Raw genomic sequence first — 286,795 nt, 5'->3', positions numbered from 1 at the left:
GAACTGCTCTCTGGGCTCCTTCACCCCTGCAGGGGTCGTGACGCTCTCTAGGTCTCATGGAGATCGGTCACGTGCAGCTGAGTTGTACTGTCTTGGGGTTTTCTCATATCCTTCGTGGCTGGGAGGGTTCCCTGCCTCTGCCCTGAGCCTGAAGCTGTCACCTTGGTACCTCCTTCTGCCTTTGTGAGTCATTCTCCCCTGCTGCCTAACTGCCCACACCTGGGGGCCCGTGGCCCTACCCCTCCCTCTCAAAAGCTTGACCTGACCAACGTCACATAACTCCCTCCAGAGCCCCGCCCTCCAGGATGGGCCGTATGCCGTGTGGGGGAAGCCCAAAGCCAGGACTGACTCTCCTGGGTGGAATGTGTTCAAAGTGAGGAGATGAGGGAGACTCCGTCGGCAATCCTTGCAACGACCAGCCAGGATGGTGCTTTGGAGATCATTGCCTTGCACGTCCTATTACTTTATTTAATCCTCCCAGTTACCATTCACCGGCTTCTGCTTCCCTTTGTCCATCCTGGAGCCCTCGCTCGTGGGTCTTGAACGTGTATGGCGTGAATCGCGCGGTGCCTGTAGTGGTGCCCCGTGGCGGCGTTAGAGGCGGGGAGGAGGAGTGGCGGTGCTCCGATGTCACGCGAGGCGGATCCATGAGTGCTCAGCACTCCCCGGGGAGACTCCCCCAGCAGAGCCCTCCCTACCACTGACCTTGCAAGGAGCCATGCCCCCTGGGTCTCCCCCAGGTGCTTCTGCCACCAGCCCCAGAAGAGCCTGCCCCCCTGAGGCCCCTCAGCTTTCCCCCCACCTCCCTAGAAGCCTCACACCCAACTCCCCCGCGCCTCCCCACCTACGACCCAGCCACCCAGGCCCTGAGCCACATCCTCCACAGGAAGCCTCTCATAAGCTCATGACATTCGTCAGACCCTTGAGACAGATGGAAACTTTTTTTCACTTCGGAATGTGCTGTACTCGGCTGCTTAGCGAAGCTCTGGCCCATGTCATCTCGTTCTCAAACAGGAATCTGTGTTCGGGAAAAGTGGGGAAGAGGCTGGTGACACGTGCCTTTCCGTATTCCATAACGACCCCCTGCATGTGCATCTGTTGCTTCTCTGGCTTTGTGTGAAAGGAAGGGCTGAGGTCCATGCCAGCCTCACGTGCCCGCTCAGGCTGGCAGGGGTCTCATCTGTTAAAGCTCGGGGGCTGAACTGAATGTTCTCCCGGGCTTCTGTGAGTCCTGAAACATATGCTTTCTACTTAGAGCAAAAAAGGGAAGAGGGACGGTGAAGATCCAGACGGGATGCATTGAGATCTTCCTATAAGCCGGGCACTGTCCTGGGCTTGTGTGCGCAGACAGAAATCTGCACTGCCACGCAGCTTAGAATTTAGTGTCCATGTGTCCACGGCGAGCGGGATGGGGCTGAGGAGGCACGAGGAGAGAGGGGTGGAGCTGCATGCTGTGCCCCCTTCCCCCACCGGATCTCACTATTACTCACCCCTCAGGCGTACCGGGGGGCGGTCCTGGCACCAAGGCAGAAGAGCGTAGTAGCATGTGGACTCTGGAGTCAGCTACATTGGGGTCAAATCTGGGCTACCCTACCTGCTTGCTCTGTGGCATCGGGCAAATGATTAAACCTCTTGGAAACTCAGTTTCATCTGCAAACTGATACCTGCAGGTTGCTGATACCTGCTTCAAGAAACCGCTAGGCTGAATGAGATAATGCCTGTGAAATGCTTAACACAGTGCCTGGCACAGAGTAAGTGCTCGATCATGACAGCTACGATCGTTAATTCACCCTTCCTCCAACCTGACTTTCCTCTTCTCTCAGTCTGGAGCTTTGGAAACAAAAGGAAACCTTAAACGTGCAGGTGGGCTGTGAGCTTGCTGCCTTCATGGTCTGTCCTCTGAGCACATGGCTGGCTTTCCCTTTCTCAGCCGGATTTGACAACCCCCCAGTGCAGCCCCTGCCGTCCCTCACGTACCCCTCTTCCCCTGCAGGAGACGGAGGAGCTGGAGGAGGAGAAGTCGGGCCTGCAGAAGGAGATCGCCGAGCTGCAGAAGGAGAAGGAGAAGCTGGAGTTCATGCTGGTGGCCCACGGGCCCGTGTGCAAGATCAGCCCCGAGGAGCGCCGGTCACCCCCGGCCTCCGGGCTGCAGGCCCTGCGCAGTGGGGGCAGCGGAGGGGTAGGCGCCGTGGTGGTGAAGCAGGAGCCCCTGGAAGAGGACAGCCCCTCGTCCTCATCAGCGGGGCTGGACAAGGCCCAGCGCTCCGTGATCAAGCCCATCAGCATCGCTGGGGGCTTCTATGGGGAGGAGCCCCTGCACACCCCCATAGTGGTGACCTCCACTCCTGCCATCACCCCAGGCACCTCGAACCTCGTCTTCACCTACCCCAGCGTCCTGGAGCAGGAGTCGCCTGCGTCGCCCTCTGAGTCCTGCTCCAAGGCTCACCGCAGAAGCAGTAGCAGTGGGGACCAGTCGTCAGACTCCTTGAACTCCCCGACTCTGCTGGCTCTGTAACCCAGCTCCCAGGGGCGTCCTCGTCACTGCCTCCTTCCCAGGGACCAGCACCTTTCAGCACTCCAGGGCCACGAGGGTAAGAAGGGGACCCTGCCAGAGAGCTCCCTGGTTCTGGGGAGACCCAGGTGGGATTTGGAAGTGAGGCGCTGGAGGACTTGGACAATCTCTTGGAAGTCACGGGACCTCCTCCCTCGTTCATCTTGCAAAGCAAATCCTGTTTCTTGAAAAACGTTGGACAACTTGGTTCGGCGGACCCGGGCATCTCTCTGGCTTCTGAAGAGCCTGAAGCTGGTGTGGACCGTTCCCGTCCCTTTGTCACGACATGTCTCTGGAGTGATGGTGTCTTTCTCTGCCCCACCAAGCATGCTCAGTGCCTTTTGGTTTCACCTTCCCACTATTTGCCCCTTCCTTTCCCCAGTGTCAATTTCACTTCCTCTTGGTTTTTATCAAATTTGCCATGACATTTCATCTGGGTGGTCTGAATATTAAAGCTCTTCATTTCTGGAGATGGGGCAGCAGGTGACTCTTCTGCTGGGGCTGACTTGTCCAGAAGGGGACAGTCAATGTGCAATACAGAACCTTTCCTCCCCTGACACTCCCGGTCCACCACCATCTCCAGAACCACCAGCAGGGCTCCCTGAGCTCTCGAGGAGATGCCGCCATCGCTGGGAGGCTCGGAGGACCCTTCCTCCCCATCCTCGGAGACGGCTTTTGGAGGAGCGGCTTGGCCAAAAGACAGGGTGTGAGTGAGACAGCCGGGGCACAGATTGGGTTTGCCAAATGCCTAATTACCGGGCCAGGAATAGTGCCAACAATCCACATGGGTGTCTTGAGTAGGACGTCTCCTGTAATTACTGCCTCGCCGTTCTGCCCCGGACCCTTCTCTCCGGACCAGGGAGGCATCCCTCCCTAGGAGCCACAAATCACTCCAAGTCCCTGCCGGCTCTGCCCTCCTCCACCCTGCCTCTCAGGGTGATGCCACCCACGGAGGTTTAATGAGCGTGGGCCTGGCCCCTCCCCAAGCCTCAAAAGCGCCTCTGCTGTGGACAGAAATGCAGGGGGAGGAAGGAGGGAGGCAGTCGGAGTGGGGTTCGCCTCGCAGCAGCCCCAGCACCCGCTTCTCACCTCTCACCCAGGTGCCTGTTCAACCCCCTGTGGTCGTCTGCTACCTAATGGAGCTAGTGCTTTTGCTTGTACACTCCCCTGCCCCTCACCCCAGCGTGCTCCTCAGATCCATCAGCCAGTTGTGAGCGGCTGGCCCAGAGCTGTCACTGTGGCTTGCAGCGTACCTGCCATGCTTGGGGGCTGCTGAAATCAGAGATGAGATGTGTTGCTTCCCGCTGCAAGCTAGCTGCTCCCTTCCCATGGGGTGGGGGGCAAGGAAGGGGTCCTCCAGCCTCGCCAAGAGCACAGCTCAGCAGAGCTCAGCGTGGTCCCCACCTCCCACCCCTCAAAGCCTTTTTCTCCCCAGGGTTGATCTTCCAGAATGAGCTTCTGCTGGGCTAGTGCTCTGAGGGAGACCCCGCTATTGTGATTCAGCTCTAGAGATCATTGGATGATAATTTAAAATTATATAGATATTATTTAAATCAACCCAGTGGGGGTTAGAACTCAAAGTTGGACTCCGGGGAGAGAGAGAGAAAGAGAGCAGTGACATGGTTCCCTGTTCCCTATTCCCTTCACGTACCCAGGCCTGGCACGCGGGCTGGCATTTAATGTCCATTATCCACTTGCCATGCACTAGACACACAGAATGGAACAGCCGAATGCCTAAAATACACAGACTGCTGTGACTGGGAGTGACGTGTGGAGAGATAGGGCATGAAGAGAGAGGAGATTAAAAGAAAAAGTATTTTGTCCCCAAATGCTTTAAAAATGTTATTTCCCACATTCCTTGGCTGTGACGCTGCCCTCCCAGTTCCCCAGAGGTTCTGGGCGGGGCGCTCCTAATAAGATTGGGCCACTGGGTTTCTCTGGCTTCAGATTAATCAAGGACGCGGAAGTCAGCAAGGAGTAGCAGGAGACGGGCAAAGAGAGCTGGGGTGTGCTCAGCTCTGAAAGGCTTAATCATCTCAAGTTGTGTTTGTGGCCAATTGGGAGCTATTTGCTTCTTTTTGCATATATATATATATTTCTTAAACGAAGCTGCTTTCTGGTGTTTTATTTCTAAAAGTCCCTTTGTGCCCCACTTTGCACAGCCCTGATCCCAAGGCAGGTCCCGGTATGTGACTTGGGGCCGGGCTGGACATGCCCGAGACAGTGTCTGGCTTTCGTTCCGATTTCAAGCTGCGTTGGCTTTGGGACCAGCAGAAAGCAAAAGCCCAGCCGCCTCTCAGGATCTTGAGGCCTCCGGAGCCGTGTTTCTATTCGGGACCCTCTAGCTTTGTTCTGGGAGGTAGTCTGGCTTCCCCAAAGCCAGAGGTTATTCGGAGAAGGCGGAATGTTCACACCTAACGCACTAGTGTACCCTCAGTCACTTCCTCCTGGCTGTTCTCCAAGTTCACACCAGACCCAGGCCTGCCTCCTCCTCTTCCCCCTCAGGGAGCAGCCGCAGCGGGGAGGCCTTTGTGCTCGGGCAGGGAACCCTGTGCTCCCCCTGTGTCCCCAGCCGTGAGGCAGCTGGTGTGGACTCCAGTTGGGCTGCAGGCAGCTCTGGGATGGCATAGGGCAGGCACCCCTTGACAGGCTGGTGTGAAACACACCGTCCCCTTGGCCACCTGGCTGGCCTCTCTGGGAATAGTCCTCTTCCTGGCTGGGTGGATGGGGACAGCTGCTGACACAGGAAAGAGAGGAGATCCCAGGTGAAGTTCAGGCGATTGCCAGAGCCAACTCAAAGCAGAGAGTTCACTGAGGACGTTTCCAGAAAGAAGTCATTGTTCTGCCTGTGAGACAGGCCAGGTGTCTTCACTGTGCCCAATAACACAAGCATCTCAACGCCAAGAACCATCAGAGGCTACTGGTTCCCTTTCTCAGGTTTTGGGGAAAGGAGTCTCCTCTCTGCTCCCACATGGCTCCATTTTAAGGATGAGCTCAACTTCCAGGCATTGGGACTTTTCTCCCATTTCCCTGATGGACCACCAGTGCTTCTTGCGGTCTCATCTTGTAACTTTCAGGTTGATTTCCTCCTCTGATGAGACATCCACGTGGCCTCTTTGAGAAGGAAAAGAATAACACCTACTATGTGCCAGACGATGTGTTAGGCACTTATATATATATATATATATACCTTCTTTAGGGTGAGACTGAGCCATGAGGACTTCCCTTATTAAAAGCCCACAAGTAATGAATAAACAAAAACACTTGGAGGTGAGAAGGTCTTTCTCCAAAGATCCGAGGCAAGATTGCCTTCAGTCCGAGGTTTGTTCTCAAAGACCCATCCCCTACAATATCCTTCCACCTCTAAACTTGTTTTCCCTGGGATGTGCTCCTTTGCACTCTTCAGATGGTTGACCTGAGTTTTATAGAATTTGTGGACCAATAGGATACGTGGTGTGTGTAACTTTCTTTTAAAAACTTAAGTAAAGGGGTCTTGCTATTTTCTGCTTGTTGAGTCTTCTTGGCATTCATCTTAAAAGCCAGCATCTCACTATTTATTGACAGGTCGTGTGTGTGTGTGTGTGTGTGTGTGTGTGTGTGTGTGTGTTCGTGTGTACATTTCTAAGTGTGCCCATGTCCTCCTGCACCTTTTAAAAAGGAAACCCAGTCACCCCACTACCTATTTGACATCTTTTCATGCTTCTAGTATTTTGGTCATACATCAAAAAGGGTTTTAATTTTCTAACGCTGACATGTTCAGGAGGAGCTGGGTCAAATTTTGAGCGGGGCGTGGGAAGGGGAGGGGGAGAAGAAATTGACATTTATTTTATTATTTATTTTAAATGTTTACATCTTTGTGTTGTACCAAGCCTGAATAGAAACAGATAGCATTAAAATGCTCAGTTCCTCTCTCCCTCTCTTTCTTCTTTATAATTTTTTTAAAAATTTAGGCTAATGATACTTCTTTTGTTTCTAAAATGATTTGTGACTTGTGCTGTATAAACTGTATAAAAAAAGGTCTGTTTTGAAAGATGGACTGTCATTCCTCTAGGGACAGGGGTCACCAAGAAGTCTACATTGTAAGAGAACCTGCCCTGTTCCTCAAAAAATTATTTTCTCTGTATGATTAAAAGTTTATTCCATTTCTTTTAGTTTGTGGTTACTTGATATTGAGGAAGGAAATCTTCACCTTTGTATAAAGAATAGGTATCAGGGTGTCTTTTCTGCAGTGAGAGATGTATATATAGTATTTTGGATATAGTAGACAATCATAAGCTTTGTGCATCTGTATTTGAGGTATGTTGATGATGTGGCGTAAAGACTGCTATAAGATCCTGGAGGCAAAAAAAAGTTGTACAAGATTCCTACAGCTTGATGGGGAATTTATCTTTCTGAACACCTTGTTTTCTTTCTTTTTTTAAGTATTGGTGGAATGGTCCCATTGGAAAGGCTGCTAAATAGGCCTCTCCAGGCAGGACTGTGAGCTCAGAAATCTTTGTATACTTTTGAAAATTGAGGAGTAGCTCTGCTCTAAAGCATCTCTGGTGGTGTTTTGTTGTTGTTGTTCTGTTTTGTTACTTTACTGTAATACAAGCCTACAGTATTTGCACTAAAGAAAGCTTGTTAGAAAAAGCTTGCTGCTATGGAAGAGAGAACATATTACAACTTTTTTTCTTTTTTTTTTTTTTTTTTTTGGTTAGCTTCTCCACTTTCAATTGAGTAGCATTTTGTAGAATAAAATGAATTAAGATTGAAGAGCCTCTGATGGTTGGTTTATTCTGTGTTTTCTTCCCATCTCTCCTGTCACGTCTCCTTTTTTCTTCTAGACTTTTCTACCTTTGGCCCCGTGGGCAGAGTTGGTCTCTCTGGTGGGAGTGGGGAAGCAAGGAATGGCTCCCCGGGAACCTCTTTCTGCAAAACTGGGAGGTGAGCTGCTGGGAGGGGCTTAGACCTTCCCTGCCTCTCTCTCTTGCTTCTTTCTCTTCTTGACCCTCTCCAAACCCTCCCAGTCCTTTTTCCCACTTCTCAGGGCCTGATTCTCAGCTGGCTGCCAAGTGCAAACCACTAATGGTTCACAGTGCTGTCCCTTCCTGGGGGTACTTTGGATTATATTTCAACAAGGTTGCTGGAAACTCAAGAATCTTCAAAAAACCAATTTAAGGTATCGCTCAGATGGTCCAGGTGGTCACGTGAGGTCACGCACAGGAAAGGCCTCTGGAAGCAACCAAGGTGTGCAGATAAGTGGGGTGATCACATCTCTGGACTTCCTTTTTGAATAGAGCCGGTTTGTTGGGTGTGGAACACTGAGAAGTGTCAGCCAGATCCCATTGCCCTGCAGACCAGGAAACCCCGGGGTAAATGGGGGAGCATCTATTCTGGGCGCTCGTTCCCTTTAATATAAACAGTAGGGAGGCACACCTGTCATTAGTTAGCTCTCGCGATGGTTGGCCCCAGCTGAGAGTCAGGCCCTGAGATGACGCCACTTGCTCCTAATCTGCGTAAGATGAGCCCAGGGTGTAGGCCTCGTTTCCTGGAGGACCCAAGAGCACTGGACTGTGAGTCACAGGGGCCCTGAATCCTAGGCCTGCCCCCACTGCTCGTAACCTCTCTGAGCCTTAGTTTCCTCTCTGTAGAGGGGGAGGGTAACAATAATACTGTGAGAGCACCCGCGTGGGAAGGATTCCCCTATCTCCTTTCCCTTTCGAGAGGGCCTGGAATATAAGGGAACGGGGCACTCAGAACTCTCGGCACCGGGCCTCCAAGCCGCCTCTTCTGCCTGAGTAGACAACAAGGAAAGGGTCTGGGGTGTCTCCGTGGTACCTGTAGTTTCCTGAGCAACTGACGTGTCTCTTTGTGAGTGTCGAGGAGGCAGGTGCTGGGAGGGTTCGTGTCGGCTTCCGTCGGCTTTCGGGATTATGCTGTCCTGAGAGAAGCAGGCGTCTCTGCTCGCCTCTCGTGGCTAGGCGCTTCTGTGACATTTTTCATCTTCCAGTAACACTTCGAAATCGACTTTGTTTGTTAAAATTCCCACCTCTTCACTCACATGGCAATTAGAGAGGCTGATGGTTGCCAGGCGCTTATTAGATGGAGTCATAAGCAGTCCTGTTTCTTCGGGTGGCCGTCGATGCCTTCAAAACATGCAGACAGCTTTTTAGTCTTTTATTGAGAAAAACAATAAGGGGCCACCTCCACTGGGCTCTAACAGGGTCTGCTGGGGAATTTGCAATTCCTGCTGAGTCTAGGCTGTCTTGAACTGGTCACTGGTTCAGCGACCTGGGTTGATGGTAAACTCTATTGATTACATATCCAACACAGTTGGAGTTCTAAAGATTAAGCGGGGTTCTCTCCCTCGGGAAAGACGACTTGGTGAGCGACTCCCGGGACTATCCCCTTTTGCTGGACCTAGAGTTTCCCAAGTGAACACAACTTTGTCACTGGGCTTTCTTTGTTTACTGGACTGCCGCTGAATAAGGGAAAAGGAATTTCTCCTGGAGCTGCTATTTTCCAAGGCCGTCAGCAGTGTTTGTCTCTTGGGTTACTGAATGAGACACGTATGTGAAGGCATAGGAGAAGGTATGAAGTGCTGAAAAGAAAAAGGAGACTTGGTTATAAAGTTGACTGATGCAACTTGATTATAGCACAGCCACTGGGCTCTGGGCTCCCAGGCCATGTTTGAAATGAAAGGGTGTGATTTCCCTTTGGGTCCTGCGTCTTTAAAAGATGGACGGGTACTGGTATGTGGTCAGCCCAGCCCCCGCCGCTGGTCCGGGGCCCTGCCAGGCCTGCACACAGCAGGCCCCACTGAGGAGGGCTGACGGCCGCCCCGCCCGTCCCCACCAGCCTGGCACTTGATCCAGGATGCAGCTCTAGCACCTGCCCTTGTTCTCTCTGACGGAGTCTGTTCCCCCCGTGACGCGACAACAAAAGGACGGCTTCCTGAGAAGCTGTGAGCTGTCAGGACAAGTCCACCCGCCATTCGTTGCAACCAGCCTTCACCTTTGCGGGACCTGCCTGGAGTGGAGAGAAACTGTAGCCTGTGACTCTGCTCTTTGGGGCAGGATCGTCCTCCTTCCTCCCCACTGGGCCCTGACGGACAAATGGCCCAGAGAAGCGTCTGGGGTGCCATCCACAGTCTGCGAGTTGTTGTCTCTGGGAGGTTCCCCTGGTTTAAAGGAAAAAATAAAACCTGCTTCAGGCTCCACCTCTGGAACTAGAAAGTCCTTAATCAAACGAAACACCTTAACAAGTCCTTGTTAAGGACTCAGCCAACGGAGTAACAAACCAAAATACACACATTCAACTGGTTTGTCACGGTGCTCAGCTGAATGTCTCTGAGGACCCTTTGGAGGCCTGACCCAAAGGTGAAACTCACATAACATAAAAGTAACCATGTTAAAGTGAACAATTCAGTGGCATTTGGGACCTTTACAATGTTGTGCAACTACCACTTCTATCTAGTTCCAAAACATTTTCATCACTCCTAAAGGAAACCCTGACCCATTACGCAGTCGCTCCCCATCCCCCCTGCCTCCAGTCCCTGGCAACCACCAGTGTGCTTTCTGTCTCTATGGATTTCAATTTAGGTAGTATTTTTGAGAATCCCAATGACTCTATTTTCTGAACTAAAAAACAATCATGAAACATTAGCATGGAAAATAATAGCTATGAATAGTGATGCAGTTTCCTCCTTACTTTAGTGCTTTGTAGATTTCATATCCTTTACACTGGTGGTCTTGTTCAGAAATGTTGCTGAACATGTTGGAAATGATCAGCTCCAGGAGAAATTCCTTTTCCCTTATGCAGTGGTGGATCTGGTACACTGGCAAAGACAGTCACCACCTTGATCTGCTCTATAAGACATGCCTTTGTTTCTCAAGTAAAGACGGAATAAATCTGAAAAGACAGACTTTGTTCCCGGATGAAAACAGGCACCTTTTCTGTGTTGTAAACATAGGAGAACCACATTTAAATTAATTTAAAAAATTAATGTGCAGATGGAGACTGTCACCATCATAGTCTTGCAGGTATGAGGGAGAAAATATTCATTCAAAAATATTTTTGTGTCCCTACTACGTGCATGACACTCTAAAGCCACCACTGGGGACACAGTTGTCTAGGACTCTATTTACCCAAGTGTTATATAAGGTGTCTCTTTGCCTCACAGTCAAATTTTTCATTTGAAATAACAATTAATTATGAACTAGAAGCTTCCCTCAAGGAGGTTACGATCTGATGGGAGTGAAGGGACAGGGAAAACAGACATTCACAGTGGAAGATGTTAAGTGGCTAAGCCTGTGGCAGGTGAGGGTTTCAGAGAAGATTCGCAGCGGAAGAGGCCCTGGGCTGGGAGGAGAAGCGGAGTCTGTACAGGACAGAGTGGAGAGCAGGCATTCCTGGCACAGGGAACAGTCTGAGCAAAGACCCAGTGCGGGAGGAAAGCGTGGGACAGCTTTGGAGACCAGGAAGTAGTCCCCAACATCTGGAGCATAGGCAGGTTTAAGGGATGCTGGAAATTGAACCTGAGATCTCGAGAGCCTCAATGACAGGCTTGAATCTTCTCATCAGTCAGTCATTCAGCCCAATGTAGTGCCTGTGTGTGCCAGGCCCTGTCCTCTGTGCCGGGGAGATAGAGGTGATAAGGAAGCACCCACATGCGTGCGCGCACACACACACACACACATACACGCACACCCCTGCCATCGTCTAATGGGAGTACGATCAAGTAATTACAAGTTCACTGGGCATCTCAAAGAAGACACATAAGCTGTCATGTGTGCAGTTATCACTCGGACTTTCCCTAATCTGTGGGGCTTCCCAGAACTAGTGGCATTTAAGCTGAGACCCCAAATGTAAGCAGAAATGAGAATTTTGTTTTGAGGTATTGGGAGCTGTAGGCAGGGGCCCGGCGGGTATGGACATGGCTTCCGTCACACACTAGGAATATTGAGGCAGCAGATGTGCAAGATGGGGAGATGGGAGCGGGGAGCAGGGAGGCCAGGGGCTCTGCCCACAGCTCGGGAGAGAGACAGCGTGTCTCCTGCCTGCCCTCCTTTGCCTGCTTTAACAGAGAAGGGTCCCTCCTGCTCCCCAAGCCTCATTCCTCCCACCTTCTTCTCAGGGACCTTCCTCAAGCAGCTTATACCTCTTCTTATTATGTCGTTGACCTCTGCCTCTCTAAGGGCTCTTCCCATTAAATGAGGTCCAGTCTTGCCCATCTTAAAAAGGATAAGAGCCCTCCCTTGACTCCATCCCTATTTCAGCCTCGCAGGAGTTATCTTTACTCGCTGGGCCCACTTCTTCACCTCCCACTCTTTCCTCAACCCACTCAAGTCTGCTTCCACCTCCACTGCCCTGAGACTACTTCCTTGTGACCAAATCCTACAGATATATCTCAGCCCGCATCTTCCTTGACCACGGCACGGCAGCTGGCTCTGCTCACCGCTCCTTCCTTGCAATGCCATTTTCTTTGGCTTCCCTCTTCCTGCCCTTGACTCTCATCTCTCCCTCACCACCACCAACTCCTGTCTCACTTCCTAAATATGCTTCAGATCTGAATGTGCTATCCAACCCTACCATCACCATCCTCGTACAAACCCCTGTCATCCTTCACCTGGGATGTCACCTCCAATCCCCATTCTGCAGCCATAGCGCCAACATTTTGTGTGTTCACAGTCTGCAGGTTCTGGGGCCCAACCACTAAATTGATTATGTAAGTCTCCCACTCAAAGCTTGTGGTAGAGATATATCCATTAGTATTACATTCAGCTGCCGGTGACAGAAAACCCAAATAAACAGAACCTTGAACACACAGAGCTTTAGTCTCTCCTATAAAAGTCTGGAGCCAGAGCTTGAGGGCTGGTCTGGTGGTTTCATGAAGTTGTCAGGGGCCAAAATCCTCTAGCTTTTCTTTCCTGTCCATTCCCAAGATATGGCCCTAATTTCCATGATCCGTGTTCTACCAAACTCTAGCCATCATATTTGCTTTCCCAGAAGCAGTATGGTGGAATGGGAGAGAGGCTTCTCCTCCCCCTCTTTTATTTCAACTCCTTCCCTCTTACAGAGAGTTTCCTGAAAAACCTTATGACACTTCTATTTATACGTTATTAGCTAGAAGTTACTCCCACGGTCAGAGCTAGCTGCAAGGGAGTCTGAGAAATGTAATCTTAAATAGAGCCTTAGCGATACACAGCCTTAGTCATAAAACTGGGGGTTGTGTTATTGAGGAAGAAGGGAAGAATGGGTACTGGAGTAACCAACGGGCGGTTTCTGCCATAGTCTGCCCTTTGGCCACCCCAAAATGTATATGCCTCCCTCTTCTCATACACTGAATTATTATTTCCTTTCCTCCCCCGGGGAGACAACTCCAAAGCCTCAGGCAGATCAAGGGCCCAGGATCATCAGGCGATGTGCAGCCCTCTGCATGGGCTTCAGATGAAGCTCTGTATGGTCTGAACACATCTAAGTGAAAACACTCCACCCCATACTTACTTGCCAGGTGGAATAGGAATAGGATAACTGCAGTGAAGACTCCCATTCAGAAAAGGGAATCAAGGGAACACATCCGACACTGGTTCACGGCAACGATCAGATACTGACAGACTGGAGGAGGGAACCCCCCTCCCCGGCAGTGGAGCTTTGTCCACTGTCTCTGTCTCTGGGCTTCTCCTTCTGGGAGGCCCTTCTTTGTGCATTATCCCCCATGGCTACGCCTGAAGCAGGCATTGGTGAGCGGGCCCCCTGGGAGCTTCAGCGTGTTCACCGTCTACTTCCTGCTGCTGCAGGTTCTGGGACCCAGGGATTGGATAAGGAAGCAACTAGTAAATGACAGGCCATAGTCAATACTTTTTGTTGTTGTTTGTTCAATGCATTAAAAAAAAATGCTTAGCAGGATTTCAATCTATCTGCTTCTTGTCTATTTCTTATATAAAACCCACAGCTACAGATCTCATGCAGCCATCATTTTAACACTGCATGGGAACCCAGGGTGGCTTCAGAAGGTTAAATTCAAACCTTCCCTGTGCCTAACCACCCTGCAATTTACTTTGATGTGAAGACCTCTAGAGAGATACTTAAGGAAATCTCCTCCCAGTCTCCCCTCCCTCCCTCATCTAACACACCTTTGCTATCTGGGACATCAACTGGAGGATAGACCACTAGGGTGCACACCTGACTTCCTTCCACACTTGCCTCCTCTCTTACCTCCTCCCCAACATCCTCCAGGCTAGAGATCGAGGCTCTCTCCTCTGATCTCCTCTTCATTTTTTTTCTTTTTGGTAGCTTGCACGCTTATTTATTTATTTGGCCGCACCATGTGGCATGCGGGATCTTAGTTCCCCGACCAGGGATCGAACCTGTGCCCCCTGCAGTGGAAGCGTGGAGTCCTAACCTCTGGGCCGCCAGGGAAGTCCCTGTTCTCTTCTTTAGATAACACCCTAAGATCAATTCTGTCAGGTTAGCTTCTTGAAATCTTAAAGAGAAAGTTAAAGACATCCGGAACATCTTTTTCTTGATAGAGAGTCTTTCAAGACTATCGCCTGGCTGAAAAATCTTATTTTCAACGTCAGAAGCTAAATACTACTTATCTCCTTCTCTGAATTGTTTTTCTTTGATAATTCTGACACCACTTTCAAGGCAAGCAGACGAATGCACTGATCAGGAAGGAGGTCACATGCACAGAAATGCAAAAGAGAAATGCAAGTGATCCTATTTTGAAAACGAGAATCCTGCTTACATCATTAAAAACTTCCTGTTTTGCTGAGGGTGATTTCAAAATGTGTAAGCGGATTCTTTGGGGTTTGATTCCTTCTTCCTCCCCAGCCTCATCTGGTCAAACTCCCAGCCTCACATTTTCTCAACAACCACACTGGACTTTTCTCAGTTCCTTCAACACATTTTGCTCAGGACCTTCATAACAGCTTTAGTGTAGCCTGGAAATCTCTTTGCCTCTCTCTCTGACCATCTCCTGTTCATTTCTCAGGTCTCAATTTAAAGGTCACTCAATTTAAAGGTCACTGAAATTTAAACATTTCCCTGCCATGTCATCCCTCAGATCATCTTGCACCTTTGGGACTACTCAATTATTTTAAACAGCATATTAAGTATCTCTGTTCCCCACTGGAACATCAGCTGCAGGAGGGCAAGAATGATCTCTCTTCTGTCCGCCTGACACATCCTTAGGTCATCATATCTCTAACCTAGATTAGAATGTTGAGTTCCTAAAACGCAAATCTCCTTGAAGTCCTTCCTCTTTTCACTCAGGTTAAAGTCAATCTCCTTTGTGCCGCTTCCAAGGCCTTGTGTGATCTGGCCCCACGTCTTGCCACTTGACTCCCCGTCCCCTTCCATGTTGATCTAGATTGAAATGTCTTTCAGGGTATTATAGGCGCTGAATCTTTGCCTACAATCTTCAGGTAAGTTATGCCCAATTTATGGTATAAACAACTTCATCCTTCAGCTCTTAGCCAAGAGCTGCTTTGATTGATGGATGGACTCGTCATTCATCCTGTTCTAGGTGCCAGGAACTGTACTGAGGAAACAAACGGCATGAACAAGACAGACGGGACCCCCAGTCTCCATGTTATCTTCCCTGACCACCCTCAGCCCGAGGCTCGGTTCCGTGTCTCTCCTCTGGGCTCCCCTGACTCTGAAAACCCCCTAGCAGTGTCTCATCCTACCGCCGCAATGACTGTTTACCTGTGTGTCTCCCCTGCCAGCCCAGAAGCTATTTGTTGACTGAATCTAGGAAGCGTCAAGGTCCTCAGCTGGGGGGTAGTTACAGGAACTAGGAAATGGCATGGAACGGATGAGGTGGGCCACAGACGCTGTGGGCAGGGGGTGCAGGGCAATGTGGACCGGGGGCAGGGACGGAAGCAAAGGAAACAGCAGAAGCCCCTGCTTCTCCTCCTTCCTCAGGGAGTTACAGAGAGTGTGGTCCGAGAAACGTGTTTGGAGCCGGACTCCAAAGGTCTGGCTATATGATTCCGTTTATCCTGTTACAGAATAGGTACACCCAAAGAGGTAGCATGTGAGTTGGTGGTTGCCAGGGGCTGGGGACAGGGAGGATGGGGGGGATAGATCAATGGGCACAGGGTTTTTCTTCTGAGGAGATAAAAATGTTTTAGAAACAGGTAGTGGTGGTTGCACAACATTATGAAATGTTATGAAGGCCGCTGAATTGTACGCTTTAAAAATGGTTAATTTTTTTTTTTTTTTTTTGCGGTATGTGGGCCTCTCACTGTTGTGGCTTCTCCCGTTGTGGAGCACAGGCTCCGGATGCGCAGGCTCAGCGGCCATGGCTCATGGGCCCAGCTGCTCCGCAGCATGTGGGACCCTCCCAGACCGGGGCACGAACCCGTGTCCCCTGCATCGGCAGGCGGACTCTCAACCACTGCGCCACCAGGGAAGCCCCAAAATGGTTAATTTTATTATGTGAATTTCACCTACAGAAGGGAGGAAGGGAGGAAGGACTCAGAGCTGGAGTAAGGGGCGAGTGTAAGGGCCGTTTCTTTCCCTCTGCCAGTCCCTGATGAAGTTACAGTGACTCCTGGGACTGTGGGGCTGGCTGGGTCTGCTTTGACAGGGGAAAGAGCCTTCCAGGACATCTGGTTCTTCTCCAGGTGCAGGTAAGCTTGGAACACCTGGACACTGGCCCCTATGCACCCAGGCATGGGGCAAGAGCATCACAATCTTCTCAGATGCAGGGACTGGATGGCAGGCTTTCCTGGACGGGGCAGAAGAGGACTGCTCCACACACATCTGCACTGAGAATTGGGTCTTGAAAGCCATAGTGAATAAGTGTGAGTGTTTGTCAGGGTGTGAGGTTGGTGTGTCTAGCTGAGGGGCAATGTGGTTAAAGGGAAACCACCCGAAGTGGTACTGTCCTCAGGTCCTTCTTCTGCCAACAAATGGCTGTATAATCTTAAGCTAGTCACTTCTTGTTTCTCAATAAAAATAAAAGCCACAGCCATTGCTGGTGGGAAAGAGGAATGGTACAGCCGCTCTGGAAGACAGTTTAGCAGTTTCTTACAAAACTAAATATACTCTTTTAAAAAAAAAATTTTGTTTTATTGAAGTATAGTTGATTTACAATGTTGTGTTAGTTTCTGGTATACAACAAAGTGACTCAGTTATACATATATATAATAGTTTATGGACTTCCCTGGTGGCACAGAGGTTAAGAATCCGCCTGCCAATGCAGGGGACATGGGTTCGAGTCCTGGTCCGGGAAGATCCCATGTGCCACGGAGCAACTAAGCCTGTGCGCCACAACTACTGAGCCTGTTCTCTAGAGCCCGTGAGCCAAACTACTGAGCCTGTGTGCTGCAACTACTGAAGCCCGTGCACCTAGAGGCCATGCTCCACAACAAGAGAAGCCACTGCAATAAGCCCGCGCACCGCAACGAAGAGCAGCCCCCACTCGCTGCAACTAGAGAAAACCTGTGTGCAGCAATGAAGACCCAATGCGGCCAAAAAAAATTAAAAAAAAAAATAGCTTGCATTTGCTAATACCAAACTCACACTCCTTCCCTCCCCCCTCCCCTTTCCCCCTTGGCAACCACCAGTCTGTTCTCTATGTCTGAGTCTGTTTCTGTTTCGTAGATAAGTTCATTTGTGTCATATTTTAGATTCCACGTGTTAAGTGATATCATATGGTATTTGTCTTTTTCTGACTTAATTTATTTAGTATGATAATCTAGAGGTCCATCCATGTTGCTGCAAATGGCATTACTTCATTCTTTTTATGGCTGAGTAATATATATATACATATATATATATATATATATATATATATACACACACACACACATACCACATCTTCTTTATCCATTCATATGTCAATGGACATTTAGGTTGTTTCCAATACATATGTATCTACCAATAATTACCTTAAATGTTGATGGACTAAATACTCCAATCAAAAGACATAGTGTCGACTGGATAAAAAAACAAGAGCCTACATTAAACATACCCTTTTTGAACCCACAATAGTGCTCCTAGGTATTTATCCAAGCAAGTTGGAAAGTTATGTCCACACAAAACCCTGTACATGGATGTTTACAGCAGCTGTATTTATAATTGCCAAAACTTGGAAGCAACCAAGATGTCCTTCAGTAGGTGGATGAAGAAGGAAACTGTGGCACATCCAGACAATGGAATATTCTTCAGCGATAAAAAGAAATGAGCGATCAAGCCACAAAAAGACATGGAGGAAACTTGAAAGCATACTGCTAAGTGAAGGAAGTCAGTCTAAAAAAGGCTACATACCGTGCGATTCCAACTATATGACATTCTGGAAAAGGCAAAACTATGAAGATAGTAAAAAGATCAGTGGTTGCCGAGCGTTCAGGGGGAGGGAGGGATGAATGGGCAGAGCACGGAGGACTTCTAGGGCAGTGAAAGTATTCTGTATATTATAATGGGGGGTAAACGGCATTATACGTTTGTCCATAGAGCGTACAACACTGAGAAAGAACCCTAATGTAAACTGGGGACTCTGCGTGGTCATGATGTGTCAGTGTGGGTTCAGGGACTGTAACCACGCTGGTGGGGGTGTTGGTGGTGGGAAGGCCATGTGTGTGTGTGTGTTGGTGGGGGCCAGAGGGTGTATGGGAACTCTCTGTACTTTCAGTTTTGCTGTGAACCTAAAACTGCTCTAAAAAATTAAGTCCATTTTAAAAAAGGGACCTAAAAACATACAGGCTATCACTGTTGAGTGCTTACTCTGTACCAGCAGAGTACTGAGCACTGCACACCCACTCTGCCTTTAGTCCTCACAACCATCCCCAGGTTACAGATGAGGACGCTCAGGCTCTGAAGGATAGGTGACTTGTCCAAGGGTGCCCAGCTGGTCATTGAAGAGCCACAAGCGACTGTAGCACCTATCCTTGGCTACCTTTCTGCCTCAGTTGACTGTCCAAATGGTAGTGATGATAACAACATCCCCGCCTGCGAGGTTGCGAGCATTAAATGAGCCCTGGATGAAAAGGTCCTTTGTAGAGTTTGCACAGAAGTTATTATTTGATTAAGTTGCTGTGTAAAGGGTATGTGTAATAAGCTCTTGGAGAGAAGAGTTCAGTTTAAAGCGAGGGCGTGGCCTTTCTCAGACCTGTGGGGACGGGAGGTGTATAGGTTGTGGAGGTGCCAGGGCTCTCACCTCCTCTCCACGTGCTCGGGGGTCCTGGTGGTGGCCGGGGCCATCCCAACCCACTGCCTGCACATCGAGCCCAGGACCCGGCCCTCAAGCAGCAGTGAGGTAGAGCGCAAAGGAACGGGGGTGACCCCTCCCCATTTTTCACGCTCAGGATGGAGCACAGAGCTGACCCCGAGGGATCTAGCATGGCGCTAGCAACCATTTAAAGCCATTCAAGCCTTTAAATCCCTGTTGGGTCACTCATTAGCTGAGTGAACTTGGATGAGTTACTCAACCTCCCTGAACTTCCATTTTCTCATCTGCAAAATGAGGATAACTCCATAGGGTTATTGGAAGGATTATGTGAGATAATGTACTTAAGGTGACTCAAACCTAGTAAGCCCTGCATGATAATTGTGTCATGGTTATGCAGCCATCCTTCCTTATTACGACACGACTGAGGTGGAACCCAGAGAGTGCAAACAGCTCGTCCCAGGCTACACAGCCGGTTTGCGGCAGGCCTGGGCTTCCTCTGCAATCATTTCCACCCCTGCCTTGGTCGGGCCTTTTCTGAGAATCCCTCACAGATCAAACAAATCGATAGCCTGCATTTCACACCCCGGTCAGTAGGCCCCTGCCCCCATTTGGCAATGGAATTAGAAAACCACAGGCTGTTACTTTTTCCCGGCTATGCCACTAGTTTGCAAACTGGGATGATTTCCTTGAGTTCCTCAGTGCTGAGCTCCGCCCCCTTCATCTGAGATGGGCCTCCCTGTGGGCTCCAACAGATCAGCAGATCTCCAAGAACAATATTAGCATTCCAGAGCCCCCGGCCTGCTCATCCTACAGCCACATCAGTATCCAGACACCCACCCCCAACTCTGCTGAGTGGACCCCGATCATCAGCATTTCTCTGACTTGGTGACACCTTATCCCCTTCTCACAAGTGCTGCCTGACATGCAGGTCTTTTATACAATTAAAGTGAATTAAAAGTATGTAATTCTGCTTGGAACATTTCGCAACAGCCCTGCAGATAATGACAGACACCTCGGCATTGGGAAGCAGAGCTGGGAGCTCTGGCTCCCGTCAAAGCTGGCTCTGATACCCCAAAGCCAGGCATTCGGTGACCAGCAGTCTCTGCCCTGGACAGATCTCCCCGAGGGAGTCTCTGCTACTCTGAAACCCCTGCTTCCTCCCGTCCCCACCTCCCACCATTTCAGAGCCCTCGCACCCCGTAACTACTGCCTCATAAGCCATCACTCTTCCCCCTTCCCTGTGCCACAGGTCCCGCTGACGGGGCCACCCCATGGGCCCAAGGAGCAGGTGTGAGTGGGTGACTGGTTGAGGGTGGGATATGGCGCTGTGGAGACCCTGAAGGGGTCCTCGCCTGCCAGGCCGAGCTGGGAGATCCATGGAGGGTCCCCAGGAATGACCACTAGCACTTAAGCTGTTCCAAGCACTTACCAGACAGTAACCTATGAAGCAGATACTATTATTACCCCTACTTTAGAGATGGGTAAATTGAGGCCCAGAGAGGCTAAGTAACTTGTCCAACGCCACACAGCTTGAAACTGGCAGAGCAGAGATGTGGGCCCATCATTTGGGCCAGGGTGCCATTGGAACATGGGAATTGGCTACCCCCTAAACTAATCCCACCCACCCAAACACCTCTCCCCTCTGCCACTGACAGGTGCCTTCTGTGTTATCTGCAGTTACATCTTCGAGACACGGCTGGGTTCTCTCTGCAAGTCAGGACAAGCACACAGGGTGGCTGGCCACAGGTTGAAGACCCTCTGTCTGCTTTCCCCGCCCACAGACCCAGCCTCACCCCAGCTTGGGAACCCTTCGAGGGTGCTATGATCTGAATGTTTGTGTCCCCCCCAAAATTCAAATGTTGAAGCCTAACCCCCAAAGTGATGGTATTAGGAAGTGGGGCCTTTGGGAGGTGATTAGGTCGTGAGTGGAATGAGCACCCTTGTAAAACCAGCCCCAGAGACACCCCTTGCTTCCTTTCCACCAGGTGAAGACACAGCAAGAAGTCAGCTGCCTGAGACCCTGGGAGGGCCCTCACCTGACCATGCTGGTACCCTGATCTTGGACTTCTGACCTGCAGAACTGTGAGAAATAATTCCTGATGTTTATTTATTTATAAATTTGTTTATTTAATTATTTATTTTTTGGCCGCGTTTGATTTTCATTGCTGCAAGCGGGCTTTCTCTACTTTCAGCGAGTGGGGGCTACTCTTCATTGAGGTGCGTGGGCTTCTCATTGCGGTGGCTTCTCTTGTTGCGGAGCACGGGCTCTAGGCGCGCAGGCTTTAGTAGTTGCGGTACGTGGGCTCAGTAGTTGTGGCTCGCGGGTTCTAGAGCGCAGGCTCAGTAGTTGTGGCATACGGGCTTAGTTGCTCTGCGGCATGTGGGATCTTCCGGGACCAGGGCTCGAACCTGTGTCCCCTGCATTGGCAGGCGGCTTCTTAACCACTGCGCCACCAGGGAAGTCCATTCCTGTTGTTTATAAGCCACCCGATCGGTGGTATTTTGTTATAGCAGCCCCAGTGGACTAAGAGAAATGGTGTTGTGCCGTCCCCTCGCTGCCAGGATGACCTGGCCGGGTCTGTGGCCAGCTGCCTTGCACACACCATGCAGACCTGGCAGTCAGCCCCCAGGCAGCAGGTCCCAGGTCAGGCCTAGAAGCTCCCGCAACCCTAGGAGAGGCTGCCGGAGACCTTGTCCTGCGCCTGCTACTTGCCTTGGGGCTAAGCTTGCAGATGGGGCCGTGGGAGGTGGGTGGGGACTGAGGGAAGGCACTGCCTCTGGCTCTGCCCTACCTGCCCCCTTCCCCAGCTCTCCCTGTCTGCACCAGCTGCACCAAGGCCCTGCCACCTGCTTTCATGCCCTTTCTCATCCAGTCAGACCTTCTCTCGTCTCATCAAAACACACAGCCTCAGTTCACTGACATCTAATGATGAAATGCCTACACCACCACTCAGCACAGGGCCTGCCCACAGCCAAGCAGCCCAGTCCTGCCTCTGGCCTCTGCTCCATGGCTCCTACACCGCCCGGTAAAGGGCGGCCCCTTTAGGCCCGCTGCCATTGGCAACACGCATCTGCCTCCTCTCTATCTGGGAAACGTTTTCTCATCCTTCAGAGCCCAGCAGAAGTGTCACCTCAGGTAGTGTCACCCAGGCGGGCGGGAGCCTCCACGCCAGCTGCCACTTCTCAGACCATGAAGCGAGAGGACTTGAGGCTGTTGATTTGTTTGACGTCCCTAGACTGAGCTCCCCAAGGATGGGTACACATCTCTTCTTTCTTCCTTTGGATTATTTAAAAAAAAAAATCAAATTACACAAGTAATCTGTGAATATGTGCATACTGTAAAAGAAAAAGTTAGAACAATACACAAAAAGCCCCGACTCCCTCCCCATGGTTAATAGTTGTGTGAGTTTCTTTCTCTCTATAAATTGATTTAGTATCTTTTTCCATAAATGAGATTAACCTATAGGTGTTGTTCTATGGCTCGCTTTTTTCACTTAATCATAGATGATGTGTGTGGTGGGCAGAAAAATGGCCCTTCTCCCAAAGACGCACATGTCCTAATCCCCCAAATCTGTGAACATGTGACCTTCCATGGCAAAAGGGACTTTGCAGGTGTGATTAAGTTAGGGATCTTGAGATGAGAAGGTGATCCTGAATCATCTGGTGGGCCCCATGTAATCATAGGGTCTTTATAAGAGGGAGGCAGGAGGGTCAGAGGAAGATCGATTGGAACATCTTACCCTGTTGGCTTTAAAGATGAAGGAAGGGGCCCCAGCCAAGAAATGAGGTGGCCTTTAGAAACTGGAAAAGACAAGGAAATGGGTTCTTCCCTAGAGCCTCCAGAAGGAATACAGCCGTGCAGACATCTTGATTTTAGTCCAGTGGGATTTCTGACCTACAGAACTATAAGAAAATAAATATGTGTTATCTTAAGCCAGTTCGTTTGGGGGTAATTTTCTACAGCAGCAGTAGGAAACGAATATGGTGGGTATACAGCTGAGATAAACAATAATATTTATGGCAGTAATTAGTATTTATTGAGTATATACCATATGCCAGATGCTGTTCTAGTGCTTTGGGTGGTATATTAGCATGCCAGGACTGCCATAACAAAATACCACAGACATTTATTTTCCCAGCGTTCTGGAGGCTAGACGGCCAAGATCAGGGTGCCCACAGGGTTCATTTCTCCTTCAGCCTCTTTCCTTGGCCACCCTTTTGCTACCTCTTCACATGGTCTTTTCTCTGTGTGCCCATTTCTTTGTCTTTTCCTCTTCTTACAAGGATACCAGTCATATTGGATTAGGGCCAATGGCCTCATTTTAACGTCATCACCCCTTATAGGCCCTAATGGCCTCATTTTAACGTCATCACCCGTTATAGTCCCTGTCTCCAAATAAATTCTGAGGTACCAGGAGGTTAGGGCTCCAACACGTGAATTTGGTGGGGGACACAATTCTACTCATAACATGTGGATTATCTCATTCAGTTTCCACAGTAACCCAGTGAATTAGAAGCATTATTATCACAATTTTACAGATAAGAAAACAGGCACAGAGTGGTTAAGTTACTTCCCCAAATTTACACAGCAAATAAGTAGCAAGGCCAGGTCTGGGAATCACCTGTTCATATCCTTTGCCCATTTTTCTATGAGGGAGTTATCTGCTGTTTTAGGTTTGCAGGTGCATGGGTGCTCAGGAGCATTGAGTAACGAATGAATGAGTGGGAGTAGCTCCCAGGACTCCTAGAAGAACATGGGCCAGGCTGGGCTGACCCTGAAGGCTGCTTGTACCCACACCTCCCCAGGATGGCAGGGAATGCCTCCAGGGGAAAACCAAGAACCAAGCAGGAGGTGGGTGGCCAGGAGGTGTGGTGGGGGAGGGATGGTGCCACCCTCTGTTCACCAACTGAGCACACTCCTGGGAGGCTTTCTGGACAAGGGGGACGGTCTGGTTTCTCTTAACCCTCAAGGACCTGCGGCAGACAATTTTGTAGCTTGAGGTGTTCCGCAGACAGTGTTGGGATGCTAGAGTCCAATCACTCCACCTGTAGCTCCAGGTTCCAGATTTCAGTTACTCAGATGTCCTAAGAGAGCTCCTCTTCGATATGGACAGTCCAGGCCAGCTGCAGAGGAGGGATGGCCAGTGATTGGCCAGCTGCTGCTTGGACACAGGTGGCTGACCAACACCCATGGCCGAGGCCGGGCTTGCCTTGACCTGGCAACTCATTCTGGTCGCTGTGGCAAAGGAGACAGCTGCCCATGAGGCCCAGGCAGGTCTTTGGCTGGCCGCCCAAATCAATGGGAATGCCCCAGTTACCTCTCGGGGACAGCAGATAAAGATGGCCTCAGGGCACTCGGCCCTCAGAGCATGGAGCTCCAGCAGACCCTTCCCACATCAGACTCTCAGCTGGCTGTGGTCCAGGGGCCACCACACAGCCCACCATCCCTGCTTCTTGACCTCTTCTCTCCACTCCATGCCAGTCTGTAACAGCAGGAGGTAGAGACACTCAGCAACAACTTTATCTTGATCCAGTATGGTACTCATAGAGGGGAATTCAAGGGCCATAGAAGCCAAGAGAGTTCCCATTTCATCATAGGTTCTTGGTGTGAAAAGGTGTAACTATCACGTAGCCCCACTCTTCCCACTCAGCATTACAGGAGTTGAATTTCCTATACAACATTCCCAGGGCAGAACGATTACCCAGCCTGGAGGGTCCTTCCTTCCATTGGTCCCTCCTTGCACTGTAACCCATCTGCTTGCTGCCTCTTCCACCCGTCATCCCCACAGGAGATGGCCATTCCCTGTTCCTCACGGCTCTTCAGAGATTTGAAGGCGGCAAATGGGTCTCTTCCTCTAAGAGAAGAGTTATGGGTTTCAGCAGGAGGAAAGAGATCCAGCCCTGTCAGTCCCCAGGGAAGGTCTACCCTGAGTTTCAGGCCCACTGCAGAATGGCTTTGCTTTACCAACCTTCTCTATGAACCTGCATGTGGGCGCAGAGCAACAGTGTGGGTGGGTCTCTAGGCCCTTTGGACTGCAGACACATAGCCTTGCTGGCTGGGAAGGCCTCAGCCCACTGTCTGAGTCCCGGAGGCATGTTTCTGGGTCCCTAGGGCCTGGAGATAGGGACACAGCGCCCCACAGAGAGCACTGACCTTGGAATTTGACCTCCCGGCTCCCTGTTGTGGTTTCACCACTTCTGAAGCTTGAGTTTCTGAGCTTTAGTTTCCTCCTCTGTAAAATGGGGAAATATCGTGTTGTTGTGAGGATCAAATGACATCACATATGGGAAAAAGCTTTGTCGACCAAAACATGCTCTGCAAATGAGTAACCGGTTCTAGTGATTAGCAAAGGGGGTATGGGGCTTGGAGTTTCTTTGTTCTGGGCCTTCCTAGGGGGTGAGTGTTGAAGCAGAGTTGGTTTAAAGGGGGCTTTGGACTCCTACTCAAGCCCTGTGGCTGGTCCTTGGCACCCTGGGGGGCTCCCCACTGCGGGGCTCACAGCCCCCCATCCTGCATGATACCTGCAGGGCTTCTGTGCCCGTGTCTCCAGGAGTGGGTTCTGGCCCAAGTGCCTCAGCCCCGCTTTGGAGACCTGGAGAGAGCGGGTAAGCCTCACGAGGTCAGGGTTTGGGATGGGGGCCAGGTGGGAGGTACAAGGTAGGGCCCCCTGTCTTTCGGTTGGTTCTCCTCTCTTCTCAGGAGACCCCAGGGCTGCCCGCCCAGAGCTGCACATGCATGGCCTTCAATTTAGACAGAGGCTAATTCTAATTCCCCAGTAGAATGGGTTTATTGAGAGAAGCAATGGAGGATTTGGGAGTTGGGGCCCAGCCTGATGACAGTGGAGGAGTATGGAGTAAGGGGATCTCATCTAATCCAACCCATCATTGGACAGATGGGCCCCTGGAGGGGAGGGCTGTCCCAGCCCACTAGTGGGGGCTAGATTTGCTGTGTTGGGGACTCCTGTGTCCCAAGCCAGGGCTCTTTCCCGGCAGCTTCCTTGGGTGTCTGCAGATTCTGTGCTTCCAGCCTGCGGCCTGTGACTCCGGCCTGTCGTCTGGCAGGCCTGAGCCCCGTGAATGGACAGAGATGGCTGCCACCCTCACCCTCCTGGTGTCACAGGAGCAAGAGGCCAGGAGCCTCCACAAATTGCAGCGTGTTGCCACCTGCCTAACCCCAATCCGGTTTATCCTGAGTTGGCAGATGCACCAGTGGAACGTACTTCCCAGGCGGGGCCAGGCTGGGCAGCCCCATCCTTCCTCATGCCACAGGCCGCAAATGCGGGCGTGGGGGGGGGCGCGGGGGGAAGGGGAGACAGGCCTGGATTATCTGGGTGGGGGGCAGGCAGCTTGTTTCAGTGGAGGCACATCCCCACCCCAAGACGGTAGCATCCATTCCAGGGGGCAGCAGCGCTGCCGGCGTGGGCGTTCGCCCAGCTGGTGCCAGGGACGGGGCAGGTGCCGGGCTTTGACGGTGGCCTCCCCTCTCTGCCTGCCCATCCGCTCTGCTTGGGCTCCCCAGCTGTAATGCAGAAACAAGTCCCATCCCTTACCTGCCTGGGGGTCACTGAGCCGGAGTGAGGTAATGTCGGCATGGCTCAGCCCTCCCCTGAGAGAGGCAGCCTCTAAACACAAGTCCACCTGAACTGCCTAGAGCTCTGCTGGGCTCCCTCTGGGGCCCCTGCTGCTTCCTGGCCACCTGGAGACCCGGGAGCTGGGCCAGTGTGCAGGCTGCCCAGGCCCGTCCTAGGCGTGGGAGAGGGAGCTCCCAGCACCCAGCTTTCTGGGCACCCCGGCCCTTGGTCTGGATTAACTCCTCACAGACGATTGTTCAGGGTTCAAGGAGCCGCCCGCTCCCAGCATTCTGGTTCCACCAAGAGTCTGGGCGGCCAGGCGCGGCCGGGGCCTAATGAGCAGGGTGTGCCCCGAGGAGTTGTTAGGAACAGGGTGACAGCTGTGGGCAGGTCCCCACCCTCGGCCCTCAGGCGGGCCGGCTTGCACAACAGTTACCTGTGCTGCGGACACCACGTGGCATCCTTGCCAAGGGTTTATTTTTAAAAAAACAAATACTCAGCTTTGGTGGTAGGGGTGGAGAAGGTTTCTAAATATTTAAAAGACATCATGCCAGCACTTTTGAACCCCTAAATCTATTGTATTGGGAAAGATGATGCAAGTTTGTAAAATTGCTCCCAATTACAAACAGGGTAGAACGCCAAACACATACCTAGGTTCTTGTCTCCCTCAGCTCGCCCCTTCCCCATGATTTTAAAAGGAAAAGATTTCTGCAATCACTGGGTGATTGTGGGCAGGTGGGCCTCACACCGCGGCCATCCTCCACACCTCGGTCAGGATGGGCTTCCTACTCTCTGCTCTCTGCAGGCAAACGTAACTGCCTGTTATCCCTTCCTGGGTTGAAAAATGCTGGCAGGAGGGTGGATTCCTGGGCCTGGCTGGTTTTCATGATAGGGCTGTCACCTAAGATCTTCAGCAGCTCATGGAGTTCTGGACCAAATCAGTCCTCCAAGTAACGACCAAGTGGACTCAAGATGCCGTGTGTTTCTGTGTGTCTTCTCTGTCTTCCAGAAGCAGGTCTCCTGCCCGGTAGCAGGAGTTAGTCTGATGGACACATGGGGCCTGTCGAGAAGGGTGCTGAAGTACGTGTGAGTGTGTAAGTGTGTGTATGTGTGTGTGTGTGCGCCGGGAGTCTCGCATCCCGGGTCCCGCTGTCAGCTGGGAGGCTTCCAGCTTAGAAATGGGACTGCGGAACCAGAGGGCTCAGTGGGAGAGCTGTGGGGAAGGCAAGGGCAGGTGGGCCTGAGGCGAACACTGCAATGGTAGCAACGTGTTCCGGAAGCTGGGTGGTTGCTGCTGGGTCTAGCAACATAGGGAGAACTTGGGGACACCAGACTTCCAGTGGGGTGGGGCAGGCTGTTCCTCTAGAATCTCTTTCCAGTATCGTAAGCACTGGGGCCACAGCGAGGGCATCTGCTGAAATTCAGCCAGTCGGCCATCTCCATCATCGAGCAGCTTCACCGTGCACCGCGGCAGGCTCTGGGGATACCCAGAGATTAGCCGTCTCTGGTCGGCACAGCTCCAGGTCTCACTCTACCCCGGATCTCTCTGCTGAGCCCCAGACCCTGTCGAGCTGCCCACCTGACACCACTCATCCAGTCTTCACAGGGCTGCAGGGGGAACACCATTGCCTCTGCTAGAAACACCGGGGGGATAAAAGAGAATGCAAACCTCGTCTCTGCCCACCCCCATCCCCCCAGTCCCTGTACTCCAGACACAACAGCTCCTTCAGGCTCTGGGACAAGGCAAGCTCATTCTTCCATCCACCTCTGCAGCACACCATAACTGCTATCCGTCCCTCCATTTTTCCAATTTATTTCAGAAAAATTAAGATCTCACCCCTTCCCTCTTCTGGGGAGCATTCTCAGGCAAGCCCTTAAAATCTGTCTCAGTGGAGGGAGTTTCCATCACCAGCAAGCAAGGGAAGAGGGTCGTTGGAAAGACCTGGAGGTTAATTGTTAGAGCATATGACTGCCATGGGGGGGGGGGTCAGAGTAGAACATCTAGAAGTATCTTCAGTCTTACAAATGAGACAGTTCTACACTGTGATGGAGTGAGGTAAGGGGGCAGGAACTATGTCTAATTTAGCAGGAGATGTTGGGCAAGTCCACTCCTCCTTCTGAGCCTCCATGTTCCCATCGACAAAATGGGAATGATGGGTCCCACCTCTCAGGGTGTCAGGAGGACCAAACGATATATACCCCTTATGAACGTTTTTAACACAGACCTGACCCGTAGGAGGTGCTTAATAAGTGCCTGCCAGCTCTTTTTCCCCTTCTCTCAAGGCAGCAGGTACTGCAAAGGCCAGGAGAGTCTAGAGGTGCCCCCAACGCATTGACATCCCCCAGGGCACTTCTGGGACGATGAGGAGGTAGAGGGGCTAATCCACAGGGACTGTGACAACCGGGCATTAAGAAATTACCAGCACTGTGGCCATGATGCTGGTCTCTTAATTAGCCCGAGTCAATGAACAGCATGCTTCATGATTCGCTGCTTCTCAACGATGCCCTTTCTGCTTGCCTTCCTCCCACTTGGCCCGACTGTCGCCACCCCCATCCCGCCGTCCGCATCACCCGTCAGCCATGCAGCAGGCCTAGATGTCAGCCACATGTGGGAGGAGGGGGTCGACTCTCCTCGGCCCCCTGGGCCCCCAGCCTGCCCCTGTCTGGTTCTGGGACCAGCTGAGCCCAAGGGAAGTCCCAGCGGGTGCTGAGGAGCTCTGTGTAGGAAGCCCTGAGTTAGCCTCCCGACGGGGGTGACAGATGACGGACTTGGCCAGGGCCACATGGTGTGATAGGGGTGGAGCTTAGGCTGGTGCACTGAGGCCTCTTGGTGCAGGGACCCAACACGCTCCCCTCGCCTACCTCCTTCCTTTGGCCCTGCCGCACACAACTGAGGCAGGACCTTGTCCTTCTTGTCCGTACAAACCTCCAGGGGACTGGCTGCACCAAGTTCTCAGAAAATGGGTTCATGGAAGAGGTCTCCTGAATCTTCCAGCTCCATCCCTCTCTGTCCTCTGGGGAGCCGAAGCGGGCAGAGACCTAGGAAGTTTAAAGGGTCCACCGTGTTCCTCATCCCTATGGCGGTGCCCACTTACTTGTCCACGGCCGCCCGTACCACCTTCCATGCCCACCGATTTCCCTTGCTTCTTTGAGTTCAAGGACTACATAAATATTATGAAATTAACTTGTTTGTGTTTGACTCCTCGTGAGTAAGGTTTGTCAGGTTGTACGTGGTAGCATATTTTGTTTGCTTTTTTAAATTGTGGTAAAATACACATTACATAAAATTTACCGTCTTAACCGTTTTAGGTGTACAGTTCAGTAGTGTTAAGTATATTCACATTGTTATGCAACCAATCTCCAGAGTTTTTCATCTTGCAAAACTGAAACTCTAGACCCATTAAACCCAGCTCCGCAGTTCTCCATCTCCCGAGCCTCTGGAAACTGTTTTCTTTGCTTTTTATGGAGGTATATATACTCTGCATATAGTGAGATGCATAGATCTTAAGTGTAAAACCGGATGAGTTTCGACAGATGCCTGTATGTGTAACCACGTCTCCAAACAAGATACAGCATCTTTCCATCACCTCACAAACTGGCCCTATTCTCCTTTCCTTTTTCTTTTTTTTAAAAAAAGTTTTATTAACTATAATCATAATCACCATGTTGTACATTAGATCCCCAGAACTTTTCTGTCAATCCCCACCTCCTTCTCTGAGGCAACCAATGTTCTAATTCCTATCATTATAGATTAGTTTTGCTTGTTGCAGAACTTCATATAAATGTCATCATACTATATGTACTCTCTTGTGCTGGCTAATTTCTTTTAGCATAATATTGTTGAGATTCATCCATATAGCATCTATTGATACAGGCACACCTCAGAGACCTTGCAGTTTCAGTTGCAGACCACTGCAATAAAGCGAATATTGCAATAAAGCGAGTCACATAATTTTTTTGGTTTCTCAGTGCATATAAAAGTTATGTTTATACTATACTGTAGTTTATTAGGTGTGCAATGGCATTATGTCTAAAAAAATGTACATACCTTAATTAAAGAATACTTTATTGCTAAAAAATGCTACCTATCATCTGACAACACAGGGTTGCCATAAACCTTTAATTTGTAAAAAACAAAATATCTTCAAAGCACAATAAAGTGAAGCACGGTAAAACAAGGCATGCCTGTAGCTTGTTCATTTCTATTGCTGAGTAGTATTCCAGTGTACAAAAATACCACAGTTTGTTCATTTATCCACGTATGGATGGATGTTTGCTTGTTTCCAGTTCTTGTTGTTACGAGTAAAACTGCTGTGAACATTTTTTTTTTTTTTTTTTTTTTTTTTTTGGCGGTACGCAGGCCTCTCACTGTCATGGCCTCTCCCGTTGCGGAGCACAGGCTCCGGACGCGCAGGCTCAGCGGCCATGGCTCACGGGCCCAGCCGCTCCGCGGCCTGTGGGATCTTCCCGGACTGGGGCACGAACCCGCGTCCCCTGCATCGGCAGGCGGACTCCCAACCACTGCGCCACCAGGGAAGCCCTGCTGTGAACATTTTTGGACACGTGTTTTGGTGACTATAATGTTTTCATTTCTTTCTGGTAAATGCTTGGGAATGGAACTGGTGAATCATAGGGCAGGTGTATGTTTAAATTTATAAGAAACTGTCAGTTTTCCAAAATGGTCAGACCATTTTACACCCCCGCTAACAATGTCTGAGTCCCAGCTGCTCCCCGTCCTCGCCAGCATTTGGAATGACTGGTCTTTTTCAGTTTAGCTCTTCCAGTAGGTGTAAAATGTGGCCGCACAGAGGTTTTATTTGCGTCTCCTGATTAACTCAATGATGTTGAGCAATCTTTATTTGTTTATTGGCCAATCTTCTTTTGTGACATGTCTGGTCAAGTCTCTTGCTCTCTTTTATTTATTTACCTATTTCTTTATTTGGGAGAGTCCTTTTTATTATTGCTCTGTTGATATTCTCTACATATGCTGGATACCAGAACTTTGTCAGATATATGTTTGGTGGATATTTCGTTGTAGACTGGCTTGCCAATTTTTGTAACAACGTCTCTTGATTTTTAAAACATCTTGATGAGGTCCGATTTATAAATCTTTCTTTCAAACAATGTTTTGTGCTTTTTGTGACCTGTTTAAGAAAACTGCCTTCTGCAAGATCATGAAAATTTTCTCCTCTGTTTTCTTTCAGAAGCTTTATAGTTTTAGCTTATCTGTTTAGGTCTATAATCCATCTCAAAATAATTTTTGAGTATGATGTGAGGTAAGGGTTAATGCTCATTTTTTTAATATATGAATATCCGGTTGTTCTAGCACCGTGTAAAATGAAAGACTTTCCTTCCCCATTGAATTACCTTGGTGTCTTTGCTGATTTGCTAATAATCAGTTGACCACATGTGTGTGGATACATTGGGTTGGCCAAAAGTTCGTTCGGGTTTTTCCATAAGATGTTACAAAAATCCGAATGAGGGCTTCCCTGGTGGCGCAGTGGTTGAGAGTCTACCTGCCGATGCAGGGGATACGGGTTCGTGCCCCGGTCCGGGAGGATCCCGCATGCCGCGGAGCGGCTGGGCCCGTGAGCCGTGGCCGCTGGGCCTGTGCGTCCGGAGCCTGTGCTCCGCGATGGGAGAGGCCGCAGCGCAGCGGTGAGAGGCCTGCGTACCGCAAAAAAAAAAAAAAAAAATCCGAATGAACTTTTTGGCGAACTCAATACTTCTAGACTCTGTTCCCTCGATTCCATTGTCTATTCTTATGTCAATACCCACTGTCCTGATTACTAGAGCTTTATAGCAAGTCCTAAACTAGGTAGTGAGAATCCTCCATGGGGTAGCACAGTTTTGAAATACCAACAATTCCCTCCAGTTTTTATTCTCTGCCCTTTTCACCACTCGGGCAGTTCTGTGCTGATTGCCGAGGGGAAGTAAGCACGAGCTCAAGCGCAAGATGCAGGGCAGACACAAAAGGGAGATTTCCTGCTTTGGTTTTGAAAGCCCAAGTCCTCAGAGGAATAGAGACATAATATTTGGGGAACACAACGTGATAAAGAGTAGCCCGCCCCTCAGCTTCTAGTCAACAACACTTCTAAGACAAGATAACCCACCCTAGGACGGGTGGGAGGAATTAGAGCAACCATGCACCCCTACGTCGGGGTTAGGATCTCAGGGAGGCAGGGGAACCCTTGCAGAACCTCCCCTGTCTCTGATGGTCCAGGGCAGCAGAATGAATCCTGGACCCTCACTGTGGCCCTGGGGAAGAGCTGTGTCCTGAACAGGCTGTGGATCAGCACAGCAGCCATCCCGACAGAGGGATGGACATGTACCCCGGTGCTTGGGTTCCCTGTAAACCTCCCAGAAGATCTGCCCTGACCCTAAGAAAAGGGGGAAAGGATCATGAATTGACTGTGATTAATGTCCTGCTACTCTGGTAGCAAGGGGTTTCAGCTGAGTTATAGGGAAGGAAAGAAAGATCCAAAACACCTGAGTTTATTGCTTACGATTTATTCTGCTTTATATGGAACTTTTAACAAACTACATTTAAATGACTGAGGCTAATGATGGTAAAGATGGGGGAGAGGAGCCCTCCTTTCCGCTGGGAGAAGGGCTGGTGGGGAGGACTCAGGGGGCTCCCCGGCCAGGCCATTTTCCTGCCTCCCTAATGTTTCAGCCCCTGCGTTTTGGATCTCAAAATGCCATCAAATAATTGATCCTCCTAACATGTTCTTCTGCGATCTAGTCCCTCTGTCCCGAAACACCTTAATAAAGTCCTTCCACTTAATGCATCCCTCTTGTCTTTAGCAATTCAAAGGACATCATGCTGGGTCCCAGCTGACACCTCAAGATCCTCACGGAGCGAAGCTTGAAGGTGAGCCCCGTTTCCTACACGGAGGGACTGTCTGGGGAGCTGAGACTCAGAGTGAGGGCACTGTCTTTTCCTGGTTGCAGAGAACGTTGAGGTAGGGCTGCCTCATGCTTCCCAGCCCTGGTGTTATTTTCCATGCCATCTGTGTCCTGACTACACCCATTGTAGGTATGGAGAAACTGATACTTCAGCTCTGTGTATTAAGTGCAGGACAATCTAGTTTGCATGTTGTTTTGCTTATCCAAGCATGTAAAATAAACACTTCAAAACACATTGAATTAATACCTCCCTTTGCTGGGATCTCGTTTCCACCAAATGTTCAGAAATGGGACACGTGGAAAATGGAAAACAGACCAAAACTATTTGCTCAACTGGCACTGTGGATTAGGGTGGACAGGAGCGCAGAGACACACACACCCGCTCCACATACGCACCCTGCAGCTTGAGCCCTGGATTAGGGCCCTTTCAAAGCAACCAAGGCTAGGCTGCCAAGTTCAGGGTTGCCCCGGGCCTGGCTGTGCTGGGGTGAGGCCAGGGGTGCTTGGGTCAGAGAAATGCAGTGTCCTGGAGCTCACTGAGAGGCCCTGCACCCACTGCCCAGAAAGGGGTGTGGGCCGTCACCTCCTGCTGAGAAGGCCATGGGCACCCAGGGCTTGGCAGAAGGGAGAAGGGGTAAAAGGACTTCTAGCTCATTGCTGAGTAAAGGCTAGCTCCTGTCCAGGGTCCTGTGGCCCCTTCCCCCAGCAGGACTCCTGGCACATGTCTAAGTGGCCCTGCTCGAGGGAGTATTGAACTCATTCACCCTCCCAGCAGTTGACGCTCATGGGCCTCTTACTCATCCCGAAGTCATCAGTCATGTTTCCAGGAGTATGAGTAATTCAGGGAGGGAGGGGGAAGGGGAGAGGACTCACACTTGTGCAGGGGTGGGGGTGGGGATGATGTTGAAGAGGCAATGTGGCCCAGAATGAGCCCTCATCTCTCATATTCCAGAGCTGGAAATGCTCCTCTTTTTGAGAAGTAATGCATCCTTAATCTGCTGCAAAGTGGGTTGTGTGTGTGTGTGTGTGTGTGTGTGTGTGTGTGTGTGTGTGTGTGTGTGTGTGTGTGTGTGTGTGTGTGTGTGTGTGTGTGTGTGTGTGTGTGTGTAGAATGCTGGCAGTTTAAGGAAACTGGAAACCAAAGCAACAAGGACTTCTCCCTTCATCCCTAGGCAGCTGGGGAAGTGTGGTAGCCCAGAGATGCCAATAGGGTACCTTTTAGACTTGTTGATAAAATATGAACTCGATTTTTTCTAACACATTATCCCATTTGTCTCTCTGAGGGGAACTGAAGCTCAGAGAGGTCATGTGAATTGCCCACCACTGGGAACTATCAGAGCTGGCATTAGAACCCAGGTCCCTAGACTAGTCCAGGACCTACGTCTCTGGACTGTGAGGTCTGGTCTTTGCCAGCCTCTGGACTTGTTTTCTCTGCCAGACCAGCTCTCCACAGCTGGGCTCAGCCCGGACCCGACAGCCATCCCCACCCTTGCCTACGTCACATTCTCCCAGAGGTCCTGGCAGTGGGTGCTCCCGGTGAAGTTCAAGTTCAGATTCTTTTTGCCTCTTCCTGCTCTGGGGCTTGGCTGCCTTCAGGGTAGAATATTTTCTGAGGTAGTAACAGGTGGAAAAGCCAGGAGACCACATGTAGGATGGAGAGTTGGTGAGCCAATCAGCCCAGACTATAAGAGGTGACCAAGGAAGGGTTCTTCCGGCCCAAACGGTGGTCAGGCATTTGGGCTGTGGATTGGCTGAGGAAGCTGACATCTTAACCCTGTACCCGAGTTTCTTATGTTTCCCGGCACGCTCCTCCCCAGAGAACGGATGGAATACATCCTTAATTCCCTGGAAGCGGAAACCCTGCAGGAAATACACCTGGAAAGGGAACTCCCCCTTGGTGAGCACCTACTATGTTCCCGGACATTGTGCTATGTTTTACACGTATTATCTTTTTGGATCTTCACAAAAACTCCCTGTGAGGCAGGCAGTATGATCCTCATTATACGGGTGAGAAACTGAGGGTTCAGAGCTTATGTAACTTGGGCTACATCACCCAACTAGTAAGCGAAAGAGGCAAAATTTGAATCCGGATCTGACAGCTCAGTGCCTAGTCTATCGAGTCATCCTGCCTTAGAAAGTCTACAACAGCTCAGGAAATATATTCTAAACCACCTCATCTCAGGGCCTAACCTCAGATCGAGATCAAAGAAAAAGCCGTTGTCACAGGATAATGACTTCTTGAGATCAGAGCCTCTTATCAGCGGAATTGTGTCCCCCCAAATTCATATGTTGAATTCCTAACATGATTGAATTTGGAGACAGGGTCTTTAAATAGGTAATTAAGTTAAAATGAGGTCATACGGGTGGGCTCTAATCCAATGTGACCGGTGTCCTTCTAAGAAGAGGAGATCGGGACACAGACACACGCAGAGGGCAGACCACGTGAAGACACAGGGAGAAAGCGGCTGTCTGCAAGCCAAGGCGAGAGGGTTCAGAAGAAACTAGCCTGAAGACCCCTTGATCTTGGACTTCCTGCCTCCAGAATTGTGAGAAAATAAATTTCTGTTTAAGCCACCCCATCTGTAATACTTTGTTACGGCAGCTCTAAGGAATTAATTCAGAGCCCCTTTTAAAGATCATCTCTGCGTTCCGCACACAGTAGGCACAGAATCCACGTCTGTGGATGGGCAGAAAGAAGGGAAATGCCTGTCCAGTAGGCAGAGAGGATTCAAATTTTGACTTTTGCAACCGGCGTCTGTCCTTCTGTTGAAACTTCCTGTTTCTGAGGAACAGAGATTTTTACAGATCCCAGAGGCCATCCAGTAAACCCAGCAGGGATTACCAAATAATTCTGGTTTTGATGAGCTCAGTGAGTATGAATCAGAAGCAGACAGAGTAGCGTTTCCCTTGAAATAGACCCAAGATTACATTTTAGAGGGAAAAGCAAAAACATGTTTGGGAATTTATCGCCAGCCAGGAAAGATGGACAGTGTTGGGACCCTAGGCCAGGTGGAAAAGGTCTTTCCTTCCTTCTGTGCAGAACAGGAACCACCATGGGCTTGGGCGAGGTCTGATGTTGCTATTGGTCACGCCGGGGCCTGTCCTCGTGGTTCTCACCCAAGTCTCCTATTTGAAAAAGGCAATTCTGGGGTGAGGGTCCCTCCTGGGAGCCCTAGTCATCTTGGTGGGCCGTGGCCTACAGGATGACCTGGCTCCAGCTCCCCCAGGAGGGAGTCCTGGTAGCTTCCCCAGAGATGTAGAGGTTTGGGACAGGGAGAGAGTATGGGGTCCACACAGCTAGGACCCCTCAGCCCCTGACTCAGGGAACCAGGGCTCCAGGTCCTATGATGGGACAAGATGGGGCATGGGTGAGAAGGTCGAGCCAGGGTGGGCCACACATCGTGGTAAAGCCCGGCTGTTTTTTCAAGAGAATCCCATGAAACTGGCCGTAGCTGAGGAAGAGCTGTGAAAAATCATGGAAAGTGAGTTCAAGCAGGAGGTCCTAGGGAGGCCTAGGGATGGTAGAGTTTGGAAGCAGTTAAGAGCTTAGACAACCTGGCTTCTGATCTTGGCTCTGCCATTTATTGGCTGTGTGATGTGGGCAAGCTCCAATGCCTACATCACCTCAGCCTTTATATCCGTCCACTGGGGAAATCGATCTACCTCCGAGGATCACTGGACGGTGGCATGGGGCGATGTGTGATGAGACCTCCAGTGCAGGCCAGACTCCCGTAAGAGCTCCATATTGGGGCCAGTCTCTCTCTGAGCGAGCTGGTCACCCAGCTGTCAGAGTCACTTGCCCACATTAGACGAAGGGTCTCCTCTCCCAGGAGGGGATCTGACCATGCTCTCCTGGGTTTATACCTTCGGGGGGCCTCACTGCCTGGAAAGAGCATCTCAGCTCCTTCAGGATCGGCTCTCCTTAGCTCTTCAACCTCATTTCTTGCCACCTTCTCCTGCACCCTCTCAGGATCCTCTTACAGTTCCCCAAATCTCCCTCCACCCTGAAACCTCCGTGCCTTCTAGCATGATGCTCCTTCCTCTGCCTGAAACTCCCCTCCCCCGCCTCCATCGGGCGTCTGCCTACTCCTCCCACAGCACGTATCACAGAGTCCCCTCCCAACCCTCTCCTTCCCTCCTGGGGGGCAGTCTTCCCTGCCACTCCCTCTGAATGGCACCGAGCCCCCTGGCCTCCTGCCCCATCTCCCTCTGCCCCCGGCACACCTACGCTCTGCAGTGGAACTGTCTTTCCCTTCTAGGCCACAAGCTCCCTGTGTCTTGTCAGTTCTCTCTCCCTCCCCTGTGCCTAGTCCAGTGCTTGAAACACGGTAACAGCTCAATAAACATGTGCTGAAAGACTTGATGACTTACTTGCTAAATGAATGGCTTCTCCGGGATATGGGGGCAAGTCTCATAAATGAGTCACCATGCCCTCTCCCACTGACCCAGGTGAAACAGTCCTTGTGATGACATCACTAGTTGCCCTTGATTCTCAGAATCACCCATGCCTTCTTCTTTCTTCTCCTTTTGGTCCTATTTGCTTTTCATCTCCCTCTTCCTCCTTCCTTTCCTTCCTCCCCTGGGGGCAGCACATCTAAATAAGGTGATGCTCCCCCTGCGGCTGGCCGGGTACAGCCATGATTTTCACCCAGTTACACTCTTGGATAATGGTGAGATAGAATCCTGAGATCCATCCCCAGGTGAGAAGGTGGGACAGATATGAGTCCTGTGGTGCACCTAGCGTTGGACACACACAGAGACCCTGCAGCAAATGTGGGACCCTGGTGTTCTTGAGTTAACTGAGTAGGAACCTGAAAGGCGTGGGTGGGGGAAGGAGGAAGGTGTTTGATGAGACCTGGGCCAAGGAGAATGGGCACGGTGTGTGGGAACCTGGCAGGTTTGGGACCCTGAAAGCCTCCACATTCAACACTGATTCTGGTGTGGGTGGCGAGGGGGCACCACCCTCACGCATACACTCATGCCTGGCTGCCTGTGGTCCCTTGGGGAGGGCAGTTGTCCTTCCCCAATCCAACTCAGATGAGTAGGCAGGAGCCCAGAGGTGACCGCTCCAGCCCTGACCCCCAGCCAACCCCAGGGTACACCCCCGCTCCATTTCTCTCATCTTCCCTCCTTTTCCCCAAGACTCCCCTCAACTTCATTAAATGTCATGGAGGTGTTTCTGGCCTAAGTTATGAGGACTAGGCTTTCAGAGTGTGCCTCGAGATCACTGCCATCTTCCAGTTGTATACTTTTCCATGAGAATGAAAAAATAAATTAGTACCTGCTTCTGGAAAACCGATGTTTATGGGATCATGAAGGAGAAGATGGGATATTTGTGACTCTTAAAACAGAAGACCACAAATATCTGAATAGAAGGCAGCTTCTGAGGCTGGAGAAAAATAATATTATAATGAATAAGAGGACCTGCTACTTCATGTATCTGGTGGAAAATGTATGGCATGAACTGACCTCAAAAAGTTGGTTTGTAAATAAGTGAAAGTAAATGAACCCAAGGAGAGATAAATCAAAGGGTACTTCTTGGGAGGGTTTTACGGGGCAGAGGGGCACCAGCTGGCCACACATCTCTAGCCCCACGCTTCTCACACTTCTCCAGTCATCTCCTTGTCTGTCTCCTCACTGGCTGGTGAGCCCTATATAAGGCTTTACAGGCCCAGTGTCTTTATATAGCATCTCTCTCTCAATCCCTAGCGCCAGGCACAGAACCTGGCACGCTAGGTAGGGTGATGCATATCATTGATCATCCAAACCGGGACACTTCAAGAGCGAAAGGAGGCTATTACTCATTACGTCAGGACAACAGTTATAATCTGGGACTCATGCATGAATGAACAAATGAACGAATGAATGAAAGATTCTGTAAGAGGTTGAGGCTGTTGGCACTAAGGCAGCCACGATGTCACTGTCAAATAGGAAATTCCTCTACACGTACTATGTGTCCCATTACACGTTTTATGGTCCATCTTTGTTCTTCTTTTGCAGACGAGGACTCCTGTTGCAGGAGGAAAGCTGGGCTGGGACTGAAAGGCCCTGCTGGCGCTGCTCAGAGACTCCTCCACCGTGGGCACTGCCTGCTTGGGTACCAGGCACTGAGCTAGGCGCTCTGTGTTCTTACTGCGTTTATTCCTCCCACCACCCTTGCAAAATAGATGCTCTTATAAGCTTTTCTAGGTGAGTCAACCGAGGCTTAGTGACGTTAAACAACGTGCCCAACGTCACACAGCTACCGGTATCAGAGCCGCAACCCGGGCCCAAGCCTGCTGGACGCCGGCGCGTGCAGTTCTAACAGGCCTCAGCCCAGCTTCTGTGCGGCCTGCTCTCTCCTGCTTGGCGCCCGGTGATATCAGGTTCACCTGCTGGAGAGGAGTCACGGGGGCTGGGGGCTGGGGAGCAGAACGGGAACAGAGAGTTTGCCTTCCTGGAGGCCAGTCCTGTGTCCAGTTGTGGGTGGACAGGGCAGTGGCCAGGTCAGGACGGCGGGCAGCGGGCTCTTCGTGGGCAGCAAGCCTTTTGGGCTCTCCGCAGGAGAGGATGCCCAGACCCCAGTGTTGCGTCTGAGTCCACATGGCCGGGGAGGGTGGGTTAAGGAAGAGAAAGTGGGTCCCTTCTACATCCTACCTCCTGCCCTCCCCACCCACCTTCACCCCCCCGGGGCTGTGAGGCTTCCTTGGACCCGGCCTGGCTATCATTCCAGAACGGCCATTTGAGGCCCAGCCACAAACCATCGGGAGAGCAGGCCCAGGGGCCTGAGGTCTCCAGCAAGGGTGGGCCATAGGGTGGGCCGTGCCACGCCCAAGAGCCCGGGGATGGGGTGAGAGGCTGGCAGGGGCCTGTCCGGGCTGAAATGGAGGAGGGGAGGTAGTGCCAGGACCCGCCTTCCCTCGTAGGCACTGCTCTGGCTGGATGCGGGGGTGGGGCGGTGGGAGGAGGTGGGCCAGGCTGGGTGCAGGCCAGGAAAGGGCTCAGCTAGGGCTCTGCTGAGCACTGGTCCCCACCTGCCGGCCTCTGCCTGCGACTCTCCTCAGACAGGCCTTGTCCCCTGGCAGCCAATCGGGCCCCAGCCTGGGGACTTTGCCGGCCAAGTACAGCTAACTGGCGCCCTCTAGTGTCTGCCTCTCTCAGTCCAGTTGCCCCTCTTGAGAACAAGGCACATCACACACAACTCCCCTGAGCCAGTCCTCGGGCCAGGCCCCCCACAAACCTATCATGTATCTTCCAAACCAGGACGCCTCTGAGAGTGAGAGGGGGCTCTGCGGACAATGAGGCTAGGACAACAGACATAAAATGGGACTGTCCCAGGCAAGTCGGGGCGTCTGATCACCCCACCCTGGTCAGAAGCACACCCTCCCCGTCGTGGCCGCCAGAACCATCTCTGGGAGGCGTCCCATTAAGGAAATGAGAACCCCGTTAGCACACGGCATGGGAGAGTAAGTGATCAAGAAACGTGCGATCAATAAACAAGTACCAGCTACACGTGGTGGTGGTAATCACCTGTTTGCTCTAGCTCTGGGGGCCCTGTTGCAGCCGGGCGTCGGGGAAGCGGCATCTAAATCTCCCTGTGAAGCAGGAAGGAGGACTCTGGCTCTGGAGCCTGGCACGCAGCAGGAGCGCGGGCCTTGGGGCCGATAGAGCAGACCCACACATCGGCCAGTGATTAACCGAGACGTCCCCCTCCGGCCATTTTGGGTCTTGCTGCGCCGTCTGGAAAGAAAAGCATCCCACCAGCAAGAGGACGACATTTTGACACGGTGCCTCTTCCCGCCGGTTTTCAGGTGGGTCCTCAGTCTCCCCGTCTGTCCCTCCTTGCGCATGCGTTCGCGATGACCTCTACTCTGCTTCTCGCTCCGTGCCCTCCTTGACAACCACAGGCCAGTGGGTGGGCCGCCACCGTCCCCGCCCCACCCGTCCCCCTCCATTTCCTCATCACTGCCTCGTGGTTTCTGGGGAAGGCCTCAGGGACTTGTGATAACTGCTGGCTCCCCGGGGCTCCCTGATGTGGGCTGATGCAACGCGGCCGGCATCTGTGACCCCTGCACCAGGTGGGACCCAGCGCAGGGAAGCAGGATGGGAGCAAAGGATTTCAACAGGTGGGGGTGAGGGGAGGGCCCGAGCGGGCTCAGCTTGGAGAATTCCAGGGCGAGGGCTCTGGGGTGGCTCTGTGTGTGTGTGTATGATTTGAAGAGACATATAAGTGACTTCGGTGAAGTCAGGCGGATTTGGGGGCTGGCCAGACGCCATTCTGGAGAGTTCCTTGGCATAGGGATGATGGGCCAGGTCTGGTGCCTTGTGTGGGAAAGGGAAGAAAGCTTTAAGCTGGTTTTTGTATTCCTCAAACCAGTTTGCCCACATCCTTGCCATCTGTGCCCCATGAAGGACCTGTTTGCAGCTGGGCATGTCTGGACCTGAGGGGCAGAGTGCCTATGTGAGGCCAGTGGTCTCTCCAGCCTCTCACCCAGCGGTCCCAGCCACTGCTGGAGTGGAGGGAGCATCTGGCTCTGCCTGCTGTCCTCCTGCTCCTCACTCATCCTCTCCCCAGTCCTCCCCCGACCCCACCCCATCCCCTCCTCACTCATCCTCCCCCAGTCCTCCCCCTCCCCCACCCCATCCCCTCCTCACTCATCCTCCCCCCAGTCCTTCCCTTCCCCCACCCCATACCCTCCTCACTCATCCTCCCCCCATTCTTCCCCCTCCCCCCACCCCATCCCCTCCTCACTCACTCCTCCCCCGCAGTCCTCCCCCTCCCCGAACCCCTATCCCCCAGCCAGCGGGCCCAGCTGGCAGCAGCGCAGGCTCAGTCGCAGCAGTCTCTGCGCCTTTTCTATCCTCGAGGCCCTGGCTCTAACATAAGGCTTCCTTCTCCAGCCCACCTGCAGGGCTTTGCACGACCAGCAACACACAAGCATTGGGTCTGGAGCAAAAAACCCTGGGTTTTTAGGAGATTGGGATTGACATATATACACTAATATGTATAAAATGGATAACTAATAAGAACCTGCTGTATAAAAAAATAAATAAAATAAAATTCAAAAAAAACGAAAAAACAAAAACCCTGGGTTTGAGATCAGGCCCTGCCATTTACCAGCTGTGTGGCCTCGGGCAAGCTAAACTCTTGAAACCTCAGTTATCTCATCTGTAAACTGGGGATAATAATACTTGATGGTCCTTATCTCATGGGCTGTCATGAGAATCAAAGGCATCGTGCACGTGCAAACGCTTTGCAAAGGGCTCCACCAATGGGAGGGATTATTGTCGCTGTTTTCATACCACACTCAACCCAAACAGAACACTCACCCAAGACTGGAAACGCGTTCTGAGGGCTGCTGCTTTACTCATATGGTCACTGTCTGGTGAGCTCACTGTGTGCCAGGCCCTGTTCTAGGGACATGGGCTACACAAGCAAATATGAACCCCCGCCAACCTAAAGCTTACATTCTAGGCGGGGGGCTCCCCCACACCCCAATCTGCTCAGCTCACACTCTGGCCTTTCTCCTGCATCTGCAGACCTAGCCTGAGAAGTCAGACAGCATCGATCAGGCTGCTAGGGACTCTCTTCCTAAGTACCTTGCAGTCACCTGCTGGCCTGGCAGAAGCCCTTGGGTGGGAAAACAAGGTCATTCTGATACTTGCTGGAACACTCAGAGCATTGTAGCAAGAAGAGAGCACGGTCATTAAGTCTCATCGCCCATTTTACAGATGAGGAAATTGGGGTCCAGAAAGGTTTAACTGCCTCACCCTCGGTTATGTAGCTGGTCACACAGTTATTCATTTGGTCAACAAACATTTACTGAGCTCCTACTCTGTGCCTCCCACTGGACACCAGGGACAAGGCTCTGTCTTAGTTTTGGCATATGAAAGCAAGTAGGTGAATTTCAGGTGGTGAAGAGTGCTGGGCAGAAAACTAGGCCTCCAGAGAGGGAGGGGGAGTGACTAGGGGTTACGGAGGTCAGGGGAGGCCTCGTGAGGTGTCAGATTTGAGCTGAGGAATCAAGCAGAGGCCTTAAAGGACTCCAGAAATCCCCTCCCTACACTTAAAAGGCAAAGGAGTGCCTCTCCATCCCTGCCCCCTGGGAAGAAGAAATGGCATCAGAAGAGAAAAACGGGGCTTGCCCCCTCCTGGGGCAAGCAAGTCTCTCTGAGCCTAACGCTGAGTGACTCCTGGCGTGAAGAGGGAGGTGGCCCTCTCTGTTACCCAGAGCTCAGGGTACCTGGGGTTGCTTTTGTTTTTTTAATAGACTAATTTTTAGAGGAGTTTGAGGTTCACAGCAAAGCTGAGCAGGAAGTACAGAGACTTCCCATTTACCCATGGTCCCCCGTGTACCCCTGCCCTACACATGCACAGCCTCCCCACCATCCACGTTCGCTACCAGCGTGGTCCATCTGTTACAATCCATGAACCTACACTGACATGTTATCACCCAGAGTCCACGGATTACCTTAGGCTTTACTCTCAGTGTTGTACACTCAGTGGGTTTTGACACCTGTATCCATCATAATACTATCACACAGAATAGTTTCACTGCCTTTAAAATGCCCTGTGCTCTACTTATCCACTCCTCCCTCCCTCCAAACCCCTGGCAACCACTGATCTTTTTACTGTCTCCATCGTTTTGCCTTTTCCAGGATGTCATAGGGTTGGAATTGTACGGTAGGGAGCCTTTTGAGATTGGCTTCTTTCCCTTAGTAATTTGCATTGAGATTTCCTCCATGTCTTTTCATGGCTTGATAGCTCATTTCTTCTTTTTTTTTTTAAATTTTATTTATTTATTTTTGGCTGCGTTGGGTCTTCGTTGCTGCACGCGGGCTTTCTCTAGTTGCGGCGAGGAGGGGGCTACACTTCGTTGTGGTGCACGGGGTCCTCATTGCGGTGGCTTCTCTTGTTGCGGAGCACGGGCTCTAGGCGCTGGCTTCAGTAGTTGTGGCACGCGGGCTCTAGAGCACAGGCTCAGTAGTTGTGGCGCACGGGTGTAGTTGCTCTGCGGCATGTGGGATCCTCCCGGACCGGAGCTTGAACCCGTGTCCCCTGCATTGGCAGGCGGATTCTTAACCACTGTGCCACCAGGGAAGCCCCTCATTTCTTCTTAATGCTGAGTAAAGTGCTGTCTGGATATAGGGGCTACTTTTGTTTCAGCTTTTGCTTTTCGGCTGGGCTTCTATCTAGCTTTTCCTGCAGCAGTCTCAGACTGCCAGCCTCTCATTCCCCAGTGGTGGAGGTGGAGCAGGGATGTTGCTGCCTGGTGCTTGCAGCAGGTCCAGCTGGAAAGCATGGGGCCTCTCCGGGCCCCAAGGCTGCACCACCCCCGGTCCCCAACAGGTGGCCACACCACCCAGCTCTGGCCGGCCTCTAGTTGGTAATGACTGAGAGGGACAGGGGCATCTTGGGAGACTGTGTGAGGGAACAAGGTAGAAGTGGTGGCTGTCCCCCACTGGCCACCTCTCTTTCTCTCTCCCTCTTCCCAGGCAACTCAGGCAGCCGAGCTACATTTCTTGGTTTGGGGGAGGGGGAGACCTAGAGCATTTTGCCATTCGTGTTCTTCAGGGAAAGAAGTTCTGGTGCCTTGCCCTCACACGATACTGTCTTCTAGAAGACTAGATCACAATGGGATCTGATCCCCCAAGTAGGAGGTTCTCTGGGCAAATGACCTCATTTGCATGGGGAGAGCCTCCCTGGGGTAAGGAGAAAGGGTGCTGGTATATTCTGCTCTTGGAGCTGGCAGCGTAAAGGGGGAACTATTTCTGGAGAAAGAGGCTGCTCTTTTTGTTAGCAAGATTGAACCACAACACCTGGGAATGGATACAGACAATGTATGTATATACCATACGATGAAATATTATTCAGCCTTCTAAAGGAATGAAATTCTGATAAATGCTACAGTACAAATGAACCTTGAAAACGTTTTGCCAAGTGAAATAAGCCAGACACCAAAGGACAAATATTGTGTCATTTCACTTATATTTTGTATCTGGAAGAGCTAAATTCATAGAGACAGAAAGTAGCATGGTGGTTGCCAGGGGCTGGGTGGAGGGAAGGGGAGTTAGAGTTTAATGGGATCAGAGCTTCAGTTTGGGATGACGAAAAAGTTGCAGAGACGGATGGTGGCGATGGTTGCACAACTTCGTGAATGTACTTAATGCCACGGAACTGTACACTTAAAAATGATTAAAAGGGTAAATTTTATGTTAGATATATTTTACTACCATAAGAAACCTTAAAAAAAAGACTGAACCAGGATCATAAAGTCCACAGAGCCCATCATGTTCTTTCACCATTGTTCACACTACCCCCCACTATGACAATCCAACACGGAACCCTACGGCTCCCACCCATGGAACCCTACGGCTCAAGAACGCAGCTCTCACTACCTCAAACGAGCTTTGAACCTCAAGTGAAAGGACTTGAGTTGAGCCTAATCGCAGAGCCTCATCTTCCTCAGATATAAAACGGGGAAAGAATACTTGCCCTTTCCTATGTCACAGAACTGTCACAGGATCAGTGAGGTTATGGATGTGAAAGTACGTGTAAATTCTGAAGCACTCAGTACAGATAAGGAATCATAAACAATATCATCCTTATTGCTTCCCTAGGTCATTGGCTCCATCTGGGGACAACTCTAATTGCTGGAAAGTTCAGGCAGAATTGTGAAGTAGCAAAGGTTGCCCTTGGTATCACGCCTCCTCTTACATGTGTCTTAGGATGTACCTCTCCATTTAGCAGTTTCATATTCCATCCCAACCCCTTGATATCGTGAGCGATGCTCACCTCCTGCCTATATCTTTTCCCTTGGGAACTGTGTTAGGAAAACCCACTTCTCCTGTGTGTCTCCTTTGCTCTCGCACTTCTATCACACTCACAGCCCTTCTAATGCCAGATGTGTGGGGTTCGTCCCCACCTCCCGACACCAAGCGATTCTGTGACACCAGCTGGGTGTCTTACAATTTAATTTGGAATTTAATCCAATTCTGACACTGTCTACCTGGAGGTAGCGTCCGATGCCACAGGTTAAGGGCTTAGTCCCACAAGAGTGGCCCCTGCACACTTCAGATGCCAGTTGCAAGTCCAGGTTGCCACCTGTGCTGCTGACTGATTGGCTGTAAATCGGAGGTTTGACTAATTTGCTGCAATGGCTCACAGACCTCAGGAACACTTTATTTACTGCTTACCGGTTTATTATAAAAGGATATAATTAGGGACAGCCAGATGGAAGAGATGCATGGGCAGGGTGTGTGGGGTTGGGGGGTGGTGAGGAACTTCCTGCCCTCTCCGTGCGCACTGTTCTCCCCACGTGTCCACCAACCTGGAAGCTCTCTGAGCCCCATACTTTTGGGATTTTTATGGAGGCTTCATCACATAATGATCGATCATTAACTCCATTTTCCCTCTCCTCTCTCTGGAGAATACGAGGTGGGGCTGAAAATTTCCAAGTTTCTAATCGTGGCTTGGTCTTTCCAGTGACCAGCCCCCATCCAGGAACCCACCAAGGGCCACCTCATTACATCAAAAGACACTGCTATCACTCAGGAAATTGCAAAGGATTTAGGAATTCTGTGTCAAAAACTGGGTCAAAGACCAATATGAGAACAAAAGATGCTCCTAGGGCTCTCATCACTTAGGGAATTATAAGGGTTTTAAGACTCTGTGCCAGGAACTGGGAAATAGATATAAATATTTTTTCTCTTATCTCACAGGATTCAGGATGCCACCTCCTCCAGAAAGTCTTTCCAGATGCTTCCTCTCTGTCCCTCATCTGAGCCAGATGGGGTTTTGGGAGCTGTGTGTTGCAATGAATGTATAAATGAAATTATAAAGACCTAGGTTGAATTCTGCTGCCATCACTTACTATGCACGTGACCTTGGCAAACAACCTCTCTGAGCCTCAACATCTCCCTGTAAATTAATGGCAATGAGTTACTTAACAGGACAGTAATGAAGATTAAATGGTATAAACAACAGTGCTAGAATATGAAGGATACTCAAGAAAAAACAGTTTCCTTCCTCTGAACTTTCATAGCCCTTTATCTGAGCTTTCAGCCTTGTGTTATAGGTATTTGTGTCGTTCATTCATTCAACAAACATTTAACTGAATATGAAGGCAAGAAGTGTTATGACTAAAACTAAAGATGAAGGAGGATGGTTAGGAAAGATTTCACTGATAAGGCATTATTTAGGGAGAAAATTGAAGGAGTGAGTCATAAATATCAGAGAAGGATTTTGGGGCAAGAGCAGAGTCCCTGAGGCAGGAACATGCTGGTGGGTTTGAGGAGAAGCAAGGAAGGAACAGCCAACGTGGCCAGATCAGAATGAGTGAGAGAGGGAGGGAGGAAGGACAGAGAAGTAGCAGGGACCACATCACATGGGGCCTTTGTAGACTGTGACAAGGACTCTTTTTGTTCCCTGCTGAGATGGGAAGCCGTTGGAGCCTGTTGAGCAGAAGAGTGGAAGGACTGACATAGGCTTTAAAAGGAACCCTTTGTCTGCTGTGTTCTATGCCATTGACTGCATGGTAGCAAGGGCAGAAATAGGGAGATAGGTTAGCAGGCTATTGCAGTAATCCAAGCAAGAGATACTAGTGGCTTGGACCAGGAAGGCAAATGGACGTAGAGAAAATGGTCAGATTTTGAATATATATTGATTTGAAAGTAGAGCCGAGACTACTTGCTGGACAGTAAGAGAAGGATCTAAGCCAAGGTGTTTGCCTGGGGAAATGTGAAGATGGTGTTTTCCTCACCAAGATAAGGAACCTACAAGGAAAAGCAGGTTTGGGTGGGGCGAAGTGGGAATTACAAATTTGTTTTTGTATTTATCTGGTTATTAGTATTTACCATGGTCTTCATTTGTTTCTAATAATCCAAATTTCCTTCTTCTATTACTTTCCTTCAGCCTGAGAACTTTAGCATTTTCTGTACTGAAGATCTGCTAATGGTGACATTTTTTAGTTTTTCTTTATCTGGAAATATCTTTATTTTACCTTCATTTTTGAAGAATAGTTTTGCCGAGTGCAGAATTCCGGGTCGAAAGTTTTTACTTTCAGTTACTTTAGAGATGTTGGTCCACTGGTTTCTTCGTTGTTCCTTTTCTCCCCGGGCCCCCCACCTTTTTTCAGCTTTATTAAGGTATAACTGATAAAACTGTAAGATATCTAAAGTACACAACATAACGATTTGATGTAGGATCCGTGGTGAAAGGATTGCCCCCATCTAAATTGATTAGTACGTCCATCACCTCCCATATTTACCTTTTTTTGGGGTGGGGTGAGAACATTTAAATTTCCCTCTTAGAAAATTCCAATTATACAATACAGTGTTATCAACTTTAGTCACCATGTTACACATTAGATCCTCAGACTTTATTTATCTTATACTTGAAAGTTTGTACCCTTTTACCAACCTCTGCCTATGTTTCTGACCTATAGCCCGTGGCAACCACTCTTCTGCTCTCTGTTTCTATGATTTTGATTCCCTCCCACCGCCTTTCTTTAAGATTCCACGTATAAGTGATACCATCAAGTATTTGTCATTCCCTGTCTGACTTATTTCACTTAGCACAATGCCCTCCAGGTTCATCCATATTGTTGCAAATGACAGGATTTCCTTCTTTTTTAAGGCTGAGCAATATACTATTGTACACATATACCACGCTTCCTTTATCCATCCATCTTTTGACAGACACTTAGGTTGTTTCTATACCTTGGCTATTGTAAATAATGCTGCAATGAACATGGGGGTACAGATATCTCTTTGAGATAATGGTTTCATTTCCTTTGGATATATATCCAGAAGTGGGATTGCTGGATCATATGGTAGTTCTATTTTTAATTTCTTGAAGAACCTCCATCCTGTAGCGACTGTACCACTTTACATTCCCACTAACAGTGCACAGGGTTCCCTTTTCTCGACATCTTCATCGGCATTTTTTTCTCTCTCTCTTTTTTGATAATTTCCCTGATGATTAGTGGTGTTGAGCGCCTTTTCATGTACCTGTTGACCATCTGTATACCTTCTTTGGAAACATGTCTATTCAGGTCATTTGCTCATTTTTAAGTTGGGTTATATGTTTGTTTGCTATTGAGTTGTATAAAATTTTGTGTATATATATTTTTTATTGGAGTATAGTTGCATTACAATGTTGTGTTAATTTCTGCTGTATAGCAAAGTGAATCAGCTATACATATACATATATCCCCCTTTTTTGGATTTCCTTCCCATTCATGTCACCACAGAGCACTGAGTAGAGTTCCCTGTGCTATACAGTAGGTTCTCATTAGTTATCTGTTTTATACATAGTAATGTATATATGTCAATCCCAAGCACCCAGTTCATCCCATGCCCCCACCCGCCTTGATATCTATACAAATTTTGTGTATATTTTGGATGTTAACCCCTTATTGGATATTGGCCTCCATTATTTCTGGTGAGAAGTCAGGGTCATTTGAGTTGGTTTTTTTCCCCCCTATATGTAATGTATCCTTTTTCTCTGGCTACTTTCAAAATTTTCTCTTCATCTTTGGTTTTTAGCAGTTTAACTACAGCATGCCTTGAGGAAGTTTTCTTTGTATTTATCTTGCTTGGGGTATACTGGGCTTCTTGAATCTGTAAATGTATATTTTTCACCAAATTTGGGGGAGATTTGGGCTATTTCTTATTTTTTTTCTGTCCAGTAGTCTCTCCCCTTTCCTTCTGGGATTCCAGTTACATATGTTAAACATTTCTTTTTTTTTTTTTGGTGGTACGCTGACCTCTCACTGTTGTGGCCTCTCCCGTTGCGGAGCACAGGCTCTGGACGCACAGGCTCAGTGGCCATGGCTCACGGGCCCAGCCGCTCCGCGGCATGTGGGATCCTCCCGGCCCGGGGCACGAACCCGTGTCCCCTGCATCGGCGGGCGGACTCTCAACCACTGCGCCGCCAGGGAAGCTGATGTTAAACATTTTGATAGTGCTTCTTAAGCCTCTGAGGCTCTGTTCATTTTTTTTTTTTCAATCTTTTTTCCTCTTTGTTCTTCAGATTGGATGCTTTCTACTGGTCTAATATCAAGGTCATTGACTCTTTCCTCTGTTATCCCCATTTTGTTGTTAAGCCTAGTCAGTAAATTTTTTATTTCAAATATTATCTTTTTCAGTTCTAGAATTTCCATTTAGTTTTTTAAAAATAGAGTTTATTTCTCTGCTGTTTTCTATCTTTTCATTGTTTACAAACATATGATGGCTTACCTCATGAAGCATAGTTACAACAGCTTACTTTAAAATTATGATCTGCTAATTCTAACATCTGGGTCAGCTCAGTTTCTGTTGACTGTCTTTTGAGTATAGGTCACATTTTCCACTTTTTTCATGTGTTGAGAAATTTGGGGCTATGCTGGGCATTGTGATTAATTTGTGCACACTCTGGATTCTGTTCTGCAGCTCCCCCCAAATGCTGGACTGTTTGCTTTAGCAGGCAGTCAACTTGATTGTATCAAACTATAAACTGTCTCTTGGGCCACAGTTCAAAACTCAGTTCAGTTCTTTTATTCTTATCTGGGCCTCTTAAGCCTGCCTCATGTACTACATTTCAGGAATTGGCCAGAGACCTGGACAGAGTTTATACATAAAATGTGTGGTTCTTCTTCTCTGGGTCTCTCTTTTCTTGGATTCCTCCCCTCACTTTCTAAAGGCTGTGGCTGCCTTAAACGCTCTCCTTTGATTCTTCAGGCCAGAAGGACTGCAGGTTTTCTATCATTTTATCTGCCCGTTGTGACTCTACTGTGGCCTGCTTCAGGCAAAACAAAAACAAAAACGAAACAGGAAACACACCCTGTGCATTTGCTTTTTCCAAGTGTTGATTCCTCTCCAGAAACTGATTGCTTCTGTTCACTCTCCAAGGCCTTCAGGTAACTGGTAGTTTTTAAGAGTTCATAGTTATTATCTACAGGAGTCTGTCTCATAGGAGCTTACTGAGCTAGCCTGGAAACAGAACTGTCAGTAGTTTTGGTTTGGACACGTTAAGTTGCAGATGTCCATTAGATATCCAAGTGGAAATGTTCACTAGCCAGTTAGATATGCACCTAGAGTCCTGGAGAGAAATCGTTCAACATTTGAAAGAATATAGATGGTGTATGAAGTTATGGGTGTGGGTAAAATCAACCAAGATGTGAATATACCTGTAGAAGAGGAACAGGCCCAGAACCAAACCCAGGTGTACTCCAGGGTTTAAAGATCAGCGTGATGAGGAAGAAATTAGCAAAGCAGATCAGGAAAGAGTGGACAACAAAGGAAGAGAAGAACCAAGAAAGAGTTATCCTGAAATCCAAGAAAAGAAAGGATTTCCAAAAAAGGCAGGGTAGTCAACTGTATCAAATGCTGCTGGTAGATCACGATGAAGATGAAAAACCGACTGCTGGATTTAGCGACAAGAAAGTCATTGGTAAACCTAAGAATAACTGTGTGGTTCAACTAGTGGAATCAGAACTCACTGAAAGGAAGTGAGGAATTGATAGTCCAGGAGAATGGAGAAATCCATCAGGGACTTCTACCATCAAAGAAGGAAGAAAGATGTGATTGAAGCTGGAGGGGGTTATGAAGTCAAGAAGTTTTGTTTTGATTTTTGACATCAGGAAAAATTATACCATGTTGGTTTGCTAAAGTAGGAAGTAATTGAGAGGGGATCATTGGTGTGTTGAGAGAGAGGGGACAGGATCCTGTGCACATGTGGAGAGTGGGTCTTAGATAAAGTCATGAGCAGCTCGTTCATAGCAACTGGAGGCAAGAAGAGAAGCTGTTGGGTATTGGATGTGATGGGGGTGGGAAAGACTATTATGAGAGGACCCAGAATAGGGGGAAGTCAAAAGAGGCAGCGGGCCAAAAAGAAATCCCCTTTATTTCTTAAACCAGTTTGTGTTGGATTTTGTGTTGCTTAGGACCAAAATCATCCTAAATGATCGATGTGGTTGTTATGAATCTTTCAAAAATGAATTTTCATAGACCAGAACGTTATTATTTATAAGAAATGACTACAAAGTAATGAACTTTCATATAATAGACAGACCAGAAGTTCTGAGTCCAAATGGGTATTTGCCATTCTTTCACTTACTTCTGGGAGCCACTTCCAAAGAATATTGTCACACCTTAAAATATCTTTTGACTCTGTTCTGTTTTGAATTACTTTAAAAATTTGCTTTACAACAAATGCTAAAGGATCTTCTCTAGGCAAGAAACACAAGAGAAGGAAAAGACCTATAATAACGAACCCAAAACAATTTAGAAAATGGGAATAGGAACATACATATCGATAATTACCTTAAATGTAAATGGACTAAATGCTCCCACCAAAAGACACAGATTAGCTGAATGGATACAAAAACAAGACCCTTATATATGCTGTCTACAAGAGACCCACTTCAGACCTAGAGACACATACAGACTGAAAGTAAGGGGATGGAAAAAGATATTCCATGCAAATGGAAGCCAAAAGAAAGCTGGAGTAGCAATTCTCATATCAGAGAAAATAGACTTTAAAATAAGGACTATTAAAAGAGACAAAGAAGGACACTACATAATGATCAAGGGATCGATCCAAGAAGAAGATATAACAATTGTAAATATTTATGCACCCAACATAGGAGCACCTCAATACATTAGGCAAATACTAACAGCCATAAAAGGGGAAATCGACAGTAACACATTCATAGTAGGGGACTTAAACACCCCACTTTCACCCATGGACAGATCATCCAAAATGAAAATAAATAAGGAAACACAAGCTTTAAATGATACATTAAACAAGATGGACTTAATTGATATTTATAGGACACTCCATCCAAAAACAACAGAATACACATTTTTCTCAAGTGCTCATGGAACATTCTCCAGGATAGATCATATCTTAGGTCACAAATCAAGCCTTGGTAAATTTAAGAAAATTGAAATTGTATCAAGTATCTTTTCTGACCACAACGCCATGAGACTAGATATCAATTACAGGAAAAGATCTGTAAAAAATACAAACACATGGAGGCTAAACAATACATTACTTAATAATTAAGAGATCACTGAAGAAATCAAAGAGGAAATCAAAAAATACCTAGAAACAAATGACAATGGAGATACAACGACCCAAAACCTGTGGGATGCAGCAAAAGCAGTTCTAAGGGGGAAGTTTATAGCAATACAAGCCCACCTTAAGAAGCAGGAAACATCTCGAATAAACAACCTAACCTTGCACCTCAAGCAATTAGAGAAAGAAGAACAAAAAAACCCCAAAGCTAGCAGAAGGAAAGAAATCATAAAAATCAGATCAGAAATAAATGAAAAAGAAATGAAGGAAACAATAGCAAAGATCAATAAAACTAAAAGCTGGTTCTTTGAGAAGATAAACAAAATAGATAAACCACTAGCCAGACTCATCAAGAAAAAAAGGGAGAAGACTCAAATCAATAGAATTAGAAATGAAAAAGGAGAGGTAACAACTGACACTGCAGAGATAAAAGAGATCATGAGAGATTACTACAAGCAACTCTATGCCAATAAAATGGACAATCTGGAAGAAATGGACAAATTCTTAGAAATGCACAACCTGCCAAGACTGAATCAGGAAGAAATAGAAAATATGAACAGACCAATCACAAGCACTGAAATTGAAACTGTGATTAAAAATCTTCCAACAAAGAAAAGCCCAGGACCAGATGGCTTCACAGGCGAATTCTATCAAACATTTAGAGAAGAGCTAACACCTATCCTTCTCAAACTCTTCCAAAATATAGCAGAGGGAGGAACACTCCCAAACTCCTTCTACGAGGCCACCATCACCTTGATACCAAAACCAGACAAGGATGTCACAAAGAAAGAAAACTACAGGCCAATATCACTGATGAACATAGATGCAAAAATCCTCAACAAAATACTAGCAAACAGAATCCAACAGCACATTAAAAGGATCATACACCATGATCAAGTGGGGTTTATTCCAGGAATGCAAGGATTCTTCAATATACGCAAATCTATCAATGTGATAAACCATATTAACAAACTGAAGGAGAAAAACCATATGATCATCTCAATAGATGCAGAGAAAGCTTTTGACAAAATTCAACACCCATTTATGATAAAAACCCTGCAGAAAGTAGGCATAGAGGGAACTTTCCTCAACATAATAAAGGCCATATATGACAAGCCCACAGCAAACATCATCCTCAATGGTGAAAAACTGAAAGCATTTCCACTAAGATCAGGAACAAGACAAGGTTGCCCACTCTCACCGCTATTATTCAACATTGTTTTGGAAGTTTTAGCCACAGCAATCAGAGAAGAAAAAGAAATAAAAGGAATCCAAATCGGAAAAGAAGAAGTAAAGCTGTCACTGTTTGCAGATGACATGATCCTATACATAGAGAACCCTAAAGATGCTACCAGAAAACTACTAGAGCTAATCAATGAATTTGGTAAAGTGGCAGGATACAAAATTAATGCACAGAAATCTCTGGCATTCCTATATACTAATGATGAAAAATCTGAAAGTGAAATCAAGAAAACACTCCCATTTACCATTGCAACAAAAAGAATAAAATATCTAGGAATAAACCTACCTAAGGAGACAAAAGACCTGTATGCAGAAAATTATAAGACACTGATGAAAGAAATTAAAGATGATATAAATAGATGGAGAGATATACCATGTTCTTGGATTGGAAGAATCAACATTGTGAAAATGACTCTACTACCCAAAGCAATCTATAGATTCAATGCATTCCCTATCAAACTACCACTGGCATTTTTCACAGAACTAGAACAAAAAATCTTAAAATTTGTATGGAGACACAAAAGACCCCGAATAGCCAAAGCAATCTTGAGAACGAAAGAAGGAACTGGAGGAATCAGGCTCCCTGACTTCAGACTATACTACAAAGCTACAGTCATCAAGACGGTATGGTACTGGCACAAAAACAGAAAGATAGATCAATGGAACAGGATAGAAAGCCCAGAGATAAACCCATGCACATATGGACACCTTATCTTTGATAAAGGTGGCAGTAATGTACAATGGAGAAAGGACAGCCTCTTCAATAAGTGGTGCTGGGAAAACTGGACAGGTACATGTAAAAGTATGAGATTAGATCACTCCCTAACACCATACACAAAAATAAGCTCAAAATGGATTAAAGACCTAAATGTAAGGCCAGAAACTATCAAACTCTTAGAGGAAAACATAGGCAGAACACTCTATGACATAAATCAAAGCAAGATCCTTTCTGACCCACCTCCTAGAGTAATGGGAATAAAAACAAAAATAAACAAATGGAACCTAATGAAACTTCAAAGCTTTTGCACAGCAAAGGAAACCATAAACAAGACCAAAAGACAACCCTCAGAATGGGAGAAAATATTTGCAAATGAAGCAACCAACAAAGGATTAATCTCCAAAATTTACAAGCAGCTCATGCAGCTCAATAACAAGAAAACAAACAACCCAATCCAAAAATGGGCAGAAGACCTAAATAGACATTTCTCCAAAGAAGATATACAGACTGCCAACAAACACATGAAAGAATGCTCAACATCACTAATCATGAGAGAAATGCAAATCAAAACTACAATGAGATATCATCTCACACCAGTCAGAATGGCCATCATCAAAAAATCTAGAAACAATAAATGCTGGAGAGGGTGTGGAGAAAAGGGAACCCTCTTACACTGTTGGTGGGAATGTAAATTGATACAGCCACTGTGGAGAACAGTATGGAGGTTCCTTAAAAAGCTACAAATAGAACTACCATATGACCCAGCAATCCCACTACTGGGCATATACCCTGAGAAAACCATAATTCAAAAAGAGACATGTACCAAAATGTTCATTGCAGCTCTATTTACAATAGCCCGGAGATGGAAACAACCTAAATGCCCATCATCGGATGAATGGATAAAGAAGATGTGGCACATATATACAATGGAATATTACTCAGCCATAAAAAGAAACAAAATTGAGCTATTTGTAATGAGGTGGATAGACCTAGAGTCTGTCATACAGAGTGAAGTAAGTCAGAAAGAGAGAGACAAATACCGTATGCTAACACATATATATGGAATTTAAGAAAAAAAAATGTCATGAAAAACCTAGGGGTAAAGCAGGAATAAAGACGCAGACCTCTTAGAGAACGGACTTGAGGTTATGGGGAGGGGGAAGGGTGAGCTGTGACAGGGCGAGAGAGAGTCATGGGCATATACACACTAACAAACGCAGTAAGGTAGATAGCTAGTGGGAAGCAGCTGCATGGCACAGGGATATTGGCTCGGTGCTTTGTGACAGCCTGGAGGGGTGGGATGGGGAGCGTGGGAGGGAGGGAGACGCAACAGGGAAGACATATGGGAACATATGTTTATGTATGACTGATTCACTTTGTTATAAAGCAGAAACTAACACACCATTGTAAAGCAATTATACCCCAATAAAGATGTAAAAAAATAAAAAAAAATAAAAAAATAAAATAAAATAAACAACGTGATTAAAAAAAAAAAATCTGTGCTACATGTTTTGAATACCCTCAAAGATGACAAATCATGGTCTTTTGTTGGTGGATTAGGTGTTGGATATATACATAAGCTAGCTGGAGTTGAGTCTGGCAAATATCTTTTATTTTATTTTATTTTATTTTATTTTATTGGCCACACTGCCTGGCATGCAGGATCTTAGTTCCCTGACCGGGGATCGAACCCGCATCCCCTGCATTGGGAGTGCAGAATCTTAAGCACTGGACTGCCAAGGAAATCCCTAGCAAATACCTTTTTAGATCAAAACCTTTTCCACAGAAAGTCCAGTGCAACCTGGAGCCTTAGTATGGGAAAGAAAAGAGTCACTGTCCAGAGTTTGTTCTTTTGGAGTAACAAGTCATCTTTTGGATCCCTCTTGGTTAGCCTGACCATTCAACCTTGTGGAATATTTTCAACAGACACCATACGCTGATGTCAAGGAAAATAGCCAATGTGAACTTCATTTCTGTTGTGCAGGAGGGTAAATTTTCTCCTTTGAGACAGGATAATCCTCAGATGTGTGTGAGGCAAGAGAGCCACAGGAGGGTCTCCTCTTCTCACTTACCTTTCACAGTGAGTCTGTATCTTTTTTTCTTTTTCTCTTTCTCCCTCTCTCCCTCGCCCCCTTTCTCATGCTCACTGCCCCTCCTCCCCTTCTTTATTGAACTCTAATTGACCTACAACACTACGTTAGTTTCAGGTGCACAAAATAGTGATTTGTTATTTCCATACATTACAAAATAATCACCGCAGTAAGTCCAGTTACCACTTGTCAGCATACAAAGATATTACAATATTGATGACTATATTTCCCGAGCTGTTCATTGCATCCACATGACTCATTTATTTTATAACTGGGAGTTTGTACCTTCTAATCACCCTCACCTGTTTCACCTATCCACCCTTTCCCGCCTGCTCTGGCAACCATCTGTTTGTTTTCTGTATCTATGAGTCTGTTTTGTTTATTGATTTGTTTTGGTTATTAGGTTCTACATATAAGTGAACTCATACAGTGTATATCTTTCTGTGTCTGATTTATTTGACTCCAGGTCCATCCATGGTGTCACAAATGGCAAGATTTTATTTTTTATGGCTGAGTAGTATTCCACTGTATATATATACACCACATATATACGTATGTATACATCCATTCATCTATCAGTTGACACTTAGGTTGCTTCCACATCTTGGCTATTGTAAATAATGTTGCTATGAACATTAGGGTGCACATATCTTTTCAAATTAGGGTCTTTGTTTTCTTTGGAAAAATACCCAGAAGTGGAATTGATGGATCCTATGGTAGTTCTATTTTTAATTTTTTGAGGAACCTCCATACAGTTTTCCGTAGTGGCTGTACCAATTTCCATTCCCACCAACAGTGCACAAGTGTTCCTTTCTCTCCACATCTTTGCCAACACTTATTATTTTTGTTTTTGTTTTTTTGGTTTTTTTTTGTTGTTGTTGTTGTTGTTTTGTGGTATGCGGGCTTCTCACTGCCGTGGCCTCCCCTGTCGCGGAGCACAGGCTCCGGATGCGCAGGCCCAGCGGCATGGCCCACGGGCCCAGCTGCTCCGCGGCATGCGGGATCCTCCCGGACCGGGGCACAAACCCGCGTCCCCTGCATTGGCAGGCGGACTCTCAACCACTGCACCACCAGGGAAGCCCTATTTTTGTTTTTGATAATAGCCATTCTGACAGATGTGAGGTGATATCTTATTGTGGTTTTGACTTGCATTTCCCTGGTGATTAGTGATGTTGCACATCTTTTTATGTGTCTGTTGGCCATCTGTATTTCTTTGAAGAAATGTCTAAATATTCAGGTTCTCTGCCCACTTTTTAATCTGTTTGTTTGGTTTTTTTTGAGTTGTATGAGTTCTTTGTATATTTTGGATATTAACCCCTTATCAGATATATCATTTGCAGATATCTTCTCCCACTCAGTAGATTGCCTTTTTGTTTTGTTGATAATTTCCTTTGCTGTACAAAAGCTTTTAGTTTGATGTGGTCCCATTTGTTTATTTTTGCTTTTGTTTGCCTTGCCTGAGGAGACAGGTCCAAAAAAATATTGCTGTGACTGATGTCAAAGAGTGTACTCCCTGTGTTTTCTTCTAGGATTTGTATAGTTTCAGGTCATATATTTAAGTCTTTAATCCATTTTGAATTTATTTTTGTATATGGTGTGAGAAAGTAGTCCAGTATGATTCTTTTGCATGTAGCTGTCCAGTTTTCCCAACATCATTTATTAAGGAGGCTATCTTTTCTCTCTTTTCTAAAAATTTATTTATTTGTTTATTTGGCTGTGTCGGGTCCTAGTTGCGACATGCGGGATCTTCTGTAGTTGTGGCACGTGGGCTTCTCTCTAGTTTTGGCGTGCGGGCTCAGTAGTTGCAGCGCGCAGGCTCTCTAGTTGTGGTGCATGGGCTCCAGAGCACACGGGCTCAGTGGTTGTGGCACATGGGCTTAGTTGCCCCACAGCATGTGGGATCTTAGTTCCCTGGCCAGGGATCAAACACACATCCCCTGCATTGGAAGGTGGATTCTTAACCACTGGACCACGAAGGAAGTCCCTATCTTTTCTCCATTATATACTCTTGTCTCCTCTGTCTTAGATTAATTGGCTATATAAGTGTGGGTTTATTTCTGGGCTCTGTATTCTGTTCCATTGATCTATGTGTCTGTTTTTGTGCCAGTACCATACTGTTTTGATTACTGTAGCTTCATAGTATAGTTTGAAATCAGAGAGCATGATACCTCCAACTTTGTTCTTCTTTCTCAAGACTGTTATGGCTATTTAAGGTCTTTTGTGTTTCCATACAAATTTTAGAATTATTTGTTCTAGTTCTGTGAAAAATGCCATTAGATTTTTGATAGGGATTGCATTGAATGTGTATATTACCTTGGATAGTATGGCCATTTAAACAATATTAATTCTTCCAATCTGTGAACATGGTATATCTTTTCATTTGTTTGCATCATCTTCAATTTCTTTCATCAATGTCTTAGAGCCTTTTTTGAGTACAGGCCTTTTACCTCCTTGGTTAGATTTATTCCTAGGTGTTTTATTCTTTTTGATGGAATTGTAAAATGGAATTGTTTTCTTAATTTCTCTTTTTGATAGTTCATTGTTAGTGTATAGAAACAACAGATTTATGTATATTAATTTTGTATCCTGCAACTTTACTGAATTCATTTATTCTAATAGTTTTTGGTGGTGTCTTTAGGATTTTCTATATATAGTATCACATCATTTGCAAACAGTGACAGTTTTACTTCTTCCTTTCCAATTTTGATTCTTTTTATATCTTTTTCTTGTCTGATGTGGCTGGACTATGACTTGGACTACCAATACTATGCTGAATAAAAGTAGTGAGAGTTGGTATGCTTGTTTTGTTCTTGTTCTTAGAGGAAATTGTTTCAGCTTTTCACCATTGAGTATAATGTTAGCTGTGGGTTTCTCATATATGGCCTTTATTATGTTGAGGTATGTTCCCTTTATGCCCACTTTTGGAGAGTTTTTTTTTTTTAATCATAGATGGATGTTGAATCAAAAGCTTTTTCTGCATCTACTGAGATGATCATATGGTTTTTATTCTTCAATTTGTTAATGTGATGTGTCATGTTGATTGATTTGTGGATATTGAAACATCCTTGCATCCCAGAGATAAATCCCACTTAATCATGGTGTATGAGCCTTTTAGTGTATTGTTGAATCAGTTTGTTATTATTTTATTGAGGATTTTTGCATCTATGTTCATCAGTGATTTGGCCTGTAGTTTTCTCTTTTTTTTTTTTTTGTAGTGTCTTTGTCCAGTTTTGGTGTCAGGGTGATGCTGGCCTAGTGGAATGAGTTTGGAAGCATTCCTTCCTCTGCAATTTTTGGAAAGAATTTCAGAAGGATAGGTGTTAGCTCTTCTTTAAATGTTTGGTAGAATTCACCTGTGAAGCCATCTTGTCCTGGATTTTTGTTTGTTGGGTTTTTAAAAAAATTTTATTACTGATTCAATTTCATTACTGGTAATTGATCTGTTCACAGTTTCTATTTTTTCTATATTCAGTTTTGGGACATTGTACATTTCTAGGAATTTATCCATTTCATCTAGGTTGTCCATTTTACTGGTGTATAATTGTTTGTAGTAATCTCTTATGATCCTTTGTATTTCTGTGATGTCAGTTGTAACTTCTCTTTCATTTCTGATTTTATTTATTTGGGCCCTCTCTCTTTTTCTTGATGAGGCTGGCAAAAGCTTTAGCAATTTTTAGAAATCTTTTCCAAGAACCAGCTCTTAGTTTCATTGATATTTTAAATTGTTTTTTAGTATCTATTTCATTTATTTCTGCTCTAAACTTTCTGCTTTTTTTCCTTCTACTAACTTTTGGTTTGTTCTTCTTTTTCTAGTACCTTTAGGTGTAAGGTGAGATGGTTTATTTGAGATTTCTCTTGTTTCCTGAGGTAGGCCTGTATCACTATAAACTTCTATCTTAGAATTGTTTTTCCTGCTTTCCATAGATTTTGGATCATTGTGCTTCCATTTTCACTTGTCTCCAGGTATTTTTTTTTTAATTTTCTTTTTGATATTTTCAGTGATGCATTGGTTGTTTAGTAGCATGCTGTTTGACCTACACGTGTTTGTGTTTTTTGCAGTTTTATTCTTGTAGTTGATTTCTAGTCTCATATCATTGTGGTCAGTAAAGATGCTTGATACTATTTCAGTCTTCTTAAATTTATTGAGGCTTGTGACTTCTCTGGTGGTGCAGTGGTTAAGAATCATCCTGCCAATGCAGGGGACATGGGTTTGAGCCCTGGTCCGGGAAGATCCCACATACCGCAGAGCAACTAAGCCCATGTGCCACAACTACTGAGCCTGTGCTCTAGAGCCTGTGAGCCACAATGACTGAGCCCGAGTGCCACAACTACTGAGGCCTGTGTGCCTGGAGCCCATGCTCCGCAACAAGAGAAGCCACTGCAAGGAGAAGCCCGTGCACTGCAGCAAAGAGTAGTCCCCCCTCACCACAACTAGAGAAAGCCTGTGTGCAGTAACAAAGACCCAATGCAGCCAAAAATAAATAAATAAATAGATTAATTTTTTCAAAATTTTATTTAATTTATTGAGACGTGTTTTGTGGCCTACCATGTGATCTATCCTGGAGAATATTCAGTGTGCACTTGAAAAGGATACATATTCTGCTGCTTTTGGATGGAATGTTTATATATGTATATGGAGCCCGTCTGATCTGTGTCATTTAAGACCAGTGTTTCCTTACTGACTTTCTGCCTGAATGATTTGTCTATCGATGTCAGTGGGGTGTTAAAGTCCCCTAGTATTATTGTCTTACTGTTAGTTTCTACCTTTATGTTTGTTAATATTTGCTTTATGTATTTAGGTACTCCTATATTCGGTACACATATATTTACAATTGTTATATCTTTTTGTTGGATTGATCACTTGATCCTTATGTAATGTCCTTCTTTGTCTCTTGTTGCAGTCTTTGTTTTAAGTTCCATCTCGTCTGATTGTATTGCTACCCCAGCTTTCTGTTTCCATTTGCATGGAATACCTTTTTCCATACTCTCACTTTCATTCTGTGTGTACCTTTAGATCTGAAGTGAGTCTCTTATAGGCAGCATATATATATGGGTCTTGTGTTTTCTTTTTTTTATCCAATCAGCCACTCTGTGTGTTTTGATTGGAACATTTAGTCCATTTACATTTAAAATAATTATTGATATATACTTATTGCCATTTTGTTAATTGTTTTCTGGTTGTTTTCATAGTTCCTTTTTTTCCTTTCTTGTTTTGCTCTCTTCCCTTGTGATTTGATGACTATCTTTAGTGTTATTTTTTAAATTTCTTTCTCTTTTTTGTGAGTACATCTATTATAGATTTTTGGTTTGTGGTTACCGTGTGGTTTATAATAAGTATAACTATATATACGTATAAAAATATATAACATATATGATTAAGTTGATGATCTCTTAAATTTGTACACATTCTACCAAACCCTGCATTTTTATTCCCCTGCCACATTTAATGTTTCTGACATCATATTTTACATCTTTCTGTTTTGTGTATCCCTTAACTGCTTATTGTGGATACAGATGATTTTACTACTTCTGTCTTTTAACCTTCCTACCAGCTTTATAAGTGGCTGATCTACTATGTTTACTGTATATTTACCTTTACCAGTGATATGTTTTCCTTTCTTTATTTTCAAATTTCTAGTTGTGGTCTTTTCTGCTTAGAGAAGTTCCTTTAACACTTCTTGTAAAGCTGGTTTAGCGGTGCTGAACAATTTTAGCTTTTGCTTGTTTATAAAACTATTTATCTCTCCTTCAAATCTGAATAATAGCCTTGCCTGGTAGAATATTCTTGGTCATAGGATTTTGTTCTTTTCATCACTTTAAATATATCCTGCCACTTCCTTCTAGCCTGCAAAGCTTCTGCTAAAAAGTCAGCTGGTAGTCTTGTGGGAGTTCCCTTGTATGTATGTAACTAGTTGCTTTTCCCTTGCTACTTTTAAGATTCTCTCTTTATCTTTAATTTTTGTCATTTTAATCACAAATGTATCTTGGCTTCAATCTCTTTGGGTTGATCTTGTTTGGGACTCTGTGCTTCCTGGACCTAGATGTCTGTTTCTTTCCCCAGGTTAGGGAAGTTTTCAGCTATTATCTCTTCAAATATAGTCTCTGCCCCTTCTTCTCTCTCTTCTTCTTCTGGGACCCCTACAGTGCAAATGTTAGCATGCTTGATGTTGTCCCAGAAGTCTCTTAAACTACCTTCATTTTTTAAAGTTCTTTTTTTTCCCTGATGAGCTGGGGTGAGTTCCACTACGCTGTCTTCCAGTTTGCTCGTCTGTTCCTGTGTATCATCTAATCTGTTGATTCCTTCTAGTGTATTTTTATTTCAGTTATTGTATTCTTTAGTTCTGTTTGGTTCTTCTTTATATTTTCTAACTCTTTGTTCAACTTCCCACTGTGTTCATCCATTCTTCTCCCAAGTTCATTGAGCGTCTTTATGATACTTACCTTGAATGCTTTATCAGGTAGATTATCTCCACTTAGCTTAGTTCTTCTTCTGGGGTTTTATCTTGTTCCTTCATTTTGCAGATATTCCTCTGTCACCTCATGTTGCCTAATTCTCTGTTTTTATTTCTATGTATTAGGTAGGTTGGTTACATTTCACAATCTTGGAGAAGTGGCCTTATGTAGGAGACATCCTATGGGACACAGCAGCACACTTACTTCCTTTGGTCACCAGAGCTGTATGCTCTAGGGATGCCCCATATATGGGCTGCATGTGTCCTCTTGTTGTGGCAGGTGGACTACCACGGGCACACTGGTAGATGGGGCTCACCACCAGCCCTGTTGGCTGCCAGGCCCTACTTTGTGCAGAGGCTGCCTGCTTGCTGGTGGGTAGGACCGTATCTTGGTACAGCTGGCTACGGGGCCCAGGAGATCCTGGGGCTGGGGCTGGGGCTGGTCCAGGGTGGATGGATCCAGGTCACCACTAACCTGGCTGCTCTGCCTGTGGGGGGGAGAGGGTCTCAGGACTGGTGCTGACTGGCTAGTGGGTGGTGAGCCCCTGGTGCTAATAGGCTAGAGGGAGGACTCCAGCATGACACTTGCCAGCACCGGTGTGTTTGTGGTAGAATGAGTTCCCCAAAATGGCTGCCACCAGCATCTTTGTCTTCGGGGGAGTCCCATTTGCCTCCTGCCTCTCTGGGAGGACCTCTAAGATGAGCAAGTGGGTTTAACCCAGGCTCCTTTCAAATTACTGCCTCTGTGCTGGGTCTCAGAGCAGGTGAGATTTTGTGCACCCTTTAACAGCAGAGTCTCTGTTTCCTACAGCCCTCTGGCTCTCCTGTATGCAAGCCCCCAGCCTTCAAAGCCAGATGTTCTGGGGGTGCATCTTCCCAGTGCAGGACCCCCTAGGGCTGGGGAGCCCAATGTGTGGCTCAGACCCCTCACTCTTTGGGGAGAACCTCTGCAACTGTGATTATCTCTCATTTGTGGGTCACCTACTCAGGAGTATGGGTCTTGACTACACCACATCTCGCCCTTCCTACCTGTCTTGTTGTGGTTCCTTCATTATACCTGTAGTTGTGAAAAATCTCTTCTGCTGGTCTTCAGTTCATTCTCCTCGATTGTTTCTCTGTACGTAGTTGTGACTTTGATGTACCAGTGGGAGGAGGTGAGCTCAGGGTCTTCCTATCCTGCCATCTTGGCCACACCCTCAAGTCTGCATCTTCAGCTAAGATAAAGTCACTGGCAGACATTTGGACTGCCAGTTTTCCTGAAAACTTTGAATTCTCCTGAAGAAACTACTCAGGTGGTATTTGGAAGTGTGGAATAGAACTAGGATAGGGGTCAGAAGCTACTGGCTCATTTTGGCTTTCATTTATTAGCCATGCCACCTTGGATGAGAAACTCACTTGAGCCCCAATTTCTCCATCTGTAAATAGCAGTGATTCATATTTGACCCAACAAGATTAAAAGGGGAAAGGTTTATGAAAGCACCTAGCAATGTGTAATAAAGGAGTCATCTTGCTCAGGTTCAAATCCTGGCTCCAGGCAAGTTACTTAGCTACACTGTGCCTCAATTTCTATGTAAAACAGACATAATTATAGTATCCACCTCGTAGATGTTTATATCAATCAGAGTTTAGTGCAGAAAACAGCAGAGAAACAGTGTCTGCCTTCCTCCCATGTTCCAAAATTGAAGCAAGTCCTTCTAATTGGTGGAACCAGAGCATCAGCTGCAAGCTGCTTTCTAGCTTCTGCAGTAGGAGGGTACACAGGAGGATGCTACGGGAGCTGAGGAAGCCAATCCACACGCACCTCCCAAGTTATCACCAGGATGCAGTGAAATGATGTATGTGAGGTCTTAGTAAGTGCTCAAAAGACATCAGCCATCGTTACTTTCAGCGCATAGCTAATGCTTGAAATATATTTGTTTATTCCTTCATAATGGACCAGAATATAATCTACTCTGTTTATACAAATAGCATGTATTATGGACCCAGGTTTTCCCACAGCAGACTGAAGGTCTGAGTCTCCCTATTTCAATCAATATCATTCAGGCTTTAGACACAGGTGTCTAGTCTACTGTGGGCCATTGCTGCCCTTCTTTGAGAAAACTACTAAGCGATTTGAGATAATATATGTAGAATGTTCTATCTCTGGAGGGATACTTAAGAAACTGATGACAGTGGTTTCAATGGTATGTACAGGGCTGGGGGTAGGGGTGGGAACTGGTTGAGTGGGGAAGAGGAGGGAGGGAGACTTGCATTTCACTTGCAGTGAGAAGGGTCTATATTCTCTCATTCCTTTGAATTTTGTAATATGTCGGTATATTACCTATTCCAAAAATTGTAGAAAATTTAAGTCTTTGAAGCATTCACTGATTTATTATTGGCATTCAACTTCAAAACAAACCCATCCTACGTTCAAGCTACATGAGTCATAGCGTCCTGGCTTTTAATGCCCATTCAGGGCACTCATCATAAATCAGAGTGGGTAGAAATGGATTGTTGACAGAAGTTGTTCCAATGTAAGGCAAAAGGCATTGTATAACTCTGCCCCAGCTCCAGTTCTTGTGAAATGGTGTCTAAACAATCTGCTCCAGGCCTTAGGTGAGCGCCAACAGGGTACTTCTGCTCCACAAATACTGATGGCCAGTTGTCTTCCAGAAGGGTCCTTGAGGAACAGCTGTTCCTGGTAGGCAGCTACTGTGAGGAGAATAGCTCAGCATAGCTTTGCCATAGACCACACCATTGTTCTTTCCCCCCACCCCACCTTTGGTCAGTTCCTTCAGTCTGCAGATAATTGTAAATCAATCTATTCAGCAGGTTAAGTAATTCAGGAGACTGGGAAGGGGGGATACGGATTACGCAGCTAATTCCTTGCCATAGTTCAGGCACTTAGGCAACCTTGGGTGAGAGGCATCAAAGTGCTGAGATGGAAGGGTCAAGGGAACAGACCTGATTATTGGGCGGACTCCAGAGGCTCAGTGGGTGCAGAAGCTCTGGCTTAATCCTGAGGTGTGGTAAGGAGTGTGATCAATGAAGGCACTGAAACGGTGGCTGGTATCATGGAGAGGGATGTCTACAAGTGGCAGGACACTCAGGGGAACAACCTCATCAGAGAAGATTGACAGCATCTTCCTGACGAAAGTCTGGGATCAGCCTGTGCCTTCTGCCACTGGCTCCTTGACCGGTGTATGGCTGTTAGCATAACTGAGGCCATCCTGGGCCTTATACAATTTCTCCTGTCCTTTTGCTGACACTACTCAGGAAAAGTACTGTGCAGTGAATCACTTCTCTGTCATCAAGAGCTTTGTAGTTAATAGATATTGCTTAATAATCATTTGGACCTGGTAACCTCTATGCTCTGTTAGTCCCCAAACAATGATGAAGACCTTTGCTACATATTCCTGGCACCCACGAGACTAGTTACCCATCATAAATCTTAGGAATGTGGGTCCTGTTTCCAAGCACCTATCCCCCTACCCCGGGTTAACTATAAAATTGTCCCAGTGGCCCCTTGGCGGCACAGAGTGTAGCTGCAGATGCAGTTGGATTGTTGTCTGCCTGGTCCAGATGCCCCCTGTGAGTAAGTTACCCTGCAGTAAACTGACCCATGGACTGTACGGAGCTGCCGGCCTCAATTTTCGGTCTCAAGATGCCTTCTCAGTTTTGTGGGCACTTTTGTTCCGTCTGTCCTTGAACAACTGGGAACAGAGTCCATCAGAGGTTGGTCCAGGAGGTTGGCTTTTATTCACCAATTTCACATCATAATTCAGTGCACACATACACTCATGCATTATTGAAACTACACTTTAAAGAAACAGTGTGTAGTAATTAGTTGTGATGCACTCTGATTTTTTCTTTTAATGCTAGTTGCGACCAACCAAATTGATGTCATAACCCACCAATGGGTCCGAACCAGTAGTTTGGAAAACACCACCCTAACCACATAAGCTAATCAGCTCTGGTCTGTCTGATTCTCAGCGGGTGGCGAGCCACACAAAAATTCCCAAGAAGTCTCTTGCACAACTGAGTATCTTGGCATATCTGTCCATTCCCAGAGATTTGCATATATGAACTTCAGAGCGCACTTGTGTGAATGTACACTTCGTCCTCCTTGACCTGACCTCAGACAGACTCACTTTCCTGACATTAGAGCCACAGTGCTGAGTGCACCTCTTCATTCCTTGCTTCTCTGATATTTGAACCTAGCACTGCATCTTTCCCACTCAGTCCCCATGGGAGGTCCCCGAAGTTAAAATATTTGAATTACAGAATGTCGAGGATGAAAGAGACCTTAAGAATCATTTAATACAACCACCCTTTTGATGCACCTCAGTAGTCTCCAGTATCTGCTTGCATTCCTCCAGAGACAGTGAGCTCACTACTGACTGGGGCAGCCCCTTCCATCTTTGGACAATATTGGCTAAACCAAAATCTGTCTTCCTATGCTTCCATTTATTACTTTTTGTGTCAAAATTAGTCAATGTGTCTTCTTGGAACAGTGCCTGGCACATAGTAAGCACTAGATAGAGATTTGTTACTAGTGACTAGCAGTGGTTGTATTAGTGCTATTAACAGTAGTAACTAATCTAACCCTTTTCTCACATGACTGCCCTTCATGTGTTCAAAAGAAGGCATCACATTGCCTGGGTCTTCTCTTTTCTCTGCTAAACACCTGCAGTTCCATCAGTCCTTCTTGCTGTAGTGTGCTTTCCTGCCCCTTCGCATCCAGCTTACTGTTCTCCTGATGCGGGCAGGTCTCTGACATGTTGATACTTCTGTGAAAACACCAGCCTTCAGAATTGGCCACTGGACTCCTCGTGTGGGGTACCAGGGCAGAGGACAGAGACTCTCACCTCCTGTGACCTGAGCACTTGGTGGCTAATAATGCTGCCCAGGATTATTAACAGCCCACGTCAGAGCAGAGGGAGGCCTGCACCCACAAATAATGGCGGAGTGGGAGGGGTGGCGTCCCTCCCTCCAGAGCACGGTCCCTTGGGGGAAATGCACCAGCTGGCGTCCTGGAAAGAATGAGGCCTGCAGGAGTGTGGCGAGCCCACCCAGGAAGAACTAAACATCCTGTGGCTACACCAGGGAGTCTCAGACCCAAATAACTTCAGGGAGGTGAACGAGTGGTGGGACTGTAATGCATTTGGGAGGCGCACACTCCCCCTAAGGGAGGATGCACTTACCCTGCTCCGGCGGTTATTACCACGCAGGAATGTGGGCCCTCATGTTTCAAGGTCATCCACATTTTCCAAAAAGCCAGAAATACGAAGTTTTAAATATAGAATCATCCCACTTTTAAAAAGTCAACTAGTTCAACGTTTTCATTCAAACTATTGTATGAGGCAACAGTGTCCAGGCTAGACCAAAGCCCTGTGACCCTCAGTTCTTCTTTTGGACCTCTGTTGTCTACCTGCAGAGCAGGGGGCCTTGGAGGGGGGTGCTGGGGCTGGGTGGAGCCTGGTGACTTCCTCTTACTTCAGTGTCGCCAGACAGTTCTCAAGTCACACTGCAGCCAGGGCTAAACTTGGAAAAACGGCTATCTGCTATCTGAGCAGCCAGAGGGAGCTTGCTGGAGTCTCACTAGTGTTTTCTGGGCAGGTGGAGAGAGCATTTGAGGCTGCTATGCGGTGGAAGAAGGTTTTGAATGGAATCCAACCCCGTCCCCCTCAAGGGGCGGGAACATTACCACCTGGTCAACATTACCTGCTCTGTGGGGGAGGGAATCAGGCTTTCCTTGGCCTCTGGCTTCCTGAGTGACCTCATCTGTCCTTCCCAATGACTATTTGCTTAACTATTTGCGAAGTAGTGAACATAAAAATGCTTTTGTGTGGTTCAAATGTAAAGCGTGCAAGACAGTGTTAAAACGTAGTTGCTTATCCTAAAATTTTCCACTCATTATGGGATCCACAGAACCATAGATTTTTAGAGCAAAAAGGGGCCTTTCAACCAGCGAGCCAGCCAAATGAGGTAAACTGAGGCAGAGAGTAATTTGCCTAAAGTCTTGCTGCTGGTTCACTAATTCCTTTATTTCACGTCATCCTCCCTGTGCTTTGGAAAAATGAACCCCAGCTGCCCCTCACCCCATCCTACCACTCACACACATCACAGCTGGCCTGATCAACTTACCTTTGCGATAGTATCATATTTTGTGCAAAGTAGAAAATTTGCATAAAATATTAATAAATTTTAAGATACGATTTTATTTTAAAAGATTAATAAAAGTATTAATGAAGCCTTCATTTATATGTAACACATGAAATAATGCAAGTCCCCCAAAGTTTTATAAATTCTTCACAAATTGCATAATTTGAAACCTGGCAGGCCAAGTGAATTATAAACTGTTTATGCTACTACCACATGGTGCTACAAATTTAGCTAGTAAACAGAAACTACTACTAAAACTAGCTAGTAAACAGAAATTTAGCTAGTAAACAGAAACACTGTCAGGATTGGTTTTAATTTGCATGAGCTTTAAAATGTGCAGGTTTTCAAAATGCATTTTTCACATGAAATGAAGTGCCTGGTACTCCACTGAACACATTTTATTGTTTCCCAACTGGATGAAACCTGCTCTGGTCTGAGAGTTCTTGGTGATGTGGGAGACATTGCTGGCTGCCTTCCCAGCAGCCATTCCTACTTTCTACCTTGTGAGTAGAATCCCAATTTTGCTTAGATATTGATCAACAGTATGCTCAAGGAAGGTGGTACCAGCCCTAAGAGATGAGTCATGCTTGCTCTAGTCTAGACATGGTAATTCCATCTCCCTTGCCAGTGATTGACCCAGTTCTGCCCACTGAGACCCAAGGAAGAGTCAGCTAGAGAACTCTGGGAATGATTTCTCTTGACAAAACATAGACATACACCAAAAGAGCCGTGTGTCCTTCCTGCCTTTGGACATTGTTATATAAACATGAGATGCTTGGAGATGTGGCAGCCATTTTGCAACCACGAGGGAAAGCAAAGAGAATCATAGAGAATACCTATATGCTAGGCTGAAACATGTGTTTTATGGTAACAATAAAGGGACAAAGAAGAAAAGGGAATAGATGCAGAAATGTGAGGCATATAGGGCCAAACCTCCCAACAAGACAGGACCAAGTCAGGATTACATTGGGCTGCCTGTCTTAGCCCCTGAGCTATTTCTCCTGCACTAGAGATGTGAAAGAAACATATGTTCTTGGAGTGGGAGCAGAGGGCACTCAAGAAGGTGTGGGGTTGCGGGGGACCCAGAGTGTCCTGTGCACCCTGAGGGGAGTGTGTGGGATACTCCTGCATATGCCGTGTGCATGTGTGCTCTGGAGAGGACACGAGAGGTTCCCTGTGACCCATAGGTATGTATGGAGTTGTGGGATAATGTGGAAACTCTCCTTCCCTTGGAAATTAAGCCATTCATCAATTCACTCAGTCATTTTACTAATTTACAAAATGCTGACTTTGGGCCACACCCTGTGTTGCTTCTTTGGGGGATGCAAAAAAGCAGAACACAGGCTTGCTGCCTTTTTGGAGTTTGCAGTCCTGGATTGGGAGAGAAATCATGCTTGCAAATTATTAAGAACCAAGATAGTACGAATCAAATAGCAGGTGAAGGGCCGAGGCAACCAAGGGAAATGGTCTCTGGGGACTGGGGAGTCAGGAAAGGCTTCATGGTGGTAAGGGCAAGAAGAGGAAGGAGTCTGATACGGAGGTTTGGTAACTGGAAGACAGGGAGAACGGAGATTCTCAGTTTGGGATGTCAGAAGAAGGAGGCTTCATCTTCCTTCTTCCTTGCACCAATGGGAGAAGCTTAAATTCTAGGTCTTAATCTACATTCTAATTCTTTGCTTCATTCGTGTCAATAAATTTTTATTGAGCAGCTACTATGTGCCAGCATGGTTGGCATTGGGGCTATAGAGAGGCAGATCCCTCCAGGAGCTCTGTATCTGTGTTGAGACAGCCAAAGGCAGGGGATAAGTGCTGTTCCAGGGAGAGACGCCAGGTGCCAGCAGGCCTGGCCAGAGGAGGCACACCGAGGAGGGCAGGGGGGATGGCAAGGTAGTTTTCAGGGGCACAGATGGCAATTTATCTTGGGCCTCTAGGGAATCTGCTAGGCCGGGGTGGCTGCTGGCCTTCTGATGAACCTATCCCCCACTCAACTTTTCAGTAGGGTCCAGTCTCTGTGACCAGGAGCTCACCCCGTCTCTTTGTGTGGATGGTACCCGTGGTCCATCTGATCATTTTGGTCTCTCATCCCAGAGGAAGGGGATTGAATAGGGAAAGACTCTGCTTTGCCACCCTGAACAGATTCTCTTTGCCTTGAATTATATGGACAGCTGTAAGTTGACACCTATTTTCCTGGGGTGAGGAAGGGTGTGACAGGACAGTGTGGGCCCTCCTGTGCACATATTCCTCTGTAGGCAGAGCTTGAAGGGTGCTGGGAAGAGGTGGGCAGTTGTGAGCTGCCTCAAGGGCCTGCTCCCTGGGGACCAGCGATGCTAACCTCTCTACTGGATGGAGGTGGCTCTATATGAGGTCGCCTGGTAGGAGAGGACACCAGGGGCCTTGGGAAGGAAACTCCCCGAGTGCGGCATTCCATGTGCACAGTGCAAAGACCTGAGGCCGTGTGGAGCGGCCAAGCTGATAAGGCGGGAACCACTGGGGCACAACTTCTTCTTCGGCCATTGTCAGGGGTCTTCTCTGCTCAGCCAGGCCTGTTCCTGCCCAAGATCACTGTGTTGGAGGGACAGGAGGACCTGGGAGGTGGCAAAGGTAGCCCAGTGCCTGGGGATGAGGTGTGAGACAGGTGGTGAGGTAGTTTTGAGGTGAGAAGGTAGCTACTGGCCTTTGTTGGTTTTGGGGGCATCTCCAGCCACAGGGAAGTGTTTGAGCTTCCCAGGATGGGTCATTACTGGTCCATCCTCATTTCCATTCAACAAATACCTTTTGTGTAGGACCCAAAGGGACACAAAAGCCTTAGGGAAGTTTGCCACCTATAATAGACAGCCGATTTGGATGCTGAAAGGGAGTTGCAAAATATGCTAGAGCTTCAAAGGAGGGTGAGATCACAGCTGGTAGGAGGTGACTGGAAACAAGCTCCAATAGTAAGCATTCCTGCCTCGCTGCCGGGAACCACATGCTGCATTGAGCACCTCATACTCCTGGCTTCGTTTCATCCTTGCTTCGCTGAAGTATGGACCAGCCCTTCCTTTTATAGATTGGGAAACAGGCTCAGAAGACAGGAAGTGACTTGCCCAGGGGCAAACAGCTTCAAAATGGCTAAGCAGAGATTAAGGTCAGAAGTCTCTGGCTCCAAAGCACATAGTCGTATGCATTTTGCCTGGCTGCCAGATGAGACAGATGGGGTTTGAGCTGAATCTGGAGGGTAGGAAGGAACTTGTTAGATGGAAACAGGAGGAAGGTATTTCAGGCTGAAGTTACACCCTGAACAGAGATGTGGGGGTCACTGTGGTGCCAGAAATGTGTCGTTTGCTCAAAGGGAGTCTCTCAGGGGAAGGGGGGAGGGGAGGCTTGGGTTCATCGTGGAAGGCTTGAGGGCCTGGGCCAGGGGCTTGTGTCCCTACCAGAAGGGAATCCCTGATGGAGGCAGGAGGCCCAATGATAAAGAGAAGGGAAGAAGCAAACCAAGACCGAGGAGAAAGGAGGGCAGTGGGACACGTGAGCTGGAGGTGAGGGGAAGTGGGGAGGAGTCGCCTTCCTCGTGTGGGCAGTGGAGTTTCTTGGAGAAGAGCTGCACTGTCTTGGGCTGAAGGTGCCGCAGGCAGCCGTCAGGGAGGAACCCAGCAGTACCCACCACCCTGGGGCAGAGAGCGAGAGGCCGGGTGCAAGGCCGATGAGAAGAGGGAGGAGGGCGCTTGTGAACGATCAGAGTGAGAAAGGACCCTCTGTTGGCTGGGTTGGGGGAATGAGGAAGGGAGAGGGTCTGGTGAGAAGCACAGTCAATTCTCAGATATTCTCCTCAGTCCCAGCCCTGGCTGTGACGTGCTGTGAGTCCGTAAGTCCATGTATCTCGCTCAGGCCTGAAGTCACCCTTGGGGGAGCAGGTCCCCGCGGGATGATATCTGCTTTCACAGGTCCCGTGAGGCATATTGGACCTGTAGTGCTGGCTCTGCCCTGGGCCAGGCTCTGTGCCCTGGACCCGGATGCAAGCAGCCACGCCCATGCCTCCCCATCTCTGGGAATCCCCACCCCATCCCGTCAGACCTGCCAACCCTCTATCAGTCTGCTCATGGCTCTCCTCCATGCCTTTGCCCAAGCTCTTCCGATGAGCGCACATCACTTCTTCCAGACCTGGCTCAAGGTTTGCCTACTCTAGGTAGCTTTCCCGCAGGGTCCCACCCTTCGTCCTCTGCCTGGCGGCTCTGTGTACCCTTACATGCTCTTTCCTTTTACTTATACAGTCTCTAGGCTTCATTTTTTGTGTATGTTCATCTTATCTCCCCAAAGAGATGATGAGATCTTTAAATGTAGGGATTACATCTTACATCTTTTCTGTCTCCCACATAATAGCTAAGATTGGCTCATAGAAGGCCCAGCATTCACAGAACATCAAATGAATGGGAATTCCCTTCCACCCACACATGGGCCCTGTGGCTCTAGGAATGTGACCACAAAACATACCCAGAGGATGTGGTGAGATGCAGGTGGGGAGCAGGGCCAGGCAGGAGCTGAAGCGTGCCTCCACCATGATGTTTCTCTGGAATGATGCTTAGCTGGAAGGGACCTTGGTGATGATCCAAACTTCTTCCTCCATTGACTGGTAAACAAAAGTCTCAGGTGGGGCATAGGTGTCCCCAGGGGCACAGAGCTGAGCCAAGACTCCAAGGTACAGCATGAAGACCAGCAACAGCCCCCTCTGCTAGAACCCAGTTTCCCAGGTCTCAGATCCGTGTCTTCTCAGCAGCATCTCCATGTTAGAAACACTCTTCTCTCCATGACGTAAACCTTCTACTTCTCTGGCTAGTTTTTCTTTGTCTCCTTTGTAGGTTTTTCCATCTCTAGCTGCTCACTAAATACCAGCGTTCCTTAGGATGCAGTCATTAGATGTTTCTCTTCCCCTTCCCCCATCCTCTCTCCCTAGGCAGACTCATCCCACCACACCTGGAATGGCCATCTGACTTCCGCATAACTCTGGCCCAGAATTCTCTTCAGAGTTTTCGATCCCTTTATCTGCTGCCTCTTTGGCATCTCCCGAGTGTCCATACCTGAACATATGACCTCCCTCAGCATTCTCCAAAAACCTCCTCCCTGCCTAGTGGTCCCTACTCAGTGCGTGAACCACTGTCCATGCCAGTGCACAGGGCAGAAATTGAGGCATTGTTTTTTCTCCCCTCTTACGCGTAATCCATTGGCTTTACTTCCTGAACATCTCTCTACCCGCTTCTCTCCATCCCCACCACCATCCGCTGGCTTCAAGCCTCTTCCACCTCCTGCTCAGAGGGTAACAGCCTCCTGTCTGGGCCCCTCCTTGTCTCCCTATGGTCCCTACTCCACACAGCCATCAGTCCCCTTTTTAAAATATCAGGCAGATCCTGTCACTTTCCCATTTGCGACCCTTTATTAGCTCCTTGTTTCTCTTAGGGTAAAGGCCCAGACGTGACCAAGGCCTACGAGGCTTGAATAGCCCCTCCTACCTCCCCTGCCTCAGCCTCCCTTCCCTCTGCATGGTCACCACCCTGGCTCTTCCCAGGATCCCGCTAATCACAGAGCCTTGAAATCAGCCTGGGAGAGGTCCCCTGGCCGCACGTGTTCATATTATCATCTTATGTGCATTTGTAAAACGAATTCACGTTTCCCTCTCTACCTGCCTAGAATATAAGCTCCGTGAGGTCAAGGGCCTCACGGCGCATGTAGAAGTAGCTCACGAAGCACGTGCTGCTCTTAGGCCACCCTCAGGGGTGATGCTCCTGAGTTCTGGTCACCGGGCTGTGGGGCAGATGAAAACCCAGGTGACCTGGTGCTGCACGGGCTGGACGTATGGCACATGAAGAAAGCACCTCTATTCTCTTATCAGCCCCTGCAGATGTTTCTTTGGGTCCATTCTTCCCTGCCGGGAAGCCCCAGGCAGCTCTTACTGATTTTCTGGTCACTCTCATGTAATAAGATATCCAGCCCTGTGGGAGAGCTATCAAAATGCCCAGCTTCCTTCCAGTCAGCCTGGGAAAGTTGTGGGACGGGGGAAGTGGTCCGCTTCTGTCTCCATCTCCTTTCCCCATTCTGGGAGAGCTTGGTGCTCTTGGGTGGAAGGCGGGGGAGGGCAGGGAAGGGCCTGCTGGACTTTTTACAACTGTATCTCCCCGTGGTGCCCTGCCTTCAGGTACCAGATTCTCTGGTGGAGGAGTCTGTGGTCACTTTGGAGCCTCTCCTAGCACTGAGGTTATTTTCCCTGTGGTTTTCTGCCACAGGCCACACCTCCTCAGCCTGGTCACACAGGGTCCCTCTGGCTCCACCAGTCCTATAGGAAAAATATAGTATTTTATTGGTTGTTTGTTTGTTTGTTTTTTCTTATTCTTTTCACAAAAAAGAGCTCTCACAATATATACCTTTATCTTCTTAGTTTCTTTACTCAACATTATACCCTGCAAAGCTTTGTTGGTTGGTGTGGGCCACCCCATTCTTTTTCATTACTGTGTAGTATTCCATAGTGTGGCCATACCACAACTTATTCAACCACTTCCCTAGTGATGGACAGTTACAGACTTTCCTATATTTCAAACAACAGATGCTTTGTTCAGAAGAGCTGGGAAGCTACAGGGGTCAATGCTGGCAAGTCCCAGTACCCAAGAGGGGCTCCGACAAGGCTCACGTGGTAATGAGAAGGCACACAAGTTGGGATGGTAGGGGAGCTCTGCACCAGCAGTCGGGAGCCGGGGCCTTGAGCCCACTCACCTTCTCTGGGCCTCTGTTTTCCCTCCTCTGAAATAAAAGGGTTGGGATGCTCCAGGTTCTCAGTCTGGGGGTTACTCATCTAAACCACCTGGGAAACTCTAAACAACATGACTAACAACAACACAATGCAATAACACCAAAAAGAACAGTGCTTGGGCCGCACTCCTAGAGATTCTGATTCTATTGGCCTAGGACAGGGCTCTTAGTCATTTTTTAAAGTGCCCCAGGCAACTCTAATATGCAGCAAGTTTTGAGAACCACTGTTCTAGACCAGGGCTTCTTAAATCCTACTGTGCACACAAAGTATCTGGGGACCTCCTTAAAATCTGCTTCCTGCTTCAGTGGGTCCTGGGTGAGCCTGAGGGCCCAGATTTCTAACAGGCTCCCAGACGCTGCCAGCGTTGCTGGTCCTGGACTGTATTTTTTTGAGTGGAAAACTAGATCCTCTAAGCCCTCTTTCCATCCTAATGTCCTTTTCGACCATCCTATGTACACACTGACCTTCAGCCAACTATTGCCAGGCTAAGTGAGGCCGGTATGTAGAGCGTGCCTGAAAACTTGGATGCAAAACACAGTGGCTCCCCAGGACCATGCATGGCAGCTGGGGAAGCCCAGGGGCTTGGCTCCAGCCGTGGGTGTATCGAGCCCAGAAGACAGTCGGCAGAGGGTTGGCAGGGCTTGTGAGGTCCAGCTGCAGATCCAGTGCTTCCGTCTCAGCCATAATTTAGGCAACAGTTGGCCTAGGGGCCTCCAAGAGAAGGCAGCTGTTTCCAGTCAGGCCGCCTGAGCCAAGCTGCAAGGGATTCAGAGCAGGCAGTGTCACCTAGAAGGAGGCCTGCCTCTAGGCAACTGCATTAGACACCTGGAAGGGGGTTCCCCTAACAAGACATAAGCTTGGTCTTTTCGTCCCAGTGTCCCTTCTGTTTACAGTATTTCTGGGCATCTTTATCAATCCGAGGCAAATTAGAATTAGACCATCTAATTGTTTCATCTGCAAAGTCATGCATTTATTTTACATTTTATATCGTTTCTGTTTCAAAGTCCCTTCAAAGTATTCCACTAGGTGCTATAGTTTAGACAGTGGGGCTATCTCCCATTCTCCTTTTTGCTTGCAAACTGGGTCTCTGATTTCAGGTTTGAGAGGACTGCTGTTATATCAGCATTGAGACTGACTCCTGAATCTTGTTGGAAAGTAATTTCTAGTCTGTCTCTAAAAATCTCCCTTTTGATTCATCTTTTCTCTGCTTACTACACCGAATCAAGATGTAATCAATTTTTATGTTCTTTAATTTTTTAAATAGACTTTGTTTTTCAGAGCAGTTTGAGATTCACAGCAAAATTGAGAAGAAAGTACAGAGAGTTCCCATCCATCCCCTGGACCCCACACGCACAGCTTCCGCCACCATCAGCATCCCCCCCACCCAGAGTGGTACGTCCAGTACAGTCCACGAACCAACATTGACACAGCGTGATCATCCAGAGTCCACAGTTTACATTAGGATTCATCCTTGGTGTTGTACGATCTGGGGTTTAGACAAATGTGGAATAACATGTATCCACCGTCACGACATCATACAGAATAGTTTCACTGCCCTAGAAATCCTCTGTGCTCTGCCTATTCATCCCTCTCTCCCCCGACACCCCTGGCCACCAGTGATCTTTTCACCGTCTCCGTAGTTTTGCCTTCTCCAGGATGTCGCATTGTTAGAATCACACAGTATGTAGCCTTTTCATATGGGCTTCTTTCACTTAGTGATATGCATTTAAGGTTCCCCCATGTCTTTTTGTGGCTTGATCATTCGGTTCTGTTTAGCACTGAATAATATTCCATGGTATGGATGTACAACAGTTTATTTCTCAGTCCACCCACTGAAGGACATCTTGTTTGCTTCCAAGTTTGGGCAATTGTGAATAAAGCTGCTGTAAACATCCATGTGCTGTTTTTTGTGTAGACATAAATCTTTAATTCTTGTGAGTAAATATCAAGGGCTGTGATTGCTGGATTGTAGGGCAAGAGTATGTTTAGTTTTGTAGGAAGCTGTACCATCTTGAACTCCCACCAGCCATGAATAAGAGTTCCTGTTGCTCCACATTCTCACCAGCTCTTGATGTTGTCAGTGTTTGTATTTTGGCTAGAATAAGTGTGTGGTGGATTTTAGTTTGCATTTCCCTAAAAATAGGATGTGAAGCATCTTTTTATATGCTCATTTTCCATTTGTATGTCTTCTGGTGAGGTATCCATTCAGGTCTTTTGTCCAATTTTTTAATTAGATTGTTCATATTCTTATGGTTGAGTTTTAAGAATTTCTTTCTGTATTTAAGATGACAGTCCTACATCAGATATATCTTTTGCAGATATTTTCTCCTGTCTGTGGCTTGTCTGCTCGTTCTCTTGATGCCAATCGATTTTGACAGGGGCGGTCCCAGAAATCACTTTTAGTAAATTCTGACCTGTTTCCTGGGCTCTCTCGATGCTGCTGGTTTAGCATGCATGCTGGGATTCCTTGAGTCTTACCCTGGAATCGTCTATTTTGCTTTTTTCATTGCTAATTTAGCCTTTAATCTTCATACCAACATGCAAATTTGTTGGTAGAGATCTGGCAAGCCTGGCTTATAGGCTCCTGGGAGATTCCAGATTCTTCAGAAAGGAGGTGTCTGTCTTGTCAAGATTTGGAGAAATCTTGGGCAATAGTTCTTGGGTGTGCTGAGATCAGGGTTTAAACTCTATGGCAGGTGGCATGTATGAGTCTCAAACAGGATGTATTTTTAAAGGAAACTGATGTTTTGGAGTGTCAAGGGGCTTGTTAAGAAAAACGCAAGAAATCCAGACAAGGGGAGGGAAGAGGTAGAGGGGTTGGGGTCAGATCTGTGTGAGTGGTAGAGAGTGTATGATGAAGAGCAGGCGCGTGTTAGAAGTGGGGGGGTTCGTGAGAGAGGCAGTTTTATCCCAGATGGTTTTACATTTTGAGTCATCAAGTTCCTTGTTGACCCTTGACCAAAAAAATTTGAAGAACTGGAATTCTGCTTAGAAGCGTCAGGGTGCCAATCAATAAACACTGCTCATTGGGCCTGAGGAATTATATTCTGGTCTTGTTCTAAGGTACCTCTCAAATGAGCAGTTCTACTTAAATCAAGTGTTTCCCCCTCGTACATTGTTGGTAGAAATGTAAATTGGTGCAGTCACTGTGGAAAACACTATGGAGGTTTCCCAAAAAACTAAAAATAGAATTACCATATGACCCAGCAATTTCACTCCTGGATATATATCTGAAGAAAAAAAAAAAACCCTAATTCAAAAAGATACATGCACTCCAGGGGCTTCCCTGGCGGCGCAGTGGTTAAGAATCTGCCTGCCAATGCAGGGGACACAGGTTCGAGCCTTAGTCCAGGAAGATCCCACATGCCGCAGAGCAACTAAGCCCGTGCGCCACAACTACTGAGCCTGCGCTCTAGAGCCGCGAGCCACAACTGCTGAGCCCACGTGCAACTACTGAAGCCCATGTGCCTAGAGCCCATGGCCCGCAACAAGAGAAGCCACTGCAATGAGAAGCCTGCTCACCACAACAAAGAGTAGCCCCCGCTCGCCACAACCAGAGAAAGCCCATGTGCAGCAATGAAGACCCAACACAGCCAAAAATAAACAAATAAATAAATAAATTTAGTTTTTAAAAAAGATACATGCACTCCAATGTTCATAGCAGCATTATTTACAATTGCCAAGGTATGGAAGTGACTTAAGTGTTCACCAACAGATGAATGAATAAAGATGTGGTATGTACGTAATGGAATACTACTAAACTATTAAAAAGAATGAAATTTTGGGCTTCCCTGGTGGCTCAGTGGTTGAGAGTCCGCCTGCCGATGCAGGGGACACGGGTTCGTCCCCCGGTCCGGGAAGATCCCACAAGCCACGGAGCAGCTGGGCCCGTGAGCCATGGCCGCTGGGCCTGCGTGTCTGGAACCTGTGCTTCGCAATGGAAGAGGCCACAACAGTGAGAGGCCTGCGTACTGCAAAAAAAAAAAAAAAGAATGAAATTTTGCCATTTGTAGCAACATGAATGGACTTGGAGGGCATTATGCTAAATGAAATAAGTCAGACAGAGAAAGACAAGTACTGTATGATGTCACTTATATGTGGAATCTAAAAAATACAATAAACTAGTGAATATAACAAAAAAGAAGCAGACTCACAGATATAGAGAACAAACTAGTGGTTACCAGTGGGGAGAGGGAGGGAGGAGGGTCAATATAGGGGTAGGGGAATAAGAAGTACAAAACTATTAGGTATAAAATAAGCTATAAGGATGAAGTGTACAACATGGGGAAGATAGCCAATATCTTATAATACCTATAAGTGGAATATCATCTTTAAAAACTGTGAATCACTATATTGTATACCTGTAACTTATATAATATTGTGCAGTGACTATACTTCAATTAAAGGAAAAAATTAAGTGTTCCCCAAAGTGTCCATTGAAGACCCAAGTCATCCTTGGTGAAGTTCTGCTTGAGGGGACACAGGTTGGATTGAGAAGACTCCTGGCTGCTGTCAGCTGAAAGTTACAGTCAACTGAAGTTGCTCTTACAATCTTCTGTCTCGGGCCCCTGACCTAATGGTCAGCTGCCTCTGAACACAGACCCAACGACCAGAGTCCCTGGCAGGTAGAATATATCAGAGAGAGAGAATGCTCTCTTCGAATCAAAATCAAGGTCTCAGGACAAACAGCCAGGATGGGAGGACATTTTTTCTGGCTTTATTGGTGACTTACAGCAAAGTTAGCTCTCAGAGGGTACTGATCTGCAGAGAACTGCCACCTCCCTGTTCTGTGAGGCTGGTTCAAACAGCCAGCTTACAGGAATGAGGCCTGTGTTCCACTCTGTGGTCCTCCTCCTCTCGACAAAATAACACTCGAGCACACAGGACAGAGCAAAGGGACGGGTGGAAGCAAATCACTAAGGACGCAGCTCTAAAGGGGAACCCTAGCCAAATATAAACACCCAGTATTCGACAAGTGAGTAAAACGGCCAAGGAACCTAAAGGAGAGCGGAGTTGAGGTCCCGCGTAAATGGACTTGTTGATATGGACGATGGTCCACGGGCAGTGAGGCTCGAGGACACCACACCTGGACAAGAGTCACGGTCCACAGTGACAGGCAGGTCAGGCTGGAGCTGAGTCATGGCACCGAGATTGCAGTCAGAAAAATCAAACAAAACCCAAGAGAAAATCAGTCAAGGCTGTTTCTTTATAAACTTGCAGCCACAGGGAACCGTCTGCAGTCACTTTCGTTTCCACAGGGGTTCAAAGGTGTCTGAAAGGAGAATAAGTTTCATAGGGGAAGAAAGAGGAAATGCTGGCAGTCTCTGATCGGCAAGCATTTTCTTCGGGGGGATCTTGGAAACAGGGGAGACTCTGATAGACCTTCAAATCTATTTGCCAGTCCTTGACTGGTTCACTATCCATCAGTTATAAGACTGGGAAATTTCCAGATTTTCCTGGGGTTTTTTAAGGAGGATTATTTTGAGAGATTTCTCAAGCATAGGAGGACACCTGGGCCAGACAGAGACCAAGCAGGGCTCCCTTCCTTTGTGTGGTGATGTATTGTTCTTGGTCCCAAGAGTGCAATTCTTGGGACACAGTTTCCTCCTGTGTGCAGAGCTGCAATGGGACTTTGCAGAGACTGTGCAGGCGGTTCCAATAGGCCCATGTTTGGATGGCTGACAAAGTTAAGTAAGTGATATAACACAGCTACAGAGAGGGCAGGAGCAGTTAATCTGCCATGAGGTAGCACTGGCTTCTGTTCACCAGGGGCTCCAGGGGAGCCAGGCTGGGTATTTTCATCAATGTAGCAGTTGTTGAGCATCTGCTGACATCAGGCCCTGTGCTAAGTACTAAGGACACAGCAGAGAACCATTTGGCCCTTGCCCTACTGGAGTTTGCAATCAGAAAGACAGCATAGACCTTGAACGAGCAATTCCAAGTGTGTTGAATATTGGAGGAGAAGCAAGGCCAGGGAACCATAAGACAGGGCCTGATACTCGCTGGGCCAGAGAAAGCATTTTAGGAAGAAATATTTATGCTGAGCCTGGAAGGAGAGCTAGTGAGGCCAAGGGGTGGGAAGGGGATTGGTGTGGCCTGAGAGTTCCAGGCAGAGGGAACAGCATGTGTTAAGGCTCTGAGGTGGCAAAAAGGATGACACGTTCAAGGAAGTGAAAGGAGCCCAGCAAGCCTGGGGTCCGAGCAAAAGGGTAGAGGAGGGCTTAAGGCTAGAGGGAGGAGGGGGACATGCAGGGCCTTAGAAAGCACGCCAAGATGGTTAGACTTCGTCCAAAGGGCAGTGGGAAGCTGTCAAAGGCTTTTATACGAGGGTGTGACATCAGATTTGCACTTTGAAAAGATCCTTCAGGCTGTTGTGTGAGAAAAAAAAAAACCAAACAAGATTGGAACAAGCAAGAGGGGACATGGAGCAGATATTACAGCCATTCAGGGGAGCAGAGATGGTGACATGGGCCCGGGGTGGGGCGGTGGAGACAGAGAACGATGAGTGAGCTCACGAGGTGATTGAGGGTCTAGAATTGATGAGACTCAGCAATGAATGATCTGTTGGGGCTGAGGAGATGAAGCTTTCAAGAATCATTCTTGGGTCTGTCTACAACCACTGCTGCCACTTCCTGTAGAGTGCAAATGAGTGCAGGCAGAGCATATGGCCCGTTCTTAACCCCTTGGGTTTGAAGTCCTATGAAGCATCAAAGTAGAGATGCTGAGTCAATGAATCAATAAGTTTATGGGGTTTGAAGGTTGAAAGAGAGGGCTGGCTGGAAATGGAAAGGTAGGAGTCAGTGATGCACAGATTTTGAATGAAGCCATGGGTGTGCGTGTGTGTGGTTGGGGGGTGAGATCACCTTGGGAGACAGAGAGAGAAAGAGGAAGGTCCAGGCCAGAGTGTTGAGGAGCTCCAGAAGCAGAGGGGGAGCTGGCAAAGGAGGCTGAGAAGGAAGAACTGGAGAGAAGAAAGCAGGAAACTATAGACATGCAGGCCCAGGACAGCACTTTCTGAGAAGAAGGGTAGCAGTCAGCCATTAAATGCTGCTGAGATGTCAGGTAGGACGAGGTCTGAGGGCCTCACCGTCCACTGGATTGAACAAATTGTTGATCTTAGAGTACGTCTGCTAGAGTGACAGGAGCAGAAGCCACGGTGGAGGGCAGGGGAGATGAGCGAGGGGAAAGGGTTTTAAAAGGTCACCCCCTCGGGGATGGGCGAGGGGTTGTGGTGGCCAGCCTACAGGGGCTGGTCCAGGAATCCAGGCGAGAGATGCTACAGGTCAAGAGCCTGGCGCCCCGCTCTGCTTAAGAAAACCTGGATCTCAATGTCTGCAGAGAGGAACAATTGGAAACTTGGCTCCAGGTGGCTCCCAGAGCAAAGATGAAAGGGAGTGGGGCGTGGGAGGAGGCATCCGGGGTTTCCATGGAGACCACCCTGCGCTTCCGGCTGCTCTCTGGAGAGCCTGGGATTAAGGCCTACAGCCCTGGGTGTTCCTGGTCACACGTGTTTGGCCCCTAAGAGGCCTACAAGGGTCAATCAAGGAACAAACGGAAATGAACAAAAGTAAGGAAGTATCGTGTCTTGGGCTGAGGACTGGCCTTTGGGGCAGAAAAAACAGTATTAAAAATCTGGTCTCACCACCTGCTCTCCGTGTGATCTTGGGCAAGCTTCTAAACATTTCTGTGGTTTCTTAGAGACTGTCTTCAGAGATGTTACAGTATGAAAATGTACGGGGATTAGAATGGAGAAAATTAGGAATTTGAAAATTCCTTTTCCTCAGGTTTTCTCTTCTGGGTTCTAACAGGTTATAACCCTGCAGTTATAAAGAAGGTCCTTCCAGAATCAGGGAGAGAAGAAAGGAGTACAGGCTGGCCTGCCTCAGCCAGCAGTGCCCCGAAGAGAGGCACACAGGCGCTCCCTGGGACACAGAGCCTGAGGTGACAGAGCTCCGCGGGGCTGTGCCTAATCTAGGCCTGGCTGCGCTGATGACTGGAGCCCAGCGCAGATCTGCCTGCCCAGCCCCGCCTGGCCCAGCAGGCCCATCTGCATCGGCGCCCTGGGACGGAAGGCCGGCCCCCTCCCACTCCCAGCCCCCTTGCACGGCCCTCTCCCCAGGTGATGCCCATCACAGGTAAACAGGGAGCCAGCCAAGCAGGCACGCTTGTGCATCGTCATCATTACTAAGGCAATTAACACCGTGTGCAGCGTGTGTGAGGGTGGCTGACGGCCCAGCTCCGCAGCAAGCTGGTGACGCCAGGCCACAGCCGTCTCCTGCCCCACAGCCCAAGGCCCAGAGGCCCCAGCCTGGATCAGCAGTGCGGATGGAGAGACGTCGACAGCCGGTAAGCTGCCCCGATTTGGTGGTAGAGAGGCGCTCTTCCGTCTCTGGATCCGTGGTCCGGGAGAAGCCCTCCTAGCAGGTGGTCCACTCTGAACACAGGCCAGGAAAGCATGTGGGGTCAGGCCACGAGGGGCTGCAGGAACCAGGATCCTCCCGGCATGGTCCTAAGCACACGAGGTTCCCAGGAAAGGCCAGGAGACTGTGGTTATTCCCTTTGGATTTGAGGAACAGATCATAACTCTCAAAGGATGCGAAAGAAATGGAATAAGGGAAATCTTAGCCACATGGCACAGTTCCCTCAGGAGCACCCCCCTCAGTGGGCAGAGGACTCTCACACCACTTCTCTCCCCAGGGCACTCCCCCGGCCCTGCTCCGGGGATCTCAGCTCTGGAAGATCCAGGGAAGAGCTTCTCCTGTGTTCCAGTGCCTACTGGCCATGCTGGCCGACCTGTCTCCATGGGAACCCTCTTCCCAGAATGGAGGTGCGGGCCCTGGTTTTTATGTTGGTATCTGCTAGTGCAGGGTCTGTGTCGAGTGTCTCTGACTTGAATCTGACCACTCCTGGGCTGTGGTAGAGAGGGCAAGCACTCTGGGTTCTACCCTGAGTAGCTGAGCAATTGGGCAAGTTACTAATCCTCTCTGGGTTTTCATTTCTTATCAGTAAAACTGGCCTAAAAATTCCATTGCTGCAAATGGTCGGGGTGATTCAGCCCTACATGATGAATGGGGAAAGAGCCCTGGACTTGAATCAGGGAATCCAAGACCCTTAGTCACAGACTGGCCCTCTGGCTTTCTCTGCCTCTGTCTCCCCCTCTGTACAATGGGGGTGGAGGGGACTGACTAGATGGCCGCTAAGGTTCAGGTGCTCTCTGACCAGTTATCACCTAATCCCTGCTGCTTTCCTGCCTCTGGGTGGGATCCTCCCGAGGAGGGGAAAGGAGGTCACAGCCGGGCGTCCACCGACTGGGATGGAGCAGAGCATCCCCGTTTGGTTCTCTGGGCCTCCTGAGATGGCCTCCACAGGTTAGTGGGTACCCGGAGCCCAGGCCGTGAGGCGGTCAGGCTGGGTGGCCCGCTCAGACTCAGCGCCCAGGAGGGAGTGGTCGTACTGCCAGACTCTCCTGCCCAGCTGGGTGCATGAGCCAGAGGCTGCCCTCCACCAACGCACAATCAGACTCCTTCCCGGGTTTCCCTCCGGAAGGGTGTTTAAGACCATTTCATCAGGCTCATGTCTCAGTCACGCCTGGGAGAAACTCACAGCTGTGGAGGTAGAAGACGTGGGTCAGAACCTCCTTACAACTTACTGGTTGGGTGACCTTAGTCAAGGCTTTTAAGCCTCATGAATGTAGCTGATATTAAATGAGATAATTCATTTATGAGTTTGATTAGAACATGCCTGGCACCTAGTAGGTGCTCAGCAAATGCTGTTCAAGTCTTCACCTGGGTGTAGGTGCACTAAGGTGTACAGATGGGGAAACGCATTGATGACACCCCCAAGCCCTGCTCGGGGTGGGGGAGGGTGGGAAGGGGCTTGGGGGCTGTCTGGCTGATCACCTCAGGCTGCAGATCACCCCATCTGCTCAGACTCTGTGTTGTGCAAATACCACCATCTTCCGTGTGCTGGGAGGCATAAAGGTTGGGAAGCACTGGGGGGTCTGGGGGGCTCAGAGTCTGGAGATGGTGGATGAGAGAGGGGAGAGAGGGACCAACAAGCAGAACAGCGTGTGATTTGGAGGATGTCAGGGCTCATGCCGTGGGGGCCACATGCTCCCCATCTGTAAATGGTGGCCAGTTGGTGACGGTGCCCTTCTCTGCACAAAGGTTTGTGCGGGAGAGAGGTACCCTATATGCTTGAAGTAGGCAGCTCGTCTCACCCCTTCCCCAACGGCTGTTGTCCAGTTCTTCACACTGCACGTGAGAACATGGAATTCATGCCATCAGTCTCACAGGCCGGGAAACCAAGATGCAAGGAAGAGGAAAAGCCTGCAGGTGGTAACGGGCACCATGGCTGTTCTGGAACTGTAGCCCACACACCCTGGTGCTCAATGACTGGGCCTCTCCAGGCGCCAGGCCCTTTCCCCATCTACTCCCTGACCTCGGAGGGAAGCACCAGCATTTTACCCAGGGTTCCTGTGGGTTTCCTCTCTGGAGAGGCTGCCAGGTCAGTCTGACTTTGTCAGCATCCGTGGCCTGTTCTGGCATCAAGCCACGTCCCAGGGACCTTTGGCTCGTCCAGAACAGCAGAGATGAAGCCCTCTTCATCCCTCAGTACTGGGCAGGCCTGGCTCAACTGGAATCCATCATTAAACTTGATGGCCAACTCCCAGCCTAGGCCAATTAATTCAGAAGGTCCGAGGGTAAAGCCCAGGCACAGGTATTTTTCTTGAAAGCTCTCCAGGTGATTCCAATGTGCAAGCCAGGCTTGAGAACCAAGGAGCTGGGAGAATAATCGTGTGACCTTGGGGAAGACCATGGGCTGTGAGCTTCAATGTTGCTTCTCCCATGATGCTTCCCGTCGTGCTTCATGGTATTAGAGCATTGTGCCTGTCTCTTTCTCCTCAGTGTTCTGTCCTAAAACATGATGTGTATCCCTTTCATCTTTTCTGTTCTGTCCTGTTGAGCTGATCTTTTTATAGTAGGCTTGGGCTCTTTCCTTTTTATTCTGACTCTCATTCATTTATTTATTCATCCAACATTGAATGAATGCCTGCTATGACAGGCAACATGCCAGCCGTGGGGGACATAGCGAAGAACAAGGAGGACAGGCCTCATGGAGTGTATGTTCTACTGGGATTTGCCCTGTCCTTTTTTTTTTTATTACTAATGCTGTGATATTTGAAAATTGTATTTTTTCTCTAGACATGCATTGCTGGTCCCTTCTTCATTTTGTCTCTTACTTGTTCATTCCTTAATTAAACTCTTCTTATCATTAGTATATTGATTATAAGAAAATCCGCTGCCCCAGGGAAGCTAAATCTGCTCAGTTACTTGCACTGGACAGTGTTTTGCCCGTGTGTGTGTGTGTGTGTGTGTGTGTGTGTGTGTGTGTGTACATCCAGGCTTGTGTTTTGTATCCACAGGAACACTGGCATCTAGGTAACATTCAGGTTTGGAGATGCCTAATCCAAGCCTCTTTTCCCTTCTGTGGCTGGGAAGGGCTTGGAGAACACAGGCTTGGTTAAACCAGTTGTCTCTGCCTTTGGAGAAGAGTTAACCAATGAATGAAGATTTGTTGAGGGCCTCGTATGTGCAGGACACCGAGCTAGGTGCTCTGTGGGGAGGGGTGCCAGGGGTGCCAAGACGACAGGAAGAGAAAGGCCCAACTTCTCCCTCAGGAGGCCTACCAGGATCCTGCGACTTAGTTCCATGCAGGAATGAGTGACACGAGGCCGTCATGGTGAGGGCCAGTAGGTGCTTCAGAAAAGCTGAAACTGGGGCAGACAATTCTCAGGGCATGAGTGGCATCCGTGCAGATTATTCTGAAATTGACACCCCTGGTTCCACCCCTGCCACAGTTCTGGTGTGTACCCTTCCTCTTCTAGCCATGGGTCTTTTGTAAGATAGGCACCAGTGGGTACTTGTCCTAAATGACAGGCACACATTCTACCACATTGGCAGAGCTCACCCAGGAGCCAGGGATTAGGTTTTCCTTTGTTGAAAGAAGAGAACAATTTTATTTACTACTGCTCACAGCCATTAAAAAGAATCACAGGCACCTTGTGGTTTCTTGGACAACAGCACACTCTCAGCTTTTTTAGTCACTAAGATGCCTTCTGACCAAGGCATGGACTGCCATCCCTAAAAGATTTGAATTCATGGGCCTGTGCCTTTCGCAAAAGGAACACCTGCTGACTGTTGCTAAAGTCTGAAGTGAAGCATCTTACCTTCTCTAGGACATGTCCTCGTAGGACATTTTAGTGGCAAAAATCAGAGAAGCTTATAAGCTTTTGGAGTTTGCCTCTGGCTTTTGACAAGTCCTTTGTCCATTGTTTTCACAGCTGCTAATAGATCACATAGGTCATCAGTGCTAATTAAGCTAACACCTAACGAGCACACCACAGAGGATGACAAGAATGCCCCAAAAAATGTTATTCCCCCACTGCCTCACAGTTGATGAGAATTCCTTGATGCACTGACAGGACTCAAAGATTTTTTTATCTAAGAGAGAATTCAGTCTGTACTATATAAAAATGCTTCACACAGGTTAAATATGTGTTTAAGTCATTTCTCAATTTTTCTAAATGGAAAAGAGGTGAGAAGTTGGTATGTGTGCCGGTCCAGCTGGGCCATAATGGTCATGGAGAGAAGCAGTAAGAGACGGAAAGGAATACACAGACTGCAGAGCTAGGCTATTTCTGCCCATTTCCCATCACGCTTCCCACCCCACCTCCAACTGGCTTAAGCAGGAGTGGGGACCTATGAACACCCATTCAGTCCAAGTAGGTTCAGGGATGCTCCTCGAAGCTGTTGGTGGCCTGGAGCTGAGTGGACTCCTGACATCCTTGTAGCAGGACAGCAGCTTTGGGTCTCTCATTGAGCTTTGTGGGAAGTTTGGTGAAGATAACAAGTGTCAGATGCTCAGAAGCATCTAGTCCAAATGGCCCCTGCACACACGCCTTGGGTTTACTTCTTCTTCCTCCTCTGCCTTGTGTGCCGCCCTCTGCCAGCCTCCAGGACCAGCCGATGGTCAGCTGGTCAAGTTGTATCAGGGCCTCCACACTCTCGGTGTGACCTGAGACCTCCGTGCAGCCCTGAGGCTGAGCCTTGGGCACAGCTAAACCAGTGGTCACCCACAAGCCACATTTTTCTGAGCAGGTGAAAAAGGAAAACGACATCTTAATATCTGGAAGCCAGAAACAAGGGGCCGCCCACTTAGTCTTCACTTTACACTTAAGAGAACCCAACTGTGATTTTAAACGTTTGAGAAAAGTGTCAGCAGATCAAGACCTGAGGTTGGGTGATAGAAACCGACTCCAGACTCCTAGCTAGATCTCAGAAGTCAGGCTCTCAGCCTTGCTGCCATAAGGGTCACCAAAATGCAAGGATGATTTAAATATATTTGTTCTATTAACTAAAGGCCATTGTTCCTTGATACTTGTGGGAAAAAAATTCAACGTTACCCCCTCCAGGCTTGTCACCCAGGCTTTAAACTCCAGCGCCATCTGCCCAGTTTGGACCCAGCCCAGCATTCTGACTTCGTTTGCCTAAAGGAAACTTCTAGTTCTATCGGATGAGTTCCATGGCTCACCTCTCTGGCTAACATCTGTCAGTTCAACATGCAGACAATAAACGTGCGGCACACACTTCAGCCCAACACTCCCAGCCACCCCGGCTCTAGGCGCAGGGCTCGGAGAAAACCTCTCTGTGCCGTGGAGGCTAGGGAACCCAGAGGCACTCCTGAGACACTGTGGGGACACATTGCCCACTAGAGAGCTCACATTCGGAGGTGGCTGGTTTACAGTTGTTACAGAGTACTTTCACTCCTTTCATGGCTTTTAGTTCCATAGCTTACAGCGGAAAAGCTGGGGCTAACCTAAGGGATGCCCCCCAAGCTCTGACGGCTGTGGCCGACCTGGGATTCCAGCACAGTGCCAGCAATTTCCAGTCCCCCGACGCTAGCAATTTCTGGGCACTCACCATCCTGGGAGGCCAGGCGAAGGGGGCTGTGTGGTCCTGGTCTTCTGGTGCCTTTGTCTAGAACATGCCACCCATCTTTGACCCATCTACCTTGAGAAGTCGTCTACCTAAATGTTAATATTTATCATTTACAGCTGGTCACTGCCCCTTTCAAAGGTGAAGACAGTAAAATTTATGACGGGCGTCCTATCAGACAACAGAGGAGCATAAAAGCAGAAGGAAGAGTGATAGCCCATCGGTCCGCGGACGTCTGGAGGGTTCCAGCATGGGGCTGCGGCCACGCACTTTCCTCCTGGGGCTGCTGCTGCTGCTGCTGGGACGAGGTAAGTCTGCCTTTTGCTCAGAGGGCAACCAATGGGTCAGCCCTGCCGGTGTCCCATGTTGCTTCGGCACAGAGCTTGGGAGAGGAATTTTCAGTGAGCACGAAACGCACAGGTGAGAATAAGCAGGCTGCAGTGCTGAGCTTAAGTGCCCACAGCTGTGGGGGATGGGCAGGTCTTAGGACAGGTGAGAAGCGTGGGCGGGCAACAGCCCCGTGGTGGGGAAGCAAAAAGCCATAGGTGTAGGAGTCGTGAAGACCTGGATTCTAGTGCTCCGTGCTGCGTGGCCTTGGGCAAGTCCTACCTCCCTGGACCTTGCTTCTTAACATGGAAAAGTACCACTATGACCACTAATGGTAAGCACATTTTGATCATTACATGGGCTTTGTTCGTTTTTGCTGAAAGGGCAGAGGAAGGCAGATTTGAGGATGATGAATTCTACAGGATTGCACCGCGTTCTTTAGTACTACTGACTGACTGCAACGAGTGGGCTCAAGCCAGGGCTTTGGATTTCTTCTGAGCTAATGGTTAGAAGACAGTGCCTCTGTCCCTCTTCTCCCAGCCCCTGGCTCGACCTTCCTCCCTTTGTTCAGAAAGGCGGGATCTTTTAAACCAAAGAGGGCCTTAAAGATGTTTTTTTTTTTTTTTTTTTTTTGCGGTACGCGGGCCTCTTACCGTTGCGGCCTCTCCCGTTGCGGAGCACAGGCTCCGGACGCGCAGGCCCAGCGGCCATGGCTCACGGGCCCAGCTGCTCCGCGGCATGTGGGATCCTCCCGGACCGGGGCACGAACCCGCGTCCCCTGCATTGGCAGGCGGACTCCCAACCACTGCGCCACCAGGGAAGTCCCTTAAAGATGGTTTTTTAACTGTCTCCAAATGAGAGGCCTGGGCCCAGAGTCAGAAAGCTCTTGCCCTGGAGCCCGCAGAGGGAGAGGAGGAGGCGGGGACAGAGGCCGGGGCCTGGCTGGGGTCCAAGCGCTGCTTCGGCTACCTGCCTGGGACGTGTCGGTCGCCCTCTCTGAGTCGCTGGGTGGGATGCGAGGCCAGAGAGAATGGTAGTGCCTGCTCTGCTTCCTGCACTGGGTGACTGCATTTTCCTGATGACTCCTGAGGCTTAGGAATCTTTATGTTTATGGACCATTTGAATTCTTTCATGCAGTGACCGGTCTAGTGTGTTTCCCGTTTTTTTCAACAGGTTGTCCTTTTTCCCACTGATTTCTTTTTAGTTGTTCATATGGGCTGAGCACTTGCTGTTTGTTGGTATAACCAACACGTATCTTCTGAAGCTTGTCTTTCATTCTCTTTATGGAGACTTTAAGTGAACAAACTTCCTAATCTGGGGGGGAAGTAAAGGGAGACCAGCCAAATGAGAACAAACGGAGGCATGTATTCCAAGGTTGCTATGGTAAAAGCTGCTATCATTTGCGTTTGGCAGAGACTCCGAGGCAGGCAGGGGAGTGGGAAAGCTTGACGACGGAAAAGGGGAAGGCTTCAGGGCTGCTCTGACTGGCGGCTGTTGCCAGGGGGAAACTAGCTGCAGGTGGCTAACTAGAAACCAGGCATCTTAAATGATTCGTTTGGGAAACATACGTGGCTTTCTCTGGTTGGTCCTGAGTTGGAAGCAGGGACAGAAGTTGGGGAGCTGCAGACATGGGCCAAGTCCTGACTGTTCTAGGCTGATTCCTTGCCCGTCTACTGCAGATGTGTGGGTCACAGGTGTATTGTCATCTATGGTCTGGCCATTGTCTGTCTGTAGACTGTCTGTCCATTTCTAAAGTTTTTTTAATCTTTTCTGGTGTGTGCTCTTTGTGTCTTCTTTAAGAACGTCTCTCTGGCCTCAGGGTCATGAAGATATTATCCTATATTTCCTTCTAAAAACTTTATAAATTGCTTTTCTCACTGGGTCTTTTTAAAGACATCTGGGATTGATTTTGGTGACTACTGTAAGAGGAGAACCTAGTTTTATGTGTTTTTTCATGAAGATACCTGGTTGTCTCAGCACCATTTATTGAAAAGTCAGTTGCTTCCTCACCATTCTGAAGAGCCTCCTCTGTTCATATATAAAGGACTCATACGTGCATGCATCTGTTTTAAAACTCTGTTTTGATTTATTTGTCCCATTGTCTATCCCTGTGCCAGTAGCACATTATCTGAATTCTATAGTTTTGTACTAAGCTTTATTATTTGTGAGAAACAAGTCTTTCTGTTTTTTCTTCTTTTTTTTTGTTTTGTTTTTGTTTTTGCGGTACGCGGGCCTCTCACCGCTGTGGCCTCTCCTGCTGCGGAGCACAGGCTCCGGACGCGCAGGCTCAGCGGCCATGGCTCACGGGCCCAGCCGCTCCGCGGCACGCGGGATCCTCCCAGACCGGGGCACGAACTCGCGTCCCCTGCATCGGCAGGCGGACTCTCAATCACTGCGCCACCAGGGAAGACCTTTTCTTCTTCTTTAGAAGTGACTTGGCTTTGAACTTTCACAATTTTACTATTTGTCAATTTCTACCCCCCTCAAAAAACAAACCTGTTGGGCTTTTGATAGAAATCGCTTTTAATTCTGTGAATCAAGTAGGGGAAAACAGACATCTTTACAATATTGAGTCTTCCAAATCATGAGCTTATAATTAGACTTTTAATGCCTCTCAATGCTTTATAATTTTCTCTGAGGTTTTGCATATGTTTTGTTAAATTTATTCTTAGGTATCTAATACTTTTGGTGTATGATAAATGGAATGTTAAATTGTCATTTTGAAAATGTTATTGGCATATAGAAATAAATTTTTAATTTTGTACCCAATTAAACTCTTATAAATTTTAGTAAGTTATCTGTATATTCTTTTGAATTTTCTGTATACACAATCCTGCCAGTGATGACGGTCTTGTTGCTCTCTTTTCAGCCTGTGTGCCTTTTCTTTCTTTTGCCTTACTGTGCTGGCTGGTGCCTTCACCACAACTGTTCATAGCAGTGACGGTTGGACACACTCTTGTCTTATTCCCAAGTTTAAAAGGAAAGTGTTTAATGTTTCGTCAGTAAGTGTGGTGTTTGCTACAGGCTTTTCTGTAGATGCTCTTTATGAGACTAAGAAAGTTCTATTTTATTCCTAATTTGCTAAGTGGTTTTAAAAAAAAATCATAAGTGGGTGCTGAATAAATTTTTCTGCACTTATTGAGATGATTGTATGATTTACTCTAATCTGCTAATATGGTGAATTAAGTTAATTGACTTTTTATTATTTTGTTCATTTTTTTCAGTCATTGCTTGTTAAATTCACCAAAGACTGCACATTGCATTTACTTGTGCTGCCTCTTTAAACCCTTTTAATCTAGAGTAGTTCTTTAGCCTTTTTTTTCCCTTTCTTTCTTTTGTGTGTGTGTGTGTGTGTGTGTGTGTCCTTGAAAATTTGAGGCTGGCTTTTTTTGTGCCCACTGCAGTTTGGATTGGTCCAAACTGTTTCTTTGTTGCTAGAATCAGATTAAACTCTTCAGGTGGAAATACAATGTAGATCATTGTTGTGTCCTTGGTGTGTAACATTCAGCGATACATGTGACGTTAGCAAATATTTTCATTGGTGATGTTAAATTTGATAATTTGGTTAAGGTGGTGTCTGCCAGCTTTCTCCCTTGTAAAGGTACCTCCCCCCATGTGATTTATAAGTTGTCTGTAGGGAGATACTGTGATACCGAGTGACTGTTCTTATACCCAATGGTTTTTAACATCCATTGATGATTCTTGGCTGAATTATTACCATGGTAAGTGTAAGATGGTGATTTTAAAATGGCTATCATTCCTCCTACTATTGTTAGTTGGCATTCCTCCATAAAATAAAATTCTCTTCTCTGCCCCACTCTTTTAAGGTTTTATCTTTCTCATATAAAATGGACATATGGATTCTTTTATTAATCAGTATATTATAACCCAGTCCTGTCATTACTCATTTTGATGCTCAAGTTATTGGCCAGTGAGAGCCACTTCAAGCTGATTCCTGTTTCCCCATCAATTTTTTAGCACTTTTTAGCTTTATGGAACAAGTTATTCCAGGCTAATCTTCTATTTTCCCTATCTCACCATGCAATTAGCAACGTCTTTAAGGTGCCAATTGATAGGGGATTTTATTTAGAAACCAAGATCGAGATGCCAGGGGTGTTCATTGCTTCTGGAGTGTCATTATGTCTAAGTTCTCTCAGTGGACAGAGCCAAGAAATACTGTTTTCTTTTTAATGAGATGAATTTATACAGATATCTCTTAATTTTAGTTAGAATTAGGCTTTTATCTCCTTCCTCTATTCCTGATTTGTATTGTCCTTATCCCACAGTGTAAGCTGAGGTTACAAAAATATTGATAAATTTATTCATTTGCTGAATCCTACAGTACATCCAACACAATATTGGAATTACTGCAACAATAACACCACCACAAACAAAGTTCGAAATCTCTTTGTGGTTCTTTTGTCCTTAGAATATGTCCCACACAGGGTATATAATCAAAATACTTTGATCAAAATCACTTGTATTAACTCTTTTTCTTTTGTTCTCTCTGTGTGGTTATGTTATGTATTTGACATATAGTTAAATTTGTCTCTGTTTCTATTCACTTATAAAGTTTCTCCCATTCTTGATTTTACTTTAGTTTTTGAATATATAAAGCATTAACATGGTTCAAAATTTCAAAAGTGTGAAAAGATATACCCGGAGAAGTGTCATTCCCATCCCTATCCCATCCATCCCATTTCCACCTATCCCTGTCGGTAACCAATTTCATTATTGTCATATCCTTTCTATGTTGCTTTTTGCAAATATATATTCTTATATTTTCTTCCTTCTTGCACAAAGGTAATCTACTATAAACTTCTTTTTCATCTTGATTTCTTTTCACTTAATAATATATCCTGAAATTACATTATATCTGTTCAGAAATCTTTTTTATTTTTTTCCAGCTGTAGGATATTCCATTGTGTACCATATATATTCAACCAGTCTCCCAATATGCACACTAGATTGTTTCCAATATTTTGCTACTTTAAGTAATGCTGTCATGAACAATTGTGTACATATGTCTTATTCATGTTGTTGGAGGGAGAGCTTAGGGTAAGTTCCTAGAACTGGGATTTCTGGGTCAAAGGATAAAAACACATATAGTTTTGTTAGATATTACCAAATTTTCCCCCAACCATAGGGATTATACCATTTTACATTCCCATTGGCAATATATATGAAAATGCCTACTTCTCCACAGCTTGACAATAGAGTGTATTGTCAGGCCTTAGAATTTTTGCAAATGTCACATATGAGAAGTAGTATTTTAGTTTTAAATTCTCTGCTTGCAAAGGAAGTTGTCTTTTTTTTTTTAAAAGACCATGTGGTCTCAGGTTCCAGAATGCAACGAAAAAGGGTAAGCTCCAAAAGCATCAACACTTTTCAAGTCTCATGCTTGCATCATCTTTGATAATGTCCCATTGACCAAAACAATTCATATGGCCAACTGCAGGTTTAAGGGGTAGAGAAATAGTCTTCTCCTCTTTTGGGGAGGAACAGCAATGTTATACTGCAAAGTGACATACATTCAAGGATAGGAGAGATTTGTGGCCATTTTGCAATGTACTTCACCTACCTTCATTGCACTTGTTTTCCAGGATTTCATAGCTATTTTTGCATGTTTATTTTTCTATATGAATTTTAGAAACAATTCGCCTAGCTTTAGAAAAAAAAAGGTATTGGTATTTTTATTGGAATTGCCGTAAATTTGCAAAATAGAAAGAGGCCACTGTATCTTCTAACCAAGCCAGGCCATACATTGATGTATATGAAGGCTTTTACTTTTTGCTATGTTAATTTTATACTTTCTATCTCGCTAAATTATTTCATTGTTTGAATTAGTTTTATCATTGATTCTCTAGAGTTTTCATGGTTAGTCCCACATTATCAACGAATAGAGATATTTTTCCTTTTTCTGCCTTTACTTCTTTTCTTTCCTGATTGCATTGTCTGATACTCCAATACAATGTTAAATAGCAAGGGTGATAGTGGGGATTCTCACCTTGTTCCTGATCTTAGTAGGAAACACATTTTCCCTGTTCAGTTAGATGATGGATTTTGGGAATCATACATACATACACACACATATATGTGTGTTTTCTGTGTTCACATTAAAGAAGTATCCACAAATTTGTGGTTTCATTTTTATCAGGAATGAACTTTAAAGTTTGTTGAAGGTCTTTTCGGCATCTATGGAAATAAGTGTATTATTTTTTTCCTTTTAGATTTATTATTATGTTGAATGGTTTTCTAATGTTGAATCATCCATACATTCCTGGAATAAAATCAAGTTGGTCACAGTGTATTTTGTTTTTATATACTGCTGGATTTGGTTTGCTAACATTTGCTTAGGATTTTTTTCCCTTATATGTTCATGAATGAGATTGAACTATAACTTTCCTTTCTCTCACTACTGCTGGATTTTGATACCAATGTTATACATTCTCATAAAATAAATTTGGGAGTGTTCCTATTTTTCTCTTTTCTAGAATAGTTTTTAATAATGAAATTTTTTTTCCTTTAATTGGTAGTAGAACTCACCAATAAGACCATTTAGGCCTGAAATATTATTTTTTGGTGGACTTTTGACTACTGACTCAATTTTTTAATGGTTATGGAATTATTCATATTTACTTCTGCTTAAGTAAGTCTTGGAAAGTTTTATGTTTCACATTTACTTACACACAATTCAGTGAGTCTGCAGTTTGGGATGACTTCAGGGATCTTGTCTCTGTTCCACATAGTGTTGTCTGGGATTGACTTGGAGAGTCTAAAATGCCATATCAGGAGACTTGGTACTGGGGTGCCTTGGTGCCCCTCCACACAGCCTTTATCTCTACATGAAAAGCCTGGGATTCCTTACCTTGAGACTCAGGGTCCAAAAAGAGCAAAATTGGAAGCCACAAGGCCTTTTAATGCATAGACTCAAGAATAATTTCTGCTGCTTCTGTTGGTAAATGCAAGTTTCAAGGCCAGCGTAGATTCAAGGGGAAGGAAATAGACTTCACTTCTTAAGGGGGGAAGAGTGGCAAAAGTCATATTGCAAAAGTGCATACAGGATGGAAGGAAATGCCATGGCCATCTTTGGAAAAATATACAGTCTATGTTGTATATGTGTTTCCTAGTTCATTCATTTTTGTGTTAATCTTACTCAACATTTGTAGTGTATCTTGAATCTGTGGCTTAATATCTTTCATCAGTTTTGAAAATTTCCCAGCTAGTATCTCTTGAAATATTGCTTTTACTCCACTATTTCTGTCTTTTCTTTCTGCAGTGCCAATTAAATGTTTGTTTGCTTTTCTCACTTTATGTGCCATGTCTCTTAGCCTGTCTTCCAATTTTACCATCTTGTTGTCTTTCTATACTGCATTCTAAGTAATTTATTATAACACATATCCTAGTTTATTCATTCTTCTTATTGTGTCTGATTTGCTGTTAAACCTGATCATAGATTTGGAAAATTGGTTTTATTTTTCAAATTTAATTTACATTTAGTTCTTTACCAAATTTTCAATGTTACTTTTTAAAATAATTTTGTGTTCCTATAAATATCCTCAAGTTTGTCTTTTATTTATTTATTTTTAAAATTTATTTATTTTTTTGGCTGCATTGGGTCTTTGTTGCTGTGCACAGGCTTTCTCTAGTTGCGGCGAGTGGGGGCTACTCTTTCATTGTGGTGCACAGGCTTCTCATTGCGGTGGCTTCTCTTGTTGCAGAGCATGGGCTCTAGGCGAGCAGGCTTCAGTAGTTGTGGCTCATGGGCTCTAGAGTGCAGGCTCAGTAGTTGTGGTGCACGGACTTAGTTGCTCTGTGGCATGTGGGATCTTCCCAGACCAGGGCTCAAACCCATGTCCCCTACATTGGCAGGCAGATTCTTAACCAGTGTGTCACCAGGGAGGCCCTAGTTTGTCTTTTATTTTTTAAAACATAGTATTTTTATAATTTTTGTCTGATAATTTCAGTCTCCAAAGTTTTTGATCTATTTCTGCTTTGTTTTTTTCTGCTAATACTTGCTCCTGGACACCGTGTTTGTTTATGTGCTTGGTTATTTTTAGTGTGTGGTGCTTTGACTCCTTGAAAAGTTATTTGTGAGATTCTTTGAGGCCTAGGATGAAGGCCTAGGATGAAGATGGCTGTCTTCAGAGACTATATGAACATCATCTTTCAGGCACTTGGGACATTACCATGAAGGATCACTTCAAACTAAATTTGTGGTATGAGGTTGCCTAGAATAGCCAAGCCCCATGCTAAGCACTGTACATATATAACATATTCCCTTTAAGTGGGATGTACTATTCTCCCCATTTTATAGATGAGAAAACTGAGACCCAGAAGTTAAATACTTGCCCAAGTTCATTCAGCTAATAAGCACAGGAGTCTGAATTTAGTCCTGAGACTGAGTCCAGAGCCAGGGCCTTTCACCATCTCCCTGCATTACAATAGAGCCCAAAGGAGGAAAGAACCAAACCAAACCAGTGCTTTTGTTTAAGCTTTAAAATGGGCTCACCAAAACCCATATTAAAACAGATTCCTGCTCTGAAAGTTTTGGTTTAGAAAACTGAAACATCATTATCTCAAAACTACAATTGGTGAAAACAAGTTGGCAAGGAAGTCCCTGTGCCTAGTAAAATACTATTGTCACTAGAATTTCATTTTCCTGGCATGGGTCAGAAGTTCCCCAGGAGACTGTCCTGCTTGTGAATGAAAACTCTTGCCTTGGTAACACACCCATGCCAGGCCTGTCTCTGCGAAGCCAAAGGTGGGAACTGGGTGAACTCATTGTGTAAGGAAAGGAATGCCTCTTTCATTATGAGAACAAGTAAAGTTAGTCAACGTTTGTTTCACAAGGGCCTGGAGTCCTTCCTGGAGGATGCCAGCCCAGCCTTCTAGAAATACTCTTTCCAAATAAGAGTAGAAAGCAATCTTGGAGAACTTCTGGTGGCCCACGTCCTTCCAGTTATTGATGAGGGGTCGGGGGGACTTGTTCAAGTCACCCATCTAGTTGGTGGCAGATGGTGGAACTCTGGTGTCAGACTCTCTCCTCTACATCAGATGCCTGAATCCCCATTCCCAGCCCCCACTTCAGCTCACACACATGCCTCCAAATTCCTGCCCTGAGTAGCGGGCACAGGTATGGGATTTTCTCTGGGGGCTCAGAAGTCCTACTTTCCTGGGATGTCATCTGCACCTTGTAGATTTTCAGGACTTTATTGTCAATCATCATTTTCATCAAGTTGCATTTTTGCTACTGTCAGTTAACTGTCTGAGCACCCTTCTAAGAACCCAAGTAGGGCTGAGCCTGCCAGGGAGATAATAAACCAAATGTACGGAACCCTCTGGGGAGAGAGAACTGATCTGCATAAAAATCACTGGAGAAGAATTAAGTACCAAAATAGGTGTAAGTAGCTGTAATAAAAGCAACAGGATTCAGAGAACTGAGAGATGAATGTGGGCTGGAGAATTTTCACGTGGGAGGTGAAACTCGATTGAGCACGCTGGAGGATGAGTGGGCTTAAGATAAAGGCAGAGGAACAGGGAGGGCATGCAAGTGGGGGAAACAACATACCTAAAGGCAAAGTCAGGGCTCAACGTGATGGATTTGAGGAGCAGGGAGTGGGCCTATTGGGCTGAAGGGCAGGGCTGGTGTTGGGGGAGGTGATGAGTTAGGTAAAGTGAGGTTCTGAGATCCTTAGATAAGAACAGTAGAGATTATTACAGTGTCTTTTTGCTTAAAGAGACTTCTAAAGTGATTTAATCCAAATCTGTTATTTTTACATTTTAAAAAACTAAACCCTATATATAAAATAGATAAACAAGTTCCTACTATATAGCACAGGGAACTATATTCAACATTCTGTAATAAACCATAATGGGAAAGAATATGAAATAGAAAATATATATGTATAACTGAATCATTTTGCTGTACACCAGAAACTAACATAATATTGTAAATCAACTATACTTCAATTAAAAAAAATTTTTTTTAAACCCCAAAAAACTAAGCCTTACAGAGGTTAAGTGACCAGTTCAAGGTCATGCAGCAAGTCTAGAATTTGGATTTGCTGTATTGGGAAGGGGAAACTATTAAAGGTTCTTCAGCAGAGGAGTGGCCTAATGGAAGTGGTATTTTGGGCAGGATGAGTCTGCTGGTCAGACATAAAAGGTCATGCACTGAAAGAGGCAACACACTGGTGAGTCAGAGGCTCACCTGGCTCTTAGAAAGAGGCCCAGCAGGGAGTTTGCTGGGCTCTGGGAAGGCCAAGTGCCTTCCTGAGTCCTGAGTCAGGCAGCCATTTCCTCTTGCACTCTTGCATCTCAGGGAGAAGTAGTGGTCCTCGGGCGATGCTCCCTTCTTCAGACCAGAACCTCCCAGTTGTCTCTGGGAGGAGACCTTCCCGATGGGTTGAGACGTGAGGCCCCCCCACAGTTTCCTGGGATCCCCCTCCTGTTGGAGCTCACTAATCCTTGCTTCTGCCCCCATCTGGCTTTGGGGGTCCCTGGTCCCTTTAAATTCTGGCCCCTTGGGGCTGAGGCAAAGCTGGAGCAGAGTGATGGTGGAGGGATCAGGGCTCTGACCTGCCACTGCCCAGGACCACTTGTTCATCTTTACCATGGGACTCTCTTCTTTGGGTTGTTCCTTCCTGGCTGTGGCCCCGCCTCAAGTGTCCCCATGAGGAGATTAAGGAAAATACAATCTAAAAGGGAAGCAGTCCTTGTCTGAGGTCATATAATGAACCAAGGGCCAAAGGTCAGGTCAGCTTTGAATGTGCTCTCTCCTGTTAGGACTGCTCTTAGAACCATCTTCCCTCTCCTGGGGCACAAGATGTTTGAGGTTGAGTGTTGGGTGGGCATCAGAGATGGAGACGGGAGGGTGCGTTGGTCTCTGTCCAGGATGGAATTTGTAATGGGTGTCTCCTCGGGGTCATCAGCACAGGGCATGGGTATTTAAAGAACGGTGGTTTGGGACTTCCCAAATTATCTCTAATTTTTTAATAATCTCATCAGACTTAAGGTTGTGTCTACCCAAAAATTGTAACAGTGTTAATTCGAAATCATTTTTTGGCATCCTGCTGTTAAATCTATTTCAATTGACTGCTGGGTAAGGTAAGGGCAGCTGAAAATACCTTTCTTGTAGACACAGCAAAGGAACAAATTTCCGTATGTTGGCAACTCAGGCTACAGAGCAACACACACAAAAAACCTTTGTATAATTGCCCTTTAAAACATTTTTATTTTATATTGGACTATAGTCAATTTATGATGTTGTTAGTTTCAGGCGTACAGCAAAGTGATTCAGTTATACATATACATATATTTATTCTTTTTCAGATTCTTTTCCCATTTAGGTTATTACAGAATATTGAGCAGAGTTCCCTGTGCTATATAGTAGGTCCTTGTTGGTTATCTATCTTATATGTAGCCGTGTATATATGTTAATCCCAGCCTCCCCATTCCCCACCTTTCCCCTTTGGTAACCGTAAGTTTAACAGACTTTGGTCCCAAGGAAAGCAGGCCAGACTAGGTTAAGGAAAACTGAGCTCCACACACAGCCTTCAATAACTTGCTGAGTGGTCTTTGGCAAGTTTGATAACCTCTCTGGGTCTCAGTTTGCTGAGGTATTAAACGAGATGATCTCAAAGTTCAGCCCACCACAGACATTCTAGAATTCTAAGACAGAGGTCAGTCTAGCCACCCCAGAAAGGTTCTCTGGCCCTTGGGTCGCCCTCACTGACTGTGGCATGTGACTACCCAAGCACCCTGATAACATCCTGTGCTCCTCAGAGCACTGTTGGTATAGGAGCAGCAGCCGTGCATGACCTGCGCAGTGCCTGCTCGCAGGTCGACAACAGCATCCCACAGGCCCTAAGTGTGAGTGGGGATAAGATGCTGCACAGGATGACCGACAAAGCCCAGAAGACCTGCTTACAGCCCAGGACAGCACAGAAGACAAACCCTGGCTGACTTGGACCCTCCCCTTCCCAGCTTACCCAGATAGCTCACTGGTTAGTGAATGGCAGTGCTGGTGCAAGGCCTGACCCTGCCCTTGCTGGTGTGGTTCGTGTGAGCTGGTGAAAGTTACCTAACCTCTCTAGAGCCTGTCAATCCTGCCTCTACTTACCCTTTAGGGCTGCTGTGAGGACATTATACTTTTTCAAAGAGCCCCCAGATTTAATGTACACTGAGGAGTGGCCCTAATTCCAAATGTGTTGGCCTTGACCGTCCTTCCCACTGCCCAGGGCATGTGCCTCCCATTCATCCAGGGAGACAAGTCCTCCCTTGCAAGTGTGTGGCCTCTCCTATTCACACGGCGCTTTCCTGTTCTCACAAGGAAGCCAGTCTCATCCCCATTTTATAGATGGAGAAGTCAAGGTCCAGAGAGATTGATGCTTGATCAGGGTTACAACATGGCCATCTTTCTTCGAGGCAGGGATGGTGGTGGAAAGTTGTGCTCTAGACACAGTATAAGTAAAAAATAATAAAAAAGTAAAGGAAATCTACTAATTAAGAGCGCATGAGTTGTTTTAGTTTTGCTTTTGAAATCACACTCCCTCCCCCTGGCCAGCTGTTGGGTTGACAAGCTTTGGGTTTCCGTGAAGAGTCAGGGCTGTTAACCTCAGAAGCACACAAACATCACTCAAAGGGCTTTGAAAATCTGCTGGGGTCCAGCACACCAAGGCCCCCCACCCCCAGGCCAATCCAATCTGAATCTCAGTGTTGGGGGCTGGGCAGCAGGCAGTGGGTTGAGAACCACTGTTCAGAGGGGCCTCCCGGAGGAGAACCTTGTGTGACTTTGCCTTGCCAAGGCCTAATACTATGATGGCCCTTTGTTGGCTCCAGGACCCCAGTGGTCACAGCTCTCTCCAGCTTGGATGACTGATCTCAGCCAAACCTGTTCTTAAGAGTGTGCACACACATTCTGTTTCCTGCCTAGCAGGTGGAAAAGTACTTGTCTTTTTCCCTTATTGACCATACTGAGGTGGTAGTTTTTCAGGGAGCTCTACGCCCTTCATAGATCCATGAGCTTGAGGCTAAAACAACCTTCCAAATGGGAAAATTCCCTTGGGATTCCATGATTGGGGTCCAGTCAGGCCACAAGTGCTTTGACAGTTTCTCCCACAATACCTTGGGGTGCTATGGGAAAGGCAAGAATTTTTCTTCCATTTGCTGGTGGGAAGCAGAATGGGAAGCAGAGTGGGAAGCACTGGAGTGAGGGCCCAGGAGTCAGTGGGGATAGGACCCAGGGGTCCTAAGTTTCCATCCGGGTCTTCAGGTCTAGACACTTAGATTCCAGGTACAGCCTCTCTGTGATGCCCCAGGGCAGTTATCAGGGATGATTTAGATCATCAGGATAAACACGAACTCTCTAGTTATATAAGGAAATCCCAGAATATTGAGACTGGAAGTATCTGAAAAATGGTCTGTACTTAATCATCTTTCTTATACTGATTATAATAATCATAACTACCAGTTACTGAACCTTAGCACGTGTCAGATTCCAGGCTTCATGTTTACATGTGAATGACCCTTACAGTAACTCCACGAGGCAGGTGTTATCGACCTCACCTTATAGGTGAGGAAACAGAGGCATGGAGAGATTGACTAGACCAAGGGTGTCCAAGCTCCTAACACCTGCCTGGTGTATGTACCACATGCCCCCCATGGTCCCCAGCCCCTGCCTGGACCAAGTGCCCTGAGCGGCCCCATTCTTTTTTTTTTTTTTTTTTAACATCTTTATTGGAGTATAATTGTTTTACGATGGTGTGTTAGTTTCTGCTTTATAACAAAGTGAATCAGCTATACGTATACATATATCCCCGTATCTCTTCCTTCTTGTATCTCCCTCCCTCCCATCCTCCCTATCCCACCCCTCTAGGTGGTCACAGGGCACCAAGCTGATCTCCCCGTGCTATGAAGCTGCTTCCCACTAGCTCCATTCTTATTCAGGTAGCTCTAGCTGTTCTACCAAGGGACAACCTGTCTCCACTGGTCCAGTCCTGGTTTGGGGGCCACAGGGAACAAGGCCATCCCCCTTGGTATCCAGACCTTTCAGACACTGAAGGAAGTTCTCATGCAGCCCCCTAAGCTTCTCTTTTCCGTTCATCCCAAGTGTGCTTAAAAATGATATCTGACCCCCTGTGCTTCAATGTGTCGTACCTGTTCTATGATCTTTTCTCCTCCTTTCTTGTCTTCTTTGGATTAAGCATTTCTATTGTTTCAGTGTCCCTGCAGTATCCTGCCCAATGTTAGCTTGCTGATTATACATTTTTGTTATTTTGGTATTTGATTACAACATGCATCCTTGTTATATTAAAGTCTAATATAAATGAGGATCAATCACTCCCCAGATAAAGAAAAACCTGACAACAGTGTAACTCCATTTGCTCCATTCACATCTGCCCACAGCAATACATTACATATATTTTAAACTCCACACTATTATTTTTTATTTTTTGTATTGGAGTGGGCAAACATTTTTTCTATAAAGGGCCAAACAGTAAATATTTGGTTTTGTGGATCATGTATGGTCTCTACCACATATTCTTCTTTGTCTTATAACCCTTTAAAAATATAAATATCATTCCTATCTAGTGAGCCGTACAGACATAGGCTGTGGGCAGATTTAACCTATGAGCTATAGCTTGCCGGCTTCTGTTTTATACAGGCAATATTATTTTGGATTTACCTACATGTTTACTTTCTGTACTTCATTTCTTCTTACATTACTATGCTTGCATGTGGGGTCATCTTCCTTGTAGCATTTTGAATATGTCATTCCACTGCCTCTGGCCTCCACCGTTTCCGATAAATTGACTGTTAATCGTAATGTTGGTGTCTTATGCATGAAAAGCTGGTTTTCTTCTGCTGTTTGAGCTTTTTTTTTTTACCTTGGCTTTAAACTACACCTGAACACATCAATTATTACAGTTGATGTGTCTAGGTAAAATTGTGTTTTTCTTACCTGAAGTGGTTGTTTTGTTTGTTTGCTTTTGTTTTTATCCCTGCTTCTTTGATCCGTGACTCAATATTTTTCACCAAATGTGGGAAATTTTCAGTCATTATCTCTTCAAATCTTTTTCTGCCTCTTTCTCTCTCTGCTTCTTCTGGGACTCACTAACTGTACGCTTTCTATGCTTGACGGTATCCACAGACCTCTGAGGCTCTAGTTGTTTTTCTTCAATCTCTTTTCCTCTGTATTTTTCAGAAATGTACTTTCTATTGATCTGTCCTTAAGTTTACAGATTCTTTTTTCTGCCATCTCAAGTCTGTTACTGAGCCCATCTAGTAAATCTTTCAGTTATTTTATTTTTCATCTCTGGAATTTTCTTTTTATAGCTTCTATTTGTTGAGTCTTTCACCTTCACATTTTTCTTTAATTCCTTGAACACAGTTTCATTAATTCTTTGAACATATATGTAATAGCTACTTTGAAGACCTTGCCTGGAAAACCCAACGTTTGGGCCACGTTTTCATTGGCTTCTTTTTTTTCCTGGGTCTCGCTTTTCAATTTCATGGCACATCTAGTAACTTTTCATTGAAAACTGGACATGTCTGATAACATTTAACAGTCTTACATTCCATTTCTGAGGGTTGTTGGTTCATGTTTTAGTAACCTGCCTGGAATTAAACTGTGGAATCTGTTGCCCTGCAGTGGACAGCCACTGATGTCTTTGCTCAGTTTTTTCTTTCTTTTTTTTTTTTAACCTGGCATCCTAGGAGTCACCCCTGAGTCTGCATGGTTTAGTGATCAGTGATTTGGACAGAGGTGGTGTCCGAAGACCTTGAATTTGGAAGGCTCTGTTTATCGGTCTGTGTGTAGGGTGGGGAGTGAACACAAAGTTGCAGACAATTTTCAAGGTTTCCTTCCCTTTAATTTTATGTGGCGCTCTTGCAGGTCTTCCCAGCACGCAGACTCCCAGCCAGCCGGGAATATGTGAGGTGTATCTCTGCCCTTCCCTTTTCCTCCTTCTCATTCCTGGATCGCCCCGTTGAATATCCCATTGGTTTACTCCTCACCCCAACTGGGAACAAAACATCAGGCTAACAAAGCTACAGATATTATCCCTTTATTTCCACATTATTCCACCACTTTTCACTGTCTATTGTCTGTTGGGATTTATCTCTTGGTTCCTGTTTATTTGGTATTATCTCCTGGTAATTTTTTTTCATTTTTATTTTTTTTTTTGGCTGTGTTGGGTCTTCATTGCTTTGTGTGGGCTTTCTCTACTTGCGGCGAGCAGGAGGTACTCTTCGATGCAGTACGCGTGCTTCTCAATCCGGTAGCTTCTCTTGTTGAGGAGCACGGGCTCTAGGCATGCGGGCTTCAGTAGTTGCAGCACGTGGGCTCAGTAGTTGTGGCTCATGGACTCTAGAGCGCAGGCTCAGTAGTTGTGACGCACGGGCTTAGCTGCTCCGTGGCATGTGGGATCTTCCCGGACCAGGGCTCAAACCCGTGTCCCCTGCATTGGCAGGCGGATTCTTAACCACTGCGCCACCAGGGAAGTCCCAATTTTTTTTTTTTTATTGAAAGCCAGGTATTGTGTATGAAAAATTAAATAACTGTATGTTCCAGATGGTGCTGTCTTCTTCCATAAAGGCTTTACTTTGGGCAAGCAGTTAGGTAGGGGCAGATCACTCTAATCTAATACTGGGAATCGGTCTGACTCAAAGCTGGGCTTCAGTCTTTTTGGAGGCTGGTCTATTTCCACTTTATCCATCTTCCAAGGGTCTAGCTCTTTGAAGTCCCAGATAAAAGACTGGGACATTCACCAGGGCACCTCCTCCTTGATGGGCACTGGGCTCCAGTGTTTCCCCCCAGCTCCATGGGCAGTCTGAAGCTCTGCCCAGCATATTAGCCACTTACCTGCTGATTTCTGTTGCCCATGATTTGGCAAGTGTTTCAAGGATAAAAACAGCATCAAATGTTGGACTCGCTCTCTCTGCTGTCCTTTTCTCTGGCTCTTTACTCCTCAAGTTCTTGCTGCCTTTATGACTCTCAACAGATGGGCACACATATACGCACACGCACACACACACACACACACACTCACACACACAAAATGGGGAAATGCATGACTTAATGTCTGCAGAGGAAGAAAATCAGGCCCAGAAGATTCCATGATGTTTTCAGGGAAAGATGTAGGGATCCATCTCTTCGAAAACAAGCTCTTCTGAGCCCCTTTAAAACCTTTTAGATTTAGAGTCAGCAGATAGGGTCTCTCAACCCAGCCCCACCTCTCTAAAGAAAAATTTTAACTTTCATTGTTTTAAAATTATACTAATAATGACATCTGTCTCTCTGGATTCTTTTTTCTTTTTTCTTTTTCTTTTTTAAATGCCCTTGTTGTTTATCCATTCCATATATAATAGCTTACATCTGCTAACCCCAGCCTCCCACTCCATCCCTCCCCAACCCCGCCCCCTTGGCAACCACAAGTCTGTTCTCTAATGTCCATGAGTCTGTTTCTGTTTCGTAGATAGGTTCATTTGTGTCATATTCTAGATTCCACATATAAGTGATATCATATGGTATTTGTCTTTCTCTTTCTGACTTACTTCAGTTAGTATGATAATCTCTAGTTGTATCCATGTTGCTGCAAATGACATTATTTCATTCTTCTTTCTGTAGTTCTTTTAAGTGGTAGTTTAGGTTGTTTATTTGAGATTTTTCTTGTTTTTTGAGGAGGGCCTGTACTGCTATGAACTTCCCTTTAAGAACTGCTTTTGCTGTATCCCATAGATTTTGTAAGATTGTATCTCTGGATTGATAATGAAACAACTTCTTTCATCAAAATTAACAGATTTCAATATACACTTTGTGCAGGCACTGGGCTAGATCTTCTGCTTATATTATTCAATTTTTAAAATTTATAAATTATAGAGTACAAGCATATCCATGATGATAAAAATCTTTTTAAAAAAATTTTTTTTAAGAAAACTGCTATTTTCAACAGAGACCAAAGGCTTTCTTTGAGGAGCAATTTTTTATTTCTCAGGCATGAAGCCTGGAGGACCAGGAGATGTGCTGAGCGGGACATTTCTCAAAGACCAGGGAGAGTCGCTCTAGCCCCTGTGTTCCTCTACTTGTGAAGGTGCTGGCAAAGCCCAATGAGGAGCTGTGGCATCAGCAACCAGCATGGTAATCTAGAGATGGATCCCAGGCTCCCATCGGGGATGCCCAGGGCTAAGGGATATTGCTGATCACCAGAGATGTTATCTTCCCATTTCACCTTGATGACCTCTTTTCAGTAGTGTCTAGATCAACGGGGTGGGATGAATTGGGAGATTGGGAATGACACTATTGTTACTATGTATAAAATAGATAACTAATGAGAACCTACTGTGTAGCTCAGGGAACTCTACTCAGTGCTCTGTGGTGACCTAAATGGGAAGGAAATCCAAAAAAGAGAGGATATATGTATACGTATAGCTGATTCACTTTGCTGTACAGTGGAAACTAACACAAAATTGTAAAGCAACTGTACTCCAATAAAAATTAATTATAAACAAAAATAGTGTCTAGATCAGACATTGGTTAACAAACAACAGCCCATGGGCCAAATCCAGCCTTCTGCCGCTTTCTGTATGACCTGTGAGCTAAGAACGATTTTTACATCGATTTTTTTTTTTTTCACGTGGACATCTAGTTATTACAGCATCATTCGTTGAAAAGACTGTCTTTTCCCCATTGTGCTGCCTTATGCACTCTTGTCAAAGAGAAGTTGACTCTATTTGTGTGGGTCTGTGTCTGGACCCTCGCTTTTGTTCCATGGGTCTGTTTGTCTATTCTGCCAGTATCATCCTGTAGCTTTATAGTAACTTTTGAATTTGGGCAGTGTCAGTCCTCCGACTTTGTTCTTCTCCTTTGATATTCTGTTAGCTCTTCTGGGTCTTTTGCCTCTCCGTATAAACTTTAAAATCAGTTTGTTGATATCCAAAAAGGTTTTTACATTTTTAAATGGTTGAGAAAAATAAAAAGAAAGGTATTTAATGGCACATGAAAATTATATGAAATTCAAATGTCTCTATAATTTGTCCACATGTTATCTATGGTGGCTTTCACAGTACAACAGCAGGGCTGAGTATTTGTGACAGAGACTGTATAGTCTGCAAAATCTAAAATATTGACTATATTGAAGAAGTTTGCTGAGCCCTGGTCCAAATCTTAGGCTGTGACTTACACTTAGTTTGGTTCTGAGCTCGGCCCATGGGGCCGGGCTGCCCATTTTCAAATCCTTCCATCGCCAGGTGTTCACTGTGTCACCTTTAAAATGTCACTTACCCTTTCTGGGCCTGTTTCTTAACTGTAAAGTGGGGATGATAGCATTTATCTCATAGAGTTGTTGTGAGGAATAAATGAATTATTTCACGTAAGTGCTTAGAACAGTGCCTGGCACCCAGAAGCTGCATATGTGTTGAGTCCCATGTACATTTTTATCCCGGCTTAAAAACAGTGTTACCAAAATGGTCTCAGATCTCTGCCCTGCGAATTCACCTACCTCACTGCCCCCAGTGATGATCATCTTAAAACACACCCTGTCATCCCTTCAAAGACTGGTCATGGCTTCCTGTTGCCTGTGGAGCAGCCTGGCATTCACAGCTCCACAGCCCAGCTGCCATCTGTCTGTGCAGACTCATCTGCCCTGCCCTGCACTCCCCTCCAGCTATGAAGCCTTCGCTCCAGCCCTTCCAAGCTCTCCCTGTTTGTCCACACCTCAACACCTTCCCATCATGCAGTTCTTTCTGCACAGAAGCATTTCTTCCGGGCATTTCAAAAGGGTCACTGAGATCTGGGGGCAGGATCCAACCAACATTCCTGTTACGAGCTCCGAAGTGGAAATCAGTGCCTGATCTCACCGTGGGCGTGAAATGGAAATATACTCTTGTTCCTCATGAAACTCCAGATAAATTCTTTTCAGGGTCAGAAAGTAAAGCTGCAAAAGAAGGGTGGGGTAAAGAAATCAAGCGCTTTCCCCCAAGCCAGGCCTCCCTTCAGCCTTGTCTGATGCTGTCTGGGGGTTCTTGCATGATATGCCCTTACAAGGAGTGTGCGCTCTGGGCAGAGAACTGGGTGGGGAGAAGCCAGAGGGAGCAAGGGAGCCAGACCTCTGATTACATATCAGTATCATAAATGTTTCTTGAAGGTGTTGAAGTAAGCATCAAGATGATGTAACAGTGTGAACAAAACGCTCATGATACATTAAAGGGAGCTTGTAGGATACAACGTTGCATCCACATTGATTACAACTGAATACAAAGTGGGACTGATCAGGAGACTGATGGTGGACAGGAGGGTGTGAGCATATGAAACCACTCTTGGGCTAGAGGGGTAGTGGCACCGTGGGTGGTTGTCTTGGTTCCTTTATTGAAAAATGAGTGCTGTTATTGTACACAACACTGTCATTTCCGTAGCTAAAAGTTTGATGGTAGGTTTGATAGGAAAACTCATGAGCTTACAAAATGAGTCTCTCATTGTACATATATTATATTTTTAAAAAGTAAAAAAAAAGTTTTAAAAGACTGGCGCAAAGTAAGCTGGGACAAGGACAGTGTCTTCGCAGCTCTCCACCTGCCTTTTCTTCCTCTTTGCCTCACCGTCAGTAAGCCCACTGGAGACAGCCGCTGTCCAGCTACTGTGTATAGTTATGGCTAAGCTCACATCACCTTCAGACTGTTCCCAGATGTCCTCTGCCTTCCCTCATTTGTCCTGGATCCCCAAACAGCAGCAGCTATTTGTCCAACATTACTCTCCTGGAGAGTTCTGCCCTTCGCTAAGGAACCAATAAAGGCATCTGTGGTAATGTGCCCATGAATGATATAGGGTTATTGCTGACCCCTCCCAGGTAGCACTTTTGCTTTTCATCCTGGGGATTCTGGTTAATAGGCTGCATTAATGGAAGCACAGTGTCCCAAACAATGGAGGTGATAGTGGAGGAATGGAACCTGGACTTTCCTAACACAAGGGACGTGACTGAGCAGGGCACATAGGTTGGGCAGGGAGGAAGGGCACGAAAGCTGCAAATCTGGGCGGGAGTTAATTTCCAGCTAAATAACCTGAACTGTTTTTGCTTTCTTTTAGGAACTACCCAGGCCCGTACCTCCCCTGGAGAGAACACACTGGAAGAGCAGCTATGGCCAGAGGTCAGGGCTTTGTCCTCACGGGAGGGGGAGTGAGTTCCCTTCTAGAGGGTGAATCTAAGTCTTGATGCAAGTTGGCAGGTTCCCTCCCTGAGGCCTTGAGGGAATGGGCTAGATGAGCGGCTTCTCCAGGGACAGCCGGGCTGCCTGGCAGAGCATAACTGTATCCCCTGGAATTTGGGGCTCATCATCCCTGCAGAGTGAGCAGGTGGTTCCCAGAAGTGTCTGGAAAGATTATAGATGGGCTGGTTATCTCTGTGAACCTTGAAGCAGATGCTGTGAGTTATCTGAAGGCATCTGGGTGAGATCTTCCCAGAATATCTACAAGATAAGAGTTGAGAGTAAATGCTTTATCTCTTAACCGAAATTGGTAATTCACGAGAAATTAACTTGTGTCTCCTTGTGACAGAGAGATGTGGTCAAGCAACTCATTTACTGCACATTTTTCCCCCATTGGAGTATTTCCCCTTCCACTCTCAATTCTGGGGAGAAAACACATAATCTCCCTTCCCAAAGCCCTCCATGTGATTCACAGAAGCAGAGGCTGCTCTGAAATTTCACAGGCATCTGAGGAGGCCAAGTGGTCTTGAGGACCCCAGCACTGGTCACCCAGTCCCTCCTGTGCTCTCATCAGCCCCTCTGGGCTTAGGACACATTCCGTTCCAGTGGGAATGTGAGAGTCTCCCAGTTTCCACTTTATCCAGTTACCAGCAGCAAATAGCATAATTCCTCATATACCTACTTTTGTGTAAATAATCAAATTTAAAGAAAGAAACAGATAATAAAAAAACATCATAGGATAGAACAGATTTAAACATTTTTCAGTCTAGATATACTGGGTCTCTTCTTAATGATTTCTTTTTTATTGTAAAATATACATAAAATGTACCATTTTTGAGTATACAGTTCAGTGGCATTAAGTATATTCACACTGTTGGACACCTGTCACCACTATCCATCCCCAGAACTTTCTCGCTATTCCAAGAATTGTTCTTATTCTTATTCTTTATCCTCCCTCCCTCTCCACCCCACTGTTCTGGGGTATCCTTAACTGCCATCTGCTAAAATCACTGTCAATAGGCACGTGTCCCGTTTTACTAGGTGAGCTGGGTAAGGGGTTAGAAGACCATGACTGTGGAAAATTGTTGCTTCTGGATTTTGAGCCTAGTACAACAAGTACCTGGTCATTTCTACACCAAGTTTTCAGGACCTGTAATATTGCCATACAAGGCAGTTGATGTTTCCGATGTTCGGTTTCAGTGGCAGAGCCTGAAGGGTTTTCCATTCTCATGCAACTCAAAGAAGTCAGGATCTGATGCGCCTTCTAACTCAGGTATGTGCCGCTGAGCCAGGAAGGCCAGCGTCTTCTCTCTGGTGTGGCCAGCAGAGGCTCCAGCACTACTCCTCTTGCACTTTTTGGCTGTTCAAGCCCTCTCTCTTTCCCATCCTTAGTCCTTCCTCTTTTGGCCCCCTCAGTCATTCCTGTGGAGGGACACAGCCCAACACACCACGCAGAGATAAAACCGGCATGACCCCACAGTGGTTTGCCTGGGTGAGGGCACCCTCTGGGAGCTCACCTCCAGGTGGGTAGAACCGAGTCACAGGAGCTGTGGCTTGGAGCTTGGTCACTCACGTGCCTTCCCCAATCCTGTAATGTAGCCACAGTGGCAGCTCTAGACATATTAGTCCTGTAATGGGCTACATTTATCTAATACCTGGATGCTCTGAACGTTGCTCTTGAGCTGGTCCTCTTCTCCAGCCTTATCCTATCACGTGGCTGCATTATAAACTGTGTTTAATGGATTTGTTTATGTTTGCATTGTACTGACTTACCAGGGTTTCCAGTTAAGCATGCTATTCTCACTATTCTGTCATGTAAGGAATGTGGGTAGAAAAAGAAATTGATGTACTTCTTAGGAAGTGGCTTCTTTGGGAGGCTTACCTTGAATGCCCCCATAATATGACCGAGGAATATATCAGTGGTTTCTAAAGAAACTTAATTCTAAGGATGCTAGGGGCCCAGGTAGGTCACGGAGGCTTCTTGGTACCATTTGCACACAGCTTGCATCCGATGCAAAGCCTGTGTGTTCACAGGCTTTGCCTCCTTCAAGCTAACATGAACCCTTTTGAACCCAGATGGTTTTCATTTTAATTTGTTGCTCTCTCACTCATTAATGGTAGCCCAGAAGTGCAGAGCCAAGGGATAGAGGGAAGTAAGAGGCAGAAAGAGGGCCAGGTGAGAGGGGAATGAGGGCTGTGAGTGACCTTCCATGGGACACCTATTTGGAGATACTGAGTCCAGTTAGCAGTGTGGCCTCCAGAGAGGAGTGAGCCTCTCTGGAGCAGGTTTCCAGGGCTCCCAGCAACTGCCTGATCTTCAGCTTCCCACTCCCATGGCCAACAGGCGGAGCCTCAGCAGCTGTCCTTGGGGTGGGGGACATGGGTCTGCTTCTCCCATTTGGCGCCCTTGGCCCACATCATGGGGAATATAGATCTGACCTTCTTACATGCGTTCTTGTCTTTGCAGTCCACTCTCTGAGCCCTTCTGATATTAAACTTGTGGCAGCCATTGGCAATGTGGAAACTGTGAGTTTGCCAAGGAGATTGAGGTGGGAGGTATAGGGTTTGGGACTGGTGAACTTCTAAATGAGCTCCTAGTAACCAGGCAGAACGCTTCGTTTGGGGAGAGAAGGGCATTCTCTGAGTTGGAAAACATCCTAAACTCTAGGGTTCTGAGTTGATGTTGTTGTTGTCTTAAATGAAATGAATGCCTCCCTTTACATTAGGATGAAGAAACTTTTGGAGTTTCATTAAAAAATCAAACCTAATGATAAATTAAGTCAAAGGTCACACAGAATTTTAAAAGTAATCTCTTAAACTTTCTCTTTATGAGGTGAAGAACAAAAATGTCCTTACCTGCATGGTAAATGTTTAAAAATACACTCTTCTTTGCTAATAGGTTGTAAGTGGTGGTGTTCTATATGGTCAGGTAGCAGAGAAAGAAAGCAATAAGAAGGGAGGGATGGAAAGAGAGAGGAGAGAGGAGGTGAGCAGAAAGAGAAGAGGGTTGGAGAGCAGAGCGGAATTTCCAGTGTGATTCCCCAGTCAGTCCTGGCTTCCCACAGTCCCACCTGCTCTGGTCTCAGCACTGCTGCCCCCCAAGTCCTAGCAGCTCCCAGCCGAACAGACAACTAATCAGGTGTTCTCAGCTCTGCCCTGGGGCCCAGCTGTACCTCCTGCACCAGAACCAGGATGCCCCTGCCTCTCCCCTCCTGTGCCTTCCTCCTGCCACTACCTACCACATGTCCTTCCCCATGTCCTTCCGTGTCCCTGCTGCACTCTGTACCCCCTGCAGCTTCAGCTCCTGCCCCTGGGCCCAGCCGGCCTCCTCGCTGCAAGCCCCGTCCTGCTACCCCACGCACAGCGCCAGCCGTGTGTAAAGGATGGGACTTCACATTAGAAAACTGACCAGGGCCCAGTGAAATCTGCAGCCAGGGCTCCCGCCCTTGTTCTGTTCTACCTGTGATGGTGGTGTTAAAACTGCACATGTGACTGTGCGTATGCGTGTGTGTGTGTATGAGGGTGAAGGTGGAGGTTTCCCAGTAGGAGGGATGTGAAGGGGGGGATTGGAATAATGAGAAAAGAGGTTGCATGTCACGCAGAGCACACTGACTCCGCCGAGCCTGTGTGTCCCTGCGTGTGTCCCTGCGTGCTGATCGCTACGTCACAGAGCCAGGAATGTGTGACACCAGCTGGAGGACTCAAATTCTCCTTCCTTGGGCAGGAAAATTCACTGCAGGGAAATCTCCACCCCAAGTCAGGTTTCTAAAGTTAAACCAATCAACAGTTTCCACTGTCTGGTCCCAGCTCGGAGAGAGTTCTTTCGCTCATGAATTATTCATCCCCACATCTCCTGCTGTCACTCAGCTCACCCTTTCTCCTCCTGGGAGCCCGAGGCCCAGGGCGCTGGGAGACGGTTTCAGTCCACGACGGTCTCCTGGCCCCAGAATCATTATCATCACGCTGACGGGCACCTCAACCTTCAGGGTGAGCCCTGAATGCACAGTTCTTAGGAGGCTACCTTCCTCTGTCTGCCCTGAGAGTCAGCTGTCATGAGCTTAGCCTGGTTTATAAAAGACATCAGACCAGGCAAAAATAATGGAAGACAGTGAAATGAAAAAGACGGAAGTCTGTAAGGCCCATGCTTTTGCTTCGAGTTCCTGAGGCTTTGTGTCGCCAAGGCCGATCGCTTACTTGTATCCATGACTAGCACTTGTTTGTCTCATTGCTGTGGACTTCCTTTTCCTCACAGAACGTTAAAGATCAGATTCATCAAAATTATTTTCAAACTAACACTTGTGATGCATGTTCAGTATAAGAAGAAAATCAAAGCACATGTAGATAGTATAAAATATGGAAGATCTCATTCACATCTCCTATTCTCTTGCCTCAACACACACACACACATACTCTCCGACATATAGGGTGAGAGAGAGAGAGAGAGAGAGAGTGTGTGTGTGTGTGTGTAACCTAAATAGGGTTATACTGCAATATACTAGCTGTGACTTTTTTTCCCCCTTAACTAAGAGTCACAGACATTTTCCACGTCAGAGAGGTTATAATCCACTCTATCAAATCCCATGAAGCCAGGGCTTGTGTCTCACTTACTTGTGTGTCTCCAGTACAGGCAGCCAATGAAGAGTGTGGGGAGAAAATGGCGGCAGTGGGCAAAATGGTGGCATGGGAGTTTGCGGGGTTTGTCCCAGCCTTCCCTCTGTGACTCCCCCTGAGCTCTCCCCCACTCTCTCCACCTTGTTCCTCCTGTTCTCTCCTTTCCTTCCCCTCACCACCCCCATCCAGCTTTCCTGAGGGAAACCTCTGCTGTCAATCAGGTCCCGTTCAGTTGGGCACAGGCTATCCCCCTTGCCTCGGCCCTGGAGGCTAGCCTCCCTCAGGACTTCTCCTGTCTGGCATCCTTATGCTCCCTGACTTGCATCTGTGTGTGATTTTCTGTTTAATGTGTTACCTTTCCCTGGAAATTTTCCTTTCAAGCTCCCTCTTATTGAGAAGTAGAGAGGACTCCATCCCAGGTAGAGGAAGGTCATGGTCAGCCTGCCCTCCCAAGATGACCCCAGAAGTGTGGCCCAGTTCTACAGACTGAATGGCTGTCGTTGGAGCTGGGTTGTTAAGGACAGGCAGGTCCTTTGAAGGGAAGCAACAGCAGGCTGGGTGTAGGTAGTGTGGGTACAGCATCACCTGTCAGCACCACAGACACTGTCTTCTAGGAGTTCTGAGAGAGAAAATTGGTGTCAGAACCTGTGAAAATAATACTACTGACAACAGCTAATATGTCCTGGGCACTTTCTATGTACTGGGCACAATCCCAAGCATCTAAAATTAGTATCGAGCAAGTATATATTGAGTACTTACGATGTGTCAGGCACTGTTCTAGGTCCAAGGAATATAATCAAGGACAAAACAGACACAAATTCCTGCCCTCATGGCGCTTACGTTCTAGGCAAGGGAGACAAACAATACACAAATACATTTTAGATTGTGGAAGATCACAATAAAACAATCTATTTTGTTTCTATGTGGGATGTTAATATTCTACAGTGATGCATTTAAGTCTAGGCTCTCTCACCCAGTTTTCTATTCTGAAGAAAATGTTTATACCTTTTATTGCTCTGAGTTTGAACCAACAAGCTTTGGAGAAAACCTAACCACCTTTCTTCCCTCCCTGAAAAACGAACATGGGTGGGTTTGGCCTTTTTCTGGATCCACGGGTTCCCTTTTGTTGGTGGGAGGGGGTGTCCTCCCCAGGACAGGATCTGCAGCCATCCCTGGCTGGACTGCTCACACCTTGCATCTTTTCCAGCCTCCAGACTCAGGGACGGATGACCTGGAGAAGCAAGAATGGTAATTGTCCTGGAACCACAGAGCAACAGAGTTGAGAGGAGCCTCAGAGCTGATCCGCTCTCATCTCCCTGCTTCATTGGCAGGGAAACCCGAGGGCCAGGGAGGAGACACCTGCTCCAGTCTCGCTTAGGATCAGGCGGCAGAGTGGGGACCAGATGCAGCCTCCTGCCTCTGTGGCCAACACTCCCCGTGCCCGGGAATCCCCCGAATAAGGGGAATAAGGGAGGAAAAGTGGGAAAGGCCGAATGTGGGATTCTTGCTTCCTTCCTCCAGTCTCCTTGCTCTGCCCTGGAGGAGGCTAGCAGGGTTGGACCAGGGTCAGCCTCGTTCAACACGGGGTCTGCATCCTCTTCCAACTTTGGACCAGACTAACGGGGGTGGGAAGGAGGGTCCAGACCTGCTCACCCCCTTTTGGTGAGTCCATTGCCATCTGAGGTGTGTCTCTGTCTCCAGGAAGGATAAACCAGAACCTGGGCATTGCTAAGCCGCCGCTGGTTATGAAAGAGACCACAGCAGTTGGGGGCAAGGTTGGCAGGCGACAAATGCGGTCTGAGGCTTACGTGCTTGCTTCTGCTTGCAGGACTGAAAGCGAGGGACCGCAGGCGTGCATGGGAGTGGTGACCGGTGAGTTCTGTGTTTTCATGGCCAGAATCCAGATTGTCCCTGTCCCTCCCGACATAGCAGCGTTTCGGTTAGTGAAGAGGATGTACCCTATTGGCCACCTCGGGGCAGAGCCTGAGGAAAGGGGGAGGCAATCTGAGAGGACAGATAGGGAGCTAGGGTATGAAAAGACACATTCCCTGAAAGGAGGGCATGAGAAACGTGTCTGAGAGTCCCTGAGCAAAGAGACTCCGGGAGACATTGGGTTAAGCTTCGGAGACATGGGAAAGGGGTCAGGGGGTGGCTGGACCAGAGTCCTGAGGCTCCTTCTCCCCCGGGACCCCAGGACTGGACTTACAGCACTTCATTTGGGAACCTGTCCACCATTCACTGCCTCCACCCCCTATCCCCCCATCACACCAAGGAGAAGACCCATCTCTAATTTTCAGTTTATTTCATTTTGTAGTAATTCCCTTCCTTACAAAATAAATATCTCAGTTGGATTCAGGGAAATGAAATGAGAAGAATGAAAACCAACTGTAATCCTGCTATCTAGACATAATCATTGTTAACATTTTGACCTTTTTATATATGAATGTGCCTAGGAATATGCTATCTCTAACCTGGTTTTTTTCACTTAACATCAGAGGTCCCTTGCAAGTAGATTAAGTCATCCTGGAACCCCTGAGTCCCTTAACGTCGGCTGAATTAGCCTGGTGGATAGAGTCACCTATGCTTGGTGCTCACAGGTTGAGAGCAGGGACACCACTTTTCACTCCATAATTAGAGTGAGGAGACTCGGGCAGCAATGCAGATGCTCTACTGAGCTGACACCGAGCAGAGCGTGAGGACGCGTGAGGTAGCTGGTATCCTGTCAGTTCAGCCAGTGAATTTCACCAAGGGCCTGGAATGACGAGGCTCCCTGCAAGGCTTGGGATAAATAAGGGACTCGTCCTGCCTTCAGCCCTCACCATCCAGCAGGAGAGGCTGAGGCCTGCTGTGCAGCCCTCCAGGATCTGATTGACAGGTGAGAGGGTACTGATGGCCCAGGTGGTGGGAGGGTCCCCATCTGCTGCCTGCACCGTGTCAGCTCACTTCAAAGGCGGCCCCTCTAAAGCCGCCTCCTGGATTCCCGTCCCACAGAGCCCCAGGCACTCGTGGACGGGGGCAAAAAGCAAGGGGGACTGGGGCGGGGCAGTGCAACCTCCCTGCCGTGACACTCTCCCCACTCTGCCCTCTCCTCTCTGGGGAGCAAGACGCAGCCTAGCTGCTCCTGACAGCACTATTTTTAGCGGTCCTCTGGCTGTCAGCTCTGGGACGAGTTTTCTGCGTGTTCCCCGGAGATCTCCCACCCTGCTGTCGCTCTCAGGAGGAGGGAGGGTGGCGGGAAGGCAGTCTGCCCGGGTTCCTGTCCCAGTACACTTTCCCGAACGCGTCAGTAGCACAGGACAGTGAAGAGCTTTGGTATCCGAGAGCTCAGGCTCAGATCCCAGCCGCCTCAGGCAGCCCTGAGACCTCGGGGAGCTAGCTTGGCTTCCCCCAGCCTCAGGATTCCTTCACACACACCTAAGTGCTTAGCGCTTGGCCTGGCCTAGCACCTGACCAATGCTCTCTTTTTTCAGCTCCCTTTACTTCTAGGGCCCTGCTACGAGGTTGACCTCACAGCCCAAGGCAGGTCATGCTTCGGAACAGGGGCAATGACCCTGGTACCTCACCCCAAAGGGGGTCACTCTTTACAGGTGACCTCCGCATGCCGAGACCACAGCCTCAAACCAGCTCTCTCTTTAGTCCTTTCAGATGTCATCAGACACTTCAATCCATCTGTCCTGAGGCCCATCTGCAGCCCTGGGAAGGGAGTGGTACCCCATAACGGTGCCGAGTAAGCTCTTTTTCTGACACTTTGCAGGGTTGTGCACTCCCGTCAGTCCTGGGTTTCTAGATGGGAGGATTTGGGGTGGCGGGCTGGAAGAGTCAGAGGCTTAAAACTAGAGATCTGTGTTAAAGCCGGAGCTTATCTCCTGCGCTGATTTTAGTCTGTTTGATGGGCCTAACTTAAAAAATCAGGTCAACGTCTGCCCTCCAGAGCCCAGGAGTGGTGTCGTGCAGCCTCCAACTCAGAGACTGGCCTGTGGGCTGAGGCAAGGGGCAAGCTTCCGGCCCTCAACAAAGTGGTATTTAACTGAGTTTTCTCTCTGCTTCCCTCCCTCTGTGCAGAGACTTGTGGATTCAGGCAAAAGAGCTGGTGAGGAACATGAAAGAGAACCAGGTAAGAATCCATCCGGCTCTGCTGGGGGCCATCTGTGTTTGCTGAGAGGCAATCAGGCAGCTGACGCCCCGGGGTCATCATGGCCTGAACTAGGCAACCAGTGTGGCCTGGGCCCTCCAAGACTGCCTTTCCCCTGGTGATTCTCTGGAGGCCAGCAAAATCCAGGGCCACTTCTCATGTTCCCAATGTGGTCCTGCCGAAAGTCAGCAGGTGGGCTAAGTAACTTCCTGGTCAGCAAGATGGTTGACAGCTTGGGTTCCAGAGGGAGACCAGTTTGAGTGGGAATCCTGAATTTCCACCTATTAGCTGTGTGACGTTGGGTAAGGCGCTTAACCTCTCTTAGCCTCAGTTTTCCCACTTAAGAAATGCGAGTAATAAAATGACCTGCAGCACAGGGCTTAGGGTGGATTCAATGAGGTGTTGGATGTGCCTGGCACACACAGAGGCAGTGCTCAGTGCAAGCCTGCAGCTGTCATGGTCACTGAAGTGGCCACTGCTGTCGTTATTAATTACGATACCCATTTTAGTTCCTGGGTGGAGGTTTCTGTAACATACATGCTGGGGCCCTGGTCTCCACTCTTCTAGCAGTTCAGACACTCTTTACTCAGAAACTCACATATGGACTTGTAATTAGCCAGCTCTAATCTTTTGTGCTCTCCTTATGAACAAGTATCAAATCAAGGCAAGCCTTGCTACCAGGCTGGCTCTAACCAGGGTCTCAGCCTGGACCCCTGGAACCAAGGGAAACCACTTTGAAGGCCAGTCACGCATTCATTAAAGAGTTCAGGTGTTCAAGCCAGGTCATTCCAGGTTATACAAGGACAGGGACAATTACAGGAGTGATGCTGTAAAACGTTGGTTTCCTCCTCCCAAGAGACTTCCTGAATTTCTGGAATGGTCGTAACATTCTGGAAAATGGCTAGGAGGTCTTGAATCCAATCCTGTCATTTTACAGATGAGGAAACTGAAGTCCCAAAAAGTCTTGTGACCCGTCCAAGTTCACTCAGCAAGTTAAGAGCTGAAATCTAAAGTGCCTCATTTATATCTAACGCCCCTCAAGTACACCATGCTGCCTCTTAAAAAACAGAAGTTTATTTTTTGTTCCACGTAACCCGTGTTCATTAGAGAAAGATCAGAAAACACAAACAGAAGAACATTAAAATCATCCTTAAACATGATGCCCAGAGGGAATTACTGTTCCCAACTTGGTGTACACTCCCTTCCACATTTTTTCCAAGCACGTTTATCTGTCTATATTTTATAAAATAGGGACGTTACTAGATGTAGAGACTTTTTATAATCTGCTTTTCTCGGTATCCTATTTCCCATGACAATAATTACGTTTTCCAGCATCGTTTTAACAACTGCATGGTGTTTTGTCTTATGAGCATTCCACAACTTACACAGCAGCCCTCTGTTTTAGACATTTATATTGTTTCCAATTTTTGACTCTTATGAACAAGGCTTGGATCGAATGGTAAGCCCTTTAAAAACAAAAAAAAGGTTTTGATAAGTTTTGCCAAACTGCCTCATAGAGCAGTTTATACCACTTTAAATTCCCACCATATACACCTCCTTTTGGGGGGAAAAAATCCATACATATGGTTTTATGGGGGTGGTGTATGAAATGGAAAGACACGCAAAGAAAGCAGTTCTCTTGGCTTCAGGTTTCACCACCGTCTCTTTTTGATGCTATTGTCCTCTCTTCCAGCAACTTGACTTTCAGAATGACTGGAAGCTCATCACCGTGTTCTTCAGTAACACTAGCCAGTGTCACCTGTGTCCCTCCGCCCAACAGGTAAACCACAGGCTGGGAGGCAGAGGGATTGCAGATGCTGGGGTGGGTGCAGAAGGAACTAAACCTGCCTGATCTACCTCTGGAAGGCTGGGCCTGATATCACCTGTTTCAGAGTTAGGGCAGGCAGGCAGGCAGAGAGACAGACAGATATCTAAGGGCTCAAGGAAACATATTGAGGGAGAGGTATTTTTAACTTACCATCCTTACCATTCAGGAAAAGGAAATCTGGTATAGATAAGCTGAGTCAATGGTCATTCGGCACCTGAGGAAAATCCGCTTCCTAGTTCAAAAATCATTTTGCCTCTTTTAACTCTGATTTCATTTGAATGCTGAACTTAGGAAATAAAGCAGTACTTTTGATAACACCTCTTGAACTCTAGCTCACCGTGAACCCTAGTTTTAGTGGGAAGTTGTCTAGTTGTTTATTAGGTAGACTGTATCTTCCAGGCTCTTTGGCGTTGCCAGGAATGAGATATGAAACATGTGACTTTTAAGATATTTAGGTGGGTGACTGACTATGACTTAAGTCTTTATTGACAAGTGTCCAGGTTAGGAGCAACTGAAAGTGAGAGGATGACTTAGAGGCCTAGGCCATGGTGACGTAAATGGCATACAGGTGACCCTTCTGGAGCCTGAAGCCTAATTGACACCCAGCTGGCCCTGCCACTTACGGCAGTTCAAACACCTGCCCACTGTCCTTTCAGCAGCCTTCCAGGGCCTCCACCAGGCCAGGCACAGGCAAGGGTGAAGTTTCTTGAGATGCTGTCCTCTTCTTTTCTGTGCCCCTCTCCCAAATACGTACTCTTGCCTTCCTCCAAATGCCCCATGACCCCTGCTCCACCACCAAAATCCCCTCCCTTTAGTGATGTTAGGCGCTGGGAGAATGCTGACAGAAGCCCACCTTCCCTAATCAGCTCTTGTTAAACAATATTCCTGCAGATCTCCTGGGTTTGTGGCATATAGATCTTGAAGCTTATTCTACTTCACCTCTGTTTTCTCCCATACCAAGGGAAATTTCCATGCCCTGTTTATTCTCTGCACCACCCTCTGCACTTTGGCCATTTTGCACACCAACATTTACTCGTGAATTTACACATTCATGCACTGAAATGCTCAAACAAGCATTTAGGCATTGCTGCATTCCTCTGTATATCCACACAACCATGCATCCATGCATTCATGCATCCATCCGTAAGTTACCTATTCGTGCATCAATTCATTCTCTCTTCTTACATGTAGGCACACATTATTGTACTTATGATGAGTTTGTTCATGCTAGCATTTGTTTGATTTTTTAATATTTGAATGTATTCATTGATACTTACACTCATTCATGATTTCTTCCATGTATTTTATCTTGTGTTCGAGCATTCCTATGTGAATTCTTGCATTCTTTCGTGTATTTATTCCTTCAGTACATTACATGCGTTCTTGAATACATGCATGATGTATTCCTGTGTGCGTGTCCATTTATGCACTATTTATTTTTATTAAATTTTAGTTACACAAGCAATGCACAGATGCTTTCTTCTTTTAAAAAATGAAACATTATAGTTAAAGCTAAAATACCCTTTAGCCACCACCTCCAATCCTCTCTCTTTTTATTTCCAAACTTTTTGCATATTTGTAAATCCTAGTATTCCTTTATGTGTGTGCATATAAGAGAGAGATTTAACATAAATAGTATTATATCGTATGTACCACTGAACAATTTTTTTTCACTAATCGAGTGTTTTTGAGATCCAGTCATGTTGATACATATGGATTGAGTTTATTCCTGTTACTTGCTAAATAGTATCCCACTGTGTACATTTACTACATTTTATTTCACTATTTCTGTATTGATGGCCATTTAGGTGTTTCTAGTTTTCCACTAATATAAGCAGTCTTGTTCATTTACTTGAGCATGGTGGTTTTCTAAATACAGTGATTATATTTCATTGTATTCAATTACAGTGTAATTTATTATATTTCAGATTATAGATTGAAGTACATTAGTGGGTCAAAAATCAGTTTAAAAGATTACAACCAAAAATTATAAAAAAAGAAATAGACTAGGATCAACTATAAAATATTAGAGTTTATTGCATGTAGTGAGGTAAGTGTTGGTTCGTGATTATTTTTGCTTCATTTATATATAGATATGTGTGTACCGGGTTGTGGTGTGAAACATATCTCACACTGTGGGTCATGATCAAAGCAGTTTGAAGAAAGTGCCTTGAGTAGATTCGTAAACATAGAATTGCTGGTCATCAGATACATACACTTTAAGTCTTAAAGGGCTGCCTAATTGCCCTCCAAAGGAGCTAAACACCTTTATATTCTAATATCCTGGGACCAATCCCCACATATAAGGGGCTTTTCCACGCCACCAAGCAATTCTCAGACACCGGCTGGGTGTCCTACAATTCAGCTCAGTTCTGACACGATCTGCCTGGAGACAGTATCAGATCCCACAGGTTAGGAGCTCAGTGCTGCAAGACTGTCCCCAGCCCCCATTTCAGAGGCCAATCCCAAGTCCAGGTGGTCACCTGAGCTTCTGCCCAACTGGCTATAGATTGGAGGTTCCAACAAGCCCCTCCTTGAGTTCAATTAATTTTCTAGAGTGGCTCACAGAACCCAGGGAGACATTTTACTTACTAGGTTCTTGGTTGATTATAAAAGGATATAATTCAGGAACAGCCAGATGGAAGAAATGCATAGTGCAAGGTATGGGGAAAGAGCGAGAAGCTTCCGTGCTCTCTCCAGGTGGGCTACTCTCCCAGCACCTGCAGGTGGTCACCAACAGGGGAGCTCTCTGAACCCACCCTTCTGCGCTTTTATGGAGCTTCGTTACATAGTCAGGATTGACTAAATCATTGGCCAACAGCAACTGATTCAACTTCCAGCCCCAGGTTGGGTGGCGGTCGTGGGCAGGGGGACTGAAAATTCCAACTCTCTGATCCCAGGGTTGGTTCTCCTGGCAACCAGCCCCCATCCTTAGGTGTAGTTCCAAAGTCACCTCATTAACACAGCAAAATACACTTTTATGCTCTCATCACTTAGGAAATTCCAATGGTTTATGAGCTCTGTGCCGCAAAAGGGGACAAAAACCAAATATATACCTCGTATTACAAATGACAATATCACATATTCTCACCAGTGTCTGAGTGCACCCATTACCTACAACCTTTCCAACACTTGTTGTTATCAAAGCCAATGATTTTTTGTCAGCATGTGAAATTCCCTCAGGATCTAGTAATGTTGATACATGTGGATTAAGTTTATTCACACTTAGAACCTCACACTTTTGATTGGTTGTAAACATATGACAAAAGTAGCCATGCTCCACTCCTGATTTCTAAATGGCTACATACCAGTGACTTAATCTCTGTAAACTGAACTCACTGAAGCGATGTTTACTATCATCCACTCGTATTCCCACTGTATTGCGTTTTTCCTTCCGTCTTGATTTTCCTTTTGCCCAAAGACCACCAAGGCTTTGGAGCCTAGAATAAATCCCACCTGCACTTCCATTTCCCCCAAAGGACATTGTGGCTCATGGTTCTGGCTCTCGACCTCCTTGGCCTGGGCTGGCTGGTTCCTCCCTTCACTCTTGCACTCTTGCTTCTGCAGCCCAGACCCAGCCCTCACCTCCTAGTCTCCCTGGTGGCGCTTCTGGCCACAGCTAACCAGGATCCCCCATCTGAGAAGCTCTTACACAGCACTTCTGCATCCCCAAAGCACATCCCAGGCATGGCCTCTCCCTCAGGGGTTGCTCTGCAGAGTCCCAGGGGCTGCAGGAGGTGCTCTGAGACTGTGGGCTCCAGGCTTCCACCCGACCTCACAGAGCAGCTCTGCCTTTAACTGTGGCATACATATGGCAGGTTTCCTGAAATAGTTCATGTGAGAAAAAGGTATTTTATTGTTAAGAAGAAATGTTAAACTCCGGTCCTGCCCTACTTAGGACCTGGAATTTTCCTCCCCTAAGAGACCTTTGGGCTCCTTTCATGGGGAATAGACAAGGGCTTGTGTCCACATGTGTTCTTTAGGGATTTCTTAAGACCAAAGCCATAAGAGACTAAGACCAGGAACCATTCATTAGGCAGTGATGGTGCTTCTTCAGGGCTGCTATGGTGGATGCAGCAATTCAAAGGCAGGTGCTTCAGAGCTAACTAGTAACCTGGCTCATAGCAGTGACACAGGGATGCTTTTAGGGTCTGGACTCTTGCTTACTGCTCTCCAGTTAAAGTCTAGTTATATGGAGTGAGAACAAAATTGCAAGAAGAGAAAAAATAAAGGAAAAGAAAAACAAAAAGCCTAACACTGCAAAAATCTGTTACTGAATCAAGTTTCTCTGCCCCATGCATGACAGGCCAAATGCTGGGACACTGAGGTTTGCAGAAAGAAAGGATTTATTCACCAGGCAGCCAAGTGAGGAGATGCGAGAACAAATCTCAAATCCGCCTCGGGATATTTATGGGATAAAGAAGCAGGGCAGTCCGAGGCATGGGGAATGTGGGGGATAGGTGATTGGAGAGAAGAAAAAGGTGAGGTAATCGTTCTGAGCAGGTGCAGCTAAGCTACATGCTTCTTCAAGGGGACACATGCTTCTTCATGGGATGCATGTTCAGAAAATGGTAGCGTTAGCATGTTCTGAAGGTGGAGTTCTGGGCCCTCTGACATCAGAAGGTCACTGATGGGACACTCAACACATGCCCAGTTGGAGGCCTCAACCAGTCTTGTCCAGTTGGAGCTTGAGCCAGTGAACAGCTGACTCCAAGTTCCTGAAACACAACTAGGGCAAACATCTTATTTAGGCCATGCAATGCTTGGAGAACAGGCAAGTTTTTATAAAAACAATTAAGGGAACTTGATCAGTGAAGGCAGGTTACAGTTCATTATTTATTAAGCAAGTTGTAGTTTAAGGTATCTAATGGATGACACTTGGTTTCAAAAATATACCCATTCATTCCTTGCAGATGCCTTTAGAAACAGGTGTCAACATTTTGGAGGACACGCTGGCAGTATGACTCAAGAAACCTAAAAGTGTTTGTGTCTTTTGACTGAATAATCTTACTTCTTGGAATAAATCCCAGATAAATAACTTGGTAGAAAAAGTTAAGTCTGGTTGCAGGCGCATGTTTGATAACAGAGCATTCTTCTGATTCTGGGGGCAAAATATGGAAATGTGTAAGTTCTTTTGAAGAAATAAGCTTTTTCCTGACTTCGAGTTATGGAGGAGTTTATCACGTGTGACCTTCTAGGCAGGGGACATTTTATAGGAGCATCATGTCTTCCACTAAGGAACAGGGACAGTTGGTGCCCCAAGGACAACCATTCAATACCTGGAAAGCCTAGGTGGGCCCTGATTCACTCTGTAGCAGTGAATCAGCACCTTGACTAAGAGGTTTCTAAACCAGGGTTTGCAGTCTGAGGAGACGCATACAGGGATTCCCCGAGGAAAGAGGGATGCCCTGCATATGATACAGGCAGTGAGGACCTTTCTGGACCGAAGTTCCTATGACTCCTAAGAAGGGAAAGTGTGATGCTTAATGTCTTGCTCAGGGAGAGAAAAAATGAGACAGGAGGATTTGTTGCTGGCTACGGCAGCAGATTGGGCTGGACTGGCTTCCAGAGGACAGCCTGGCACCAAAGTGGGGACACAGGAGCGGGAGGCCGCCCTCCACGCGGTCCCAGCCCGACTGATGGGCAGCTGTCTCCAGAGTCACCACCTGTGTCCCCCCCAGGAAACAGAACGGCTGCTAGGCCTGCTTTGTCTTCCTGTCTGAGCCAAGTCGCCTCAGGGGACAGCAGGTTTGCAAGCAGCTTAGGAATCTGTCTTGTTGCAAAGTTTATTTTTGTTTTGTTTTGTTTTTACACTGAAAAGGTAAACCCGGGTCGTTTTTTGAAGTGCTCTCATTTGTTTATTTTCATTACCTGCAAGGAATTGGGTGGGAAGAAGGTGTCTTTAAATACTCAGTGACAGGAGCCCTTTTCTTAGGGCAGATGTGGCAGGGAAAGGTCTGATAAGAGTGCCATGTGGAAGTTTTGAGGTTCATCTGGGTCCTTAAATCCAAGCGTTCCCCCTTTGGACCTGATTTTCTTCAGGTCAGAGTGATTCCGTCAGTCTTTGGGAATAAATCTGGTCTCATGTCCCTCATGTGAGCTTTAGAATTGCCTTGGCCTTGGGTTTGCCCTTTCCTGACACAGAACTTCTCATTTGGGAGAGTTTACTTTTTTCCTGGTGGGTGATGTGTTGGGGAATGGACAAAGTTCCCAGGAAGCTCTGGGAACTCTACACTTGTGTGTGGGAAACTGGGGTCTAGATGGGGCTTTTGTTACTATCATCTCTGTCGAGGGGGGATGGGGGGTTGGGGAGGGGAAGGGACAGGCCAGCGTGAGCCTGGGCCTCTCTGCCCCGTGTCCCCCGTCCCCACCCACACTCGGAACATTTCTCCTTCCACAGCAAAGACACGTGACGAGCAGCATGGACCAGCTGACGAGAATGCTGGACTGCCTGCATCAGGAGGTGAGGTTGGCAGCTCCCTCAGCTTGGTGGGACCACGCGCCCGGAGCTCCCTCACGGGCACCTGCAGCAGCCAGGAGAAGCTGCCCTTCCGTGGGGTGGGGGGACAGGTTCTGGTTTCTTTCGAATGGCTTCCACCAGGACGGGAAAATGGACTCCCAGGAGGGAGACCAAGACCCCAGGGAAAGGGAAGGCTCTGAGTGCTTTTGATGAAAACACGGGTCACAGATAGACCTCTTCACTCTTGCAAAGCATATTACTAAGAGCGACCCCTGGGGAGGAGGGAGGATACAGCCCTGTTCCCCCCTGGGGGTCTCTGTGACCCGCTCCTTCCTGAGGCCCGTTTCTGACTGTGTCTGGGGCGGTGATGGCCTGGAGCCTGCAGGGACCTTGAGAACTCTCAAGGCTTCCCTAAGTGATTAGTGTGAGCACTGCAGGTCCTGGAAATCCCAGGGGAGCTCTGGGTTCTCACCTTCCCCGCCTTTCCCTAGGGAGGAAGAGGGTCCCCAGTCCCATTACCACTGGGTCCTGCTGCCCTGTGTTGGGGAGGTGCCCTGCCCACCGTGAGGGGGGGTGAATGACCCGTTTCTGGATGGCGCAGCCGACAGAGCTGACAGCTTTGAACTGACCCCAGCCAGCCACGTCCCAGAGGGCCTGCCTGTTGAACCAAGGAGAGTCCCATTGTGCTCAACCAGACCCCAAACTAGGCTCAAACCAGGGGTTCCAGAGAGGCCGTAGGGCAGCGGCAGCGACTTTGCAAATGCTCATCTTGCCCCTCGTATCCCCCTAGGTCCCCAAAGCGTTTGTGAACCTGGTGGATCTCTCCGGGGTTCTGAGGGGCTCGCACTGGCATCAGGGGACTCCGCTCAGGTAAAAAGGGAAGTGAAAAGGGACCAGCATTTGTCGACTGGCGCCACGCGCCAGGCACCGTGTGGGGCACTTCACGTGCATCAGCTGATCCAAGGCGTGGAGTGGGAGAGAGACAAAGCGACGTGTGTGAGATTCCACAGCCAGCGGGGGCAGAGTCAGGTTGCGGAAGGGGCCCTCTGCCGCATTGTTTTGGGGACTGAGTTAAAGGATGAAATATGCAGCCTGGTTGACGTAGTGACAGGTGCCCCAGCCCCACCAGGGTGACTTGAGAGTTTAAAAACCAGCTTGGGCAAAACAGCTATTAGCCAAGAAGTATTATTTCCAGAAATTGGAAAGACAATTTAGTCTAATTGTATTTTATTTTCACACAACTTGATTCCCATGTATTTCTGAGATTTTTCAGATAATTTAAACTTTCTGAGCCCAGATCCTGAGATTTCTGGCTGGATAAAGTCAGATCAGGGGCGTTGTAGGTGGTGGCAACGGAAAGGAGAGGACAGTGCAGAGAGGATGGGGGGTTTGAAGAGGAAGAAAGCTGAAGGAACGGTGGCTCAGAGTAGGGGAGGGGAGAACAGGAGGTGGGTTTCTGGGGGGGAGCAGTGAGGGAAGCGGTGCATCAGGAGATGAAGTGAGAGGCAGCGTCTCCATAACACACCCTTTTTTTTTTTTTTTTTTGCGGTACGCGGGCCTCTCACTGTTGTGGCCTCTGCCGTTGCGGAGCACAGGCTCCCGGACGCGCAGGCTCAGCGGCCATGGCTCACGGGCCCAGCCGCTCCGTGACATGTGGGATCTTCCCGGACCGGGGCACGAACCCGTGTCCCCTGCATCGGCAGGCGGACTCTCAACCACTGCGCCACCAGGGAAGCTCCATAACGTACCCTTTTTTCTCCCCAATGTGTACTTCCTTCCTTCCTTCTCCTGGGCCATCTAAGACTTCCAGCTTCCCCTTCCCCCGGCTCCCAAAGCAACTCCCAGTGCCCCCAGCCCCACCTTCCTCCAAGAGGGAGTCTAAACGGCCCCACACGGCATCCATGCTCACTTCCTGCTTGTTTTAACCTGCAGTCCCACGGCCGAGCCCTGCAGGTGCTCAGGGGAGACCTCGCGGCTGTCCAGGGTTGCGACCCAGTGGGCCTATCAGGTGAGTGCACTCTGGGACACTGCCTGTTGGCTCACAGGGGCAGGTGGTCATGAGAACAGGGATGGTGGGAACAATTAGGGTGCACGTTTGCTGACGTAGGACCCCACCAGCTGAAGTCAGAACTGAGTCAGGAGCGAACGACAGCAGCTACTCTTGCGTCGCTTCCAGGTGCTGACCTGATCTTCCAGCACGTAAAGTGGGAACTGCCGTACTGGTTGCGGGGAGAGTGGATGCAAGTGGAGGGTGGTGGTGGTACCTACGGTAAAAGATGCTGAAGGATTTTGCAGGTCGTTCCGAGATGCTTTTGGTCATCATCCCCCTTCTGCCACTGCATCTGTGGCTGGTGGACGGGTTTGCCTGGACTAGGCTTGCACAGACTGCAGCCTGGACTACGGTCTGGCTCCTGAAGATGTGCATCTAGTTTACAGGAGAGACCCCAAGACAGGGTGCGTGGCTCAGCGGAAGCCTCCATCCCCACCAGCAAACCGTGCAAAGCACGGTTCCCACTGACATGCGTTAACATGATGATTTTTATTTAAGAGGCAGTTTTGTATAAGAAGTTTTCCATATGAAGCTGTATGTCATTTCTCTTGCTTTGGAAATGACATTTTTTGAGTGGTTAATAGCACATCCCTGTACAGAACTCAGCCCTTGAAGAGAGAGTGGGGACCCTAGCTACATACTGGGCTGGTGTATACTTCTCGAGCTCCCAGAGAACAGTTCTCGGGTCTTACCTGATGCTGGACGTCAGAGGAAAATGAAAACCTGGTTTAGTTAATCAAAGGGCCCTGAAGTGTGAGATGAGAGGGAGCTTCCCAATAGCATGTGATTCAGAATAGCATGGGTGGGTGATTCTGACCGGGGGGCTGCTGGGAACTCCCTGGTGTGAGGATGGGGCAGGCTGAGCCTCGCTGGTACTCCTTTCTTCAGGAAACCTGGGAACAGCTCCTGGCCTCCAGCAAGTACAACGAGCAGACGTCCTTCGCAGTGGTTTTCCAGCCTTTCTTCTACGAGGGAACCCTGCCACCACCCTCGGTGAGTGAGGGCCTGGCCCACACCCTCTCCCTCTCCCTCCCCTGCCCTCTCCTCTGCAGATGCCCCAACACAGTTGAGCTTCACCGAGCCCAGGATGTGTAGTCTCAGGGGGAAATGCTGCAGTGTTCTCTTATACTTTTTGGACAACTTCCCCGTGGGGTTGGATAGCCCCGTGAGGAAGGTTCCGAGAGGCAGAGCCGCCCAGAGGTAAAGAGCATGGGCTCCAGCCAGACGGCTTCTGGCTTTGGAATGGGCCGTCTGTGTGACCTTGGGCAAGTTGTTTGAACTCTCTGTGTCTTGTTTCCTCATCTGTGAAATCAGGGCCATTATTAACATTCCGCCTGCTAGAGTGGTTGTCAGGGTGATTAAATACATGTGAGGAACTTAGAGCAGCGCCTGGCTCTTGGAAGCCCGCAGTGTCTCTCAGCTATGGTGACTATTCAGGATGGAATTTCCAGGCCCCACACTGCACTCCTCCCCCTGAAGGCTCCTCCACATCTATCCCTGCAAGGGAGGGCACTTTGAGTTGTTTCCTCACCCAGGTCACTGGGCAAACGCCCCTTCCCCCTGGGGGTCCTGCAGACCACAAGCGCTGTGGTGGGTGCACACGTGCTCAGCTCAGCAAGGTCTCTACACCTGTGGGGCTTCAGCACTGTACATCTGGGACAGCCCCTCCCTCCAGGCTCCTGGCTCCTGCCATTGGAGTCATTGTGTCCCTCCGGGACTTCAGTGATGTTTAAATAGTGGTTTAGTAGGAGGAGGAATATTAGTTCCCGTCCCCCCCTCCTACTCAGACCATACCTGAATCACTTCCCTGTCACCTCCTTCTGCTGTTGAGTTCAGTGTGTACAACCCCACAATGCGGAGGAGCAGCCAGACGTGAGACGCGCCCCTACAGGCCCTCACCTCCTAGCCTGTAAGTCCCTGCCATTATTGATGGGGAGGGACTGAGAGATAGAATCTGAGTGTATCAGGACCCCCATCTCTGCCGGGAGAGCTTCAGAGTGCGCGGCAGGGCTGTCCCAGCCCCGGGGGCACACGGGACCTCTCATTTGGTTCTCTTTCAGGGGGAGCGACCACTCCAGGATCCCACCGTCCTTGCCTTGACTCTCTGGAACAGCATGGTGAGTGGCTGGGGGTCCCGGGGCGCCGCCCTGCCAGCCTGGGGTTTAGTCTGTGGAAGGAGAAGCAGGGCCTCTGCCGTCGTGCCCCGTCTGCTCACTGCTCTGATGGAGGGGTTGAGGGACACCAGCAGGACCCCAAGATGATGATTCTGGGCCATCAGGGGTCCCTCCCACATCCAGTGACAGCCCATCTGGGACCACCTGGGAGTTTCACCTCCTCTTCCTGGAAGCTGGGCTGCAGCCCTGACAGTGAGCACGGCTCCCTGGGCATCCTCAGTCCTGCTCTTTCCGGATGCAGGAACGTTTCCTTGGCATCTGTCTGGGAGACCTCACTTGGAGTGGGGCACTAGGGAGAAGGCTCGCGTAGCAACCTGGTCCAGCTCTCCCTCATTTTACACTTAAGTTTCCAATGCCCAGGGTGGTGCCTGGGGTGAGTGTGGAGTGATGAAGACCTGGGTTCAAAGCTCTCACGAGCTGTGTGAACTTAGGGTCTCAGCTCCCTTTCTGCAAAACCCCTGAGCCAACACGTGGAGAGTGTACAGCTCCCTCCCGGCCCACAGCGAGTATTCACCCTGGGTGGCCCTTCTTACTCTGACTGTGACGGGCTTCCCCCAGACTCTGAAGGTCCCCCGGGGCTGTCTGGGATTAGTCAGTGGATGGAATGTTCCATTAACCTTTGAACCTCTCCAGAGCACCAGACAGAGACCTGATTTTGCCATTTATTTTTTTCCCATCCAAACTGTCCTAGAATTCCAGGGACGGCAACTTGGTTTTCTTCTTCCTTGCATTAGAAAAATTTCTCTCCATCTCCTCAGACTGAGGTGCTGTGCTGAGTCCTGTGAGCAGCTGTAGTTGGGTGCACAGTGGCCAGTGAGACAGCAGGGAGGGCAGGGGCCAGCCCAGGCAGCCCGGACTGACGGAGTCACACTAGCCTTCGGAGAAGCCATTTGATTTCTTTGAACGAGGACCCTTGTTGGTGGGCCTGACCCCTGAGCGGTCAGACCCCAGAAAACCACTTTGCTGTTCATCTCCCTCCACCCTCTCTCTGGGGGAGGAGGGCTGATTCTTCCAGCTCGGCCAAACCTCTTTCCTCCTCTGTTACCTTTCTCCCAAGCAACAAAAGAAAGCCTAGAGGGTGCCTACCCTATGCTGGGTCCAAGGAAGATACGGGAGACACACCAAATGGCCCAGCGAATAGCTGGAAGGGCACAGCAGGAGCAAGGTCATGCCCTGGACAGAGCACCCAAAAGGGATATGGGCAAGAGGCCAGGACAGCCCCACGGGGGTGGGACTGGAATTGGCTTTGTCGGCATGGGTTGGGGGGAAATATGTCAGAGGAGGTGGGGCTGCCATTCCCAGGCGAGAGGAGCTGTGTGAACAGAATAAAATGCACTAGCAAGGGGTGGTGGGAGAGGAACGGGATAAGGAGGCCCCACGAATGAATGAAGTGCCCTGTGCAATCAGACAGGCGCACGGCGCGCACAGCGCCCTGAAACCCGCTCGAGGGCGAGGATGGGCAGGTGCCCAGAGGGGAGCAGAAGGTCTCACGCTCAAGGCCAAAGGTCTGGGACCCAGTAGGTGTCCCAGGGGCTTTGGGGAGGAGGCAGCTTTCCTAGGTGGGCAGTTACCTGCCCAACGAACCAGCAGTCCTTTCCCAGGGAGAGGCCTCGAGGTCCCTGTAGCTGAGCCAACAAGGAGGGAAGCATGTCCCCTGGCTTCCTCTCGGGCAAAATGCCAGACCATACCACGGCTCCCGAGCGCATGGACAGCTCCTGCAGGTTAATTTATGAGAAATTACGAAGGTAACAGGTTAGGGGAAAGGGCACTGGGTGAGGAGCCAGAAAACCTGGGTTCTGAGTCCAGCTGTGCATTTGGTTGTTTCTTGAGGTGAGTCACGTGGTCTTTCTGGGCCCCATTTTCTCTATTTGCCAGCCTCAGAGGACCTTGGGAAATGTAGGAGCAGTTCACCCTTGGGTTCCCTCCTGTGTCCTCCCAGGGACATGGGGAGTCCAGGAGCCTCCCTGCCTCCACCTCTGTGTGCCTCTGTGGTGTTGGGCTTAACTGCGACTACAGAGGTAAAAGACAGCTATGTCCGTCATGCCCACATTTGCAGACACACAAGAGCCCCGCGTGAGGGCCACCCTCTTACATGGGGAGCAGAGAGGGACCAGCAGAATCGCTGTGACCAGAGGGGCCCAGCTTCTACCGCTTCTCTGCTTGGCCTCGACCTAGGACACAGCGATGGTGGCGACTGTGCAGGGCCACACAGTGTCTGCTCCCCGGGCCAAGTCCCGAGGTGCGCGTAAGCTCTGAGGGCCAGTGAAGGAAAACCCCACACACACGCACGCAGTCATCGTGAGCGGCCCTGCTTCGGAAACACGCCTGGCTGCATGAGCCACCCAGACGGAAGCGGAGCTCCTGGCATGGAGCAGAGGAGGGTTTTGTGTTTGGGATGTAATTCATTCCCTGGGCCCGTCCTGCCTCCTCAATAACTTCTGATGATTCTTATGTAACAGTAGTGTTGATGAGACCCACCTGTGGGGACTCAATTGCCAGGTCTAGCAGTCACGGCCCCCCACCTTATTCCCAGCCCTGCGCTAGCGCCAGAGGCACAGGGCAAGGTAAGAAGGGCTCACAGTCAAGCGGGACTCTTGAGAGCACGTCTAAGGTCATCCCGCCACCCCTGCCACGCTCCAGTTCATCTCGGGGGCAGGGAGGCTGTGCAGAAGAGATGCGAGCAATTAAAGGGCTGAAGGGTGGAGTAAGAGAACAGGACCAGCGTCCCCAGGGTGTGTACGGGCACGTGCGGTGCAGGGCGGTGGATGGAGGGACACGCAAAGGGTCATTTGATCTAGCCGAGTCATTTTCCATCCTGAGGATGGAGGGTCAGAGCGTGTGTAAAGGGGATTAATGGCAGCAGGAAGGACGTAGGTGACTGATAAAGAGACATTTAGGGCAAGGTTCTTAGTGCAAATGGATTTATTGGGAAAACCTATGAATTTTCCTTTGGAGTCCTTAAAAAATTAGGTTCTGTTATATCCATTCGACTAAAATTATCACAACGTGGCTTTCTCAACATTTCTTTCCAGATTCTATTATTGATTAAATTCTTGAAAGATTGGAGAAGAGAAGTCAGGCCACTTCGACATTGGGCCACCGACTCAGGCCCACTGAACACTCCCTTTCAGAGCGGCCCTGAAAGTTCTGGGTTGGAATCCCATACTTAGGAGTGTCCACCATCAGAATAAAACTGAAAGGAGATGGGGAGTGCAGTTCCTCCTCCAGCCCCTGAGCAAAAGGCTGCCACTCGTTTTCCAGAAGGTTATTTACACCCTCTTATCTGACCCTGTCCGTTTGGGTGAAGGAAGTTTCCCTGAGAAGATAAAGTTCTTCCCCTGCTTCTTGTTTGCTGGGCACAGATGCCAGGGCAAGATATTGCTGAGGAATCTAAAGGGCTCGTGGAAGATGGCAGAGCCCGTGACTGAGCCAGATAGGGGGGCTCCATCCTGTAGCCTCCTGCACTTTTGTCCCCCATCAAGGTCTGTGGGAGGGGAGCGGAGGGGAGAGGAGGGACCGGGTGACCTAGGAGCCCAGCTCCTCTGGGCAGCAGGGCTGACAGCAAACACGAGGTCCCCAAACAGTAGAAGACGGTGCGTGCAAGAGAAAATCTGTGATCTCTCAAAGCCACTGTATTTTTCTGTTAAGTGTTTACAAATGTATAATGAACATTTAAAAATAACAGAAGGAACTTAAAATCCTGGCTCCGTTGAATTCTCCAACTGCCTTCATTTTTCTGTCTCCCCTCCGATGTCTTTACCTGAGCCGATCCTGTGCTGCTTTCTCTGGCGGGTACACCATACACTTTTCGTCTATGTTGTTAGATAGGCTTCAGTTATCATTTAAGTAGCTGGCTCTATCAGCCATTGGTACCACTATCACTGTTCCTGAATGGCTAGACCTCTAGTTGTTAGCGTGGCGCCGTGCTATGTCCCATGTCACTGTACCTCTGTGTCCCAGGTAAAGACATGGGGCTTGCCAGGTGACAGAGGGTTTCATTCATTCCCTGCTGGTTTACACGAGAGCCATTTATTTGCCCTTCCTTCCCGTTCCTACTCTCCTCCCTGAGGGAAATTTAATCAGGGAGCCGGCCAGCAGCAGGGCAGCAAGGAGGGGGATGCGACATCAAGCTAATAACCGGCTCCTGGTGATCAGGTAGCCGGTGACCCTGTGAGAGCGATTTGGTTGAATCTGGACATCCGTGTCCTTGTGTCAGCTCAGCCTCCCTGGTGTTCACTTTCCCCTGTAACAGGAGGGGTGGGCTGGGAATCAGTGGTTCCTCTCCCGCAATGGGCCCTCACCTTGAGCACGTCAGAATCCCTGGAGGGCTTGATAAAGCACAGGGAGCTGGACCCCACCCCAGAGTTGCGGGCTGGGAATTTGCCATTTCTAACGTGTTCCCAGGTGACGCTGATGCTGCCCACCCAGGGTCACACTCTGAGGAACACTGAGCTAATGAGCCTTTCTCAGTGGTAGTACCCTAGGATGCTGCCACCTGTGTAAGACTTTTCTGTTCTGAACATCACCTTCTTTCCTAGATGGAGCCAGCAGGACAGAAAGATGAGCCATTCAGTGCCAAAGAGAGGCGGCCAGTGAAATGTCCCTCTCAGGTAGGCGAGGACTGGAGGGGGCGGGGGGCCGGGGGGCGGCACCTCTTGCTGAGTTGGGGAGAAAGGCGGGGTCACAAAGCAGGGGACTTTGCTGCGAAGTGGGTCTTACCTGGTTGAGACATTAGCCCGTTAGAGTCTCAGGTCTGTTCTTCTGGGCCTGGGCACACCTAAGGTTTATACCTGTGGGCCAGGAGAGCTGTTTTAACAGAACTGAGGCCCCTTCCGTGCTTGTAGAGGGCATAGGAACAAAGGCACAGCTCACACGGCCCCAAATGCTAAGATGGGTATCTTAAATATGTGCCTAATATATAGTAGGTGTAGAATTAACATTGCTGAATAAATTAATGAAAAAATAGCTGAATGTACATGAACAGAAATCTTTTTTATCACTTAATGCTAGTCAGATTTTTGGCTTTATTGATGAATTGGTAAGTTTTTGTTACCAGGCTGTAAGAACCGTATAATTCATCCTCTTTTCCTCTTTGCCTTGGCTCTCAGGAAACTTAAGATTAGGTTCTCTTTTCATGGAAATATACCTACTTTGCCTGTTGGCATGGACCTCGGGTAGAGAGCAAAAGATGCTGACTGCTGCAAATGGGAAATTTCAAAATGTTAATGAACTCCTTCAGGGAACTAATGAGCAGTCCAGAGAAGAAAAGCCAGAGAATGTTTCTCTCATCCTTTAAAGGATGGTATGAATGTTTCAGATTGGCCAAAGGCATTGCTGGGTGATAAAAGTTGATGATTACAGGATACGGATTTCTGGATCGTGGTTACAACGCATTGCCTTTCTCTGCAGGAGAATCCCTATCTGTTCACCTACAGGAACAGCAACTACCTGCCCAGGTTGCAGAAATCCCAGGCGAAGTTTGAGGTACGGAGAGGTTTTTCTGTGATTGACAAACATGCAAATGAACCAGGGGCCGTACCTTTCTGAGTCTTTTGAAGCTTCCAGGGCAGTTCTTTGTGTCCTGGACCCCATGGGTAGGTTGGAGAAGAGTGAAGGAGCACATGTGTGGCTGTCCCCTTGGTGCTTGAAGCAGGGCTGCCCTCCAGCTCCGTCTTTAAAACGGCCTCAGCAACCAGCATCCCATGGCTTCACGGGGTGTGTTGGGGGGCTCAGCACTACCTGTTCCCCGTCTATTTTGATGCGAGACAAGAATTTCAGGCCCTCCCCAAATCTCTGACACGTCTTTTAAAACTCATCTGAGCCCTTAATCTGAAGAGAAAGTCCAGAAAAGGCAGGGAAATAGGGTGAAGTCTGAAAGCTGTCAGCATGGAGACCAGAAGGCCTCAGCTGTCGGCCACACCTTAGGGGCCCGCCTCACACATGTCTTGCTTATGACTTATCTCATGAGTCTCTTTCTGATACTTCCTGTCAAGATTAGATAGGGCACTCCACACTCCTCTGAGGATGCAAGAAACACTTGAAGGTTGTCTCCTTCTCAGAGGACTGGGGACCAATATGGGTTGAGACAAATTTGGTGGTGGTCCCAGCACCGCCCCTGCCTCCCTATTGGATAAAAGAGGGTGCGGTTTACTCCCAGGGGTGTAGGCAAAGCTGATGGCCTGGGCCTGCACCACAAAGCCCAAGAGATACGGCGTAAAAGACTTGATGTATCAGCTTGTCCCGTGCTTTCTAACTAATATCACAGCAGTAAGGATACATCTGAGAGGCACCGTGGTGCCGCAATTTGAGAGCGCTGGCTCGGGGTTCAAATCCAGACTCTTGCACTTACTGGCTCTGTGTCAGGGGGACTTAACCTCTCTGTGCCTTAGTTTTTCAAATCTGGGAAATGGTGATAGGTCATAGTGCTACCTAATAGAGCTATTAAATTGTAATAAGTTATTAAGTATAAGGCACATATAACAGTATCTGACATGCCATGAGTTTTATAGTAGAGGGAGCAATGCATATCTTCAGGATACGTTTACTGAATACCAGCTGTGTACCATTAGGATGCATGCTCCATGGGGGCAGTGACTCAGAGCAGGTACCTAGTCACTATTAGCCGAATAACCAAATGGGTGGGCGGGTGGGTGGGTGGACGGGGACCAGGCATAGGAGATACAAACACAAATACGTTGCTTGTCCCAAGGAGCTCAGTCTAGTGGAGTCAACCAGCATTGATAGCACAATGTAAAAAGTGCCGTAAGGTTTCCACGGGGTATTCTGGGAACACAGCGGAAGAACAAATGACAGGCAGGAGAGAGTTGAGAAGGCTTCCCCAAGAGTACCCAAGACCTCAGCCTGAGGATGACAAAAGTCAAGCCAGGTGGGTGGGAGTGAGGGAAACAGAGGGAGGGAAAGGGAAAGAAAGAGCAGACGTAGGTGTTCGGACAAAGATGTGGAGGGACAGAGAGTCAGGTGGATGGTGTGGAATGTCGGGGGCTTCCTACCCCGTGCTGAGGAGGGTGGACTTTATGCTGATGTTAGTACAGAGTGGAAATATGCTTATTCAACCAACAAGTGTTTATTGAGCATCTACTGTGCAGCCTTCTAGGCTCTGGACATACAAGAAGCAAAATGGATGAAAATTCCTGCTTTCACTGAGAATTTGGGCAAGGGAGTGATTTTTATATTGAGAGAGAAAGAGTCCTCTGAATGGATTCAGAAGGCTGGGGAGGAAGCCCACAGGCCGGCAGCAGTGATGATGGTGAACAGGGCCATGTTCCAGGAAGAAGGGACAAGGCCTGAACTTAGCCTGAGGCTGAGGGACTAGGGAAGGGGGGCCGGCTTGGGAACATCTGGAAAGGGTGTTGTGGACGCTCAGATGTGAGTGTTGAAGGAGAGGGAGAAATCCTACATGATGCTTAGGTTTCTGTACTAAGTGATATCTTCCAAAATAGAGGCCCACTTCTCACCCAGTTTCTTAGGTTGCAAGATCCATTTCTTCTTATTTCTCCGTGTGTCTCATTTTAGGTGAGAGATGGAACGGAAATCAGGTGTCCTGACAAGGATCCCTCTGACACGATTCCCACATCAGGTACACGGCTTGAGTCAAGTGATTTTTAAAGTCATTTGAGGTCTAAAACCATCAATGTAAGAGCAGCCTTAAGATGACAGGGGCTTTCTACACAATCTGAGATACACCTGAGAAGTTTTCAAGGCCATACAGCTCTGTATGTATACTTGTAAGTTCATGCCTGTGTTTGATTATTCTTTAACTAAAATATGATAACATTATCGAAAGCATTTATTGAGCATTAACTGTGTGCCAGGCCATGCTCTGCAAAGGGCCCAGCGTCAGGTGAGTGAGCTGATGTCATTGTCCCCACTGGGAAGCCTCGATGAGGTGAACTTATTCTCTGAAACATAAAACTACCTTTAAGCAGGAAGCAAAAATAACCAGTCCAAGCTCCTGGTCAGAGCCATATGCAGAGTGCACTCAAACACTGGAAAGCCATCTTACAAACGTGCCATTTTCACTGCTTCTCTGTGTTTCCAAGATGACTGGTGCTGGGCCATGAAAATGAGGCTCATGGAACATTCTAGGCAGAGACCTTCCCAAAGAGGGGCTGCCTAAGGGCTGAAACTTTTCCTCCAGGTGAGCCAACCTCTGAGTGATGGCTCTGTGCCCATGATCATGGGAGGTCACGGGAGAGCCGTGTGGTGGCCCACGTGACTCACAACCTCAGCCCAGGAGCGTTTCTGCAACGATGCGATAGGTTCTCATGCTTGGTCCTGGAGGGTGACTCATTTGTTCATTGATTCGTTCACTTGTTCACTCGTCTATTAGATGATTGTTGAATGCCTCTTATGTGCCTGCCAGGATGGAAAGCGAAGTTTGAAGATGTCGCAGCGTGCAAATCTTTGTAGTCACATTGTCTCCTTTTGCTGAGTATTAGGAGAACACGTTTCAGTGTCAGCCCGCCCTTCATGCCTGTCTTAGCTCTACACGCTCAAATCTAGTCAAATGACGGGCAAGTAAGTTAAAAATCTTCTCACCAAAACTTCGGTGTGTAACTGGTTCTTGACTAAGTTGCAGAATAATGGAATAGGTGATAAAAGTCTTACAGGGCTTCCCTGGTGGCTCAGTGGTTGAGAGTCTGCCTGCCGATGCAGGGGACATGGGTTCGTGCCCCGGTCTGGGAAGATCTCACATGCCGTGGAGCGGCTGGGCCCGTGAGCCATGGCAGCTGGGCCTGTGCGTCCGGAGCCTGTGCTCTGCAACGGGAGAGGCCACAACAATGAGAGGCCCGCGTATTGCAAAAAAAAAAAAAAAGAAAGAAAAAAAAAAGAATCCCCCTGCCAATGCAGGGGACATGGGTTTGAGTCCTGGTCCAGGAAGATCCCACATGCCACAGACCAACTAAGCCCGTGTACCACAACTACTGAGCCTGCGCTCTAGAGCCCGTGAGCCTGTGTGCCACAGCTACTGAAGCCCGCGTGCCTAGAGCCTGTGCTTCAAAACAGGAGAAGGCACCGCAATGAGAAGCCCACACACCTCAACTAGAGAAGGCCCGCACGTAGCAACAAAGACCCAACGCAGCCAAAAAATAAATAAATAAGGTAAAAGTCTTTTAAAAAAAAGTCTTACACACACACAGTCTTTAGACTTTTTCCCCCGTACTTAGTGACAGCCCCTTCGTATTGGTTAGTCTACTAGCAGAACTTCAGTAGCAGAAACAAATTGTTAGCTTCATATGTAGGCCCTCCAACAGCAAAACCTCAAAGATGTATGTATGTATAGAGAGAGGAAGGGGGGAATTTGAATGTTTTAATAACCATACTCTTTACAGTGAAATGATATCCATCCTCTTTTAATCTTATCATTCTGAAAGGATGATGTGTAAAGATTTTGCAATCTGTCTAGATTATGTTCCCATCATGACAGTGATAACCAACCAATCAGAGCATATCTGAACATCTGAAAGCCAAATAAAATGTGAATCTCTTCTTTATTCCTTGACCCTGAAGATTATCTTGTTTATTGGCACTTGAATATGTAAGCACAAGAAATCTCAAGACCTTGAGATCTTAGATACTCTGGTGACAGAAGCTGTTTGGATAAGCAGATGGATAGATTTATGCCTCCTTGATCTAACCAAGCAGGCCTGGGACCAAAACATTAGCATTGGCCAACTGGGTGGCAGCCCTCATGGGCTAACGTTGGGCCTGCGCCTCTGAGTCCCTCTGAAAAGTGTCTTTAGAAAAATGGCAACAACTAACTGGACAAAAACAAAAAACACATTTCATTACTGCGCTTGATCTATGATTGGACATTTTAATCATACTTGTGGCTGTCAGGGTGGGAAAAAGACTTAGCACAGGGTCACGTCATTATTACCCTTGATGATCGTTGTACTGGTGAGGTCATTCAGTCTTCTGGAGATCATGTTGGCAATTTCTAACTGAGATGAAGGCCTCTGATACATACTTGTAAGAGCAGATCATCTTATCTTTACAACCGCAGTGACTCAGCACATGGTAGGGGCCTGATGATGGTTGTTGAACTCATCTTAATTATGGAGTATTCCTACTTCCGCAAATCAGAAATTCCCAGAGTTGAAAACGATCTTAAAAACCAAGTGGACCAAAATGCCTTCCGTTAAGACAACTTTTCACTAAGACTCTCTTATAAAATAACTGTTTTATCTTCAGAGTTGTTTTCAAAAATCTTCTTTGTAGTCCCCTTTTCTAGTGTCTCTCTCAAACCAACCCACAGCTACACCTAAAGTGATAATTTCAAAATAAGATACTGCCGCTGTCAACAGGTCCCAGCCCCTGGCAGCCCGGGTGCCCCACCCTCACCCCATTCAGAGCCCACAGGTGATGAACCTCTTCTACTGATCTATGGGGCTTGGGATGAGATATATAGAGCTGATGTAAGTAATTTTTATTATCAATCGCTATTTGGTAGCATGAATAAATGAATGCACACGTGCGTGCTTCCAATTTTTCCCTTCTGGTCAGTGCATACATGCAATTTACTGCGTGCTACCTCCTGTGAACTTTATAACTTCATAAGTACTTACATCATTTTATATTACTTCATGGCCCTAACATAGTTGGGATAACTAAGAATAATATGCTGGGCCTGGTAGATGACTTAAGGTTTTCCCAGTGAGAAAAGGCGTAGCATTTTGTAAACAGAAGAGTGGCCATAAAGAGCCAGAGGGCACATGGCTCATCGCCTGTCCATTGAAGCTGGCTATCTCGAAGTCAAGCTGCTCCTTCCTTGCAGAGGGGAAAATTCATAGTATTTGAAAATAGGAGTCCACCAAGCTAATTCTATGCCACTGTCACCAGTAGTATCAATTAGAACAGTTCATTTATTTTAAGCTATTGATTCCTTTCTAAGTCCCTGATGTCATTTATTTTACCCATTTGGCTAAAATGAGCTATTCAAGCGCTGATATGAAAAATGCCCAGGTTACAGGCACTGGGTGACCACTAGGAGTTTCACTTCATTGTGAATCAGCTGTGTACTGTCCAGTGTACGTCCTGAAACCGTCTCTATAGTCACCACCTGCTCATGAGTCTTGTGGCCTAACCTAGCCTGTGACTAGGAAGTAGTGACGCGCCACAGGGAATATAACAGCCTGCCTGTCCCCTCGGCGTGACCAGCCTACTGGACAAGTTCAAACTCACCCTCAAGACACTCAGATGAATGTATTTCCCTTCCCTGCAGTTTCCACCATTTAAAGCATTGAGAGCTGTAGTCTCTGACACAGAGCCTCTTCCTTAGCCTTTAATTCAACTGAACACATTTCTTGAGCTCCTACTGTGTGCGAGGCACATATTTCTTCACATAAACTTATGCCAACGCACTTCAAAGAGAGAAACAAGGCCCAACCTGTGTCAGCAGTTTACCACCATTGCAGAAGTCCTTACATAAGTCCCTAAAATCTGAGAGCAAAAGGGTTGGGCAGCCCTAGCTGACAGTCGAGAGAAAGTTGGTTTTTCAGGTTATGGCCCCAGGTTTAAGCTGTTGGGTTACACAAGACAAAACTCCCAAGCGTCAAGTCTTTTTCCTGCTGTTCCTTTTCGTGTCCAACGGGCAGTTTCCCCTTTCTCTACTCTAGTCAAGCATTTTCTGTCTATTCATGATCTTTTATCTTAGTTTGGATGGCCTTCTGATAAGAGGCCCCTTCTGTAAAGATCTTGATGAGTGAATGATGTGTTTATCAACTGCTTTCAAGGTGGTGGACAGTTTGTACCAGAAAATGTTTAGCTAATCAGCCACACAAATGTAATCTTATCTCTAAAGAGTTCTGTCCCCAAGGAGAGCAATTGCTAAAGTGCTTTGCTGTGGTTCCAGGCTGTCTTTATCATATACGATAATATTAACAAAGCTCAAATCAAGGTCTTCAGAATGTCAAACCAATGAAATGTGTGTTGGGTTCTATTTGAATAAGATCCCAGCTGAGTCAAACTCCTCCCATCTAGACTTGGTTCGTTTGGTTTATTATCTCTTACAGGTCGTTCCTTACAGAATGACCAACAGAAAACCACCCCTCCCAACATACCCACCAATCTACACGTATACACACACGCGTAGATGTGGACATACACGAGTGCGCGCATATATGTGTGTTTCCTTTCTGCCTGCTACAAATTTAGGAGACAGGAATGGCCAGTTTCAGCTGCCCCTTTAGCAAACTGCAATGTGCTTTCAAAGCAAATCTATCCATCTCTTCCACATTTTACTAGCCCCAAAGATGTTCCCTAGCCTTGACACACCAGTTAGTGTTCACAGAATTCACTGTATTACACATCATGGCAACAAGAATACGGTGATTGACTGTCGCCATCAGGAGCTAAAATAAACCGTCTAGAGTTGAAGGGAGGAGGTCTTATTTTCCATTTTGTTGCCTTTTTTACCCAGAGCCTCATTTCTTTGAGAAGAGGTCATTTGAAAGTTCTCAGGCTTGGCCCCGTCGATGTGTGCTAATGTGTGCAGCTGGCTTTGTGATTTGATAATGTTCTTCTAACCACATAGGATTGGGCCCACTCCAGACCTACTAAATCAGAAACTCTGAGGGTGGCAACCAACCATCTGTGTTTTAACAAGCTCTCAGATGATTCTGATGCATGCTCGAATTTGAAGACCACTAATCTCTATATTTTGCATACACACATTCACAGCTATGCATGTGTTACTTTGCATGCTGTCATAGGGAAGAGGCAGGGACTTTTCCTTTTCCAATGAGAGGAAATCCTCAGTGGGAGCAGCAGTTCCACATCTGCAGACAGCATGGAAGTCAGGTAGACAAGATGTCTCCATGGAAGGAGGCAAGACCTAGAGATCTCTTTGAACATTGATCCCACTGACTGTTAACACAGCTTCCCATGCAGGTGTGATTATACACCATGATTTGGATGTTGATGAGTGAAGCAGGCTATATGTAGCCTGCTGGTATCGAAAGCATCTTGTTCTCTGTGTTTTACTGCCCTCGTTATAGAGTTACTTGGTAAAGAAGGGCTGTCGAGAGAGCCTCCTGGCAGACAGATTTCAGTTTATCCATCTTAAGCAGTGGTCCACTGAAATAATGGGTTTCTTTCCCCACTGAAGTAGTGGGTCACCCTGTGGTACAAATGCTCTATTAGGCTTCTTCCAAGGCTGAAAGCTAATTGACAAGTTACTGCAACATCGCGCCGCTAGAGACCATGAAAGGCACATTTGAGGAAAGATGGAGCTGTGTCAAAGTTGGAATGACTATGGGAGGAGGTGCCCCGGGGGAGTGGGAGGTGAACTTGTGATTTGAGGGGACAGAGCCACATATGGCAGAAGGAATTTAAGTGTGATTCCCAAAATGCACTTGGGTTCATGTCCATATGTATATAAGGTAAAGGGGTAGATAGATATAGGACAGGCGTATATATGCAAGTAAATATATATATATATGTGTGTATGTGTGTGTATATATGTGTAATATTTCATGTTACGCTCCTAACTTGTTAGCCAGGCGTAAAAGGCCTTTGGCCCTAACATACATTTCCAATGTTATTTTTTTTTAATTGAAGTATAGTTGATTTACAGTGTTGTGTTAATTTCTGCTATACAGCAAAGTGATTCAGTTATACATATATATATATATCGATACATTCTTTTTTTAATATTCTTTTCCATTATGGTTTATCATAAGTTATTGAATGGTCCTCTGTGCTATACAGTAGGACATTTTTGTTTCTCCAGTCCATATATTGTATAATAGCTTACATCTGCTAACCCCCAACTTCCCACTCCATCCCTCCACCAACGCCTGCCCTCTTCGCAACCACAAGTCTGTTCTCTCTGTCCACGAGGCTGTTTCTGTTTCGTAGATAGGTTCATTTGTGTCATATTCTAGATTCCACATATAAGTGATATCATATGGTATTTGTCTTTCTCTTCCTGACTTACTTCACTTGGTATGATAATCTCTGGTTGCATCCATGTTGCTGCAAATGGCATTATTTCATTCTTTTTTATGGCTGAGTAGTATTCCATTGTATATATGTACCACATCTTCTTTATCCATTCATCTATTAAAGGACATTTAGTTTGTTTCCATGTCTTGGCTATTGTGAATAGTGCTGCTATGAACATGGGGGTGCATGTATCTTTTCAAATTAGAGTTTTGTCTGGATATATGCCCAGGAGTGGGATTGCTGGATCATATGGTAATTGTATTTTTTGTTTTCTGAGGAACCTCCATACTGTTTTCCATAGTGGCTGCACCAACTTATATTCCCACCATATGTATAGGAGGGTTCCCTTTTCTCCACATCCTCTCCAGCATTTGTTATTTGTAGACTTTTTAATGGTGGCCGTTCTGACCGGTGTGAGTTTGTACCTCATTGTACCATTTGATTTTGCATTTCTCTAATAATTAGCGATATTGAGCATCTTTTCATGTGCCTATTGGCCATTTGTATTTCTTCTTTGGAGAAATGTCTATTTAGGTCTTATGCCCATTTTTTCGACTGGGTTGTTTGTTTTGTTGTTGTTGAGTTGTATGAACTGTTTGTATATTGTATATTTTGGAAATTAAGTCCTTGTTGGATGCGTCGTTTGCAAATATTTTCTCCCATTCTGTAGGTTGTTTTTTCATTTTGTTTATGGTTCCAGTGTTATTTCTTGATAGTCTCCTTCCCATGCCCTTCACTTAAGTCAAACTGTACAACTATCCGTTCTTTATGGACGTCACACGATTTACCACACCGCATCCTTATCTCATCATATCCTGAGTTCAGACATGACCTTCTCCATGTAGCCTAAACTCCATGTAGCCTAAACTCTCCTCCCCCGCCACACACACACACCTCTGAGGGTAAATCATTCCTCCAGCTCCTGAACCTCTTATCACTTTATTACCTCCCATAGTATTCATCAGCCTATAAGTTATTATAACTATGGATGTTTCTCATTCCCTGCTTATCCTGTGAGCTTCCTGAGCACATTCTCCATTTCTGACCACGGTTTTGTCCCCAGGGTCCCCAGCCACTGCTCGGTGGCCAATAGGTTTGTCATACAAGTAAGTAGCTGCTTAGCCACATCATAGCACATGCCTAAACTCAAGAGATAAAATAGTAGCAGTCTATGGAAAACAGTTTGGGGTTTCCTCAGAAAGCTAAACATAGGATTATCCTATGGCCCACCAAGTTCCACTCCTTGGTATATACCCAAAATAATTCAAAACAGGCATTCAAATAAAGACTTGTATATGAATGTTCATAGCAGCACTATATACAATACCCAAAAGATGGGACCAACCCAAATGTCCATCAACAGATGAAGGAATAGAAAAATGTGGTATATCCACACAGTGGAATATTAGCCATAAGAAAGAATGAAGTACTGGCACCTGCTACAACATGGGTGAACCTTGAAACTATTAGGCAAAGTGGAGGAAGCCAGACACACAGGTCACATTTTATGATTCCATTTACGTGAAATATCCAGTATAGGTAAATCCATAGAGAGGAAGCAGATAGTGGTTGCCATGGGCTGGCGGGAGTGAGGAATGACTGCTTAGTGGGTACAGGTCTCTTCTGGGGGTGATGAAAACGTTTTGGAACTAGATAGAGGTCATGGTTGGACAACACTGAGAATGTACGAAGTGCCACTGAATTGTGGACTTTAAAATGGTTCCTTTTATGTGATGTGAACGTCACCTTGATAGTGGTTGTCATAGTGTTTGTAAAAAACAGTAGTATAAAGGCGTTTCCCTTTTCCCTTCATAAAAACCGAGCTGATTTTTTTCTAATAAGATGGTATAATATTTTATCCCAACTATCAACAGATCCTAGACTGGATGAAGTATGGGTTTCACCTCCACCACAATCCCCTCCTTACTCCCAGATCATGTCGCCAGGGGCTGTTTCACGCCCTGAGAGTAACTGCCCACCTGTGGCATCAGGGTCACCCAACACCAGCAGACACCTCTCTGAAAGTGGGGCCACCTTCCAGCTCCCGAGCCCTGTGTCCAGGCGCCCCACGGAGGAGACTGGCAGTCAGGCTCCACGGCTGCTACTGCTGAGGTTTAGGACAAGGATGGCCTTTTAATATCTTTGTCCAAGCTGAATTGTTCTACTTTGTCTCAGTTTTCCTGTAAGACGCTCCTTTGTTTTCAGAGGAGACAAGAAGCCCACCTTCTGTTCATCTTTGTTTTCAGTTCACAGGCTGAAGCTGGCTGACATCAAGGTCATCGGAGCCCTGGGTGATTCGCTCACGGTGAGTTACTGACGGTGGAAGGAAGGGGCAGGAGAGGAGACGATCTTGGTCAATAGGAGAATCTCACTCCTGGACCTTAAGCGTTGCCGTCTCTGGTCCCAACCTCAGTCCCTCCCCACCTCCATGCCCACCCTGGAATCCGGCATTCCCTGGCCCATCGTGTTTTCCCACCTCCATTCTAACCTCATCCTTCCTCTCCTAACATGGGAATGAAGGAGAGAGCAGGAAGTGGGGGGGCCCCAGAAGGAGCCCCTGAAATGGAAGTAACCTAGCCCAAACCGCACAGCCTGTCGGTGGTGGGGTGTAGGGCCCCTTCAAAGACCCGGTGCTTTGTTTTGTCCATGTAGGAAAGCGAAGGGAAGGTCCCAAGGGCAATGGGATGATGGGACAGGAACGAGTACTAATGGGGGAGGGGTGAGAAAACCGGGGTCCGTGGAAAAGACAGAGGTACTAACGATGACCCAGCCTATGTCTGCAGGTGGCTGTGGTGACCTCCCAGGCCCAGCAAAAAGCTATCCAGAAAAAGCAGAATCAGGTCCTTAGAGAGCCAGGGTAGGGGGGCTCTGAAGCTCTCGAACTTCAGGTCCTCAGTGACTCATTACAGAGGAGTCCAGCTGCTGTTCTCTGGATCAGTAGAATCGAGGGCCTCCAGCTGAATTTTCCCCCAAATACCAGCTGACACCTTTCATGTCTGTGGCCTCTTCACATTGATATGATCTCATTCAATATCCTCAACGAAATCCTGGGCCATATGACTCTCCTCAAACTGAAACCAACAAAGGTGAAGCCGGTTGAAGCGAAGTGAGTGCCGCAGCCAATAGCTTGTAACTGCTGGGTGAGGACAGGACTCCCAGGTCCTGACTCTGAGGCCAGAATTCTTTCCCTGCCCTGTAGCCGTCTCCTCCATGACCCCTCAGGTACTCTTCACCCCGAGGGCCCTATGGCTCCTAACCTTCTGGGAAGGACAGGCAGCACGGCTCATCCCAGCCACTTCCTGCTGGGTGTGGCCTGACGCAGCTGGAAATGCCCTGGCCGTCCAGTGGTTAGGACTCAGCGCTTTCACCACTGTGGCCCAGGTTCTATCCCTGGTCAGGGAACTAATATCCCAGGAGCCGAGGTGTGGCCAAAAAAAAAAAAAAACCAAACAAAAAACAGAATCAGCCCAGCTGTTCAGGACTACCTGGGGAGGCAGCAAGGCTCCTCTCCCGGAGGCCAGCCTTCCCCACAGGCTGCCTGGGAGGCTAGCCCTTGGCATGACCTTTGGAATGGCTCTGCTGGGAAATAACGTGCTTTAAGCAACGGACCGTGCACCTGCAGAGTGTGTCAGGGTGTGGTTTTAAAAGACCCCGCTCTTTCTTTAGCTGAGGAATAGGTACGTGGCGTTTCATTTTAATTTTTCCAGTTGTACATATGTGAGACCTATTCACATCAAAGGATTACAGGATACTTCCCTTTCTGATACAGTTCACGACTTAAAAAATGAGGAAAATGGGGCCCTGAAATGTGTCCTCTGGAAAACTGTACACTGCAGTATAATTTTCAGAGCGCTTCTGCCAACCTAGGGTCCGGGCAGGTTTTCTTAGGGTGAGGCTGCCCTTGGAGGGCCCCAGAATTCCCAGCGGGAAGTAGCACTCGTTTCTGACGAGGCAGGATGCAGGTCAAGACGTGGTGCTCTCAAGACGCTAGATTCTAAAGTGCCGGACATTCCGGCCCGGCCAGGACGAGAACACAGACCCTCTGGTGAGCAGGCGAGGAAATCACCCCCTTGTGGTTCCCTTTCAGGCAGGTAATGGGGCCGGATCCAAGCCTGGGAACGTCCTGGACGTCTTAACTCAGTATCGAGGTCTGTCCTGGAGGTAAGTGCAGGCGTGGCAAGGCCCAGAGACGCCCCGTCGCAGGGCAGGGGAGGACCCCTGAGCATGTAGAAAACAAGTTCTCTAGCAGAAGGATGAGTCAACCTAGTGCTTTTCCATGAGAAATTTCTAGGTTTAATTTAAGGAAGGTATTTATCAGCTTCCCCAAACCAGATATTCCCCCAAAACAAGCCAGGACCTGAGCAGGAGTTTAGGGGAAAAACTACTCAGACGTTTGGGTTGGAAAAGTTTGGGCTTGCCTTTCTCCCTCTGGGCAGTCACCTCAGCAGGAGGCAGCAGCCTTCAGAACCCGGGTTGTGTAGGAGCCCCAGCTGCCCGCTCTGTGTGACCTTGGGTAAGTTATTCAACCTCTCTGAGCTGGTCTCATCTTTGACGCAGAGACAATAATACTGCCTTAGCATTGTCACGAGGCTTACAGAGAATTTAAATGCCCAGCACAGTGCCTGACACAAAGGTAGGTATAAATGGTAGCTGGGATCATTATTAAAGGGCCTTCATTTTACAGATGATGAAGCATGGCTCAGAGAGGGCAAGTAACCTGTCCAAGGTCACACAGTCAGATGGTAAGAGAGCAAAAGGTAGAGTAGATGGCTCCTGACCCCTAATGCAGCACGTCCCCCATCGTGTATGTTTTGTGCAGGCTTGTTCCTGCTCTGCCTGTAGTCAAACCCAGGCGGCCCCAGGCTGCGGTGAGCAGCGCTCCTGCTTCACCTCTGCTATGAAAGCCCAGGTCATGCCAAGCGGGAGAGGGCAGGTTCAGTGTTCCCTCAACCTGGAATCCAGCATCTCTGGCACCAGCTTGAACCTGAGCGTTGAATCCCTGGCATCCTCCCTGGCGATGCTACACAGAGTTAAACCCCAGACGTTTTGAGAACCTTTGAAATGTTCCCAGACATACTTGGCAGAGAATGAGGGGATATGGAAAAGTAGGGAATCCAATCAACTCTGGAATGCTGCTTATTTTCATGCCTAGAAACCCATCCAACTTTGATTTCCTTGGAATTTTAGAAGCGGCTCAGAAGATGGGTTGCTCTCTAGAAGATACCCTTTAAAAACCGGGTTTTCCCCAAGCCAAACAGGACGAGAAACATGAAGGCAAACTTTTTTTTTTTAATAATAATAATAATGCACAGCTGCAGTGGCTAGTCAGCGCTGACCTGGGCTCTGCCTCCAAGGAAGGGCCATTTCCCCTTTGGAAGATGGGGCTGAAGAGGCCCACTTAATTCCCCTGCCTCAAGGTCAAAGCTCAAAGTCAGCCATGACGGTTTAAGCCAGTTTTTTGTTTGGACGTTCTGGTTTGTGGGGCAAAGGAGAGAGAAGTTGCTGTATTCTCGTTTTTCAGTTTTTATACAAAAATAATGAGGAAAGGGCAAGCCCCAAGCCCCCAGGGTGTTTCTCAGAAGGAGCAAGGTCTGTCTTGGTGGTGTCTGAGGTGTTTCAGCGTCGCTGGCCGTTTTAACCTTCATTTTCTTTTTTGTCCCCACGACGACGCAGCGCGGGCGGCGATCAGAACCTCAGCAGCGTCACCACCTTGCCCAGTAAGTACGCGCTCCCGGGGGTCCGGGGCGGGCTCGGCGCCGCCCTGCGCGTTTCTGCAGCTCCTCCTGGCGGCGGCCGCGGGCTTGGCAGGGAAGGGTGGCAGGAGACAGCAGCGTTCGGCAGGGGACGCTGCTTCCCCGAGGCGGTCGCCCTGCTCTGTTGCTTGAGAGCGATTAAAGCCTTTTTTTTTTTTAAGAGAAATTGTATTTGTCCGAGGAAGGAAGAGAGTAAGAGGGAAAGAATGCTCAGGCCAACCCTTAGTGCAAGTTATTATTAAGAAATGATTGAAGAAGGAAATAAAGGAAACCCATGTTTGCTTTGCCTGTCATTCAGAGCAGAACGCCTTTCGGGGAGGCGTTGATCTAGGCTTGGGCTGTATTACGCACCACTGCATACAAAGACGTTGAATTCCTGGTGTTGGTTTAGGAAACGCTGCTATTGCAGCAGTGATGATGAAATTACCTTGTTCAGGCTCTGCAAACACAGCCATATTGGGGGTGCAACCTTTTCTTTAAATTACTTCATCAACAACCTGTTCGGAATGATTTTTTTTAAGCCTGACTACATTCTTTGAATGGTCTTATTCATCTTTTTATTCTCCTTAGTGCATGCACAGTGCTTGTTCTTAAAGTACGCGTACAAAAAAATGTTACAATTGAATTATTTTCCCTTAAAATCTTCTGGCTAACGATTTTGCCTGAGAGGAATTTAATCGGTCCCATTCTCATTTACTTTTCTCGTAATTATCCCTCTGTAATATATCTTTAGCAGCTAAGAAATTATTTGAGCTTTAAGTCACCAAGACTTTGATGATAAAGGTGGTTTGATCACCACATGGGCAGAACTGGTTGGATTTCATGCGTGTTATCTGTTCTTGCTATTTGCAAATCCTGTTGCTTTTAAGTAGGTACAGTTCTGTGGCACGAGTACTTCCCATCTTCCTTATTTCTAGGTCCACACACAAGAGCTATGAATAAGCTCCGCCATCTCTAGGAGATGATTTGGGTTGCTTTTGTGAATGTAATTGGGCTATGAGCTGGGCCAGCATACACAACTTGCTGGGCTCTCTGATTCCCATGCTATTGTGGTTGATAACATGATTGGAAATCATCTGACTCAAGATCTTTCACTAAAATGATTTATAAAATATTAAGACAGCGTCATCTGGGTGGACGCCCTGACACGCTTAGCCCAGCAGTGGAACATTGCCTGTTCAGACTTCCTTACCAGAGTTGTGAAGACAGATTGGCTGTAGGGACTGGATAATCCATGGAGAAATAATCACGTGGCAATGTGTTGGAAAGCTTATGAGAACATAGGGTCAGAACAGAACCTCGGTTCAACTCCCTATTCAATGTAATCCAGCAAATACACCCGTGCTGGGTGCTTGGGAAACAGGAGAATGAGGTGAGGTCCCTGCCCTGATGACATCACTGAAGTCTCTTTAGGGACACGTCTCCCTAAAGACAGACATGTGTACCAATAATTATAGCCATGTACAAAGTTTAGGGGAAAATAAATAAGAAGGCTGTTACCCTGCCTTTTGAAAGAGGGCTTTAAGAACTGGAATTCATCAGATAAGAAAAGGGGATTGAACGTTCCTGGCAGAGGTAACTGTGTGCACCAGCAAGTTCTTGTCCTGTCCAATGAGTAGTGCCTTCTGTGACATTCCTGATAGGTACCTAGCTAGCCAATGCTGGATGCTTCCAGTAATGGGGAGTCTGGGACAATCCCTTCCGTTTTCAGATAGCTCGAGTGATCTCGCAGCTCTTCCTTCTATTGAGTAGATCAGAGTAATTGCCATCCATTGGTACAATGTCCCCAGAGCCACAAGGAATGAGTTCAATCCATCTGTGTTGTGTAGGCCCTGTAGCAGTGCTTGATTGGAGAGAGTGCTCTGCTGGATGGCATGATGCCTGAAAGTCCTGACTGATACCTAGCCGGTTCCTTTCCCACATCCTAGTAGATTGTAGGTCTGGGGAAAGTACCCTCTAACACGAGCTGAGAGATCAGGTTCTAGCCTAGGATTCTATTCTTAATAATGTATGACTTTTAACAGTTCTCCTCACCTTTCTGAACTTTAAGTTCTTCTTAATTCAGCGCATAAACATTTATTGAGCCCATGTGAGGCTCAGGGGTGTATACAGACCCTGCTCTCAGGAGTTTTCAGCCAAGCTGGGGGGGATTGCAGAGTGAGAAGTGTAGCTCCAGCATGGTAAAGGCATTAGAATGTGCGAGATTGAAAAGACGAACCAAATCAGCGAGCAATTAGACTGACCAAGGTGGATGGTGGGAAGAGAGCCTAAAACTCAGAAATGAAAGAGGAGACATAAGTATAGAAATAAAAAGGATTATGAGAGAATACGTTGAACAGTTGTAGCCATACAATGGAATATTATTTGCCAGTAAAAAAGAATGAAGTACTGATACATGCTAAACATGGATGAACATTGATAACTTGCTAAGTGAAGGAAGCCAGTCACAAAGGACGTGTTGTATTGTATGGTTCCATTTATATGAATGTCCAGAATAAGGAAACCCATAGAGATAGAAGGTAGATTAGTGGTTGCCATGGGGCTGGAAGAAATGGGGAGGGACCACTAGTGGCTACGGAGTCTCTTCTGGGGGTGATGAAAATGTTCTAAAGTTTATGGGGTGATGATGGTGGCACAACTGTATGAATGTACTAAAAGCTATTGAATTGTACTTTAAATTGGTGAATTCTATGTTATGTGACTTATATCTCAGTAAAGCGATTACATATTTAGAGAAAAAAGCAAAGCACCCGAGAGCAGCACCTTAACCAGACTGGCATTTATCCAGCACTAATTCATCGAGCGCCCTTGTGTGCCGCACACGTGGTCCGGCATCAGCCTGCTGGACGTTTTGTTTTGGGGGCCAAGCGAACAGTAAGGGTGAGGGCTGTGGGGCGGGCGCTCTGCTTTGTCGCCAGCACCCCCGGCACTTACCAAAGGAATCTGAAGATTGCCTTGGGGCAGTGATGACGAACATCTTTTCCTTATATTTCCAGACATCCTCCGGGAATTCAACCCTTCCCTGAAGGGTTTCTCTGTTGGCACTGGAAGAGAAAACAGTCCTGGGGCCTTCCTAAACCAGGCCGTGGCAGGAGCCCGAGCTGAGTGAGCAGTGGAGCCTTGCGGGTGAACCACACGGGTCCCCGGGAACCTGGTCGGGGGCTTAGCCTAGACCAGGGTGTATGGCTAAAGGCTCCGGATTTGGTCCAGGGGGAGGATCTGAGGGTCAAAGGCTGGACTGGACGGGCTCTCTTGGGGGTGTCCTCTGCCGTGGGACGCGGAAGCCTGCTGGCTCACCCACCAACCGTGCCCCCAGGAGCTAGTCACCGTTGATTCTGATGCCAGGTACATGCTTTGAGCAAATTCCTTTGCCTCATCTGTAAACCTTATGTTCACATAAGACAGCAGCCGTAGGTGGACTCACGGAGCCCCAAGTCTCACCACTCTGTTAATGCTCCGTCTGTCGTGTCACCTTCTCCCTCTTCCTCAGACTTGCTTTTCAGGAGGCTTTTTCAGGCTCCATGCTTTGCATCCTTCCTGGTTCATGGGAAGAGCACCAGTCCTGGGGCCAGCGGGAGTGGGGGAGTGTGTGAGTCTGAGCCCTGGTTTCTCCCCTGGCCTCTCTAAGCCTTAGCCTCTAAGAGATGGGGCTGAACCTCTCCCATGCGCCGGCTGGGGGGCTCAATGCCGTGTTTTTCGGTGTGTTTTTTTAAACATCTTTTATTTCTTTAATGTTGTATCTATCTGTTTATTTATTGGCTGCATTGGGTCTTCGTTGCTGTGCACGGGCTTTCTCTAGTTGCGGCGAGCGGGAGCTACTCTTGGTTGCAGTGTGCGGGTTTCTCATTGCGGTGGCTTCTCTTGTCATGGAGCACGGGCTCTAGGCCCGCAGGCTTCCGTAGTTGTGGCACAAGGGCTCAGTAGTTGTGGCACACGGGCTCTAGAGCGCAGGCTCAGTAGTGGTGGCGCATGGGCTTAGTTGCTCCGCGGCATGTGGGATCCTCCCGGACCAGGGCTCGAACCCGTGTCCCCTGCATTGGCAGGCAGATTCTTAACCACTGCGCCACCAGGGAAGCCCTCAGTGCCATGCTGAAAGTGAAAGTTCTGGTGAGCTGTAAATAGCACAGACAGGGTGGTGGTCCCAGCAACAGTGCAGCAGGGCTGCAGGACCCACCTGGGGTAAACTGTTAGCGAGCAACAGGACCACTGAGTCGTGGGCCAGGGGCACTGGATGGAGGGTTCCAGAGAGCGGGGTCAGCTTTCCTGGGTCCTACAGCTCCATTTCTCCCCACCATCCCAGAACCCTGAGTACTTCTTTGGGTTTGCTGCCAGTCAGAGAACCAGTGAGTGCCACATCCAATGTAGGAAAAATAAATGGAAAGGTCCTTTTTGTTTCTTAGTCCTCTATTTCTTCCAGAACAATCACGAACTTTACTGTGTAGTTCCTAGGGATTCCTATGTTTAGGTTCCTAGATCCCCGACATCATTCTCCCAGCTCTCAACACCATCCTGAATCTACGAGTCCCTGACTAGAGTAAATCTTATTTATTCAGGACAGGAAAGGGGACAGATTATCTGAAGCAGAGATCATACAAAACCTAATAGGTTTTATAATGAATTCGGTGGCTTCATTTTCCTTTTGGTGGGGCGGGGGTGAAAGGCTACAGATTTACTGCTTAAAATTTTAGGCTTACGTTAATATTACCTTAATCTTGCTTTTTTCCAAGCATATTTCAGCTGGTGGTGTAAGAGGAGAGGCAGTTCTAAGCATGATTAGGTCAGGAAGGCATCCAAGAATGAAAGCTTAGCTGAAAGCATAAATGTAATGAAAAATGGAGTGTGATTCACATGGCCCCGGATTTCTTCCCTGATTTCCCCAAGGCCTTGGGGCTCGTTCGTGTGAGTCATTTATTTGTCCAAGCATGTCCTGTGTTGTAGGGAAGAGTTGGGGATTATTATTCCAGATTATTATTACTATTCCCCTTAAAGATGAAGAACCTGTAGCCCAGAGAGATGAAGTGGCCTGAACAAATGCCTTATCTCGACCACGTGGTCTGTCATCTTTGTGCCCCAGGCTTTACCACAGGTCCACTAATGACCCTTCATGTGTATATAGCCGTGTGCAGTTACATAGTACCCTCACGTTTGTTATCTCTTGTGTTCTGAACAGTAACTGTGAGATGGACAGAGCAGAGGCTCAGATGCCCATGTTTTCTGAACGATGATCTTGAGGCTCAGAGCGGCCAAGTAATCATCCAAAACTCTGGTCCGTAGAAAGAACAGCAGCCCTGCTAACTTCAGAGCGATAGATGAGGAAACTGAGGCTCAGAGAGGTGAAGGGGTTTACCCAGAGTCTCCACCCAGGTGATCTGATACCTAGCCTATTATGACTAAGAGCAGGCCAGTTGGGCTAATACTTAAGAGAGGAAGAGGGTGACAACTAATGTTTCCTGCTGAGTCCTGTGCCAGGGACTTTAGTGATGGTGATGGTGGTGATGGTGACGATGGTAGAAATAATTCAATGGGTTGTTTCTAATATGGATGTTTACCGTGTGCTCTTTTAAGTTCTTTCTGGGCACCTTATTTAATTCACCCAACATCTCTGTGAAGAAGGTATGCTTGTCATCCCCATCTTCCAAAGGAAGAAACTGAAGGTTTGCAAGGTTAAGTACTTTGCCGAGGTCTCACAGCTGGTCAGGGGTGGAAGCAGGATTCAAACCCATATGCTGCCTGGCACCAGGAGTGGCTCTTACCCCACGGGGCTGCTTGGCTCGTCTCTACTAAGACCCATTAAGATGGGGGGGGGCGGTTATCTCCTATCTTTTGGATGAGGATTTAAGTCACATTCCCACAGTTAGCAAGAGGCAACTAAATGTCACACCCAGGTGTGTCTGACTCAACCATGTCACGTTGAAAGTGAGGGCACCCTTGCGGCTGAGGTCTTGGCACCTGCAGAGATAGCCATGTGTGGCATGGAACACTCATAGGCAGCCCTCTGTTTGTCTTGAATGAGCCTGGCTTGGAAGAGAAAGAAAACTATGAACTCCAATACGCCAATCAGAAAACAGTCCCGCTAACAGTCACCCCCTCATATGTAGGGTGCTCTGCCCTTCCCAAGGCACACTCACGACTCCCACCCCCAGCAGAGACTGAGTGGGGAAGGAGCTGTGTGACAGGGCATGGTCTTCAGTCCAGTTTTCCTGCTACACAGTCCCGATTTCTCTGCTAAGTCCCCTCGCGACCCCGGCTTCACAGCCCCCGCTGGTCACATGACTTCTCCTGTGTGTGCCTGCAGGGAGTTACCTGCTCAGGCCGGGAGGCTGGTGGGTCTGATGAAGAATTGCGAGGTAAGTCGAGGGGAGGCGGCACCTGAGCCCGCCTGAGGTACGACGCCCAGAGGACGAGTGGGTGGGAGGATCATAGAGACAGAGAGGGTCCGCTCTGGGGTGGGGGTGGCGGGGACAAGGCACATGGGAATCCAGAGAGGCCACCTTTAAAACAACAACAAATGATTTAGCATCTGTGACCTCTGACCTCAGGACCCACAAACCAAAGAGCAGAAATGATTAATGTCCCCACTAAACCCTCCTGTGTGTGAGGACCCATCCCTACAGCATTCAGCTCTTTGTATTTTCCTGGACTTGACTCTGGAGCAAGGCTTTTACTTGTTTGTTTCCTGTTCATTTCAGGATATAAATTTTCAGGAAGATTGGAAGATAATAACCCTGTTTATAGGAGGCAACGACCTCTGTAATGTCTGCAAAGACCCGGTAGGTCTCCAGGCCCTCACTCAGGACTCCTCTGGGAAGGATTTCCGCCCCGGGTCGCTGGAGCAGTGCAGCTGGGTTGGGACTCGGCTGGCAGTCGGGCATGGACCCAGCCTGGGCAGTGTATCCGGGGCCACACAGACACCGAAACACAGGCTCTGTCTGTGATGAACTCACACTGCCAGGGCAGGGAGGTACAGACAACTCACCATCCTGAGGTGTTTCTAGAGCTGGTCTGGGGTCAGAACTGCCGTGGGATTTGGGGGGCTGGGGGAGGGAGGGGCGGCGTCAGAGGTTTACAGAGAGCAGGAGACTTTCCAGCTGGGCCAGACACATGAGAAGCTTTGTCGGTGGTGGGTCGAGCTGTGGCCTGGGAGCACCTGTCCCAAGGGGTGACCCTGCCCGCCAGACCCCTCAAGGCCTGTCTTCCTGGCATCAAAGTCACCAGGGTCTGGGGGTTTCAAGCTACAATGCGAAGGGCCCACAGTGGGGCCTGGAGGCTGCTGGCTGCCAGGGTGGGGCGGGGCGGGAGGTGGGACCATGGGTCCCTCCCCCACTTCCCTTGAGGCTTTGATCCATTTGGTAGAGCAGGCTCTTGGCTAAATTTCATTCAGACACTGGGTTCCACTGCTCTTTTAAAAAGTTTGAAGACCACAAGTATCGAGATCAGGGGAAATCACCATTAAAATGTATTTATGCTTGGTGGGGGGGTTTGCAGGACCCTCTTCCCCTCTCATAATCTCCTTACGTGATTTGATCGAGCTTTCGCTTCCCAGGCACTTGAGGTTCCATCAGAAGTGATCAGCCCCTAGGACCAAACAGTGTTCAAGCTGTAGGAGATCTTAGAGGTCCCCTGCTCCGACACCCCAGTTTAGAGGGGCCCAGAGGTGTGATGTGCTGTGGCGAGGGCCCCACATCTAGTTGACGTGAAGTGGATCCAGAGCTTTCCGTAGCTCCATGCAGAAGAAAGAGTGTTTCCCTGAGGGTCACAGCCTTCACCTCAAGCCTGAGGACCGTGGGGTGAGGGTGGAGGCGAGGGCCCCAAAAGACAGCCTGTGTTTCAGTGTTGCCCATTCTGCCTGAAATACAGGGAGGAGGGGACCCAGGAGAGGAAGTGGTCCTGGTCTACCGAGAGGTGGGGCGATGAATGGGGTTAGAGACATTTCCTCTTCCTGCAGGTCCGCTATTCTCCACAGAAGTTCGTGGACAACATCGGGAAGGCTCTGGATATCCTCCATGCCGAGGTACAGAGGCCAGGCCACACGGCCTCTGGGCAGCTCAGCCGCAGGCTTCCTCCTTGGGCCTCAGTCTTAGCCTGGAGGCAGCTCTGGCTTCCTGCGGAGACCTCCCTGCCAGGTCCGCTTCTCCTGGAGACCAGCGCAGACCGTGCTGTCAGTCCTGGCCCCAGCAGCCTGAACATATGCATCAACAGGGAGCTGGGGGTGGGGGGTGGGGGGGAGAGGGGTGAAGGCTGTGGCTGGGGCCAGATGAAAGGCCACAGACCTGAAACCCAGCAGAAGACACCGGCCCCAGCCCCGGGTGAGAGGCTGGAGCAGCCTGGCCTCGATCCTCTTGGGGACGGACCTTGCCTTTGCTCAGGTGCCTCGGGCGTTTGTGAACCTGGTAAAGATCCTGGAGATCATCAGCCTGAGGGAGCTGTACCAGGAGAAGAATGTCAGCTGCCCGCGGCTGGTCCTCCGGTGAGTTGGAAGTTCCCCACCTATTCCTGAAAAAGCCATGGGACCCTCAGCAGAGAGTGACTCTGGTTAGTTAGAAAAACCAAGGGCAGGAGTGTGAGGAGTGCTAAGACCCCGCGGTCTAGCCTGGAGGAGACACCCCAGGACAGCCTTCCCGTACCCTCGGAGTTCATGCGTTTGCAACCCAACGTGCTGCTATTGCCAGACAGCTCAGGACACCCTTCGGTCCTCCAGGGAGGGAAGAATAAAACATGACGGATGGAACGAGCCTCTGTGGGCCAGTCTCACTGGCCACCGATAGGGCCTCCTTCTAAGTGTGCCCTGCCCCCTCCCAGAGGCCCAGCTCCAGGACAGAAGGGGCCTCTGTTCAGCATGGGTGCTCCAGGCTGGGCATTCAAAAAGATAGGGCTATTGTCACTTTCTAAAAGACAGGGTGGTCAAGTCAGAATCAGCATGGTCTAGAGGACGGTCTTATCCCCCGCCAGCAAGAGCCCGAGCCCTGGCCCCGAGAGGCCGCCTTCATGCCCAGCCTTCAGAGCCAAAGATGGCTCCCCTGCTAATGTTACCCAGGAGCCTCAGGAATAAGACGTCCTTCTACCCCAAGCGTGAACCGTTCCTTCCTGCAAGGTCGCCTCCGGACCATTAGCCCAGATCACAGTGGCTGTGCCCCCCACCCCCTTTCTCCCTTCCCCAGCCCTGTAGAGGCCTCCACCACTGCCCTGAGCGCATCACGGGATAATGGCCCGTGTGCCTCTCCCCCCAAGCCCTGAACTCTGCGTCCGAGTCACTGCCAGCACGGTGTAGGGGCTCTGTGGCTGTTTGCTGAATGACTGAATGAATAATTCACAAGGGCCAGATTTGCTCTGGGAAGTGAAGGGGTATCTGGGCTGTTCCCTGGAGATCCATGCCAAACCAGCCCTGGGGGCCTTGACTGACAGGTCCCCTGCGGAAGGCCTGGGGATGCTGTGGGCAGCGGGAGGATGGCTACAGGGTGACACATGCCTGTTAGCACAGCTGGTGTCAGGCGTGCTATTTTCGGCTGCTGACTCATCCCCTACTCCCACTCTCTCCAGTCACTGGGCCCCACGGGGGGTTCAGCTTGTTCATTCCGTTTCAGAGCAGCTCACCCAAAAGTCTCTGGCTGCCCATCACTGCAAGGTCTTTAGACAATTAAAGCTAAAGGTTCAGAGTCCAACCTGGAATGGCCAAGTCCCTGGCTGTGGGGTTAGGAAGACTCAGGGTCACCTTGTCCTGCCACCTCTCCAGTGCCCCGCACTCCCTGGCTCTCAGCTGTCCTGCCTCAGTGGCTGTGCTTTCCTTGGTGGCCCTGAGTCTACGCTGAGCCATCCTCACTGTTATCACCTCCTCCCCCTGGACCAAAAGCCCAGATCTGCAGGTTGGCTAGTCAGGGCAGAGGTGCGGACTGGACAGAAGCAGCTCAACTAGGGATTAAGAGCTCAGGTTCAGACCAGGCAGACTTGAGTTCAAGTCCTGGCTCCCACACTCAGCATCCGTGTGACCTTGAGAAACTACTTAACCATGCTGAACCTCAGTTTTCTCATCTATAAGATGGGGATGATGAAAATACATCTTCTAGAATTGCTAAGAGGATTAACCAAGTGAATACCCATAAAGCTCTTCGCACAGTAAACATTCAGTGTGTGTTAGCATTGTTATTATTGTTGTCACTGTTATTTAAAGGAGGCATGCCTCATCTGTACCACACTGTTATCGAGCATTCATAAGGTAACGCAGCTCCGTAAAAGTCACTCCTGCAGGTGTCAGACGATGTAACTACTTCATTTTCATGGGCAAATCCAGGTCTGGGAAATTTTCTTCACTTCCATCTGGTACAGTTGACAGGTTAGCCAGCCAGGGCCCTGTTAGCACAGGCTTCTGGTACCTCCGAGTTAAATATATTCTGAATCTCAAGCCAACGCTTCTGCATCGTGCACTCAGCCGGGGGTCCTGGTGGATGGGGCATCTCTTTGGTTTGGCCTGCAGGAAACTGTGTCCCTGTGTCTTGAAGTTTGATGATAACTCAACAGAACTTGCCTCCCTCATCAAAGTGAACAAGAAGTATCAGGTAAGCCGGGAAAGGGTTCCAAGACTGCACAGCAACTGCTGTGTGGTTTCATCCCTCTGCTTAGAAAACCAACAGACACTTAGGTTATGTTGACCCCGACTGTGTGTGATGTTACCACTGACCAGTTTGCAGATTTTAATACTTCCCCCTGCCCCCCGCCGCAAGACAGCAGGTTCAATGTATTTGATTCAAGTTACAGAGCCGAGTCACTGAACACACGTCACCAAATCTCAGTTCCCGGCCTTACACGAAAATGAGTATTTCCAATTGTCCACGGAGAATGAGTATGAGGCTCTGACTCCTGGGGACGGGGTTGGAGGAACTCTGGCCGCCCAAGAGAGTCTGGAGGATTCAGTGAGAGAACATGCATTCCCTCTGCCCTCCCCTTCGGGGGGGAACAGGTGTTATTGGGGTGCACAGGGAGAAAGAAAGTCAGCAGATGCTCTCCCAACATCCTGTGGGGTGTTCCTTTTAGGCCTTCCTCCATCAAATCTTTGACCAGAGCAGCTGACTCCCTTGACTTTCTTGAGTTCTCCCCCAAATAATCATCCAGTCACTCGAGAGAGCAGTGGTAGTCTCCCAGCTCTTCTGAAGGGGGCTGCAGACAGCTTCCAGGGTGCATCCATCCTTCAAGTCCATGGACTCCCTGGAGCAGAACCCTTCCCTGCAGCCTCTTTCAAGGCAGCCGTATCTGCCAGCAGTGTCAGGGCTCAGGGGAATGAACCTCTGTTCATCGTCCTCTGAGGCCATCCCCCAGCCCTGTGGGTGACTCCCCAGCTGCACTTCCTTCTGCCGTGAGCAGGTGCCTCTGTCTCAGGTGAGGAAGCCCATGCCTCACCAGGAGAGGGAAGGCAGCCGAGGTTATGGCCACGAAAGCAGACCTTTTCCAGGTGCGGTTTGGGTGCAAGCAACAAGCGCTTATGCGATTCTGGTTAATTTATTATTTATTATTAATCCAGATGTATTATTTAAGCAGAATGCCTGGAAGAGCTAAGGTCAGAGGCCAAGCCACCAGAAATGGCAAGTCTTGGAATTCTAGGAGCCAAGCCATGAGAATAAAAGTCAGGCCAAGGAACTAGTCCAGTGGAGACACCCTGGGCACCACTGTCACTGCTCTTCTAGGACCTGGATGCAGCCGCCACCCCCAGCAGAATGGATTCTGTGCTGTCCCTCTGCCTGCCTTTCTATCGCTAGCTTCCAAACCAAAGCCTGAAGCGGGAGCATCTACTGGGGGGCACGTGGGCACGTGTGAAGGGCATTGGGAAAGCCAGCATCTGGGTTTCTCACCTTCTGCAGTGCAAGTCAGGCTGGTCTTCACACAGTGGATTTTTTTTTTTTTAATATAGGAAGTGGGTCCAGATGCTGGGCAACTAAAGAGAAGGAGGACTATTCACAAAAATGGCCTTCACTGACCTCTGTAGATTGGCCAGCTGTTGTTCCCAGGTCTGATCTTGGTTACCATGGAGACCCTGATCTAGCATCCTGGACAAGCTCACAGCTCAGCCACATGACGCCGTCATGCCCTCTCTCTGAATCCTCTGACTCTCTACTTCCTGCTGAAGCTATCATTCCATCCTTCTCCTTGGAGGTGCTCATTGCTGTTAATAACCACCGTGTGCTAGGCATTCTCCACACTATTTCCTTTATTTCTCAAGAGGTGCGAGGCTCCACTGTGAGCCATTATGGCTGACCCACGGAGGCACTAGCAGCCCTGAAAGGGACTTAGGGATGGCCCAGGCCCCGGTGAACATCCTCCACTTACAGATGAGGAAATAGAGGTCCAGAGAGGGAAAGCATCTTGCTGAAAGTCACACACCTAGTTAGCGGTATTGCACCTTCTGCCTTCCTCAAGGCTCTGCGTGTAACTGGAAGAGACTCCCCCCAGGAGGTCAGAGGTGAGGTATCCCCAGCATGTGGACTCTTTTTCTGGCTGACCCTGGAAAAAGACGGTGTTCTTGATGTCATGATGTGTTCTGAAGTGACTGCTGTAATGTTCCGGGTGTGGAAGCCTGACTTCCCCCCCCAGCCAAGGTCCTGGTCCAAATGATGGAAACCCGGCAAGCAGTGAAATGGCAGAGTCTGGGAGAAGTGGGAGCCAGAACTGGGGTAACTCGTCCTTCTGGAACTGAGCCCAGGTGGAAGCTATGAAAGTAACAGCTCTGTTACCTCCTAGACGGATCTGAGAATCTCAAGTGTGCACACACAGGAGCACACGTGCTCACACTCACTTCATGCGTGAGTGATATAAATAGGCATTAAACGTCATTGTTGATTCACCTTTGATTTTCTGAACACATGTAGGACAGAAATAAATGTAAGTGTTCTCCAAAAAAGTCATTTAATCAAATTTGTACTCACCCCACTTCCACCCTAGTCTTTAATCAGAAGCTTTAAAAGAGGATCAAACTGATGGACTTGGATTTTTCTTTTTTCCCAGCCTAGGTCAAATAGATGCAAAGGCAGCAGAGGTTAGGGGCAGGGGTTGAGATAAAGCCTGATCTGAAAAGTAGCTGGCTCCTGCCTGATCAGTTGGGATTTTGCTGCAGGTTGATTTCACTCAAAAGTCAGACTGTTTAATTCTGCAGTGGAGAAAGAGTTCCCAAAGACCGGGCAGATGCAGAGAGAGTCTCCTGACCCCTGTCCCCCTTCCTCCTGCAGGAGGGGACTCACCAGCTGGTCGAGAGTGGGCGATATGACACAAGGGAAGATTTTACAGTGGTCGTGCAGCCGTTCTTTGAAAACGTGGCGATGCCAAAGACCCCGGTAGGGCCTCATGTATAAGTGGGAGCCACAGGTGTGCCCAGCTGTCTGAGCACCATTTGTGTTATGCGACGTCCCTATAACACAGCCCCTCTATTCTGTCCTGTGACCAGGAGGGGTTGCCTGACAGCTCTTTCTTCGCTCCTGACTGTTTCCACTTCAGTAGCAAGGCTCATGCCCGCGCAGCCCAGGCCCTGTGGAACAACATGGTAAGAGGACCGAGGTAGGAAAAATTATTCTCCTTCTGATAGGAAAAAGATTCCAGGAAGCTTTCAGAGGCCCATCACTCAGGCTGTGTGATTCCCTGCACAGCGATGACGGTAAAGCCCATGTCCTCCGTCCCGCCCTCCCTTCTCTGGCCCCACCCTGCATCCTGGCTTTTCCATTCTTGCCACCCCTTTCTCACTCTGCGTCCTCCTGCTTCTTGGTTTAGCTGGAACCTGTCGGCCAGAAGACAAGAAGGCATAGGTTTGAAGACAAGATCAATATCACATGTCCCGACCAGGTACAGTGAAGAGCGCAGCCTTGCCAGGGGTCTACCTAAAGCCTCTTTCCCAGCCTTTCGAAGTCTCTCATTAACGTTTCTCAGTTCCTTCCATCCCAGCTTCTCACCCCCACCCCCAGCTCTGTTCACCTACCCACCCATTCCAGACTCCAGTTAGCCATCCACAATGCCCCATCTGATTGGGCCGTGAAGGGTGATAGCCAGTGGCCGGGAGACCCTAGAGCTCGCCTCTGTCTCTCCATGTCCCAGCAAGCCCTGGCATAAGTCTGCACACGGCTGTCTCCAGCTGGGCAGAGGGACATGGCAGGACCAGCCAGATCTCATTTTGAAGGCCAGGGGTGGGGAGGACCTCAAGGGCGGGAAGGGACAGAGGATACCCCATCTCCACAGAGCCACTGTCCCCATGGTAGGATGGAAAGAGTGAGGGGCTGAGACCTAGAAGAATATCTTCTAGGATGGAGGTGGGGTTTGGGGGTGGGAGGTCCATTGGAAGCCGGAGCTAAGAAAGCAGACATTCAGCAGAAAGGCAAAGCAGATCTCCGAGTTCATTCACAAATGATCAGAGAGATTCTTGGACCTTTGCAGCTGCTCCCTCACCTCTGTCAGCTCCCCTAGATTCCCAGAGGGGTCCCAGGCCCGGCACGGGAACCCACTGATCTGGGGCTTGCAGGGGGCAGGACCTCAAAGCGCCTGGCTTTTCTTGTCTGGGCGGGAGGCGCCCAGGCTGCTGCAGGGCGGGAGTGGCATGGGGTGGGAAGGGGTCCTGCGAGTAGGGGACATGCTCTTGTATTAGCAGAAAGGGAGGCTCTGCTGGGAAGGGGCAGCGTGGGGAAAGAGAGGTGACCCAGCCACCTCAGCCAGTTGGGTGGGAGGCAAAGAGCAGAGGTGCTCCTTCCTGGGAGCCGTGCAGGGTTTATTCCGGTTGTTCAAGAGGTTTGCAGAGACGGCCGGGTACGTCCTGGGAGGGAGCCCAGGGGTCAGCCTGGTGGCAGGGGGCTTGGGAACGTGGAAAGTGTTTCTGCGCACCGGAGCAGAGCAAGAGGCAAGTCAGCTTGCTGCGGTGGCTCACCCTCCCGCTTCCCCTCACAGGTTCGGCCATTTCTGAGCACCTACAAGAACGCTGTGCAGGTACCCGCTTGTTGCTTCCTTTCGGCTCAGCCGCCAATGCAGTGGGCGGCCCCCGAGCTGGGACCAGCCCTGCAAGGCAGGGTGGGAATGTGGGCAGGTGCTCCCGATGGGCCGTCGGGGGGATTCACACTCTTCTGTGAAGTCCATCCACCTACACCTTCAGACGGTGGGGAGGGCAGAGGAGGAGCCATTGATAACAGCACAGATAGGGGGCCAGCCGGTCAACTCTCAGCCTCTCCAGACGTAAGTCAAGAGAAGCATCCCTCTCACAAGGCTGCTGCAGAAGCAGGGCTGGCATGTGGTGGGCTGGGTCGTTTCGTTGATGCCCTGATTTTTACACTGGATGGTGGGGGCCGTGTGCGGGGGTCTGAGCTAGGTTAGCAGATGGAGCCCAGCCAGATTCTCAGAATCACCCAGGGAGCCTTTTTCAGATGTCCTGCTAGGCCGTCCCCGGGGTAGGGCCCAGGGATCTGTGTTTGTTAAAGCTCTCTGGTGAGTCTGATGCCAATCCAGCCTCTCTGGCCCCTGGCAACCCTGAGATTCTGGGATTCATTCTACACCCCTAGGGTCACGGGAGCCAGCTGCTGTGCAGTGACAGAGCCCCTTCTGCCTCGCCGCCCACCTCAGGTAGGCCCCCTGTGGCACGGCAGGACCCAGGGCCCCTCCACAAGAGCTCACTTGTGGCCAGGGCTTGCTTCCTGTCTGGCTGGTCGCCTGGGACGAGTCCCTGCTTTGTCCCTGTCTTCTGTAGTGAAGTCTGACCCAGCAGGACCCAAGGCGGCCAGGGTCCTTCCGATTCAGCCCGCCGTTGGGAGCACGTGCGGAGTAGCCACAGGAGCGCCGCCCTCAGTGGCCCGGCCTGGGGTGTGACCTTGCCCGGGCCCGGAGGCGGGGTGTGTGGTGCCCAGGAAGGCCCCAGAGGGAGCCAGCTCTGCGGGTTGCCCTGCGGCCCCAGGCTCTGCAATCACTGCTGCTGCCTGCCATAGGGCTGGAAAGTTCCCTGGAGTCTTTGGAAGAGACTTGGGGGCAGGGAAAGACCCAGCATGACTATTCCTCAGATTCTTGGTGGAAATCCGGAACCCAGCTCTAAATGGGCCGTGCGTCGGGCTCTGCACCGCATCTCGGATGGGCCAGCGGCCATCTGGTCGCGCACTCAGGTCACAGCTGGTGTCCCGCGTGACTGCTGGCACCAAAGTGGCGGGGCCCCACTGTGCCCTAGCATCCCTTCCCTCCTCCCCCTCTCTCTCAGCACCTCTCCCTTCCCATAGGCCCAGGATCGTTTATTGTGCCTCTGATGGGGAAACTGTTTTCATCTAAGCTCTGCCTCTATGGCGCCATGGACGCCCAGTCCTGCACAGCCGAACACACACGCGGGTCATGTTTCTGGTCTTGCTTAAAGCAAGAAGCCCTGGACTCTGACTGCAGCTTCCTTCGCACAGACTCAAGCGTGTCTGTTTGTCTTTCCAGTGCACACCCTGAGACCTGCAGACATCCAAGTTGTGGCCGCTCTGGGGGATTCTCTGACCGTAAGGACGCGTGGGCCCCACGTGGCTGGGGATGGCTGTGTCGGCTCCAGGTCCCCGTCCCCCTGACCCCAGGGCCTGCGCTCCTGGCCTCTGCATTATCCCGCCCCTCCTTCCTGACTCTGTCAGTCTGAGTGCAGGACAGTGGTTTGATCTTGCAGCCACTTTCTCCATCAGGTGTGCGGGGGGGACTCTTTTTCAGGAGCGAACTGAATTGTCTCAGGCAGCAGAGGTTTGGAACACCTAATGTCACCTTTTGAACCGTTGCAAAAATATGTCATTTTGACTCAAAAACTCTCCTAAACCTAATGTGGCTGCTCTTTTCCCTTGGGATTATACTTTACGAGCAGCTCCAACCTTCACGTCCATCTCCTCTTTGCCTCTGCCCCAAAGCAGGAAAGGCTCCACGGCTGTGGCAACAGCTCTGCTCTTAAGTTCCAAGAAATGGGGCCATTGTACCAGCCCCAAACAGCACTTTCTGGCAGCACGGCCAAGGCCGTGAGATTGTCCTACAGGACGTCCCAGAGGGAAAGAGGAGAAATGTGAAGTGTATGAGAAATCTGTCCGCTGGGGCCCACTCAGTCTATGGGCTCTTCCTTCATGCATGTAAAGGACTTAGGAGCAGAATGCCGCTAATAATATTGTAAGTGTCTCACATTTATAAAGCACTTCAGAGGCTTCAAAACTGTTTTTGCAGCTATGATCCAATTTGCTCATCAAAACAATCCTGTGAGATGAGCAGGGCTTGGCCTCAGCTCCGTAAGGAGGCAGCTGAGATTCGAGGAAGCCACGCAGCCGGGGAAGCAGCAAGCCCGGGCGTTCTGGCTCCCAGGGCAGCGTTCTGCTCACGCGACGTTGCGTGCGCGGAGAACACCTTGGGAAGCCCTGCATATACACAGCCTCCCTTTTCTCTTGACTTGCTGATTTTCCTGTGGATTTTGATGTGTTTTCAAAGGCTGGCAATGGGATTGGCTCCAAACCGAATGACCTATCTGACGTCACTACTCAGTACCGGGGGCTGTCATATAGGTAATGTTAACCCATGACCCCCTCCCACCCCATGCTCACCCGCAGAGATGGGCCAGGGGTTTGTCTCCTATAAATGCATAAATACCAAAGAGCAAGGACCAGGTCTGGAGGGGGCTTTCGGAAGGAAAACCTATATATTTCTGCCAAATGTAACAATTTGGTGAGTAGAGAGGGTATCTTACTGCTAATAACCCTTTCCTTTTAATTGTGCAGAAGGAGCACATCAGGGTACTTATCAGGCTTCTGGGTCAAGTGATCCAACATGAAATGCACCAGAAAAGTGCCGAATCTCTGAGTCTCCGCCTGCCCGTTTGCGTGTATAGGCGCACACGCAGATTCTCCCATGTCTCTTGTTTACTGTCTGTATGTATCGATTCATGTTGTTTATTCATGCTCTGTAGCCACACCTCTGCCTTTATGTACGTGCGCACGTCTGTACAGAAAACTCCGAAACGCAGCGCCCGCTTCAGGCGGAAACAACCGAGACAAAAGTCACAACCAATAGGCGTTGCCGAGCCCCTCCCATGTGCCCGTATGATGGAGGCGGGTGGGTGAGAGGAATAGATGGGAAGCACAGGCAGATGCTTATGCCCAGTTGGCAAGTGTTATTTAAAAATAAAAGATGCCTGAGTGCCACAGGACTATAGAAGAGGGAACACCCAGCCCTGCCAGTTGGGATAGGAGGGCTTCCCAGAGAAGGTGGTAGCCAGTTACGCCTTGGGAGATTAGCAATTTGGTAGGCGAGAAAGGGCATTCCAGGCAGGAGGTAAGAAAGCTTAAGACGTGTCAGGAAAGTGGTTGGATGTGGATATTCTAAAGTTTCTTTCTTTCCTGATAAAGTTCTTGTTTACGAACCCTTCACAGTCGTTGGCGATTAGCTCAGGATTCAAAACCACTAGAACACGGCCTACCACAAGAGGGCAGAGCGCTGATGAGAGGCAGGACAGCTCAGGCCGGCCCCCTCCCTTTCCTTCCGAGAGGTTCAAATGAAAGGTTTCTTCTAAGAAAGCGAGAGGGAACGGAGTGGGGACGACGAGGACAGTGCCAGAGAGAAAGTTTTTCCCGGGTGAGGGAAAGGCATCCTCACTCAGCCAGGAGCCACCCACAGAGAGGATCCAGGGCGTGGGTAGCGTGAGGACATCACCCTGCCTAGAGCTGAGCCAAAGGCCTCGCAGCTCCCGAGGTCCCACACACCCTCCGCCAGGTGGGGGGTCTCTGCCGGGCTGCCGAGGGACAGAGTGGAGGTTGCCTCCTGACCACTGGGCCCCAGGCTTTACTGAGGCTGCAGCAGAGAGAAAAGCCAGAGGGAGAGCAGGAAAGCAGAGCTTATTACAGTCGAAAAAGCATGAGGTTGTGGCCGCTTTACTTAGTCTGAGCTAAAGAAGGCCGTGGCCTCACATCCTAGTGTGGGAAAACAGAAAATACAGCAGACAAGCCAGCCAGCGATGACGCTGGTGTAGTCAGGGGAGTGAGGTGATCGGCCCAGCTCCGCAAACAGTTCAACTGCTCGGATTCCTGGGATTCCGATAGAGACAATCTTCTGCTAAAGGTCTCTCTCTGCAGCTGTGGAAAAATTCAGCCATTGCTCTTTGTTTCTTCCTATGAGTGAGGTCCAGTAAGGCCTGATTTTTCAATCTTCTGGTTCCAATTCCGAGGCCTTGTGTGCTCGGTGGCTGCTGTCCCTTTAAAACCTTTATTCTAAATGGTTCAAAGACCTGCCCCAAGACCCATGTGCGTTAAAGATAGGAGCTCTTCTTGGTCAGAGTCTGAGAGACAGTTTGACACTTGATAAAGTGGGTAGACTAGGGTTTCTCAAAGTGTGTTCCATAGAACACTAGCCCCAGTCTTTTATTTTGGGGAAAATATTTCCTACCATATCCTTCCTCGGGGGAATTCACATACATGTTAGCATACTGAAGGCTCTGAGAAGCCGCCCTACGTTGAAGAGATCTGTTTAAATTGTGTCTGTTGAATCCAGTGTTTCCCTTAATCCCAGAACTCTTTCTTTGTTCATAACTCTTTCTCTGTAAATGCCCATTAGCATCCCCTGGGAAATGTCCATGCAGTAGACTGATCTGAGAAAAAGCAATTTTCTGAAGCCGTTAAAACTTCCGGATGGGAAATATGAGGCAATTAATGGATTATAGGTAAATTAAGAATGCAAATCTTAATCTTGGAGCCTCTTCCTCCAAGGAAAGAAAGTGGAGAGAGTGGACCTCACAGAGTCAGACGGGGGAGAAGAATTTTTGATGGGCGGGCGGCTGTGAGCAGGGCCTGCAAGAAGAGGTTTGGCTGTGAATATTTCCAAGGCCCCTTGACCTGTAAGGATCACACAGCAGTGAAAGGCCCCAGCTCTGGGTAGCTTAACAGTGTGGTAGGCCCGGAGGTCTTTAGAGAATTGCCTTTCCAATTGAAATGTTTGCTTGGTTGGACTCATTCAGAGGACAAAAATAATATTTATCAAAAAGTGCATTTCTTTGTCTTATTAATTAGGAGGTCAGTCTCATGTTATTGAAACTCCTCCAATAGATGTTATCAGGCATCTTCTCTGCATCTCTCCGCACACTATGGGTGACTAGGGAACAAAGCCCAGCCTTCGAGCTCATGGTGTCATACAAATTACATTAATCTGAAGGGTCTCGTGTAAACTAGCTGTTTCATATGGGTCTGTTTTCTTTCATGTTTCACACAGTTCCGATCAGAGCGAGGGCTTTCATATTTTTGTTCCTCCGTATTTATTTGTATAATGCTCTCTTTTCTCCTGGAAACGGGCTCAGAGAGATTTCTGTAGCCTGTTGGTCTTGATCAGCTACCTCACTTGTTTTAGAACAAAGATAGTTTTAGACAAGAAATTACAATAGAACGTACTTGATGTGTGTGTGTTTACGTATATCTCTGTGTTTATATGTTGACTGAAGGAGAAAAGGAGGCAGAGTTAGAACACAGCGACTGGAGGAGGTATATGGCTTTGTAATTTCCTGCCAAGTGAAAAGTGTTCTGATTAAGTGCTTTTAGTCCAGAGAAGGAAGGATCAGGAAGCAGCTAAAGTAGTAGCTTTATACAGAGTTGGGAAAGGATCAGAAGCGTAAAAAAAAAATGCCCAACCAAAGGCCAAGTTAAGTTCAGACATTGGATGGAGGTAGGAGAGAGATTCCTGAGTGAGATAGAAAGGTAGGGCTTACCTGGCTTCTTTTTCTCTCCACCACTTGAGGTTCTTGAACCTTTGACTTAAGCCCCTGACCACCATAGTGTGAAATAGTCAACTTCGTTCCAAGCCTTCCCTTGAATGAAGAACGGCCAAGACTTTGATTCGTGGCCTGTCCTTTGGAAGGTTCTACTGGTGGGCTGAAGGCTAACACTGTGTTCTCAAAACCTCTTGGCCTGGGATAATATGCTGGGACTGAGGAGGGAAGAAAGAAGGAGACACAGAAGAAAAATAACAGTAAATACAATACATCTGAACATTGGACTTTTTTCAAATAGAAATACTTTTCTCCTTGCCTCCCCCATGTATTCAATTTAAATGCATGAAAGGCAATGCAACTTTGTGTCTCTTGAAGTTAGATTGAGGGCCATAAAACTAGATGAGATGAGATGAGATGAAATGAGATGGGGCATTGGAAGGCAGTGAGAGGCCATCCCCCGAACCTTCCAGCGGGATTTACCTGACCACTGGGCAAAGAAGAGCTTATCCATTTTCTAAAGGTTTCCAGCTCAAGCTGGTTTTTAGTTACCTTTATGGTTTTTAGTTTCCTTTAGAAAGTTGCTTAACCCCTGTGTGCCTCAGCTTCCTACTCTGTAAACTAGAGGTAGTTCATCCTCATCACAAGCTTGTCTGTGGATTTGAGATAACTGATGTAGAGCATCTGGTTCGCGGCTGAGCTCGTAGTATATACTCAGCTAAGTGCGCTCCCTCCTGATTTGCTGGAGAAAAGAAGCAGCCACCTCTCAGCTTCAAATCCTGAATTTGGGGGAACCAACTCCTCGGGCAATTCAAATATTCTCAGAATCCCTCAAACACAGAGATGTCTCTGGCACGCCTGGCAGGTACTGATGGCATGGGCATTGTGAAAAGCTGGGCGCGCTTTTTTGTAAAGCCTGTGTATTGACTCAGTCTCTCTCATTGGCTTTGTTCACTCTGTACAGTTCAGGAGGGGACGGCTACCTGGAGAATGTGACCACCTTACCGAGTAAGTAACCACCCGTGGCTTGAGGTTGTCCTCTGGGTCCATCTGACCCCCAGGCTTCCTGAAAAGTGCCTCTCAGCTAAGAAAGGAGGGAATAACATCTTCCTTGTGGACTGTCATTGAAATGAGACGAGAGGCCTGTGGACAGGTGGCTGAAGGGGATGGAATAAACTCTGTGTTTGGATTCCGGAGACCTGGGTACGAGCCCTGACCCTTCTGTGTGCTGGCCGGGTGACCTGGGCCAAGTTACTAAACATTCTGAGCCTCAGATCTCCTCAACTGGCCCAGAGAGTGTGGAGATAGTCAAATGGGGCAGTGAGTATTTGCTGCACTGTAAACTATAAAAAAAGAAAGAAAGAGGGCTTCCCTGGTGGCGCAGTGGTTGAGAGTCCGCCTGTCGATGCAGGGGACGCGGGTTCGTGCCCCGGTCCGGGAAGATCCCACATGCCGCGGAGCGGCTGGGCCCGTGAGCCATGGCCGCTGAGCCTGCGCGAACTGAGAGGCTCTTGTTGTCTTGGCCCAGCCTGTCACCAAGTCGTTTGAGGCCCCACCTCCTCTCAGGAGCACACTCTGCCTTCCATCCTAAGCCCTCTGTGTCCTGTGCACCCTTCCCCTTCCAGATATCCTTCGGAAGTTCAACGGAAATCTCACAGGCTATGCGGTGGGCACAGGCAACGCCAGTGACACAAATGCCTTCCTCAATCAGGCTGTTCCTGGAACAAAGGCTAAGTATGGCATCTGGGGAGGGGAGGGGTCCTGTCAGGTAGGGAGTGGGAGGCATGTAGTCCCCTTTAAGGTTGTAATTCTGACCTCTGAGTGCCGAGGGGACATTTATCCATTTGCAGCAATGATTTGAGAAGTTCTTGGCCACCCTCTTCTGTGGCTGCCCCGTGACCAAGGCCGCAGGGAGGCTGGAGGGCTGGATCTTGGACAGAGGCCATGCTCCTAGAGCCTGAACTCCTGGCCTTGCTTTCCTGTGCAGCATGTTCTAATCATTCAACTAACGACCCACCTTAGCCAATTTTTAAAACTTAACCATGGCATAGTGGTACTCTCTACAGCACCTCACAAGTGGCAACGCCCCCAAAAGATCAGGGAGTACCAAGCAAATGGATGGGCAAGCCAGGATCTCCAGCCTCAGAGGCTACTTAGAGGGGCAGTAAGTCTTGTCCTGTCCCCTGCTCCTGCTCTGGAGCTGCAGGAGATGCAGCTGAGAAGCCAGAGGCAGCTGGAGCCAACTGCTCAGCCTCCCGGGCTGCTCGTCCAAGGAGGCCCCTCACCCTGCTCCTAGAAGCCTCAGCCGCCTGGGTCTCCTTGCTCCTGGCCCAGCCTGGGAAGACCCTTCTTAGTAGTGGAAACGGCTGGGGACAGATGGGCCCACCACCAGGCGCCAGGAGATGAACGTTCTGTGGCTCCATCTCACACTATAACAGGGACCTAAACTAGCGAGGAGCTGGGGATGCCTGAGGTCTGGTCTTTCCATGAATTCTAAACCCGAGTGTTTGTACGGTGTATATTTATTCCCCCACCTCTTTCTAAAAGAAACATGTAGCTAAGTTTGCCAAAAATGACACAACATATACATGAGAGAGAAAAATCACAGCCTCTGGTGGGGGGAGGAGGGGAAGAAGCAACTGTGTCAGTATGAGCCTTCTTACGATTGTTGTGTCTAAGCATCAAACACTCAGCTTCCTGGCAGCCAGGGTAAAAAGAGGAAGCATGCCAAAACTTTCCTGGATCTAATTTCAGAATCTACACCAGTCCTTCAAAGGAGATGAATGGTTTCCTAGCATGGAATCCTTAAAGACCCTTTGCATGTGGAGTCCTAGAAAGGAGACCATGCGTAACAAATATAATTGTCAGTACCCTTGACTATTGCTTTAGAACAAACACACGACTGGCTTTGCAAACGGTTATTTGTTGTCAGAACTCTCCAGGAGAGGCAAGTAGCTTCTTGTCCTGAGCCTCAGGGTCTCTGCCAACTCATGGTGGGGGGGAGGGGTTAATGCCGTAGAAACCTCCAGTTCAAGCCCTTTAGGATGAAAGGTCTGGGCGCTGTTCCTCAACGGGACTGATTTCCTCTCCTCCTCAGGGAACTTTCAAGCCAAGTCCAGACTCTGATACAGAAGATGAAAGATGACCATGTGAGTCAGATTTTTGGTTACCTTTACATTGCTTTTTCTTCTTTTTTCTTTTTGGCTGCCTCGGGTCTTCGTTGCTGTGCGCCCGCTCTCTCTAGTTGTGGTGAGCGGCGGGGCCTACTCTTCTCCGCGGTGCGTGGGATTCTCATGGTGGTGGCTTCTCTTGTTGCAGAGCACAGGCTCTAGGCACGTGGGCTTCAGTAGTTGTGGCTCGCGGGCTCTAGAGAGCAGGCTCAGTAGTTGTGGCGTGAGGGCTTCGTTGCTCCGCAGCATGTGGGATCTTCCTGGACCAGGGCTCGAACCCGTGTCCCCTGCACTGTCAGGCGGATTCTTAACCACTGTGTCACCAATGAAGCCCTATGGTTATTTTTAAACACTAACTTTCTGACCCACTAAAGTCCCCAAATGGAATTGTCTGCCATGAAACCAGTGAGCCTCCTGTCACTAGAGGCATTCAAGCAGCAGTAGGGCAGCCCCTGTCAAAGGCCCTCAGGAGATTACGTCAGCTGGGGGGAGGTTTGTTGCTGATCACAATGACCTTGAAAATCCCTCCTGATGCTAAGAATCTGTGGTCTATAAACCTCTGAAGTTCTGTCAGCTCTGAGATTCTGATGCTGTTATTTCAAGAGGGCAAGGAAGTTTTAGAGGGTTGAATGGATTTCCTAGAGCTGTGGTGTTTTTATTTGTTGGAAATCATCAGGCATTTTCCTCCCTCTGTGTAGAGAGTAAATTTCCACGAGGACTGGAAGGTCATCACGGTGTTGATTGGAGGCAGTGACTTATGTGACTACTGCACGGATTCGGTAATGGGGGCGGGCCAGGCCTACTCATCGCCCTTGATTTGACCTGTAAGCCTTGGAGATCCTATCTGAGAACAGTCCCTAGAATCAGCCCTAGGATTGTCCATCTACACCTGTGTGTGTGTGTGCGTGCGTGCACACACGCACATGCACACACAATTCACACACGTGCACGCACACACTTCTTGCCCCCCGAACCCTCGCATTTCTGGCTCCCCCCCATGTCCCAGCTGGCATGAGGCAGCAAGTGACAGATATACAGTGCTCCTATTCCCGTTTCCTACAACTCCTGAGAATTCCGAAAGAGAAGAAGCAGTGAAGCCCAAGCCCGTGAAAGGGGTACTAGACACCTTCTGCTCCTGAGCTACAGCTCTGGCTGAAGGTTCCAGTCTTCGTCTGGCCCATCTTTGGCAACAGCGAGTAGCCAACCGTTCATCTCAGATGCTGACATGACGAGCTGGTCACGGTTGGATGCCGAGGGAGAACGAGGCCTTGGGCTGGAGCCGGGTGGGGAGACTGCCCTCTCCCCCTAACCAGCTCCTCCTCTCCATCCTGTCTCTTCCCAGAATCTGTATTCTGCAGCCAACTTTTTTGACCATCTCCGAAATGCCCTGGACATCCTGCACAGAGAGGTGAGTGGCGGGCTCCCACAAGCTGGACACAGCTCAAGCGTGTTGGGGGCAAGAGGGTGAAATGCCCCCTCCCCTGAAGGAGACAGACAAGGACGTGGGCTCCTGCCCTTTCCAGAGTTTGGGGCTTCCCCCCCAAGGAAGCCTCATTCTATTTGGAATCAGCCCCGAGGGTCTCAGGCTTGAAGAAGGGAAGGCAGTCCCCCCACCTCTACCTGGGACATTCCCTGGTGGAGGCAGCTGGGCGGCTCCCAGGCTGGGCACCGCTCTCTGAGTGGCAGGCAGTGTCTACAGTAGGCCCCTCTCTGGTCTCCCCACCCCCTGGCATGGACAAGCCTTTCCAGATGCCCAGGAGGGGGCGCTCTGACTCCCAGATGCTTCTATGGGTTGCCAAGACTCTGGGCCTGCTCAGCAGAGTTAGCCCAGGTCGGGCTGGAAGGACAGAGTCAAGGGCTAATGTCCTGGCAAACGGGGCACCTACCTCACCAAATTGAAAGCTAACGGATTTGGGGCTTCCCTGGTGGCGCAGTGGTTAAGAATCTACCTGCCAGTGTGGGAAACACAGGTTCAAGCCCTGGTCTGGGAAGATCCCACGTGCCGCGGAGCAGCTAAGCCCATGCGCCACGACTACTGAGCCCACGTGCCGCAGCTACTGAAGCCCGCGCAAGTAGAGCCCATGCTCCGCAACAAGAGAAGCCACCACGATGAGAAGCCTGTGCACTGCAACGAAGAGTAGCCTCCACTCGCCGCAACTAGAGAAAGCCCACACGCAGCAACGAAGACCCAACGCAGCCAAAAATAAATAAATAAATTTTTAAAAAAGATTAAAAAAAATACTCACAAATTTAAAAAAAGAAAGCTAACGGATTTGGGTTCACTGACTGATGGCTGAACGAGCTGAGCCCTCAGCATTTAGACTCGGGTCTGCCATGTTGTCCTGCTCCAGGAGGCCCATTCACGCTGCTGCCAACGTGGGTGGCACAGCCTGCAGGGCCCTAGGTGGTCACCTTGTGTCGACACCTCCCAGAACCCAACTCGGGGACTCCGGAGCCAGATCCCACTTCTTGGGGCCCTAAGGCAGCTTGTGAAAGAAGCCCCTCAGCCCCTCTCTCATCTGAAGCCTCTCCCGTAGGTACCCCGGGCGCTGGTCAACCTCGTGGACTTCATGAGCCCCCGCGTCATGCGGCGCGTGTTCCTGGGGAACCCCGACAAGTGCCCGGTGCAGCAGGCCAGGTAGGCGGGTGCTTGCTGGTCTGGCTCATGCGGTGGGGACTCCTCGGGGTCTCTGTGACTTGGTCCGTCCATGTGTGCAAGTCTGTAACAGGGTCTGTGCCAGGACCACCTCCTTCTGGGAAGTTGGAGCCAGGGCCCCCGCTTACCAGCCTCAGGGTATCAGCGAGAACCTCTGTGATACGGGGAAGCCACGGGGAAGCCACAGGGAAGAGGTTAGGGCTGGGACAAACACTAGTTCTCAGAGACGGTGCAGCCCAGCCTGTGAGAAGGAGAAACATATAGGGACGTGTCCACGGGTGGTGGAAGCGTAATGGAAAGCAAGGGAATGGTCCCCAAGATTCCCTTACCTTTGTGGGGAAGAAGCGAATTGGGGAAGGACACAGGGAGCTTCCAGCTGGGAGTGTTTTGTTTCTTAAGCTGCGTGAGAGGTGCAAGGTGTGTGTTTTATTATTCTTCCTACATTATATATCCATATACTCATTTAACAAATACTTTTTAAAATTTTGCTGTGCACCAGGTACTATTCTGAGTGCTCTAGAGATATCTTTTTTAACATTAAGTGTATTTTATGGATGTGAAATAATCCATAACAAAACAAAAGGGGACACAGTGGGGCACTAGTGTGAACTCAGGAGGTGTCTGAGGCGTGAGCATCAGAGGCCCCGAAATGCCAGCTCCAGCGCCAGAGCAGGCACTTGTACTTTATTTCTAAACACTGAACGTTGGCTTTTCATTGTCCAAATTCACGTGTTCAGCGTAATTTGCTGCAGGCCCAGGGCCTGTGGTCCAACACTTGTACTCTGTTAATGTGAGAGGCTGCCCACCCATACACCCTTGGGGCTTTGTCCATCCCCCTGTCAGGCCTGAAACCTGCCCTGAGCACACGCGGCAGAGCCTCCTAAGCCAGGGCTCCGGTGAGCGCCTCACCCCGCCCCACGCAGCAGAGTCAGTCTCTGACCTAAGCTTCTGCTCTGGGTCCCCCTGCCTCCCCCTCTCTGTGCAGCATTTTGTGTAACTGCGTTCTGACCCCGCGGGAGAGCTCCCAAGAGCTGGCCAGGTTGGAGGCCGTCACCCGAGCCTACCAGGTAAGACCAAGAAAGTCTCTCCTCCCCCTCGATGAACACGCCAGTCCAGAGCCCCCCGGGGGAGGTACACGGGGAAGGGAAGAGCTGTTCAGGCTTTGAGGGGTAACATCGCCCTCCAGGCCACTTCCTGGCTGAGGTGTCTCAGGCAGCCCAGTTGGAGTCATCCCAAAGGAACCCAGGTGGCAGAGTCCTCATGGCTGAGCTGTCGTTGGTGGCTCAGCCCTGACACTTGGCCTGAAGAGGGCGGCAGCCCTAGGTGCCCCATCGGACTACCTTTCCCTCCACTGCACCCTGGAGGCCCAGCTGTCCCCCCAACCTCCCACCTCCCCAACAGGCAGGCCACGCACGAATGGGGAGTTGCAGGTCCCGAGCCTGGGGGCCCCCTGGAGACTCTCCCTAGGTTTTTCCGTTCCTTGTGGGACTTCCTGCCCGGCCCTTCAGAACTTGCGGTCCACTTAAAACCAAAACCAAAAGGTGGCACAACCCGTATCCAATACTCTGGAAAGAGATTTACCATCAGGTGTGTCTGTGTTCTCAAGGGAAGAACTGAGTCAGCCCACCTGTTGAGGGAGACGGGGACAAGGACACTACCCACCCCCCCACCCCTGCCCTAATGGGCACCTGGAGCCCCAGGGCCTGTGCAGAAGGCACCCATGTGTGTGTCCCCAGAGCAGCATGCGTGAGCTGGTGGAGTCAGGTCGCTACGACACGCGGGAGGACTTCTCCGTGGTGCTGCAGCCCTTCTTCTACAACATCCAGCTCCCCATCCTGGCGGTAGGCTCTCTGCCCTCCCTGACAGGGCTGCCAAAGGGGGGAGAAAATTCAAGGCAGAAATGCCAAGTGCTTCCGTGAGAGTGAAAATAAATGGGGCAGACCCGGGCAGCTCTCCAGCTGCTGGTCTGGTGGGTACAGCTTCCCCGAACATCAGAGCTGCATTCCCAGAGGCAGTCCCACGTGAGATGTTCTCATTACTACTCATCACAGCCTCCATTTTATTGAGCACCTACTATGTGCCAGGCACTGTGCGCACCACGCATCAAATCTTCACAACTGCCTTTTGAGGTGAGTTTTATCATCCCCACATAACAGAGGCTCAGAGACTTGAAGTATCTTCCCTAAAATCATACAGGAAATAAGGCACAGAGGTGAGATTTGAACACGTCCAATTCCGGACTATTTACTTTCTGCCCCACAGCCAACACTGCAGTTATAACGGAGGGTACCATTTCCGCCCCTGGCTCTGCTCTCCACTTGACACTTCCACTCTGAGCAGAAGAGCTCTGTGAATGGACCAGGGTGGGGACTCAGTTCTCTCTACCCGGGCCTCCATCCCAAGGGCCTGGCCTACCTGGAGGGAAGCCGGAGGAAGCTTTGAGCACCTAGGCTTTGCCCAGGCCTGCCCCAAGGCTTGGCCTCTTCTCCCCACCAAGGTCACTGGGACCAGCTGGCCAAGGGCTGGGAAGTAGCTTTTCCCAGCTGGCTGACCAAGACTTCCTCAGGGACTAGTATCTCATTCCCTCAGCCATGGCATGGGTTACGTACATGTGCCTAAAAATACATATAGCACTTTTTTAATTAAATAAGGGGAATTGTGGGACCGGAAAGCAGATTAGGAGTTTGGGGTCACTCAAGGCTATTGATCTGTGGGACTGCTCTGATCTCCCTCTCGAGGTGAGCAGGGCCTTAGGAAGCCACAGGCGGGGAGCACCCTCGGGGGAGGAGGGCATTGAGAGGTCAACCCCAGGGGTCAGGCCCACCAGCTGTGGCCCACTATCCACCCTCTGCGCCAACGGGATCTTAAGGACGTCTGTTTCTCTCCTTCAGGATGGGCGCCCGGATGTGTCCTTCTTCGCCCCAGACTGCCTCCATCCAAATCAGAAATTCCACTCCCAGCTCTCCAGAGCCCTTTGGGTCAATATGGTAAAATAAGTGGGATGTCCCTGGTTCTCTGGGGTTCTAGTCTAGAGCAAAGCCCCCTAGAATGGAGCTTGTTCCTGGCCTCCCTTTGCAAGCAAGATACAGAGGAGCAGTGGCCAGCGCATCCGTGGAAGTCTGTATAGAACTGAAAATACGGAGTCCTTATGATTCCGGGGTCAACTGCCTCCCCTCTTCTGGGCTTTGAACTGCGGTGCGGGACTCTTTACACGAATGCAAGGCAGAACCCTCACGTTTATTCAGTATTTTCTATGTGTCAGCAGCTGTTCTAGGCAGTTTAAGCCATGTTATCTCATTTAAGCTTCTCAACAGCCCTGCAAGAAAAGTCTTAGGAGTTTCTGAGGGAGCTGAATCCTACAGAAGCTAAGAAACTGGCCCAGTATCCCACAGCTGGCAAGTGGCAGTGCCAGGAGTAGCAGCCAGGCCCCCTGAAAGCAAATCTGAGCTCTCCCCGCTGCAGGGTACCCTGCCAGGGAGTGTTCACTTCAGTGGGGACAAATTAGTACACGCACGTCTCTCTTTTCTTCCTCAATCAGCTTGAGCCACTAGGAAAGAAAACGGATACCCTGGACCTGACGGCAGCTATACGCCTCCCCTGCCCTGCTCAGGTAATGAGGGAGGGCCTGCTGTGCTGCTCCCCAGAAACCCAGAGCTCAGACCCCACCCATCCCCTTCACCCCGCACCACAGCTTCCCCTTTGCCCATCTTGCCCCCTGACTGGGAGAGGACGGACTTCGGAGGATGGAGGGAAGTGGAGGAGAACAGAGGGGGGTAGAAGAGGGTACAGAAGCACCTGTGTCTTTAGGAGAGGCAGGTGGGAGAGGAGGCCTGGCCCCAGTAGAGGGAGACGAGCAGGGTGACGGATGTGGATTCTTGAGAAGTGGCGTTAATAAGCCAGAAGGTGGCAAGACCGCTCATTTCAGCAGCGGTACGTGGGGCAGTTGGGAAGGTCCGGCTGCAGGTTGGAGGCCTAGCAAGAAGCCAGCTGGGCTCAGAAGCTGTGGTTAGTGGTCGTCGAGCCTGGATCGGGAATGTCCGGCAGGGAGAGGGTCAGAGAGGAGAGCCCTGGAGCTGGGTGGGGGAGGGACAAGCAGGCCCGGCCTTGCCATGACTGGGGTGAGGCTGGCTGGGCTCCTTTTAAGGAGGAAGATCTAAGTGGTTGTTAAACCTGATTTCAGGCCCAGGAGTGGGGCAGGTACATGTGCCCATTGCCTTCAACCCCCTCTTCTAGCCCCTGTCTTATGGCTCTTGAACCAAATAAGGCTGAGGCCAGAGAGCCCTCAGAGGCAGTGAAAGCACGAGAGCGTGACCCGGTCTGGGAGGCTGGGTTTCCCACCTGGGTTGGGCTGCTTCGCCCTCTCCCACCCTCCCAGCTGAGCAGGGAGAGGACCTGCAGCTCCCCCGTGTGTCTGCCGGGGCTCCAGAGACAGTGGGCAGCCCTGCCTGGTCTACCCCTCCCTGTCTGCTGCCTTCCCCACCCCAGTCTCAGGCCCAGGCTCAGCCTTGTGTACCATCAGCTTCATCAGGAGGGTGGGAAGAAGGGATACAGGAGTGGAGGCAGTGGTAGCAGAGGGCTCAGATGCCGGGTCCAGGGCTTGGAGCGAAGGAGATGTTCAAAAGATGTAATAATCAGTGCAATGTGTGCAAGGTCCTAGAGGGCCCTTCTGTGCCAGGTGTAAACCCTTTAATTGCTAGATCCATGTACAGCGGGTTCTAGGGGAGGGACCAGGCAACCTGGGTAGTGGGGGCATTCGGGGACTCAGAGCAGTGGCTGTAAGCCATACGGGGGTAAGTATTTCAATATTTTCAGAACCCATATGGCCATTCTGAACATCAGCCATGGAAAACCCTCTCCAATCTGCCAATTCCCCTTCCATTAAATAGTAAAAGTAATCACAGCCCATTCCAGGGAGCCGTCATTTGCTCTCCTCCTCACAAATATCTGTTAAGTGCCAGGTTGGAGCCTAGGCGCTGGGGCAGGTAGAGCCCTGTCACCATAGGCTTCAAAGTCCCAGATCAGGCACAGAGCCCCAAAAGGCTGCTGCTTCACCCAGAATCTCAAGCCACATTGGGCTCCGCTTCTCCTCCTGGACAGAACCTGAATGAGCCATTGGTGAGCAGAGGAGAGCAAATCCAGCCTCCTGGAACGTAGAAGCCCAGCCTGGGAGAAGCGGTTGCCAGGCAACCCCAGAGCACATTCCAAAAGGATCCATCTGTTGGCCAGCCCAACCTCACCGCACCAGGCAACGTAGAATTCTGCATTCCTCAGGTCCCATCTGCTCCCTCCCATGTGCCTTGGAGCTATATAAAAGTCCACCAGCAACTCAGTGTGAGCTGACAGGGGCCAGGCAGCACATATTTTAATCCTAGCTGAGTCTAAACATAGAGGCCACAGGCAGGACCCAGCAGGGAGGAGGGGGCAGGGACGGATGCAAGCACTGGGGAGCTCTCTCAGCTTCCTGCCTGCTCCTCCCCCAGCCCCAATCAACTGCAAGTGCATTCTGCCCAGCCAGGTCGGGCACTTAACAGTATTCCATGGATTTCTGTTAGACTTTAAGGTTGCACACAGGATTTTATGGCCAACTTTTTTTTTTTTTTTTTTTTCTTGCGGTACGTGGGCCTCTCACTGTCGTGGCCTCTCCCGTTGCGGAGCACAGGCTCAGCGGCCATGACTCACGGGTCCAGCCGCTCCGCGGCATGTGGGATCCTCCCGGACCGGGGCACGAACCCGTGTTCCCTGCATCGGCAGGCGGACTCTCAACCACTGCGCCACCAGGGAAGCCCTGTGGCCAACTTTTGATCAGTTGCTCTGTGGACTGTGACTGTTGTCCCCTTCCTGCCTTCATGGCCTCTGCCCACTCCTTCCCTAACCCAGGGCTGCTGGCTGTGGCTCCTCCTCAAGCTTTGAAGAAATCGGCCGAGGGTGAGCGGAGTCCTTTTTCAGGTCTTTTTCTTGCCCTCTCTAGACGCGTTTGTCAGAGTTAGCCACCTCCTCCGTGAATTTATTCCTCCTTGCATTCGTGGATGTAAAGCCACCTTGATTGTTCTGTTTTTCTAGCGTCTGCCCCTTCTCATCTCTTTTAATAACCCTCCTTCCTTTCTCCCAGCATCGAAAATGTGGACATTCTCCAACTTCCATGTCTCAGCCCTATTCTCTTTTCTCTTTCTTTAGGTCCCCTCACTCTGAGATCTGTCCATTACCAGGGTTTCCCGTTAAATGTCTTTGCCTAGGATCCCCCAGCCTGTGTCATCATTTCTTACTTTTTTTCCCCAAACTTGAGCTCTATTTCTAACCCTTAAGAGATCTTTCCCCCTTGGTTGCCCTCTATGGTGTAAGCTTACCCAGAAGGCAGATTAAATATATGATCAGGGTACCCACAGAATGGGGGAACCAAGGGGAAACACAGAGAGACAAAGTGAAATAATTTCAAGTGCTGTTTCATCCAGTCTTTCATCTTGAGAAAAAGCCGAGGTTTCTTGGATTCCCTTATACTTCCTTTATTGTTTAGCAGTGTTTCTCTTTTGAATTACCTATGGGGTCTATTGTCTTTTGAATGCTTTGGACTTCTAAATCTCCCATTCCTGCCCGGACCTCCTCGTCATCTCAAACTCATATTCATTCAAAAAATGATGTTTGAGTAACAACGTCCATAGGAACGAAATAGCTGTCTTCCCAAACTCTCTGATCCTTAGGACTTCCTATTTCTGTCCACGTTGTTGTGGCTGTCACAGTTCTGCAGGTGTGAAACGTCAGGCACGCTACCTGATAGGATCCTTCCTAGTGCTTTTCCCGCTGGCATCCTTTCCGTTCCCACTGCCACCACCCCAGTTCAGGTCCTCAACACTTTGTGTGTTAAAGGTCACCTGATGCTTCCCATCACAGAGCAACAGAGGATTTTATAACCTTAGGATGTCAGTGCAGAGGGCCTTGGAGTCCTGTTGAGGCAGTCTCTCACATAATAATTGAATTATTCTACCACATCCCTCCCCAGGCAACTAGAGGCTATGGCTTCTACTTAAACTTCCACACTCTCAAGGCAGTGCTTTTCTAACAGCCAAGTGGCTACCTGTTAATATGTTGTAAAATCAGCCTAGTAGGTCGCGTTTGGGATGGGATGATGGGATGGGATAGGATGGGAGGTTGGGATGAGGTGGGACAGAAATGTCAGAGGGTGTTCCGTGCACCGCTGTTATTTCCTCCTCTCTTCTACCACTACCACCCTCCCCTGGGTCTTCTCCTCAGTTTCCTCAACTATTTATCGCAGACAAGTGTCCCAAACCCTGCCTCACGTAGTAGGTATGTCTCCTAGGAACGTGGCCCCCCCCTTAAGTTGGTGCCCGGCCCTGACAGTACACACCTGGTTTGGTCTGAGCAGCACAGAACAGAAGAAAACCAGCTCTCCTTCACGGAGCTTTACACCTAGTAACACTGCCAAGATGAACAAGACCTTTTCCCGAAACCACTGACTCACGTTGCTGACTCACATCAGGTGGCTGTCGGGGCTGTGCCCACCGGCAGGCCACACCATCTTTGCACAGCTCTAACTAGGAGAACATTTCCTTGTGCTGGCCTTCAATGGGCTTAGCTTTCTACTTACTGGTGTTAGCAACCTCGCCTAGGAGAGCCAGCGGACTAAATGGGCTCCCTCTTCCCTCTGCTCGGCGCCAGGCCTTTAACCCAGTCTGACTCATGCAGACACAGTGCGGTCAACGGGCCCAGGGCACCCAGGCCGCCTGTCTGCCACTGTCCTGGACCTGTTCTCATTGTTCCCGTTCTGGCCTCACTCCCCACCGCATTCCAGTGTCTCCCTGACGCCTTAGTTCAGTCTCCCCTCTCTGGCCCCTCCCTCTACCGTTGGATCATGAGATGGAATAGGCTCTCCAGTTTGATTTTAAGCATGTCTGGAAGGGCAGGGAGCGTCTTTGCTCTCCGGTTCTTCCTGTGGTAACCACTCTGAGACTAGCTCCAGCCCCCAGGCCCTGTGCCCCATCGGGGCTCCCGTGAAGTGGGGAGAGAATGATAACGAGTGACCCCCCCTCCCAGTGAGTCTCGTCTTTGAGGACCACACATTCCCAGATCTTGCAACCGTTCCTCAGCAATTACTGCACTTACTGGATGCGCTATCCTCTGATGCTTCGCTACGTGATGCTTCTCATGTTCTCTGCCTGACCGGGTTGTAAGCCTCTGTATCCTCCCCTCATTCTGGCACCTAGAACAGAGCTCTGAACACATGGGGCTCTACAAAGGTGGGTATTTATTTATAGGATGCTCCCAGAGCGCCCTCGTCTGATGGTGAAGCTCAGGGGGCACAATAGCATTGGCCAGAGACAAGCCTCGTTAGCCGGGGCGACGCGCCATTGTAAGCTCTGTCTCCTTGCAGTGTTGCAGATGGTCCAGGGCACACTTCCTGCCCTTGGCCCCGAATGCCCCCTCTGAATCATGTTGCAACTAGGAATGCCGAGACTCGGAGGTTAGGAGAGACGTGCACTGCCCAGGGAGCCAAGGTCTGTGCTGAGGGCTAGGGCTTTCATGTACCTAGATTTCATCCTCCAAGGTGACTGCTGAGACCTTCTCTTCCTCATCCCTCTGTATGACCAGCAGGGTCTTTCTCGGACCTGACTCCCGTGATCAGGAGGAATTCCCCGTGAGGAATGGCAGGAGGCCACTGCTGGTCAGGAGGCTTGGCGGGTGGGGCCTGGCTCTGCACTCACTTCCTGCTCTCCACCTGGAGCAGGTCCCTCCTCCACTCTGCCCCCCAGTTGCTCCTCATCTGTAAAGCGGGGGCATTCAGGGGTTGCAGACTCAGATGCAGTAGGCAGGAACACGACTGTGTGGATGGGATCAGGTCTGGGACAAGAGGAGGTGGTAGGGTCAGAACTGAAGGGCACACGCCTCTTCGGGAAGCATTCAGAGTTGGTCTTCTCTCCTCTCCCTTCCTTTCCTCCTCTTCCTTTTTAAGCACCTTTCAGGCCAAAATAGAGCAGATGGGCAGTCAGCTCTCAACCCCTGGTTCGGATCTCCAATGACCTCTTCTCCAACATTCCGGTTCTTCCTACTTACTCCCATGTTATTCCCAAATTTTCAGACCATGGCCCTTCTACCCCACTCAGCGCGTCTTGTGAAGGTGTTGACAGCCCTGGGCTGTTTGGCCTGATCTCTGGCTTATGAACTTCTTACTGCTTCACTGTCATTTTCACATTTTCTCATTACCTGCTTTCCCCCTTTTCTCCTTTGTCTACTTCCTTCTTCGACCAACTTATCACCCACAACTGAATAGACCTGGATTCTTGACTGGGCGTGTGTGAAACTGATTGTAAAATAAATAGGCGAGCAGGGAAAGAAGAGGCTGTTTCACGAGAAAAAAACACAACCAGAGTATGTGAAGCCAACCCGAAGGGGGTAAGATACATAATTCAAAGGAGGCAAAATCATACTAATAGCAGCAGATATTAAAATACATTGATGATCATAACACTTTTTGGTGAAGAAAAAAGTGCTATAATGTGAATCTCTTGCCAGAGAAATAACAAAGGAAAGAAAAATCATTCTGAGGATTAGGGGGATGTTCAATTGTCAGGGTGAAAACAAAAGCGCAGAACCCTGAATAGAACATGTATGGAACCCTTTTTAGGCCTTTCATTGTGCATCCCTTGTCAAAGCTGTTATGTAAAATCCTCTAGGGAATGAATGAAATTATGTTTGTACGGTTCTTTCTATTTAAATGCAGAAGATCATGTTAAATAAATCTACAGGACAGGATTGTTAGTACTTAATGTTTCCTAAGCAATCTTCCAGGCTGTCAGATAACCTCTCCCTGTGGTTTCTTTTCTCTCCTAGAATGAACCCTTCCTGAGAACCCCCCGGAACAGTAACTACACATACCCCACCAAGCCGTCCATTGAGGTAACCCCCGACGCACGTCTGCCTCTCTCAGGGACAAACCATTTCCACCTCCCGGCGACTCGGGGCATGGTGTGGGTTTCCGAGAGTTAGCTTAATCAGAAACGTACCCCGCTTACATACTGGAAATTGGAATGTGAAGAAAAGGCTCCTGAACCACAAAGTCCCAGGATTGTCCTAACATGTTCTCAAGTGTTTACCTGATGTCAGCAACCAACTAGAGGAAGTGCCTGTGGATCAGTTGTCTTTGACCTTTGCACAAACATCATTTCTGATCAGGCAGCTCAGCCTTTCAAGAAGAGATGAGGGGGAGGCGGTGGGTATGATGCACTGTCAATTTCCTGTCGTTGAGTGGGAAGAACCTCAATTCCGGGGGCTGGGCCCAACAGGAAGCTGACGCATATGCAGGTGGGTCTCCAGGGCTTGCTTGGTTCAAGTCAATCATTCTAGCTCTGAGGATTCAGGGCCCATGACTTTAGGGGCAGCTACTGCAAAGATGGCCTGAAGGATCCTGAACCACACCCGGCCTTGCAGGACCGGCCTGGTCCAGACCACATGTGTCGGCCACCAGATCAAGGGATCAACCACCAGTGTCGGATGAGCACCTATGGTTTGTCCAGTCTTGTGCGAGGGGCTGGAGGGCGTTCAGAGAAGTGTCCGCGTGGTCCTGCCCTCAGGAGTTAGAGGTCGTTCCAGACTGGACACCTACTGTGTGTCAGACACTGATTCAGGAAGATAGAGCAGTGGACCAGACAGATGGGTCCCACCCCTCATGGAGCTTACAATCTACCGGAGGAGGCATCCAGTAGACAGCTAAGCACAATCATTTCGTAGAGTGAAGACAGCTCTGAGGAAGGTGATGCAGGAAAGTGAGATGGGGCAGGGAGGGTGGCATGTTCTGATGAGCCGTGCAGACCACGTCAGGCCTCTCTGAGGAGGAGAGATTTGAGCTGGGATGTGTATGATGAAAAGACGCCAGCTATCTGGAGAGCCAGAGCCAGAGTCCCAGGCAGGACCAGGGAGTGCAAAGGCTCAGAAGTGGGGCTGAGTCGGGTGTATTTGATGAGAGAAAGAAGTCAGTGTGGCTGTGGGCGTGTGAATGAGGTAGAGAGTAGGTCATGAGACCAGAGGGTTTATTGAGGGACCGATCCCACAGAATCTGAATCCCTAAGAAAGAAGGTTGGACTTCAGGTGGAGCACTGTGGGAAACTGTCGGAGGTTCTAGGAGAAGGTGATGTAATCTATTTCACCTTTTTAAAGACCCCCTGACTAGTGTGGAAAATGGATTCGGGAGCAGCAGGAGTGATTGAGGAAAGACGTTTTATAAGCCAGCTGAAGCACTGAGACGAACTCACCTGAAATTATTGAAGAACCGTTAGGTGCTAAGCGCTGGGATGCAAGCCATGTGGTAATGCCACCATCCAGCCTCTCTGAATTCTCTTAGGCTCATGTTAGCCCAACAGAGGCGTGTCCCAGGCCAACCACGAACAAAATCCATTAGAATTGAAATGTCAGCTACATCTTGTCAGTTGGGCATTGATTGATTTATCTAACATGCGTATATTTATTGGATGCCTAAATGGCGCAGGCACTGTGCAAAGTGCTGGGTATACACTGGTGAAAACAGTGGTTCTGGTTCTGTCCTCTTGGATCTTAGTCTCATGTGTCTTCGCTTCTGTTGCCGGAAGAGTTAAAAACCCAGGCCTAGAAAGTGGTGGGATTTGTTTCTTTTTTTAAAATACCTTGCTATTTAAATTAGCCACAGACAGGCAACAGCAACATTACTTGAGAACTTGTTAGAAATGCAGAGTCTTAGGCAGCACACCAGTCCTGCTGTCTCAGGATCTGCATTTAACAAGACCCACAGGGGATCCGGGTGCCCTGGCATAGGGTGCCAAGTACAGTTCTTCCCTTGGGACAGACGAGAGTGCTCCATTTCCAACCTGGGTCTGTTCATCTGCATGGGATGGGCTTGTCTCTGGCTCACCAGTTCTCTGAGATGTTTCTAAAGTGCTCACGGCTATAGAATTTTTTTTAATTGCATCTTCCCCAGATATTTGTCATCTGCGCACAAACGTGTTCTTGATTTCAGTAGAACTCCCACACAGAAGGACTCCATCCGTGTGATGAATTGAGCAGTTCCCTGGAATAAACTAAATTACATCAGATTAAGCAACTAATATTTAAAGGAAGTTTCATTTTTGCTCCCTTGTGAGAGGAGTGTTTTAACAAGGCATGTCTGCCTCATCATCTGACCAAATGAAAGAGACAAGCTTCCAAAGCCTTTGGCAACCACACGCCTAGAGAATCAGTCAACCGGACAACAGCTGTGTGTGGAGCCCTACTGTGCACTCAGCCCTACTGGGCTTGTCCCTCAGGCCCCTCTGGGCATATGCAAGCGTCTGCACTAGGGAAGGAACTCTATCTTTCCCCCAACTTCTGCGCCCTCTGCTTCCCTCCCCATCCCCTCCTCCAGCACCTGGCAAGTGTGCCCTATATTCCAGAGACAAGAGAATTGGACTGAAGGTATCCAGGTTATAGACGTTAATTTATATACATACAAGGAATTGTTTGGCTATTAAGTTAAATACACCAAAAGAAATGATATGCACATATTCAGAAATGATATGCAGAAACCAGAAACTTTGCAGTTGTAAAAATTTCACATTACTGTCCTAAATATATTGTAATTATTGTTTTGGTCCTAGCGTTGTAATTAGTGTACATTAGTTTCATGTTAAACGACACCACCAAAACCCACATGGAACCTCTTGTGAGGCATCCAGGTCTGTGTTCCTTTGGGAGACCACCTGTTGCACACCTTCACTGTTTTCTCCCCTACTTTGGATGACTGTGGGCTCCATTTAAGGGTGTAGATAAGTTGAGGTGGGAAAGACTGTGGGTGTGCATGAGTGTGTCCACACATCATGTGTTCTGTGCATGGCGGGTGGGGAGAGACCTATTTTCTCCTCTCGGATTCCCCTCTCGCTCCATCCACAACTCACAGCTCTAGCCTCACATGATCCCCTACAGTAACATAATTCCAGCCTCCACCAAGAATTCCTTAGCTAGTTCTTCCTGGGCTGAAGCTAACCTTCCTGCACAGTGAGTGTCGGGTGTTGTGTCTTTCCTCCTGTTGATTTAGAACTGGGGCAGTGACTTCCTGTGTGAGGAGTGGAATCCTTCCAACAGTGTCCCCACATCAGGTTAGTATAAACATCATCACCCCCTTCAGTCAAGGGCCCCCTTCAGTCAACCTACACACACACCTTGGAGCCTTGAGCAGGTCTTGCTGATTCCCGTGCAGTGCAGACCTTGATCCCGGGTAGCCCATGACAAGCTAGGCTGCAGCACGGCTGGGCTCCCGGGCTCTCCACAAACCACACTTCTCCCCTCGGCTTAGTCCCCCTGCCCAGTGAGGTAGGTATAGTCAGGGATTGGGGTCCTCTCTACCTGTGCTCATGACCCCCCCGCCCCCCACCCAGCTGGAGCTTTCCTGGACCGCTCCAGTGTGAATTGGGCTCCTCTCAGGATGGATGAGAGCCATCAAGCCCATTACCTTCAGTGCCTTAGTTGCTCTGAATAGATGGAAAATACAAATTTGCTAAAGCCTTAGGCTGGAAATAAGTTTAATGGGAACCTGTGGGTTAAGAACAGAATCTCAGACTCCTAGCCAAGTAAGTAGTTTCAAAGGAAGACCTCCACTGACCATCCATCTTTTTTCCTGTCTCCCTAGTCCATGAGCTCCGGCCAGCGGATATCAAAGTGGTAGCTGCCCTGGGTGACTCGCTGACTGTGAGTACTGAGCTGGGCCAGGCCCTTGCGGAGTCACCTCCTCCTCCGCATCAGCTCTGTGTTCGGCATTTAGCTGAGAACGTACCTGTGTCCGGCAATGAAACATAGCCAGGCAGCCGCAAAACACCAGCAGGCAATCGAGAATGCCCTCCCCTCCTCCCTTCCACAGCCTGGCTCAATACCACCTCTTCCACGGGGCCTCCCCTCCATCCCGATAGAAGCCGTCCATCCCCCCTCCCCACTGTTCCCAAGCATTTCATCTGTGTGTGTTAAGGCAGCGGTCCCCAACCTTTCTGGCACCAGGGACAGGTTTCGTGGAAGACAGTTTTTCCACGGACAGGGGAGGGGGGCAGGGATGGGTTCAGGTGGTAAAGTGAGCGATGAGTAGCGGTGGGGAATCGCAGGTGAAGCTCCGCTCGCTTACCCGCCTCTCACCTCCGGCAGTGCGGCCCAGGTCCTAACAGGCTTCGGACCAGTACTGGTCCGAGGCCCGGGGGTTGGGGACCCCTGTGTTAAGGTACTTATCCAAGTCTGCCTGCCTTTACCAGGGAACTCATCTCCTTCACCCAGACTCCTAGGATGGTGGGTCTTACCCACACACCGCCCAGCACCCGCTCACCCCATTTAAAGATGTGTTTGTGGGGCCAGAGGGGGCCCAATACCTGCACATAGCACAGTTTCACTAAAGGAATTGTATGGGCCAACTATTTAGCTATTGTCTGTGTGTGAGACACTCTGCTAGCAATTCAGAGGGAAAATAAGTATGAGATGTAGTCTTAACCCTCTAGAAACTTGTCCAGCTGGGGAAATAAAAAACACTTACACAGAAGGAGGCACGTAATCATAGAGGGGACAAACCGGACTTGTGAAATCAGGTATTCATTTCAGTAAAGAACAACTTCTCCAGATGGGTTTGAGTGTGTTTTAATTTTGGTATGAACGTGGGGAAAGCTGTGGAAGGAAGGATACACACCAGGCTCTTAACCATTAATTGATCCTGGTAGTGTGTATGTGAGGGTAAGGGGTGAGGAGGGAGGGGGTGTAGACCCTGGAGCAGGGGGCAGGTTATTAAAGTAGGGGTAAATTAGTAGTGAAAACATCTTTGTATCATTTCACTGGTTATAGTGAATGCATACTAATTTTGTAATTTTCAAAGAGGAATACTCTCTTTTTTTAAGATAGGGCCTTTAGAAAGCAACTATACTCCAATAGACATTAATTTAAAAAATAGGGCCTTTAGAAAAAGCGTAATGGAGGAGGCAGAAATTGACAAAGGTGTTAGAGGATGAACTGGAGACATAATGGCTGGAAAGGAGGAGTTTCAGCATTCCCAGAAAGGATGGAGTGGCTGTTAGTAGGCCGGTCCAAGGCCCTCATGCTTCAGATCAACTTGTTTAGACCTGAAGGTTTGTGTGGACAGGAAAGGAGGCGGTGAACAAGGAAAGGAAAGTGGAAACCAGGTCATGGTGAGCTCTGAATGTTGGTGAAGGGGTTTGGCCCTGACCCTGTGAGTAAGAGACACCCACTGGAAGGTCAGAGTCAGAGGCAGGCGTGAAGGAACAGGTGTGCTTGGCAGAGCAGGTGGGCAGCCCCGTGAGATGGGAAGAGACACTGGAGACCGTGGGGTCAGGTGGACGCCAGAGCTGTCCATGGTGAGGAGATGAGAGTCTCACCTGGAAATATGGCAAAGGGAACACGAAGAAAGGGACGGAAGCCAGAGAGGTTGGGGAGGAAGAATCTTGCTTCTTCCACAACTTGGTTACTGGTTGCGTGTGGAAGATTGGGAAGTCAGGACGACTCTGAGATTAAGTGGCCTGGGGAAAAGCTGGTACCATTTTCAGAAAAGGTAAATCCAGGTCCCAGCTGCTACACCAGGGCAAGAGGGCCCCTCCCCAGTGCCCCCAGCCTGCACCCGACCCAGCCCAGCTCTAGAGCCTTCTCTTTGCCTTTCAGACAGCGGTGGGAGCCCGACCCAGCAACTCCAGTGACCTCTCCACAGCCTGGAGGGGACTCTCCTGGAGGTGAGGGTGCTCTCCACTCATCTCTGTTGATGACGCTCCCCACAGAAGCATGGGTGGTGTGTTTCCCTGTCACCCCTCCAGACATGAGGCCGGGTACTCGAGGCCCGGTGCTGGGATGCAAGGCGATGCCCCGAAGCTTCTGTTATTCCTAAGGGAGATGGGAATCCTGCCCCAGGGCAGACTGTCTGGTTCTGACTCAGAAATATGATGACCTGTGATTTTAACAAATGTGCTTTCTCTTCCCCAGCATTGGAGGGGACGGCGACTTGGGGACCCACACCACACTGCCCAGTAAGTAGCAACACGGAGAGGCACCATCACTGTGGCCGTAGCAACCCCTCCCTGAGGCCAGGGCCCTTCCACTGAGCGAGGGAAGAGAAGGTTGTCTGTAAGGAGAGAAGTCAGCCTGCCCTGAAAAGACCCAGAAGCGTCCTGCCCACACCTGTGCCCCAACACTGCACGTCCATCTCCCTCTCACCTGTGCTCTCTGCTCCTTCCCTCTTCAAAGACATTCTGAAGAAGTTCAACCCCAAAATCTTCGGCTTCTCCGCCGGCACCCGGGAGGAGACGGCCGGGCTGAATGCAGCAGTGGGAGGGGCCAGAGCTCGGTGAGTAGACATGGGTACTGGAGGGACAGAGGAGGGCAAGGCCGAGAGATCGGGGACGAGAGAAGGGTGGTGTCTGGGACCCGGGCCCACAGACGGGCATTCAGAGCCGTGGTGCACAGAGCACTTCTGCTGCCCGGCCCTGAGCTGCCCCCTCACGTGGATTATCTCCTGTAATCCTTACACCCTTCAAGACGGGTACTAGCGTGAGGACACAGAGGCTTAGACCGTTTCCTGAATGGCCCAAGCTTATCAGAGCGAGGGACCAGAGGAGCCAGGATCAGACCAGGCTGAATCAGAGCCTTCGCTCTGCCCACTGAGCTGTTAGCACCTCTCAGGGCAGTGGGGAGAAGCCCTTGAGGGTGGCCGGACAGGAAGCATGCGGCCAGGGCGCAGGGTGCCCTCCTGCTGACTCCAGCTGGTCTCCCAGCCCAGAGGAGGCTGGGGTCGAATGTGCAGGTGACAACTCTCAGCACCTTGGGGACACAGAGCAGGACCTCACGGCTGGCCGCCCTTCCCTCCTCCCTTCTCTCGCCTCTGAACCTCCAGCCCTTGACTCTGAAAAAGCCGTATGTTGGCACTCGGGAGTTAGATGGTAGGGCCTCGAAACAACATGGCGGTTGTCTGTTTGCACTTGGATTTCTGTGGTCGACAACAACCCAGATAATTAAAGTTGAAATGCCTGACGGAGTTCATTGATTTTCTGCACAGAGCGTGCTGGGTCTTTGTTTTGTAGAAGGGTTGCTGCACTCAGATCACCAGGGAAACAGAACCCGCTTGACTCACCCTGTTTACAGGGAAAGTTCCTTTCAGACGCGGTAAGGAGGGCCCCACGCTCGCTTTGAGCCTCTGAGCCACAGGAAGCGATGTCAGGTCCTCAACCTCATAAGCAGGAAGAATTATTTTCTGCAAAAAATTGGGCTTCATGGGGCCATCATATCAACCTCTAGTTGCTGGTATTACCATTATTATTTTTTTTAGAGCCCAGGCTTCATTAACCAGGAATTGATTCCTTAGTCTGTTGACATTCAAGCCCCTTTCCCCGTTCCTGCTTCACTTCTCTTAAACTGCTTTTTCTATTTCACTGCTGCTTGGTGTCTCCATCAGGCAGCAAGAGTACCTGGGGAGGAGTGGCAGGGGAAGTAGCCGAGACATGCAGCTTCTTTAAAGCCCGACTTCCCCTAGTGCCCTCGAGGGCTTATCACCCGTGGATTCCCCTGTTCATAGCTTGAACCTATTAAAAGGTTACAGGGATTTCTGTGGTCACCTTTAACCAGGACAGGCTTTCTTTATAGCTTTCTGACACACGCATCAATAGCAGTAGCATGTGAAATATGGTCCTGAATGTATTAATGAGAAACATGGCAGGGATGGTACCACGTATGCTTGGCCACATGCCCAGCTCACTGTGGACATGCAAAGATTTAAAATGCCCATTCTGTACCAGTTACTGCTTTTATGATTTCTTCTGTGGAAGCCTCCATTGGCTGTATCCCTTCTCAAATACATATCTTTTTTTAAATAAGAGTTTATTGAGGTGTAATTGACGAGTACACTGTACATATTAAAAGTGTACAATTTGACCAGTTTGTTATATGCATATACCTGTGAAACCATTACCACAATCAAGATGATAAATATATCCATCACCTCCAAAAGTTTCCCTGTATTTCTTTGTAATCAATCTCTCCCTCCCGCCCCTTCCTGTCTCTACCCCACTCCCTGGGCCCCAGGTAACCACTGACCTGCTTTCTTGTCACTATAGATTAGTTTTAATTTTCTAGAACTTTACAGAAACAGAACCATAGACTATGTACTCTTTTCTTGTCTAACTTCTTCCACCCAGCAAAATTATTTTGAGATACATCCCCATTGTTTTGTGTATCATTAGTTCATTCCCCTTTATTGCTGGGTAAGCTTCCATTGACATACCTGTCTCTTATCCAGAAGCATTCAATTCCTCGTTCATGGCAGGTATCCAGGAGGTGAAGGAAGAACTAGTCCTGTCCGTATTTGTCTCCCCCGTCCTGTTTTGTTGCAAGTGGGAGAAGTGAGGAGATGGGGAATGGTGTGGAAATCCAAAGGAACTACAAGGAGAATAACAAAAGGATTAAAGGAACAGAGAGTGGGACTTAGAGGTAAAGGTTAAAGGAGTCGTGAAGCCTGGAAAGGAAAAAGCTGAGGGATCATTTGGGACGATGAATTTTTTCAAATATACAAAAGGTTATTTTTAAAACAGGCAGCCAAATAAGAACTGAACAGGCTCAGTTCAGTTTCATCCTGCAGCGAAAGAGCTGGATGAAGTATAAGGGAATGTCCCTGATGGGAAGGTCGAGCAAATCCCCCTGAAGTGGCTTCAGAGGACCAGGCCTGCAGAAGGGGGTGGGGAGACGCAGATTAGCCCTTGGCAGGGTCAGGATCAATTATGGCTTCAAGGTCCAGGGCAGATCTTTGATTTTTCTAAACAGGTTGAGATTTCTTGAGAATGGAAAGCCTTGCAATGCATTCTGAAAGAGTGAACTTTATATAACATTTTTCTTCCTGAAACATCTCCTTGCCAGGCCCAAATCCTACAGCTTAAGCCCTCCCTCGTGAGCCAGCCCTTATGTCCCCTTCTCTTCCCCCCTCCAGTGACATGCCGGCCCAGGCCCGGGACCTCATGGAGCGAATGAAGAACAGCCCTGTGAGTACAGGACCCCGGGCCACCCCTGGAAGGCGCTCTGCCCGTAGCTGGGGTGGGTGCAAACCGCCCTAAAAGAGCCCCCTCTGTATCACTGCAGCTCAGGCTCTTGGCTGGTCCTTAAGAGGGGCCAAACGAGCCACAAGGAGTAGGCCTTGCCACCCAGACGCCGCCCGTCTCTGCCGCCCCCTCCCCCCAGGGCCGGCTGCAGGAGGTGAGAGGGGCAGAGGGTGGCCGGAGGTGGCAGGCCTCGGCCTCTGGCGGCTTTCCACTTTACCCAGGAGCTGGCTTCCAGAGCCCTATTATGTAAACTTTGGCTTCTAAAATTAGGCAGCTCATTCCAACCCTTCCTCCTTCCCGCTAACCCGGCCCCTCTAAACCTCCCCACCAGCACTTTTTTAAACACTCTGTGTTTATGCCTTGGAACTCAGCGTCTGGGAGGACTCCTATTATGGCGGCGCTGAGTGGAAAGCAGGCTCCTCCGGGGGCCGCCCCGTCCCCTTCCCAACTCTCCGTCCACGAGGGGCTCCTCCTCCACCCCCCCTCCCTGGACCCAGGCCTGAAGAGAGGCCAGCTCTGGGCTTTTGCTTCTAGATGTGTCTTGTACCCTCGGCTCCTCTGAAGGCCTTTCGATCCCATTTTAGGGGTGGGTTAATACACACCACCTCCTCCTGGACCGCAACTTTCTTAAGAGGATCTCAAAGGGAAAAAGGTCCTCTGTACTGAGGGAGCACACGCGTGCGCGCGTACACACACACACACACACACACACACTCTCTCTCTCTCTCTCTCTCCCCCCCCCCCCCTCTCTCTCTCTCTCTCTTTCTCTCTCTCTCTTTCTCTCTCTCTCTCTCTCTCTCTCTCTCTCTCTCTCTCTCTCTCTCTCTCTCTCTCTCTCTCTCTCCCTCTCCCTCTCCTCTCTCTCTCTCTCTCTCTCTCTCTCTCTCTCTCTCTCTCTGGCGGAGTCCTTGCCCCAACACCAAGGTGAGGGCAGGAGAGCCTGCACTCGGCATCTTCTCTCCACTGTGATACAAAGAGAGGAAAAGGCACTTGGGGGGCCGTCTGGCACATGCACGTGCCCCCCACCAAGGCCTAACTGGGATCTTCTGTCCCCTCAGGAAATCAACCTACAGAAAGACTGGAAGCTCATCACCCTGTTCATTGGGAGCAACGATTTGTGCCATTACTGCGAGAATCCGGTAGGCCCCCGAGCAGCCCCCTGGGGGCCCTGAGAGGGGAGCTGCTGGCCAAGGTCACCATCCAGGCCCAGGGCCGGGATCTCCCTCACGGGAGGCACCTGAGTCTGCCCAGGAAGCCCCAGCTCACACATGCCAGGAGAGGCCTGCCTTTCCCACTGCTGAGTGGCCACTGCATTGGTCCCCTGATTCCAGAAGTGTCTGGATGTCCCCACTCTTCAGGCACTGCCAAGGCGGCCTCTCTTATGCACACAAATACTGTTCTCTGGTATCCAGTGGATAACTAGGGAGCCCCACCCTCACCTGCTTAGAGTCCCTGCCCACTTTTTTGGGCGTCTCTTGGTGGTGGGGAGGTTGCAGGGGGAGGATGAAACAATGCCATAAATAGGGTTGATTCAGTTGAACTGTTCCCGATCGATGGCTTACTGCTCCTTCAAGGACAACACGCGTTAACAAACTCTGCCGGCCCGGGAACCCAACCCACTCCTAATGTCGTTTCTAAGGGGAAATATGTCCAGACTTACAAACTGTGGGAAGTAATAACTTTTGGAATACATCTTGTTCTAAGTTGAGGATGTGCTATATTTTATTTGGCCAGAAGAAGAAAAAAAAAAGCAGCTTCCATAATTCAGAGGTTGTGGTAGAATATTTGACAGTCACAGGCAGCGAGGAGAAGGCATTTATCATTCCTTTGGCTCACAGACGGTGACCAAATTCTGGATGAGAACTGGCTCCCCCCACCCAGGGGCTTTCTCCCTCCCCGCCCAGACTCCAGAGGCAGAAGCGACCTAGTCCCATGGGGTTTTAAATGCTATTGTGTCCTGCACTCGTTGGGGTCCAGGGAGCCAGAAGTGACCCCACAATACCTGTCCTCATGCAAACAGTCAGGTTTACGATCCTGAGAGCAGCTTTCTGTGGAAAGACCTGGGGCCTCCATCAGGATTAACTCCAGCTATGTTTTAGGAAGGGGCTAAATCAGCTTCCAGTTGGGAGATGGGCCAGAGGAGGAGACCCTTGACCTGAGTTACAGGGATGGGAGTGAGGGGGAGGCAGTGCAGAGGGCCCCAGGCAGTGGGGCCAGCACGGACCAAAGCCCAGAGGAAAGAGACAGCATGGCCACCAGGGGCTCTGTCCTGGTTGGAGGAGGAGAGGCGGGGGAACGGATGGGACTGGAGCGGCAGTGGGGTCCAGCACTGACAGGCTCTGGGTTAGAGGAGCCGGGAGCAGGGTGGGGTGGGGATTGTTCATGGTACCTAGTAGGGGTCAAGGGATGACTTCTTACAAGAGACTGTGTCCACCAGCAGTAAGGGCTGGGCTTCCCAGCCCATGCAGTGCCCTCCTGTGCTGGCCTCAGGCCACTCTCCTCCTCCTGCCAGGAGCTGAGGAGAGCCCCTTGCTTCTTCACAGGAGGCCCACGCAGCCAGCGAGTATGTTCGGCACATCCAGCAGGCCCTGGGCATCTTCTATGAGGAGGTAAGACAGCACAGGGGCAGCACAATCCTGGGTCCTATTTCCTGGTGGCAACCAGGCTGCTCCCCAGGGGCTGTGACCCGTGTGCATCTAGATGTGTCCAGTGAGATGCACGCCAAGCAGAGCCCCCCCCACCCCGCTCCTCCGTGAGCAGGTCCCTGGATGGGATGGGCGGGGTGGGGGGGGGGTAGGCAGCTGCGTAGCTCCTCTGCGGGGAAGATTCTAACTGGATCCGACTGCATCTGTTTGGTGGCAAAGAGCGAGCTGGCTTCTGGAGCCAGTCGGCCTGATTTGTAGCCAGGTACTGTGGCTTAGCGATGTGGCTTTGGGCAAGTGCCTTGTGTCTCGGTTTCCCAGTCTATAAAGCGGGGCCAATAAGGGAGATTCCACGGGATAATATAAGGCACGTTCCCTCTCTGGGCCTCAGTTTATTGGTAAAGTTGGGGAGGAGGAAGTAGATTGTAGAGGATCCCCCAAGCTCTTTCCAGCAGTAACCAGTGCCCCCCCCCACAAGTGCCTGGGGACTACTGAAGCCCACCCCTCTGCCCACAGCTTCCAAGGGCTTTCATCAACGTGGTAGAGGTCATGGAGCTGGCTGGCCTGCACCAGGGCCAAGGTGGGAAATGTGTCATGCCACTGGCAGCCCAGTAAGTAGACGTACGTGGGCCCAGGGGGAGGGCACCTGGGGAGAACAGGGCTTAGATGTCAGTGGGTGAGATTGATAAAGGTGGACCCAGACCTTCTTGTCTGGGGAGCAGACATCAGCAATTAGCCAGGGGCTTGGAAAACCATTCAGAAATGCTGCTACCTTATTGAATGCCTACTGTACGCAAGTCACTTTGTTTCCCTGGACCCCAGTTTGCTTTTCTGGAAAGTGAGGCAGACAGATAACCCGTGAGGGCCCCTGACATTGTGATGCCAAACCCCAACTTCAGCAAGTTGTTTGTTCCTGTTTGAGAGGCAACACAAGGCAATGCGCTTTCAGGACAGCTCTGTCAGGCCTCAAATCCTGGCTCTGCCATCTTAGGAGCTGTGGGACCCTGTACAAACCATGCAACCTCTCTGGGCCTCTTACTCCTCACTTGGGAGGTAGAGGTGAGGTCTAGCGGAAGAGCAAATAAAGTACCTGGTCGCTGTGGGGCAGGTGCTCAGGAAATAGTACCTTTTTTAACGTGCTCGATAGGACTGTCCATGAAGGCCAGGCTTGGAGCTAAGGTACAATGTGCAAGAATTTCTGCTGGGGCTGGAATTTATTAAAGCTCAGCTGTGACCCTGCAGGAAGTTGCCATCTTCTGAGGCCAGAGGTTCGCCCAGAGTTCCTGTGACCATTGTTAGGGGGGAGCAGATTCTACAGGGAGCTGAGGAGTCCTGTCCTATCTGGGGTCAAATGGATTCGCTGGGAAGGTGACCAGCTGGTTCCTATTCTCAGAGTGGCCACTGCTGCCCAAGAGACCCCTCACTCCGGAGCCCTGTGCGAGCGTCCCAAGCAGCCAAAGGTAGAGAAGGGAGGCCTCAGGAGCATGAGGAAGAAAGGCTGGGCCACCTTGGCCGCCTTGGGAGGCCTCAGGCGCATGAGGAAGAAAGGCTGGGCCACCTTGGCCGTCTTCCCCCAACCCCAGCCCTCGTGGAGAAAGCCCAGGCAGGAGCTGCACTCTTGGGAAGGAGCAGTCAGGCGGCCAGGGGAACAGGCAGCCCGTCCACAGGAGACCCGGGCATTGGTGCCAGCCCGTCCACCTTCTCTCCCAACAAGCACTATGGTTCTGTGACCCGGGCCCAAGAGGAAGCAAGGCTGTGTTTGGGGACACCTCCGTGGGGCGGGGGCAGCCTCCTGGGGGCACTGAGCCTCAGGACTCCTTGTCTCACAGGAACAACTGCACCTGCCTCCGAGGCTCCCAGGAGAACTCCCTGGAGATGCTGCAAGAACTGAAGACAGTGAACTGGGACTTCCAGGTGACCCTGTCCCCCACCTCTTCTCCCTACCACCCCCCCATCTTTACTCCTGGAGTGAGGGCTCTACTGAGATCACAGCCCCTGAAATACGTGTCCAGGTGAATCAGACACCAAGGCAGGGGCGGGGAGTGAGAAGCTCAGAAGGGAAGCTGGGGAGAACGCCCACGTCTCAGCTCCCAGAGGGGAGAGGGGCTGTGCTCACTACCCTGGGGCTCCTCCCTCCTTTAGCTTCTCACGTCCGTCTGTGCCTTCCCTGGACCTGCCGTGCCCTGGGCCTTTCCGCAGTGTATCCATCTCATGCACAGGGCTTGTCTTCTTACCTCTTCTGAGAAGCTTCCCCCCACGAAGCACCCCCGGCAATTTCAGTGAGCACTTCACTGCCCCTCAAGCCCTACCTGGTTTTGATTTTTCCATCTCCCAGATGAATAAGTTTCTGGAGGATGAGCACAGCTAGTCTATCCCTTTTATAGTCCACCTTTTGGCGCTTAAGAAATGCAAAGACCGTGGATACTCACCCCCAACGTCACAGGCATTTTGAGGAGCTGGTGTTGAAATGCTCCCCGTTTGAACTGAGGCCCCGTGTTCTAATTCACCTCTTCATGAAGTGAGAGCAGAGGCGGCCTTGGGCCCGAGCAGACGTCAGGGCAGAGCCGGGTGGCGCCCCCACCTGGTGCAGACTAAATAGATGCTCAGGCACTAGAGCGGCTCCTTTGAGTCCCTTGCCCCTGCCGTGACCCACCCAAGCCCACAGGAACAGACCGTCTGCCCGTCTTGCGGGCGGTTAAGCAGCCTCTCTCCCCATCCCCAGAGTCGCCTCTCCAGGCTCTCCTACCAGTACCTGCAGCGTGAGGACTTCGCCGTGGTTGTGCAGCCTTTCCTCCAAAACACTCTTGTCCCCCTGAATGACGTAAGTTGCGGGCGTGTCTGGGAGGTGCGTGTGCAGAGGCCGTATCTTAGGCAATGTATTTCCTTTTCTACATGGGCTTTTTTGGACCATCTCTCTCCAAAAGCACTCCCAAAGGGTTGCTGTTTCTGCTTTTCCTCCTTTCCCCTGCACCCACCTTTTCTGAGTATAACTTGAACTTAGATGTACTTGGAAAGAAAAGGTGAAAATTAACAGTGACCAAGCTCCCCAGACATGGCCCTGCTATTTGCTGGGTTGGGATAAAATGGAAAGCTTCCTAAAAATATTATTATTCTTTTTCAACCATTAGAGCAGGGATGCTGAAGGAAAAGGGATGCGGACTGTAGGGGGCTATAATTTTTAAAAAGTAAAAATTCCAAAACCAGGGAATTTCTCCATCAACATCTGAGCCAACTGGCAGCAGAGTTGAAAGGATGAAAGTTGAAATGCCCAGGATGCCGCGGGATGGGGGGGTAGCAGTGCCCTCGTCCAAGGAAGATAATCCCCTTGCCTTTGGTCACAGCGAGGAGGCGCTGACCTCACCTTCTTCTCCGAGGACTGTTTCCACTTCTCAGAACGCGGGCATGCTGAGATGGCCATCGCTCTCTGGAATAACATGGTCAGTGCCTGAGGGTCGAGTGGGTTTGGGTCAAGGGGAAACCCGAGGAAGCTGACTCTTTCCCACAACGAAAAACCTACTGGCTGATGTGGCTCCCTTCTCCCCAGAGCTCCAAATGGCAGCTCACGTATTTGCCCAGACAGATTCTATTCTTTCGGTAATGCCCCAGTGCTGTCGGGGGATAATTTTGTCATCAGATAGACTGGATGAAAATATCAGCATGAACCCCTTACTGTGTGACCTCGGGCCAATGATCTCTCTCTGGCCATTTCTATCAATAGCTACAAAAACAACAAAAATGACACAGGTCTTAGAAGACTGAGATAATGTGTGTACCGCACCCAGTACAATAATCCACTCGGTCCCAACTATTATTTCTTTAAACATCAAAAAGAAAAGAGCCACTCAACCTGTTTTCCCAGGCTGCCACCTATTCTAGCCCTAATGGGGAAAAAGGGGACCTTACGAAATGAACATACAGCCCAGAGGCCACAGGGACAACCCGGCCTTGTGGCTTGCTCTGCCCTTTACAACTGGCCACTCATGACTGGACAGTCAGCTGTGTTTGCACAGAGCTCGACGAGTAACCCTGAGCGCTGTATCCTCTTGCACGGAGCAAGTGAATGCCTTTCCAACCCACTGGCTTCTTTTGATCTAGGCTCTGCGGGTAACCCAATCCCCACGCCAACCTGCCTGCTCCCTCATCTCTCCCATGGTGACTAAACAATCCACACGCCTGCTCCTCTCATTGCAGTTTCAGGCCTGCTGCGGCTCTGCCAGGCACCGCTGTGCAAACATTCCCACACCTGTCAGCTCCGCCAGCGTGGCCGGTATCCTACTCGGCTGACTCACAATATTGTCTTTCTCCTTAGCTACACCACCTCCTCCTCTTCTCAGAACAGCACGTAAGGAGGTTTTCTCCTTGGCCTCCTTAATTGCAGACTCAGCCTTCCTCTGCTTTTGTTTTCCTGGTGTTTTCCTCCTGTTGACACCACATTCTGCCCCCTCCTGATCTCCTGTCAGTCCAGGACTCAGAATTGCAATCAGAATACCTTTGAGTTCCCTCCCAACCCTACCTCCACGGTAGTTTTTTAAATCAAAGTTAAAACAATTCCTGAGAGCAGTTATGTTTCTTTTGAAGACTTTTTTGCTTTGAAGTCCAGGTGTCTTTCAGTGGCTGAGTCACTCAATTTCATTCCTTTTAAAATCCCCTCCCCACACCCCCACAAAGACTGGATCTCTCTGCCTGGTCCATTTCTCCCCCTGTGACCTCGGGGGAATCCACAGACTCCAAGGAGGGGCAGGAATGCTGAGCCCTAGCCTTTCCCTCCCAGCATCCCCTTCAGGGCATGGTCTTCCTACCTCAGGGCAGTTCTGAGCCTGCTCAGTGCCAGGACCCCCCCCAAGTCTCCTGGGGGTCGATGGCCATATTGATGACTTGAACATTACAGGGCCCATTTGTCACATTCTGCATGATTTAATGTGGTTCTGGCCTTTCTCTTCCAAAACAGCTCGGTAGGTCTTCCCATTCACACAGGTGAGAGGCTTCTATTTCATAAAAGCGAGCAGAAGGGATTTAGATCTGAAAACAAAAGATGAACACTGTCATATTATTAATACTACAAGACTGTCCACGGCCCCCCAACCACTCTGTCCCAGCCATAACCCAAATTTAAAAAACAAAGCAACGCAAAGCAAAACAAACCTAAAATCATCTATGAGTATGTTATCCTGTGCTATCCTATGCTATGTGTATGTTATCCTGTGCTATCCTATGCTATGTGATTTGTGGAAATAATTACAGGGTCCAGTGTTTTCCTCCAAAACCATCTCAGATATAAAGCTATAGCATCATGCCAACTTTTCAGGTCGTCTTCTTCCTGGAATCTCACCCCTAAAGTGACATAAAATAAATGACGAACCGATAGACCTTGGCTCTTAGAGGTCATCTAGCCAGAATGCTCTGTAACTAAAATACAGAGACATGGAACAATCTGCCCAAGATCACACAGCCAGCTAGTGGCAGAACAAGGATTAGAACACGGGTCTAACTGCCAAGCGTCCTGGCCACAGCGCCACCCTGCCTCCCTGCTCCCAGCCTGATAAGCACATGCGTAACCAGTGAATTCATGTCTCATAATTAGAGTCCTATGACATAGTGTCTGCAGGCTTTGGCTCACACCCTGAGTACCCCACTGTGGCAACAAACACACTTGAAACTGTTGCATCTCCTGCCCCTCCTCTCTGAACAGTTTATGCATCCTTCTCCAGAGACTTCCGCAAAGCCAGAAATACCAACGGCACTAGGGAATTTTTTCTCTTCCTTTTTTTCTTTTCTTTTCTTCAAATATTTATTTACCTATCTATCCATCTATCTATCTGGCTGTGCCGGGCCTTAGTTGCGGCACGCAGGATCTAGTTCCCTGACCAGGGATTGAACCCGGGCCCCCTGCACTGGGAGCTCAGAGTCTTAGCCACTGGACCACCAGGGAAGTCCACTCTTCCTTTTTCTTTTGTCTTCTTATGAACAGTTTTTTCTCCTCTTTTCTGACGCCTCTACTGCTGCCCGCTCCCTCTTCTGTGGAAATCTTACTCTCAGCTAACATTAGCATTTCCCTGGGCGCTGAGTAACAACGCTAGCCTCCTAACTGGTTTCCCTGTCTCCAGGCTTACAGCCATTAGAATAGCTCTGGCTGTGTATTACAGTTATCTGGGGACTCTTAAAAACAATTAATACCTACAACCACTTTGGGAAACCTTGGTATATCTACTAAAGCTGAACACATGTATTCCCTATGGCCCCAAAATTCTACTCCTACGTATATCTCCCCAACAGAAAGGTATACACAAGGTTCACCAAAAGATGGATACAACAAGAATTTTCATAGCAGCACTATTCATAGCCCCCAAACAGGAAACTCCCCAAATGTCTACCAAAAGCAGAAGGGATAAACAAACAGCACATTCATAAAATAGAATACCTCACAGCAATGAGAATAAAATTTCAACAACATGCAACCATATATATAAATTTCAAAAACAAGCAAATAAATCCATGGTCTTACTGGGGAGTGGATAGAACTGGAAGAGGGTAGGAGGGAGCCTCTGAGTACTGATTATATTCTGTTCCTTACCTGGATGCTATGTGGGTATGCTCATTTTGTCATAATGTATCAGCAGCTCACTTATGATTTGTACTTGTTTCTAGATGTATGTGAGCTTCAATTAAAAAATTATTTAAAAGAAAAACCAGAAAAAATAACCCCAAAACAAAACAAAAACCCAGTGCCTGGGCCTCATCCCCAGAAATTCTGACTTTGTCTGGGGTAGCACCTGGGTTCAGTATGTTTTAGACACTCCCCAGGTGATATTACTGCATAGGGCTTGCAAACCACTGCCTTAGATCTCCTCACCCCAGGGCAACCACGTAGTCTGCAAAAATGAAATCTGACCAAGTCATGCCCCTGCTCTCAAACTTCCAAGGCTGGCCCCTCCCTGAGGAAGAAAGGCCAGGCCCCTTAGCGCAGCACACCAGGCCTTCCGGACTTGGCCCCAATTAACCTCTCGGCAGCCGCTCCCATCTCCCTGATTTGCATTTAGCAATCCAGCAAGGAGTGAAGTTTCCTGCACCACCCATGCTGTCTCCTGCCTCTGTGTGTTTGCCCTCACTCCTCCCCTTATCTCGGGCTGCCCTTTCAGCCTCCTTCCCCGGCTAACTCTGACCCACCTCAACACTCAACTCAGGTGTCCGCTTCTACAAGAAGCCCTCTCCGAGTCCCCAGAGCTGGCCCCATGGCACCCTACCTTGTCTCAGTCCTGTCATTTGCCACATCGTTGGTATCCACAGTGTCTGCCTTAGGAAAGGTAGGTTCTAGGAAAAACAATTGCCTTTCTTGTGGCCAGCCTCAGGCCCTTATGAGTCCAGTTCTTCCATCCATCCCCTCAACCACTATTTCCTGAGCTCCACTATGTGGTGGGGACTGCCTCAGGTGCTGGGGAAAAGAGCATCCCTGCTCTTGGGGAGCTGCCAGTCTAATGGGAAAGAGATAAAAAGTAAATAAATCGGGCTTCCCTGGTGGCGCAGTGGTTGGGAGTCCGCCTGCCGATGCAGGGGACACGGGTTTGTGCCCCGGTCCAGGAAGATCCCACATGCCGCGGAGTGGCTGGGCCCATGAGCCATGGCCGCTGAGCCTGCGCATCCGGAGCCTGTGCTGCGCGACGGGAGAGGCCACAACAGTGAGAGGCCCGCGTACCGCAAAAAAAAAAAAAAAAAAAAAGTGAATAAATCAATGAGGTAATTTCTGACCACATTCATGGCTTAAAAAAAAAAAAGGCAGGGTCATGTGACAGAGAGTAACAGTGGAGAGAGGGAGGGCTCACCGGAGAGTGACGTGTGAACTGAGAACCGAACGTGGAGAGGCTGCCGGGCACGCAGAGGTCTGGGGCCACAGTGTTGCAGGAAGAGGAAACGACCTGTGCGGGCCAGAGTCAGGAAGGAGCTTGAAGCGTGTGAGGAGCGTAAAGGCCAGTGTGCCTGGAGGGAGGGGAGCAAGGTCAGAGGTGGGCGAGAGCAGGGGCCGGGTCCTTGGATGGCTTTCGTCGGGAGAGCCACGTGATCTGGTTTGCCCTCCGGCTGCTGCATAGAGACAGACTAGAAGGAAGCAAGAGAGGAGTTGGAAAGACCATTAGGAAGCTGCTGGAAGTCCAGGTGAGAGGTGAAGGTGGCCGGGACCAGGGGATGGCAGTGGGGGCGGAGGGAAGTGGTCAGATTTGGGATGTGTTTTGGACTGGCTGGTGGATGAGGCAGAAGAGGAACAGGGGTGATTCTTCAGTTTGAGGTCAAGGAAACTGGGTGGACAGCTGAGGTGTGTAGAGAGAAATAGAGTTGGGAGGGGAAAATCAAAAGTTCTTATTTTGGACATGGTCAGTGTGAGCTGCCTTCCAGAAATCCACCCAGAGGTATCAGGTATGGTGTTAAATGTATGATTCTGGAGCTCAGAGAGAGTCAGAAATGGAGATTTAGGGGAAAAAATGTGTGGGTTATTAGCATAGAAGTGGTATTCAAGACCATGGGGTTTTCTGAGATCTCCTAGAGAAAGAATAGGTGGAAGAGAGCAAAGGACCAACCACCAAGCCTGGGGCTTTCTTCCAACTTTTGATCCAACGACCGACCGACCGATGAGAAGGAGAGAAGGGGGAGGTGGGAGGGAAACGAGAAGTGTTGTGAAAGGGAGGCATCAACTTTGACAAATTCTGCTGAAAAGTCAAGCAAGATGAATCCAAAATAAGTGACCACTGAATCTAGCAAGGTCCTTGGTGACCTTGACCAGAGCTGAGTCAAGTGGTGGAGACTGAAGACCTACTGAATGGGTGTTAGAGAGAACGGGAGGTTGGGAAGTGCAACCAGGGGCTACAAACAACTCTTCTAGAGTTATGAGGAGTAATGGTGAAGGCAGCTGGAGGGGAGGGGGGATGGGGATGGGGCTTCAAGGCTGGGAAATAGAGTAGGCTGTGCACCGATGCCGAGGAACCAGTAGAAAGGGAGAAACTGATACAGTCATCAAATCCATATGATCATTACCTTCCTCGACGCCAGTTAGTTCCTGGGTTCCTGGAGTATCACTGGGGCTCAGCCAACTGATCTGTAGCATTTGTTCTGTCACTAGGTGGTTCTGCTACGCAGGAAAAATGCTAGGGGCAGTTCAGGAGCCCACCTAGCACCACACAGCTCATTATCAGCAGAGCCAGGACCCCAGTGGATGTGCCCACCATGCTCTGTCCAGTCACCGTGGTGACTCTCCCAAGACCAGAGCAGCCCTTCCTCCTCTAATTGTTACTAACAGACAGGTGGAAAAGGCTGTAAGACAACAAAAAGCAAGGTCACGGGCCAGGTGTGGTCATTAGCCGGCATAGTGGACTTTCCCCCTTCCCTCCTGGGCAGTACCTGGGGGTCAGGAGCTGATGAGGTCAGGAACAGGCAGGGAAGCAGATCATATGATGGGTGGACGCTAGACATTCAGGACAGAGTCTGGATAAGTGAGTGCCAGGGATCCATTCTCCTTGGTGCTGGCCACGTGCTGCCAGGGGGCAGGCTACTGGCTTAAGATGCTGGGGAGGGAGTCACAGCAGCTTCCAGCTCATTCTCAGAGGGTCCCAGGATCAAAAGCATGAAGCAGAACCTCCCTGAACCACAGCTGCTCCCCAGGAGGTTTCAAGTAAATCTTTTCATCTATGCGGAAAACACATGAAAGCTCAAGTGAGAAAATGCCAATTTCTTAAGGTTGACAAGCCAAGCATAATAATGACGTCATGGTAACCAGTATGTGTTCAAAATTTTCCTGAAATTGACTATCCCCAGACACTTCAAGGAGTCGGTAAATATGATGATCACCATTTTATAAAGTTGAAAGTGCAGAGTGTCTGCAGTCACAACCACCCAGCAGGAAAGCAGGAGGTGGAGGTCCTGGGCTCTGCCCTCCCACTCTCGCTGCAGCCTCTGGACCGGTCAGTCTCTCCTGGGCCTCAGTGTCCTCCGCAGTAAATCCAGGACACAGACTCAGGGTTGCCCCCTCCTCTGATGGACCCTGACCTGTCAGTCTGTGAGTCAGAAGTCAGGTCCAGCTCTGGCCCCAGGGCCACTAGTGTCTGCCCCAGGTCTTGCCCCTTTGGCTGGTTTCAGCCTTGCAAAGGGAGGGAATCTGGTGTGAGATTCTCCTCCCTCGGACAGGGAGGTCTCTCCCAGCTTTGGAGGGAACCAAGGTTTCCTTTTCTCTTTTCAGCTGGAACCCGTGGGTCAAAAGACAACCTCCAACAACTTCACCTATAGCCGAACCAAACTCAAGTGCCCCTCCCCTGTGAGTAAGGTCCTGCCTGTCTAGAGTGGAACAGGTGCCTGGGCTGGGGGAGGGGGGAGGTCCTGGCCATCTGGAGGCACAAAAGTCCCCTGGGAGGCTTCACCATCATGCACATTCGTTCACGACCACCGTTCTCAAATCTCACCTCTCCTGGCTGCCCCGACACTTCTCAGGTCCTCAGGGAGCCGCAGCCAGGAGTGAGGGGAGGGACAAAGGGATGGGTTCACCGAATCAGGAAGAGGCCCGGCAAGGCAGATGAGCGAGCACTGGCCAGAACCTCGTTACCCCCGTGACCCTGGAGGGTCTGTGGCATCCTCTGTCTTAAACACGCGTCGAGGAGCCCTCCCATGCCAGGCATGCTCCTGGGAGCTGGGGGTTGGGAAGAAAAGAGAAATAAGAGGCCGTGTCTGTTCTGGGTGCCCACGTCATCTTCCTGGCCCTCCAGCACCACCAGTGTCCAGGCCCGCACCGCCCTCGCCCGGACCAGGGACGAAGCCCCAACCTTGTCTCCCCAGCTCTCCTTTCTCCCTTCTCTGTCCGTCCTGTAATCGCTGCCAGACCCAGAGTGGCCCACCTGGAAGGAATTCCAGTCTCGTCAAGGCTGTCAAAACCCTTCCCCGGTCCCCGCGCCCACGGAGCAGAGTCCAGACAAGAGGCCCACCTTCCCCTCTCACCTTAGGCACACACTCCGCTCCTGGAAAACGGAGCGGCTTCCCAGAGCAGCCCCACGACAGCCCCCGTCTGTGCATCTGCTTCTGCCAGCTGCTCCTTCTGGAGGCTCAACCCCCATCTCTACCTGTGGGAGATTTTCACATCCTGCAAGGCCCAGATGTTGCCCTCTCTGGGCTACCGTCCACCTTATCTCACCCTACCACTCCCACCCCAGACACGCATCAGCATTGGTCTCTCTCTTCTGTGTGCACCTCTCACAAGCACTGACCCAGGCTCCTCTGTGATGTGATTGTTTCTGAACATGTCTTATCTCCCACTGGACCGCGAGCGAGTGATGTCACACCTGAACCCTCAGGCCCTGTCCCAGTTCCTAGCACAGGGCTCCACACAGCCACCATGCCACCAGCATTCACTGGGGGGAAGGAAAGGATCCAAGGAGGCAGGCCCTTCACATTTGGGTTCTTAACCTACTACAGAACCAGCTGTCCTTCCACACCGACCTTCCCCGCTCGCGGGCACTCCTGGGATGGGAGGATGGGAATAGCTCTCCGGGGCGGCCTAGAGGAAACAGAGGTGGGCACTCTGCAAGCTCCTCAGGACTCTCTTCCACGGGTCACCTATCAGTTCCCGATCTCTCAAAACTGAGTTGACAGGAAAGGAGGTTATAGCTGGGTGTTGATCACTTTGGATACCCCTCCTTGTTCAGGGGGTTGGGGCACAGTGTGGATGAAGGAGCTTTACAAACAGGGATGAGCTGTGGAAACAAGGTTATTGCACCGTCTCTGGGATGGGGACTACACAAGCCTCAGATGGGTGGTTTTCAGGCCCTGAGCCCTGACCCTCTCCTCCTCCACAGGGGCGCCCCTACATCTGCACCCTGAGGAACAGTCGGCTGCTCCAAGGCCGGGCTAAAGCAGACCCCCCAATGCTCTCCTGGGCCGTGCCAGTGGCAGCAGGAGGCGGCCTTGCGGTTGGTGTCGGCACAGTGATGGCCTGGAGAGCCCTAAGGGGTCGCCAGAGGGAAAATCCTCCCATAAGTCTGAACACTGTGAGCTTGTAGGCCCGCCAGCCCTGTGCGGGCTCTCATCCTGAATTCCCCAGCCACGTTCCTCACCAGCCCTCTCCCTTGGCCACCCCTGGCCACTAAGGAGGTCACTCGCTTCAACACCTGGTAATGTAGGAAGCCAAAGGGACAGTCACAACTCCTTGGGGCCTGGGACCTATGATCCTGGAATCGGCACATCTAAATAAAGGCCAAAGCTGTTCTATTCTTGGGTTTGCCTGCTTGAAGCTCTCGCCTTCCAACCTGTCGTGTGGCGCAGAGGTGGGCGCTGGGACCTTGTCTCAGCCAGGGATGGCCAACCTGAGCCCAGACTAGCACCCAACAGGCATATCCTCAGTCACCAAAACCACTATTTCAAATGTGGGAAAAACCTTGGTCACCAGGGTTTGGCTGGAATTTTGGAGCTTGCCTGCCATCACTCAGTACCATCCAACATCTTTTCTGTACCCAGGACAAGGTAGAGCATTGTGGTACCTCCAAGGTTGTGCATGTCACGGCCTGGCCAAGAGACGAACTCTTTCAAAAATACAAGATGCTCTGTGACAGCGTGTGGTTCAGTCCTGGGGCAGTGGCAGGAAAATGCGTCTGCTTTCAAGAACAGGAGTTCCTTGGGAAAGGGTTCCTGGAAGAGAGCAATTTTGAAATGTCATTTTAAAAAAAGGATTGGGACGTGAGTGCTTCACATATCCTCAACCTGATTTTCTCAAGGTGCTAAATTTAGAAAAGAATTCCTCTTTCTACATTACCAGGTTTATGAGAGAGCTAGAGAGAGTCTGATAACACAAGCTCCCTCCATTCAGCCCCTAGCAGGGGCAAGGCCCTGAGCTGGATGTCTTACACAGATAATCTCTTTTATTCAGCACAAAAACCCAGGGCGGGGTTGATGGTCATTTCTGAAGACAGAAATAGTGGTTGCACAACACTGTGAATGGACTAAATGCCATGAATTGTTCGCTTTCAAATGGCTAATTGTATATCATGGGAATTTCACCTCAATAAAAAGCAAACAAAAATCCATTGTCATCAGGATCTAAGTACCTCTCTGACCCCAAAGCCTGAGATGACAAAGAATGTGAGTTAGAATCCCAGATGTACCATTTGAATGTGTGGCTTTCACAGCAAACCCCATCACCAGCCTAGGTCCCAGTTTCTCAGACACCTCATCTATACGATTCGAATGAGAGTACCCATCTTGCCTGTCTCCCAGCACTGCTAAAAAACAAGATGCTGTAGAAAAGCGCTCTGTAACTCTAAAACACTGCACCCACGAAAGTGGGTTGTCTTCTCCTCTATGAAGAGTTGAGCTAGGGTCTAGGCTGCTGGGGATGAGGAGGGGTCCAGACATGGGTTTAGGAACTGGGGGTAATGTACGGGTGAAGACTGCCCACCTTCCTCTCATGAAGGGTCATCATATTGTTTCTCTTTGGCAAACATAGAGTCTGCAGAGGACCTACCCAGTCCCAGGTTTCTGCTGGTTTCAATTTCTGCTTCTGTACAAAGGGAACAGCACACCTGCCCCACTTCTTCCTGTGGACGAAAAACAATATCACATACCCTAAAGGACCAGCAATCCCAGCTCGTGTTCCTGGCTTAACACAGTGTGACAACCAAGATAACTCATTAAGTCGAAGAGTTCGACTTTTTTTTTTTTTTTTTAATAAGTTTCCCTTCCAGTAGCTCCTACTTCAAAGAACCGTGGAATTCATAACCACAAGTCTCCCCTCACTCGGGTTGGGGGTTGCAATTTATACTACCTGAGTACTCCAGGAGCCCCCAGTCTGAAAAGTTAATGAAAGGTGTGGTTCCCAGACTGGTCACCAAGGAACACTTTGCAGAAATAAAGAGAAATCCTCTTTGGAGGGACACAGCCGCAAACCAGGCCCCAAATTCCCACCAAAGACACACTAAAAAGACAAAATTTAAAAATACATGAGAGCACTTACCTGAACCTGGTGGTATTATATATACACGAAAACATGTCCTTTTCCTATAGGAAAATGTTCAATCTAGTTAGGAAGCCAATCACAGCCACACCAGGAACAAAACCACCAAATCCTGAGAAAGCTACACTCTGGGATACTCTCCATAGAGGCTTTCGAGTTCGAGAAAGATTAGTGTGGATTAAACTTGGTCAAAAGGCTTCACAAAGGACATAGAACTTTAATTGAGCTCTGAAGAATGGAGAGGTGATTTGGTTAGAGGCTGAAAAGAATGGGGTCACGGAGACTGGGAGAACTCCATCTAAGTGGAGAGGTGAATGAGCATGGTGTGTATATAGGGACAACAAGAGAGATGTTGTCCAGAAACAATGAGGATGGATGAGCCAGATACAGTCAGATTAGGGGCACACTATGGAAAGGACAAGGAATTAATAGTGATTATATTGTTACAATGGTTGTAATACCAGGCTGCATTTGATTTGGGACTAAAATGCTATTGGGAAAAGATTGGTACAAAGAAAAATAATATCAATAAGAGTTGACTTAGAGTGCTTACACTATGACAGGCAAGCTTCCACATCCCTGTTTATCATCCCCTTTTTACAGAAGAGAAAACCAAGACTCAGAAGAGTTAATTGGCCCAGAGTTATACTTTCATTACATAATGGGACATTCATCAAAATGAATACTGGTTTCCAGGGTACGGGAGTAACCCCAAAATACAAAACAGATGATTCTAGCAGTAAATTGGGCTGAACTGCAAATAAATGGGATATAAAATAAAAACCTAGAAAGGAGGGACACACATTATCCTCACAAGGCTATGACGGCACCACGAGTTCCTGTGCCTCCAATTGGTCTGAAGAACGCAGCCATCTCTCTAGTTAGTAAGCTGTGGTTTTAAAAATTAACTATAGGGGCTAAGATTTATTTTGCTAGAGTATATGTGGAGTTATATAGCAGCTAGCAAATCTTTTAATTAGGAAAAATAATGAAGAAACAATCCCAGTGAGAATTAGTAGACACAACGAATGACAGGATTAGACCCACATTTTACATAATAGTATTGAAGACAGACTATATTTCAGCAGATTTTGAAAGATTAAAGACAAAAGGAACTATTCTGTATGATGCTGTAGTGCTGGATACATGACACTATGCATCCTTCAAAACCAAAAAAACTGTACAACACAAAGAATGAACCCTAAAGGAAACCATGGACTTTACTAGTGCATCAATATTGGTTCATCAATTGTAACAATGTACTCCACTAATGCGAGATGTTGATAATAGAAGAAACTGTACAGGGGTAGATAGCGGGTATTTGGGAACTCTGTATTTTCTGTACAATTTTTCTGTAAACTTAAAACTGCTCTAAAAATAAAGTATATTAGTAAAAACAGGAACTTAAAACATGAGATAAGACTAAGGTAATTTTTTAATGAAGGCAGATTTATATAAGAACCAAACGGAAATTCTAAAAATATATTATTAAAAATAATCTTCAGTAGATTTGTTCAAATAACAGATTTGACACTCAATGAAACATCATGTCTTGTGTATTTACTATGTATCAGGCACTGTTTTTAACAGTAAGTCTATATTACTCATTAATTCTCACAACAGCCCAATGAGATAGGTACTACTATTATCCCAATCTTACAGACAGAAAAACGAAAGCAGATTCGGGGTCTTTTCAGTCTTTTTGTAAGAATTAAATTAGATAAAAACAATAGTTTAAAAAATAGGTATTCAATAATTCCCATATCCCTTCCCATATCCCATATTAAATCCAATAGATTATTTAGGAGGGCTTTGTGAAACAACCATAATAATGAAAATATATTTGGTACCCTACAGTTTACAAAGCACTTTTATATGTTCTCATTTGATCCTCACCACAAACTTGGAAGCAAAGTGCAGTATTATTAAGGAAAAATATCCCAAACTTGGAAAGAAGGCAGGAGAGTGACCACGTGTCCTATTAATGTCACTGTTGAACAAAGCTCATCTAAGAAATATTTAGTTACCTAGAATACACTTGTGTTTGACTTTGCTATTTACTATTTGATTAGAGCTCAGATATTATGAAGTTATGTTGACTAATGGATTTCTGACTGGTAGAAAAGATAAAATCAAGGTTATGATTTTATCACCCTATAGAACATTAATTAGTTTTCCATTAGCAACATCATTTCAGTATTCCTTTGACCAGCTAACAACATAAATCTCCATTCCTCAAATTCTCCTTTGAATCAGACTTGACCATCTTAATAATTCCCTTATTAATCACTGAGTTAAAGTCTTGACATACATTCATCCTATATTTGTATGAGAATCATATTTTAAACTTTTTAGAAAGAAATGACTTTTTAAAAATACCTAAGGGGGGACTTCCCTGGTGGTCCAGTGGTTAAGAATCTACCTTCCAATGCAGGGGACGTGGGTTCGATCCCTGGTCGGGGAACTAAGATCCCACATGCTGTGGGGCAACTGAGCCCGTGAGCCACAACTAAGACCCAACGCAGTCAAATAATAAAATTAAAAATACCTAAGGGGAAAACTAATTTTAAAAAATTATACGAAAGTATATAAAACCACAGGATATATTATAAAAACCTAGTAAATCTGAACAAGTGGAAACCGACAACCCAGTAATTCCATCCCTAGGTGATGGCTCTCAAAGAAACATTTGCAAATGTGTCTCTCTTGGGAGATGTGTAAGAGAATATTCATGGCAGTGTTGTTCATAAAAACAATAAAGCCAGAAACAATGAGGTCAATGTCCATCAATAATGGACTGGGAAAACAGCTCATGGTGTATTAATATAACGGAGTAATTATGCATCCGTGAAAATAACTACAGCTGCATTCATCAGCTTGGGTGACTCTTACATATAACGCTGAGTGAAAAGAAGAAAGTATTACAAAGAACACATGTAAGATGACTCCATTTAAACATGGAGACAGGCGGTAAAAGTAGAAAAGGAAATCAGTGTAACCATTATCAGAAAAACCATAATGCTACTTTTGAGAGGAGGAGGGGTTGGTGATTGAGGAGGGATATACAGAAGGCTTCTCAGATACTGGAATGGCAATTTCTAAACGTGGGTGGTAGTTTCACAAGATCTTGCTTGATAACTATTCTTATAATTGAATATATATATATATATACATATTTCAGGCTTTTTCTGTATGTGTATTTCATATTTTTTAAGTTAAAAGAATGAAGGAGGAAGATGTTTTATAAAAGAACCAAGCTAAATTAAGCTGCTTATTCATTCAGTGACCAGTTGGAAGAGTTTCTTCTTTTTTTTTTTTTTGCGGTACGCGGGCCTCTCACTGCTGTGGCCTCTCCCGCCATGGAGCACAGGCTCCGGATGCGCAGGCCCAGCGGCCATGGCTCACGGGCCCAGCCGCTCCATGGCATGTGGGATCCTCCCGGACTGCGGCACGAATCCGCGTCCCCCGCATCGGCAGGCGGACTCTCAACCACTGCGCCACCAGGGAAGCCCCTGGAGGAGTTTCTTTACCCAAGGGCCACCTACAGAAATTTGGTGACTGTTCAAAGTCACTAAAGTGAAGTTAACATAAGTCAAAGTTGATCGGGCAAAGAAAAAGAGATCCCACATCCAGCTGGTGAGGAATCAGCCTCCCTGCAGCAGGCCAGTTTGGGCCCAGCTCCTGAGCAGCATGGCGATGTTGGGTGGCAGCCAGGGCTCACCAGGCTTCAGCAATAGGAGGCCACTCAAGTGTGTCCCCCCTGTGTTCCATGCAAAGTCTAGAAGACTTGTCACTATAAGCTTGTCCCACTGTTCTGACAGCTGGCACTGTGATACACCAAGGGCCAAGGGAACATGTGCCTTCCCGGAGGCCCAGAGTCCACCCCTCCTGGGCCCTGGCTACGCCATGCATTACCCAGAGTGCTGCCATCAGGACACTGTCACACAGTGCTGGGTGAGCAGGAAGTGAGGACGATGGGAGAAGGAGGGGAGGAAACAGGCTTCTCCTAAATACATTCACCCAGATGGCGTTTCAGTCAGTTGAACTTCATTCTTTCTGATTAAATAAAGTCTCAAGCACAAGCAGGCTCCGGGAGTAGGGGAGCTGGGGATCAGATGGGAGCAAAAAGGGATTCCAGTCCTGAATGATTAGGAGTGACCTTATTTCTTCAACTGTAATAACGCAGGGATCATGTCTACCTTAAGAGGCTATCAGAAGATTAAACGAGAAAAAAATGTATGACAAGGGTCTGGCAGAGGAGGAGTCTGAAAACATGGCAGCTGTAGTTATTCTCCCCTCCTGTGTGCAAACTGGGCCGAAAGCGTGTCCGTGAATCCTGCTCTCCCCACCCTCGGCAGTGCGTTGTCCACTCTGGTCCTCCAAACATTTTCAACCTAAGCCTAGAATAAAGTGATTGGCCTTCCAGCAGAAGCTCAGCTTCCCCCCCCCCCCGGTTATCTAAGAAGAGGCCTCTGACAATTGAGGCAGCAGCCCTGGGTCCCACACTCAGAGGTGAACAGGGTGGCCTCAGGTGCCTCTGACGGTTCCTTTCTGAGCATCAGTGAATTCAATTCGGAATTGTCTGAATTGCTGAGGTCTCAAAAGGACTATGAAAGAAGTTGACAGTACAGCCTTCCAAGTGTTATCATCTTGGTTCCTCTAACTGGGGGAATATCTCAGGATCCAGGATACAAAGGAGGGCAGGCTCTCACCTTCCAGTCCCCAGATCACCTGGGAGGCAGCCGTTGCCTGTGCTCACTCGGCCAGGGGACTCTGTAATGTTACAAAGTCTGGTTTTAGTTGATTTCTAAACCTGTCTAGGTTTAGAAATAAAAAAGCTAGCCCTGCCTTAGACCATTTAGTGCTCTGCGCTCTCAAAAGCCAGAGTGAGACAGGACCTCCCTGCACCCCTGTCCCCTGTCTGTGGGGAGAAGAAGGAGGAGGCCAAGGCGTGTCAACCCCCTAGAGAGGAAGTGCTGGACCCTGGGGCAGACCCGAGGTTGCCCTACCCACAGGGAGGCCTACAGGGCAGCTTGGTTTTTCCCACTTGCTGGAAAAATATCTCAGAGCTTATCTCCTGTGCCCTGCAGACCGATGATAACATCATTATATATGAAGGCTCCGTGTCTGACCTTTCTTTTCCAGTTCTTTCTGTAACTCATTTTACACAGGAGAGCACAAGATCGGGATCTCTTTGGGTCTGAAATCCCCTGAGGAGACAAGGAAACAGTTTCCAGAATTGTCCCCAGGGCAGCCCTCCTTCTAGAAGGCGGCACAGGTACCTGTGACACCAGCCTGCTGCTGGCATATCTCACAAGGCTGTTGTGAAAGTTCGGGGAGGGTCCGAGGGCTGAATGTGGAACACACCTAGCACAGAGTGAACACTCAGTGAGTTTAGCTCCTATTAGTGTCATTTATAGACGCACCTCAGGATTCACATTTGATGGTTTTTGTTCCTCTGCCAAATGCTTATTTATGTATTCAGTACCCCCGCCCCCCTCCGCGAGTTGATGTTTATGTTGTTCCTATGATGGAAACGTTTTTACCGATTGACGTCTTCATTCAGCCAGCCCGCCAGGCGGCCTACGGAACTGAGGCTCCTTATCACGTGCTCTGTGTGGGCGAGAAGTAAACTTGGATGAGGAAGACTCGGGTCACCTTCAAGGGATTTACATTCTGCTGTAGGGATTGCCACACTATTTCGATTATGTACCTGCAAAAAATGTCAGCACGTGAACCACAATATAGCGATGTTTATTTACAAACTATATAGCTATATAACTATACTAATATATCAATCACAAAACTCACAAAAATAGACATTTGTAAAGAACAAGATAAAGGTGAAGTAAAGGTTTTGCTCTTGCTAAAATAGTAATATTTGGGGGGGAGGACAGCGTTTTGATTGAATATGTTTCACTATTTTTAGACTCTTGATTTAGAGCTTTGTGATATGACTATTCAAAGGCCTTGTTTCAGGTTAATTTTCTTTCTGAACTGGCTTTCAAAGATAGTCATGGCTTGGGAATTCCCTGGCGGTCCAGTGGTTAGGACTTAGTGCTTTCACTGCTGGGGCCCGGGTTCAATCCGTGGTCAGGAACTAGGTTCCCGCAAGCCACATGGCATGGCCAAAGGAAAAAAAAAAAACAAAAAACCATGGCTGAAAAAAGATGCCTCACAAAGATGGATTGTTCCAAACAAAAGATGTACCTAGTTGGTTGTGCTAAGTCATGATTCTCATTCAATTGTACAGATTTTTGTTGAATGTCATTCATGAAATACGCTTCTTCCTGATGTTAATCTTTATTTTTTAGCAAACTAACTGGAAGCTATCCGATTTGTCACAGATGGGTTCATATCCCACTGATGAAGTCATTTTGAAATTTTAAAAGCAGGTTTAAAAAGTTTACTTCCCAGATGTTTTTAATGTACACAGATATGAGAGTTTATGGAGGGAGCTCATCATGTCAGCAGCGGAATCACATAATAGTAGCAACATTTCCAAACATGTGTTTTCAAAGCCAGCTCCCAACACCACCTATTTTGTTTGTTTTGTTGTTTTCATTTTGTTGAATTTTATTTTTTTAATTTATTTTACTGAATTATAGTTGATTTTAAATGTTGTGTTAATTGCTTCTGTACAGCAGTGATTCCGTTATACATATATATACATTCTTTTTCATATTCTTTTCCATTATGATTTATCACAGGATATTGAATATAGTTCCCTGTGCTATACAGTAAGACCTTGTTGTTTATCCATTATCTATATAATAGTTTGCATCTTCTAATCCCAAATTCCCAGTGCATCCCTCTCCCACTCCCCTACCTTTGTTTTTAAAGAGTATTTTCACACACCACACTCTACAACTTACTTTCAGAAAGCAATTACTTCCTCTCCTTTTCCATGAAGTGAGGTAGGTGTTTCTGTTTGCTTGTTTTTAATATTTGCTAGGTGACATGTTACCAACAACCAGCTGTCATCAGAGAAAAGGTCAGCAAGTTTGAAACAGTTGTCTATTGATTTTTAAAATGCGTAATTCATCTTCAGGCTTGATGGTTTTTACGAGCACATTGTCAAAATAGTTTCACGGTGACTCCCCATCTCATTACAAAATGTTACGAAGATTCTATTACACTTAAGATTCTGGCTCCAGTAACAATAACCACATTGATGATATCCTATCTCATTCTGTACGCTTTTGGCTTTGCTGCAATAGCTTGCCAATAAATGATACAGTGAAAGAATTTCATTGACGGTGCTGTGTTTGTACTCTTACCTGGAAATCTTTTTATTCTAGTCAATGGAGTAACTCTATTAGTGAAAATGCTTCCAGGGTTTTTTGTTGTTGTTTTTTTTGGTTTTTTTTTTTTGCGGTACGCGGGCCTCTCACTGTTGTGGCCTCTCCCATTGCGGAGCACAGGCTCTGGACGCGCAGGCTCAGCGGCCATGGCTCATGGGCCCAGCCGCTCCGCGGCATGTGGGACCTTCCCGGACCGGGGCACGAACCCGTGTCCCCTGCATCGGCAGGCGGACTCTCAACCACTGCGCCACCAGGGAAGTCCCAGGGTTTTTTTTTTTAAGAAGTAATTTTCTGTTGAGTATATGTCTTCACTGGTACATATTCCTTTTTTTAATGGTACACACAGAAAGAGAAAGAGCAACTGTATGTATATTTCATAACTGAAACAATTCAACAAACACCATAGGCTGAGTTATATTGGGTTTTTTATCCAGATGCCCAAAGCTTCATAATCTGTTCTAACACTTGGCAATATTTTCTATGCATCTTCCAACAATGGACACAGACAAGCATGTACCTATTCTTTTTGCACTGTGTGGTTTCCCTTGTTTTATTTTAGTCATTATGGCATGTGGCTCTTTGCCTCTGCTAGTAAGAAAACTGAAAAAAAAAAAAGGAAAAAAATTACCTCTAAACATTTATCAGTAAGTTTAGTGAATTTTGTGAGGTGTTGAATTCAAAACCCTATGATTTCAAACATTGCTTTTAAAAAATATAGTGGTTTGCTGACATGTTACAAAATGCTTAGTTTTTAAATGTCTTGCGAATCATATGGTTTCATTTCATTAGCTTAAATCTGAATGTACAATAATGCACTTAGGCAGGGGTTTACTAGTACTAGGAAGAGGTGCTTATAAATTCATATTCCATATAGACTTCTTGACTTCTTGATAACATCAGTGTCAACGTTTTGGGGGTTTTGGTTGTAAGGTTGTGGTTTTTTTTTTTTTTTTTTTTTGGTCTCCTTGTTAGGTTGGCTTAGATCATCGTTGTTTTACTTTCTCAATGTGGCTTTGAATGAGCCCTTACTCTCATGGCTGTCAGCTCTGCCATTTATCTTGTTGCTTTAATTTGTCTGACAGCTTGTTGTCAGACAGATTTCAACTCTGGTTCTGCTACTCTCTAACTCTATGACCTGGTAGGACAGTCATCACAGCATGTTGAAAGCAGACAATTCAGCAAAGGACCACTTTAAATCCCTCTGTGCTGGGTTCACACTGCCACACCCAGGAAACCACCCATACATGTTACACTTGCATGAGAATGCCAGGGTCAATCCACAAAGAAAATATTAGGAAGGCCAGCTTCTTCTTTATTTTTAGGTTAAAATGGCAAATAAGTAGAAAATGTAATATTTTCTTCCACATCCTAATGGGTCAACCTATATAATTTTCTTTGGGGACAAGTCCTCAACTGAAATCACAGTTATCACTACAACCCATCATTCTAACACTCTTGCAACCCAACGTGCTTTCCTAAGAGAGAGAGAATGGTCTGAAGATAAAGCTGGTCTCTGGACTCCTGCCTAATAGGACCTGAGCATGGAGTGATCCCTGAGGGGTGGGGTTGTGTTATCTGTCCTGGGTAGTGGGCGTGAACAATTAAGAACTACTGTGCTAGATGGAGAAACAGACAAGTAAACACATGTAGTGAATGTTGAGTAAAATTGCATACAATACAAGGACCCTCATGAGACAGAATGAGGAGAAATTCAGGAAGATTTCAGACTAGAGGTAATGGAACCTTTGAATAAGTTATGAAAGAAGGGTAGGATTTCAGTGGGAGGAAGGAAAAGCATCTGAGTTATGGGATGAGTGGCAAAATGTTTGGGGAACGTGGAAATACTCATAGCTGATCAGAAGAAACAGGTAGTGAAACTGGTTTCTGTTAAGGACCTATGATGTGCCCTCCTCACATTAGCACTGTGCAGTGTTTTCTTAAAAGAGAATGGGAGATTTGTTTTCTTCCCTGATGAGAAACAGTGTCTCCTAGCGTTATCCTCCGTAGTACCTGAGCCTGGGAAATTGTGAAGAAACTTGGAAGCCATGCTAAGGAGCTGGACTTTGTCCAGGATGCATTTGACAGTACGTTAGAGGCAGAAGGGAAGGATTTGTTTTAAGTAGAGGCATGGTATGATTAGATACCTTCCACAGCACTCTTGAAAACATGCTTAAATACAGGACAAGTTCCACTGATAACAGAATCACCTGGAGAGCTTGTAAAAAAATGCAGATGACTGGGCCCTGCCCCAAATCATGAGAATCAGAATTTCCAGGGATGCATACAGACAGCAAGTTGTATTTCAAAACTCTCTAGCTAAATTTTTTCTTGCATTAATCTATCACCCTACTGCCTCACCTCCACCTAGAACGGTTCAGGTGTACATTAAAAATTGAGACCAAAAACTAATAGAAAAAATTTTTTTAAGAATTTAAAAAATTGAGAACAAATACATTACTGATTTTAGGAGATAACTGTGTGGTTGGTTTCTGAGCTAGAATATGTCAGCAAGTTATTATGCTTCTATCTGATAGTTACCTAAGCTACTCTTAGGTTCAAACTTGAAATTCTATGTTCATTCCTTTTCAACTTTAAGTCTGCTGTTATTAAAGTGTCTAACTCTTCCCCCCTCCCAAACTTGTATCCCTCTCCTTTTCCTGGTTCCCAAGTTTTACATAAATCATGTAGCCAAGGCCAGGTGCTTTACCTTTAAACATTTTATCCTTACAACAACTTCATGAAGAAGGTATTAGGATTCTCATTCTTAAAATGAGACTGGAAGCTGGACTCTATAAGAACAGATAATTCATCCACAGTTACAGGGTTAGCAAGTAACAGAACCAGAATCTGAAATCTGTCTGACTTCAAAACCTGTGCTGCTGAAATTTTAAACACTAACAACAAGTGTTGGAGAGGATGTGGAAGAACTGGAATTCCCTACACAGTGCAAAATCCTCCAACCACCTTGGAAAACAGTTTGCCAGTTTCTCCTAAGGTTAAATGTACCCTTATCACATGACCCAGTAATATATTCCTATATTTGCCCCCAAAGAAAAGAAACACATCTATACAAAAAGTTGTACAAAAATGTTGACAGCAGGGCTTCTCTGGTGGCGCAGTGGTTGAGAATCTGCCTGCTAATGCAGGGGACACGGGTTCGAGCCCTGGTCCAGGAAGATCCCACATGCCACGGAGCAACTAAGCCCGTGCGCCACAACTACTGAGCCTGCGCATCTGGAGCCTGTGCTCCACGACAAGAGAGGCCGCGATAGCGAGAGGCCCATGCACCGCGATGAAGAGTGGCCCCCGCTTGCCACAACTAGAGAAAGCCCTCACACAGAAACGAAGACCCAACACAGCAAAAATAAATAAATTAATAAACTCCTACCCCCAACATCTTCTTTAAAAAACAAAAAATGTTGACAGCAGTTTTGTTCATAATAGTCCAACACTGGAAACTGTCAAACTGCCCAACAACAGGAGAATGGGATAAACAAATTGCCGTACATCCATACAATGGAATACTACTCAGCAACGAAAAAGAATGAACTACCAATCCTCACAACACGGATGGACCTCAAAAACATAAAGAAGCCAAACATGTAGGAGTACATACTCTGTGATTCCATTTATATGAAATTCTAGAAGAGGTTAAAACAGATCTATAATGACAGAAAGCAGATAAGTGGACTCCCTGGGCTGCGGCAGGAGCAGTGAGTGCAAAAGGGGATGAGGGAGGGAATTCTTGGTGGTGGGACTGCTTTATATCTTGACTGTGGTAGGGTTACATTGGTCACAACTCATTAAACTGTACACTGAAAATGGGTGATTATACCATATATGTTATAGCTGATTATACCATATATGTTATAGCTCAATAAAGTAGATTTTTAAAAAAACAACTTGTGCTCTTCCCACTAAACCACACTGCCTCTTTCCCTGGCTCTACCCTAAATCACACACCCTGCCCACAGACCACGTGAATGGTGTGATGTGCTGTGGCGTCTACAATGGAGGCCTGGGAGGCTGCACAGCTGCCCTGGTGACCAAGTGTGATTTGGGTGCAATATCACGCCCAAGTTTATTCCTTTACTGAGCTCTAAGTGTAGTTTAGCCTGAGCCCCCATCCAGTAGGGGGCAGCTTTCGTTTTCCTTGTTATCTGTGCTAGGGAACCAAAAGGCAGGGACCCCTGGAAACTTCTCCACACTGAGCTAGAAAGGCACCACCATGGAGAGAAGTACTTCCGTGCCCCTCCCCAGGCACCACCAAGAAACCTAGTGGGAGCCCAAGCCAGGAACAATGGCAAAGCTGTCACCTACGCTGGCCTCCTTCCAAGCACCTCCCACACTGAGAAGGGGCTTCTGGAAGAAGAAGGAGGGCATCTCCTCCATTCCCTGGAACTCAACATTTTCAGCCATCTAGATGGAACTCCATGTAGCACCTTCTCCTTGACTCCTTCTCCAACTTCTCCCTGCCAGGACCACTACTCCCCTTCTAGCCTCTGAACCCGCTTATTACCTTGCCTCCTCATGAACAGCTTAATTATACTGCACATGACACTGTCCTGCGTGCTCATTGCTTTGTGTGTCTTCCTTAATGTCTCTGAGAAAACAGTTTTTTACAGCGGTTCTCACAAGGCAGTGGTGCTGCACTGATGGACTGATTGACTGATTCCATCTTTACTGCTGGACCAATGCCAAAAATAAATCCCATGCTTTGCCCCCTCTAAAATGCTGTAGCCATACCACAGAAATATAAAGGACCATAAGAGACTACTACGAACAATTACCTGCCAACAAATTAGACAATCTAGAAGAAAGGGATAAATTTCTAGAAATATAAAACTTACCAAGGCTGAATACGAAGAAATAGAAAATCTGAATAGACCAATTACTAGTGTAGAAGAGATTGAATCAGTAATCAAAAACCTTCCAATGAACAAAAGTCCAAGACCAGATGACTTCACTGGTGAAATCAACAAACATTTTTTTAAAAAAAACTATTACCAATCCTTTTGAAACTCTTCTGAAAAACAGAAGAAGAGGGGATACTTCCAAACTCATGAGGCCAGCATCACCACGATACCAAAGCCAGACAAGGACACTATAGGAAAAATTACAGGCCAACATCCCTGCTTACCATAGATGCAAAAATCCTCAACAAAATATTAGCAAGCTGAATCCAAGAATAAGTTGAAATGATCATACACCATGATCAAGTGGAATTTACTCCAGGGATGCAAACAACCACAAAAGCAATGTGACAAACCACATTAATAAAATGAAGGATAAAAATCATATGATCGGACTCCCTGGTGGCACAGTGGTTAAGAATCCATCTGCCAATGCAGGGGACATGGGTTCGATCCCTGATCCAGAAGATCCCACATGCCGTGGAACAACTAAGCCCATGCGCCAGCACTACTGAGCCTACAGTCTAGAGCCCGTGAGCCACAACTACCGAGCCCACGCACCACAACTACTGAAAGCCCGTGCGCCCTAGGGCCTGCACACTGCAACTACTGAAGTCCACGTGCTCTAGGGCCCGCATGCTACAACTACTGAGCCCGCATGCTGCAACTACTGAAGCCTGCGTGCCTAGAGCCTGTGCTCCGCAACCAGAGAAGCCACCGCAATGAGAAGCGCACACACTGCCACAAAGAGTAGCCCCTGCTCACAGCAACTAGAGAAAACCCGTGCACAGCAACGAAGGCCCAAGGCAGCCAAAAAATAAATAAATTTAAAAAAAACCTCATACCTTAATATTTTAAAAAAATTTTAAAAATAGATCGTATGATCATTTCAATAGATGTGAAAAAAGTATTTGACAAAATTAATCATTTCATGATAAAAACTCTCAACCTGGGTATAGATGGAACATACATCAAAATAGTAAATGCCACATATGACAAGCCCACAGCTAACATCAGACTCAATGGTGAAAAGCTGAAGGCTTTTCCTCTAAGATAAGAAACAAGACAAGGATGCCCACTCTCACCACTTTTATTCAACATAATACTGGAAGTCCTAGCCAGAACAATCAGGCAAGAAAAAAAGAAATAAAATCCTCCAAATTGAGAAGGAAGAAGACTGTCCTTTTTTGCAAATGATATGATATTATATGTACAAAACCCTAAAGACTCCACCAAAAACCTGTTGGAATTCATAAACAAATTTAGTACAGTTGCAGGATACAAAATCAATATTAAAAAATCAGTTGCATTTCTATATGCCAGCAATGAACTATCAGAAAGAGAAATTAAGAAAAAAAATTTTATTTACAATAGCATCAAAAAATACTTAGCAAAGAATTTAACCAAAACAATTAACAAAATGGCACTAAGAATATACATATCGAGGGGGCTTCCGGGGGCTTCCCTGGTGGCACAGTGGTTAAGAATCCACCTGCCAATGCAGGGGACACAGGTTCAAGCCCTGGTCCAGGAAGACCCCACATGCCACGGAGCAACTAAGCCCGTGCACCACAACTACTGAGCCTGTGCTCTAGAGCCCGTGAGCCACCACTACAGAACCTATGCTCTAGAGGCCGCGAGCCACAACTACTGAGCCCGCATGCTGCAACTACTGAAGCCCATGGACCTAGAGCCCGTGCTCTGCAACAAGAGAAGCCACTGCAATGAGAAGCCCGCGCACCGCAACAAAGAGTATCCCCCGCTCGAGGCAACCAGAGAAAACCCGCGTGCAGCAATGAAGACCCAACGCAGCCAAAAATAAATAAATTAATTAATTAATTTTAAAAAAAGACCCAATGCAGCCAAAGATAAATATTTTTTTAAAAAAATAGATAACCAACAAGGACCTACTGTATAGCACAGGGAACTCTAATCAATATTCTGTAATAACCTATATGGGTAAATAATCTGAAAAAGAATGAATATATGAATATATATAACTGAATCACTTTATTGTACACCTGAAATTCACACATTGTAAATCAACTATACTCCAAGAAAATTTTAAAATAAATTTTAACTGTAAGATGTCACTTCACATCTGTTAGGACAGCTGTTATCAAAAAGACAACTGATAACAGGAGCTGCCTAGAATATGGAGAAAAGGGAACACTTGTACACTGTTGGTGGAAATGTAAACTAAAGTACAGCCACTAAGGAAAAAAGTATGGAGGTTCTTTAAGAAATTAGAAATAGAACTACCATATGATCCAACAATCCCTCTTCTGGATATATATCCAAAGGAAATGAAACCATTATCTAGAAGAGGTATCTATATGCCTGTATTCATTGCAACATTACTCACAATAGCCAAGGTATGGAAACAACTTAAGTGCCCATGGATGAATGGGTCAAGAAAATGTAGTTTATATACACACTGAATATTATTCAGCCTTAAAAAAGGAAGAGTATCCTGTCATTTGCAACAACATGGATGAAACGGGAGGGCATTATGCTAAGTAAAATAAGCCAGACAGAGAAAGACAAATACTGCACGGTATCACTTATATAGAGAATCTAGAAAAAAATTTTTAAAATTAAGGTCAAACTATAGCAACAGGGAGTAGAAAAGTGGTTGTCAGCCGCTGAGGGTGGGGGAAATCGGGAGAAGTTGGAAAAAGGTTACAAACTGTCAGCTACAAAACGAAAAAGAGCTGATGATCTAATGTGTAGGATGGTGACTATAGTTGATAAGACTGTATTGCATAATTGAAATTTGCTAAGTGAGTAGAACTTAAATGTTCTCACACTAAAAAAGGTGGATATGTGAGGTGACGGATGTGTTAATTCATTCCATGGGGGGGATCCTTTCACAATGCACATGTATATCAAATCATCACATTGTACACTTTAAATATTTTGCAATTTTTTGTCAATTATACCTCAATAAGTCTGAAAAAAATAAATTAAAAAAACTACTATAACCATAAACCAACCAACCGCTCCCACAGACAGCTTCTCATTTAGTTTTCCACAGACCAAAGAGTTTACATGTGCTTTGTGCCTGCAATATCTGAAAGGGAATAGAAGGAACTGCAAAGTAATCTCAACAGGTAGCTGAATATAAGATTCCCTTGTTTCTTTCCGGGAACAATCACCTGAATTTTATTGACATAAACTAAATATAGGCCCTTTTTGCCCTTTGTCAACTGAGGATATATTTCTAAGTCCTTCTACCCAGCAACCACTTGCAAACAGCCTAGTGAATCAGAGGCCTGCCCAGTTTCAACCCTGGCAATGAATGAGTCTGCTGGTGTAACTTACACATAATGGGTAGAGATGGATGGACGAGCCAAGGCTCCTAGTTAGTGGTTTTTGCTGTGACCCCAGTTGGGGTCTGCAATGGACGGATATCTTCAATGTACTGTGGCTTTGACCCTGGCATATAGAGTCCTGAGCCTGGCCAGATAGGACAGGGCAAGGGCAAGTTGGTATTGAAAAGAAACAAGGGGGACTTCCCTGGTGGTCCAGTGGTTAACCACGCTTCCACTCTAGGGGCACGGGTTCAATTTCTGGTCGGGGAACTAAGATCCTGCATGCTACATGGCCCAAAAAGGGGAGAGAGGGGGAGAGAGGGGGAGAGGGGGGGAGGGGGGGAGAGAGGGGGAGAGAGGGGGAGAGAGGGGGAGAGGGAGAGAGAGAAAGAAAGAGAGAGAGAGACAAGGCTAGAGAATGTGGATCCACAACAGGGCAAGGACAACAGTGAGTGGGTAAGTCGGAGACAGGCAAGGCATCCAGAGCTAAAGAGGTGAAGGACAGAGCAGGGAGTGAGGGAAATCCCAGCAGCCTCTTGGGGATGGAGGCTTAAACAAGATGAGCTTGGGTGGTAGATACACAGGTGGAGAAACCCTGAAGGGCCAGTCTTATTTTGCTCCCCAGGGAGACTGTGTTCTTAGAGGTTCTGCCAAAAACCTGTCCTTTCTTAACAAAATGATGGGCTATCAAGAGGGGTTAGAATTGCCAGGTAACATACAGGACACTCAGTTAAATTTGAATTTCAGATAAGCAACAAATAATGCTTTAGTATAAGTGTGTCCTATGCAATATTTGGGACATACTTATATCGAAAAAATATTCCTCACTCAGCTGAAATTCAAATTTAACTGGGCATCCTGCCATCCTAAACCTGTCAACCTTAGGAGGGGCAGATAATTAATTTCTCACCAAAGAAACTGTTTGTTTGAGAATCACACCTTGGCAGAAAGCTCCCACCTCAACAGTGAGATATGGGTGTAGACACAGTGAAAATAGAAGAAGCAAAGGAAAGAGGATTTGAAGGGAGCAAGCAGGAGTATTAAGAGATTGGAGAGAGAACAGAAGAGGCAGGAAAAGAAAAAATAATAACGTGAGATTAAAGATTTAAAACAGGGGCAGAAAAGTCCAAGTGGTGCCAGCCTTACAGGGTATTGGGTCACTTGCAGAGGGAAGCAGTAAGCCCAGGCTTCAGCTCTGAGCAAAATAAGCTGACACTCTTTCGAATGGAGGAGGGAGCCAGCAAAGAGTGTGGTCAGGCAAGACAGCCTGAGATCAAGAAGAGAAGGGCAGCTTGCTGGCTGTGTATCCTGGACAAGCTATTTAACCTTGCTGAGCTTCATTTTCTCAGCTGTAAAATGGAGATTTAAAAACAGGGTTTTATACCCTAACTCTGGCCCATGTACCACTATAGATTTGTTTTACCTTTTCCAGAATTTTGTATAAATGTAATTATAGAGAATATGCTCTTTGATGTCTGGCTTCTTCAATTTTTTAAAATTCATCCATGTTGTTATTCTTTCATTGCTGAGTAGTATTCCCCTATATGGATATACCACAATTTATTTATCCCATTTACCTGTTGTTGGATATTTTGGTAGTTTCCGATTTGGGATTACTGTGAACAAAACTATCAAATACAAGTCTTTGCATATATGTATGTTTCATTTCTATTGGGTAAATATCTAGCAGTGAGACTGCTGGCTCACATGATAAGTAAGGGTCCATTTAACTCTAGAAGAAGTTGCCAAGCTTCTTTCCAAAGTGGTGGTACCATTTTGCATGGCCATCAGCACTGTAGAAGGGTTCCATTTTTTTCCACATCCTCACCAACACGTGTTATTATTGATCATTTTAATTTCAAGAGCACAGGTTTTGAAGTCAAACAGACTTCAAATTCTAGTTCTGCCACTTGCTACCCCCATAACCTTGGATAAGTCATCTGGTTTTACTGAATCTAGTTTCCTCATTTTTAAAATAAGCATAATATTCATACAATGAAATTTTACGTGGCAAGTGAAAATGAAAACTGTGTGTTCAATTGTTTAGCACATCTAATTACTTCCACCTTGTATTTATTCAGTTAGTCTCAATTCTGAAGACTAGTTTGTCTGAGGTTCAAATTTAAGAGCCCTATCAAGATGTCTTTGTATAAAAATTACCTGAAATAGGGCTTCCCTGGTGGCGCAGTGGTTGAGAGTCCGCCTGCCGATGCAGGGGACATGGGTTCGTGCCCCGGTCCGGGAGGATCCCACGTGCCGCGGAGTGGCTGGGCCCGTGAGCCATGGCCGCTGAGCCTGCGCGTCCGGAGCCTGTGCTCCGCAATGGAAAAGGCCAAAACAGTGAGAGGCCCGCAAACCGCAAAAAAAAAAAAAAAAAAAATTACCTGAAATAAAGTGCAGCCTGATGCCATGGGCTCACCACAGGGATCAGGCAGAGCTATTAGGTCTGCCTTCACACTTGCCCCAAGGTAGACAGGGGAGGAGCTTACCCTCCAAATCAGGTGTAAACACACTCTCCTAGAGCTTTCTCTCCAGCAGTGGATAACAGAAAAATAATGGGACTTGGAGTCATTAGCCAATTTCTTAAACCTTCTGAGCCACAGACTTTTCATGTGTAAAATGGGGTTTATGATTCTTATGACATAGTACTACTGTCAAAGATCAACATTTGACAAACTGTAAGTGCTACGCAAATGATAGTTTTACTTCCACTAGAGAGAAAAAAAAAAAGATTACATCCAGATAGGGACCTCCTTAAAACTAATCAAATGGCAAATACAAATCCTCCTTGTCAACTTTCCTAGCCACACTAGAGATGATGGGTTTCTGTGCCAATGGGCAATTGAGGAAGTTCACTACAGGAGGGGCCAGCACCCCAGTATTCCTATTTGGCACAGGAGAGAGGGAAACCGGCCACCAGAGGCCAGGCCAGGCACACAAGATATTGACCCTTGGCGATTCCAGTTCAGTAGGACTGAGGTGAGCTCCAGGAATCTCCAAGTAACCAATCTCCCGAGCTGATTCTAATACTCAGGTCTGGGAACTACAGACTAATAGTTCTAAAAATGTGGTCCTCTGACCACTAGCATCAGCATCACAAGGGAACATAACAGAAATGCAAACTCTCAGTTTCCATCCCAGGTCTATCCCATCAGAAGTTCTGGGGGTGGGACCCAGCACTCTGTGCTTTGAAAAGCCCTCCAGGTAATTCTGATCAATATCCAAGTTTGAGAACCACTGTAGTCGTCAATGACCATCAAGGACTTCCCAACACAGAGGGGCTGAGGCCAGAGCAGGAGAAACAGCAAGGGAACAGATCCGTAAAGAAAAATCAGGGAGTGTTGCTGGTTCCAGCCCCGATGGCTATGGTCACACATAGGACTCTGCTTGATCCAAAAATACAATAAGGACTGACTGTCACCTACTCCACTCTGTCCCTCTGGGTCCTGCTCGCCGGGTGAACAAGGTGGGCAGCTTACGTCCTGGTAAGCAGAGAAAGGCTGGGGTCCCCCGGCTTTGCTGATCTTCTATTCTGAATTTCAGTATAGTTTGGCACATTGATTGAGACAGTCTGCCAACCCCCAGATACAAGACCCCAAACACGAGTTTAAAATGTGTTAGACTGTGATAACCGAGCTTTAAAAAGGCATTGAAAAGAAGACTGGAAGGAAACATGCCAAATTAGAGATGAAAGGGTGGACTAATCTTAAAATCACAGTTCTGTTTTGTTCAGGTTTCTAAAGCTAACCACCCCTTCCTCCAGCACACTCATGAGGAGGGAGAAGGCCAGGGTCCCAATATGGAAGCAGAAAGCGCTGCAGGTGTTGCCATTGGCCCAGGTGAGCGAGGGTTGGACTGAGTTTCCCAAACAGTGTTCCAGGAGATGTTAACAAGTGTGTCAAGGCAAAAATAAAAGGGGGAGGCGTCAAAAAAGTTTGGAAAATTCTGCTTTTAATAGTTCTCAGCTGGAAATTCACATTGCATATTTGCATATTAAACGTGCTGAGGACTCCTGTAATAAAGGAACCTGTATGGCTTCATTTAATCCAGCATTTCCCATCTTTATTGAGCACAGACCCTTCTGTCTTGACACACTCAGAAGCATCCTATGCAGCAGTGTTCTGCAGACTGTCAGCTTGGGAAACACAGGGCTACAAAAATTGTCAGAGACATCCTTTGCACTCCACCTCCTGCTTCTCTTACTGCAGTCTACCGGCCTGCTTGCCTTCCGCCGTGGATTCAGACCAACCTAAACACTTAAACCTAGTTTTGTCTTGGACAGGAAGTCTAAAAACGGCCTCTGCTTTATGCAACCCTAGTTAGTGTCGGTCTCCATGCCTGGTATTCTTGGTCTCTTGCCTAGACACATTTTTTTTTTTTTTTTGACCAGGCTGTTTGTTGCCAGACATGAGTCCTTGACAATTCTTCTTCAGAATTCTGGGCCTGGGCTCTGAAAACCCAGACTCTGGGCCTGACGTGCCTCCTGCCCCGGCTCTTCCAGACCTGAGCCTGGCCTGCTGGGTGGCACACCCCTGCCTGCTGCTCCCTACATCAGCTGTCTCTGGGCATGACCTTGGACCTGCTCTTTTCTAGTACCTATACCCCTCCCTCTAGAAGCATTCCTGCCCCTCCCCTGGGTGTTCCATGTCCTGTTCTCATTCAGATGCCAACTCAGCTCCCAGAGCACTTTGGTTAATTTGCAGGTGTTTTTCTAAAGAGTTGCATTTGGGGGTAATAAAATAAGGCATGACAGCTACTGGTAATAAATCTGCCAGGGCTTGGATGGAATGCCCCTCTGAAGGTTCTCTGCTGGTTGGTGACACTGTGCGTTCAAGGCAGGTGACCACCATAGCATGTGCATGTGACCAAAGAGCACCAGAACTGGGGGCAGACAATTTGCATTATGGACCTAGATCTGTGACCTTGAGCAAGTCCGTTAACCTCTCTGAGCCTCAGTTTTCCCATCGATAAAATGAGGTTAATAATACCTGTCCTGCCTAGCTTAAAAGGAGGCATCAGGGGGAGTAAGATGAAACAAAGTCTTACGGGCTAATTAGAAGGTGTACATTGCCATAACAATGTAAGGCATTCTTACCAGTGTTTTACAGTTTAGCGTCTTCTGCCCACATCACAGGCTCAGGATGGGAGCAGGGTGAAGGGGGTTGTTGCTTTTATTTTTTTTTTAGGTACAAATAAATGTCTTTCAAAGGTTGGCTCTACAAGCAGTCATGAAGTGACAGTGACATTGCTGACCACTTCCCCCTATTCACCCCACTGAATTAAAAGTTTCAACGAAGTGACCAGCCTGACGCTTTGGCACAGAAACATGGCCATAAATGAATGGGGTTGGCCACTGGACTCAGGGAGATTTGAGTTCCCTCTCTGCCTGGATAAGCGCCATGCCCAGGGGAGGATGAATCTGCCCCTCTCCACGGAGCAGGCCCTCCCTGCCAGGATAAAACCACTGATGAGACTGGAATAGACTGTGCGGCCCCTTCGAGGAGACACTGCAACAGTGGGTGATGACACTTGCTCTGGAATCAGATGACACTGATTTGTGTTCCAACCCTGCCACTTACTAGCTCTGAGACCTCAGACATAGAGTTTAGTTTCTTCTGCCCTTATACTTCTTTTAAATGGAGGTAACAGTGCCTACCACACAGGTTGATATGACAACACTGTGAAAACTACCAAAGCTCTATGTGAGGGTTTCTCTGATAGCACAGTGGTTGAGAATCCACCTGCCAATGCAAGGGACACGGGTTCGAGCCCTGGTCTGGGAGGATCCCACATGCCGCGGAGCAACTAAGCCAGTGCTCTACAACTACTGAGCCTGCGCTCTAGAACCCGCAAGCCACAACTGCTGAGCCCAGATGCCACAGCTACTGAAGCCCACACACCTAGAGCCCGTGCTCCGCAACAAGAGAAGCCACCGCAATGAGAAGCCCGTGCACCACAATGAAGAGTAGCCCCCACTCGCCACAACTAGAGAAAGCCTGTGTGCAGCAACGAAGACCCAATGCAGCCAAAAATAAATAAAAATTTTTTTAAAAAGCTCTATGAGTGGAAGCTAGAGGCAGTGGAGGTGGAGATGATGGAGTTGGTGCCATGGTGCCAGTGATAGAGAGGCAGCAGCAGAAGTGGCAGAGGCAGTGGTGGAAGTAACAAGTTGGCGGAAACGGAAGTGATGGTGGTTGTGTATAGCTGGATTGGATTCCAGAGGAGAAATGGGTCTGTCCAAAATCTCCGGGAGTAATGTCCATCCTAGAAAGAGAGCCTCAGAGATCCCAGAACAGACAAAGTGAGAGAGTGGCATGGACATATATACACTACCAGATGTAAAATAGATAGCTAGTGGGAAGCAGCCGCATAGCACAGGGAGATCAGCTCGGTGCTTTGCGACCACCTAGAGGGATGGGATAGAGAGGGTGGGAGGGAGATGCAAGAGGGAGGAGATATGGGGATATATGTATACATATAGCTGATTCACTTTATTATAAAGCAGAAACTAACACACCATTGTAAAGCAATTATACTCCAATAAAGATGTTTAAAAAACAAAAAAAAAGATCCCAGAACAGAGAAAAGACCGCTAACATACCCATGGGATCCTAACAACCACCTCCCCGGAGTTTAGGAAGGCTTTGGTCACAAGGGGTGCTCGGTGAGGCTGCAGGACACAAAGCTCTCCACCGCAGGGATGTCCCAGGGGGCCAGCCGTGGGAAGAGGGGAAATGCTTGCATTCTCTTTCTGTCTGGTCCTGGGTCACTGGACCACAGAGTTCAGCAAGTTGCAGACAAGGCTGGGAACTAAGTTCTTTTTGAATTCCAAACTATAATCTTCTACTTTCTGGTGAAGGAGACTTCAGCCTTTCTAACCACTTCTCAGTGAGGCCCATGTGGGCCTCACTTCTGAGGTCAGGGGGATGCTAGATCAAATCAGTAGATGACTGACCAGCTTTTAGGAAAGATGAAGATCTCTGCTCAAAGAGTGGCCCACGGACCAGCAGTATCAGCATCATTTGGGAGCTTGTTAGAAATGCAGAGGCTCAGGCCCTGCTCCAGACCTACTTAATCAACATTTAAACAAGATTCTTGGGAGAGTAATTGTGTGTGTGTGTGTGTGTGTGTGTGTGTGTGTGTGCGTGTGTGTGCGTGAGCAAAACTGTATTCCTTCTGGAGGCTCTAGGGGGAGAATCCATTTCTTTCCATTTTCCAGCTTGTACAGGCCACCTGTATTCCTTCGCTGTAAGACCCCTTACTCCATCTTCAAAGACAGCAATACAATATTCAAAAAAAATTTAAGAAGCACTCATATAGTGAGCTATGTCTGGACTGAAGTCCTTCCTCAGTCTCTGGTGTCATTTTTCACAGTATTCAATCAAATATTCATTCCTGTTCATTCAATAGATATTTACTATGCATCTACCTTGTGCCAAGCATTGCACCAGACCCTAGGGACAGGGCAGTAAACAACGCCAGTCTAGGTCCTGAAGAGCTTGTGGTGATGTCTTCCAAAGGAATGGAAACCAAGGCCATGGCCATAGCCAGTCGTCCAGGGCAGATGCTTCCCTGGCTGCATTCAGGGAGATGTCCAGAGCGCTGGACATTCACTGTGACACATCCCCCTGTGGAAACCTCACCTTGCTGTTGACGGCAGAGCACAGTGAGTGTTGATGGCTGCAGGTGCTGCCATTCGTACCTGGCATACAGTTGGGACATACTGTATGCACACAGAACTGGATCACTCACTTACGGCTGACTGCCTCTCCTCCGCCAGCCTTCTCTCTTCTCCCCTTTTCTTCATCCCCTCCATCCCTTTCCTTCCTCCTCCTCCAGAATTGTCCCCCAAAAGGCCTCCTTTATTCTTTCCTACCATTTTCCCCTACCTCTTCCAAAAATCTCCATGTGCATTTTACCAATCTGTGTAGCAAAAACAGCTGGGGATCCAATGGCTCTCAAGAGTTTGTTTTAAACCAGGATGACATACACATATCACGTACCCCTGACGCACAGCACTTAGGAACATCTATAGCTTTGTAACGTGACTCTTCCTTTTGAAGGCTCTTCAATTCAAATGCATAGTTGGGGTAAGCCAATCACCCGCCCACAGGCGCCAGGACGCTGGCGTGCCTCAGCTGCCCACTCCAGGAAGATTAGATGCAGCTGTAAGGCTCTGATATGCCAGGCGGCCCTGCCACTGGATAATATTTTGAAGGGCCAAGGGACCTCCCCTTTTTGGCTAATAGCAGCAAACACAGCTCAAACCCAAGGTGGCATGGGGCACAGGCGGGGCACACAACAAACAGGGCTGTTTGAAGTGGTATAATCCAAGTTCACACCCTGGCTATGAGGCAGGAATTTAGAAATTCATTCCTCCAGAGAGGAATGAAGTATTGGGTTGTTCCAAAGTGGTAGCATAGAGTAGATGGCCTAAATGCCTGAGCCCACACCCCATCCTGGTTCTCACCAACATGCAACCAGAGCTAGACTCCACATCCACAATCAACATTGTGGGTGAGGCCCAGACCTCGGCCTTCCCTGTAATTTCGATGGATATTGTGTGACTCCTTGCCCAGAGGACTGAACTTGATCTCTCGTATAGAATATCCAGCATAGATCCTCTCTTACGAAAAGGAAAGAAAAGGAAAGAAAATTGCCTCTGGCTTTCCAAGTGAAAGAAATAGATTCCCTCTCCCCAAGCCCCTGTTTACAGCAAAGCTGACGCAGAGAGCTAATGTGTATTTATTCAAGGCAGTCACTCGGGTTTGCAAAATACAGAGGGCTCAAGTCCCCTGTACAGGATGTGGGCTGGGAGGGGGGAGAAGGGGCCTTCGTGATGAAGTTGGTGCTTGACCTCCTTCACCCTCACAACTGCACTATTCGTGAAGTAGGCATGAGGGATTCCATTTCAGAGATGAGAAAACTGAAACTCAGCAGGATGAAGAGAAATTCCCTCAAAATACCCAGATTCACAGAACAAAACCACGGTTCAGAGGCTGGTTGGCCCGATTCCAAAGTGTTTTCCTCTACAACCCTCTGCATTCGCTCCAGAAACCTCCCCCAGGGAGGGCAGGGGCGGGGCGCACACGTGGAAGGAAGACTTGTAATTAAAGCTCGGAAAATCCATGACCTCCTTGGAAACTATCTAACTGATCATTCGCCCCACGTTGTTTCCCAGCAGTGGAACTGGGGCTCAGGCATCAACAGTCCCACCTCCCTCAGCACCCCCCCAGCACCTTTCCTCGTCGGGAGCCAATCCTGGCAGGTGCACAGCCTCTCACCCACCAGCCGTGTGTACTGGAGTCACCTTTCCAGGCACACAGCTGTTGCAACAGACACTCACATGTCCACTTACCTTCTCTGAACCGTCCAGTCACCACCGAGTTCTTGGGTAGCTCCTGTTTCTAGGCCTGGAGTCCCTGCCCCTTTGGCTGGTCCCTGCTATGAAGCCTTGCCCTTGGCCCACCCAGCTCTAAGCCCAATGGACTTTCAAGTGGCTACCTGTCTACTCTTGCTTCTCCCCAAGACCAAGAGACTCCCCCTTCCGTGCTCCACACTTGGACACTAGCAAACCCTTGTCATTTGTCAAACCCAATTACTGATGTGGACACAGTAAGTTTTTGGTCACCTCCCTCAGAATCCAACTCCCCAAATGTGTGCCTACCCCTTCCCCACCCCAAGCGTTAAGATCCTGGCATTCCTTCCAGCCCCGCCCACCTGAGCCACCACCTTCACAGGTGCAGACACAATGATGGTGATGTGACTGTGAGGACTGGTGCATTATTTAGCATCAATGTTTAAAACACATAGGCTAGAACTTTCACTGCCTGCTAGTAAACATGGAGTTACAAGATTTAATTACAGCACTGGGACAATTGATTTTTACCAATAACTTTTCATAATATGATTTATTGATTTTAACATGACACAACTAACTCAGGCACACCAGTTCCTGACTGCATGTAATACTGATATCCCATTCATCTTCCCGTCCCTGGAATGACAAAGCACTGGCAGGTAGAGATGTGGAACAAAAGCCTGACCCCAATCAAGCCGACAGTACTCACGGCATAACATCCAAGTGCACCCCTTCCGAGGGAGGTGCTGCCACACATCACCATGGCAAGGAGCTAGAGGGAGACGGGTAATGAGAAGGATGGGAGGTGCCGGGCATATTGTGAGCTGCGGAGAATGCAAATTGCTCATTGACAGTGTTTGCTCATGCAAGGCAACTAGGAAGGGTATTACCAAGTATTAGGGCAGAAATCGATGACTCACTGACAAAATAAATTAAAAAATTTAAAAAAATGTAAAAATAGAGGGCTCTCACAGTCCACTGTTTGCAGCTCTGTAATGAAAACGCACTCCTTTTGTCTCCTCAAACTTTATTGGAGTAGGGAGGTTTGGGTAAAAACTATTACCAAGTAATAGGGCAGAAATCAATAACACACTGACAACCAGGCAGCCTAGAATCTTTGGCCCGTACCCAAGAGCACAAGAGAAAGCTGTCCGAGAGACCAGCACCCACTCTGGCCCGGCCTGCACGTTAGGCCCTGCTGTGCCTAACCGGACCTGCCTGTCCCCGCTGGCTGCCCACCCTCCTCCATGGCAGGGTCCCACCACTTCCCTTACTTGTTGCCGCTGGCTGGCCATGGTTCCTCCTTTGGGATGCGCCTTCTCCTCTCAGGAAGCAGCACGCACTGGACAGACACCTCAGTGCCTCTTCAAAGCCAACACCCCAGACAGGCCAGGATATACCTGACCAGCCTGCCGAGACGCTCACTGCAGCCCAAGGAGCCCGCCAGCTCTTGCTTCCAACACTTACAACTTTCACCTGGGTGCCTACTAGAGCAGTGTTTCTCAGAATCACCTGGAGAGCTTAAAATTCAGATTGCTGCTAATTCAGTTAGCCTGGGGGAGTCCAAGAATTTGCCTTTCTAACAATTCCCAGGTGAAACTGATGCTGCTGGGCCCAGGACCACCTTTGGAGAGCCAACCACTGTGTGAGTGAAAGCCTGAGAGCGCTTTGAGTCAGTGTAAGGCACAGAGTGCTTCACTCTCTTGCAAAACTTGTCCTGAGCCCAGGATGGAACTAGACAGGAAAGCACGTCAACAGCCCTCCTCTCTCGTCCAGTATAAGACGTGCTTCCCCCGAGTGAGGCCCGGCTCTAACATTGCTCTTGAGTTCCTGTTTGGGGGCATCAACAATTAAATGAGACCTTTAAGGCACTTTCAGAGCACACTGTGTGGGATGGACCCCAAGATAGACTTCTACTGAAGTCCAGGCAGCTGTAGATTACAGGTCCTGGGCCTCCCATGAATTTACAAGGCTGGTGATTGACAGAGGCCAGACAGCCTGGTGGGGTGTCCCCGTCTGGAGAAGGCACATTCTGAAGCTCCTCTCTGGGCCTTCCCTGGAGCTGCTGCTTCGCTCTGAAGCAGGCCTCCAGGACTTCATTTATTTACAAAGCAAAAGGAATCTGGAGCTGGTGCACTGGAGGTAGGTGATTCAGCAGTCTGCTCTGGCCTCCCCATTCTAAGGAAGAGATCGCTGGGCTTGGAGTGAGGGAATGCAGGCTCCAGGCCTCCTCAGCACTAAATGGATATGTGACTTCAAGCATCGTCTCAACATCACTGAATAGCTTATTTCTTCTGCCAGGGGGAAAAAAAATATCTGTCCTAATCACAAATGCATAATGATGTTGTAGGACATTATTTAATTTCATTAGTATTATTGTTATTTTTTCTAGGAGAGGATTATTTACCCCAAAGAAGCTTCTTCCTTGTTCTGGGACACTTTCCTGGCCCCTCCCTCCTGTATAAGTTTTGCCAGTGTTTCATCAAACACTTGTTGAGCCCCATCTCCTTGCCAAGCACTGCACCAAATACCAGAGCACAAAAATGAAGCAGACAAGATTCTCAGCCTCAAAGAGCTCTCAGCCTAGTAGGAGTGACAGCAAGTGTCAAATAATCCCATTCCAATGGGATGTGTTGATACCAGGGTGTGCAGAGGGCACTCTGAAGCAGAAGAGAGGCCTAGTATTCCTACCGAATATTTACTCTTCCATCCTCCTTAGTAACAGAACTCCCAGTTTTTAGTTTCATATGGGGCCACCCAAATAAAGATTATAGTTTCCATCCTCCCAGGTAGCTAGGTGTGATTATGTGACTAAGTTCTGGCCAATGAGATATAATTGCAAATGGTATGGGGATAATTCTAAGAAATGTCCTTAGACAACAATTAGCATGTGCCCTTTCTCCTTACCCCTTCCTCCATCCTGTTGCCTGGAATGCAGATGTGACGGCTGGAGCTCCAGCTGCATCTTACACCATGAGGATAGAGATGTCCTTCAAATGATAGAGCAGTGAACTAGAAAGGAGTCTGGGTCCCTGACAGCTTTGTGTACCAGACCTGGGCTGCCTATCTCCAGCATTCATTTGCATGAGAGAAAGTAAATAAACTTCTATCTCATTTTTAAGCCACTATTATTTTGGCTTTTCTGACACATGCAACTGAGCCTAATCCCAACTAATTCAAAGCCAGGTTGTGAGAGGCTTGACGACTTTGGACTTCATTATATAGGCAATAAGGAGCTACAGACAGTTTATAAGCTGTGGAGTAACTTGAGGGGGAAAGATAAAGGGAGAAGGGAAAAAAAAGGACCCAAGATGTAAAGAGACTATGGAAATTTATTTCTGTTGATAGAAGTGAGGAACCTCTGATTTGAAGGGAAGGTAGGTGAGCATGATTTTAGACTTGTGGTCTTTGAGGGGACTGCAGTGATTCAATGTTAAAGAATCCAAAAGGTAACTGGGGGTGTAGAAGTGAATCATAAAAGAGAGGTAAGGACTGGATCTGTAGGAATTACTTGTATAAATGTAATAGCTGACATACTACAACATGGATGAATTTTGAGGACATTATGCTGAGATAAGCCAGTCACAAAAGGACAAATACTGTATGAATGCACTTCCATGCGGTACCTAGAGTAGTCAGATTCATAGAGACAGAAAGTAGCACGATGGTTGCCAGGGGCTGGGAAGGTGAGAATAGGGAGTCAATGTTTAATGGAGACAGAGCTTCAGTTTTACGAGGTGAAAGGATCTCTGGAGCTGGATGGTGGTGAAGTTTGTACAGTATGAATATACTTAGAATATACTTAACACCACTGAAATGTACACTTAAAAATGGCTAGGATTGTAAAAACATATACGTCTGTGTGTGTGTCTGAATAAATAAATAAAGGAAATATCTATTAACTTTTAAAAGTAATAGCCCAACCTCAAGAGTAGATGAGGTTTCCTGGGAAAGAGGGCAAAGTGAGCCAGAGGGGCTCACCTTTGGGAAACAGAAGAAGGAAGCTGGTCTAAAGAAAGAGAGACAGCTGGTCTGAGAGATGGAAGGAGAGGTCGGAAAGGCTTTACGTCACAAAAGGCAAAGAGGGAGAGAATTTGTGACATGATTCAGAAACGTTTGGAAAGTAGAAATATGAGAGAGAGAGAGAGAGAGAGAGAGAGAGAGAGAGAGAGAGAGAGAGAGGAGAGAGAGAGAGAGAGAGAGAGAGATTGTTCAGCAAAGTCTAACCAAATTGTTTTGGTAACAAAAGAGTCTGTGAGTTAGCATTGCATGCGAGACTGAAACTGCAGGTGGTGATCATCTAAATTGGATTTTTCAAAGCTGGTCAAAGAAAATGTCATGTACAGACAGACTGGGCCTGCGTGAAGAGCAACCCAGGCACCCATTCCGCTGTAATTCTTTTCAAAGTAAAAGGGCTGCCTGCATGAAGTGCAATGGAGAGTCCATCCAATCAGAAGTCAGGTTCTGCGCTATGGTAGGAACCCAGAAATGCAGGGTAAACTGTGGCCGCAGCACACTGGGGGAAATGCCAGGAAGAGGGACAAACATGGTCCCAGAGACAAGAGAATTCTAGTAAAGAACCTTCACTGTCTTAAACTGCTCCCTCCACTTTGAGTCGCTCTGGAGAGCTGGCCTTTAACACCTGATCCACCTGGGATCACTTTAAGGGCTGAGGCCTGTGGAAAAAACCTTGGCCTAATGTCTGGTAACAGAATTCCTCTCAGGGAGGAAACCGGCTTCCCACAGCATAGTACCTTTACCAGCCTTCAGATGGCAGGTGTGACTGGAGGCATAGGCTAGCAGGAGACAAGCTTATGAAGGAAAAGGTTAAATAGGGCTGCATCGGCGAAGGGATGGGAGAACAGAGTGGGGCACCAGCAGGAGTACAGAGTCCCCAAAGGACCTCTAAACGTAGAGGGCTCGGGCTTCCCTGGTGGCGCAGTGGTTGAGAATCCACCTGCCAATGCAGGGGACACGGGTTCGAGCCCTGGTCCCAGAAGATCCCACATGCCATGGAGCAACTAGGCCCGTGAGCCACAACTACTGAGCCTGCGCGTCCGGAGCCTGTGCTCTGCAACGAGACGCCGCGACAGTGAGAGGCCCGCGCACCGCGATGAAGAGTGGCCCCCGCTCGCCGCAACTAGAGAAAGCCCTCGCACAGAAACGAAGACCGAACACAGCAAAAAATAAATTAAAAAATTTAAAAAAATGTAAAAATAGAGGGCTCTCACAGTCCACTGTTTGCAGCTCTGTAATGAAAACGCACTCCTTTTGTCTCCTCAAACTTTATTGGAGTAGGGAGGTTTGGGTAAAAACTATTACCAAGTAATAGGGCAGAAATCAATAACACACTGACAACCAGGCAGCCTAGAATCTTTGGCCCGTACCCAAGAGCACAAGAGAAAGCTGTCCGAGAGACCAGCACCCACTCTGGCCCGGCCTGCACGTTAGGCCCTGCTGTGCCTAACCGGACCTGCCTGTCCCCACTGGCTGCCCACCCTCCTCCATGGCGGGGTCCCACCACTTCCCTTACTTGTTGCCGCTGGCTGGCCATGGTTCCTCCTTTGGGATGCGCCTTCTCCTCTCAGGAAGCAGCACGCACTGGACAGACACCTCAGTGCCTCTTCAAAGCCAACACCCCAAACAGGCCAGGATATACCTGACCAGCCTGCCGAGACGCTCACTGCAGCCCAAGGAGCCCGCCAGCTCTTGCTTCCAACACTTACAACTTTCACCTGGGTGCCTACTAGAGCAGTGTTTCTCAGAATCACCTGGAGAGCTTAAAATTCAGATTGCTGCTAATTCAGTTAGCCTGGGGGAGTCCAAGAATTTGCCTTTCTAACAATTCCCAGGTGAAACTGATGCTGCTGGGCCCAGGACCACCTTTGGAGAGCCAACCACTGTGTGAGTGAAAGCCTGAGAGCGCTTTGAGTCAGTGTAAGGCACAGAGTGCTTCACTCTCTTGCAAAACTTGTCCTGAGCCCAGGATGGAACTAGACAGGAAAGCACGTCAACAGCCCTCCTCTCTCGTCCAGTATAAGACGTGGTTCCCCCGAGTGAGGCCCGGCTCTAACATTGCTCTTGAGTTCCTGTTTGGGGGCATCAACAATTAAATGAGACCTTTAAGGCACTTTCAGAGCACACTGTGTGGGATGGACCCCAAGATAGACTTCTACTGAAGTCCAGGCAGCTGTAGATTACAGGTCCTGGGCCTCCCATGAATTTACAAGGCTGGTGATTGACAGAGGCCAGACAGCCTGGTGGGGTGTCCCCGTCTGGAGAAGGCACATTCTGAAGCTCCTCTCTGGGCCTTCCCTGGAGCTGCTGCTTCGCTCTGAAGCAGGCCTCCAGGACTTCATTTATTTACAAAGCAAAAGGAATCTGGAGCTGGTGCACAGGAGGTAGGTGATTCAGCAGTCTGCTCTGGCCTCCCCATTCTAGGGAAGAGATCGCTGGGCTTGGAGTGAAGGAATGCAGGCTCCAGGCCTCCTCAGCACTAAATGGATATGTGACTTCAAGCATCGTCTCAACATCACTGAATAGCTTATTTCTTCTGCCAGGGGGAAAAAAAATATCTGTCCTAATCACAAATGCATAATGATGTTGTAGGACATTATTTAATTTCATTAGTATTATTGTTATTTTTTCTAGGAGAGGATTATTTACCCCAAAGAAGCTTCTTCCTTGTTCTGGGACACTTTCCTGGCCCCTCCCTCCTGTATAAGTTTTGCCAGTGTTTCATCAAACACTTGTTGAGCCCCATCTCCTTGCCAAGCACTGCACCAAATACCAGAGCACAAAAATGAAGCAGACAAGATTCTCAGCCTCAAAGAGCTCTCAGCCTAGTAGGAGTGACAGCAAGTGTCAAATAATCCCATTCCAATGGGATGTGTTGATACCAGGGTGTGCAGAGGGCACTCTGAAGCAGAAGAGAGGCCTAGTATTCCTACCGAATATTTACTCTTCCATCCTCCTTAGTAACAGAACTCCCAGTTTTTAGTTTGATATGGGGCCACCCAAATAAAGATTATAGTTTCCATCCTCCCAGGTAGCTAGGTGTGATTATGTGACTAAGTTCTGGCCAATGAGATATAATTGCAAATGGTATGGGGATAATTCTAAGAAATGTCCTTAGACAACAATTAGCATGTGCCCTTTCTCCTTACCCCTTCCTCCATCCTGTTGCCTGGAATGCAGATGTGATGGCTGGAGCTCCAGCTGCATCTTACACCATGAGGATAGAGATGTCCTTCAAATGATAGAGCAGTGAACTAGAAAGGAGTCTGGGTCCCTGACAGCTTTGTGTACCAGACCTGGGCTGCCTATCTCCAGCATTCATTTGCATGAGAGAAAGTAAATAAACTTCTATCTCATTTTTAAGCCACTATTATTTTGGCTTTTCTGACACATGCAACTGAGCCTAATCCCAACTAATTCAAAGGCAGGTTGTGAGAGGCTTGACGACTTTGGACTTCATTATATAGGCAATAAGGAGCTACAGACAGTTTATAAGCTGTGGAGTAACTTGAGGGGGAAAGATAAAGGGAGAAGGGAAAAAAAAGGACCCAAGATGTAAAGAGACTATGGAAATTTATTTCTGTTGATAGAAGTGAGGAACCTCTGATTTGAAGGGAAGGTAGGTGAGCATGATTTTAGACTTGTGGTCTTTGAGGGGACTGCAGTGATTCAATGTTAAAGAATCCAAAAGGTAACTGGGGGTGTAGAAGTGAATCATAAAAGAGAGGTAAGGACTGGATCTGTAGGAATTACTTGTATAAATGTAATAGCTGACATACTACAACATGGATGAATTTTGAGGACATTATGCTGAAATAAGCCAGTCACAAAAGGACAAATACTGTATGAATGCACTTCCATGCGGTACCTAGAGTAGTCAGATTCATAGAGACAGAAAGTAGCACGATGGTTGCCAGGGGCTGGGAAGGTGAGAATAGGGAGTCAATGTTTAATGGAGACAGAGCTTCAGTTTTACGAGGTGAAAGGATCTCTGGAGCTGGATGGTGGTGAAGTTTGTACAGTATGAATATACTTAGAATATACTTAACACCACTGAAATGTACACTTAAAAATGGCTAGGATTGTAAAAACATATACGTCTGTGTGTGTGTCTGAATAAATAAATAAAGGAAATATCTATTAACTTTTAAAAGTAATAGCCCAACCTCAAGAGTAGATGAGGTTTCCTGGGAAAGAGGGCAAAGTGAGCCAGAGGGGCTCACCTTTGGGAAACAGAAGAAGGAAGCTGGTCTAAAGAAAGAGAGACAGCTGGTCTGAGAGATGGAAGGAGAGGTCGGAAAGGCTTTACGTCACAAAAGGCAAAGAGGGAGAGAATTTGTGACATGATTCAGAAACGTTTGGAAAGTAGAAATATGAGAGAGAGAGAGAGAGAGAGAGAGAGAGAGAGAGAGAGAGAGAGAGAGAGGAGAGAGAGAGAGAGAGAGAGAGAGATTGTTCAGCAAAGTCTAACCAAATTGTTTTGGTAACAAAAGAGTCTGTGAGTTAGCATTGCATGCGAGACTGAAACTGCAGGTGGTGATCATCTAAATTGGATTTTTCAAAGCTGGTCAAAGAAAATGTCATGTACAGACAGACTGGGCCTGCGTGAAGAGCAACCCAGGCACCCATTCCGCTGTAATTCTTTTCAAAGTAAAAGGGCTGCCTGCATGAAGTGCAATGGAGAGTCCATCCAATCAGAAGTCAGGTTCTGCGCTATGGTAGGAACCCAGAAATGCAGGGTAAACTGTGGCCGCAGCACACTGGGGGAAATGCCAGGAAGAGGGACAAACATGGTCCCAGAGACAAGAGAATTCTAGTAAAGAACCTTCACTGTCTTAAACTGCTCCCTCCACTTTGAGTCGCTCTGGAGAGCTGGCCTTTAACACCTGATCCACCTGGGATCACTTTAAGGGCTGAGGCCTGTGGAAAAAACCTTGGCCTAATGTCTGGTAACAGAATTCCTCTCAGGGAGGAAACCGGCTTCCCACAGCATAGTACCTTTACCAGCCTTCAGATGGCAGGTGTGACTGGAGGCATAGGCTAGCAGGAGACAAGCTTATGAAGGAAAAGGTTAAATAGGGCTGCATCGGCGAAGGGATGGGAGAACAGAGTGGGGCACCAGCAGGAGTACAGAGTCCCCAAAGGACCTCTAAACGTAGAGGGCTCGGGCTTCCCTGGTGGCGCAGTGGTTGAGAATCCACCTGCCAATGCAGGGGACACGGGTTCGAGCCCTGGTCCCAGAAGATCCCACATGCCATGGAGCAACTAGGCCCGTGAGCCACAACTACTGAGCCTGCGCGTCCGGAGCCTGTGCTCTGCAACGAGACGCCGCGACAGTGAGAGGCCCGCGCACCGCGATGAAGAGTGGCCCCCGCTCGCCGCAACTAGAGAAAGCCCTCGCACAGAAACGAAGACCGAACACAGCAAAAAATAAATTAAAAAATTTTAAAAAATGTAAAAATAGAGGGCTCTCACAGTCCACTGTTTGCAGCTCTGTAATGAAAACGCACTCCTTTTGTCTCCTCAAACTTTATTGGAGTAGGGAGGTTTGGGTAAAAACTATTACCAAGTAATAGGGCAGAAATCAATAACACACTGACAACCAGGCAGCCTAGAATCTTTGGCCCGTACCCAAGAGCACAAGAGAAAGCTGTCCGAGAGACCAGCACCCACTCTGGCCCGGCCTGCACGTTAGGCCCTGCTGTGCCTAACCGGACCTGCCTGTCCCCGCTGGCTGCCCACCCTCCTCCATGGCAGGGTCCCACCACTTCCCTTACTTGTTGCCGCTGGCTGGCCATGGTTCCTCCTTTGGGATGCGCCTTCTCCTCTCAGGAAGCAGCACGCACTGGACAGACACCTCAGTGCCTCTTCAAAGCCAACACCCCAGACAGGCCAGGATATACCTGACCAGCCTGCCGAGACGCTCACTGCAGCCCAAGGAGCCCGCCAGCTCTTGCTTCCAACACTTACAACTTTCACCTGGGTGCCTACTAGAGCAGTGTTTCTCAGAATCACCTGGAGAGCTTAAAATTCAGATTGCTGCTAATTCAGTTAGCCTGGGGGAGTCCAAGAATTTGCCTTTCTAACAATTCCCAGGTGAAACTGATGCTGCTGGGCCCAGGACCACCTTTGGAGAGCCAACCACTGTGTGAGTGAAAGCCTGAGAGCGCTTTGAGTCAGTGTAAGGCACAGAGTGCTTCACTCTCTTGCAAAACTTGTCCTGAGCCCAGGATGGAACTAGACAGGAAAGCACGTCAACAGCCCTCCTCTCTCGTCCAGTATAAGACGTGCTTCCCCCGAGTGAGGCCCGGCTCTAACATTGCTCTTGAGTTCCTGTTTGGGGGCATCAACAATTAAATGAGACCTTTAAGGCACTTTCAGAGCACACTGTGTGGGATGGACCCCAAGATAGACTTCTACTGAAGTCCAGGCAGCTGTAGATTACAGGTCCTGGGCCTCCCATGAATTTACAAGGCTGGTGATTGACAGAGGCCAGACAGCCTGGTGGGGTGTCCCCGTCTGGAGAAGGCACATTCTGAAGCTCCTCTCTGGGCCTTCCCTGGAGCTGCTGCTTCGCTCTGAAGCAGGCCTCCAGGACTTCATTTATTTACAAAGCAAAAGGAATCTGGAGCTGGTGCACTGGAGGTAGGTGATTCAGCAGTCTGCTCTGGCCTCCCCATTCTAAGGAAGAGATCGCTGGGCTTGGAGTGAGGGAATGCAGGCTCCAGGCCTCCTCAGCACTAAATGGATATGTGACTTCAAGCATCGTCTCAACATCACTGAATAGCTTATTTCTTCTGCCAGGGGGAAAAAAAATATCTGTCCTAATCACAAATGCATAATGATGTTGTAGGACATTATTTAATTTCATTAGTATTATTGTTATTTTTTCTAGGAGAGGATTATTTACCCCAAAGAAGCTTCTTCCTTGTTCTGGGACACTTTCCTGGCCCCTCCCTCCTGTATAAGTTTTGCCAGTGTTTCATCAAACACTTGTTGAGCCCCATCTCCTTGCCAAGCACTGCACCAAATACCAGAGCACAAAAATGAAGCAGACAAGATTCTCAGCCTCAAAGAGCTCTCAGCCTAGTAGGAGTGACAGCAAGTGTCAAATAATCCCATTCCAATGGGATGTGTTGATACCAGGGTGTGCAGAGGGCACTCTGAAGCAGAAGAGAGGCCTAGTATTCCTACCGAATATTTACTCTTCCATCCTCCTTAGTAACAGAACTCCCAGTTTTTAGTTTCATATGGGGCCACCCAAATAAAGATTATAGTTTCCATCCTCCCAGGTAGCTAGGTGTGATTATGTGACTAAGTTCTGGCCAATGAGATATAATTGCAAATGGTATGGGGATAATTCTAAGAAATGTCCTTAGACAACAATTAGCATGTGCCCTTTCTCCTTACCCCTTCCTCCATGCTGTTGCCTGGAATGCAGATGTGACGGCTGGAGCTCCAGCTGCATCTTACACCATGAGGATAGAGATGTCCTTCAAATGATAGAGCAGTGAACTAGAAAGGAGTCTGGGTCCCTGACAACTTTGTGTACCAGACCTGGGCTGCCTATCTCCAGCATTCATTTGCATGAGAGAAAGTAAATAAACTTCTATCTCATTTTTAAGCCACTATTATTTTGGCTTTTCTGACACATGCAACTGAGCCTAATCCCAACTAATTCAAAGCCAGGTTGTGAGAGGCTTGACGACTTTGGACTTCATTATATAGGCAATAAGGAGCTACAGACAGTTTATAAGCTGTGGAGTAACTTGAGGGGGAAAGATAAAGGGAGAAGGGAAAAAAAAGGACCCAAGATGTAAAGAGACTATGGAAATTTATTTCTGTTGATAGAAGTGAGGAACCTCTGATTTGAAGGGAAGGTAGGTGAGCATGATTTTAGACTTGTGGTCTTTGAGGGGACTGCAGTGATTCAATGTTAAAGAATCCAAAAGGTAACTGGGGGTGTAGAAGTGAATCATAAAAGAGAGGTAAGGACTGGATCTGTAGGAATTACTTGTATAAATGTAATAGCTGACATACTACAACATGGATGAATTTTGAGGACATTATGCTGAGATAAGCCAGTCACAAAAGGACAAATACTGTATGAATGCACTTCCATGCGGTACCTAGAGTAGTCAGATTCATAGAGACAGAAAGTAGCACGATGGTTGCCAGGGGCTGGGAAGGTGAGAATAGGGAGTCAATGTTTAATGGAGACAGAGCTTCAGTTTTACGAGGTGAAAGGATCTCTGGAGCTGGATGGTGGTGAAGTTTGTACAGTATGAATATACTTAGAATATACTTAACACCACTGAAATGTACACTTAAAAATGGCTAGGATTGTAAAAACATATACGTCTGTGTGTGTGTCTGAATAAATAAATAAAGGAAATATCTATTAACTTTTAAAAGTAATAGCCCAACCTCAAGAGTAGATGAGGTTTCCTGGGAAAGAGGGCAAAGTGAGCCAGAGGGGCTCACCTTTGGGAAACAGAAGAAGGAAGCTGGTCTAAAGAAAGAGAGACAGCTGGTCTGAGAGATGGAAGGAGAGGTCGGAAAGGCTTTACGTCACAAAAGGCAAAGAGGGAGAGAATTTGTGACATGATTCAGAAACGTTTGGAAAGTAGAAATATGAGAGAGAGAGAGAGAGAGAGAGAGAGAGAGAGAGAGAGAGAGAGAGAGAGAGAGAGAGAGAGAGAGAGAGGAGAGAGAGAGAGAGAGAGAGATTGTTCAGCAAAGTCTAACCAAATTGTTTTGGTAACAAAAGAGTCTGTGAGTTAGCATTGCATGCGAGACTGAAACTGCAGGTGGTGATCATCTAAATTGGATTTTTCAAAGCTGGTCAAAGAAAATGTCATGTACAGACAGACTGGGCCTGCGTGAAGAGCAACCCAGGCACCCATTCCGCTGTAATTCTTTTCAAAGTAAAAGGGCTGCCTGCATGAAGTGCAATGGAGAGTCCATCCAATCAGAAGTCAGGTTCTGCGCTATGGTAGGAACCCAGAAATGCAGGGTAAACTGTGGCCGCAGCACACTGGGGGAAATGCCAGGAAGAGGGACAAACATGGTCCCAGAGACAAGAGAATTCTAGTAAAGAACCTTCACTGTCTTAAAACTGCTCCCTCCACTTTGAGTCAGTCTGGAGAGCTGGCCTTTAACACCTGATCCATCTGGGATCACTTTAAGGGCTGAGGCCTGTGGAAAAAACCTTGGCCTAATGTCTGGTAACAGAATTCCTCTCAGGGAGGAAACCGGCTTCCCACAGCATAGTACCTTTACCAGCCTTCAGATGGCAGGTGTGACTGGAGGCATAGGCTAGCAGGAGACAAGCTTATGAAGGAAAAGGTTAAATAGGGCTGCATCGGCGAAGGGATGGGAGAACAGAGTGGGGCACCAGCAGGAGTACAGAGTCCCCAAAGGACCTCTAAACGTAGAGGGCTCGGGCTTCCCTGGTGGCGCAGTGGTTGAGAATCCACCTGCCAATGCAGGGGACACGGGTTCGAGCCCTGGTCCCAGAAGATCCCACATGCCATGGAGCAACTAGGCCCGTGAGCCACAACTACTGAGCCTGCGCATCTGGAGCCTGTGCTCTGCAACGAGACGCCGCGAGAGTGAGAGGCCCGCGCACCGCGACGAAGAGTGGCCCCCGCTCGCCGCAGCTAGAGAAAGCCCTCGCACAGAAACGAAGACCGAACACAGCCAAAAATAAATTAAAAAATAAAAAAAAATGTAAAAGTAGAGGGCTCTCACAGTCCACTGTTTGCAACTCTGTAATGAAAACGCACTCCTTTTGTCTCCTCAAACTTTATTGGAGTAGGGAGGTTTGGGTAAAAACTATTACCAAGTAATAGGGCAGAAATCGATAACACACTGACAACCAGGCAGCCTAGAATCTTTGGCCCGTACCCAAGAGCACAAGAGAAAGCTGTCCGAGAGACCAGCACCCACTCTGGCCCGGCCTGCACGTTAGGCCCTGCTGTGCCTAACCGGACCTGCCCGTCCCCGCTGGCTGCCCACCCTCCTCCATGGCGGGGTCCCACCACTTCCCTTACTTGTTGCCGCTGGCTGGCCATGGTTCCTCCTTTGGGATGCGCCTTCCCTTCTCAGGAAGCAGCACGCACTGGACAGACACCTCAGTGCCTCTTCAAAGCCAACACCCCAGACAGGCCAGGATATACCTGACCAGCCTGCCGAGACGCTCACTGCAGCCCAAGGAGCCCGCCAGCTCTTGCTTCCAACACTTACAACTTTCACCTGGGTGCCTACTAGAGCAGAATCTCCGCGACAAAGAGTGGCCCCCGCTTCCCGCAACTAGAGAAAGCCCTCGCACAGAAAGGTAGACCGAACACAGCCATAAATAAATAAATAAATTTTAAAAAAATGTAAAAGTAGAGGGCTCTCACAGTCCACTGTTTGCAACTCTGTAATGAAAACGCACTCCTGTCTCCTCAAACTTTATTGCAGTAGGGAGGTTTGGGTAAAAAGTAAGGAACAAAGGATGAATTCCCTGTTGGCACAAACACCAGGGTAGCAATAAAGGGAAAGGCCCAAGGCCAGAGCAGAGAACAAGAACTCGTTGGAGACAGGAAGCTGGAACCAGAGGTGACCTTGAGAATGAGAGCAGGAAGCCCCCAGGCAACGACCGTCTGGGGTAGATTACCGTGAAGGTCTGGCTTCGTGAAGAGCCGTGCTGGGGCTTGCGGCTGTCGGAATAGCCAATCAATCTTTTTAGCAATATACCACTTGTATCCTTAATCCGGCTCCGACCTGTCTCCTTCAATCCAACATAACAAGTTGCAAAGAGGAGGGGGTGGCTCATAATGTCACATGAAACTGAGAGATCAAAGAGAAGGAGAACTAAGGAAAGGTCATCAGATTTGATGACAGTGGAAAGGAATTTTCCAGCAGGAGTAAGGTCAGGGGTGCTACATGCAATGATGTGGCTTGTGCACTGCACAAAGGCAGCCCATCTGCAAGGCATCCTCCCTTCCTGGTCCTCACAGAGTGGATATTCATGACAAGTTTCCAGCCAAAGGGAGAAAACTATCTTGAGGAATGGGTCCCTTTTCTTAATTGGCACAATGTGATGGGCCAGCAGCAGCCTTGGTGGAGACAGAAGGCAGACGGCACGAAGGTTATAAACAAATCACTAGTGAAGAAATGAAAGCTATGCGTTTGGAGCTCCTACATGGGTATATATACTATTTATCTACAGCTGCCTAACAAATGACTCCAAAATTTAGCAGCTTAAAACAACAAACATTTATTATTTCACAGTTCCGTAAGTCAGGAATCCAGAAGCAGTTCAGCTGATTCTGGCTCAGCGTATCTCATAAACCTGCAGTAAAGCTGTCGGCTGGGGCTGCAGTGATTTCAACGCAACTGGGGCTGAAGGATCCACTTCAGAGCTTTCTCATGGGGAAGCTGGCCGACTTCCGTTCCTCCCAGTGGTTGGGCTGAGGGGCTCAGTTCCTCACCACACCGCGTGGGCGTTTCCATAGAGTTGCCCACAACATGGCAGTTTGCTTCCCCCAATGTGAATGATGCAAGAGAGAGAGATAATGGAGAGAAGGGATGGGGTGAAAGAGAGGGAGGGGAGGAGAGAGGACAGGAAGATAGGAGAAAGGGAGAGGAGAGGGAAGTATGGATACATTTCCAGGGGAAAACAAGATGGGAGTAGGGGAGGGGAGGAGAGGGGAGGGAGGACAGGAGAGGAAAAGAAAAATGCGGATACATTTCCAATACAGAAACCATAGTCATTTTATAACCTAATCTCACAAGTGACATCCCGTCCTTTTTGCTCTATTCTGTTCTTAGGTCAGTAAGTCCAGCCCTCATTCAAAGGGAGAGGAGTACCCTAGAGTGTGAATACTGGGAGATGGGGATCATTGGAGCCATCTTAGGGGCTGCCTGTCAGGATATCAAGTTTCAACCACTCTTCCAGTGAGGTCATTACTGGAGAGAGAAAGCAAAATCTTTCTCTCATCCTGGGGGTGAGATCGTTTAAGAGACAAACAGAATTTGGGAAAAGTTCTAAGCTCATTTTCAGCAGAAACCAGAGTGTGCCCCAGTTAGTGACCCAGCGCCTGAGTTGAGCCTGATTGCAGAAATCATTGCCACTGGCTGCCCCTCAGCAGGGACCTGGTCATTTGCTTTACAGGGATTTAAGCTTTGGTGCCCAAGCAAGTTGACTGCATCTACCTCATGAAGAAAGTTCATGAATGCCAACAAAGGTTTCTAATTTGGAGGAGCAGCCCAAGCAAACATCTAAAGAGGCATTCAAGGAAAACAAAGCACCTCACAGGCCGGCTTTGATTCTGTTTTCTGAGTAGGCAGACCTGTTATGGAGAAGTATGGAGGGAAGAAAAGGCTCACCAGATCAGCCAGTAACAGGCAGCACCTGTTTCCCACACCTCCACTATCCAGGGCTGGTCAGGCCCCCTAGAAGGCTGGGCTTGAGACTGTCAACTATACCCTAGAATAAAAGTCCTGTGTGGAGGGACTTCCCTGGTGGCGCAGTGGTTGAGAGTCCGCCTGCCGATGCAGGGGACACGGGTTCGTGCCCCAGTCCAGGAAGATCCCACATGCCGCAGAGCGGCTGGGCCCATGAGCCATGGCCGCTGGGCCTGCGCATCCAGAGCCTGTGCTCCGCAACGGGAGAGGCCACAACAGTGAGAGGCCCGAGTACCGCAAAAAAAACAAAACAAAACAAAAAAAAAGTGGGTGGTGGCCCAATTCCTGGAAATCCCCACCCCTTCCTGAATTAGCTGGAATACTCCTCCCACTCATCAGCCTATGAAATTACCCACCCCTATAAAAACTGACAACCCCATACCCTGGTGCCTTTCGCACCTTCTGAGATGGCCTGCACCTTGTCTGTGGAGTGTGTTTCTCTCCAAATAAATCCACTTCTTACCTATCACTTTGTCTCTCACTGAATTCTTTCTGCGATGAGACATCAAGAATCTGAGCTTCATTAAGTCCTGAAACCAGGCGTGTGATCTCAGTTGGAAGACCGTGGGTTTTGGCCAGGTTCGAGTCCCGGCCACGTGGATTCAAATCCCAATCTGAGTTTTGGCCAGGTTCGAGTCCTGGCCATGTGGGTTTGAGTCGCAGTCTGAAGTGCATGGTTTCAGTACCACTAGATGACAGCCAACTCTTCCGGATTCTTTTAAAGACACCTGTAATTTCTGAACCACTCTGGAGTTGATTCAATTCATAAATATTTATTGAGGGCCTGTTATAATGATGGGTCGGCTCCAGGCCATCGGCTGCCTCAGACGAAGTGGGCGAGGCACTAGGAGGTGGGCCAAGCTGGTGGGCATGGTGGCAGGAAGTTGTTGTGTCAGAGGTTACAGTTCAGGGTCAGTTCATTGGGCAAGGAGACGTGCAGTAACCATGAACCCAAACTTCAAAGTCAAGGGCAGAGACTGACAGGAGATCAAAGGCAAGACACACATAATACTGAATCTGTGTAAGAGAGCCAAGGCTAATGCTCAGCAGTTCCAAGTGAACAGGGAAAGCATGCATATCCCTGGCCAGAGAGTAGAGGCCAGGAGCCAGCATCCTTTCCTGAAAACAGGGCTCGCTCCTGACATGTTCAGCACCCTCTCCCCAGTATCTGGCATAGTGATCAATTCAGGTGCTCAGGCCAGGCAGGAGAACACAGAGGTGTGGTCATCTCTGTAGATACCCATAGGTCAGGGTTTGGGGTCTAAGGTGGGCATCAGAAAACAATCAGGGAAAAGCGTCCAGACCCAGAGGCTAGGAAAGGTGGCTCAGGATCCAGAATAGGTGAGTGGGGTCACCTAACAGCCCAACCAAGGTATGAATGCTGATTCCAGGGAATTCTCAGGATTAATTGGATAATTAATTCCAGGATCAAATATTTTAAGCAGCCTTCTGCTTCTGCTGGACTGAGGACTGAAGCCATGTCTGTCTTTTCATGTCTTTTCAGAGCCTGGCATGAAATACATGCTCAGTAAGTGTGTGGAGGGAGCAACTGCTCCCAGAGAAAAGTGGGGATCTGCAGAGGGTGGGGCCCAGGTCCAGGGCCCAGAGAGTCCTCACAGGTCAGTGCAGAGGTAGAAAGGTTTTTCTTCCAGGTTATAAGGAATCAGGTGAAGCCAACAGAGCCCAGATTTCAGACTGAGAGCAAGCAATAAGATGCCAACCTTCTATTTCATGTTCCTCACCCTGTCACCCTCCTGGGTCTCCTTCAGAATAGAGCAGAGGACTCCAATGACAGCAGCCATTCACCTTTCCCAGGGCCCACTCTCCAAATGTTGGATCTGTGTAGGTGGAAGCCAAGCTAACAACTTCAACATGAGACTGTGAAATATTCCCTATACCCATAACTAAGTGGGTGGCCTTGAGCAAGTCATTTAACCTGTCTCTATTGTAGCCACAAACTCTTTCCTTATCCATACTAAGAAGCTTTTTAATTTGATGTAGTCCCACTTGTTTATTTTTGCTTTTGTTGCCTTTGCTTTTGGTGTCAAATTCAAAAAATCACTGCCAAGACCAATGTCAAAGAGCTTCATCTCTCTGAGTTTTTTTCCAAGAGTTGTACAGTTTTAGTTATTACATTCAAGTCTTTCATCCATTTTGAGTTGACTTTTATGTATGGTGTAAGATGGGGGTCCAATTTCATTCTTTTGCATGTGGCTGTCCATGTTTCCCCATTTATTTAAGAGACTATCCTTTCCCCATTGTATATTCTTGGCTCCTTTGTTGAAAATTAACTGACCATACATACACGGTTTTACTTCTAGGTTCTCTATACTGTTCCACTGGTCTATGTATCTGTTTTTATGCCAGTACCACACTGTTTCGATTACTATTGCTTTGTAATATAGCTTGAAATCCAGAAATGTGATGCTTCCAGCTTTGCTTTGCTTTTCTCAAAACTGCTTTGACTATTTGGGGTCTTTTGTGTTTCCACAGATTTTAGGATTATTTTTTCTGTTTATGTGAAAGGTGCATTGGAATTTTTATAGAGATTGCATTGAATCTGTAGATTGATTTGGGTAGTATGGACATTTTAACACTATTAATTCTTTCAATCCATGAGCACAGAATATCTAAAGGAAACCATCACAAAATAAAAAGGCAACCTATGGAATGGGAGAAAATATTTGCAAACCACATATCTGATAAGGGATTAATATCCAAAATACATAAGGAGCACATATAACTCAGCAAAAAATCAAATAACCCAATTAAAAATGGGCAAAGGATCTGATTAGACATTTTCCCGAAGAAGACATATAAATGGTCAACAGGTATATGAAAGAGTGCTCAACATCACTAATTATCAGGAAAATGCAAATCAAAAAACCACAATCACTTCACACCTGTTAGGATGGCTGTTATCAAAAAGACAATAAATGCTGGCTAGGATGTGGAGAAAAGGAAACACTTGTACACTGTTGGTGGGAATATGAACTGGTACAGTCACTATGGAAAACAGTATGAATATTCCTCAAGAAATTAAAAATAGAGCTACCATTTGAACCAGCAATCCCACTTCTGAGTATATACCCCAGGGAAATGAAACTGTTACCTCCAAGAGATAGCTGTACTTCCATGTTCATGCCAGCAATATTCACAATAGTCAAGGTATTGAAACAACATAAATGTCCACTGAGGCATGAATGGATCAAGAAAATGTGGTAAAAAAATACAATGGAATATTATTCAGCCTTAAAAAAGAAGTAAATCCTATCACTTGCAACAACATGGATGAAACTAGAGGGAATTATGGTAAGTGAAATAAGCCAGAAAGAGAAAGACAAATACTGCATGGTATCACTTATTTGTAGAATCTTAGAAAAAAAAACCCACTTTTTAAAAAGGTCAAACTCATAGAAACAGAGAGTAGGAACGTGGTTGCTAGGAGCTGACAGTGGGAGAAATAGGTAGAAGTTGGTAAAATTCTACAAACTTTTAGTTACAAGATGAATACAGCCTGAGGATCTACTGTATAACATGGTGACTATAGTTGATAACACTATACTTGTATAATTGAAATTTGCTAAGAGAGTAGAACTTAAATGTTCTCAAACACACACCAAAAAAGGTGAATATGTGAGGTGATGGATGTGTTAATTAACTTGATGGGGGGAATCCTTTCACGATGCATAAGTGTTTCAAATCATCTCGTAATTCATGTCTTACCATTTTATAAATTATACCTCAATAAATCTGAAAAACAAAACAAAAAACTATTTCCTCATCTGTAAAATTAAGGCGTTTGACTAGAAGGAAGACTCTACGGTTCCCTTTCTTTTCTGATATTCTGTGACTCGATTTTTCTGGCTTTGAAGAGGATATGGATTAGGATTGACCTACCATGAAAATACGTGGTGGCTCATCAGCTTCTAATGGGAACTGGAGTGGGTCTAGAGGAGAGGCATGGACATACCCTCTGCGTTCCGTTTCCATGGAGTTTGGTTCTGGAATGCCGTGTCTGTTAGGAAGGTGAAGCATATTTCCTGTAGGCAGTTTCTTATGCTTCCTAAGCTCTCTGGGGAAGATGCAGCATGACAAAGCTGAAAGCTTGTAGCCTTAAAAAGGAAGAGACCTGGATGCTGGTTCTGAACCAGGCGTGTGAGTCAGCAATTCACTCATCCTCTTTGGGTCTCCATTTGCTCATCTCTAACGGACAGAATGCCCACCCTGCCAGCCATACAAGACTGTTGAGAAAGGCCTCCCCAAAACATTAAGTGCTAAACAGATGTGTCATATTGTTAGCAGAATCCTGTCAAATGGCCGGTAGGACACTAGCGAATGTGTGGGGCAAATAGTGCATAGTTTGAAGGCACAAAGGACTCCTAAAAGATTTGTACATTCTGGAAAATTAAGATGAAAGCTGGACTTTGTGAGTCTGTCTGGTAGGAGGCAATGTGGCATAGCTGTCGATTCAGTAGAACTGGAGGATCATAATTCCAGCGTTGCCATTTACTAGCTGGGTGACTGCGTGCACACCACTTCACCTTTCTTTCTTTTTTTTTTTTTTTTTTTAGTATTTATTTATTTAGGCTCCACCAGGTCTTAGTTGCAGCACGTGGGATCTTTAGTTGTGGCATGCGAACTCTTAGTTGCAGCGTGCATGTGGGATCTAATTCCCTGACCAGGAAATCGAACCCAGGCCCCCTGCATTGGGAGCGCAGAGTCTTAGCCACTAGACCACCAGGGAAGTCCCCACTTCACCTTTCTTGAGTCTCAGTTTTCTTATCTATAAAATGGATATAATCTTTGGCCCTGCTTATTTCCCAAAGTCATCACTGGGTCAAATAAAATCATTGTTTCTAAAAATGTGGTCCACTATAAAGCCCGTCACACACTGGGCATCAGTACTCCTGGGAGTGTCCGGCACTTAGCAGGGACTCCTAGTAATTAACCCGGCTGAGCCAGTGAGGCACATGCAGCCTATAGCACCAGCTCCAGCATCAGAGTAGGTGAAAGAGACAGACACTACATGAGACGATTTGTGGGCAACTACAAGTCTCCATCTGCCTCCAAAACTCTCCCCTCCTCCCTAGCCTAGAACCCTTCCCATTAGGATCACTCCCATGGAGCACGTTCAGTTGAGAGAGAGCTCAGAGCCCAAGGGTATCCAGGCAAAGGGCAAGTAGGGACTAGAATCCACCCTCAATTCCACCTGGCAGGGCCTGTGCCTGCCCACAGGGAGGGGCGCTTTCCTCTAATTCTCACGGGCGGCCTGCCATATGGACCAGCACATCCCTCACCTGGAAGTTAGGAAACAAGTGATCAGGGTTTAAATGAACAAAATGTTCCCTGAAATGTGAGAGTCACTCTTCTACTGCCTCCCATCAGTAAACAGAACTCTGGAGAAATAAAACGCCAACCAGTAAATTCCGTGTGTGTGTGTGTGTGTGTGTGTGTGTGTGTGTGTGTGTGTGTGTGTGTGTGTGTGTGTGTGTGTGTGTGTGTGTGTGTGTGTAAACCTTAGTCCTCAAGGGTGTGGCAGGAGAGGGTAGCAATGATGGGACCCACCCAGGAAGTCAAAATTTACCCACTCAAGGTGAAATTCAAGCTGAAGATAGTGAGGAAGGGGAAGAGGAAGAGGGAGAAGAATCTCCTGAACCTGATGAGGGACCAGATATTCATAATTCTTCTGGGGGCGGCCCTTTTGAACATAAATATCGCCGCCTCAATTTAAAACATATAAAAGATTTAACATCTGCTGTCAATAATTATGGGCCCACAGCCCCTTATACATTGGCAATCTTGGAGGGATTAAGCGATCGCTGGCTGACCCCAAATGATTGGCTTACCCTGGCTCGGGCCACCCTTTCTGGGGGAGATTTTGTTTTATGGCGCACTGAATTTGCAGAAAATTGTAGAGAAACTGCCCAAAGAAATGCTGAAAACAGAACTTCCCGATCATGGACCCGAGATAAATTACTTGGCCGTCCCCCCTATGAATCCAATGAGTCTCAGGCTGCTTTTCCCCCTGGTTTGTTGGCTCAAATACAACATGCTGGCCTTAAGGCCTGGCGCCGTCTTCTGCCTAAGGGTTCGCCCACAACTTCCTTGGCAAAAATTCGCCAGGGACCAGAAGAGCCTTATTGTGAGTTTATTAGCCGCCTCACGGACGCCGCCGAGCGTGTAGTGGGTGATAGTGAAACTGATAATGCCTTTGTTAAACATTTAGCTTATGAAAATGCCAATCCGGCCTGCCAAGCTGCCCTTCGGGCTCATCGTGGTGGTAGCCTGGCTGATTACATTAAGTTGTGCTCCGGAATTGGTCCCTCCCATTTTGTTGGTCTTGCGATTGGAGCTGCTCTAAAAGATTTTATTAAAGATACATCCGTCCTAGATAAACAACAAAAAACTTGCTATAATTGCAAACAACCTGGACATTTTGCCCGGAATTGTTCATTACATAGACAAGGACAGTCATTAAAGGCTAACCCACAACAACCCCAATATCAATCCCGGGCTCCTCCCACCACCGTTTGCCCTCGTTGTAAAAGAGGCAAACATTGGTCTTCAGAATGTTTTTCAAAAACGGATATAAATGGCCAATTGCTCCCCAAAAAACAGGGAAACTTTTCACGGGGCCAGCCCCTGGCCCCTTCCTTGGAACCAAACCAAGGGGCAATTCGGTTTGTTCCTCAAAAATCTGGACAAGTTCCCTGCACCCAGATGTTGGCTCCCTCTGTCGAGCCACACCCGGAAGCGCAGGATTGGACCTCTGTGCCTCCACCGACTCAATATTAGTCCCAGAACAAGGAGTACAACCAATTCCCACAGAAGTTTATGGCCCCCTGCCCCCAAATACTTTTGGTTTAATTTTAGGAAGAGGTAGTTCCGCTTTGGCTGGCCTCCAAATTATACCTGGTGTTATTGATAATGATTATTCAGGTCAAATTACCCTTTTGGCATCTGCTTTACAAGGCCCTATATCAATCCCTAAAGGTCAAAGGATAGCACAGTTAGTATTGTTGCCCCTAAATTCTTTAAATAAGAGCCATACTAATTGTCCTAGAGCAGATGCTGCTTTTGGCTCCTCAGATGTTTATTGGGTCCAACAAATTACTCCTGAAAGGCCACTCCTAACCCTGTGGTTAGATGGAAAGAAATTTGAGGGTTTAGTCGATACAGGAGCCGATGCAACAATTATTTCGGAAAAATATTGGCCCTCCTCTTGGCCTTGTACAGTGTCTATAACTCATTTACAAGGCATAGGACATTCTACCAATCCTAAACGGAGTTCTAAAGTTCTTACATGGATAGATACTGAAGGTAATACTGGACAGGTACAACCTTATATTTTGCCACATATCCCGTTGAATCTTTGGGGACGTGACATCCTGTCACAATTAAAGTTAATCATGGCCAGCCCCAATGAGGTGGTGACCCAACAAATGCTAAACCAAGGGTTTCTACCAGGCTTAGGCTTAGGAAAAAATAATCAGGGTATTACACGACCTATTTCCCTGGCATCTAACATAAATCGCCAGGGCCTAGGCAGTTCGCCTTTTTCTTAGCGGCCATTGACCTTCCTGTGCCCCATGCGGACAAAATACGATGGAAAACTAATGATCCCGTTTGGGTGGACCAATGGCCTCTAACAGAAGAAAAACTTACAGCTGCCACAAAGTTAGTGCAGGAACAATTGGCCGCTGGACATTTAGAAGCCACTACTTCGCCATGGAATACCCCTATATTTGTGATAAAAAAGAGATCTGGCTCATGGCGACTTCTCCAAGATCTTAGGGAAATTAATAAAACAATGTTTACTATGGGAGCTTTACAGCCTGGCTTGCCTTCTCCTATTGCCATTCCAGCTGGCTATTTTAAAATCATTATTGATCTTAAAGATTGCCTTTTTACTATCCCTCTCCATCCTCAGGATAGAGAGCGTTTTGCATTTAGTCTCCCAGTAATTAATTTTAAAGGCCCAATGCCACGTTTTCAATGGAAGGTCCTCCCGCAGGGTATGGCCAATAGCCCCACCTTATGTCAAAAATTTGTTGCACAAGCTGTAGACCCTCTTAGGGCTCGTTGGCCTGGTATCTATATCATTCATTATATGGATGATATTCTTTTGGCTGGAAAATCAACTGATGAACTCCTTAAGTGTTATCAAGATTTAAAAGATAATCTTGCTTCCTCTGGCCTTCAAATTGCTTCAAATAAGGTACAATTAAAAGATCCATACTATTATCTTGGTTTCGAATTAAACAAAAAAATAATTACCACTCAAAAGATACACATACAAGTATCACATTTGCAAACCCTCAATGATTTTCAAAAATTTTTGGGAGATATTAATTGGCTACGACCGTATCTTAAACTTACTACGGGAGAGTTAAAACCCTTATTCGAAATTTTACAAGGGCCATCAGATCCCTTGTCACCCCGTAGGCTGACTAAGGAGGCTAAAAATTCTCTTCAATTAGTAGAAAAGGCCATTAGATGTCAACAGATTACCTTTTTAGATTATGGTCGTCCCTTTAGTTTGATTATTTGTGCCACTGCACATACACCCACTGGAGTCCTATGGCAAGATCATCCCCTCTTGTGGATACATTTGTCCGTATCTCCTAATAAAGTGCTTAAGACCTACCCTTCCTTAGTAGCACAGGTTCTTACTTTGGGCAGAGAAAAAAGCCGTCAATTTTTTGGCAGAGATCCTGATCATTTGATTCTCCCCTATACCAAAGAAGAGCTTAGTTGGTTATTACAAACTGATGATAAATGGCTTGTTTCCTTATCCTCCTTTCAGGGTAATATTGATAATCATTATCCACCTGATAAGCTCCTTCAGTTTGCTAGAAAACATCTGTTTATATTTCCCAAAATCACTTCTGCTGTTCCTCTGGGAGATGCTGCCCTAGTATTCACTGATGGATCATCATCCGGTGTTGCTGTATTTGTTATAAATAATCAGCCCTATAGGGTACAGTCCCCCTTTTTATCAGCACAACTTGTTGAGCTTTTTGCCATTCTTCAGGTTTTTGAGATGTTACAGAATATCCCCTTTAATTTATATACGGACAGCTCATATATAGCTTTGTCCGTCCCCCTTTTAGAAACTGTTCCATATATTAAACCCTCTTCCAATGCTGTTCCCCTTTTTCAACAACTTCAAAGTCTTATACTTCAAAGACAAGCGCCTTTTTTTATTGATCATCTTAGGGCTCATACAGATCTTCCTGGACCCCTCTCTCAGGGCAATGATTTAGCTGATAAAAATGCCCGCCTGATGTGCACCGTAACCTCTGATTCTGTTTCTCAAGCTACTCAATTTCATCAGCTACATCATGTTAATGCACATACTCTTCGCTTAATGTTTAAGCTTACTCGAGAACAATCAAGACAAATTGTAAAAAATTGTCCAGGGTGCGTTACATTTTTACCTCTTCCACATCTTGGGGTAAACCCAAGAGGTCTATTACCTAATGAAATCTGGCAGATGGATGTTACCCATCTTGCTAAATTTGGAAAATTAAAATTTATTCATGTGTCCATTGATACCTTTAGCGGCTTTATATATGCCTCCCTTCAGGGAGGAGAAGCCACAAAAAACATTATTTCACATGTGCTCCAATGTTTTACAGTTTTAGGCAAGCCTCAGATAATTAAAACAGATAATGGGCCTGGGTATACCTCCCAGGCTTTCCAAGATTTTTGCACCCGGCTTCAAATAAAACATCTTACGGGAATTCCATATAACCCCCAGGGTCAAGGCATAGTAGAAAGAGCCCATCAAACCCTTAAAAATACCATTTCCAAGCTTAAAAATAATGATTTAACTGCTACAAAAAATTCCCCAAAAAATATTCTTAGTCATGCCCTGTTTGTAATTAATTTTTTACAATTAGATAATAATGGTAGATCTGCCGCCGATCGCCTTTGGCATCAAGAAACTAAAAATCAATATGCACAAGTTATGTGGAAAGACCCTTTGACCTTTAAATGGCATGGACCCGATCCACTCCTCATCTGGGGGAGGTGATCCGCATGTGTATATAATACCAAAGAAGGTGGAGCACGCTGGTTGCCTGAGCGCCTTATTAAACCTATAAGTTCTATAAAGTAATAAATTTTATCCAGGGCCCTTTTCCCTGAGATTGTATTTCTTTTTCTTTTTCAGAAAAAGATGGAGACCCTCCTAATATTGAAAGAGCGGCAGAGACGACATGAGCTATCCGTTGTGACCCTGATCCTGTCGTCTTTGCTGGTTGTTGGACAGGCTGAAAGCACTCCCCACTTACCTCAAAATTTAACCTCATACATTACCATCGCCTCGCCATTACAGAAGCAGAACCAAAGGATGATTCTGGCTGCCCCTCCACTGGAGCGGCATGAAACAGAGACATGCCTACCCCCCTCTTTGATGGAGGGTATGGGTACCGAGTTGAGTGTGGCAGCAAAGCATGCACAAGGGAAAACGTGTATATATGTATATACAAGGTAATCTCTGTTATTCCCTGTGAGTATACCTGAATTATGATAGAGGTTGGTATCTAAACATTGTTTTTGGCTTTTAGTAGCTAAGATTATCTTTGGCTCTGCCTCTCCTCCCCAAAAGATACCAAGAGCCGATGAGTGTGGACACACATACCTTGTCCACGGGAGGATTCAGGTCACTACTCCCTCACTCGGTTAATGCCCACCTCCTTAAAAGAAATAAAAAGGGAGGAAATGTTGGGAGCCAAGAAATTTTCGCCATTAGAAGATGGCCGACACCCTGCTTCTCTTCCTGATTTATGAGATAGAAGTTCGCGCCTAAAATGAAAGCCCGCGCACGCAGCACCAATGATGATTAGCCAAGTACTTCCCTCATTCTGAATCCCGCCCCCCTTTCTCTGCAGTGTATAAATACAGCTACCGCAGCAATAAAAGTTTGAGGCTTGATCAGGATTCTGTCTTGCCTCCATTCTTTCGCGTCTCCTGCCCTTCCCCCTTTTTTCAACCCCCACAGGTTCCTCCTCGGACTCAACAAGGATTTGTCCTGCTGGTCGGGACTCCCGGGGACGCCCGGGGCCGTACACAGCGTTTTCAAAGGTTCCTTCAGTTTTAATGCAAAACTAATCTGAAGGCCAAAGAGTCACCTTTTTTCAAGAATGGATATTATGTTAATACAATAATACAACTGATTCTTCTTGCCCTCATTTACAGCCCATTCACATTTCTCATACTGTTGTCCGTGTCTTTCATATGTTTGAACATCCACAGAGCATTAGGAAAAGCACTCAGCTATGCCCTCCCAGTCATCTCAGTGAGTGATGTGTTCTCTGTCTTTTTCACCAGGATTCCCCTTGGGGCTCTCATAACAGATCACTATGAAGCAGGCCACCCCTAACATCTGCAAGGCCCAGCACAAGAGTACAGATAGAGCCCCATTTATGTGGGGTCTAATATTTAAAGGTTATAGATCAAGCTAACAAATAAAGAAAATGTTATACCATCCTATCCTAATAAATACATATTCCCAATGACTTAGAAGGCCAGTTTCAAATTTAGAGCTCTCACCCTCCTCAGAATTCTGCTGCACAGGGAGAGCCTGCCCCAATGCTTGGGCCTGGGCTCATGGACTTTTCTTCCCATCCGCCACCGCCTGCCCATATCCCAGCCCATATCCCCAAGTTCCCGCTACACACCCCACTAACAGCCTCCCGTTTGCCACCCTTTGTACAGACTGGCCCTACTGGCTGTGACCTCTGCCTTTCGTACGATGAACCTGGAAAAGAGGCCTGAAGAAGGCTGGAAACAGGCTTGGGATCATTCAGGCAGGGAATTCAAGGTACCATAGAGAGTCTCTAGGTACACAGAGAATATTCTAGAATTCTCTAGGTACCCAGAGAATGTTCTAGAGGAGGTACGTGGGCTCCAGGTAGTCACATCTCCTTGGCCCTGCAGACTCCTTACCCATAGAGAGAGGCATAGCTGAAGGAGGTTCATAGTGGGGGTCCTGTAAAGCCCAGGGTCCAGAGTAAGAGAGGGCATCTAAGGGCATTATTATTAGGTAGAATCTGAATCCAGGAACTCAGTGCTCACCCAGATCATTCCGCATGACTTTGGGCAATCCACTTCAACTCTCTGGGCAAACTTCTTCATTTATAAAATGTGGGGTTTGAGCCAAGAATTTTTAAGTGCCTTTACGGAACTGAAATCCAATGCTTCCACTCCAAATGAAATTCCAATAACACACATGGAGTACCTGCCATGGGTCAGGCACCATGATGAGTGCTTTTGCATGCACGGTCTTATTTAATCCATGATTCCCTCGCTGCACACTCACTTCCCAGCCAGACAAGTTTATGGAGCTGTGCTCAGGCTAGACATCCCAAAGACATCCAGGGATGGACACTAAAGATGCTACAATGCTAAGAGCATCCAGGAGCGAACATCCATTATCCAAACAAACCCACAGTCCACCTACAGCGGCAACCGTGAGGGGCTGGCCGGGAGGCGGGCACTATGAAACAGACCTGGGGGGAATGGGTGCCTCCTGCCTAGCCTTTGGGTGGGGAGGGAGCTGTTTAGGGCTGCAGTGCACACACTATTTCATACCCACAAAAAGCAATAAAGCTCCTGGGTCATTCTCTTTGTTCTTAAAGGGACAGGTCTGGGCCAGGCAAAGAGAACAGTAGTGGGAGAAGGGAAGCTAAAATCGAAGGAGGCATTAAGGTCAATTCCACGATTCTTGTGCTAAGACTTGAGGCGGGTCTGCGGGTGTTTGGGAACACGGCTTCCCATCCTTTTTCTGTTTCCCTAAGATTCTCTAGAGCTTCACAGCCCCCAGTTGGTGAAAACATCTCTCCTAAAGGCCCCCGTTCTTGAGGTCAAGTTGACTCATGTACCTCTTTGCCTTGGTTAGCTGGCCCTCCTCAGGTCACAACTTACTATTTGACCTTGAGGGAGTATCTTCATTCTCTAGGCCTCAGTGCTCTTAACTGTAAAGTGAGCCTTCTGAGGTCTACAAGAGATAACACCTGTTACGTGCCTGGCACAGGATAAGCAGTCAGCAATTGCTAGATATGAGTATCATTGTGCTTTCCAGTGGGAGAGCAAGAAAAAGGGAGAAGCCAATTTGGAGCTAGATCAGCCCTGCTGTCCTCCCTAAAGGACAATGTGCCCCTTCTTCCCTGAGGACATCGGTCTTTGACCTGTCACAGTCAGGTACAGGACAGCCTGTAGTCACACTGCAGAGTTGATCAGCCAACCACACCGCACCCCCGGGCCTCATCAAATATTGATGGAGTGTATAATGTCTTCCGAACACAATACACCACTTCTCAAACATGAGCCTGACCTTCTCTGACCCCAGAGGAGGGTGAGGGCTTCCACATCCCTTAAGTGGCTGCACATCTAGTAAATCTTGCTCTGGTCAGGGGCAAACATCACAGGGCGTGCCATCCTTTTCATGGCAGGATGAAAGCTCCCACTGCCTGCTTTTAGGTTTTTCCTTCTAAGCCAGTTCCTCAAGAAGGGAAAGGATGGAGATGGAAACAAATGTTGGAAGCACATCTTCTGTGCCAAGCGTTGGACAGAGGGCTGTGCATGCATGATCCGATTTAATCCCAACAGGAACCCAATAACATGGGTGGTACTGGCTAGAGTTTATGGATGAGGGCACTGAGACACAAGGCAATTCATTAGGTAACTCAAGCAAGATCACAACATTTGTCCAGGGTGGAGTTGATATGTAGACCTATGTCTAAAATCAGCGTGCTTCTGCTGACAGTACACAGGAAATGAGAACTGAGAAAGATGGAAAAGCCCCACCACCCAGATAGATCTATTCCTGGGACCACTGCCTGAGCTCAGGCACATTTACCTGTGCTGACTTTCTCAAAGGCTAATCACAGAATGAAGCAAAGTCAAAACTGTAGTTCTACAACCTAGTGCTCACCAGTGGGGAGAAGGAAGTGGGGAGGCACATCACAGGGGTGTAAGAGTAAGAGGTACAAACTATTAGGTATAAAATAAACTACAGGGAATTCCCTGGCGGTCCAGTGGTTAAGACTCTGTGTTTCCACTGCAGGGGGCACGGGTTCAATCCCTGGTTGGGGAACTGAGATCCCACATGCTGTGCGGTGTGGCCAAAAATAAATAAATAAAATAAACTACAAGGATATATTGTACAACATGGGGAATATAGCCAATATCTTATGATAACTATAACCTTTAAAAATTGTGAATCACTGGACTTCCCTGGTGACGCAGTGGTTAAGAATCCGCCTGCCAATGCAGGGGACACGGGCTCGAGCCCTGGTCCCATAAGATCCCACATGCCGCGGAGCAACTAAGCCCGTGTACCACAACTACTGAGCCCGTGTGCCACAACAACTGAAGCCCACGCTTAGAGCCAGTGCTCCGCAACAAGAGAAGCCACCGCAACGAGAAGCCCGCACACCGCAAGAAAGAGTAGCCCCCCTTCACCGCAACTAGAGAAAGCCCGTGCACAGCAATGAAGACCCAAAGCAGCCAAAAATAAATTAAAAAAAAAAATAAATTTTTTTTAAAAAGGAAAAGTACGTTCCTTTAAAAACAAAATTGTGACTTACTATATTGCACACCTGTAACTTATATAATATTGTGCAGCAACTATACTTCAATTAAAAAAATAAACAAACAATTCTAAGTTCTATGGGCCACTGCCAAGCAAATCCCGACCAGCTCACATCTCCTGACCCTCTGAACCAAACCTTGTTTTCAGATTCTTTGTAAATAAAGTTGCATCTATTCCTTCAGAATCCCCAATAATAATAGATATTTATCGAATGTCCCTGTGACTGGGCCCTGCACTACATCGTTGGGGCAGGATGGGACAAAGGTGTGGCACATCCATTTCTTAGCATAGCTTAAATCAGTATTTGCCCTCAAGTTATTTGTAATCTACTTATAAGTCACAAGGGTCATCCTAATAATCAATGGTATTTATAAAATGCATGAGAATTCAGAAATCAACTTCATATTAGGGCACCACCAAAGGAAGACCATATGTCTCCTGGGATCTTCATGACAACCCGGTGAGGTCAGTAGGGACTATTTTGAGAAAACTTGGTCGCAAAGTGTTCAATGACTGTCCCAGAGTCACAGAGCTAGTTACTGCTGAGCCACGACTGGAACCCAGGTCTGTCTTATAAATGATACGAACTGCCATTGTAGAGCGAGCCATTTTATAGATTACAAACAAACAAACAAAAACAAACAAACAGGGACTTCCCTGGTGGCGCAGTGGATAAGACTCCACGCTCCCAGTGCAGGAGGCCCACGTTCGATCCCTGGTCGGGGAACTAGATCCCACATGCATGCCGCAACTAAGCGTTTGCATGCCACACTAAGGAGCCAGCCTGACACAGCTAAGACTCGACACAGCCAAACAGATAAATAAATAAACAAAACAAAATAAAACAAAAACTGGGGCAAAACAGAGAGAAGTAAAGTGGAATGGCTTGCCTCAGCTCACACAGCTAGCCGGGACCTGAACCTAAGCAGCCTGGCTCCAGAGTCTGGTACTTAACCATTGTACCTTCCTCTGTAACAACTTAATTTCTACACCACATTCCCCAACCACTGGGGAAGCAGGAAGCTAAGTTCTGTGATTTTGTGATTCTTCTTCCCTTTTCTCTGAAATGTGTTCAAGTTCCAGTGGCGGGGGTGGGGTGAGGGTGGGATTTGCAAAATGCCAAAGGGGCATCTCATCCAGAGGTGGTCCGGGCTTCACTGACCCATCTGGGCCTCAGTAATCATGTCCCACGTGGGTGGCCCTCACTGTCCCCTGTTCCTGTCCTCCAGCGGGGTGCCATGCTCAGGGCAGGGGACTCACTCCCCTACTGTGTGCCACACTGGCCCTAGGAAGTTCTGTGAGGCTGGCCAAGGCCTGACAGGCCACGGTTTACCATGCGGCCAATGCCTCTGTGGTCTGGCTACCTCCCCAGGGCTCCACTGCAGGAAGCTGACAGCCTCTCAGCCCCTCTCTTGCCCCCCAGTTTCAGTTCTCTTGTGTTTCCCCCAAACTTTCTGTCTACGCCCATAGTCCCCTCTGGTCTCCTAAAGATAAATTTATGGGGCCCCAAAGATGGGAAAATGCCTTTGTTTCTTCCTCTGCCCTGTCACATCCCTCCCCTGAGGTGACAGGTTTAGAAAGGCCTGGCTGCTTGTGGTGGAGGGTCGGTTATGGCAGGGAAGCGAAATACTTGGGGAGAAAGAAAACAAGAAACTTTGATTAGGACAATAACAGATAACTATCTACATACATATTGAGGGGGATTTGAGAGCGGTGTTAGTAAGGCTTCACAGAATACCTGTATTCGAGGGAGATCGTACAGCAAGTAAACACTGATCAACCAAGAGGAGAGAAAAGGCAAGTATTTCTACCCAGCCAGCCCAGGGATAATTACCCCACCCTTCACAACGCCAGAGAAACTGAGGGGAGAAGACTGCGAGCTGTTTCCTTCCTGCTTGAATTAGAGTAAAGGTGAGACAATTAACTCCATTCATTCTTGAGCACCTGTTATGTGCCTGGTACGGGTACCTGGTACCAGCACCTGGTACTGGGGATTCAGCTGAGAACAAAACTGACACAGAAGATGTGCAGCAGGTCCAGGGCCGAGGAGGGGCCATGAAGTCCAGCATTCCAGGTGGATGCCACGGCCGCGCGTCCTTAAGGGCCACGGGCTCCCAGGGTGGGGGTGGACACAAGGTCACAGATGACGGCTCTTGGCAGAGGGCTTGCTCACGGTGATCACCCAGCAAAGGCAGCTGCTGTGCCGATTATCATTGTGAGTCTTCCCCAGCCAGGAGCCACATCACTGTTTGGACTCCTGTGGGCATCTCCACTGCAGGCAAAGGAAGCCGGGGAGCCAGGAAATCTACATCACGTTCCGTTCCGTGGCCCCAGGGACCTGTGTCTCCCAGTGCTGGAAACACAGCCCCAGTCATTAGCTTTGGTACAAGCCCTCCAGGCCCCCAAGCCTAGAGAGAAACCTGCTTCCCAGCACGACTCCCTCATTCCTTCTGGGTGCACTGCCTTTATTTGGCCAAGTCCCGTGGGCAGGGATTTAATTAACTCTTTACATGCCTTTGCAAAACTCAGCATGGGAGAACAATTCCTCCTCTCTCCACGGAAAATGCCGATGCCAAGGGAATGTTTTTATTTGGTTATTATCCTGTCTCCTCTTGATATAGTGCCAGTTAACCAGGGCAGGGATCTGTCTGAGCACCTCAGAGACTGGACTGAAAAATTCTTGGGGGAGTGGGAAGTGTTTGTTTAGCTGGGTTTGAAGGTTGGCAAGAATGTTGCATGCCTACTACCTGCAAAGCATGGTGTGAGATATACAAAGGTAGAAAAGAAGTAACTCTTTGTTTTCAGGATAGTCCCTGATACAAGAGAGTAAATAAATTGTGGTGGAAAACAGGAACAAGTAACCTGAAAGGAGGGTGACCCCCAAGACCATCAATGGCTCAAAACCTTGAGTTTCGAGGCAGAGGTCTGACGGGAAAGGGAAGGGCCAGAGCAGCTATTTGATCCTCCCCCAGCCCCACCCAAAGTGATTGGATAAGGTCAGGCTGTGAGAGAGGATCCCCGCTTATCTGTGACACACCCACCGAGCTGGCCTATGTAACCCGGTAGCCTTATCAGGAGCCCTGTCTCAAACGGCCAGAGGGTCAGCAGAGCAAGGAGGGCGGCAAGGTGGTTCCAGGTCCCCATGTGGAAAATGAAGAAGCTCAGGCTCCCGCCGGAAGTTCCACTAGGCTGTAGAACAGCCTTCTAGATGGTCCCCTTGGCACCAGGTACTCCCTGTATCAACCCACGGCAGGTGGAACTTCCATTCCGATCTCTCTGAAAGCCAGTCTGAATCGTATCTCTGTCGTCTGTTCCCTGCCCTAAACCTCCAGGGGCTGCTTTCTGCTGCCAAGCTCCTCAGCCCAGCATCCTGTCCCCTAACTCCCGTCATCGGACAGCAGGTACCCTTCCAGCGTCACCCCGGTACTCATGCTGGTCGCCCACCTAGAACACTCTCCCCTGGCTTCATCTGTTGAAATCCTGTCCCCTCTCTCTCAGGGCGGCCTCAAATGCCCTTTCCCTCACCGAGGCTTCCCTGTTCCCCCAAAGTCCCATTCCTGCCAGCCCCCGCAACACACACACTCCTGAAACGACCTTGCATTTCGTACCTGACAGGTGTCACTTGTCACACTTCACCCAGGACGGGCCTCTCTCACTCTATTAACTTGGCAGCTCCCTGAAATCAGTCCCCGTCCTGTCCCCTGTCCCCCTTCGCCAGAGTCCCACACAGTAAAGGAGCTCTCTGTGCTTCTATCCCCTCCGCGTTACCCACTGTCCCCGCTCCCCTGCACGAGTCACACCTGCTCCCTCTCATGAGGGGATGGTCGGGGCCACTAGAAGCCTGCTGGGGAGATCTTTGTTGTCCAGCTTCGGCATTCATTCACATAGAATTAAATTGCTATGAAGTCCTAATGGAACTCTCGCATCTCTCCTTTCCTTGAAACACTTGCTCCAACATTTTTTTTAAAATTTGTATTGGAATATAGTTGATTTACAATGTTGTGTTAGTTTCAGGTGAACAGCAAAGTGAATCAGTTATACATACACATATATCCACTCTTTTTTAGATTCTTTTTCCCATATAGGTCACTGCAGAGTATTGAGTAATTTCCCTGTGCTATACAGTAGGTCCTTATTAGTTATCTATTTTATATACACTAGTGTGGGTATGTCAGTCTCAATCTCCCAATTTATCCCTGCCCACCCCCAGTAACCGTAAGTTTGTTTTCTACATCTGTGACTCTATTTCTGTTTTGTACATAAGTTCATCTGTATCTTTTTTTTTTTTAGATTCCACATATAAGCGATATCATATGGTATTTGTTTTTCTCTGCCTGACTTAACTTCACTTAGTATGATAATCTCTAGGTCCATCCATGTTGCTGCAAATGGCAATATTTCGTTCTTTTTATGGCTAATATTCCATTGTGTATATGTACCAAAAGAGAATTGACTAGAGAGCCTCCATGCACATTACTTCGACCCTGACTTTTTACTCAGAACTTTCCAGAGGAAAGAGGCCCACTCCTGAACTGAGGAAGCTTCGCCTTGCCTGGCTTTTCTTGCGAGGCACTGCCTCCGGTTCTCGTCCTACCTCTCTGATTATTCTGACTTCTCTTTCTCCAGCCCCTCAGTCCCGTTGGTCCCCAGCCCTCTTCCCTCCTTGATGGTCCCTCCCTCAGAGGATGGGCCCACTGCTATAGCTCCTGCTACCTCTTCAAAGTTGTTGACCTGAAAACTCCAATCCTCAGTTTCCTATCTCCCAACAGCCCTCTGGGCACTGGTGCTTGTACAACACATGCAGTTAGGGTTTGCAAATTTCAATCCCCAAGTGCAAACTTTGTCCTCCTCCTGGACTTTCCTGTTTCTGCCAACACCACCATCCAGTGCAAGTGGGGCCTTCAAAACCCCACTCTGGCCCCGAAATGTTCAGACTCACTCTCAGAAATGGGCACTCTCAGAATTCATTCCTGAACTGCCCTTTCCCCCACCCATGCCTGTTTCCCCCGGCCTTGCTGCTGCCGCCCATCCCTCTTTTTCAGGCTGCCCCTCCGGCACCAGGCACAGATGGACCTTCCCTGGCTGGGAAGCTTCTTGCTGTTTCCCAGCCTCAGACTTGGGTTCCCTCCTTTACCAAGATGGAGTAACAGACCCCGCCCCCCCCGCCCCCCCAGCCAGGTCCTGTGTCCACACGTTCTCTGCTCATGGCAGCCCCCAGGTACCCGGCTCGTGTACCTTTCAGACAGATGCCATCAGTTGTCCAGGCTAGAACGCCCAGAATCGGCTTTAACTCCTTGTCCTTCAGTGCCCAGATCCACTTACTCTTCTGGTATAATGACTCTGGAATCTCTCTCTTTAGTTCCTTTACCCTTGTTTGTCATCACCCTCAAACATACCAATTACTCACTCCCTCCACGGGCTCCCCTGAACTGTGGTCCCACTCCCATTCCAGTGCCGAGCACTTGGCCGTGAGTCTGTCTCCTACCACACTGTGAGCCTGGAGTTGGGGCTCATCAAGCCTGTACCCCTAGTGTTGAGCAAAGACCTCTTTATATCACAGGCGCTCAATAAATGAAGAACTGAATGAGTGCCTGCCTGCCAAGTGCAAAATCTGATGTGAAGTGCTAGGTGTACCCTGAACTTGCCCCTTGGGAACGGTTGGATATGGACGTACAATATGGATAACGGCAGCAGGACACCAAGGGAGAGGTCCAGACTGAGTGCTGCAAGACTTCTAAGAAAGAAGAGGTGACCAGAGGCTGGAGCTTCAAAGGCATCCAGTAAAACAGGCAGACTTAGATAAGTAGAAAGAGTGTGAGGTTAATGCAGGGAAGAGAAGGGGAACAGAGAGGAGGGTTCAAGAGGCAAGATGACGCTTGGCTTATAAGAGACAGTAAGTAGACCTGTTTGGGGAGGCCAGGCTGGAAAAATGGGCTGGAGGCCAATTGCAGGGTCAGAAAAATACCAGGCTAATGGCAATAATTTAGCTAACTTTTATTGAGCACCTACTAGATACCAGACACTAATCTATGTTTCATTTGTGAATTATCTTGCTTATTCCTTACAAACTTCTGAGGTAATTACTGTGATTACAGCCATTTTATAGATGAGGAAACTAAGGCACAGGATGGTTATATTACTTGTCCAGGGCCACACAGTGATCAAGTGGTAGAGCAGGGCTCAAACCCAGAAAGTTTGATGCCAGGTCTCACACTCCTATCCACTATCCGCAGCAGCCTCTCAGGCTAAGGCTTGGCCTTTATCCTGAAGGAAGCAAGGAGATATTAAGAGTGGGGGGTGGGGGACAGGGAGAGGAGAGGGAGAAGAGTGTCATGAAACCACCGGGGCTTGGGGAATATTCATCTATGAGCACTCTTTAAGGTGGATCGGAAATGGAAAACCTGAAGTCTGCAGGGTTAATTCAGAGGAAAGGGACAAAACAGTGCTCTGGGTTTGAACTCCATATCAATACTTATTAGGCACCTTGGTCCTTTCTTGGGGACTCAAGTTTTCCCATCTGTAAATTGATAGGAAGGACAGGGGTCCCTTCCGGCTCTGAGGTTCTATGGTTTTATGAGGATTTTGTGATATGAGGAGATGGCTGCCTGAATTCATCCATGGCATAGAATCAGCCAGGCCTCAGCTCCAGCCCCACACTCTTTATGGAGCCTTCCTGATACAGCCTCTGGCTCGCGTGCCCTTGTTGTCAGCACCACACACTGGTCACTTGACGTGAACAGCCTCAAACCATTAGGGGACTCTGAGGGTTGTCCTCAACTGAACCCACAGCTCTTGGAGGTCAGCACAGGCTCATCTTATACTTCCCTGGGCTCTTCTCTCAGCATCTGACTCTGTGCACAAACACCACAGATCTTAAAGATATCCTGGGCCTTCCCTGGTGGTGCAGTGGTTGAGGGTCCGCCTGCCAATGCAGGGGACACGGGTTCGTGCCCCGGTCCAGAAAGATCCCACATGCCACAGAGCGGCTGGGCCCGTGAGCCAGGGCCACTGAGCCTGCGTGTCCGGAGCCTGTGCTCCGCAACGGGAGAGGCCACAACAGTGAGAGGCCCGCGTACCGCAAAAAAAAAAAAAAAGAAAAGAAAAGAAAAAGATATCCTGAATTTTGAATAACCCCCAGCTGTGCAGGCCCAAGGTTCCCTTGCCTGTGTTTTTAGGGCATCATTTACGTCATGCATCAGGTAACCGGGACATATTCCTATGACAGAGTTCCCACCTGTGCTGGCGTTGTACCCTTGTCATAGGCCCCTTCCTTGCATTCAAGGCACCGCACTGCTACTTCCTGGCTGAGTGATCCTTATTCTTTTTAGTGTCCCTTATCTGTAAAATCAGATTAGACATACCTACTTCCTAATGTGACTGTGAGGATTAAATCAGACAGTATGTGTTGATGCGTGTTGATGCATTTTACGAAATGCTATCTAACTATAAAGTAATGTACAATAAATCCTACAAGGCACTGAACTAGGTTTAAGTTCTGACTCCAAAGTGAACTAGCCATTTAATTTCTAGTCTCTTCCATCCTCATGTGCACGATCTCCCTTTAAAACCCCTGTGGTCATCTTGACCTGCCTATTCTCACCCCTCCCCACTCCCAGGTGCTGGCGATCAATTTCCTTCTCCGCCTTCAAGGCCTGGATTAAAACCCTAATGCCCACTCAAGTCAGAATTGATTCTCTCTTTTTCTGGGCCATCAGTTTAGGTAATTTATACTCTCCTGCAACTGGCTTCATCCTGATTATATATCCATCTTCCTCTCTAGACCAAGGGTCAGCAAACTCTTTCTATAAAGATCGAGATGATAAATATTTTGGACTTTGTAGGTTGTATGGTTGCAACAACCTGATTCCACTACTGTAGCATGAAAGCAGTCATAGACACTGTGTAACTGAATGGACTTGGCTGTGTTCTAATTAAGCTTTGTTCACAAAAACAGGCACTAGACCAGAACTGACCCAAGGGCCATACTTTGGTCACCCTGTTCTAGACTGTCAGTTCCCTAAAGTACTGACAAGCTTTTTATTCTTCTCTGTGGCTTCCCGTGTAGCCTCAAGGCCAAGCACAGAGTTCAGCCCCCAGAGGTCTCAAATAATTTATAAATTAATAAATAGCAGTAATAATAAGAGTGTCCTTTTACTGAAGCCTTATCAGGTGCCAAATACCTGGAACTCTGTAACAAAGGTATTTATTATTTCATGTTACAGATGAGGAAAATGAGAGATTAAGGACTTTGCCTGCAGAGCTGGTAAGTAGCAGAGTCACACCCAGGTCTGTGCAAATCAAACCCGCCGTGCCGTGCCACGCCACGTGTGTTTGCAAATGTTAACTGGAATGCATTTGAGTGGTGTGGTCGAACCAGGTGTCCTCTAGTTTTCCTGGCAAAGTCAGCAGAAGATTCTTTACGGCCCAGCTCGGCTTCCCACGCAGTCACAGGCTGCCCCACCGGGCTGTGAGGAAGCACCACCTGACATGCTCCTCTGTCTCCTCCTCACTTGCCCAGTACCAGTCCCCACATCTGCTTGGGCACACAGCTCAGCAGCGGGCACCGTGAGACTTCTGTGAGCGTGAACAAAGCCTGCCTTGGGGGGCTGGGCCCCTCTGTGCACCAAGAGCCTGCCGCATCCCATCCTCCACATGCTCTCTCAGGAGCCCAGGGTGTGAGAACCATCGCAGTGACCTCCTGGCTGCTGGAGTGGGACCGTCATCCCAGGCTCTTCAAGAGACAAAGGGAATTTATGGGAGAGCAGGAGGTGGGGCTGAGGGCCAGATCTGAGTTTCATTATCTAACTTTCTGTTCCCTAGGCCTGCCTCAAATCCCTTAGAATCCTAGGCCTTAAAAGGACAGAGAGAGAGAGAGAGAGGAAGCAGGTCATTTATAAATAAATGGTCCTCCCAGACGTTCCAGGAGTGGGGAACAACGTGAAGAGTCCAGGCTGAAAGCAGGTAGTAGAAGATGGTGCTTGGAAGTACACAACAGAATTTAATCTCTACACTTCTAGGAGCCACTAAAGCATTGGCTCAAGCAACTGAGATTGTGATTTTGGAAAAGTCCCTGAAGCAGTGGTCAGGGAGAGTGGAGGAAACCCGTTAGGAAGCTGCTGTCGTAGGTGAACTGTTCAGAGGCTCTGAAGTAGGGTGACGACACAGTGGGAATGGGGACTGAGCTCCCCTTGTTCTTTGCTAGTACTACCCGTGCACCCCACCTGTTCCTTCTACTTCCTCTCATCTTTCATTCGTTCAACAAATATCAGTTGAGCCCTACTATGTGCAGACACTGTGATAAACATGGATATACCTGTTCCATTCTCTCTCTTCCCCATCTTTTCCCTTTCCTTTCCTTCCTTCTTCATGCCTCGCAGTCTCTCTTTCCATTCACCAGCTCCTTGCTTCCCCGACATCCTCCTTTAGGCTACTTTTCCAACTGGAACTCAGGGGCAGAGGCCCAACCCCCAACTCCTCCCCAGGGGCAGGGGGCTGGGTGGAACCACTGGGTGGAGACCGTGCACAGGGGGCCCTCAGAGCTCAAAGTGAGCAGCAGTGTGGTCTGGAAACCAAACAAATGCATCCAACCCCCCCACCCATCCGGTTTAAACATACACACCGCATACCCTTACCCCATCATAAACCAGAAAAAAGACAGAAATATACCACCCCCTCCAAGGTACGCATCAGTGACCTCACTATCAGTTTAGTGGGGTCCCTAAACTCAGCTGGTATATTAGTTAGGGTCCAACCAAAAAACAGAAAGCACTGAATACTCACAACGAAGGGGATTTAATGCATGGAATTAGTTACACGCGTGACAGAGGAGCTGGTAAATCTATCAGGGGATGATGAGGCAACCCTGAGCGGCTGGAAGCAACCATCGCTCCCAAGGACTAGAGGGACGAGGAGAGAGAGAGAGGCAGCGTTACCTGAGCCCAGGGGCGAGGGTCACCTGCCAAACGCTGGAATAGTAGCAGACCTATCTGGCCGGTACCAGAGACCCAAAAAGAGTCACTGCCCAAAATGCCCTAGCTTCCCACCAACACCTCTGACTGGTCAGACCCAGCCAGAAGCCACTGACACGGAGCCTCTAGTGGTCAGCCTCCCTGTGATTCAGAGCAGAGCAAAAGATCCGGAAGCAAATGGGCTCAACTGGTGTGGCTTTGCATTTTCTCTTACCGTGTACCTGTGCCAGGCCTCCAGAAGCCCACCTTGCTTTGCCTTTGATCCACAAGTTTTAGTCCCAGGAATCAAAGAGAAGCCGCTTTCGTCCTGGTGGCCAGGCGTCACTCTGGGCTCCATTTCCCTATACCCTTGCATCTTGCCTACTGGATGTTCAAACTCGCTTGTTTCCATGACATCTTCCTCCCTTCCTTCCTCCCTTCCTTCCTTCCTTCCTCCTCCCTTCCTTCTTTTCTTCCTTCCTTCCAGTATCCCTCATTCACACATCTGATTATGTGTGGATCACCCTCTATGCATCAGGCACTGTGCTGGGCACTGGCCACATTTTGGAGGATGAGAAATACTCCCTGCCCTCCAGGAGCTCACAGTCTAGTGACAATTCCATATATAACCCTCAGAAGTAAAGGCAGGGCTTGTCACTGCTGCCTGGGGAGTGGTCAGGGAAGGCTCACAGAGGCGCCAATGTTTAAGTTGAATCTTGAAGAACATTTCACAGCTAAGTAAGAAGAAGGAGGGCTTTAACAGCATATTCAAAGATCTGGAGGCAAGAAAGAGTTATAATCCAGGGGGGCAGAGGGTGTGAATTTGTGACAGACAATGGGTAACATCTAATAGACAGGCAGGGCTCACTGCTGGAGGGCCATGTGGGAATATTTCTCCTGGGAGCTACCACAGGGTTTTAAACAAGAGAGGAAGCTTATCAGAACTGAACTTTAGAAAGATCAATCTGGCTACAGCATGCAGGCGGACTGGGGTGAGACCTGATGCTGGAAGACCAGGGAGGAAACGGGTGTCTGTGCAGGAGTCCAGGCAAGCCAGGCAAGGTGAAAACAGCATCTCTGGGAGAAATCCACAAGGACCTGGTCATAGTCAAGGTCTGATTATTTGAAAAGAAGGACAAGAAAAGAGAAGGAAAGGAAAAAGAAAACCTGCTGGGAGAAAGTCAAGCTTTTCTTCAGTAAATCTTGTCAGGGGCTCGGGTTGCTAAGCTACAGGGGAAATGGAACAGCCCGCTCTAAAAGGAGCTTTGGGGGAGGTGGGTGTAATCAGTCAGGTTGCTCCCTCCTCCAGGCCCGGAGGAGGGGAGGGTGGGTTCTCCAGGAAGGACCCACAGGGTGCAAATGGCAGCAGCACAGCAGCGAGAGGAGGCTTCAGGGCCTTGGCTGTGTCTGAGATACGAGCTGGGTGTGCATCTCATCAGCTACTCACCACGGCTGCCGTGCACAGTGCTCCCAGGCCAGTGAGCACAGGGTGGTTCCACTACGTAGGGTCACAAGCTCCCATCAGTCTTTTAATCTGTTTTTAGGCGATGGAGGTGTAGGTTTCTCTGCATCTCTACTCTTCCAGGTTTGCCCTGTGTAACCAAAGAGGCTTTTTTTTTAAATCAATTTCATCATCCAGTGACTTAACTACTATCACCTGTAGCTTCTTAAACAAAATTCAGAGAGTGGGGGTGGAGAGAGTTGCACCGCAGCAAGAAGGCCATCAGTGGAGGCTCAATTTACTTTCCAGCATCTTAAATTGACGGATTTGCCCCTGGATCTCAAACTTGAAGCAACAAGGCCTGGGGTCTTATAGGGGGCTCATCATCAGGTCTGGTCACGCTGTTTGTGGCCAGGAGCTCCAGGTGCACATTCCTGGGACTCTTTGCCCTATCCACGCCCAGCACACACCAGCTTTGCCTTTATAATAGTTGCTCGGAGACAAAGTATAATACTCTTCAAGGTCAATCATGTCCCACCTCCCTCCTTCTCTGACATGCAGATCAGAGAACATCCCCCTGGATGTTCTCATCCCCCTGGACCACATCCCCCTGGACCAAGTGCTCCTGGAGGTAACTATTTAGGGAGCTGAAGCCAGTGTAATCTGCCTCCCAGGATCAGACCCCGAGAAGTGAACACAGTGATGGGGTGCCTGGAAATAGAGAAACCAGAGGAGCAAAAGACAGGAAACTGGGAGTCTGTTGACATGTGGCGGTGGGGATTGGTGACAGATGACGGAATCAAGACCTGACTGAGGAGAGAAAGCCTAGCCAGAAGAGGTGAACTGGATCACAAGGCCTGCAGCTGAAAACCAGCAAGAAGGAAATCAAGGCTGGAGACAGAGAGAGAAGCTTCTGGAGGAGACGACCAGGACAGGGAGGACCTAGACGAAGAAACTGATCATTGTCAGCACTACCTGTTGAGCTCCCACCTGTTGAGCAAAGACTGTGCAGGGCCCACTGGTGGCACGAGGCCAGCTCTTCCCCCAATCCTTGCAAATCTACACTACCCAGGCCCCAGGGGTTTATCTGTGCCTCTCTTTCCCACTTACTACCTAGGGGGCCTTGGGCAACTTACTTAACTTCACAGTGCATCAGTTTCCTCATCTGTAAAATGGGAATCAAATCATCTCTACCTAACAGAGTTGTAAGGATTACATATGTTAATATATGGGGGGTGCCTAGAACAGTGTGTGGCACAAAGTGATTACTCAATAAATGTAAACTATTATAATGTCCATCATTATCGTCATCATCTGCATTTAAGTGTGAAATGAATAGCTTCTAAAACATGGAAGGGGGGGGAACTCTCACCCCTGTTCTGTAACTAGGGGGAAAGAAGGCTGAGAAGGTCAAACACTTTCCGAGGTCACACAACCAATGAGTGCTCAGACCTACTAGAGAATGGACTTGAGGATATGGGGAGGGGGAAGGGTAAGCTGTGACAAAGCGAAAGAGAGGCATGGACTACCAAAGTAAGGTAGATAGCTAGTGGGAAGTAGCCTCATAGCACAGGGAGATCAGCTCGGTGCTTTGTGACCGCCGGGAGGGGTGGGATAGGGAGGGTGGGAGGGAGGGAGATGCAAGAGGGAAGAGATGTGGGAACATATGTATATATATAACTGATTCATTTTGTTGTAAAGCAGAAACTAACACACCATTGTAAAGCAATTATACTCCAATAAAGTTGTTAAAATAAAATAAAATAAAATAAAATAAAAAAACAAATGAGTGCCGGAGCCAAGATTCAAACTCAGATATGGCACTCCTACTCTCCAACCTCAACTTCCCCATGTAAAATGAGTAACGCCACTTTGCAGGGGTGTTGTGAGGAAAGTAAAGGCTATCACGGTGAAAAGGGCAACACACAGCATTTTGTGTGTCTTGTCACCAACAGTCAAAAAGCATGAGATGGTTCTATATCTCCTTCCCGCCACACGTGGTTCTCTTACTGTTGTTTCCTGGCTCCCTCTCTTTACCCCCTGCCCTAGGAAATCCTTTTGACCTCGATTTCTGAAATACCTTTCTGCCCTTTGCTCACTCTTTGTGCTTATATTTTCTTTCCCTGGAAGTTTCCATCTACTTCCAAGCCTCCAGTCTCTGTTTGCAGTTAGTGCCTGTACCTGGGCCTTTAGCTGGAGAATTAAAATACTGTTTCATTCCAAGGACCAACCCCAAGCAAAACATGGGATTGGGTAGAGCTGGTCTTGGACTTCACTGCTTTTGTATGCACCCCCCTCTTCCCAGCCCCTGGCACCTGAGGTCCTTTGGTTTTCTCTTCCTCTAACCAAAACTGATCTCTGGACAGAATTGGAAATTCCTTCCCACTCAGGTGAAAGTAACAGATAATCACTAATACCTCCAAAGAGCATTTCTATTTTGATGAGAGTGAGAACCTTCTGCCCAAGCACTGAAATCTCCCTACAGAGAATTCCGTTTGGGTGCATCTCCAAAGCATAGGGCCTTCCCTATACCATGCAAGCTGTTGGAACACACCTATGCAGCAGCCAGGCCCATGCGATGTCTCTAGACTGTTTCCTTGCTTTGGGAGCAGTATGTCAGGCCTATGACAGCTCTTATCTTTGTATCTTAAAGAGCTCTGGGAATGTTAATTAATGCAAGACAGAGTCTAAAAAAGCAGACTTGCAGGCGGCAACTTCCAGCTACAACTGCGGTTCCTTTTACGCTTATAAGTCTCCATTAAGAATGAAATTCAAGGTTTCTAAAGACCATGTCAGCCCTTGTTCTAGCAAAGAGGTAATATATGCCTCCAGTGTTTTGGACGTATTTTAGTTCCATTCCTAGCTGATTTCTAAAAAGTATTTCATTGTTATTATTCCATTTGTATCAGGTACCGACATCCGTGTACAGGTTCAAGTTCTAGCTCTGAATCCCAACTTCATGACCCTGGGCAAGTCTTTTCAGCCTTCTATCTCAATTTCCTCATCTATAAAATGAGATAATAGTACCTAACTCTGGAGATTGTTGTGAGCCTTAAATGAGATAATATCTGCAAAGTACCCACCCCAGTGCCTGGTACTTAGAGGCACTCGGTGAAGTCAGTTCCTTTCTCTCTTCTTCCCCCACATTCTCACTCCTTTGCTATACAAAATTGTAGAGAAATAAACAGAAAGATACATTCAAGGTTCATCCAGCACCATGTGTTCTAAAAGGACCTACATTTGAGTATTAAAAACTTCAGACACACGTTGCTTTTGTTTAAAGACTTTTAATTAGGAGTTTGGGATTAAAATATACACACTACTATATATAAAATAGATAACCAACAAGGACCTACTATACAGCACAGGTATACAGCATACAAGATATACTCAATATCTTGTAATAACCTATAATTGAAGAGGCTCTAAAAAAGAATAGATATATGTATATAGGTATAACTGAATCACTTTGCTGTACACCTGAAACTAAAACATGTAAATCAACTATATTTCGATAAAATTTTTTAAGACTTTTCAAATATTCTCTCTCACCTTTTCTACCCTATCCTAGGAAAGAGAAGAAAGAGTAAAAGATGAACTGAAGAGAAAGTTGTGGAGAGCCGTGTATGCTGATCATTGGGTTAGACACACCAAAACAAACAGATTGCTTTGAACAAAGAGATTATTTACAGTCTACAAAGCAGAATCATGAACCTGGCCCAAGCTGCAATGTATAAGAAAGAAGCCAGCCAAGTGTTCCCTCCTTTGGAAGCGCCGTGACAATTAAACTGTCAGCTGGTGTGGCTGGCGTTCATCTCAAGATCACAATAACAGAAATCTTGTCCAGTTCATCATGGCTTTCTTTAACCTACTCTGGGTGCCCTCACTGCTAGATCCAGGTAGGTGGGGCAGGTCGATAACTGCAAATTGCTAACACCTTTTAGATTTAGGATCAGAGCCAGGAGATCAAAAGCAGTGGTAAAAATCCAAGAACGAATGTGAAGTTATACTCAGGAGGCAAAGCAGGATGTTAAGAGACCAGGCCAGAAAACAGAATCACACACTGTGGATGGGTCCACGATGAGGTGCTGGATAATGGA

General features: G+C 48.0%; 2 protein-coding genes and 3 long non-coding RNA genes across 12 annotated transcripts in view; 3 read left to right on the top strand and 2 right to left on the bottom strand.

The window, feature by feature from the left end:
* The window catches only part of FOSL2 (FOS like 2, AP-1 transcription factor subunit), a 29,252-nt gene extending 24,593 nt beyond the window's left edge, over positions 1 to 4,659 (top strand). For all 4 annotated transcript variants that reach the window (XM_060169775.1, XM_060169772.1, XM_060169774.1 and 1 more), the window contains one exon: positions 1,994 to 4,659. In XM_060169775.1, the coding sequence (XP_060025758.1) occupies positions 1,994 to 2,515 (522 nt within the window). In that variant the 3' untranslated portion in view covers positions 2,516 to 4,659. The remainder of the gene's footprint in view (positions 1 to 1,993) is intronic.
* Positions 4,660 to 8,019: 3,360 nt separating this feature from the next.
* LOC132531788 (uncharacterized) lies at positions 8,020 to 46,962 on the top strand. Of its 2 annotated transcripts, XR_009544226.1 has the most exons (8): positions 8,020 to 8,106; positions 20,702 to 20,798; positions 27,297 to 27,367; positions 30,648 to 30,858; positions 33,095 to 33,161; positions 39,197 to 39,385; positions 40,439 to 40,986; positions 46,898 to 46,962. It is a non-coding gene; the product is annotated as an uncharacterized LOC132531788 (long non-coding RNA). The 2 variants fall into 2 exon arrangements; XR_009544225.1 differs by lacking the exons at positions 39,197 to 39,385; positions 40,439 to 40,986; positions 46,898 to 46,962 and having other exon boundaries at positions 33,095 to 33,420.
* LOC132531505 (uncharacterized) lies at positions 22,212 to 26,633 on the bottom strand. Its single transcript, XR_009544116.1, has 3 exons — positions 26,267 to 26,633; positions 24,871 to 24,949; positions 22,212 to 22,619 (listed from the first exon to the last, which is right to left on the bottom strand). It is a non-coding gene; the product is annotated as an uncharacterized LOC132531505 (long non-coding RNA).
* A 43,812-nt stretch (positions 46,963 to 90,774) lies between the features above and the next one.
* PLB1 (phospholipase B1) lies at positions 90,775 to 213,599 on the top strand. Its single transcript, XM_060169830.1, has 58 exons — positions 90,775 to 90,963; positions 112,065 to 112,126; positions 113,384 to 113,456; positions 114,651 to 114,709; positions 118,002 to 118,042; positions 118,623 to 118,666; positions 120,431 to 120,521; positions 120,857 to 120,908; positions 122,620 to 122,706; positions 129,155 to 129,217; positions 130,005 to 130,084; positions 131,147 to 131,222; positions 132,153 to 132,257; positions 133,325 to 133,381; positions 137,977 to 138,048; positions 138,848 to 138,922; positions 140,972 to 141,035; positions 149,653 to 149,711; positions 151,494 to 151,567; positions 153,080 to 153,123; positions 156,156 to 156,264; positions 159,455 to 159,506; positions 159,849 to 159,929; positions 161,105 to 161,170; positions 161,526 to 161,626; positions 163,628 to 163,709; positions 166,368 to 166,472; positions 166,583 to 166,678; positions 166,903 to 166,974; positions 168,064 to 168,102; positions 168,669 to 168,729; positions 169,570 to 169,628; positions 170,581 to 170,654; positions 174,801 to 174,844; positions 175,462 to 175,570; positions 176,934 to 176,985; positions 177,705 to 177,785; positions 178,349 to 178,414; positions 179,544 to 179,644; positions 180,648 to 180,729; positions 181,399 to 181,503; positions 182,554 to 182,649; positions 183,201 to 183,272; positions 189,503 to 189,568; positions 192,711 to 192,771; positions 193,302 to 193,360; positions 195,314 to 195,381; positions 195,629 to 195,672; positions 195,890 to 195,989; positions 198,618 to 198,669; positions 199,785 to 199,865; positions 201,270 to 201,335; positions 201,885 to 201,979; positions 203,198 to 203,282; positions 204,091 to 204,189; positions 204,710 to 204,805; positions 211,585 to 211,659; positions 213,188 to 213,599. Exons 1-58 carry the CDS (start codon positions 90,906 to 90,908, stop codon positions 213,389 to 213,391), a joined length of 4,392 nt encoding a protein of 1,463 aa, XP_060025813.1. The 5' UTR covers positions 90,775 to 90,905; the 3' UTR covers positions 213,392 to 213,599.
* LOC132531787 (uncharacterized) lies at positions 191,095 to 198,931 on the bottom strand. 4 transcript variants are annotated; one of them, XR_009544221.1, is made up of 4 exons: positions 197,919 to 198,931; positions 196,773 to 196,892; positions 195,860 to 196,006; positions 191,095 to 191,718 (listed from the first exon to the last, which is right to left on the bottom strand). It is a non-coding gene; the product is annotated as an uncharacterized LOC132531787 (long non-coding RNA). The 4 variants fall into 4 exon arrangements; XR_009544223.1 differs by having other exon boundaries at positions 191,095 to 191,708; XR_009544224.1 differs by lacking the exon at positions 191,095 to 191,718 and adding an exon at positions 193,346 to 193,445.
* Positions 213,600 to 286,795: the final 73,196 nt, after the last annotated feature.

Source organism: Lagenorhynchus albirostris, chromosome 13, assembly GCF_949774975.1.
Source record: "Lagenorhynchus albirostris chromosome 13, mLagAlb1.1, whole genome shotgun sequence".
In the NCBI taxonomy this organism is placed as follows: Eukaryota; Metazoa; Chordata; class Mammalia; order Artiodactyla; family Delphinidae; genus Lagenorhynchus; species Lagenorhynchus albirostris.
This window is presented reverse-complemented; position numbering and strand designations above follow the sequence as displayed.

Bases quoted from the DNA above. Each gene is read 5' to 3' on its own strand.
- PLB1 (XM_060169830.1), top strand. From the start codon at position 90,906: ATGGGGCTGCGGCCACGCACTTTCCTCCTGGGGCTGCTGCTGCTGCTG. The intron at 141,036-149,652 runs GTACACGGCTTG...CTTTGTTTTCAG, and splicing joins TGACACGATTCCCACATCAG to TTCACAGGCTGAAGCTGGCT. The intron at 178,415-179,543 runs GTGAGTGGCGGG...CCTCTCCCGTAG, and splicing joins TGGACATCCTGCACAGAGAG to GTACCCCGGGCGCTGGTCAA.